The sequence below is a fragment of the Stegostoma tigrinum genome, chromosome 42 (assembly GCF_030684315.1).
Source record: "Stegostoma tigrinum isolate sSteTig4 chromosome 42, sSteTig4.hap1, whole genome shotgun sequence".
Lineage (NCBI taxonomy): Eukaryota > Metazoa > Chordata > Chondrichthyes > Orectolobiformes > Stegostomatidae > Stegostoma > Stegostoma tigrinum.
In genome coordinates this window covers 7,018,213-7,303,365 of record NC_081395.1, presented here as the reverse complement: position 1 = coordinate 7,303,365, position 285,153 = coordinate 7,018,213, and the positions used below count along the sequence as shown (strand labels likewise).

Sequence of the window (285,153 nt, the reverse complement as noted above, 5' to 3'; positions counted from 1 at the left end):
CACATACACACTTGCTCACTCCTGCGCTCACACACACGCATGCACGCACACACACACGAGCTGCCCACAATGTGACAAAACTATGGAGGCCATGCAGCCCATTAGATTCACTCCATCAAGGAGGTTGTGGCTAATCTAATAAACTCTCAACTCCTCTCGCCTGTCCGCTCCCCTTAACTCTCAGCTCCTTTACAAATTCAAAATCTCTCAGCCACTGCTATGTCCAAAGATGCTGCCCTTTTCAAAAAGAATTCACACATTCACCGCTCGCAGGGAGAAAACGCACTGAGTTTGTCAGAGGCTGAGGGGGGACCTTACAGAGGTTTATAAAACCATGAGGGGCAATGGATAGGGTTAACAGACAAGGTCTTCTCCTCCCAGGGTTAGGGGGAGTCCAAAGCTAGAAGGGCATAGGTTCAAGGTGAGAGGGGAAAGATCTAAACGGGACCTGAGGGGCAACTTTTTCACACAGAGGGTGGTACGTGTATGGAATGAGCTGCCAGAGGAAGTGGTGGAGGCTGGTACAATGACAACATTTAAAAGGCATCTGGATGGGGACATGAACAGGAAGGGTTTAGAGGGATATGTGCCAAATGCTGGCAAATGGGACTGGATTAATTTAGGATATCGGGTCAGCATGGACGAGTTGGGCCGAACGGTCTGTTCCTGTGCTGTATATCTCTGACTACTGACTTCTTCACATCATTTCAGCTGCGATCTGACCGATGCCTTTGTTTAGCTTTATTAAGTCCTCCTTATTTTTATACTCCGTTCCATTTAAAATAAAAACCCAACAGGTTCCATGTCACCCACTGCTAACCTGATGTGATCAGCAGACAGAAACCTCCGAATCCCTCTGCTACAGTTTTCTCCATTAAATAATATTCAGCCCCTCTACCTTCCTTCCAAAAATAAGGAACTGCAAATGATTTTCCAATCTGTCTTCTCAAAGAGAAAAGGAATCTTCAGTGACCCTCATCTTGCTCAACACTCCAGCTACAGCAACTCCTAACTGAGACTTCTGGAGACGGTCTTTCCTGAACAGATCTGAAATTCACAAAGTGCACTGATAATGATGGACTGCGGGTCTGACTGACCGCAAACCTCTCTGCATTTTAAAACACTCCTTAAAACTGTCCTTGTTGATCAGATCACACTGCACCCAGATTCGTTTGAAATCACTAGCCTTCCGAGCGGTGCTCCTTCGTCAGGCAAAGTCATAGCCACACAGATCCTTCAGCCCAACCAGTCTGCGCTGACCATAATCCCCAAACTAAGCTAGTCCCACCTGCCTGCTCCTGGTCCATATCCCTCCAAACCTTTCCCAGTTCATGTCCTTATCCAAATGTCTTTTAAACGCTGTAACTGTACCCACACCCACCACTTCCTCTGGAAGCTCATTCCGCACCCAAACTACCCTCATTTTTTTTAAAATTAAAAGGCGCAGCACCCCGAAAGCTTGCAATTTCAAGTAAATCTGTTGGGCTGTAACCTGGCATTACTTGACACCAAACTCCATCCACCCCAGTCCCAACATCATTGATGGGGCTATTTGTTACAATCTTTGAACGTGCTGTCGCTGTTTAGGGGCTGTACCGGGACATCCTGGTTTCTGTGGTCAAAGTCTCTCGCTACAAAGGCCAATGTGCTATTTATTTTCAACAGCACTACTGACGCACACCCACTCTCTCTCGATTTAGAACCATTGAGGTAATAACATTCCTTACTGTTTTTGCTCCCAAAGTAGACACCCTGGTGGGAGAGGTGATGGCCTCGAGGTATTATTGCTGGACTGTTAATCCAAAGACCCAACTGATATTCTGGAGAACCTGGGTTCGAATCCCAACACAGCAGATGGTAGAGTGCGAATACAATGCCACAAGCATGTGATTCCTGTTCTGGGCCCTCTTCTATTTTTGCACAGTTTGGATGAAGGAGTGGAAGGGTGGATTAGTAAATTCGCAGACAGTATGAAGGTGGGTCATGTGGACAGTGCGGAGGGCTGTTCTAGGTTACAAAGGGACATTGATAGGATGCAGAGCTGGGCTGAGAAGTGACAGATGGAGTTTAATCCTGAAAAGTGTGAGGTGATTCATTTTGGAAGGACAAACTTGAAAGAAGAACACAGGGTTAATGGAAAGATTCTTGGCATTGTGGAGGAGCAAAGAGATCTTGAGGTTCATGTCCACAGTTCCCCAAAAGCTACCACCTAGGTAGATAGAGTTGTTAAGAAGGCGTATGGTGTGTTAGCTTTCATTAATAGAGGGATTGAATTCAAGAGCTGTGAATTTGTGCTCCAGCTATACAAAAGCCTGGTCCAGCCACATCTGGAGTATTGTGTCCAGTTCTGGTTGCCTCATTACAGAAAAGATGTGGAAGCGTCAGAAAAGGTGCAGAGGAGATTTACCAGGATGTTGCCTGGAAAGGAGGGAAGCTGAGAGAGCTAGGGCTTTTCTCTTTAGAGCGATGAAGGATGCAAGGTGACTTGATAGAGGTGTACAAAATGAGCAGAGGTATAGATAGACAGCCAGAGGCCTTTTTCCTAGGGTGGAGGTAGCTTTTACGAGGGGACATAGTTTTAAAGTGAAAGGAGGTAGATATCGGGGAGACGTCAGAGGTAGGTTCTTTACTCAGAGTGTGGTCGGGGCGCGGAATGCATTGCTGGAGAGGGTAGTCTGGCCTCATTAGGGGCATTTAAGCGGCTGTTAGACAGGCATGTGGATGATAGTATAAGAGAGGGGTGGAGGTTACATAGACCTTAGGATTAGGGTAAAAGACAAGCATAACATCACGGGCTGAAGGGCCTGTACTGTTCTTTGTTCTAATAACAGTCTGGAACGAAGGGGCTAATAATGGCCATGAATCAATTGTCTGGGGGGTGGAATAGACATCTGGTTCACTAATGCCCTTTAGGGAAGGAAACACTTATCCGGTCTCCCTGCAACAGAAATAAGATTATTAAGCTGGAGGGGGCTCAGAAGAGAATTGCCTGGTATGGAGGGTTTGACTTAGAAGGAGAGGCTGAGCCTTTTCTCGCTGGAGTTTGAGGCTGACTTTATAGATGTTTCTAAAACCAGGAGGGGCATAGATAAGGTGAGTGACAGGCGTCTTTTCCCTCGTGTGGGGAATGTTTGAGACTATGCGGCATATTTTTAAGGGTGACAGGAGAAAGATTTAGAAGATAGATAAGGGGCAACTAGCTCATGTGTGGGATGAACATCCAGAGGAAGTGACGGATGCAGGTTAACTTAAAATACATCTCAACAGGTACATGAATTGGCAGGATATGGGCCAAGCGCAGGCAGCTGGAGATGGTTTGGTTTGGGATTATGGTCAGCATGGACTGAAGGGTTTGTTTCCCTGAGGTATGACTACATAATTGATTCCTAATTGCCCTCTGGGCTACGCAAACTGACCTAGACAGTTGATCTCTCATCCCATGAGTTAATTCAATAGGTTATCCACGTCATACTGCGTCGGCCATGCACAACAAAGGCCAAAGTGTCTTTTTGTGTCCTGTATGGCTATTAGCTCACTTACGCTCTTCCAAATCACACTGAAGCATCCACCTCACCCTGCCACCCAGCTTTGTCTCCTCTGTGAACGTAGTGATTGTAGAATACCAACAGTGTGGAAACAGGCCCTTCAGCCCAACCATCCCATACTGGCTCCCACCACCGCCCCCTCCCCCAACCAATAACCCACCTAATCTACACATCCCTGGGGACATGAAGTAGCAATTTAGCACGGCCAATCCACCCTAACCCGCACATCCCTGGGCACTAAGGGACAATTTAGCACGGCCAACCCACCCTAACCCGCACATCCCTGGGCACTATGGGACAATTTAGCACGGCCAATCCACCCTAACCCGCACATCCCTGGGCACTATGGGACAATTTAGCACGGCCAACCCACCCTAACCCGCACATCCCTGGGCACTATGGGACAATTTAGCACGGCCAATCCACCCTAACCCGCACATCCCTGGGCACTATGGGACAATTTAGCACGGCCAACCCACCCTAACCTGCACATCCCTGGGCACTACGGGACAATTTAGCACGGCCAATCCACCCTAACCCGCACATCCCTGGGCACTATGGGACAATTTAGCACGGCCAACCCACCCTAACCTGCACATCCCTGGGCACTATGGGACAATTTAGCACGGACAATCCACCCTAACCTGCACATCCCTGGGCACTATGGGACAATTTAGCACGGCCAATCCACCCTAACCTGCACATCTTTGGACTGTGGGAGGAAACCGGAGCACCCGGGGGAAACCCACGCAGACACAGGGAGAATGTGCCAACTCCACGCAGTCAGTCGCTCGAGGGTGGGATCAAACCCGGGTCCCTGGCACCGTGAGGCAGCAGTGCTAACCAGTGAGTCAGTGTGCTGCCTCATTATGTTCAGTTCCCTCATCTAAGTCATTGTGTAGTGAATAACTGGAGTACTAACAGAGATGCCTATGCTACTCTATGAGGCTGCCACTCTTGGAAAGGTATCTAAATATTCAAAAATAAATGCAGCTCGAGTAAAAATTTAGCGACCAGGCCTCCGGCACTTTTCAGAATTTTACTGACCGACAACATGGAGGAAAAGCAGCCCCGTCTCCACGGGGAAAGGGAGGGCTTCCTGATTTTAAATCCTGTCTCCTTCTGTTTATAAGCTCCCCCATTAGAAGGCACAAGTCTTCCTCAGATAATAAAATGAGAGAGGCTGGATGAACACAGCAGGCCCAGCAGCATCTCAGGAGCACACCTGAAATGCTGCTGGGCCTGCTGTGTTCATGCAGCCTCACGTTTTATTATCTTGGATTCTCCAGCATCTGCAGTTCCCATTATCTCTGATACAAGTCTTCCTCAGGTGGCTTTGGAAATTCGACATGTCCACGAGGCCCCTCACCAACTCTTACAGATGCACCATAGAAAGCGTTCTATCCGGGCGCATCGTTGCCTGGTACGGCAACTGCTCTGCCCAGGTCCATAAGGAAAAGACAGAAGTTGCGGACACAGCCCAGACCATCACACAACTAACCTTCCATCCACTGAATCCACCTACGCTTCTCATTGCCACGAAAGATAGCCAAAGACACCCCCTCCCCCCACCAAACTCCCTGGTTATAATCTCCTCCGACCTCTCCCATTAGGCAGAGGATACAAATGCTTAAACATACGCACCAACAGATTCAAGAACAGCTTCTTCCCTGCTATTATCAGACTTCTGAGTGTCAAATTTAAATGTTAATGTTGACCATCCTGTTTGTACACCTTCTCTGCAGAAGTAACATCGTATTCTATCACTAATGCACTTCGGATGGTATGATCTGCCTGTACTGCACATAAAACAAAACTTTTCACTGCCCCTCAGTACGTGTGACAGTAATAAATCAAATCAAAACCGAATCAGCAGATTACCATTTACCCCATCAGTTTCCCCCGGATCTCGTTATCAGGTAGTTTCTTGTGAAATTTTCTTAAAAAGTGACATCAGCAGTTGCTCACGAGTCCTGAGAATTTTACTAAGTTTTATTATATAAAATTTAATAACATGTTTCCGAACAACACTCCATGGAGCACGAGGGAAGTCAGATCCGAGGAGAAGCTGAGTGTTAAGAACAGATAAAACAGCTCACGGAAGGTGTGTGGGGGGGGGGGGGGCGGGGGGACCAAATGATCCAGCAACTCCTTCCTCCCAGCATTGAAAAGCAGTAAGTCTGCTCTCACGCATGCAAAAAAAAAAGACCCAATTCTCCAGACTGAATGGAGAGCTGAGGTTTTAAACAGTGTACACTACAACAAACAGATTGGTGGTGTGGGTGGTGTGGGGGGGGGGGGGGGGGGTGTTGGCCAGCAGCTGTCTGCTAGGGAGAGGCAGGAAAACAGAGGTCACACCATTCCAGCGAGCCACATCTCCTTACCTCCTCTCGCTCAAACACAAGCAGAGCTGAACTCAGTTCTCTCCTTGCAAGAGGAGGGTGGGGTGGGGACGAAAACAGGGTCACCCTGGCACTCGGAAGGGATGGGGACGAGAGGGATTTTTAAAAATTTGTGCCAGGGCAGAGGTCAGTGTCTTGATGGGTCTGCAATGCAGCAGTCCCACAGGTCAGTCATTCCTTCATTGGGAGTCTGTCCACAGCATATCCTCCTCGCCACTGTATCTCACTCAATGAGGGTAGGGGGGGCTTGATCCATGTCAGCAGGAAGGGAGGGGGAGAGAGGGAGAGAGGGAGAGAGGGAGAGAGGGAGAGAGGGAGAGAGGGAGAGAGGGAGAGAGGGAGAGAGGGAGAGAGGGAGAGAGGGAGAGAGGGAGAGAGGGAGAGAGGGAGAGAGGGAGAGAGGGAGAGAGGGAGAGAAACGAAAAGAAAGCGAGAGCGCAACGAAAAGAAAGCGAGAGCGAGAGAGAGAAAGAACATGAAAGAAAGTGATAATAAAAGAGGCAGAGAAAATGAAAGAGAAAGTTCAAAACAGAGGGGAGAGTACAGTGGAAAGGAAGGGAGAGGTGCGTAGTGGGTAAAGAGCGATAATTTAACAATTTTAATACCAATAAAAGTATAAAGGGGGAGGGAGCAGAGGTCAGGAGCTTCACAGGAAGGCATCACACCACTCGCGGAGACAAGTGTGACAATCATTGCACTGCTTGGCATTGGCCTGGCATGTGTCCTTTAGCCACTCTTTAAAAAGATCTTCGTTCTTCCTGAGGACCAGGTACTGTCCCAGCACCACGTATGCCTGCAGTGGGGAGAGGGCAGAACGCAGACAGAGATATCATTGTAACACAAGGTGGGACGAGAACGGGAAATACCCACCGTCCCCCCCACCCGCCCACCCACCAACTCACCCCGGGAGCAGTGAGAACAGAAAGGGGCAGCCATTCTGGCCATCGTTTCCGCGACTGGCTCTCTGGGCCCTAACCCTAGTGTCAGGATTAAGGGTGACAAACTTCGAGCACGGATCGGTACTTGGAAATACGATGCTGTGGCCGTTTGGGAGACTTGGATAACCCAGGGGCAGGAACGGTTGTTTGACGTTCCGGGGTTTAGATGTTTCAAAAGAAATGAGGAGGGAGGTAAACGAGGTGGGGGAGTGGCGCTGCTAATCAGGGATGGTATCACAGCTGCAGAAAGGGAGGATGCGGAGGGTTTGTCCGCTGAGTCAGTGTGGGTGGAAGTCAGAAGCAGGAAAGGTACAGTCACTTTATTAGGAGTTTTTATAGAGTCATACAGCGCGGAAACAGGCCCTTCGGTCCAACGAGTCCACGCCGACCGCATTCCTAAACTAAACTAGTCCCACTTGCCTGCGCTTGGCCCATAACCCTCCAAACCTTTCCTATTCATATAATTATCCAAATGTCTTTTAAATGTTGTAACTGTATCCACACCCACCACTTCCTCTGGAATTTTGTTTTCTATAAATCCTCCAATAGCAACAGAGGCACTGAGGAACAGTTTGGGAGAGAGATTGCGGAAAGGTGCACAAGTAATAGGGCTGTTGTTATGGGCAGCTTCAACTTCGCTAGTGTAGACTGGAATCTCCCAACTGCAAACAGTTTGGATGGAGCAGGTTTTGTCAGACGTGTCCAGGAAGAATCTCTGACTCAATATGCAGACAGGCCGACTACAGGGGAGGCCAAATTGGATTTGGCGCTTGGCAACATAACAGGCTGGGTGTCAGATCTCGGTGGGAGAGCATTTCGGTGACAGTGATCACAACTGACTGACCTCTACTACAGTCATGGAGGGGGACAGGAGCAGATATGGGCAAGTATTTAATAGGGGGAGGGGGAATTACAATGCTATTAGCTAAGAACTGCCGAGCATAAATTGGGATCAGATGTTCTTGGGGAGAATGCACGACAGAACTGTGGAGGTTCTTTCGGGAGCAGTTGCTACAAATACTGGATAGATTTGTCCCAGTGAGGCAAGAAGGGATGGTGAGGTAAAGGAACCTTGGTTGACAAGACAGGCGGAACGTCTAGTCAAGAGGAAGAAGGAAGCTCACTTAAGGCTGAGGAAGCAAGGATCAGACAGGGCTCTACAGGATTACAAGGTAGCCAGCAAGGAACTGAAGATTGGACTTAGGAGAGCTAGTAGGGGGTATGAGAAAACTCGGGCAGGTAGGATTAAGGAAAACCCCAAGGCATTCTATGCCTATGTGAGGAACAAGAGGATGGCCAGTGTGAAGGTAGGGCCAATCAGGGATAGTGGAAGGAACTTGTGCCTGGAGTCAGGGAAGGGAGGGGAGGTCCTTAATGAATATTTTGCTTCAGTATTCATCAGTGAGAGGAATCTTGTACGTTTGTGAGCGTGAAACCGGCAGATATGCTCAAACAGGTTTATTTTAAAGGAGGAGGATGTGCTAGAAATTTTGAAAAACACAAGAATAGATAAGTCCCCTGAGCCAGACGGGATATACTCAAGGTTAGGATGGGAAGCTAGTGAAGAGACTGCTGCCCCTTTAGGATCTTTGCATCCTCACTGTCCACTGGAGTAGTACCAGAAGATTGGAGGGTGGCAAATGTCTTTCCCTTGCTCAAGAAACGGAATAGGGATACTCCTGGGAATTACTTCTGAGGTGGGCAAATTATTGGAGAGGATTCCGAGAGATAGTGTTTATGATTATTTGGAAAAGCATAGTTTGTTTAGAAGTAGTCAGCATGGCTTTGAGGGGGGCAGGGCATGCCTCAAGCCTTATTGAATTCTTTCAGTTTGTGACAAAACACATTGGTGAAGGTCAAGCAGTGGATGTGGTGTATATGGTTTTTAGCAAGGTATTCCACATGGTAGGCTCATTCAGAAAGTAAAGAGGCATGGGATTTAGGGAAATTTGGCTGTCCGGATACGGAACCGGCTGTCCAATAGAAGTCAGAGGGTGGGAGAAGATGGAAAGTATTCAGCCTGGAGCTCAGTGACCAGTGGTGTTCCACAGGGATCTGTTCTGGGACCTCCGCTCTTTGTGATCTTTATAAAGGACTTTGGATAAGGAAGTGGAAGGCTGGGTTGGTAAGTTTGCCGATGACACGAAAATTGGTGGAGTTACGGACAGTGTGGAGGGCTGTTGTAGGTTGCAATGGGACATTGACAGGATGCAGAGCTGGGGAAAGAAGTGGCAGATGGAATTCAACCCAGAAAATTGTGAAGTGATTCATTTTGGAAGGTGGAATTTGAATTCAGAATACAGGGATAATGGCAGGATTCTTGGCAGTGTGGAGGAACCGAGGGATCTTGAGGTCCACGTCCACAGATCCTTCAAAGTTGCCAGCCAAGTTGATAGGGTTGTAAAGAAGGCGTATGGTGCGTTGGCTTTCATTGGCAGGGGAATTGAGTTTAAGAGCTATGAGGTTATGCTGCAGTTGTATAAAACTCTGGCTAGACCACACTTGGAATATTGCATTTAGTTCTGGTCACTTCATTTTAGGAAGGGCGTGGAAGCTTTAGAGAGGGTGCAGAGGACATTTACCAGGATGGTGTCTGGACTGGAGGGCAGGTCTTATGAGGGAAGGTTGAGGGAGCTAGGGCTTTTCTCACTGGAGTGAAGGAGGATGAGAGGTGACTTGATAGAGGTGTACAAGATGATCAGAGATATAGATAGAGTGGATAGTGAGACTTTTTCCCCAGGGTGAAATGACTATTACGAGGGGGCATAACTTTCAGGTGACTGGAGGAAGGTATAGGGGAGATGTCAGAGGTAGGTTCTTTACACAGAGAGTGGTGGGCGTGTGGAATGTGCTACCGGCAGCGGTAGTGGAGTCAGATACTTTAGAGACTTTTAAGCGACTCTTGGATAGGCACATGGAAGATAGTCAACTGTAGGGTATGCAGGGTAGTTTGATCTTATAGAACATAGGATAATAGGTTGGCACAACATTGTGGGCCGAAGGGCCTGTACTGTTCTGTGTTCTTCCTCTAGGCAGTTCCTGCCTGTCACCATTTCAGGCATTCAGTGCCAGACACCACCCACTACAGGGAAGGAAAAAACACCCCCCTCCCCCCCACCCCAACTCCCCTCCCTAACCTTTACACTGGAGACCCCAGCTTTACAGGCTTTACTGCTAATGGAACGTGATCTTCCTGAGCAAAACCATCTCTGGTTAACTCCGTCCCTCCCCCAAGAATTTCATTCGCCTCGAATGCCTCTCCCCAGCCAACTTCTTCTGCCCCTTTAGAACAAAATAACTTCAGCAGCCCTCAGTGCTGTGACCGGAACTGTAGACAGCACTCGTGTAGGACAGCTGCTGCTTTTACAGAGCTCTAAACTCCCAGGCACTTTATACTAACTACAGATCTCAGTCCCTACAGGAGAGTATCCTGCGTGACGTTTTAGCTGTCGTGGACCTCCTGTCCTGCTACCTTCAGGGATCTGCAGACTCGCACTCTGAGGTTCGCTTCTGGCCCCTTCAGTAGCCTCTGCAGCTGTATATGGAGCTGGTGAGGCCACATCTGGAGTAACTGTATGGTTTTGGTCTCCTTCCTTGAGAAACGATGGGCTGGCACTGGAAGGCGGTGCAGACCAGGTTCAGTAGGTTACTCCTGGAGTCGAGAGGGTTGGCTTATGCGAAGCCTGGGATTGTACTCAACGGAATTTAGAAGAATGTAGGGGTTGGGGGGGGGGGGATTCTTATAGATACATGTAAAACTAAGGAGGGATTAAATAAGATAGAAGCAGGGGGGTGGGTGGGTGTTTCCACTGGTGGTTAAGACAAGAACTAGGAGGTCACAGCCTTGAAATAAGAGGCAGATTTATGAGTGAGTTGAGGAGGAACTTCTTCACCCAAAGGGTTGTGAATCTAAGAAATTCCCTGCCCAGTGAGGCTGCCTCATTGAATGTTTTCAAGGCAAAGATAGACCTTTGAAGAGTAAAGGGAGTGAAGGGTTATAGTGAGCAGGCAGGTAAGTGAAGCTGAAAGCTCAGCCATGATCGTACTGAATTTTTGGGGGTGGGGGGTGGGGAAAGAGGAGAGAGAGCGCAGGCTGGCCCACTCCTGCTCCAGGTTCTTACCTTATTGTTTGTTCTTTTCTCTTGCGTTAGTCTATAGACATTGCTATGCAGGTTCAGCAAATGACTACGAAGGGAAGTGAAAATGCTAAGGTGGGGGCAGTGGCTAAGCTATGCAGTGCCAGAGCGAGATATAGCTGGGGTGCTGCGTTAAACACTGGAGTTCTCCCTGAAGACAGAATGCAACGGAACTGGTCACAGTGGGACGATGGCAGCCCACTGCCCATTTCCCTGATCTACTAACCCAGAAGCTTAGGGTAACACTGTGGCAACAGTCAAATTCCATCACATCAATGCAGAATTTAAATTCAATTAATAGTTCGAGAATTCAAAGCCAATTTCACAAATTTTTGACCCTGAAACTCAGCACCCTTTAGGGAGGGAAATCTGCCCATCCTTACCAGGTCTGGCCCACCCATGACTCCAGGCACACAGCGATGGGGTTGACTCTTAACCGAGGGGAGACCTAGCGGTATTATCCCTGGCCTGTTAATCCAGAGGCCCGGGTTACACTCTGGGGACCCAGGTTCGAAACCCGGCGCAACAGATGGTAGAATTTGAATAGATTAAAACAGATTGGAATTAGGAGTCTGACAATGATTGAGAATTAGTGATCGATTGGCCGTTAATTTAAAAAAAGAAATCCCTTTAGGGAGGGAAATCTGCCACCTTAACCTGGTCAGCTGACTCCAGACCCACAGCAATGCGGTGAGGGGGGCATTTCAAGACTAGGGGAATTTTTTTTTTAAGGTGACAGGAGTGAGAAATATTTAGAGGTGAGGGGAATTTAAAAAAAAAACACAGATGCCAGTTCACGAGTGAAATGAACTGCCAGAGGAAGTGGTGGGTGTGGGTACAGTTACAGCGTTTAAAAGACATTTGGATAAGTACATGAACAGGGAAAGGTTTGGACGGATATTGGCCAGGAGCAGGCAGGTAGGACTAGTTTTGTGAGGATTATGGTCGGCATGGATTGGTTGGGCCGAAGGGTCTGTTTCCGCGCTGTACGACTCAAAGGCCCTCTGGGTAATTAGGGACGGGCAATCCACACCCACGTCCCATGAATGACTTTCTTTTAAAAACTGCCCTCTGAAGGACAAAGAAGGCAAATTATGCACCCAGAGAAAACGGGTGACATTCTTAACAAGTATTTTGCATCGGTGTTCACCAAGGAGAGGGACATGATGGATGTTGAGGTTAGGGATAGACGTTTGATTACTCTAGGTCAAGTTGGCATGAGGGAGGAAGTGTTGGGTATTCTAAAAGGCATTAGAGTGGGCAAGTCCCCAGGTCCGGATGGGATCTATCCCAGGTTCGTGAGGAAAGGGAGAGAGGAAATAACCGGGGCCTTAACAGATATCTTTGCAGCATCCTTGAGCACAGGTGAGGTCTTGGAGATTTGCTAATGTTGTCCCCTTGTTTAAGAAGGGTTTCGGGGATAATCCAGGTGATTATACACCGGTGAGCCTGACATCAGTGGTGGGGAAGCTGCTGGACAAGATACTGAGGGATAGGATCTATTCCCATTTGGAAGAAAATGGGCTTATCAGTGATAGGCAAAATGGTTTTGTGCAGGGAAGGTCATGTCCTACCAACTTAATAGAATTCTTTGAGGACGTGACAATGTTGGTAGATGAGGGAAAGACTGTAGATGTCATATACATGGACTTCAGTAAGGCATTTGATAAGGTTCCCCATGGCAGGCTGATGGAGAAAGTGAAATCGCATGGGGTCCAGGGTGTGCTAGCTAGATGGATAAAAAACTGGCTAGGCAACAGGAGACAGAGTTGTAATGGAAGGGGGTTTCGCAAATTGGAGACCTGTGACCATTGGTGTTCCACAGGGATCTGTGCTGGGACCACTGTTGTTTGTGATATACATGAATGATTTGGAGGAAGGTGTAGGTGGTCTGATTAGCAAGTTTGCAGATGGCATGAAGATTGGTGGAGTAGCAGATAGTGAACGGGACTGTCGGAGATTACAGCAGAATATAGATAGATTGGAGAGTTGGGCAGATAAATGGCAGATGGTGTTCAATCCGGGCAAATGCGAGGTGATGCATTTTGGACGATCAAATTCAAGGGCAAACTATACAGTAAATGGAAAAGTCCTGGGGAAAATTGATGAACAGAGAGATCTGGGTGTTCAGGTCTATTTTTCCCCTGAAGGTGACAACGCAGGTCAATAGAGTGGTCAAGAAGGCATACGACATGCTTTCCTTCATTGGACGGGGTAATGAGTACAAGAGTTGGCAGGTCATGTTGCAGTTGTATAGGACTTTGGTTCGGCCACATTTGGAGTACTGTGTACAGTTCTGGTTGCCACATTACCAAAAGGATGTGGATGCTTTGGAGAGGGTGCAGAGAAGGTTCACCAGGATGTTGCCTGGTATGGAGGGCGCTAGCTATGGAAAAAGGTTGAGTAGATTAGGGTTATTTTCATTAGAAAGACAGAGATTGAGGGGAGTCCTGATTGAGGTCTACAAAATCATGACTGGTATAGACAGGGTGGATAGCAAAAAGCTTTTTCCCCCAGAGTGGGGGACTCAGTTACTGGGGGTCATGAATTCAAAGGTGAGAGGAGGAAAGTTTATGGGAGATATGCGAGGAAAGTTCTTTACACAGAGTGGGGTGGGTGCCTGGAACGCGTTGCCAGCAGAGGTGGTAGACGCAAACACGATAGTGTCTTTTAAGATGTATCTGGACAGGTACATGGATGGGCGGGGAGCAAAGGGATACAGAGCCGTAGAAAAGAGATGACAGGTTTAGGCAGAGGATCTCGATTGGGGCAGGCTTGGAGGGCTGAAGGGCCTGTTCCTGCGCTGACATACATTTGGAAAAACGACAGATAACTTTATCGAAACCTCTGAGGGGAGGTTTTAAAGCAGAGCTGAGGCTGAGAGCATCGCTTCCCTTGTTGGTGGGGGAGCTCACGAGAACTAGGACAGACAAATCAAAAAAACGTTGCATTTATTAAAGTAAGAGAGATGGTTTTTCTCTCGCCACTCGGTGTTGCTAGCTTGCAGAATTCTCTCTCCCAGGGAGCAGCGGAGGCAGGATCGGTGAAAAACTGGGGGTCAGGTCATAAACAGGACAGAGAAGGTTCACTAGGATGATCCCAGGCGTGGAGGGAATGTGCTGAGGTTAAACAGGTTGGGACTCTGTCTCTCGTTCCACTAAACTCCAGCGAGGAATCTCAGCTAAATATAAAAAGATTCTTAAGGGGCTTAACAGGGTCAATGCTGAGGAGGACGTTTCCGTCATGGAGGAGCCTAAGACCCTAAACTGAGGGGAGGCCATCGTTACCAGGCCTTGTGGTAATATTGCTGGATTGTTAACCAAACAACCCAGGTAATGTTCTGGGGACCTGGGATCGAGTCCCGCCACAGCAGATGGTGAAATTTGAATTCAGTAAAGATCTGGAATTAAGAATCTAAATGATTGCCAGTGATGATTGCTGGGAAAAACCCATCTGGTTCACTGATGCCCTTTAGGGAAGGAAACTGCCATCCTTGCCTGGTGTGGGCCTACACGTGACTCCAGACCCACAGCAATGTGAATGACTCTTAACTGCCCTCTGGGCAGCAAATGCTGCCTAGCCAGCAACACCCTCGTCCCATGAATGAGAGAAGAAAAAGGGACCACGCTGCGCTGTCTCAGAAAAAAAGGGCACCGATTTAAGACTGAGATGAGGAGGGATTTCTTCTCTCAAAGGGTTGAGTGCCTTTGGAACACTTTCTGACAGAGAGCTGTGCGGGGGGTTGCTGGGTCCTATTTAGGGCTGAAATGGGTAGATTCTGGATCGGTCAGGAAATTGAATGGTAAGTAGGGAGAAAGTGGACCTGATGGGATTGGTGGGGTGTGCGCGTGCGTGTGTGTGAAAAGTCCCTCCTCCTATTCCTTACAGCTACAACCTTACCAAATGGGAAGTGCAGCTGAAGGGATGGAATTGGGTTGGTGGATGAGGTTGTTGGGCAGGGCGGGGTGGACATCTCTTCTCTATGTGTCTGTCACTAAGCACCAGCTGTGCCCAAAATCTAGCCTCCCCCGCCCCTAGATAATAAAATGTGAGGCTGGATGAACACAGCAGGCCAAGCAGCATCTCAGGAGCACAAAAGCTGACGTTTCGGGCCTAGACCCTCTGATGAAGGGTCTAGGCCCGAAACGTCAGCTTTTGTGCTCCTGAGATGCTGCTTGGCCTGCTGTGTTCATCCAGCCTCACATTTTATTATCTTGGAATCTCCAGCATCTGCAGTTCCCATTATCTCCCCCGCCCCTACTTTGGGACAAAAAGATGGGAGATGTGAGAGGACGATCCTGGGCTCTGGTTGCGTCGGATGAAGATTTAACAAGATGCTCAAAACAATCGGGCGTTTCAACTGAGGAAATAAGAAGGGACAGTTTTCCCTTCCAGAGAGTCAGTGTTGGAAACAGACCCTTCGGCCCAACTAGTCCATGCTGTCCAAAACTAAACTAGTTCCACCTGCCTGCGCTTGGCCCATAACCCTCCAAACATTTCATATTCATGTACTTATCTTTAGATATGAACCATTAAATATGATTTCATTTAAATACAAACTGGCCTAGTTGGGAGGTTTAGGGAAGGAATTCCAGGAAGCTGAGGAAGAATCATACAGCATGGTAACAGACTCTTCATTCCAACCAGAGCATAAACTACTCCCACCTGCCTGCTCCTGGCCTGTATCCCTCCAAACCTTTCCCTATTCCTGTGCTTATCCAAAAAGTGTCTTTTAAACGCTGTAAATGAACCCACACCCACCATTACCTCTAGAAGTTCATTCCACACATGAACCCCTGGTGCCCCTTCATGTCTTTTTAAAGGTCTTTCTCCTCTCACCTTAAAAAATACGCCAAGTCTCAAAATACCCCACCTGAAGGGAAAGACACCTACTAGTCTCCTTACCTACGGTCCTCATGACTTTGTAAACCTCTATAAAAGATTACCCCTCAACACTCCCAGCCTCCCCTAATGGCTCAAACCCTCCATTCCCAGCAACATCCTGGCAGATCTCTTCTGAACCCCCTCCAGCTCAATAATAACGGAGGGCGACAAATCAAAGAGAACCAGGAAGTTTGATACGATCTGGAGTGCAGTGCTGGGTGGAATCCAAGTCAACAGAAACGCCCAAAACTGGATGTAAAAAGGAGGACTGCATGAAAGCGTCACGGGTCTAACAAAAGCTGAAGTGAACAACTTGTTCGGAACAGGGAGTTCGGGCTGAGTGATCCTCCTCCCGCGTTGGGAGTTTCAACACTGGCGCTTTCGAATAGTCCACGTGCCAGCATTCAGCAGCGACGCCAGCTTGCAGTGTGCGGGCCGAGATCAGAAGCAGATTAACTGCATTGACTCCGGTGCTTGGTCAGGGACAGGAGTGTGTGACTACCAGCGAAGCAGGTACAGGGATCCAGGAGGCAGTGCTGAAAGCAGCCTCAGCCCTTCAGCTGATCTAACAGGTTTGAGGCTCGTGTGGGGGAAGAGTAGGAAAGTAGGAGTAATCTTCCTGTGGTACAGGGAGCCATTGAAGAGCAGGGAGAAAAGAAAGAGAAACGCAGACGTAATGGGAGACAGTGTAGTCAGGGGAATAGACGCTGTTCTCAGTGACTAGGATCAAAAGTCCTGAAGGCTGGATTGCGTGCCTGGTGCCTGGATTCAGGATATCTCATCTGGGCTGCAGAGGAATGGGAGAGGACGATCCAGTTGTCGCAGTCCATGCAGGGACCGAAGATATTGGTAGAACGAGGCCTTACTGAGGGAATGTGAGCAGTTAGGGATTAAATTGGAAAGCAGAACCAAAATAAAACCTCTGATGACTTCCTGAGCCACAACGAAATTGGCACAGGGCCTACAAGATTAAAACGCGTGGCTCAAGGATGGTGTGGGAGAAATGGGTACCGACGCGTGGGATACTGGGTGTCAGTCCTGGGGAAAGAGGGAGCTGTTCTGATGGAAAGGGCTCCACCCGAAGCATGCTGGGACCGGAGTCCTGGCGAATCGCATTAACTACTGTTGGGGTCACTGTTGGCGGGCGGGCAGCGGAATTCAGTCGCTTGAAAAATTATGGAAAGAGTTGCAGCTGGCACTCAGTAGAAGTAATCAGTTTCCACAACAAGCAACACCCCGAAGAGTACGGAAATGGTGACGAATTTAATTTCAGGCACAGCAGATAAAGGGACAACTATCGTTGGGGTGGGGGGTGGGTAAGGAGGAGAAGAGACAGCCACTGAGGAAGTTGTACTTAAATTGAAATTGGCAGGCATGATGCTGGGGATATCACAGAGATGTTACAGGGACAGGGTCTGGGTGGGATGCTCTTTGAGGGGGTCACTGTGCCCCCAATGGGCCGAATGACCTGCTTCCACACTTGTACGGATTGTGTCACGTTAGGGGCAGGTGGTGTAGACTATGTGGTAGAACTGAGGAACCACAGTTACTACATTTAAAAAGGTACGCGGACAGCCACAGGGATAGGAAAGACTTAGAGGGATACGGGCCAAAGGGGACCAGTTCAGGTTAGGAAACCCAGTCGGCACGGACGGATTGGGCCCGTTTCTGTGCTCTTTGACAGGTGGTGTTGAAGAAGCAAGGGTACTGAAGGACTTTGGCACGCTGGCCTTCGTCAGTCAGGGCATGGAGTATAGAAGTTGGGAAGTTGAACAGGATGTTGGTGAGGCCACACTTAGAGTACCGTGTTCAGTTTCAGCCACTTTGCTATAGGAAGGGTGTTATTAAACTGGAAACAGTGCAGAAGAAATTTACAAGGACGGCGCCAGGGCTGAAGGGTCTGAGTTACAGGGGGAGGTTGGACAAGCTGGGGTTTGTTTCGGTAGAGCACAGGAAACTGAGGGGGTAATCTTGTAGAAGTATAGAAGATCATGACTTGCATGGATAGGGGAGGCGAGTGCACTCAGTCTTTTTCCCAGGGTTGGAAATCGAGGACTGGACGGCATCAGTGTTAGGTAAGAGGGGAAAAGAATACATGGAAACCTGAGGGACAAGTTCTTTTTTTAAAAAAACACAGAGGGTGGTAGATATGTGGAATGAGCCGCCAGCAGAAGGGGTTGAGGCTGGTACATTAACAACATTTAAAAGGCATTTGGACGAATACATGGATAGGAAAGGTTAAGAAGGATATGGGCTAAGTGAAGGGAAACGGGGTTTGACATTTGGGTTAGCATGGACCAGTTTGGGCCAAAGGGCCTATCTCTGTGCTGTAGGACTCCAGGACCAGCACAGGCTAGGAGAGTGGACAAAGAAGTGGCAGATGGAATGTAATGTGGGAAAGTGTGACGTTATGTACTGTGGTAGGAAGAACAGAAGCCCAAACTATTTTGTAAATGGGGTAAGGCTTCAGAAATCAGAAGCACAAAGGGTCTTAGAAGTCCTTGTTCAAGACCCTCTTAAGGTTATTGCTGAGGTTCAGCTTGCAATTAGAAAGGCAAATGCAACGTTGGCATTCATTTCAAGAGGGCTAGAATACAACAGCAGGGATGAAGTGCATAAGGCTCTGATCAGTTTGCATTTGGAATTTTGAGAGCAGTTTTGGGCCCTGTGTCTAAGGGAGGATGTGCTGGCTGTGGAGAGGGTCCAGAGGAGGTTTACAAGAACGACCCCGCGGATGAGGGCCTTGTCGTACGAGATGTAGTCGAGGACTCTGGGTCCGAGCTCGATGGAGTTTAGGAGGACGTGAGGGGAGGCGGAGAAGGAATCTGACTGAAACATACAGTTTACAAGGGGCCTGGGGAGAGTGGGTGTGAAGAGGATGTTTCCATTAGGAGATGAGGACCCAAAGGCACAGCCTCAGAGTGCACATAGAAAAGTACAGCACAGTACAGGCCCTTCAGCCCACGATGTTGTGCCGTGGAATAATCCTAATCCAAAAATAAAATAACCTAACCTACATTCCCCTCAATTCACTGCTGTCCATGTGCATGTCCAGCAGTCGCGTAAATGTCACTAATGACTCTGCTTCCATGACTAACACTGGTAAACTATTCCATGCGCTCACAACTCTCTGGGTGAAGAACCTCCCTCTGACGTCTCCTCTATACCTTCCTCCTAACACCTTAAAACTATGACCCCTCGTGGCAGTCAATCCTGCCCTGGGGAAACGTCTCTGGCTATCGACTCTATCCATGCCTCTCATTACCTTGTACACCTCGATCTGGTCACCTCTCTTCCTCCTTCTCTCCAGAGAGAAAAGTCTGAGCTCGGTCAACCTCTCCTCGTAAGACAAGCCCTCCAGTCCAGGCAGCATCCTGGTAAACCTCCTTCGCACCCTCTCCAAAGCCTCCACATCTTTCCTATAATAGTGTGACCAGAACTGAACACGATATTCCAAGTGTGGTCTCACCAGGGTTTTGTAGAGCTGCAGCAAAACCTCGCGGCTCTTAAACTCAATCCCCCTGTTAATGAAAGCCAAAACACCATATGCTTTCTTAACAACCTTATCCACCTGGGTGGCAACTTTGAGGGAGCTATGCACTTGAACACCAAGATCCCGCTGTTCCTCACACTGCCGAGAATCCCGCCTTTAATCCTATATTCAGCATTTAAGTTTGACCTTCCAAAATGCATCGCTTTGCATTTATCCAGGTTGAACTCCATCTGCCATTTCTCAACCCAGCTCTGCATTCTGTCAATGTCTCGCTGAAGCCTGCAATAGCCCTCGATACTATCAACAGCACCTCCAACCTTTGTGTCATCAGCAAACATACTAACCCACCCCTCAACCTCCTCATCCAGGTCATTTATAAAAACTACAAAGAGCAGAGGCCCAAGAACAGAGCCCTGCGGGACACCACTCAGCAGTAACCTCCAGGCAGAATACTTACCATCTACAACCACTCTCTGCCTCCTGTCAGCCAACCAATTCTGAATCCAGACAGCCAAATCACTCTGTATCTCATACCTCCTGACTTAGGTGAAGGGGCAACCCTTTAGAATTGAGCTGAGAAGGAATTCCTTCAGTCGGAAGGAAGTGAGTCTGTGGAACTCATCACTGCAAGTGGATGCGGAGGCCACAGCATCAAGCACATTTAAGGCAGAGATATACAGGTTCTCGGTTGATTAGGTTATCGAGGGATACAGGAAGAAAGCAGGAGGATGGGTCTAAAAACATTTCTGCCGTGATGGAAAGGCACAGCAGACTAGATAGAGCAATAGCCTAATCCTGCTGCCTTGCGACTGGCCTCAAACGAGGTCTACCAAATTGTACAGCAGCATTTCCCACCTACTACTTGTCTCACAGACCCAAGGGTTCGCAGGGCCTTTACTTTCATTTGTGGGATGTGGGTGTTGCTGGCCAGGTCAATGGTTATTGTGGCGTATCTGGAGTCACACGAACGCCACATGAGCTGAGAATGGCAGTTTCCTTCCCAGAAGCCATTAGTGAGCCAGGTGGAGTTTTTTTCCGCCCTGAGAACGCTCATCATTGGACTCTTAATGTCAGATTTTGCTTTGATTTAGATGTGAACCTGGGCTTCCGGAACACTAACCGAGTCTCTGGACTAATAGTCAAACGATACTGCCAATTTTCCACCTACCCTGTCAAATCCCTGGTCCTCCAGTCGCCTTCCGAGGACCTCCCCGATTCCCGCTAGGCACCGGACGGACTTCTCCCCCATGGGCTCAGCCACAAAATCTCGGTGTTTCTGTGAAGTGGTCATCCTGCTGTGTTTTCAATGCTGGTAGCCACAGAGCATAAAATCAATACCTCAAATAGGTTCAAAGTTTAAGAAACTTCAATACACGGTCGCAAGCTCTGAGACTCCCTTTCAGAAGTGACTTGTAACTTTAACAGCCTTAAGTACATGGCACAGTTAAATCCAGCAGTTTTTATGCACAAACGCACTCAGAAGTCAGGCTACTAACTGCAAAGCTTCATTTGATGGGCAGATTTTGAGGGTGGCACCATCGTGCCAGTAAGTTTCTCTCTCTCTGTGTCACCTGCCTTCACAAAGTTGAGGAAGAAAAAATAGCAGCAGGTTGGAAATCCCCAACTGCCCCAGGAATGAGTTTCGTGCCCTCAATGGCTCAGAGACTAACACACCCAGAGTGTGAAAAGGAAAGCAAATCCCAGGGACAGTTCAGGTGGTAGGGAGAGCTGTGAACAGAGGAACCGCACCCACTGAAAAACCCCTTCAAACGTTCTGCACTCAACTCTCCTCCGACAGGTGCAACCACATCTCACCTCTCCCTCCCATGCACCGACGACCCACCCACCCTATTATCTTCTCCTGTTGCAGCATCCTGTCTTCCCACCTCCCTCTTCTATCGCTCCACCCTTTTCCTCACCCCACCACCCACTATGACGGCCCGTGTCCACTGTCCAGCCCCACACCTTGACGACCCCCCCCCCCCGGCTTCTGATCTCTCCTTGTTCCCCTCCATCTCCCCCCACCAACACACTCCATTCCATCACCCCTCCCCCCACAAATTCCATTCCACCCCACCCCCCCCTCGCCCCATCCCCACCCACCCCACCACACCCCCTCCCCGCCACACCCCCCCCCTCATCCACACCCCCCCCCCTCATCCACACCCCCCCCCTCATCCACACCCCCCCCCTCATCCACACCCCCCCCCCTCATCCACACCCCCCCCCTCATCCACACCCCCCCCCTCATCCACACCCCCACACCCCCCCCCTCATCCACACCCCCACCCCCCTCATCCACACCCCCACACCCCTCATCCACACCCCCACACCCCTCATCCACACCCCCACACCCCCCCCCTCATCCACACCCCCACCCCCCCCCCCTCATCCACACCCCCACCCCCCCCCCTCATCCACACCCCCCCCCCTCATCCACACCCCCCCCCTCATCCACACCCCACCCCCCTCATCCACACCCCACCCCCCTCATCCACACCCCACCCCCCTCATCCACACCCCCACACCCCACCCCCCTCATCCACACCCCCACCCCCCTCATCCACACCCCCACCCCCCTCATCCACACCCCCCCCCCTCATCCACACCCCCACCCCCCTCATCCACACCCCCACCCCCCTCATCCACACCCCCACCCCCCTCATCCACACCCCCACCCCCCTCATCCACACCCCCACCCCCCTCATCCACACCCCACCCCCCTCATCCACACCCCCTCCCCCCTCATCCACACCCCCGCACCCCCCCCATCCACACCCCCACACCCCCCCCCCTCATCCACACCCCCACACCCCCCCCCCTCATCCACACCCCCACACCCCACCCCCCTCATCCACACCCCCACCCCCCTCATCCACACCCCCACCCCCTCATCCACACCCCCCCCCCTCATCCACACCCCCACCCCCCTCATCCACACCCCCACCCCCCTCATCCACACCCCCACCCCCCTCATCCACACCCCCACCCCCCTCATCCACACCCCCACCCCCCTCATCCACACCCCCTCCCCCCTCATCCACACCCCCGCACCCCCCCCATCCACACCCCCACACCCCCCCCCCTCATCCACACCCCCACACCCCCCCCCCTCATCCACACCCCCACACCCCCCCCCTCATCCACACCCCCACACCCCCCCCCCTCATCCACACCCCCACACCCCCCCCCCTCATCCACACCCCCACACCCCCCCCCTCATCCACACCCCCACACCCCCCCCCTCATCCACACCCCCACCCCCCTCATCCACACCCCCACACCCCTCATCCACACCCCCACACCCCTCATCCACACCCCCACACCCCCCCCCTCATCCACACCCCCACACCCCCCCCCTCATCCACACCCCCACACCCCCCCCCTCATCCACACCCCCACACCCCCCCCCTCATCCACACCCCCACCCCCCTCATCCACACCCCCACACCCCCCCCCCCTCAGACTGTTACTACTATTATTACTATTGTTGCTGTTGCTGTTCCTCCCGCTCACGTCGCTCCCGCCAAACGACTCCCTCCCACCGGCCCCGTACTTTAAACCCTTCCCCCCGCACTACTTCCGGTCGCGCCGGGCCTGGGGAACGGAGGCCGTTGTCAGGGCCGGCCCGCCCGCTCCTTTCGATCCCCCCCGCCACCAACCCCATTAACCGACCCGGCGGCTCACTGCGGGCAGCGACTGGCGGAGCAAGAAGAAAGCGCCCGGTGTTGAGTGATGAGCGGGGTAAGGCGTTGCGGGGGAATGTTTAGGAGGACGGAACGGAAGCCGGCCCCTTGTCGTGGGCGGCGGAGGTGCCGATGCCGGTGGGAGATGGCAATCGGACCGGAAGTTGCGTTGGCGGGCGGGGACGGAAACGAGGGACGGACCGGAAATAGGGTGGCGGGCCGAAAGAAGGACGGACCACATCCCTCCTTCCTCTGTGAAGATGGCGGCCGCGAGGTGGAGGTGAGTGGGTCCCAGCGCCGGGAGAGGGTCGGGGTTGGGCCTCACCCCGAGGCCCAGCCTGGCTCCTGGTATCTCCCGTTATATCCGGGGGGTGGCCTCCACTACCCTCTCCGCTTGTCCCTCCCCGCTATTCGGCTGTGGGAGCCCTCACCGTTTGAGCATCATTCACAACTTTCGCTTTTGCAGCTCAACGCCCGTTAAATTTCTGATTTTTTTCTCCTCCTCCTTCAAGCACGTACTGCCTGGGGTCATTAGAACCCCCTCGGGTTGGGAAGCAGGCCCTTCAGCCCATCGAGTCTACACTGACCCCCTCACCAAACAGCAGCACCCAGCCCCCTAGCCCTATCTCCACATTTCCCACGGCCAACACACTCTAACCTTTACACCTTTGGACTGTGGGAGCAAACCCCACCGCAGACACGGGGAGAACGTGCAAACTTCACACAGACAGTCGCCCGAGGGTGGGATCGAACCCGGGTCCCTGGCGCCGTGAGGCTGCAGTGGTTAAGCGCCGAGCCACCGTGCTGCCCGCCTACTGCCCCTGGTCTAACCGGGCCTGAGCCGGTTCAGCTACCGCCGTCTAATGAGAGCGGGTGTTTTCGGGCTGGGGTCATTTCAGAGGGCGCTGAAGATTGTACCGTTGGTGCGGGTCTGTAGCCCAATGTCGATCACGTAGAGTCACGCAGCACAGACACAGACTGTTCAGTCCAACGCCGACCAAATATCCTAAACTGATCTACTCCCATTTGTCAGCATTTTGCCCGTATCCCTCTTAAACCCTTCCTATTTGTTTAACTGTACCAGCCTCCACCACTTCCCTCTGGCAGCTCATTCCACACACGCACCACCCTCTGTGTGAAAAAGTTGCCCCTCAGGTTCCTTTTAAATCTTTCCTCTCTCACCTTAAACCTATGCCCCTCTAGTTTTGGACTCCCCTCCCCTGGGGAAAAGACCTTGACTATTCACCCTATCCATGCCCCTCGTGGTTTTATAAACCTCTATAAGGTCACCCCTCAGCCTCCAGTTGCTCGAGGGAAGATAACCTCAACCTATTCAGCCTGTTCCTATGGGCTCAAACCCTCCAACATCCTTCTGAATCTTTTCTTAAACCCTTTCAAGCTTCACAACATCTTGCCTATAGCAGGGGACACCAGAAAATTGAACGCAGTATTCCAAAAGTAGCCCTAACCAATGTCCTGCCCAGCCGCAACATGATGCCCTCTGGCTGCTGCCATTTTCTTTGAGTTAATGTTTGAGCACTGTCCCACGGTCATGTCAGTGTCTCTCTCCTGCAGGTCATACTGTATTCCAAGCTGAAGGTGTTGGCAGGAGCCCGAGATGTCCCAGGCAACGAAGAGGAAACATGTGGTAAAGGAGGTTCTGGGAGATTATGATCCGCCCTCCGAGATACAACAGATTGTGCGGGTAAGAGGGTACCCAGGGACAAGTACAGCTGGGCCACATTGAGAGATACCGAGGGACCTTAATACCACTTTCACTGGGATACAGGTCTCTATTGCGCGCGCTGTCCCCTCTCTCTGTCTCTTGAGCGTGCGTGCTCTCCTCTCTCTCTCTCTCTTTCCCTCTCTTGCGCGCGCATGCTGTCTCCCCCCCCCGCCACCCCCCCCCCCCCCCCCCCCCCCCCCCCTTCACGTGCACTCGCTCTCGTGACAGCTTGGGGTCCCACAGGCAAACATGCACGAATGCTCACTGGGCTACGTGTCCGGTACACAGACACGCACTCTCACTGGCATACGGGCCCCGTGCGTGTGCCCACTAAGATTTGGACCATTCACGTAATTGCCTGCGAGGAGGAGGTAGAACCTGCCTTGAAACTTACAGCCAGCCAAGTGGACCTGGCGCTGATCTTCGGTGTCCGGAATCCAGGCTGGTCACGGATCACTGGGCTATCCTGACCTTTATACTTGCTCGCAAACAAACCGAGTCACCTGACAGATTTCCGTACCCCGTCCGGCCTTCTCTGTGCCTAGGAATTACACACAAGTGCAGCTCCTCGCCAGAAGGGGCTGGGAGTTTTCACACCTTCAATTACTGTGCCTAGTCAAACCTTTCTACGCGTCCCCCATAATCTTATCACCCGTTTAGCTTCTGTTAATCATCTCCAAACTTATCACATTAGGATCCCTCTGTGCAATCCACATTTCTTCTAGGGTTGATTTGATTTGATCAGTAAAGTGCAGAACATAAGCGAGTTAAAGTTGAATCTTAAAGTGACCTTCTTAGTGTCAGCTGTAGGTTACGATCAGCTCAGAGATTTGCCACCTTCCTGCTCTTGGCCTGTCTCAATCTTGCCCCCTAATTTCTGACTCGTGCTGGGGCCGGCGGGGGCTTTCACAGACACTGGGTGCCCCCCCCCCATTCCATGTGATTGGAGCAAAGTGTTTCAGGGGGCTATTTGACTGCAGAAGCCTTCGCGGCTGGGCTGTTCCACTGGGGCATGGACATGGGACACTGTAACGGCATAGTGTTCATATCACTGGACTGCTCATCCAGGGGCCTGGGGTAATGGTGCAAATCCCAGCTGGTGGTATGTAATTTCAGTGAATGACGTTAATGGTATGACATTGATTAACAATTCTGGAATATAAAATTAGTTTCAACAATCAGGAGACCATCCCAGAGCCGTGCAGCACAGAGACAGACCCTTCGGCCCAACCAGTCCGTGCTGACCATAATCCCCAAACTAAACCAGTCCCACCTGCCTGCTCCTGGCCCATTTCCCTCCAAACCTTTCCCTGTTCATGCACTTATCCAAATGCCTTTTAAACGCTGTAACTGTACCCACACCCACCACTTCCTCCGGAAGCTCATTCCCCACACGCACCACTGTCTTTGTTTGTAAAACATTGCCTCTCCCCTCATGCCTTATTTAAACCTCTCTCCTGTCACCCTAAAAATGTGGCCCCTAGTCCTGAAATCCCCTGTCCTAGGGAAAGAACAGCTATCTTCTCCTAACGCCTCATGCTTTTATTATAAGGTCACCTCTCAATATCCCACACTCCAGTGAAAAAAGTCCCAGGCTTTCTTCATACCTGAAACCCTCCAGTCCCAGCGACATCCTGGTAAATCTCGTCTGAACCGCCTCCAGCTTCATAACGTGCTTTCTGTAACTGGGCGACCAGAACTGGACACAGTGCTCCAGAAGAGGCCTCACCAATACAATGTGAATATGATGTCCCCGCTCCTGTCCTCCAAGGCGTGAGCAATGAAAGCAAGCGTGCGAAACGCCTCCTTAATCACCCTGTCCGTTGCCTTAAAAACGCACCTGGCTCACTAACACTGGGCCTTGGCACGTGACTCCAGACCCACAGCAACATGGTGGACACTTAGTTGCCCTCTGAAACGGCCCTGATCATGCTCAAGGTCCCTCGGGGCTGGTAATCAACAGCAGGCCCTGACCAGGTAAGGGATGGCAGTTTCCTTCCCTAAAGGGCATGAGTGAACCAGGTGGGGTTTTTCCGACAGTCGGCAATGACAGCGTTGACTACCCCCGAGCCTTTGGGGTGGTGCTGAGCGTCGCGTGATGCAGCGAGAGTGAGAAACCACGTGGCTTGGATCACCCTGAACCTTTAGCTGAAAGTTTTCACCCTCTGCCCCGTCAGGTCGCGCGCGCAAGTCTTCCAAAAGTTCAGATGTGGCAGAACGGTTTCTAACGCCGGAAGCGAGGGGTGCCGGTTGGTTGGCAAGGTGACCCTGATTGGCGGATCTGTTGCCGCAGAGATAGGCCCAGGGAGCAGCTGGCTCCCCTGCGCTGTCGCGATGGTTTGGAGTGTGGCATTCTTGCATTGGGTCCTGACGTTGTGACGGTCCAAGGGGAGCACCTCTTCTCTCTGCCGTTGGGTGCCGCATGGCGCTGTCCATTTGCCCGAGTGCCCTCTACAGGCTTCTTGTCGGCTCCCCCTAACTACAGGTGCTCGGCTCGCCAGGGAACAACCTGCACGAGGTGGAGACGGCCCAGGGGGAGCGGTTCCTCGCCAGCATGCCGACCAAGTTTCGCAAGAACATCTGGATCAAGAGGGGTACGAGCGCGTTGGTGGGGGCGGATCTGCATAAGCTTCACCTCAGTCTGTTGGCGGGCAGGACCTGGCGTTGTGTGTGTGTCTGTGTGTGTGTGTCTGTGTGTGTGTGTCTGTGTGTGTGTGTCTGTGTGTGTGTGTCTGTGTGTGTGTGTCTGTGTCTGTCTGTGTCTGTGTCTGTCTGTGTCTGTGTCTGTCTGTGTGTCTGTGTGTCTGTCTGTGTGTGTGTGTCTGTGTCTGTCTGTGTGTCTGTCTGTGTGTCTGTGTCTGTGTGTCTGTGTCTGTGTGTGTCTGTGTGTGTCTGTGTGTGTCTGTGTGTGTCTGTGTGTGTGTCTGTGTGTGTGTCTGTGTGTGTCTGTGTGTGTCTGTGTGTGTGTCTGTGTGTGTGTCTGTGTGTGTGTCTGTGTGTGTGTCTGTGTGTCTGTCTGTGTGTCTGTGTGTGTGTCTGTGTGTGTGTCTGTGTGTGTGTCTGTGTGTGTGTCTGTCTCTGTGTGTGTGTCTCTGTGTGTGTGTCTCTGTGTGTGTGTCTCTGTGTGTGTGTCTGTGTGTCTGTGTCTGTGTGTCTGTGTCTGTGTCTGTGTCTGTGTGTGTGTCTGTGTGTCTGTGTCTGTGTGTGTGTCTGTGTGTCTGTGTGTGTGTGTCTGTCTGTGTGTGTGTGTGTCTGTCTGTGTGTCTGTCTGTGTGTCTGTGTGTGTGTCTGTGTGTGTGTCTGTGTGTGTGTCTGTGTGTGTGTCTGTGTGTGTCTGTGTGTCTGTGTGTCTGTGTGTCTGTGTGTCTGTGTGTCTGTGTCTGTGTCTGTGTGTCTGTGTGTCTGTGTGTGTGTGTGTCTGTGTGTCTGTGTGTGTGTCTGTGTCTGTGTGTCTGTGTGTGTGTGTCTGTCTGTGTGTCTGTCTGTGTGTCTGTCTGTGTGTCTGTCTGTGTGTCTGTCTGTGTGTGTGTCTGTGTGTGTGTCTGTGTGTCTGTGTGTGTGTGTGTCTGTGTGTCTGTCTGTGTGTCTGTCTGTGTGTCTGTCTGTGTGTCTGTCTGTGTGTCTGTCTGTCTGTGTGTGTGTCTGTGTGTCTGTGTGTGTGTGTGTGTCTGTGTGTCTGTGTCTGTGTGTCTGTGTGTGTCTGTGTGTGTGTCTGTGTGTGTGTGTGTGTCTGTGTGTGTGTGTGTGTCTGTGTGTCTGTGTGTCTGTCTGTGTGTCTGTCTGTCTGTGTGTGTGTCTGTGTCTGTGTGTGTGTCTGTGTGTGTGTCTGTGTGTCTGTCTGTGTGTCTGTCTGTGTGTCTGTGTGTGTGTCTGTGTGTGTGTGTGTGTCTGTGTGTGTGTGTGTGTGTGTGTCTGTGTGTGTGTCTGTGTGTGTGTCTGTGTGTGTGTGTGTGTCTGTGTGTGTGTCTGTGTGTGTGTCTGTGTGTGTGTGTGTGTCTGTGTGTGTGTCTGTGTGTGTGTCTGTGTGTGTGTCTGTGTGTGTGTGTGTGTCTGTGTGTGTGTCTGTGTGTGTGTCTGTGTGTGTGTCTGTGTGTGTGTCTGTGTGTGTCTGTGTGTGTGTGTGTCTGTGTGTTGGTGGGGGCGGGTGGTCGGGGTGCAGCTTAATGCGAGGCAAGGTCCCTTTGGAATGGGCAGGGTGAGTGTATTGGCTCTGGCCAGCCACTCAGTTTGGGGGCAATTAGGGAGGAGCGACAAATGCAGGCCCAGCCAGCGATGCGCGTGTACTGTGCAAAAAGTTCAACAGAGGGTGAATGAAAGATTTTTTTTTGGGGGGGGTGGTGGGGGGCAGTGCTAGGATTGGGGTTTCCACTCTGACCTGAGAGTCACTGCTGGAACCTGGGAAGTTGAGGGTTATTGACTGTGTGTGTGGCGGTGTGGGGGGGGGGGGGGGGGTGTGGGGAGTGGGGAGGCAATGGTCTCTCTGTGAGATTATCCATGTTTGGTCTCTCTTCCGTTCCCCACCACCCACCCTCGCTTTGCCAGGCGACTTCCTAATCGTGGACCCCATCCAGGAAGGTGAAAAGGTGAAAGCTGAAATTAACTCGATCCTGTACAAGGAACACATCAAGCAGCTTAGGAAAGACGGGCTCTGGTAGGACACTCAGCTTGGGTCGCGAGGCCAAGCAGCGAATGAAACCCAAAGGGGATTCGCGCCGGGGTGGTGCCTTTTTGTGGGGATGTGGGTGCTATATGGGGGATCGAGAGCCCTGGGCTCGCGTTCGGGGAAGCATGCTTCGAGTTGGGCCGGGCTGCTTTTGAAATCTTTCACAGGTCCAGTGACGGTGCCTGGAATGTGGCTACTCTCTTATCGTGGAATAATAGCGTTTTACTAATAACTGAAGGAAATCTGCCCTCCTAACCTGGTCTGGCTGTAATGAGAGTCCACTCCCTGGACTATGGGGTTGGCTCTTAACTGCCTCATATCAATAATTCAAGAGCAATTAAGGTCAGTGCTGAGGGAGTGTAGTGCCACTGGACGGTTGGCACCGAGAAAGCACAGCGCTGTCGGAGGGTCGGCGATGGGCAGCAGCAGATATGCGTGTCTATGACTGTGACTGTCTGTTGGTGGAGATCCGCCCCTGACCCATGTTCCTTCTGGTCCTAACCCTGCAGGCCTGCCACTTTCTGTGACCCAGCAACAGAGTGCCCCGAGAGGTGAGTGCCCGGTTTCAATCCACGCCCTCAGGGGCTGAATCCCGAGGGTGAGAGAGACACACACAATGCCTGCCCTCTCTGCTTCCTTCAGCCATCACCTGGGATCTCCCCTGTCCCTTTGCAACGTTGCACCTCTGTGTCTGTCTGTCTGCCTGCTGTGGGAGTGAGGGCATGTTGCTAAATGTGATAAACTGCAGCACACTGACTTGGCACAGGCTGGTGAAAGAGACTCTTTGCCTGACCTGTGCGTGTGCTTGTGTGTTTGTGGGGCTCAGCAGACAGTGAACGCTCGTTTACCCTTGTCTCAGCTCCTCTGCTGCTGATAGCCTCAGCCCTGCATTTGTTCCTTGCAGAATGAAGTATTCTGACACACTCCTGACTGGTCTCCCCCTGCCTTTTCAAGACCCTGCTGCCAGCATTTCAATGGGACTGAGTCACATACTGTATTACTCACCTGCATTCATGCTCTGATTGGGAGATCACCCAGTCTTCAAAATTCCTGCCTTTATCTCCAAACCCTGTGTACTCTCATCCAGAGATAATGGGAACTGCAGATGCTGGAGAATCCCAAATAACAAAGTGTGAAGCTGGATGGACACAGCAGGCCAAGCAGCTTCTCAGGAGCACAAAAGCTGACGTTTCGGGCCTAGACCCTTCATCAGAAAAGCTGAAGAAGGGTCTAGGCTCGAAACATCAGCTTTTGTGCTCCTGAGAAGCTGCTTCTCCTGCTGTGTTCATCCAGCTTCACACTTTGGAATCTTGTACTTTCATCCACTCTACCTCTGTATCGCCTCCTACACTGCTCGCCATCTTTCTCACCTCCTCCCTATCTCTGGTGATCTAACCCCAACAAATGCTGATAGTGAGCCCAGACCTGGCTGGATGGACTGAGCTCTGTTTTGCTATTTGTTTGCCTACGAGGTTAAGTCACTGAACATAATCACAAGAAGCTGCCAGTGTAAGTTTAATAAATAACGTAAATTTATTCCCCTTGAAAGGAAAGAAAAAGATTAATATAAATAACTATTGATAGTCGTTAAAAATACCAGAAATTGTTTCCACCCTTTTAGCCTTAGTGAAAGCTTACAGATACCTAAACTTCAGTGAATGCTCACCCTGTCTCCACTGTTAAAGTTCTTTATTCAGTTAGCACAACTGTAATCAATTTCTTGTCTGCCCTTTCTGCATTCACTTGACGCTATCTTTCAATTAACGTCTCCTTCTGAGATCCTTAAATTGCTAACAAAGCTCACCCAGTCCTTAACTTGGGTTCCCGAAACTCCACTTCCACATCCTTCTGCTTTTGGATTTTTTTTCAACAGCGACTGCGTTAAGAGATGGCTAACCTGCGTGAATGAGCCCTTTCTTCTGTGTGAATTATTTACTTCTGTGCCAACAAGTCCTGCACACCACCTTTTGAACAGTTTCTATCTATTGTTAGTGGACACACATGACAGCCACCCAGTTTTCTCTTCATGTTTCTAAAGCACTGAACTATAACAAAAGGGGTTTAAATACCTCACTTAATTACACAACCCAACTCTACTTCCAGAACTCAAACGTTTAAAGTAAAACAGTTTCCCCCTCTCCACTATACAAATCAATCTTAAAACTGTAACATGTTCTGCCACTTTAGAGCCCTTTCCAAATGAACCCCCTTCACCCTGTAACCCTCACAACTCCCTCCCTGTCCCTGTCACTTTCTCTTGCGCCCCTATCTCTGATTTCCCTCAACCCTTGCACCTTTCCCTATCTTTATAACCCTGGAATTCTTTCCCTAAGCCCCTCCGTCCCGCTCTCCTTAAAAGTGATATTGACCCCTTTTGGTGCCCTGTCCCTTCTAGCTCTCGCTCGGTGTGCTACTTTGTTCTAGAGTATACTTGTGATGTGCCTCGGGGGGGGATATTTCATTGCATGACAGGCTTCAGGTAAAGGAAGCTGCATTCTCTCTCTCTCTCTCTCTCTCTCTCTGTCTCCTGTTCCAGTAACACAAAGAAAGATGGAAGTAACCGGGGCTCGGAGGAAGAGTCGGGGGATGATTCGGAAGATGACAGTGACTTGTTTGTCAACACAAACCGAAGGAATTACGAGTATTCAGAGAGCGAGGACGAAGAGGATGACGAGGAGGAGCAGGGAGTTTAGAGGACAGGACAGCAGCAAATGCTTATTTTAATAACTGCAGACAAACCATTGATTTTTTTTATTCTCAAACACTGCAGAAGGGGCAAACGCGTCGTCTGGGTTTGCGGGGGAGAAGGAGAGGAGTCCTTTCTGCGTCTTACCCCCTCTCCCACTGCCTTGCAGCATGTTCCCCCTGCAGGTATCCATTTGAAACCTGTTCCTGCACCAGGCTGGCTGTGTCATTAATGCGTCTTCTGGCAGCTTGATCCTCCCCCCGCCAATGACCCCTGACAGCCAGTCCATCCCTGTTCACCTCCCCCACCCAATCAAATTGACTGAGGGGCTTTGGACCTCGATGACAGCCAGTTGATTGTGGGATAGGAGGCTAAATGGGACATTTGGCCGACTATTGGGAGGGTTGATGTTGTTTGTGTGTGCGCGCGCACACGCTGCAGTTGACCAGCTCGAGCCTTTAATCTTCCTGTCGCTTATGGAGCGATGCACTGAGAAGGGCAGCCTCTTATATTCTGGAGAGAATACCGTTTGTACTTAAAAAAAAAAAAATAAATATTGCTGAGAAATGAATGTTTTGTGCTGATGTGGAGTATTATTGCACTGCATCAATAGAGCTAGCCAGAAGAAATACAAAAGGCATGTGTTTTTTTTAAAAACTATTCATTTTGTGGGACGTGGGCATTGCTGGCTGTGACCAGCATTTCTTGCCCCTCCTACATTGCACTTTGAGAAGCTGGTGGTGAGCTGCCTTTTTGAACCACTGCAGTCCTCTGACCCACGATGGTATTAGGGAGAGAATTCCAGGATTTTGATCCAGTGACACTGAAGGAACGGTGATATGTTTCCAAACAGTGACTTGGAAGGGAACATGCAGGGGGTGGTGTTCCCATATATCTGCTTCCCTTGTCCTTCTAGATGGAAGTGATTTTGGAAAGTGCTGTCTGAGGATCTTTGGTGAATTTCAAACACCATCCCACCCAGTTGTTTCTCTCGCTGCGTGAGATTTTGGCTTAAACTTCAAGAAGTATCTCTTACCATTTCAGTATAAGCAGAAATTGTTGGAAAAGCCTCAGCAGTTCTGCCTACAGCTGTGGAAGCAAATCAGTTTAATGATATGATTTCTCTCCACAGATGCTAGCAGACCTGCTGTGGCTTTCCAGCAAATTCTGCTTTTGTTTCATCGAGATCAGAGTCACGCCCAGTCTGTCTCTGCTCACCCAGAATAGAGTCAAATTCTACAGCCTGTGCTGTGAAAAGCCAGGGGACTGTTGGGTCACGCACGCAGTTATGTGACACGGTCAAGAAAAAGAAAAGTGTCTTTTTATTAAATGTACAGAAGTAAAGCTCCAGACAGTAAATAAAACAGCAAAATCTAGCCAGTGACCAAATCTCTCCATTTCATTCCCCTCCCATAAAATAAATTCCCCCCCCCTCACATCGGTGCCAAAGTCCGGTCCTTGGGTCAACAAGTCTTATTTCGTTATCGTGTTTCTGTAAGAGAAAGCAAAGCGTCAGAATCTCAGCAAAGACCCCGTCCCCAAACAAATACGCAGCTGCAGACCATGCAGCCCCTCACCACTGATACTCAGCTTCAACTTCAATTCCCCAGAGACTAAAGACCTAATCCCCGCCTTAAATGTATTCAATGAAGACGAAGTGTTCAGAGACCCCGGGGTGAGGGAGATATTCACCTCCTCTGTCCTCATTGGTGGCTGGAGGTATGGGGTATCAAAGCTGAGACTGGTGCCTGCTTCCACCCACACCCCATATTTAAATATGGCCCCCCACCCCCAACCGAACAGGGGAAACAATCTCTCCGCTTCTACGCCTGTCCAAGGCCCTTCAGAATCGCACTCTTGTCTCAACACAACTGCATCCCGTTCTGCTAAACTTCAGAATATCTGGGGAGGTAATGGCATTGTGGTATGAATTGCTGGACTGTTAATCCTGAGACCCAGCTAACGTTCTGGGGATCCGGCTTCAAATCCTGCCATGGCGTATGGTGGAACTTGAATTCAATAAATATCCGGAATTAAGAATCTAATAATAACTGTGAATCCATTAACAATTGTCAGAAGATCCCATCTGATTCACTAATGCCTTTAGGGAAGGAAACTGTGATCCCCATCTGGTCTGGACCTACATGTGACTTCAGACCCACAGAAATGTGGTTGACTCTTAGCTGCCCTCTGGCCAATTAGGGAGGGGGCAATAAATGCTGCATTGCCAGCAATGCCCACATCCCATGAACAAATTTTTTAAAAATTGACTCCACCTCCCCCAGGGACCAGTGGAGTAAACACTCCGGTAGCCCTGTATCCTTCCTTGAAACAGTTATTTCAGAATCAGAAAGATCACAGCAATAGCACTCTGTTGCCCCAGGCTTGGCTCACGTACACATTCATGCTCTTGCCACTCCCGCTGAGGACGATGTAAGGAGTTTTCTGTGCTTTCTGCTTCTCCTGCAGGAGGGCCACGGTTCCCAACGGCGTATCGCTTGAACTCATTTTTCTCAGCAGCTGAAACAAGCACAACGCGAGAGGTGAACGCAAGGCAAAGACACAGCGGGAGGCAGGCTCCACCGGGCCTTTTGCGGCACAAGGATAGGGTCCTTCGGCCCGTCATCCGTTTATCTATCTGTTCTAACGCATTCCCCATTGTTTGCTGTGGTGCTTCAAAAGATCACCTGAATATTAAATGTCTCGAGGGTTCGTGCATCTACCACCTCTTCAGGCAGCCAGTTGCAGATCTCCATCACCCTCTGTGTGGGGCACACTTCCTCAAAGCCCCCTGCTCCTTACCTTAAAGCTGTGTCTGCTCACTGATCCCTCTACTAAAGGGAAAATGTTTCTCCCCATTTTATCACCCTCACGCAGCCCTCTCTTTTAAGGAAGAGGACTCAAACCTACACAGTCTCCCTCCATAGCTGAAATGCTCCAGTCCAGGTGACATCCTGGTGGATCACCTCCTAGCCCTCTGCTGTGCGATCCTGTCCCTGGAAAAGGAGCGGGGCTCGTGGGAGGAATCACTGATTGGCGACGCTCGGTCAGTCATTCTCCCTACCCCAAAAAACAGTATCTGACAGGATCAGCAGTGATGTGCGCAGCTCGGGTCCAAACGGCAAAGAATGGGTGCTCGGTGAGAGGGGAGGGGCAGGGAGAGACTTTCAAACTCACGTGCTCCTCTTCCAGTTTCTTCATGCGTTTTTCTGTCTTCATTTTGCCCGATCCTTTTCCGTGGAACCGGTGCGACAACTGTCTGAACGCCTGTTTTTAAACAAACGCAGCTTGCAAGGTGCACAAGGAAAACGGTGTCTACATTTCCACCACCAGCACTCCAGCTGCCCCACAAACCATCCACCAAACAATGTAACGCTTCTAAGGTTTTGGAATGGATTTGTAGCTCGGGTTGTGAATGTTGTGGTTGGTTGGCTCGATGATCTCACTTCTGGGTTCCCTCCACAGTGGGGTCATGCTCCAGGTTTCCCTGCAGAGACAGGCACGGGAGTTCCTAGAAGCCTGGAACTCCACAAAGAAAGCCAACAAACACATCGAGCTCAACCCCACATAGACGCCACTGCAAAGGACAGCCGGAAGTGAGGTAATCCAGCTCAACGGACTCCACAGATTTAAAAACCAGGCGGGAAAACACAACAGCGCTTTATCAGAGGCTACGCTGATGATGTTACGCAGCAGGGTAATGAAACGTCTGCGGGAAAAACAATGAGCCAGCTCAGCGAGCCGACCAACCTCCCTACCATCCCAGACAAAACAGCTCCAGCTGCTCAGCCTCTCCTTCAGCAATTACTCCCTTCCCCACTAACATACAGCAACAGAAGAGTGTACCATCGACAAGAAGCACTGCAGCAACACCCACCAGAAGATAGGAACACCACCCCCTGCAACTGATACAGAAATAGCCATTTGGCCATTTCATCAGTGCCACCGGATCAAAACCCTGGAGCTCCCCGACAGTGGGGGTGTGGATAAGAAGGTGTTTAGCATGCTTGCCTTCATTACTCACTCCTTCGAGTAAAAGGAGCTGCAATGTTGTATCGAGGTTTGCACAGGACGTTGGTGAGGCCTTTTTCTGGAGTACTGTGCACAGTTCTGATCTCCCTGTTACAGGGAGGGTATGGAGAGGGCTCAGAAAAGATTTACCAGGACGTTGCTGGGAACGGACAGCAAGATGTGAAACAAGCTAGGACCTTTTTCCACTGGAGAACACAGGAGGTTGAGGGGTGACCTTATAGAGGTTTACATAACCACGGAGGAGCAGAGATGAGGATTTTGTCCTAGCGTGGGGGAGTTCAAGACTAGGGGGCATATTTTTAAAGGTGAAAAGAGAAAGAATTAAGGACACAAGGGGCAACTTTTTTCCACAGAGGTGGATTGAACTGGCAGAGGGAGTGGTAGATGTGGGCACAGTTACAACATTAAAAAGACATTTGGATAAGAACATGAGTAGGAAAGGTCTGGAAGGATGTGGGCCAAGGCAAGACTAGTTTATTCTGGGGTTATGTTCGGCACAGATTGGTTCAACTGAAGGGTCCATTTCCATGCTGAATGACCTTACACTGCACAGACTGCAATGGTTCATGGTGGCAAGTTCTACAGGGACAGTAAAAACCAATTACCCACAAATTATCTTACTTAAAAAAACACCCAACAGGTTCGACACTGCGCTGGCAGGAAGAGGCTACATTACACCAACAGGAAAAAGATAAGGTGTAATTGTTAAAGGCTCAAAAAAAAAAGACAAAACTCGTAGAGAGGGAGCTTCATAAAACTAGGGTTTATGTCAAAGCGGGGCATGTGTTTCTACTGAGACTGATCACCACCTCAGGACATTCCAACTGAGCAAGTATTTTCAAGGTGTAGGTACTGCTGCAGCAGGGCGGTAGATTGCACACACACGCGCATGCACACAGGGTCGTGCAGACAATTTATATTCAGTGATGCAACGACGGCCAGGGGATTTTAATTGGGAGTGGTCACAAACTTAGACAGTATTGCGCTCTCCATGCTGACAGTGGCCTGGAGCGGGCTGTGGGACGGTGACATCCACCCTACCTCTTTCGGGGTCAGTCTCCTTCCAGATTCATCCACGTAATCTATCTTCACATCAGGCCGGTAAGCTTCCTTCTCCTTAAACTCCTGTGTGAAGCCACGATATTCCTCTCTCCGACTGTACTTGTCGTCTATCAACCTGGGTCATTGCATTATAAATCAGACACACAAACAGGTTCGGTCTGACCACAAGAACGCATGGGTTGAAAGTAAACAATGGTGCCAGCCCAAAATATTTAGAATTAATCATGAGCTACATGTGGCACACGGGAGGCGGTGATGGGGCTGTGCGTTAAGGGTAAGATGAACACAATCCTGGACTTCTCCTTAGCACACAATACAGCAACAGGTCAAATGGGAACACTGCAGCGAGTAACTCACCTCCTGGCTCTCCACGGCCTGTCCACTGTCAACAAGGCACAAGTCTAAAGGGGTGATGGAATATTTGTTCCACTTGCCCCAGGGCGGGGGCAGCTCCGACACCGCTCAGGAAGCTCGACACTATCCAGGACAAAGCAGCCCACCTGACTGACACCCCATCCATCGATTTACTCCCTCCACCACCAACGCTCAATCACAGCCGTGTGTACCGTCTACAAGATGCACGGCAGAAATCCACCCAGGCTTCTTACACAGCGGCATCCAAAATGAGGACCATCACCAGCCAAAAGGTCAAGGGCAGCAGATACATGGGGCCGCCCATTACCCAAAAGCTCCCCTCCAAGTCACCACCCCGACTTGTCGTTGCTTCGTTGGGTCTAAATCCTGGAATGCCAGGAGCTGCACTGTGGGTGCGAGGTCTGCAGGAGTGCATGGCTGAGGCTCTCGGCCACCTTCTCAATTAGGGAACGGCAATAAATGCTGGGCCCAGCCAGCCATCTTTTTTTTTTAAAGGTGTGGGCCTGTCTCACCCTGTTCCATGCCATCACCCCATTAACTAGCTGCTTACATCTTGTCCTCGATGGCGTAAACTGTTGATGGGAGAGTCTTCACTGAGGAACGCACTCGGGCGACTTTCTGCATTGTGGTATCGAGGAGACCTGAAACACAGGAAGGAGCAAGAGTTATGGAGGGTTCCTTGCTTACATTTTTTGTTCGAGGTGTGGGGGCACTGGGGAGGAGGACAGATCCTCCTTAACTCACATACACCCTGCCGCTGCGATCTCCCCACCTCCTCCAAACCTTCTGTCCTGAACGTCCCGTAACTTCACTCCCAGCACAGTTGGCTTTTCGGTTCTGAGACCCGCCAGTGCCCTCTCAGTCTGCTATCTGCCTGCCCGACCAAGACCTGCACCACCAGGAGAGGGGAGGGGGCAGGGGAGACTCCGACAATGCCAGGCTGGCAAGCCCCCGGCAGAAACGGGAGGGTGAAGCCTGACAGGTTCCCCGGTTTCCCAGCATCGTGTGGCACAGGAGACCATTCGGCCCTTCGGGTCTGTGACGGTCATTCTCCAGTCATCCCAGTCTCGTCGACCCAGCAGATAATCTCCACGTCGCGCATGAACCGAGCTTCCCTCCGACCCAAACCAATTTTCTGCAGGTTGCCGATCAGTCTGCTTCTGCTGCCCTTTCAGGCAGAGTATTCCACATCACAACATCTCCGTGGGCTCAACGTTCCCACTTCCCCTCTTCATCTGGTAATCTGCGTCCCTCTGGTGCCAGGCCCTTTTGCCCACTGCAAACAGTTTCTCTCTGAGTGAATTGATACAAACACTTCCCCGATTCTGGAAAGCTCAATTCAACTTCCCCCTTTAACCTTCCCTGCTCCATGGAGAATGATCATGCCTTCTCCACGGCTACCCAAGGCCCTGAGGTTGGGGACGTAGCAGGCCAGCACGAGAGAAAGGAGTGTGACCTCCTCAGGCCAACGTGCGGAGAAGGGGCTGGAGGGAATCCCTGGTCGATGCACCTGCCTTTGTTCCTGCAGAGATGCAGAGCAGCTGCCAGCCCGCAGTTCACAATGGGCTCCTCATCCAGGATCGTGGTGGACGTGGCTAAGAACTGAGGGGGGGGGGGGGGGGAGAAGAGGAGAGGAGGGGGAGAGAGAATGAATGAATGAATTTTGGAACAACTAACAAAACAGGGAAGCACAGAGTCATACAGCACAGAAACAGACCCTTCAGCCCAACCCGTCCATGCTGACCCAATATCCTAAATTAATCCAGTCCCATTTGCCAGCATTTGGCCCACATCCCTCCAAACCCTTCCTATCCATGTCCCCATCCAGATGCCTTTTAAATGCTGTAACTGTACCAGCCCCCACCACTTCCTCTGGCAGCTCGTTCCATACACACCACCGTCTGTGAAAAAGTTGCCCCTTCGGTCCCTGTTAAATCTTACCCCTCTCACCTTAAACCTTTACTCTCTAGTCTTGGACTCCCTTACCCTGGGGATAAAGACCTTCTCTATTCACCCTATCCATGCCCCTCATGATTTTATAAACCTCTATAAAAGGTCACCCCTCAGCCTCTGACATTCCAGGGAAAACAGTCCCAACCTATTCCTTATCACACAAACCCTCCAATCCAGCAACATCATTGTAAACTTTTTCTGAACCCTCTCAAGTTTAACAACATCCTCCCTATAGCAGGGAGACCAGTTTGAAGGCAGTATTCCTTCCAAACGTGGCTCTAACCAATGTCCTGTTCAGCTGCAACATGACCCTTCCAACTACCATACTCATTGCTCCAGCAGAGGCTGTGCAGAGACAGGGGGATGAACAGACTGCAAAGCCAGCCTGTCAGGCGCCCCTTAATGTGGGATTGATTCAGCCATCGTTTGCCTTACCTCCGGCTGCTTCTTCTCCTCGTCCAGATTCACCGTACTCCAGCCCACTGTCTCGTCTCGGTCCATCTCTATCTCGTCATCTGACAACTCCTTATTCTCCACTTCAAAATCCTGTACAGGGAACGTGACGGAGACACAGTAATGCTAGCGTTAGTTACACACACTCTCCTTGTCTCTGCTCCTTCTGTATCTGTTAGATACAGAGTAAAGCTCCCTCTACACTGTCCCCCATCATACACCCCCAGGACAGGGGCAGCACAGGGTTAGATACAGAGTAAAGCTTCCTCTACACTGTTCCCCATCAAACACTCCCAGGACAGGGGCAGCACAGGGTTAGGGACAGAGTAAAGCTCCCTCTACAGCGTTTCCGCCCGCCCCGCACCCCCAATCAAACATGCCCAGGACAGGGACAGCACAGGGTTAGATACAGAGTAAAGCTCCCTCTACACTGTTCACACTCACGAGTAGCTCCTCCTGCTCCTCCCGGTTGCCAGCCAGCCCGTAGGTTGGGATTTCTCCAAGGGTCCGGCAGAATTCCGACGTGGCGTTGAAGACTATGAGCCCCTTTCTTTCCAACTCATCCGCATCCTCGTCCTTCCGTTCGGATTTCAGCTTCTTTGCGATGTCGACAACCTGGGCGGAGAAGGGATTGGTTTTATTTCATGTTAGTGGGGACGACCTCCCAAGGTCCCGTCTGCTGCAACACAACACACGGACACATGGATCCGAACCCAGCCCCTCGTTCTTTGGCTGTGACCCCCCAGGATTTCATATGTTTCCATCAGATCCACCCCCCTCCCACCCCCACCTCATTCCTGCAAATACCAGCCCAGTCGATCCAGCCTTGCCTTGTATGTCAGACCTGCAATCCCGGGAATCAGCCCGGTGAACCTTTCTTGCTCATGAGGGAGCCCAGCAATGTCCTTCCTCAGACTAGGAGACCAAAGCTGCTCACAATACTCGAGGTGTAGCCTCACCGAGGCCCTGCATTACTGCAGCAAGACACCCGTACTCTGAAACTCAAACCCTCTCGCTCGGAAGGCCAGCGTGCCATTAGCTTCCCGCACCGCCTGCTGCACCTGCATGTCAACCCCCAGCGGCTGTTCCACCATGACACCCAGGTCACCCTGCACCTCACCCTTCCCCACACAGCACTGCAGAGGAAGGCTAACTGAACAAAGCTAAGACAGAGGTAGGTCAAGAATCAAACAAGAGAGTCTGAGGTTAAACCAATGCAGGAGAAAAGGCAGCAATCTGGAGTTGAACAGATGATGGAGGTGCAGAATGAGACCACCTAGCTCGGGTCTGCTCCACTGGCCATTTTTTCCTCAATTTGTCTCCATTCTCCTGCCTTCACCTCTTAACCCTTGATTGCACTTACCAATCTCTCTGTCTTTAGTACACTGAAAGATGGCCTCTATAGCCCTTGGAGACAATGAGTTCCACAGATTCACTGCCTTCTGGCTAAGGAAATTCCTTTTTAACTCAGTTTTAAAGCGTCATCCCTTCATTCTGAGAATGTGCCCTCCTACTACAGTCATTGAGTCACAGATGCACAAGACAGAAAACAGACCCTTTGGTGCAACCCGTCGATGCTGACCAGATATCCTAAATTAATCTAGTCCCATCTGCCAGCATTTCCCTCTAATCCCTTCCTTGTCATGTCCCCACCCAGATGCCTTTTAAATGCTGTAACTGTACCAGCCTCCACCACTTCCTCTGGCAGCTCATTCCACACACGCACCACCCTCTGTGTGAAAAAGTTGCCTCTCAGGTCCCTTTTAAATCTTACCCCTCTCGCCTTAAACCTATGCCCCTCTAGCTTTGGACTCCCCCACCCTGGGGAAAGGTCTTGGCTATTCATCCTATCCATACCTCCCGTGATTTTATAAACCTCTATAAGGTCCTGCTCAGCCTCCAACACTTCAGGAACATGCTCTCCCTCGAGCTGAAGCACTCCAAGCCCAGCCACCCCCATCCTTGTAAATCTTTTTGGAACACTTTCAAGTTTTACAACATCTTTCCTATAGGTCGGAGACCAGAACTGAATACAGTATTCCAAAAGTGGCCTCAAAACATCTTCTCCATATCCGTCCTATCGGGACCTCTCTGTATTCTATAGGTTGCAACAAGATTATCCCTTCATCCTCCTAAACTTCATCGAATGGAGACCCAGAGTCCTCAACCACTCCTCATAAGACAAGCCCTTCCTCTCAGGATCCTGTAATCCTCCTGTGGATGCCCTCCAACACCAGTACATCCATCCTTGGGTCCCATAATCAGAATAACCCTGAACCTACTGAGTGGTGTAGCAGGGCTGAGGGGCCGAGTGGCCCAGCTCTAGCTTGCACATGGGAAAGCCACCACGCCAGTGGACGGCGATCCTGAGCCAGTTCAGTCATGGGCATAAACATGCTTGAGAGGAAGGGGAGCTCCAACTGGTCTTACAAAAGATACAAGCCCCCAGTGGGGATGCTCTGGAACAGGAGCACCTTGGGAGATCCCAGAACGCTTTCCTCCGACCAGGAAATGGCAGGGGTCACCCGCTGACAGCAATGGCTCCTGCCTCACCTTGTCGGACGCCTGCTTGTGCATTTGTCGCAGCCGCCGCTGCTTCTCCAGCTGTTTCTGCAGCTCCATCTCGGCCTCGTCCTCCTCAATGGCCACGGGGGTGTCAGGGGCTCGGGCTTCATCTGAGGGTGACAACACACCACGCAGGCAGGTCACATCAGGCAGCAACCCCACCCCCCCCACCCTACACAAACCCTGCCCAACCTGAAGGAATACCACACTGCACCGCAATTCAAATGCTACCGCTCCAATATTCCAGCGCCATGCTTTCGGAGGACCCGCGCCGAGGGAGCGCAGTGCCAGGCTGGTGGGCCGGAACCGAGAGAGCGGCGTGCCAGGCCAGAGGGCCCTTGGTGAGTGCTGCACAGTAGAAAGGTCAGCGTTGAGGGTGTGCCGCACAATTGGAGGGTCAATGATCTCCATGAACTGGGATTTGTAAACGAGGCAAGAATATATTTTAAAAAAAGGTTACAGCGTCATATGAAACACACCCTTCGGTCCAACTTGTCCATGCTGATCGCACATCCCATCTGACCTAGTCCTATTTGCCAGCATTTGGCCCGTATCCCTCTAAACCCTTCCTATCCATGTCCCCACCCAGATGCCTTTTAAATGTTGTAACTGTACCAGCCTCCACCACTTCCTCTGGCAGCTCGTCCCACATACGGGCCACCCTCTGTGTGAAAAAGTTGCCCCCCAGGTCCCTTTTAAACCTTTCCCCTCTCACCTTAAACCTATGCCCTCTACTTTCGGACTCGCCTACCCTAGCATTGCCAGAATCGGGAGGCAGATACGGGTCAGCGACCAGAGTGAAGAAGGCGGGGAAATGGCAGTGCGGGAGAGCTAGGGCACATTTCAGACACACACCGCAAGGAAAATGGAGGAGTCCAGCCCCGGAGGGCTGCCTGCGGGGGGGCAAAATCGCAGGGACAAAAACAATGAGGGTTTACAGAGTGAAAGCTGCATTGATGTTGGTCTCTCCGTTCAGACATACCGTCACTGATATCCATGTTTTCCACACGCATGTCGTCGGACACGGAATGTACCTCTGGGGCCGCCGCTGCCTCTGCCTGCCCCGTGTCGCCTCCAGCCTCCGACTCGCTGTTGAATTTCCAGCCTCGGCCACGTTCCCTGTAAAAGGCGCCACGAGAGAGGAAATACCTCGCACAGATCCCCCCGGTGGCCCGGGGACTTAGTATATTGCTGTTTGCCTTAGAAATTGGCAACTGACGGGAGCTGGAGCTGCACTGGTAATAACTGCTGGGTAAGTTATCCTGAGGCTAATTCTCAGGGATGTGGGCTCAAAAATCCTAGCAGCTAGTGGAACTTAAACTAAATTAATAAAAGCAGACTGGGACTGTGGTTGTTGCAAAACCCCAGCTGGCCCTTTCGGGAAGAAACTCTTTCAGCAGGCGACAGCTGAGTGGTATTATCACTGGACTGTTAACCCAGAGACCCGGGTTCAAATCCCTCCCATGGCAGATGGTGGAATCTGAATTCAAAGCTGGAATTAAGAGTCTAATGATGACCTTGACTCCATTGTCAGGAAAAACCCATCTCATTCACTAATGCCCTTTAGGGAAGGGCACTGCTATCCTTACCTGGTCTGGGCCTACATGTCACTACAGCCACTGGGAAGTGGGTGACTCTTAACTGCCCTCTGAGCAATTAGGCATGGGCACTAAACACTGGGCTCAGCCAGCGATGCCTTCATCCTGTGAACAAATTTAAAATAAAACTAGTCTAGCCCACAGACCAATGGCAATGCGTTTGAATATTTTAAAGAGCCCTCTGAAATAGTCACCCTGCTCGGGGAGTCGTTAGGGATGGTAGTAAACACCTACAATCGCGTGAGAAACAGGCTCCAGAGAGTGGAACAGCAGCTGGTGACCAAACAAGGTTCGAGCTGCAACTCACCTGGACCCGTAATCAACAACTGTGCTCTCGTGCCCCTGGGCGAGGAGGTCATCAGCTTTCAGCAGCGTTTCCTTCTTCCGAATTTTCTTCACTCTCCTCTTGGTTTTCTTGAACGTAACCTGAGAGAAAGAGAGAGAGAGAGAGAGAGAGAGAGAGAGAGAGAGAGAGAGAGAGAGAGAGATAGAGAGAGTGAGTGAGTGAGTGAGTGAGTGAGAGAGATAGATAGATAGATAAAGAGAAAACCAGAGCGAAAGATTGCACCATCTATTGCCCTCCACCATTGCAATGCGTCAGCGGGTGCCGGACCCAGCCCCCTCCCCGCCTCACCATCTCCTCCTCAGTGTAGAATTCTGAAGCCAACTTCAGCTGCGGCATGTCGAGGGTCTGCGCCTGGTTGCGCAGGGTCTCGCGGATCTGCTGCAGCTCCCGCTCCCACGATCCATCGGCGGTCCCCCCAGCTTCCAGCCTAAAGGATTTCTTCTTCTCCCCGTCGATCTCCTCGTCGTACTTCGACAGGATGGACTTCCCTTTAAACTTGAAGCAAAAGTGGAGGGGGAGGGAAAGAGAGGAAAAAGAACTAAATTTAAAAACTAAACCAAATCGACCCACTGTCCATTCCCCCGGGTCCACACCGCCTTTGTCACCAAACAACCAAATCAGTGGCACTGTCCGGAGTAAGCTAGGAGAGACGTGCGCTGGAACGTACCACTGCCATGTCATCAACGCTCTCCTCCTCCTCGTAGGGTTTGTAGTCGGGCTTCTTCTTCCTGTGTTCCACGTTCTTGTCGGCTCGCTCCTTATCGAGGATGTTGACGTTGACCAGGACATCATCCTCCTCGTCCAGGACCCCTGAGTGGAAAGCAGAAAGGTGCAGGAAATGGGTCACGTGGCATGTCGGAGGCCCCCTGCTCCCGCCTCTCTCGGGGGGGGGGGGGCCTTCTTCCGCCCCTGACATCCTGTCTCTCCCCGCTCGCTCTTAAAACAACTTCGCCTGCTCTTTCGCCATCCCCACCCGCGCAGAAATTCCTAAACCATCCTCCACAAATCCCTCCTGTTTTGAAGCCACCACACAATCTCCCTCTCCCACTGTCCGAATGAATCAAAGACAGTAGTTACCTGCTCATCCCTCTCTCTGCATTCTTCCGATTGCCATCTTTGAAATATTCCCGCTACTTATCCACTCCGAGGATAAACCTTTTCCTAAAGGTCACACCTGAAAAACCCACTGAAAATTGCAGGCTACTCGTCAGCAGGATGCCATTTAGCCCCTCAAGCCCATTCCTGCCGTTCTGTTACATCTTGGCTGATGGGGGGGTGTGTGGTCACAGTGACAGATTCTCAAGTGCCCACCCTAACCTGCATAACACCTGCCTCGGACGACGTGTCCATCCTGGGCCTCCTGCAGTGCCACAATGATTCCACCCGAAGGTTGCAGGAACAGCAACTCATATTCCGCTTGGGGACCCTGCAGCCCATATGGTATCAATGTGGACTTCACCAGTTTCAAAATCTCCCCTTCCCCTACTGCATCCCTAAACCAGCCCAGCTCGTCCCTGCCTCCCTAACCTGTCCTTCCTCCCACCTCGAGCCCCACTCCCCATCTCCTACCCACTAGCCTCAGCCCGCCTCCTTGACCTGTCCGCCCTCCCTGGGCTGACCTACCTCCTCCCTCACTCCCCACCTACACTCACCATTGCTGGCTCCATCGCTGCCTCTTTGACCTGTCTGTCTCCTCTATCCATCTTCTACCCGCCTCCCCGCCCCCGTCTCCGAATTTATTTCAGAATCCCCTTCCCCTCCCCCATTTCTGAAGAAGGGTCTCGACCTGAAACATCAGCTTTCCTGCTCCTCTGATGCTGCTTGGCCTGCTGTGTTCACCCAGCCCCACACCTTGTTAACCCAGAGGTAGCACCTTACCTTTGTCCTTCAGGGTCAACACGACCGACTCTCCTTCCGTGAAGGCTTCAATATCATGCTGGACGGTCAGTCCTTTCAGGTCCCGGGACGTGTAGGCCAACTTTAAAAACAATAAAGAAGGGATGAGGAAGTAAGCAGTTAATACGATGGAACCACGTTCTCCCTCCTGGTGGTTCGAACCCCGACTGTTCCACTGTCAAAGAGTGTACCTATGACTTTTCTACTTACTCATGCATTTACTGCTCGTTAAGGCATTGCTATGGGTCTGGGCTCACATGTAGGCCAGGTTTCCTTCCCTAAATGAAGGTGAGAGAACCAGATGGGATTTTCCTGACAATCGACAACAGTCAACCTTGAGCTCAAACTCCACCACCTGCCTTGGTGGGATTTGAACCCAGGTCCTCAGGCCCTTACCTGACTCTCTGTATTAACAGTCCAGTGACAATACCACCAGGGCATCACCTTCCCCTTTCAAGAGCAACTCTTCTCACCTGCTATTCAAATATTCGACAAAGCTCAACAGGTGGAGGCAGGAGGGACGTTCACCTCGCTGGGGCTGAAGCGAGGTGTAGCAGCAGGGGACACTGACTCAGAATTGGAGACAGGCCAACCAGACTCAAGATGAGGGGACAGGGAACTTCTTCACTGAGAGAGAGTGGGGAATCTCAGGCATTCTCTGTCCCAGAAGACTAATGGAGGGTCAGCCAGTGACGCTTCACATCTGAAATTCCCAGCACAATTCGGTTTTGTCGTTGAAGGATGGATGGAAGTTTAGATACCTTGAAACGGGTGGGTTGCCCAGTGAGCAAAGGTTGGACTGTTTAGAATACCAGGCGACATGACTGAAACACACGAGATCCCGACAGGTCTTGGCCAGGTGCAAGCAGAGAGGGCATCTCCTCTTCCAGATGATGTCACCAAATTAGGGGTCACACAGTTAAAACAGCCGAGGAGAATTTCTCTTTCTCTCGTGGAGGGTCGAGCCTCTTTGGAAATCTCTGCCTCAAGAGGCAGCAGAAGCAGAAATCCTTGAACAATTAAGGCGGGGGAGGGGAGATAGATTCTTAACAAACGAGGCCGGGGTCTGAAAGATTTCTTGGGGGTAAGCAGGAACATGCAGAATCAAATCAGTCATGATCTTACTGAATGGCAGAGCAGGGAGAGGGGCTGAGCATTCCTATGTTTACAGGATAAGATCTTAAAATTGTCAAGCAGTTTGGAGACAGTGTGGGAAAACAGTGTCCGAGTAGATTAATCATGATGTCTATGAATGACAGAGAGGATTCAAGAGGCTATAACCTGTCTCCAATGTCCAAAATTACAAACAAGGCCCTTTGAATCTGCTCTGTCTTTCAGTAAAATGACAGCTGATCTGACTTTTAACCTCAACTCCACATTCCTGTAGATCCCAATAATCTTTCATCCCTTTGCTTACCAGGAACCTATTTACCTCTGCCTTAAAAAATATTTAAAGATTGTGCACGTACCGCTTTTTGAGGAAGGGAATTCCAAAGATACTGAACCCTCAGAAATGAATATTTCCTCATCTGCGTTAAATAAGCACCCCGCCCCCAACAATTATTTTTAAACTATGAGCCTTTATTTCTCAAATCTCCCACCAAAGAAATCATCCTTTCCACATCCACACTGTCAAGGCCCGTCGGCATTTCAATTAAGTCACCTTTGGCACTTGTAAACTCCAGAGGATACAGGCCCAGCCTTCCCTCATCAGGCAACCTTTTCATTCCAGATATTAGTCTAGTAAACCTCCTCTGAACTGCATGCAGTGCATTAACGTTCTTCCCAAGTACAGTGACCAGTACTGTACACAGTTCTCCAAAAGCAGTCTCACCAACACCATCTACAACTGAAGCGTAACCTTCATACTCTCGCATTCAATTTCCCTACACCAAGGTGGTTGTAACAAACAATACAACAGCATCCTAAAACAGAAACAGCCTGATAAACTGACAGCACGGAAGGAAGCCATTCTGCCCGCCGAACCGCCAGAGAGAATCCCACCCAGACCCAGTCCCACTGTCTCCATAACCCTGCATTTACCACGACCAATCCACCCTAACCAGCACACCTTTGGATTGTACGGGGGGGAAACCGGAACACCCAGAGGAAACCCATGCAGACACGGGGAGGACGTGCAAACTCCACACAGACAGTCGCCCGACTCCTGCACCTATTGTCTGTTGAGGGTGGAATTGAGCCCGGGTCCCTGGCGCTGTGAGGCAGCAGCGCTAACCGTGTCTACTTGGTGAATAACAGTTGGGGCAGCATGGTGACTCAATGGTTAGCACCATTGCCTCACAGCGCTAGGGACCTACGTTCAACTCCAGTCTCGGGCGACTGCGCAAACTCCATGTAGGCGTTCTCCCCGTGTCTGCGTGGGTTTCCTCCAGGTGCTCCAGTTTCCTCCCACAGTCCAAAGATGTGCGGGTTAGGGTGGATCGGCTGTGCTAAACTGCCCATAGTGTTCAGGGATGTGTAGAGTAGGTGGGTTACAGGGGTCGGTTCTGTTTCCACACTGTAGGGACTCTATGATCTAACTACTGAGCCAGCCCACCATTTGTGTGAAACACGGCCGTGGAAGAGCCCAGGTGGAAGCGAGCACTGAAGTTTCGGCAGACGGGTTTCGAGAGCTGTCCCTCCCCAAGCTGGCGATAACAGGCTCGCCCGAGGTTACAAAGCTGAAGACATTCCCCTGAGCACCCACCAGGGTGACATGAAACGGTCAGAACTTGAGAATCACTGGCCTGGAGGGGCCGGGAGAGGCAAAGTCACAGTCACATGGGGGCACTGAAATAACCAAGACACAAACATTAGAGTCTGGCATGACAGGGCAGTAAACAAAGTAGACCAGGAGCTGCGTGACTGTGTTATAGAAAGCTGTACAGCATGGAAACAGACCCTTCGGCCCAACTCCTCCATGCTGACCCAGATATCCTAAATCAATCCAGCCCCATTTGCCAGCATTTGGCCCCTATCCCTCTAAACCCTTCCTATCCATGTCTCCATCCAGATGCCTTTTAAATGCTGTAACTGTACCAGCCTCCACCACTTCCTCTGGCAGCTCCTTCCACACACGCACCACCCTCTGTGTGAAAAAGGTGCCCCTCCTGGCAGGGGGGGGGGTCCCTTTCACATCTTTACCCTCTCACCTTAAACCTATGCCCCTCTAGTTCTGGACTCCCCGAAAACACACTGGCCCACATTCCCAACAGTCCGGAGAGCACTAGTTTGAATCCTGTCGCAGACAGTTACAAGTACAGTCGGGGGGCGGGGGGGGAACGGACGACTTCAAACCGTGGCATCATCGTAAAACCTTTGCGTTCAGCAATGTGTGCCATTCTGACAGAGCCTGCCTGGGACCGTATGTGACTCCAGATCCCTAAAACCAACACAGTCATCTCTCAACTGCTGCAACGTGCCAACCTGCCACTGTCACTTGTCACCCTCACACGGCAATAATGACTGGCCTCGGCACCAACTCTATACATATAATTTTTTTTTAAAAAAGGGAGTACACCTCTTAGACTGCTCGAGAATTCAGATCGAGACCGATCTTACAGGCTGTGTTTGGAGGGTGGGCACCGTGGAAGAGGAGAGCAAGGTGGTGGGTTTGCATCTCGAATTAATCTCCTCAAAAATTTCAACAAAAAGGCATCTGCCAAGACCAACTCCAAAAACTCCATCCTGACCAGGAATCGTGCAGAAGTGTACAGTCCAGCGACGGTAGCCAACTCTTCGATTTTGCAGATAAACCCACTGCTACACTGTGGAATCCTCATCACACAATACACAGCACTCCCACGACAGGGGCTAGACACAGTAAAGCTCCCTCTACGCTGTCCCCCCCATCAAACACCCCCAGGACAGGGACAGCACGGGGTTAGATACAGAGTGAAGCTCCCTCTACACTGTCCTACCACACACTCCCCAGGACAGGGACAGCACGGAGTTAGATACAGAGTGAAGCTCCCTCTACACTGTCCTACCACACGGTCCCCAGGACGGGGTTAGATACAGAGTAAAGCTCCCTCTATGCTGTCCCCCCCATCAAACACTCCCCAGGACAGGGACAGCACGGCGTTAGATACAGACTAAAGCTCCCTCTACGCTGTCCTACCACACACTCCCCAGGACGGGGTTAGATACAGAGTAAAGCTCCCTCTACGCTGTCCATCCCATCAAACACTCCCCAGGACAGGGACAGCACGGGGTTAGGTACAGAGTAAAGCTCCCTCTACACTGTCCTACCACACACTCCCCAGGACAGGGTTAGATACAGAGTAAAGCTCCCTCTACACTGTCCCCGCATCAAACACTCCCCAGGACAGGGACAGCACGGGGTTAGATACAGAGTAAAGCTCCCTCTACACTGTCCCCCCCATCAAACACTCCCCAGGACAGGGACAGCACAGGGTTAGATACAGAGTAAAGCTCCCTCTACACTGTCCTATCACACACTCCCCAGCACGGGGTTAGATACAGAGTAAAGCTCCCTCTACACTGTCCCCCCATCAAACACTCCCCAGGACAAGGACAGCACGGGGTTAGATACAGAGTGAAGCTCTCTCTACACTGTCTCCCCCATCAAACACTCCCCAGGACAGGGACAGCATGGGGTTAGATACAGAGTGAAGCTCCCACTACACTGTCCTACCACACACTCCCCAGTACGGGGTTAGATACAGAGTAAAGCTCCCTCTACACTGTCCCCCCATCAAACACTCCCCAGGACAGGGACAGCACGGGGTTAGATACAGAGTAAAGCTCCCTCTACACTGTCCCCCCCATCAAACACCCCCAGGACAGGGACAGCATGGGGTTAGATACAGAGTGAAGCTCCCTCTACACTGTCCCCCCCATCAAACACTCCCAGGACAGGGACAGCACGGGGTTAGATACAGCCTCACACCTGATTTGTTTAGTCTTCATAGGCACAGCCACCCATCACAAGCTAAAGCAGCCGCTCGCTCACACAGATCCCAACTCCAGCCCACATTATGAGGTACCGAAACACAGTACAGACTGGTACCTCCTGCACCCCCCATAACAGGTATCCCCCACGTTCAACCGATGCTCACTACAACCCTCTGTTTATTTAAAAACCTGGGCTCATCCAAACAATGTGGGTCTGAAACCCTGAGCCAACACCATGCAGACCCTCCCCCTAAATCACAGAGTGCCCACCCCTCACCCTCACCTGTTTCTTGGTTTGTAGTTCCTCCTCAATGAGGTCACTGACGCCAAACTCTTCGTCCATTTCTTCAAGCAGCTTCGCCTGTGTGTGATTCGCAAAGTTGATGGGATGGTCTTTGGCACAGTAAGTATTCTAGCTCTATCCCAGTGAGGATCCTTTCATATCTGTGCTCTCGCCCACGTGCGCAGAAGGTCTAAATCCACCCCCCACCCCACCGTCTCCTGTGGGTATTCGGCAGGAGAGCAGAGCGCCCCAGGGACGGTTTGCAGTTGGTGGTAATAACAATTATAATATTCTGGGGACTATCAAACCTCATCTGCTGCATGAGACAGGCTGTGCCCAATACTGCAGGAGCTGGGGTGTAGTGTATACCCAGCGGTGACATTTCCACGCCATGTTGACAAATTTCTGAGAACTCCGATGGTGGCTTTGGGCCCCAACGACTGGGACACATCGGTGCAGCACAGAGTGCTGCGCAAGCCCCCCCCTCCACCGCGGCTTACCCTCTTTTCGGCCATCTCCTTCTCCCTCTGCAGTTTCCTGCTCTTCTCCACCCAAGCCATGGCATCATCAAGCCAAGCGTCATCGTCGCTGAGAGACTTCACTTTCCTGCGCCAGAGAGGGGACGTCAAAACATGCAACTCAGGCGATCTCCTCTTGTCACCCACGCAAACGGGGGCCCGGCCATTCCTCACGAAGCAGGCGATGGTGAGCTGCCCTTCCTGTGTGTGTGTGTGTGTGTGTGTGTGTGTGTGTGTGTGTGTGTGGGTGTGGGTGGGGGTGTGGGTGGGGGTGTGGGTGGGGGTGTGGGTGGGGGTGTGGGTGGGGGTGGGGGTGGGGGTGGGGGTGGGGGTGGGGGTGGGGGTGGGGGTGGGGGTGGGGGTGGGGGTGGGGGGTGCTGCCTTCTTGAACTGCTACAAGTCCACCTGCTGCAGGTTGACCCACAAATGCCCTCAGGGAGGGAATTCCAGGATTTTGACCTCGGAACGGCGATACAGTTCCAAGCCAGGATGGTGAATGGCTTGGAGCGGAACATGCAGGGGCTGCTGCCCTTCCAGATGGAAGCGGGTGGTGGGTTTGGAAGGTGCTGCCTGAGGATCTTTAGTGAGTTTCTGCAGAGCATCTTGTAGATGGTACACATTGCTGCAACTGAGCGTCGGTGGGTGGAGGGAGCGGGATGTCTGCGCAGGGACTGCTTTGCACTGGGTGGCATCGTGTTAGCTCAGCTGGCTGAATTGCCAACATACGATTTGGAGTGACACAGGCTGCAAAGGTTCAATTCCCACTCCAGCCATTGAGGGCCCGGCACCTCCCTCCCTCGACTTTCCTCCAGGTCACGGAAGGCAATGGAACTCAATTCGGAGAAAAGAACACCAAGGAATTGGCTCAAGATTGAGAAGGGGCAGACAAAGTGCCTAGACTGAGCACAAATGCCATGCTAAGTTCACTATCACTGCTCCATCCCTGTAACCACATCAGCGGGAATGAGGACATTCCTGAAACTCAGAGTCAGCTATATCCCCTCCCCCTGTTGGCTCACTCGGCCATGGCCCAGCCGAGCTCCCAGTCGGGGATGATTTGTAATAGTCATAAAGCTCCAGGAGCCTAGCCTCAAATCCCATTGCTGGGACCTATCCACAGGCTTTCCATAATAGGTTGGTTCCACAGCGGCTGGGATACAGCAGTGCACCCAAAGCTCTCAGTTTTCATACATTTCTATGTTCTATTTCCATTAACCTTTGTGTTTTGGTGCTGTCAGATCTGGTTACTGTGCTTTATTTTTAAGTACACAAAGAGCAGCCCAGTTCCCAGGGAGACAAGGTGAGAAAGGTTCTCGCGGACGCCGGGTCTGACCTACCCTAGCTTCTGATTCAGGAGACGTTTCTCCTTCAGGGCAGCAAGCTTCACCCGAATGTCCTCCTGCTGCTTCATGGCGATGGGGTTAATGGCTGGGACCACAACTGGGTCCTCATTTGTCCCGGTCTCAGCTGCAGCAGTGTGTGGGGCGGGGGGGGGGGGGGGGGGGGGGGGGGGTGGGGGGGAAGAGGGGGGCAAGGCAGAGAGAGCGAGAACATGTTAGCACAGCAACTCCCTTCGAAAACAGACAAGTTCACAGTGTGGTCATTGCTGAGATTTGGGAATCCCAGAGACTAGTCTGGGCATGTCACGATGGCCTGTCACGCTGCCTGAGAGTACATAATTGCAGGAGGAACTCCACAAATCAGCATCCCCACAGATCCATTACCATAGAAGGGGTCTCTCCTGAAAGACGCCAACCCACCGCAATGCCCTGGAACGCGTCCAAGATGATGGCTCCAAGCCTCTGAGGTTTTGGACCTTACAACCTCCTCTAAGTCTAGCAGTAAGAGACTGTTGCCTTCTCAGCTGTGAAGCTGTCAACCTTAAATTGAAGGGTAAAAACACTAGGGGAAAAATAAAAGCTCCATCTGGTTTTTGTCTCGAGGTCCAAACTCTCATTCCATTTTCAAATGTCAGAGCACCAGGACTCTGTCCCAAATCTCTCGTGAGTGGCCTGCTCTTCCCCTGAAGGCTTTCTAACCCTAAAGCCAGCACCACCCTCACCTTCATTCTCACACAACACAGGAAGCCATTTAGCTCACCGTGGGTCTCCTTTTGAAAGAGCGATTCATTTAGTCCCAGTCTCCTCCACACCCAGTTTACAGAGCCCCTGCAGGGTGTAAGTAGGTCATTCGGCCCAACTGGTCCACACTGCCCCTCCGAACAGCACCCCACCCAGACCCATTCCCCTACCCCTACATTTCCCACCTTTAGCCCACCCTAACCCGCACATCCCTGGGCACTATGGGACAATTTAGCACGGCCAATCCACCCTAACCTGCACATCCCTGGGCACTATGGGACAATTTAGCACGGCCAATCCACCCTAACCCGCACATCCCTGGGCACTATGGGACAATTTAGCACGGCCAACCCACCCTAACCTGCACATCCCTGGGCACTATGGGACAATTTAGCACGGCCAATCCACCCTAACCCGCACATCCGTGGACACTATGGGACAATTTAGCACGGCCAATCCACCCTAACCTGCGCATTTCCGGAAACCGGAGCACCCAGAGGAAACCCACGCAGATGCAGACAGTCGCCCGAGGGTGGAATCGAACCTGGGTCCCTGGTGCTGTGAGGCAGCAGTGCTCACCGCTAAGACACCGTGTTCTTGTCCCGCAGTCCTGGAATTGGGACTTTTTAAGCTCAATTATTTATCTTCAAAAGTTCCCACTGAATCTGCTCCCACCACCCTTTCGTGAAGCACTTTCCAAGTTACAACAACTCTGCACTTCAGAAAAAAAATCTCATTTCCCACTCTTCAGATTCCCTTCACCCTCCTGTCAGTAGAATTAATCCCCCAGTCCTTGCGTGATCACAACCAGTGCTGTTTGCCAGCAAATCTCGCCTCAACCCTCCCCCCGCCACCTCCCCCAGGTAACTGAAGTCACTCGTAGCCTGGGTCCTATTTCTGCTCAACTCTGTCTGCAATCGATCCAGAACGGCCCTTTCAGTTCAACTGTTCGGTCCCTCCGATACCCGTTCCCCCTTTCTACAGCACAGAAATCACTTTCAGAACAAACTGGACTCACTCTTTTTCGAATCATTTACTTCCAGGGGTTTGAGCCCGAGCTTGGCTCTCAGCTTGCTGCAGAGAACAGAGGACAATTAGATCAGAAGGCTTCACTTTTCTATAAATGCCGATCACAGGGCCAACCGCGAGCATTTGACGGCCAATCAAGCAATTCTGAAATCTGCCAGCCATCCTGCGCACAGCAAGCTCCCACAAATAAGGATGACAATGACAATGCAGCGATACTAATGCTGGGTGGTGAACGAACGCTGGCGCTAAGGACACAGGCAGGATGCTCGTCCTTTGCTTCTTAGCTATGGGATTTTTTTTATAAATAACCGACCCAACAAGGAAGATGGGGCTTCAGTTTAACACGATAGCGTGGAGCTCCCTCAGCGCTGACCCTCCGACAGTACAGCGCTCCCTCGGTCCCGAAAGGGCAGCCCTGTGCCTCTCATGTGTCCCACAGTCACCACCACAGATCAGATGGACCGAATGGCCCGAGACTGCTGCAAATTCACTCACTTTGTTTCTTCGATGCTCAAGGAGGCGCTCGCAGCACCAGACTTTGTCCCTGGAGCTGAAGGTGAAGAGAATGTGCAGTGAGAACAGGTTCACTCGACATGCAGCACATTCCTAATCGCTGACCACAACCACCCCCTGGAATCCAGGAGTGTCCAAAAGCTTAAAGCTTGCTGCAGGGACACATCCGCAGGAGGCTTGCACACACCTCCAGACTGCTGCCCGCAAAGACCCTCACCCGACAATCCCTCCCAGTGCCCTACTCCTCACTTGGAGGGACCCTGTCTGTACCAACCTCACCCCGGCTGGTATAGGGGAAGGGGTACCCCTTCCCCTGGCACCTCACTGCAGAGAGACCCCAACCTTCCCACCAACCAGGACATGGAAAGTGGGGGGGACTCTGGCCCCAGTCCTCAAAGATGGAAGGGGCTTTGGCCCCGATCCTTGCTCGTGCCAGGGTCAGGGAGCGACGCTGACCCTCAGCCGCACCCCCCAACGCAGAGAGTAAGAGATTCTGACACCAAAGCCCACCCTGAACGGATAGGGAAGGGGGGGAGGGGGGGAACATGAGACACTCTGGCCCCCCAGCCCGTGCTCTGCCCCAGGGGGGTCTGCAGATTCCCTACCCTAGGCCGTTTCCCACCCCCACCCCAATTACTCTCGTCACCCCGGCATCTCTGACCTGCCTCCTCGGTCTTCTCCCTCTTGGGGTGCCGTTCTGGCTGGGCGTCGGCGGCTGGTGCGGGGAGGGGTCTCTTGTCCCGCTCGCGGTCCCTGTCCCGGTGACGGCGGCCCTCCCTCTCCCGGCTGCCCCCGCGCTGCTTGCGCTCCTTGTGTTTGTGCTTCTTGTGGCGGGCCGACTCCTCCCCACCCCCTGAGCCCCTCTCCCTCTCCCTCTCCCGGTGCTTCTTGGAGGATCCCATTGTCCGCCTTTAAACCCCCCACAAACCCCAATCCCTGTGTCTGTCTGTGTGTCTGTGTGTGTCTGTCTGTCTGTCTCTCTGTCTCTGTCTGTCTGTCTCTCTGTCTGTCTGTGTGTGTCTGTCTGTCTCTCTGTGTCTGTCTGTCTGTCTCTCTGTCTGTCTGTCTGTGTGTGTCTGTCTGTCTGTCTCTCTGTGTCTGTCTGTCTGTCTCTCTGTCTGTCTGTCTGTGTGTCTCTCTGTCAGTGTGTCTCTGTGTGTCTCTCTGTCTGTGTGTCTGTCTGTCTCTCTGTCTGTCTGTGTGTGTCTGTCTGTCTGTCTCTCTGTGTCTGTCTGTGTGTCTCTCTGTCTGTGTGTCTCTGTGTGTCTCTCTGTCTGTGTGTCTCTCTGTCTGTGTGTCTCTGTGTGTCTCTCTGTCTGTGTGTCTCTGTGTGTCTGTCTGTCTCTCTGTCTGTGTCTGTCTCTCTCTGTCTGTCTGTGTGTCTCTCTGTCTGTGTGTCTCTGTGTGTCTCTCTGTCTGTGTGTCTCTCTGTCTGTGTGTCTCTGTGTGTCTGTCTGTCTCTCTGTCTGTGTCTGTCTCTCTCTGTCTGTCTGTGTGTCTCTGTCTGTGTGTCTCTGTGTGTCTGTCTCTGTCTGTCTGTCTCTGTCTGTCTGTCTCTGTGTGTGTCTGGGGGGGTGGTGCAGAGATGGGTCTGACAGCAGCAGGGGGCGCGCACTCGATCACGCGCAACTCACCGCAGACGCGCGCTCTCTCACACGGCCCACGGCGGGAGTGGGGGGCGGGGGTGAGCGCGCTCTACACGCACCCGCGGGTGGTGGGTGCGCGCGCGCACTAACTGTCGGTCGCGCGCACCACGGCTCGGCTGTCCCGGAAAACGCGCGGTCACGCTCCCGAGAGATGGATGTTTGACGAGGGAGAGGGGGGACGACGCGCGTCCCAGGTCGGTCACGCGCGCCCCCGGGAGCGCGCGCAATCACAGAAAAGGGGGGGTAGGCGCGCGCGCTGAGGTTCGGCGGAGGGTGGGGGAGCGAGCGACAGGGTCGCGCGCTCGCAATCGACGGGGGCGCGCTACATCCCGCGCTTGTGGTTCACGCGCTGTTAGGGAGCTCCGAGCCGGGAACGCGCGCCGTTCACCGAGGCCGCGCCTTTCGGGGTTTAGTGGCGTGCGCGCTCCCCTCCCCGTCGGACACGCGTGCCGCGCGCGCTCCCGTTGCCGGGACCGGTGTCTCCTCGCGCTCCGGCCGAAAGACGTCGCCTCCGACTAAGATGGCCGCCACTTTCCGGTTGACCCTTCACCCCGTCCCCTCTCCCTAAACGTCACATCCTTCCCCGCCCTCTTAAAGCGGCAATTTACCCGCTTTTTTAAAAAAATCGATTATGTTTCCCTCCTAATCGTCTCTTCACAATAAAATGTTTTGGCTACAGATTCCGGCACGATTTCTCCATCCACTTTCACACTTCTACTGCTGAGTCTATTTAAAGTTGTACAATGGAAAGTATTCCCCCTTCTAAAGCCCTCAATCCAGGCCACTCTCTCCACACTCAGCACAACCTCATTGATCTTCAGCAAACCGGCCTCCAAATGCATCCGACACTGTTTAATTCAATAACTTTTTCTCCCAGTAGGGAGAGTGAGTGTATTGACAGAGTTTTATGTACAGTTTGGAGCTGTAGAGGGAGCTTTACTCTGAATCTAACCCCGTGCTGTCCCTGGGGAGTGTTTGATGGGGAACGGTGTTGAGGGAGCTCTACTCTGTATCTAACCCCGTGCTGCCCCTGTCCTGGGGAGTGTTTGATGGGGGACAGTGTAGAGGGAGCTTCACTCTGTATCTAACCCTGTGCTGCCCCTGTCCTGGGCAGTGTTTGATGGGGAACAGTGTAGAGGGAGCTTCACTCTGTATCTAACCCCGTGCTGTCCCTGTCCCTGGGAGTGTTTGATGGGCGGACAGTGCAGAGGGAGCTTTACTCTGTATCTAACCCCGTGCTCTCCCTCCCCTGGGGAGTGTTTGATGGGGGACAGTGCAGAGGGAGCTTTACTCTGTATCTAACCCTGTGCTCTCCCTGCCCTGGGGAGTGTTTGATGGGGGACAGTGCAGAGGGAGCTTTACTCTGTATCTAACCCTGTGCTCTCCCTGTCCTGGGGAGTGTTTGATGGGCGGACAGTGCAGAGGGAGCTTTACTCTGTATCTAACCCCGTGCTCTCCCTGCCCTGGGGAGTGTTTGATGGGGGACAGTGCAGAGGCACCTCTAAGTGCGATGTGATCACTGTAGCTGAGTGTTGGGGCATGGATTGAGGCGAATTAACTGGCTTCGTGAAACTATCATCATTGCAATAATTCTGACATCCCCGATCATCCTCTTGGGACGTGGGGTCGATTCCTACTGCGGCAGAAGAAAATTAAACGGGATAATTGCGGAGTTGAAACCCCCATTCTGAGTTTCAATTCTGTAGAATAAAAATAATCTGATCACTGACGACCTTTCGAGAAGGAAACACCCGAAGCAGTGACGTGCTCCCGCTTCTAAGCAATTGTCTCTTAACTGGCCTCCGAAATGGTCAAACAAAAATTGAGGACGGTCCACAGACACGTCCACGAGAGCGAAATAAATGAAAGTGAGTTAGTTTGAGTCCGTGCCGCTACAGTGGACCGCAACGAGGGGTGAGAGCGGGGATCAGAAGGGATGGAAGGAAAATATCACCAAGACAACACCCAGGTTCAGCCGGTAAATGGGAAAGCAAATGGATTGCTGGCTTTTATCTCAAAGGGAATGAAGTGTCAGATATTATGACGACCTGCTGAAACTAAGAGGAAATATCGAAACGTCAGCCTTCCTGCTCCTCAGGTGCTGCCTGGCCTGCTGTGGTCATCCAGCTCTACACCTTGTTATCTAATTGACAGTTTTTTAAAAAAATTCATTTTGTGGGACGAGGGTGAACTACACAGTAAATGGAAAAGTCCTGGGGAGAATTGATGAACAGAGAGATCTGGGTGTTCAGGTCTATTTTTCCCCTGAAGGTGACAACGCAGGTCAATAGAGTGGTCAAGAAGGCATACGGCATGCTTTCCTTCATTGGGCAGGGTATTGAGTACAAGAGTTGGCAGGTCATGTTGCAGTTGTGTAGGACTTTGGCTTGGCCACATTTGGAGTACTGTGTACAGTTCTGGTTGCCACATTACCAAAAGGATGTGGATGCTTTGGAGACGATGCAGAGGAGGTTCACCAGGATGTTGCCTGGTATGGAGGTGCTAGCTATGAAGAGAGGTTGAGTAGATTAGGATTATTTTCATTAGAAAGACGGAGATTGAGGGGTGACCTGATTGGGGTCTACAAAATCATGAGGGGTATAGACAGGGTGGAAAGCAAAATGCTTTTTCCCTGAGTGGGGGACTCAATTACTAGGGGTCATGAGTTCAAAGTGAGAGGAGGAAAGTTTAAGGGAGATATGCGTGGAAAGTTCTTTACACAGAGGGTGGTGGGTGCCCGGAACGCGTTGCCAGTGGAGGTGGTAGACGCAGACACGTTAGCGTCTTTTAAGATATATCTGGACAGGTACATGGATGGGCAGGGAGCAAATGGACCCGACCGTTAGAAAAGAGATGACAGGTTAGACCGAGGATCTTGATCGGCGCAGGCTTGGAGGGCCAAAGGGCCTGTTCCTGTGCTGTAGGTTTCTTTGTGGGCGTCACTGGCCGTGCCCAGTATTAATTGCCCTGTCCCTAGTTGGCCTCCGTGAGGTGGGGAGCTGCCTTCTTGAGCCGCTGCAGTCTGTGTGCCGTAGGTAGACCCACAATATCCCTTAAGGAGGGAATTCCGGGATTTTGACCTCAAACGGTGACGGAACAGGCGATACACTTCGAAATCAAGATGGGAAGTGGCTCGGAGGGGATTGTGCAGGGGGTGGTGTTCCCATGTTCCTGCTGTCCCTTGTCCTTCTGGATGGAAGTGGGTGGTGGGTTTGGAAGGTGCAGTCTGAGGAGCCTCGGTGAGTTTCTGCAGGGCGTCTTGTAGATGGTAGACACTGCTGCGACTGAGCGTCGGTGGGGGGAACCTTTTTGGTCTCCCTCTTGGGGAAATGATATGTTGGCATTAGGAAGTAGTCCAGAGAAAGTTCAGTTAGTTGATACAGGGTACAGAGTTAATTTCTTTTGAGGAAACGTTAAGAAGGTTGCGCTGGGAATAAAATGAGGAGACCACATGGATAAATACAAGATTGTAAGGGGTTTGACAAGGTGGATGTGATTTTCATTGTGGCATAATCTCAGAGTAAGTGTTGCCCAATTAAGAGGAAGATGCTTTTTTCTCATCAGGGAATGATGAATCTGGGCTATTTCTTACAACAGACAGCTGTCCAGGTTGGTTCGTGAAGTACGTTCAGGTCTGAGGGTGACATTTTTCGCAGCAGGGGAGTCAAAGATTATGGGGACAACGCAGGAGAGTAGAGTTCAGGATTGTCAGATCAGCTACCATTGCATGGAATGGAAGAACAGTCTCGATGGGCCGAATGGTCTATTTCTGCTCCGAGGCCTCAAGAGGAGAAGCCGCGTCAGCACTGGGATTGAGCGCGGTCGTGATATGCTCCGCGGAATAAAGAGTTCGAAGTTAGATTCTTCACCCACAACTCGGTTCCTAACAGTGAAGTGTTTATTTCTGAAAATTCTTATAAAACCACAAACAACCGTCAGAAACAAAGAAAAGATTCACCAGGTCCACCACCGGGAGGGCCTCGAACCGTCAGGGTGTGTGTCAGGCGCGAGGTAGCCTCAAGAGGCAACAGCAGTGTAGAGGAGACAGCTGGTGAGGCCAGGGTGGAGCTCATGGCCTGGAGCAGAAACCGGGCAAGTCCTGTGTGTGTGTGTGTGTGAGTGCGTGTGTGTGTCTGTACATGTGTGAGTGTGTGTGTGAGTGTGTGTGTGTGTGTATGTGTGAGTGCGTGTGTGTGTATGTGTGAGTGCGTGTGTGTGTGCGTGTGTGAGTGCGTGTGTGTGTGTGTGTGTGCGTGTGTGTGTGTGAGAGGGAATGTGTGTGGCTGGTGTGTGTTTGTGTGTGTGTGTGCATGTGTGCGTGTTTGTGTGCCTGTGTGTGTGTACGTGTGTTCATGTGTGTGTGTGTTTGGGTGGGTGTGTTCACATGTGCATGCTTGTGTGACTGTGTGCGTGTTTGTGTGCCTGTGTGTGTACGTGCGTTCATGTGTGTGTGCGTGTTTGTGTGCCTGTGTGTGTTTGGGTGTGTTCATGTGTGTGTGTGTGTGTGAGTATATACATGTGTTCACGTGTGTGTGTGCGTGTTTGTGTGTGTACGTGTGTGTGTGCATGTTTGTGTGTGCCTGTGTGTGTGTACATGTGTTCACGTGTGTGTGCGTGTTTGTGTGTGTGTGCGTGTTTGTGTGTGTTCACGTGTGTGTGTGTGCGTGTTTGTGTGCCTGTGTGTGCGTGTATGGGTGTGTTCACGTGTGCGTGTTTGTGTGTGTGTGTGTGTGTGCCTGTGTGTGCGTGTGTGTTCACATGTTTGTGTGTGTGTGTGTGTGTGTGTGCGTGTTTGTGTGTGTACGTGTTTGTGTGTGTTCACGTGTGCATGTTTGTGTGTGTGTGTGTGTGTGCCTGTGTGTGTTCACGTGTGTGTGTGTGTGTGTGTGTGTTCACGTGTGTGTGCGCGTGTGTGTGCGTGTGTGTGTTCACGTGTGCGTGTTTGTGTGTGTGTGTGTGTGTGTGCGTGTGTGTGTTCACGTGTGTGTGTGCGTGTGTGTGTGTGTGTGTGTGAGGTGGGGAATGGCGCGGGGGTCTGTTTGATGAAGACTGTGCCTCGTCAAACATCGCCGCGGGTTTGTACCCCCTGGAGCCCCACGCCAAGCCTAGTCACGGCCTCGGGTGCTCAGAGGGGCGGCTCCCTTCTGCCTTCGGCTGCTCAAACCTCCCAAGTGACCCATCTATCGTCCCTGCTGTGCTGCCATCTGTAATCCCCAAATGATCACCCGGGCTCTTTAAGTGATCGCTGTAACCCTTTGCAAACAACTTCCCGACCATCTTCCTCCCTTCTGTGTGTTCCCCTCTCACCATTCCACCCCCTTCCCCTGTCCCATCGTTCAGCCCACGCCCTCACCGCGCGCCCACCCCCCCCCCCCCACCCCGCCAACTAACCGCAGCCCCTGACAGGCCACTCTAGGCCCAGGTCCGAAGGCCTGGCCCGGCAGCTGACGTTGGCCTGCTGCAGGAGCCTCCAGAGGCGCATGATCTCCTGCGGCCCGCGACGGTGCACCACGAAGAGGCGCTGGTAGACGCATGGGTCCCAAGGGTCGGTGACGTTGGGGCCCAGGCCGAAGCTGCAGAAGCCTGGGTGGTGGCGCGGCAGGACGCCCAGGCGCGCCAGGCACATTCCGGCGTAGACGTCGTCGATGGGGAAGAGGGGCACGGAGCGGGAGATGCGCGCCAGGCGCCTGGCCAGCCGGCCCGAGTAAAGGACCCCGGCGCCGCCTGCGTAGGGCGGGTACAGGCCGTTGTAGAAAGCGCCTGGCACGTAGTACTTGAGGGCCGGGTCGCGGCACGGCCGGGCGCCCAGGATGAGGTCGCCGATGAAGAGCTCGCGGCTCTCAGCCGGGCCTAGGCCTGACAGGAGGCTCAGGAGGCCCTCGGTGTTCACAAAGGTGTCGTCGTCCCCTTTGAAGACGAAGTGGGCCCCCGGGCACTGGCGCCCCAGCCAGGCCAGGAAGAGAACCTCCTTGAGGGTCAGGTTGAAGAAGGTGTCGAGGAAGGCCCACTGCAGCAGGTCCCCGTGGCGACGGCTCTCACAGCCCAACAGGCCCGACAACTCGGGCTGCCGCTGCAGGCCCAGCAGGAACACGAGGCGCACCGCTGAGCCGCCCCAGGCCCCCCACGTCTGGCGGATGGCCTGACGGCGGTCGAAGCTCGAGGCCTGGCTCTTGACGGCCAGGAGCAGCCTGACCCGGCCCGGGCCTCGGCAGAGGCCTCGGGGCTCCAGCACGAGCGGGTACCGGCGGCAGCGACGGTACAGGAGGAACTCCTGCATCTGCCGAGGCAGGAGCTGGAAGTCGGCGAAGGTCCCCGCCACCGCGGCATCAGCCTGGCACCTCCGCCCCCTGCCGCCAGGCCGGGGCCCGCTCGACGCCCTGGCCTCCCGCCACATCTCCCTCTGCTCCCGGTTCCACAGCGACTCGAGAGAGCACCCGGGCCTCCAGAAAGCGCCCTGCGACTCCTGGGCGGGCTCCCTGTCCCACGGCCGCCACCAGGGCCGACGGTGGTGCCAACCTCTGCCCCGCAGGGCCCAGAAGACGGCCAGATTGGCCAGGAGGCCACAGAGCACCCACAGCAGGACCTTCCTCTGCAGCGGCATCATCTTCGCGTGGCCTGAGGATCAAAGAAGAGAGGTCTTTGTGAGCCGTGGGTCCTCGCATTTCCACCCCTCCCACGGGTGGGACATTCGACCGCTGGTGGCGTCGCTCGCCAACCCCCCCACCGCAGGAGGCATCGCAAAATGCCATCCCTCCCCTGAGGCTAACCACTCCATTCCCCGGTCACTGTGGCGGGATGCTAAGTTCGACCAGAGGAAGCATCGCAACACGCCAATGACTTCCCCCCACCCCACCCTCATCCCAGTCCCTCAACCCACTCCGCTCTCTGGTCATCAGGACGGTAAGTTCGACCACAGGAGGCATCGCAGCGTACCCAACAACGCCCCTTCCGCACCCCCTCCCCAAGACCAGCCATTCTGTTTTCCTGGTTATCGGGATGGTATGTTCGACCAGAGGTGGCATTGCAACTTGCCCAGTGACACTCCTGCCTCCTCACCCGCCCCAGGCTACCATCTCTGGTCTCCGAGATGGTACATTCAACCACAGGAGGCCTCACAACGCGCCCACGAACCCCCTCCTCACCACCACCCCCCCCCCCCCCCCCCCCCAGGCTACCCATTCCGCTCTCTGGGACAGTACGTTCGACCATGGGAGGCATTGCAACTTGCCCGGCAAACACTTTTACAGCCCGCAAAATCCGTTGGTTGGGTGGGACGCTCGACTGGGGGAGGCATTGCGACACCCCGCCCACCAAAAAGGTCGGGGGTGGGGGGGGTCCCACAAATAGCGTCGGCGAACCCCCAAAAGAAAACTGCGGTGAGGGGGCACACAGCCAACCCCCAGCCGCCTCGTGCAGGGTCACCGTCCCCTCCCACCGACCCAGCCACCGCGCCACCCCCCACACCCAACCACCCCTCGACCGTGGCGGCGGGGGGGGGGTTGCGAGAGGCGTTTCCGGGCCGAATGCAAGGGCTCACCCTCAGCAGTGGGTCAGGGGTGGAGGTGGGGATGAGGAGGGGGGTGGGGGGGGTGTGGTCCAGCGATGCACTGCACTCAGTGAGGTCCTGGGAGAGCGAGGGTCCCACATGGGGGAGAGGGTGGGGGATGGGGGGGGGGGTGGAAGCCGCAAACACAGCACCCCCTGGTGCAGGGGAGGACCACATGCAGGCTCCAGGAGGACCCGGACCCTCCCCACAAATTTGTCACAGGGTGTCGGGGGGAAGGGACGCACTGTCGGAGGGTCAGTGCTGAGGGAGCGGGCACTGTCGGAGGGTCAGTGCTGAGGGAGTGGGCACTGTCGAAGGGTCAGTGCTGAGGGAGCGGGCACTGTCGGAGGGTCAGTGCTGAGGGAGCGGGCACTGTTGGAGGGTCAGTGCTGAGGGAGTGGGCACTGTCAGAGGGTCAGTGCTGAGGGAGCGCTGCACTGTCGGAGGGTCAGTGCTGAGGGAGTGGGCACTGTCGGAGGGTCAGTGCTGAGGGAGCGGGCACTGTCGGAGGGTCAGTGCTGAGGGAGCGGGCACTGTCGGAGGGTCAGTGCTGAGGGAGCGGGCACTGTCGGAGGGTCAGTGCTGAGGGAGTGGGCACTGTCGGAGGGTCAGTGCTGAGGGAGCGGGCACTGTTGGAGGGTCAGTGCTGAGGGAGTGGGCACTGTCGGAGGGTCAGTGCTGAGGGAGCGGGCACTGTTGGAGGGTCAGTGCTGAGGGAGCGGGCACTGTCGGAGGGTCAGTGCTGAGGGAGCGGGCGCTGTCGGAGGGTCAGAGCTGAGGGAGCGGGCACTGTCGGAGGGTCAGTGCTGAGGGAGTGGGCACTGTCGGAGGGTCAGTGCTGAGGGAGCGGGCACTGTTGGAGGGTCAGTGCTGAGGGAGTGGGCACTGTCGGAGGGTCAGTGCTGAGGGAGTGGGCACTGTTGGAGGGTCAGTGCTGAGGGAGCGGGCACTGTCGGAGGGTCAGTGCTGAGGGAGTGGGCACTGTCGGAGGGTCAGTGCTGAGGGAGCGGGCGCTGTCGGAGGGTCAGTGCTTAGGGAGCGGGCGCTGTCGGAGGGTCAGAGCTGAGGGAGCGGGCACTGTCGGAGGGTCAGTGCTGAGGGAGCGGGCACTGTCGGAGGGTCAGTGCTGAGGGAGCGGGCGCTGTCAGAGGGTCAGTGCTGAGGGAGCGGGCGCTGTCGGAGGGTCAGAGCTGAGGGAGCAGGCGCTGTCGGAGCGTCAGTGCTGAGGGAGCAGGCGCTGTCGGAGCGTCAGTGCTGAGGGAGCGGGCACTGTCGGAGGGTCAGTGCTGAGGGAGCGGGCACTGTCGGAGGGTCAGAGCTGAGGGAGCGGGCACTGTCGGAGGGTCAGAGCTGAGGGAGCGGGCGCTGTCGGAGGGTCAGAGCTGAGGGAGCGGGCACTGTCAGAGGGTCAGTGCTGAGGGAGCGGGCACTGTGAGAGGGTCAGTGCTGAGGGAGCGGGCACTGTCCGAGGGTCAGAGCTGAGGGAGCGGGCGCTGTCGGAGGGTCAGTGCTGAGGGAGCGGGCGCTGTCCGAGGGTCAGTGCTGAGGGAGCGGGCACTGTGAGAGGGTCAGTGCTGAGGGAGCGGGCACTGTGAGAGGGTCAGTGCTGAGGGAGCGGGCACTGTCCGAGGGTCAGAGCTGAGGGAGCGGGCGCAGTCGGAGGGTCAGTGCTGAGGGAGCGGGCGCTGTCGGAGGGTCAGAGCTGAGGGAGCGGGCGCTGTCGGAGGGTCAGTGCTGAGGGAGCGGGCACTGTCGGAGGGTCAGAGCTGAGGGAGCGGGCACTGTCGGAGGGTCAGAGCTGAGGGAGCGGGCACTGTCCGAGGGTCAGTGCTGAGGGAGCGGGCACTGTCGGAGGGTCAGTGCTGAGGGACAGAGCCCCTGTGTGGAAAGTCAAGGGGGATCCGTGGATGTGACGTGCCCTTTAAAGTCCATTTCTGCCCCTTTCTGGTTTCTCGGGCTTGCATTGTCCACTTATTTATCTCGGTCGTTGGTCAGTCCGTGTGGGGGGCCATTCATCATCAAGTTGTGGTCTTATTTGTTCATTCTCTGGGCTGGGGTTATTTGTCCCCCATCTCCAACACTATTGCGGTGGTGCTGGTGAGCTGCCATCTTGAACCGCTGTCGGTAGACACGCGCGGTCCCGTTCAGAAGCGGGCTCCGGGGTTTCAGCAATACAAGGAATATGTTTCCAAGTTGGGATGGCATGTGGCTCGGATGGGAACTGGCAGGAGGTGGTGTTCCTCTGTATCCCTTTGGCCTCCTGGATGGAAGTGGGTCGTGGGTTTGGAAGGTGCTGCCTGAGCATCTTTGGTGAGATTCTGCAGAGCATCTTGTAGACAGTACTCAAAAAAACAGAAGCTCACCAAGTCTGGCAGCCTCTGTGAAGGGAAGGCAGATTTACAGTTTCAGGTCTCTTCCTCCTTAATTGCTTTAGCCATCCTGCTCGCGATTTGGACAAACCTCTCTCTCTCTCTCTCTCTCTCAGCCTTCTTTCAGAGGTGAGTATTCCCAATGTCTTCCATCTGTCCTCAGAGCCAAAGTTTCTCATCCCTGCAACCATTTGTATAAATCACTTCTGCACTCTCTCCAATGCATCCACATCTTTGCTCCAATGTGATGCCCATAGCTGTATTCAGTACTCCAGGGGAGGTCAAACAAATATCTCATGCAAATTGTCGAGCTGGATGAACGCAGCAGGCCAGGCAGCATCAGAGGAGCAGCAAGGCTGATGTTTCGGGTCTGGACCCTTGTTCAAACCTGAAACGTCAGCCTTCCTGCCCCTCTGATGCTGCCCGGCCTGCTGCGTTCATCCAGCTCCGCACCTTGTTATCCCAGATTCTCCAGCATCGGCCGTTCCTACTATCTCTTCCTCTTTAGGAATCTGTGCTGAGTCTACCCAATCGGCTCCCCATTTTCCATGTGATCACTCATTCTATCCCCAAGGAATCGTTTCCCGGAACCTTCCTCGCCTCTGAAGTTAGAAGGTCTCTAATTGCTGGGATTGTCCTGACAAAATTCCTTGAATATTAGGCATGAGGAGCGGGAGTAGGCAATTCAAACATTTAACATGACCACAGCTGATCTTACCCTGGTCTCAACTCCAGTTTCCCACCTGCTCCCCATAGCCCTTTATCCCACTTTTCATCAGAAATGTATCTGAACTATTTCTTGAATCTGTCGATTGATTCTGCGTCCACTGCACTCAGAGGCAGTGAGTTCCACAGATTCATAACCTTCTGACAGGAGGAGTTCCTATTCATCTCAGTTTTAGACCTATCTCCCCTCACCCGATATTTGGGACCTCTTGCTCTGGACTGTCCCACAGGACGGAACATCTGTTCAACATCCACAAGTCAATATGCTTTAGCATTTTATGTACCTCAATCAGATCTGCCCACATTCTTCCACCTCAAGTAAATGCAAACCCAAAGTATTCAACTGCTCCTCATATGTGTAGCCCTGTGTACCGCAAGGATCTGTTCTGGGGCCACTGCTGTTAGTCATTTTCATAAATGACCTGGATGAAGGCGTAGATGGACGGGTTAGTAAATTTGCTGATGACACTAAAGTTGATGGAGTTGTGGATAGTGCGGAAGGATGTTGCAGGTTACAGAGGGACATAGATAAGCTGCAGAGCTCGCCTGAGAGGTGGAAAATGGAGTTTAATGTGGAAAAGTGTGAGGTGATTCACTTTGGAAGCAGTAACGGGAATACAGAGTACTGGGCTAATGGTAAGATTCGTGGTTGTCTGGATGAGCAGAGAGATCCTGGTGTCCATGTGCATAGATCCCTGAAAGTTGCCACCCAGGTTGATAGGGTTGTTAGGAAGGCGTATGGTGTGCGAGGTTTTATTGGTAGAGGGATTGAGTTTTGGAGCCATGAGGTTATGTTGTAGCTGTACAAAACTCTGGTGCAGCCGCACTTGGAGTATTGTGTACAGTTCTGGTCTCCGCATGAAAGGAAGGATGTGGAAGCATTGGAAAGGGTGTAGAGGAGATTTACCAGGATGTTGCCTGGTATGGAGGGAAGGTCTTATGAGGAAAGGCTGAGGGACTTGAGGCTGTTTTTGTTGGAGAGAAGGTTAAGAGGTGACCTAATAGAGACATACAAGATGATCCGAGGATTAGATAGGGTGGACAGTGAGAGCCTTTTTTCTCGGACGGTGATGGCGAGCACGAGGGAACATAGCTTTAAATTGAGGGGTGATAGATATAGGACAGAAGTCAGAGGTAGGTTCTTTACTCATAAAGTTGTAAGGGCATGGAATGCCCTGCCTGCAGCAGTAGCAGACTCGCCAACGTTAAAGGCATTTAAATGGTCATTGGATAAACATATGGATGAGAATGGAATAGTGTAGGTTAGATGGGCTTCAGGTTGGTTTCATAGGTTGGCGCAACATCGAGGGCCGAAGGGCCTGTACTGCTCTGTAATGTTCTATGTTCATCCTTGGAACCAACCTGCTGAACATCCTCTGAACTCCGTCCAGTGCCATCAACATCCTTCCTCAAGGAAGGAGACCAAAGCTGGACACGATACTCCAGGTGTGGTCTCACCAATGTCTTATATAATTGTAACAACACTTTCCTTTTATAATCCAGTCCTTTTGTAACAAAACGCCAAGATTCCATTTGCCTTTCTTATTCTACGCTCTACCTGCAGACCCATTTTCTGCAAATCATGCACAAGGAACCCCAGATCCCTCTGCAGTGATATGATGCAGAGGTGCCAGTTGGACTGGGGTGGACAAGGTCAGAAATCACAGGTTACTGTCCAGCTGACATCAGAAGGAGGAGTGAGGCTCCGAAAGCTTGTGTTTTCAAACAAACCCGTTGGGCCTGGCATCGTGTGGTTTAAGACCATAAGACATAGGAGTGGAAGTAAGGCCATTCGGCCCATCAGGTCCACTCCGCCATTTAAATCATGGCTGATGGGCATTTCAACTCCACTTCCCTGCACTCTCCCCGTAGCCCTTGATTCCTTCTGAGATCAAGAATTTGTCGATCTCTGCCTTGAAGGCATTCAATGTCCCAGCCTCCACTGCACTCTGCAGCAATGAATTCCACAAGCCCACCACTCTCTGGCTGAAGAAATGTCTCCTCATTTCAGTTTTAAATTTACCCCCTCTAATTTTGAGGCTGTGCCCACGGGTCCTAGTCTCCCCGCCTAATGGAAACAACTTCCCAGCATCCACCCCTTCTAAACCATACATTATCTTGTAAGTTTCTATTAGATCTCCCCTCAACCTTCTAAACTCTAACGAGTACAATCCCAGGATCCGTAGCCATTCATCATAAGTTAAACCTACCATTCCAGGGATCATCCGTGTGAACCTCTGCTGGACACGCTCCAGGGCTAGTATGTCCTTCCTGAGGTGTGGGCCCCAAAATTGGACACAATATTCCAAATGGGGCCTAACTAGAGCCTTATAAAGCCTCAGAAGCACATTGCTGCTTTTATATTCCAACCCTCGAGATAAACGACAACATTACATTTGCTTTCTTAATTACGGCCTCTTACGGACTCTAACTCTGACGGTTTCTGACCTCAGCAGCAACACCCTGAATCTGCTTCCCATCACAATAATAATTTGCCCATCTAATGTTTCAGCCAGAATGAGGTTATTCGCACTTATCTAAGTTAAACTCCATCCACCACACTCTTAGTCTATCAATATCTGTCTGTAAGCTGAGTCTGTAAGCGTGAGGCAGTAAAAAACAGCAGGTCAGAAACATCGACTTCCCTGCTCCCTTGGATGCTGTCTGACCTGCTGTGCTTTTCTAGCCTCACATTGATAGATTCTGACCTCCAGCATCTGCAGTCCTTAACGTCTCCATGTGTAAACTCTTCACCTCCTCATCACTGCCTGCTTCCTGACCGATCATCTGCGAAGTTTGCCAGCTCGCATATATGTGCCTGCTTGCAGATCATCATTTATGCAGGGTGTAAATAGCTGAGCTGTTCAAACTGAACCCTTTGCCTCCCCGTATTTACTGTGTCCCATCTAGAAAAGGGCCCATGATGGAGTTTAATGCAGACAAGTGTGAGGTGATGCACTTGGGTAGGAGTAACCGGAAGGGCCTGTACTGTGCTGTAATGTTCTATGAGCCAATCTTCTACCCAAACCAAGACTCTACTCCTAAGCCCCTGACATCTGACCTTCCTGATCAGTCTTTCATGAGGCACCCCGTCAAAAGCCTTCTGAAGGTCGAGATATACCACATCCACTGGATCCCCACTATCTACCTTGCTGGTTACATCCTCAAAGAACACCAGCAAGTTAGTCAAGCGCGCCTTCTCCTTCCTGAAACACCGCTGATTTATTTAATTATTCATTCATTTGTGGGATGTGGACAACACATTGGGCCCAGCATTTCTTACCCATCCCTAGTTACCCCTTGAGAAGGTGGAGATGAGCTGCCTTCTCATACCACTGCTGTCTTTATGCTGTAGGTTGACCCTTTTTTCACGTGGATGATCCCTGGAATGGTAGGTTTAACATACAATGAACAGCTAAGGATCCTGGGATTGTATTAATTAGAGTTTAGAAGGTTGAGGGGAGATCTAATAGAAACTTACAAGATAATGCATGGCTTATAAAGGGTGGACGCTGGGAAGTTGTTTCCATTAGGCGGGGAGACTAGGACCCGTGGGCACAGCCTTAAAATTAGAGGGGGTAAATTTAAAACTGAAATGAGGGGACATTTCTTCAGCCAAAGAGTGGTGGGCTTGTGGAATTCATTGCCGCAGAGTGCAGTGGAGGCCGGGACATTGGATGCCTTCAAGGCAGAGATCGACAAATTCTTGATCTCAAAAGGAATCAAGGACTACGGGGAGAGTGCAGGGAAGTGGTGTTGAAATGCCCATCAGCCATGATTAAATGGCGGAGTGGACTCGACGGGCCGAATGGCCTTACTTCCACTAATATGTCTTGTGGTCTTATGGACCCACATACCCCTTAGGGAGGGAGTTCCAGGATTTTGACCTAACGACGCCGAAGGAACCGCCGATATATTTCCAAGTCAGGATGATGAGTGGCTCGGAGGGGATTGTGCAGGGGGGGAGTGTTCCCACGTACCTGCTGCCCCTTGTCCTTCCAGATGGAAGTGGCCGTGGGTTTGGAAGGTGTTGTCTGAGGATCTTTAGTGAGTTTCTGCAGAGCATCTTGTAGACAGTACACACTGCTGCGACTGAGCGGGATGTTTGTAGATGTGGTGCCAATCGAGCGGGGGCTGCTTTGTCTTGGATGGTGTTGAGCTTCTTGAGTGTTGTTGGAGCTGCCCCTATCCAGGGGCAAGTGGAGAGTCTTCCCTTAGACCCCTGAATTGTGCCTTGTAGATGTTGGGGCAGGAGTCAGGAGGGGAGTTACTCGCTGCAGTATTCCCAGGCAGCATTGATGCGGTGAAACCAGTTGAGTTTCTGACCGATGGTAACCCCCCAGGATGTTGATGGGGGGGGGTGATTCAGTGATGGTAACACCATTGAATATCAAGGGGCAGTGGTTAGATTGTCTCTTGCTGGTGATGGTCAGAGCCTGGCATTTGTGTGGCGAGAATGTCACTTACCATTTGTCAGCCCAAGCCTGGGTATTGTCCAGATCTTGTTGCATGTGAACACGGACTGCTTCAGTATCTGAGGAGTCACGAATGGAGCTAAACATTGTGCGATCATCGGCAACCATCCCAAATTCTGACCTCATTGTGGAGGGAAGGTCACTGATGAAGCAGCTGAAGATGGTTCAGCCTAGGACTCTACCCTGAGGGACCGGAGCTGTGATGACTGACCTCCAAAAACCACGACCGTCTTCCTATGTGCCAGGTATGATTCCAACACCGGAGAGTTTGCCCCCCCACACCCATTGATTCCAGTTTGGTTAGGGCTCCCTGATGCCACACTGGGTCGAATGTAGCCTTGATATCAAGGGCTGTCACTCTCACCTTCGTTTTTCCAAGTTCAGCTATCTCTCCTTCATATTGACTCGAGCAACTTCCATGCTATAGATGTCAAACTGGTCAGCACTTTCCTACCATTTGCCTGACATTTTTTTTTGGATTAGGGTGTCACATTTCCAACCCACTGCACCTTTCCAGAATGCAGGCGATTTTGGAATATAATAATTCATTCATGCATAGCTCTGCCGTCAGCTCATTTAATCCCATCAGTTTACTTAATACCTTCGCCCCTGGTTATGGTCATTTCAACAAGTTCATATACAGATGGGAAAATGGAGACAGAATATTGGTTTAGAGCCCCTGCCGTTCCCACGTTTCCCATTATTACCTAGCTACTTCCATCCTCGAAAAGGCCGACATTTCAGCCTTCTCTTCCTTTTCACATATTTGTGGAAGCTTTCAGTACTAGTGCACATGTTTTCTGCTCATTTCCTTTCGTGGCTTTTTCAGTTTTCTTTTAGGTAACCCCCTGCAGACACATAAAGTTCTCCTGATCCTCCGATGTGCCACTAAACATTCGCAGGGCAAAATGCCCCAGTTTTTTGCCTTTATGTTATCCTCGAATTCCATGTCGAGCCCCGCATGATATTCCACCTCTTCCCTATTCCTCTTGGGAATATTGAGAGCGCTCTAGTATCTCCCGAAGAACTCGCACTGTTCTTCAAACTGTCCTGTCCTTCATATTTTTGCCCAGTCCAATGCTTTCCTCAGATCTCTGTCCCGAACCAAAATTCTAATATGTGACTTTTGATCTGAGTGTGAAACTCTAGCATGCTGTGCTCACTCTAGTGCATCCTGAACTAGAAGACTGTGTATCAAGCTTTCCTCGTTACATTACCAGTTCTAAAGTAGCCAGGCTTCCTCTGGTTGGCTCCATGATCTGTTGCACTAAGAAACGATGCCTTTCCTTGAAGCAGTCAATTTCATCGGCGTGGTACAGCAGGAATGCGCTGAGCCCATCACCCAGGGGTCAACGGATCACACACGCATCGTTTACTTTGGCCGAATGGTTAAGGTGATGGTTTAGACATTCCAATGGGGTCTCCCCGCCCCGGAGACGTTCGAATCCTGCCGACTCCGCTTTGCCGATTTTAAAGGACTTTGTGCTGGGTGAGTTAGGGCTCAAGCTCCACAATTCGCCAGTCGCAGCAAATTCAGGTTTGCAGTGGCACGGTGGCTCAGCGATTAGCGCTGCTGCCTCATGGCACCAGGGATCTGGGTTCGATTCTACCCTCGGGCAATTGTCTGTGTGGAGTTGGCACATTCTCCCTGTGTCTGCGTGGGCTTCCTCCGGGCGCTCCGGTTTTCTCCCACAGTCCAAAGATGTGCAGGTTAGGGTGGATTGGCCGTGCTAAACTGTCCCATAGTGCCCAGGGATGTGCGGGTTAGGGTGGGTTGGCCGTGCTAAATTGCCCCATAGAGCCCAGGGATGTGCGGGTTAGTGTGGATTGGCCGTGCTAAATTGTCCCATAGTGCCCAGGGATGTGCGGGTTAGGGTGGATTGGCCGTGCTAAATTGTCCCATAGTGCCCAGGGATGTGCGGGTTAGGGTGGATTGGCCGTGCTAAATTGCCCCATAGTGTCCAGGGATGTGCAGGTTAGGGTGGATTGGCCGTGCTAAATTGTCCCATAGTGCCCAGGGATGTGCAGGTTAGGGTGGGTTGGCTGTGCTAAATTGCCCCATAGTGTCCAGGGATGTGCAGGTTAGGGTGGGTTGGCTGTGCTAAATTGCCCCATAGTGCCCAGGGATGTGCAGGTTAGGGTGGATTGGCCGTGCTAAATTGTCCCATAGTGCCCAGGGATGTGCAGGTTAGGGTGGATTGGCCGTGCTAAATTGTCCCATAGTGCCCAGGGATGTGCAGGTTAGGGTGGGTTGGCCGTGCTAAATTGTCCCGTAGTGCCCAGGGATGTGCGGGTTAGGGTGGGTTGGCCGTGCTAAATTGTCCCATAGTGCCCAGGGATGTGCAGGTTAGGGTGGATTGGCCATGCTATAGGGAAAGGGTAGGTGGATGTGTCTGGGTGGCTGCTCTTGGGAGGGGAGGTGTGGGCTTGTTGGGTCGAATGGCCTGTTTCCATACTGTAGGGATTCTCTGTCCTTGCCTAGTTGATTAATCCGGTCAATATGCATACTGCCCTTCCCACAAGCCCTCATTATTTCCTGGCTTACAGTATTGTGACAATACTATGACTGTCATGTGGAGGTGGAAGGACTGGGGGTGGACAAAGTCAGAAGTTACATGACCCCAGGTTATAGTCCAACAGTTTTAATTGAAATCTCAAACTTTCGGAGCATAGCCCCTTCATCAGGTGAAGTGAGAGAGAGGCACACAAACACAGAATTTCTAGGCAAAGGAAGTTAATGGGCAGAGAGAGATCAAAAGACCATATAAATAGTGTGAATCGAGTGTAGAATGATAAGTCGCTGCAGGTGACCCAAAGTGCCAAACGCTGTGGGTAAAGTGGCATCAGCTGAATAACAAGTGACAGGATGACCGAAAATCTGACAATATGGGGCAGTGAGATAATTACAAAAAATTAAAAATGAGGTGCTGGAGACAAACTAAATGACAGGAGCAACATGATAGGTACAAGAATCGCGTGCCGAGGGGCTAACCAAAGTCATAATTAATCCAAAACTGTCGAAATGAATTAAGGTAGAGATATCATAACAGTTTATCCCGGTGATGGTGATTTAAAAAAAAGGAAGATCAATCAGATTATAGGCAATCCCTTTGTTTGTTATTCAGATGTTGGCATTTTATTCATACCATCTGACACTTTTGGTCACCTCCAGAGACTTATTATTCAACGCTCCTTTCGCACCACTTGTGTGATTTTTTTTATCTCTTTGTCTTTCGCTCTCTGTCTCTCTGCCTATAAATTCTGCGTCTGTGCATTTCTCTCTCACTTCGCCGCTCCAAAAGCTTCAAATAAACGTGTTGGATTGTAACCTGGTGCGGCGGGGATACAATGGCTGTAGGGACTTACTTTGCCCGATTTGGAAGGAGAGGGGTTAAGGCAGAGGTGGCGAACAGAGGTATATGAGAGCAAACATCTTGGGAGGCCGTGGATTTTCATGAAAGGATGGAACAATAGAAGCAGCCTGCCTGGGTGTGGCCATATTCTCACGGAACCAAGGCTTTTTTAAGTTTTTAGCTCTCAGCAGTCGCTGTTGAGCTCCCGAGGAAGTGGAAGCTGTTTTATTTTCTTCCTTCTATCAGTTATAGCAACAGGCTACGGGTTTCTCTTCCTGCTACTGGAGTTGCGAGTGAGACGATCTGTTTTCTGAATTGACCTTTCGACAAGGGCATGTTCATGGGATGTTACAGTATTAGAGCAGTCACTGTTCAGTCGGGACGATTAATTCCTGAAGCACCCGGAGGAAACCCACGCAGACATGGGCAGATTAACTCCTGGTCCTGACCTTCCAGTAAGCTTCAGCAGGTCACACCTATTTGCACCATCAGCCCCTCCACTTCATTCCAAATGCGGCGTGCGCTCAGGCAGATGAACAAAGTTTCTATGCTCAGAATCTTCCGCCACCCCTCACTAAATCAAGGGAAGTCTGGCAGTGCCCCCACAATTTCCATCCTCGCTTCCTCCAAACGCCTTCGACGCACCTCATTCGGGTCACCGTGCCTTGTCAGCTACGGCATCTGAAGTCAGGCGATGAAGTATGCCATACAAAAACCGGAAGAGCTGCAGATACTGTAAATCGGGAACAAAGAGCAGAAGTTACTGGAAATGCTCAACGGAGTCTGGCGACATCTGTGAAGGGGGGAGAAACAGTTAACGTTTCAGGTCCAGGGACCCTCCCTCAGAACTGGTGTGCGATGAAATATGCAGTCCTTGTCCGGTCTGGGCCTACATGTGACTCCAGGCATGCAGCATCGCCTATTGACTGCCCTGCGGAGAGACTCGGGGAGGTTGCTCATCTGGGCTTCGTAGGCCCGCACCCCTGGGCTCTCTGAGATGGGCAGTGGACCCTTCTGGCAAGGCCCGATGATGCAACAAATAAGGGTGGGCGGGTTGCCCAGGGGACTGTAGCCCTGGCGATGCCAGGAGACCCCACCCACCCAGCCTTCACAACCCCCTCGCGGAGGAGGATGTGGCCAACACATCAGGAAGCGGTGTACATGAACCACTGTGTGAAGACCAGGGCTAGTCTCAGCGGCAAGCCAAAGGTCAGGGTCAGCTCTTGCCCGTACTGCGGTGCTAGCCCCTGCCCCAGCCGCCTGGGTCCAATGAGACGGGGAAACAGCAACAGCGGCATCTCTGTGGTGTCTCTGTGCGCCGGGTTGATGGAGTATCTCGAGACGATGCTCGAGGTAGCGCTGCAGGTGAGTTCGGCTTTACCCCGCACACCCTTAATCCCTGCCACCCCTCCCTCCCCCGCCCCACTCCCTGACGCAGTGATCGCACTTAACCAACAAAGGGGGACCCAAACTGCCCGATCGCTGGGGAGCCAGGATCAGCAGGGGTGGGGAAGAGGCGTCGCGAAACCTCTCTAATAGTTTCACCTTAGACCTGGATGGTGCTCATGAGGGGGACACAGGGATCGTGATTGTGCTGTTCAGTGGGGGCGGCCCGGTGTCTCACTGGTTCGCACTGCTGCCTCACGGCGCCAGGGACCCGGGTTCGATCCCACCCTCGGGCGACTGTCTGTGTGGAGTCTCCACATTCACCACGTGTCTGTGTGGGGTTTCCTCTGGATGCTCCAGTTTCCTCCCACAGTCCAAAGATGTGCCGGTTAGGGTGGATTGGCCGTGCTAAATTGTCCCATAGTGCCCAGGGATGTGCAGGTTAGGGTGGATTGGCCGTGCTAAATTGTCCCATAGTGCCCAGGGATGTGCAGGTTAGGGTGGATTGGCCGTGCTAAATTGTCCCATAGTGCCCAGGGATGTGCAGGTTAGGGTGGATTGGACGTGCTAAATTGTCCCATAGTGCCCAGGGATGTGCGGGTTAGGGTGGATTGGCCGTGCTAAATTGTCCCATAGTACCCAGGGATGTGCGGGTTAGGGTGGATTGGCCGTGCTAAATTGTCCCATAGTACCCAGGGATGTGCGGGTTAGGGTGGATTGGCCGTGCTAAATTGTCCCATAGTGCTCAGGGATGTGCGGGTTAGGGTGGATTGGCCGTGCTAAATTGTCCCATAGTGCCCAGGGATGTGCGGGTTAGGGTGGGTTGGCCGTGCTAAATTGTCCCATAGTGTCCAGGGATGTGCAGGTTAGGGTGGGTTGGCCGTGCTAAATTGTCCCATAGTGCCCAGGGATGTGCAGGTTAGGGTGGATTGGCCATGCTAAATTGTCCCATAGTGCCCAGGGATGTGCGGGTTAGGGTGGATTGGCCGTGCTAAATTGTCCCATCGTGCCCAGGGATGTGTGGGTTAGGGTGGATTGGCCGTGCTAAATTGTCCCATAGTGCCCAGGGATGTGCGGGTTAGGGTGGGTTGGCCGTGCTAAATTGTCCCATAGTGCACAGGGATGTGTGGGTTAGGGTGGATTGGCCGTGCTAAATTGTTCCATAGTGCCCAGGGATGTGCGGGTTAGGGTGGATTGGCTGTGCTAAATTGTCCCATAGTGCCCAGGGATGTGTGGGTTAGGGTGGATTGGCCGTGCTAAATTGTCCTGTAGTGCACAGGGAGGTGTGGGTTAGGGTGGATTGGCCGTGCTAAATTGTCCCATAGTGCACAGGGATGTGTGGGTTAGGGTGGATTGGCCGTGCTAAATTGTCACACAGTGCCCAGGGATGTGCAGGTTAGGGTGGATTGGCCGTGCTAAATTGCCCCATAGTGCACAGGGATGTGTGGGTTAGGGTGGATTGGCCGTGCTAAATTGTCCCATAGTGCCCAGGGATGTGCGGGTTAGGGTGGGTTGGCCGTGCTAAATTGTCCCATAGTGCCCAGGGATGTGCAGGTTAGGGTGGCTTGGCCGTGCTAAATTGCCCCATAGTGCCCAGGGATGTGCGGGTTAGGGTGGATTGGCCGTGCTAAATTGCCCCATAGTGCCCAGGGATGTGCGGGTTAGGGTGGATTGGCCGTGCTAAATTGTCCCATAGTGCCCAGGGATGTGCAGGTTAGGGTGGCTTGGCCGTGCTAAATTGTCCCGTAGTGCCCAGGGATGTGCGGGTTAGGGTGGATTGGCTGTGCTAAATTGCCCCATAGTGCCCCGGGATGTGCGGGTTAGGGTGGATTGGCCGTGCTAAATTGTCCCATAGTGCCCAGGGATGTGCGGGTTAGGGTGGATTGGCCGTGCTAAATTGTCCCATAGTGCCCAGGGATGTGCAGGTTAGGGTGGATTGGCCGTGCTAAATTGTCCCATAGTGCCCAGGGATGTGCGGGTTAGGGTGGATTGGCCGTGCTAAATTGTCCCATAGCGCCCAGGGATGTGCAGGTTAGGGTGGATTGGCCGTGCTAAATTGTCCCATAGTGCCCAGGGATGTGCGGGTTAGGGTGGATTGGCCGTGCTAAATTGTCCCGTAGTGCCCAGGGATGTGCAGGTTAGGGTGGCTTGGCCGTGCTAAATTGCCCCATAGTGCCCAGGGATGTGCAGGTTAGGGTGGCTTGGCCGTGCTAAATTGTCCCATAGTGCACAGGGATGTGCAGGTTAGGGTGGGTTGGCCGTGCTAAATTGTCCCATAGTGCCCAGGGATGTGCGGGTTAGGGTGGATTGGCCATGCTAAATTGTCCCATAGTGCCCAGGGATGTGCAGGTTAGGGTGGGTTGGCCGTGGTAAATTGTCCCATAGTGCCCAGGGATGTGCAGGTTAGGGTGGATTGGCCATGCTAAATTGCCCCATAGTGCCCAGGGATGTGCGGGTTAGTGTGGATTGGCCATGCTAAATTGCCCCATAGTGCCCAGGGATGTGCGGGTTAGTGTGGATTGGCCATGCTAAATTGTCCCATAGTGCCCAGGGATGTGCAGGTTAGGGTGGCTTGGCCGTGCTAAATTGTCCCGTAGTGCCCAGGGATGTGCGGGTTAGGGTGGATTGGCTGTGCTAAATTGCCCCATAGTGCCCAGGGATGTGCGGGTTAGGGTGGATTGGCCGTGCTAAATTGTCCCATAGTGCCCAGGGATGTGCGGGTTAGGGTGGATTGGCCGTGCTAAATTGTCCCATAGTGCCCAGGGATGTGCAGGTTAGGGTGGCTTGGCCGTGCTAAATTGTCCCATAGTGCACAGGGATGTGCAGGTTAGGGTGGATTGGCCGTGCTAAATTGTCCCATAGTGCCCAGGGATGTGCAGGTTAGGGTGGGTTGGCCGTGCTAAATTGTCCCATAGTGCCCAGGGATGTGCGGGTTAGGGTGGATTGGCCGTGGTAAATTGTCCCATAGTGCCCAGGGATGTGCGGGTTAGGGTGGATTGGCCGTGCTAAATTGTCCCATAGTGCCCAGGGATGTGTGGGTTAGGGTGGATTGGCCGTGCTAAATTGTCTGATAGTGCCCAGGGATGTGTGGGTTAGGGTGGATTGGCTGTGCTAAATTGTCCCATAGTGCCCAGGGATGTGCAGGTTAGGGTGGACTGGCCGTGGTAAATTGTCCCATAGTGCCCAGGGATGTGTGGGTTAGGGTGGATTGGCCGTGGTAAATTGTCCCATAGTGCCCAGGGATGTGTGGGTTAGGGTGGATTGGCCGTGCTAAATTGTCCCATAGTGCCCAGGGATGTGTGGGTTAGGGTGGATTGGCCGTGGTAAATTGTCCCATAGTGCCCAGGGATGTGCAGGTTAGGGTGGATTGGCCGTGCTAAATTGTCTCATAGTGCCCAGGGATGTGCAGGTTAGGGTGGACTGGCCGTGGTAAATTGTCCCATAGTGCCCAGGGATGTGTGGGTTAGGGTGGATTGGCCGTGGTAAATTGTCCCATAGTGCCCAGGGATGTGTGGGTTAGGGTGGATTGGCCGTGCTAAATTGTCCCATAGTGCCCAGGGATGTGTGGGTTAGGGTGGATTGGCCGTGCTAAATTGTCCCTATAGTGCCCAGGGATGTGCGGGTTAGGGTGGATTGGCCGTGCTAAATTGTCCCATAGTGCCCAGGGATGTGCGGGTTAGGGTGGATTGGCCGTGGTAAATTGTCCCATAGTGCCCAGGGATGTGCAGGTTAGGGTGGATTGGCCGTGCTAAATTGTCCCATAGTGTCCAGGGATGTGCAGGTTAGGGTGGATTGGCCGTGGTAAATTGTCCCATAGTGTCCAGGGATGTGCAGGTTAGGGTGGATTGGCCATGCTAAATTGTCCCATAGTGCCCAGGGATGTGCAGGTTAGGGTGGATTGGCCGTGCTAAATTGTCCCATAGTGCCCAGGGATGTGCGGGTTAGGGTGGATTGGCCGTGCTAAATTGTCCCATAGTGCCCAGGGATGTGCGGGTTAGGGTGGATTGGCCGTGCTAAATTGTCCCATAGTGCCCAGGGATGTGCGGGTTAGGGTGGATTGGCCGTGCTAAATTGTCCCATAGTGCCCAGGGATGTGCGGGTTAGGGTGGATTGGCCGTGCTAAATTGTCCCATAGTGTCCAGGGATGTGCAGGTTAGGGTGGATTGGCCGTGGTAAATTGTCCCATAGTGTCCAGGGATGTGCAGGTTAGGGTGGATTGGCCATGCTAAATTGTCCCATAGTGCCCAGGGATGTGCAGGTTAGGGTGGATTGGCCGTGCTAAATTGTCCCATAGTGCCCAGGGATGTGCGGGTTAGGGTGGATTGGCCGTGCTAAATTGTCCCATAGTGCCCAGGGATGTGCGGGTTAGGGTGGATTGGCCGTGCTAAATTGTCCCATAGTGCCCAGGGATGTGCGGGTTAGGGTGGATTGGCCGTGCTAAATTGTCCCATAGTGCCCAGGGATGTGCGGGTTAGGGTGGATTGGCCGTGCTGTAGTGTCCCGTAGTGTTCAGGGATGTGTGGGTTAGGGTGGGTTGAAAGTGGGAAATGCAGTGAATGGGTGAGATGCTGTTTGGAGGGTTGGTGTGGACTTGATGGGCTGAATGGCTTTCTTCACCAATGCAGGGATTCCCTGATAAAGCCAACTGAATGCATTTTTTTCAGTGGGATGTTAATGTTTCAGAGGAAGGGACTGTGTCGGTGGGATATCATTGTGCTCAGTGGGACAAGTATTTGTGAGTGGGATACACATCCTTTTTGATGGCAGGTATCGTCCATATGTAATCCGTGAAGTACCTGGGACATACGTGGCCCCGTTTGTTACTATCCATCTTTTCATAGTCTAATGGGGAGGATGTGGATGATATCAAGATCAATGTGTCGCCTGTGGCCAACTGGGACAATCTTCGCATCGATGAACCCCGCCGAGGCCAAGATGGTACAGCCATATCCGGCCATCCTTGGTGAGTAGCTCAGAGGCCGGGGAGACCCATTACAGAGATGGGGGGGCACTGTATCTGTACTGTGGATAGCAGACAAGACAGCATAGAGGAACTCTTAATCTATACTATTGTGATCCGAACACTGTGCTACGCCCGAACGGGATGTTGGGGCTGTACAGGACATTGGTTAGGGCCACTTTTGGAATACTGCGTTCAATTCTGGTCTCCCTGCTGTAGGGAAGATGTTGTGAAACTTGAAAGGGTTCAGAAAAGATTTACAAGGATGTTGCCAGGATTTGAGCTACAGGGAGGGGCTGGGGCTATTTTCCCTGGAGTGTCGGGGGCTGAGGGGGTGACCTTATAGAGGTTTATAAAACCATGAACGGACATGGATAGGGTGAATAGACAGGGTCTTTTCCCCAGGGTAGGGGAGTCCAAAACTAGAGGGACACAGGTTTAAGGTGAGAGGGGAAAGATTTAAAAGGGACCTGAGGGGCAACTTTTTCACACAGAGGGTGGTGCATGTATGGAATGAGCTGCCAGAGGAAGTGGTGGAGGCTAGTACAATGACAACATTTAAAAGGCATCTGGATGGGGACATGGATAACACAGTGTGGAGCTGGAGGAACACAGTGGACCAGGCAGCATCAGAGCAACAGGAACGCTGATGTTTCGGGTCGGAACCCTTCTTCAGAAATGGGGTGCGGGGGGTGGTATCGCACATATAAATAGAGAGAGGAGGGATGGTGATAGGTGAGGGCAGATTCAGGGGGATGGGTGGGGCGGATAGGTGGGAGAGAAGGCAGACAGGTTGTGTCAGGTCAAGGAGGTGGGGATGAGAGGGAGGGCTGGCCATGGAATGAGGTCAGGGTGGGGAGATTTTGAAGCTCGTAAAGTCCGCACTGAGACTATTGGTTCGTCGGCTCCCAGGTTGGAATATGAGGTGCTGCTCCTCCAGTTTCCGGGTGGCGTCGTTGTGACACTGGAGGAGGGCCAGGGTGGACATGTCGCCCAAGGAGTGGGAGGGGGCACTGAAGTGGTTCACGACTGGAAGGTGTTGTCGTTTGTCGGGTACAGAGCTCAGATGCTCGACAAAGCGGTCTCCGAGCCTCCGTTTGGTCTCACCGATGTGGAGGAGGCCACATCGGGAACAGCGGACGCAGTAGATCAAGTTGACAGATGTGCAGGTGAAGCCCTGTCTAATGTGAAAGGTTTGTTTTGTCCCGTGAATGGAGGTGACGGGGGGGAGGTGTGGCACTTCCTGCGGTTGCAGGGAAAGGTGCCGGGGGCAGTGGGGTTAGTGGATAGCATGGAGCAGACAAGGGAGTCGCGGACAGAGCGGTCCCTACGAAAGGCAGATAGGATTGGAGAGGGAAATATATCCTTGGTTGTGGGGTCGGATTACAAGTGGCGAAAGTAGTAGAGAATGATATGTTGGACGTGAAGGTTGGTCGGGTGATATTTGAGAACAAGGGGGATTCTATCTGTGTTTATGTTGGGGGGAGAGCATGTGAGGGCAATAGTTATCGGAGGGGATAAGTCACAGTCCTTGAAATAGGAGGATTTCGAGGAGGTGCGCGAGTGGAACACCCCATCTTGGGAGCAGATGCGGCAGAGGCAGAGGATTTGGGAGTAGGGGATCGCATTCTTATTGGAAGTTGGGTGAGAGGGGATGTAGTCAAGGTTGCTGTGAAGTCGGTGGGCTTGAAATGGATGTCGGTTTTGAGGCAGTCACCAGAGATGGACACAGAGAGGTCCATAAAGGAAAGAGATGTATCAGAGATGGTTCAGGTGAACTTGAGTTTGGGGTGGAAGGTGTTAGTAAAGTGGATGAACTGTTCGGGCTCCTCGTGGGAGCATGAGGTGGTGCTGATACAGTCATCAACGTAGCAGAGGAAGAGGTGGGGTATTGTGCTAGTGTAGCTATGGAAGAGCTATGTTTCCTACAAAGAGGCAGGCGTAGCTTGGGCCCAAGTGGGTTCCCAAAGCCATGCCCTTAATCTGTAGGAAGTAGGAGGAGTTTAAGGGGAAGTTTCTGTAGGAAGTGGGAGGAGTTAAAGGAGAAGCACCTGCAAACTGGAGGAGCAGCATCTCATATTCCGCCTCAGGAACCTAAAGCCCAATGGCCTAAAAGTGGATTTCACCAGTTTCAAAATCTCCCCAATCCCAGCCTCATCCCACGAGCAACCCTCCCTCTCATCCCTGTCTCCTTGATGGACGCAACCTGCCCATCTTCTCTTTCACCTATCCACCCCACCCATCCTACTGACCAATCCCTACCACTGCCTACCTGCACTCATCTATCACCATCCCACCTACCTTCCCCAGCCCCAATCCTCTCTCTTTATTTATTTCTGAGCTCCCTTCCCCCTCCCCCATTTCTGAAGAAGGGCCCTGAGCCGAAACGTCAACTTTCCTGCTCCTCTGATGCTGCCTGGCCTGCTGCGCTCATCCAGCTCCACACTGAGTTGCTTCTGACTCCAGCATGAACAGTTCTGACTATCTCTGGATATAAGAATAGGCAATAGAACACAGAACAATACAGCGCAGAACAGGCCCTTCGGCCCTCGATGTTGCGCCAACCTGTGAACTAATCTAAGCCCATTCCCCTACACTATCCCATCGGGTGAACCTCTCTACTGTTTACCCATTTTAACTGTCCTCCCAGTGTCTCCAGTCAGCTCTGTTGATTGTTACACTTGAACAGCCCACAATACAGTCACCAATACTGGCAAGAGGAGTGGTGTTATGTTACAAAGTCATCTGTCACTCAATGACACTTGGCAAAAAGTGATTTAAACACAAGAGAAACATTTACCCAACTGAGGTTTAGAGGGATATGGGCCAAACGTTGGCAAATGGGACTAGCTTAATTTAGGATCGACAAGGATTAGTTGGACCAAAGGGTCTGTTTCCGTGTGGTATGACCCCATGACTGTATATTCAGGGTCTAACCCCATGTGCACTGTCCTCAGGGTATTTGATGGGAATAGTGTAGAGGAGGCTTCACTTTCAGTTTAAGAGAATAGAGGATACTTTACTTTGTATTAATGCTGTACCTGCCCTGGTGGATATTATTTTATTCTCTATTTAATTTGATATTGAACCCACTACTTCTTTCATTTAGGGTAAGATCCTGCAAACGAGCCTGGGACTCGAGTCCAGGCTTGGATCCAATGCACTCTGACTCAGGGAACCTGGAGTCGTTAGTCAACTGGACATGTCCTATGCACAGGGTCAGGACTGAAGAGGCATGCCAACTGGGCAAGAATGAGAATCAAGGGACTTGTCCAGTGGGCAAGGCTCAGGGCACAGGGCTTCGCCTGCAACTCATGGTCAGGGATCAAGGGATGAACCCCCTGAGAAAGGTCAGCAATGAAGAATTGGGCCCTGTGAGCATGATCAAGGATCATGGGTCATGCCACGTGGTCAACATCAAGAATCAAGTGCCGTGTCCAGCGGAAAGGGTCAACAGTGAAGTGTCTTCTCCTGCAGGCCAGTTCAAGGAGGAAGGGTCATGTTCATTGGGCAAAGTCATGGACGAAGGATTATGCCCTAGATGCTGTGTCAAGGACGAAGGGTCATGCCCCTTAGCCCAGATCAAAGACCAAAGGCCGCATTCCTTGGGCAATGTCAACGATGAAGGGACATGCCCCTTAGCCCAGATCAAAGACCAAAGGCTGCATTCCTTGGGCAATGTCAAGGATGAAGGGTCATGCCCCTTAGCCCAGGTCAAAGACCAAAGGCTGCATTCCTTGGGCAATGTCAACGATGAAGGGACATGCCCCTTAGCCCAGATCAAAGGCCAAAGGCCGCATTCCTTGGGCAATGTCAACGATGAAGGGACATGCCCCTTAGCCCAGATCAAAGACCAAAGGCCGCATTCCTTGGGCAATGTCAACGATGAAGGGACATGCCCCTTAGCCCAGATCAAAGACCAAAGGCCGCATTCCTTGGGCAATGTCAACGATGAAGGGTCATGCCCTAGATGCTGTGTCAAAGACCAAGAGTCACGTTTCTTGGGCAATGTCAAGGATGAAGGGTCATCCCCGTTAGCCCAGGTCAAAGATCAAAGTTCACGTTCATTGGGAAACGCCAAAGATGAAGGGTCTTGCCCTTCCAACCAAATCAAAGGTGAGGGATCATGTCTCCTTGGCCCCACCCCCCTGCACTGGATGTGGGAGGGGTTTTCCGTGGAGCGTTACGCCCCCCGCAGGCGGATGGTGGCAAAAGCAGGCGAAGTGGGGAAGGTGAAGACCGACGGAGTCTTCCAAACCGGACCAACACCAGAGGGGGGACTAGTGTGTCAGCGTGCCCAAGGGGCTCGCCCGAGGACGACGGAGTACCCAGGGACGTGCCGGCGGACTCAAATCCCACATTGTGCCTCCTTTCCCTGCACGACGCAGGCGGTGAGGGGGGAAGCGAGCGGCCAGAAAGGCAGGAAACACGGCTCGGCTCCCCCCGGTACCCGGCGCCAGTTAGGCGGGTCCGGTTGGGGCGTCTGCGCGGCTCCGCCCCGAGGCGGCGTAACCACGGCAACCGACTGCCAGCGTCCGGCGCAAGCGCAGAATGCACCGGCGCCGCCACCGCCCCCAAGGGGCAGGGCCGAGGTGTACCGCGAATTGCTGCGGCAGTACCGGCGAATGGTGGAGGACGGACGAGACAGTGAGGCACGGATGAGGGAGGCCGGCCAGTGCCAGCTGAAGGTTACCAAACTGGTGGAGCAAAGGCACGAACTCATCAGGTGAGAGAAAGTAACTGACTGAGTGGGAGGGGAAGGTGGGCAGTTCCAAACCCCCAGGAACCGTCCGCCGCATGCAATTGGATGGTCGGCACGTCCCTCAAATGAGCCAGATCCTGACTGGTCTAACGATACGTCGATCACCTTTCCCTCATGCGATTGGCCCAACCGTTTCCCCGCCTTCAACGTGTCCCAGCGACGCTTCTTTCTATTGGTCTGTGTACACGTCAATTATCAGCTGTCCCCGCCCTCTCGCCCGGGTATTGCTACCTCCCAAAATATTCGTTGGTCCTACCACCCGTCAATCAACGTTGATCCGATTGCTATTGGTCTATTGGACATCAATCTTTTCCGACCCCTTCCCTCGTCGGGCACGTCAAGTGCGTTCAACCCCCTCACCAGCCGTTAATTGGTTCGTAGTTTTCGGCAAAGCCCATCCTCCCGTTCCCAATGCTCTCCGCCCAATGGGCAAGAAACATGTCAATGAATCATATCCCTTTCCTAAGTGGCTGTTGCAACGTCAATCATTTCGGACTGTTTTCTCATTGGATATCGGGCCGTTGCCGTCACCTCTCTTCTCCGATTGGTCCAACTGGCTCGTCAATCCGGCCGCCGGTCTGTTCCTCCGACCATTGGTCTAACCCCGGGCATTCGCCTCGCCCCCCGGTGCCTGCATTGGGTGGCGGCTCACGTCGGTTCCCAAGCCTTTGGCCTGTTATTGGTTCGCCGAGCCGTCAATCACCACCCCTCTCTCGTAAAGGATCCCAAGGGATCTCAAAGAGCGGCAATGAAGTACGTGTCACAGTGTGTGCCAAAAACGACAATACCCACGCACAACTTTTATTGTCTGAAATAGAGGAACTTGCAGGATCATATTGACAGGCCCACAGAACTGTTCCAGCCCAAGAGCAGGCCATTCGGCCCATCACACCAGTACTAGCCCCCCAATGGCCCAATGATTCCTCTTCACCTGTAACGCTGACCTCCGTGTGTTTGGAGATAGAATTTCAATCCCCACCTGAATGCCTGAATTGAACCTGCCTCCTCTCTATTAGACACAAAATTTCTAGTGAATAGCCGTTCGTATCAATGAGATGGCTTCTTCCTCCTCTTCTCCTTTTGACAATTTCTCGAAATTGACTTGTTTTCAATCCTTCCCCTTTGTTCCCCAGTCTGCTCAGTACACATCTTCCTTCTGGTTTTGTGAGCCTCAGTGAAATCTACTGTCCTAGATGTCCAGGCTGGCTTCTCCAATCTATCCGTGCAACTGATGCTCTTCATCCCTGGAACCATTTGACTCTCAGTCTCTCCTGCATGCTCTAATGTCTTTGCGACCTTCCTGCTCGGAACTAGAAGCAGAACTTCAGTTGAGGCTTGAACCAATGTTTTTAAAGCAGAAAAAAAACAAGTTGCTGGAAAAGCTCAGCAGGTCTGACAGCATCTGTGACGAAAAAATATCAGTTAATTTCAGCACGCAGGGAGGGTCACTGGATCTGAAACGTTAACACTGATTTCTTTTTCACAGATGCTGCCAGACCTGCTGAGCTTTTCCAGAAACTTCTGTTTTTGTTCTGATTTGAGGCATCTGTGGTTCTTTTGGTTTTTATTCAGTGTTTTAAGCAGGCTTATCAAAATTTCCTTGCGTATTTGTAAAATGCACACTGCAGAAAGCTTTATTAACCACATTCGCAACCTGTCCTGTCAGATGGGACAATGAACTGAGATCCACCTTTCCCCATCCAATCCTGTCTGCCGTTTCAGGTATGGTCATAGAATCAAGGGCAGCTAGAGATGGACAATAAACTGCTGAGTCAGCAATATCCCACATATGAAAGTAAAAATCCCTTTGGTGTGGAAGCAGGCCATTTGGCCAATCAAGTCTACACTGACCCTCTGAAGAACATCCCACCCGGACCCACTCCTTCGATCCCTATATCCCTGCACTTCCTATGACTAATCCACCTAATCTGCACATCCCCAGACACTATGGGCAGTTGAGCAGTCAATCTACCCTAACCAGGACATCTTCAGGTGGACTTGAAGGATATTAGTAGGCGTGATTCCTTTGGTGTTTTAGTCATGATCACATTACACACAGCAAGCCCCCACAAATTAGCTTCTGCGTTTCCTACATTGCAACAACAAGAATTATGATGGCTCAGTGGTTAGCACTGCTACCTCATAGCGCCAGGGACACAGGTTCAATCCCAGGTTTGCATGTTTTCCTCATGTCTGTCTGGGTTTCCTCCCATAGTCCAAAGATGTGCAGGTCAGGTGGCTTGGCCCTGCTAAAGTGTCCTGTAGTTTGCAGGGATGTGTAGTTTAGGTGGATTAGCCATGGCAAATATATGGGGTTATGGAGCTAGGACGGGATGCTCTTTGGAGAGTTGGTGCAGACTCTCTGTGCTGAATGGCCTCTGTAGGGATTCTAAGATCCTAACAAGGACTGCACTTACACAAAGTACTTCTATAGGTTGTAAAGTACTTTTGGTCCACGATGACCTGTGAACACGACTATTAAAATGCTTTTGAAGCAAATCCACCAAATTTAACCCAAGCACCCCATAAGTGTTTGCTTGTTTGACAAGAAACACCTTTATACACAAGGTGGCTCCCTCTTATTGGCTCTGTCTTGTGCCTGTGTGCAGTCCATTACTCACTGTCCCAGAAATCTCGTTCCACCACCTTTGTCCTTCGTCTAATGGGGTTAACTCCTTTAAGGAGACTAGTGTGCTTCACAGAGCCTGTGTCAATTGACTGACAGGGCCATACAGTCAGTGCAGGAGCAAGGAGGTAGCCAGACTTGATTGGGGAGCTTCAGGTGAAGGAACCTATAGAGGCAGTGACCCATAATATGGTAGAATTCACCCTGCAGTTTGAGAGGATGAACTGGAATCAGCATTACAATTGAGTAAAAGTAACTGGAGCTGGAGCTGGCCAGAGTTGATTCGAAGGGGAACCTAGCAGGGAAGATGGTGGAGCAGAAACGGCAGGAGTTTCTCAGGTAATTCAGGAGGCATGGCAGAAATTCATCCGAAAGGAAAAAGAAATGTATTAAGCAGGGGGTGATGAGGCAACCCACGGCTGACAAGGGAGTCATGGACAGCAGAAAAGCAGAAGCGTACGATGCAGTTACATTTAGTGGGAAATCTTTTCAAAATGAGAAGAGGACAAGTTTAAAAAAAACAGTAAGGAGGGAGAAGATGAAATAGGAGGGTAAGCTAGCTAGTAATATATCGAGATTTATAGACCTTTTTAGATGCATAAAAGGTAAGAGAGAGGCAAAAACAGACATTAGACCACTGGAATATAATGCTGAAGTAGTAATAACAGGGAACAAAGAAATGGCAGAGGAACTGAATAGGTACTTTGCTTTAATTCGCAGTGGAAGACATCAGCAGCATACCAGAACTTCAAGAGAGTGAGGGGGCAGAGGTGAGTGTAGTGGCTATCATTAAGGAAAAAGGTCCTGGAGGAGCTGAAAGGTGGACAAATCACTTGAGAACAATAGACTACACCCGAGAATTCTGGAAGAGATCGCTGAGGAAATTATAGAGGCTTTGGTGGTGATTTTTCAGGATATCAGGGTAGGTCCCAGAGGACTGGAAATATAACACCCCTGTTTAAGATGGGAGGGAGGTAGAAGACAGGAAATTATTGGTCAGTTAGCCTGACCTTGATCATTGATGAGATTTTAGAGCCCATTATTAAAGGATGAGATTGCTGAGTACTTGGAAGTGCATGGTAAAACAGAGCTGAGTCAACAAGGTGTCATCAAAGGGAGTCGATGATGAAGGGTCCCGGCCCGAAATGTCAACTTTCCTGCTCCTCTAATGCTGCCTGACCTCCTGTGTTCCTCCAGCTCCACACTGTATTGACTCTGACTCCAGCATCCGCAGTTCTTACCATCTCTTTCATCAAGGGCCAAACCTGACAAATCTGTTAGAATTCTTTGAGGGGGGTAATAAACAAGTTAGACAAAGGAGAGCCAGTGGACATTTCCAGAAGGCCTTTGATAAGGTGTTACACAGGAGGCTGCTAAATAAGATGAGCCTATGGTGTTTGAGACCAGGCACGAGCATGGATAGAGGATTGGCTGACTGGCAGTAGGTAGAGAGTGGTGTAGAAAGGGGTCTTTTTGAAGATGGCCACTGATGATTAGTGGAGTTATGCAAAGTTTGCAGAAGACACGGAGATACGTGGAAGGGCAGGTGGAAACAGGGAGATTGCAGCAGCACTTGTACAGGCTAGGAGACTGGGCAAAAAAGTGGCTAATGGAATACAGTGTGGGAAAAGTGTGAGCTTATGCACTTTAGAAGGACGGATAGAGGCATAGACCATATTCTAAATGGGGAATTGCTTCGGAGATCTGAAGCACGAGTGGACTTAAGATCCCAGTTCAGGATTCTCTGAAGGTTAACGTGCAGATTCGATTCGCAGTGAGGAAGGTAAATGCAGCGTTAACATTTATTTTGAAACGGCTAAAATACCAGAGCAGAGATGTTGGGGGTGTATAAAGCTCTTGCCAGGGCGCAGTTGGAATATTGAGAGCAGTTTTGGGCCCTGTATCTAAGGAAGGGTGTGCTGGTGTTGGCGGGAGTGCAGAGGAGGTTTACTGGAATAATCCTGGGAATGAAGCACTTGTCATATGAGGAGTGATTGAGAACTATGGAGTCCTTACTCAATGGAATGTAGGATGAGGGGCATCTTACTGAAATTTATAGAATACTCTTAGGCCCAGACAGAATGGCTGTGCAGATGTTTCTTCTAGTAGGAATGACTAGGACTCAAGTGAACAGCCTCAGAGTGAAGGGACAACCCTTTAGAACAAAGATGAGGAGGACTTCCTTCAGCCAGAGAGTGGTGCCTCTGTGGAACTCTGCTGGCATTGGAGGCCAAGTCATTGAATGTATTTAAGGCAGAGATAGGTGGGTGGTTCTTGTTTACGAAGGGTATCAAGGATTACAGGGGAAGGCAGGGGAACGGAGTTGAGAAACAGATCAGCCATGATCAAATGGTGGGGTACACTGGATGGGCCAAATGACCTAATCTGCTCCTATGTCTTCTGGATGTTAAACCTCTGTAAATCACTTGTTAGACTTCAGCTGGGGTACAGTGTGCCATCCTGGACATCATATTTAGGAAAGACATGAACAAGAGAGTGCAGATATAGTTGAAACGAATATAAAAGATGTTTTAACGTTAAGCCGGAAAAACGAATGAGGCAGAAAGGAATGAAAGGATGTGGTGAGGTGGGGAGATGAAGAGGAATAAGGGGAAGGCTGCTGTCAAGCAGAAACACAAGCACAGAGCAGATGGGCCGAACAGTCTAATTCTGTGCTGGAAATACAGCTGAAGGCCAATGGTGGGGTGAACACGGCAGAGGGTTCCTCAGCAGATAGGCCAAAGAGGCTTTGGCGAGGAGTACTGTAACAGTGTTGGAAATAGACAAGTTTAATTTTACTGAAGGCGATATGGTTCGCCATTCAGCTTAGGTCAGTGCATTGAATTTGAGCCAACTATTTCTGGCTCAGCCTCACTCAACAGCCAGAGAGTGGAACCCACAGATGGGAAACTGTGATTGTGGATGGGACATCAGTGAGGGGGCATGGGTACGTGCAGGAGAAACTAGAGTCAGCAGCTTCAGAGTTGCCAAAGTTTAATGCAAGGAATGTGTGAGGCATCCAGGACTGCCCAGCAATCAAGAGGGAGACCTGGCTGCGTCATATGAGGAACTCTTTATAGTTCCTCAAATCATCGCAAGGTACCCGAGGGTGGGACAGGCAGTTCGGAGACAGGGAGAAAATTGGAATAGAGGGATCAAATAAGTGGAACATCTTCTGAGGGAAGGGTTCAAGGTTGTCATCACCTCCCAGCGTTCACTGGTTTTCTCTCGGTGCTTGCATCCAGGAAGAACATAATGGACAAAGAAAGGAAAGAACGGATGGAGCAAAAGAAGCTCTCAAAGGAGAGAATGAGAAGGAGGAAGATAGAAAGAGAGATAGCAGCACGCATATCTGTGTGTGAGATGGACAAGTGGAGAAGGACACAGGCCAGCAAAAAACTGCAGCGCTTCAGGTCAGAATCAGTGTCTTTTTGTCCTATCTCTCATGTCCCAAAGAGACCAGAAGAGAAGGAAGCCTGACATTGCAAGCATTGTAAATATTCATGCACTCAGCCCAGGATCTCCTGTAAATACGGTCTCAAGGGCAGCCTGTAAATACTGAGATGGTTACCGGTGACCCCTGTAAGTAATTGCATATTCTCCAGTGACCATGCCCCCGGCAGTAGTGACACACTCCCCAAGAACTCCCTTTAAATGCTGACACACTCGTTGGGAACCTCTCAGACCCGTAGTAAACACTCACACCCACTTTCCAGGAACTCCTTTGTACAAACTGACGTGCTCCCCAGGGACACTCTGTAAATATTAATACTCTCCCTGGAACTCCCTGTAAATATTGACACACTCCCCAGGAAATCCTTGCAAGTACAGACACACTCCCTAGAAATACCCTGTAAATTATGACACACTCCCTAGGGACTCCCTGGGAACACCCTGTAAATTATGACACACTCCCTAGGGACTCCCTGGGAATACCCTGTAAATTATGACACACTCCCTAGGGACACTTGAACACACCAACATCCACATACAGGCCTCCACCCAGGGTGTGTAGTGACAGATGAGCAAGTTCACAAGTGTAGTCATTACAAGTGGAGATAATATTGGGAAATGAGGGGTTAGTGACATCAGTAGGAGCCCAGAAGGGAGCAGAACCTCATTGTTACAGGGAAACAGACGCATTTACTTTTTGCCTGTCTCGGTGGTACAAGTGTTTATCTCTCTATTTTTTGTTCTACATAATCTGCCCAGGAAGTATAACCGTGAACAGACGGCCCAATACCAGGCGGAGCTCAGGGAGATGAAGGAAAGGGTGGCTCGCTCTCCGTTCCTGTTTGAGCAAGTCATCCAGGTGAGGGGAAAGGGTTTGGAAAGGAGTAGGTGTTGGTGCTGAGGATGAAAATCTCCTCTGGGGAGGCTCTTTACAATTGAACTCCACCCCCCACTGCTACACACACACACAAACTCCAGTCTGGCGGGGTATCTGAGGCTATAATGTTTCTGAGATTCAAATACATTTTTTCGCCTCAAGCTATCTGCGATCTGGGAGCCCTCAAATATCAGAGAAGGTGGGTTTGGTGAGCTGCATTGTAACTCGGAGTACTGATGTGTTTTACCAGTACAGCTTCTATAGCTATCCTGCTTACAAAAAAATTGGTTTGACCTGCAAGCTGTGGTCTCCAAGACACATCAGTTCTGGGCAGGAAGAACTAACAAGACAGGAGAACTTTGCCCAGGCTCCCATTCATTGTGTGTCCAGTGGTTCCATCAGCTCAGGTTCAGTCAAATGTACCTGCCTGAAGTAGGGCTGGCCCAACCATTTAGGCAGACAAAGTCATTGCCAACAGCCCTGAATTCAGCATTTCAAATAAAGGTGAAATTTCATTCCTAACCTGGCATCTTCTGAGAGGGTAATAAATTGTGACTAGATGACACGGAGGGATGACAACAATGCTTCACACAGTTTGGAATCTCAAGGTTAATTTCAAGATGAGGGGGCAGTTACAGTGACAGCTCGTGCACCTCCCATGGGGTCCCTTGTCTGCACAAATTGTGACCCCATTTTATTCACAAGGCTAAACCAGGACAATTCAACAGCACCCGGTGAGTTTCATATTTTAAGGGGATGCGAGATTATATGCAGTTGTGCCCCAGTCCTCTCCAAGTGCCTGGAGACACGATGGCTGCCTTACAGCCTCTGTGTCAGTGAGCCCATGTGTCAAATGGACCACAGCAGTTCAAGAAGACAGTTCGCCATCATCTTCTCAAGGAAACTCAGGGTGGGCAATACCTGCTGGGCACATTTAGCAACTCTCACATCCCATAAATTAATTTCTTTGTCTTGTAAAACAAAATCTGGTTTTTGAGAAGCATGAGGAATTACCCCAACAATTGTGCTCTCTTCTTCCTCCCCACTCCCACAACAATGCAGAGCAATGTCCGCAGGACAATCGGTCACCTCTTCTCCAAGGTTCTGCAGAAGATGCATTTGGACGAGGAGGCGATGTGCGAGCTCAACGAGACGATCTGTGGGAGTGAGGCTCAGCTCATTGACCTCGAGGCCAAGCCCACTGAGTGGTGAGTGACACTGAAACTGCCAAGTTTTGGGTTGGACCCCCACCCCCCGCTAGTCCTCATTTCCTTCCCTGCCAGCTCTCTCTCTCTCTTCACCACACCCCTAAACTCCTCTGCCATATGGGCCCCTTCGCATTTTGGCAGTTTCCTCCCAACACCCTTCCCCGATGCACCACTTTCCAGCACGGAGTTTCAACCTGGCGATGAGCGGAATCGGGAAGCCCTGGGCTGATTCTCTTCCCCGCCTCTCTCAGGACTCACTTGAAGGGGCACAGGCTGACGTGGCAACCTGGGCTTTCCCCGTGTGTGGGGGCTGCTGCTGCAGGCCTCACACAGACAAGCCCTCAGCCACCACCCTGCAACTGTGGAAGAATGAAACACAAGTCACAGGACAGAAGGAATCCACTGAGCCCACTGTGTCTGCACCGGCTTTTGACGCCTAGTGCCATCCCTTCCCCACCCCCCAACTCTGCTCATTCTTCCTCTCCTGATAGTTAACAGATTCCCTGTTAAAGACTTGATTAAATCTGCCTCCACCCCGTTCTCAGGCAGTTCCAGATCCGACCCACTCACTGCTGGAAAGTTCCCACACATGTCATCGTTGTTTATTTAGCCAGACACCTCGGTCTTTCTAGCTCAGGGAACAAGGGAAGTGATGGCATAGCGGTGTTGTCAGAGGCTCAGATTTTTGACTTGTGGAGACAGATTCAAACCCCATCACAGCAGTAACTGGAGTTAAATTCAGTAAATATAAAGCTGCCCTTGGCAACGGTGGCCATGACAACTGTAGTTGTAACAATATTGATTTAGCACCTGTAGGTGGGCATGGGCGGCCTGTTTCCATGCTGTACGTCTGACTCTATAACCCGTCTTTTTCACCAATGTCCTTTGAAGGTAGGAAATCAGTTGTAAAGAGCATGTCTGGACTACACATGATTCCAGACCCATGGCTAATGTGGTTGCCTTCTGGCTGAGCAAGCCACTGAGTTCAAGGGACACTTCGGGGTTAGGCTGTTTTGCATAGGGAAATCACTTACAATCTCCAGCCCCCCCACTGTGAGTGCGAGTGTGTGTGTGTGAGAGAGAGAGAGAGAGAGATTCCTGCTGTCCTTGATGACTGGGAGCTTCTGTTCCCACAGGGAAGAGGTGTGTGCTGTGAGGCACACCTCTTGCGAGGAGCCCCCAGACACAGCCAGCTGCCAACTCAACCACATATGCAACAGCGCGAGCAGCCCCAGGATGGAGCTGGTCACCAACTGTTCAGAATACGAAAGGTAGAGTGAGACAGTCAGCCAATCGGTTCTCTCTCTAATAATAAAGCCTGTTTGAAAGAAACCTGTGCTGGAGTCAGCTAACAGCGTTAAATCACAGTGACGAGCTCCAGTGTGGGTGGGGTGGGGGGGAAGAGAGGCAGTGGTGGGGATGGGGAGGGGAGGGGAGGAGTGGTCTCAGGGTACCTAGCAGCCACAGGGTGTCCTTTATCTACAGTGCCCTGCATTCCTATGGCCTCCTAGTCGTCTCCTCAGAGATCCCAGTTGCTTCCCAAAATCAGAGTGACAAAGAATGGTCAACAAAATGTCTGTTAGTGGAATTAGTCATTGGCCAGATTACGATGAGCTGAGATCATAAGAACTGCAGTAGGCCATGTGGGCCCTCAGGCCTGCCCCACCATTCAATACGACCGTAATCTCGACTCTCCTCCTGCCTATGCCCTCGTGTCTCTCAAATCCCTTGTTAATCAAAAATTTGTCTATCAGCTTCAGGCAACAACATGGCAGAAGTAAACTTTCAGACCCATGACCAGGAAGAAAAGGGGACATTTTCTTTTTAAGAAACCCTGCATTCACCTGGTCAAGCCCTGTGAGAACTTTCTGTAGATCACCTCACATTTTTCTGAATTCGAGTGAATATAGACCCAAACTATTCAATCCTTTCTGACAGCACAATCTTCCATCCCAAGAATTAGTCTGGTGAATGTCTGTTGTACTCCCTGTATGGCAAATATATCTTTCCTTGGGTAAAGTGATCAAAACTGCTCTCAATACTCCAGGTGTGGTCTCACCAAGGCTGTACATAATTGCAGTAAGACATCTACACTCCTATACTCCAATCCCCTTGTAATAATGGCAACATACCATTAGCCAATTGCAAGTTAACTTTCGGAGGCTCAGGAGCAAGGGCAACCTACTCCCTTCAAGGTTCCAGACTTTGCAGTGTCTCACTGTTTAATAAATACTTTGTATTTCTGTTTTACCAAACAAATTGGATAATTTCACATTTCTTCCGTTGTATTCCACCTGCCAGATTTTTGCCCACTCACTCAGCCTCTTTAAATCCCCTGGAAACATCTTTGTGTCCTTCTTAAAACTGACATTGTGGTCATCTACAGACTTGGAAATACTTAGTCCCCACCTCCAAATAATTGATACCAATTGTGATCAGCTGGGCCTCAAGCAACGATCCTGTGATACCCCACTAGTTACAGGCAGCCAACCTGAAAAGAACTATTTCTATTTTCTGTTCGTTAATCAGATCTCAGTCCATACCAATGTGTCCCCCTAATCCCATGTACTTTCATTTGTTTAATTGTTTGGGACCCTACTCAAATCCATCTGAAAATCCAAATATTCCACAGTCACCAATTTCCCTTATCTATTCCGCCTGTTACATCATCAGAAAACTCCAACAGGGTTTTGTCAAACATGACTTCCTTTTCATAAATCCATGTTCACCCTGCCAATCCTACCGTTATTTTCTATGTGTCCTATTATCGCTCCTTTAATTATAGGTTCTAGCATTTTTCCTGTGGCTAATGTTAGGCTAACAGGGCTGTCATTTCCTCTGATAACAAGGTGTAGAGCTGGATGATCACAGCAGGCCAAGCAGCATCAGAGGAGCAGGAAAGCTGATGTTTCAGGCCTAGATGCTTCTTCAGAAAATCCTGTGCTCTCTTTTCCGCCTTTCTTAAATAGCGGAGTTACGAGTTTATAAAATAATGAGAAGTATAGGTAGAGTTAATGGCAGTTGTCTTTTTCCTAGCATGGGAGATTTCAAGGTTTGATGGCACACTTTTAGGGGAAAAGAGAAACATTTTTAAAAAAAGACGTTAGAGGCAAAATGTTTACACAGGGTGGAATGAACTTCCTGAGGATGTGGTGGTTATGGGTACAACTACATCGCTTAAAAGACATTTGGATAAGGACATGAACAGGGAAAGGTTTGGAGGGCTATGGATCAGGAGCAGGCAGGTGGGACTAGTTTAGTTTGGAATTGTTTGGCATGTACTGGTTGGGCTGAAGGGCCTATTTCCATGCTGTAAGGCTCGCTGACTCTGTTTCGTACTCCCAGTCTACTGGGACCGTTCCAATCTATAGAATTCTGGAGGGTGGCCACCACTGAACCCACAATGTCTACAGAGACTTCTTTCAACAGTTTAGCACATTATCCATCATTGCTCAGGCCTTTGAGTGTGGGAGTTGGGATGTCATGTTGAAGTTGTACAGGACGTTGGTCAGGCCTGTTCTGGAGCACTGTGCTCTGTTCTGGTCGCATTGTTATAGGAAAGATATACTAAACTGGGAAGGGTTCAGAAGAGATTTACCAGGATGTTGCCGGGAATTGAGGGTTTGAGTTAAAAGGAGAGGCTGGAAAGGCTGGGACTTTTCTCACTGGAGCAGTGGAGATTGAGAGGTGACCTCATAAGGATTTATAAAATCATGAAGGCCATAGCTAAGGTCAGTAGCACAGGTCATTTCCCTAAGGTGGGGGAGTTCAAAATTAGGAGGTGTATTTTTAAGGTGAGAGGAGAAAGATCTGAAAAGAACATGAGGGACAACTTTTTTTTAAAACACAGAGGGTGGGTTTGTGTGTGGAATGAACTGCCAGAGGAAGTGGTGGATGCAGGATCAGTTACAACGTTTGATAAATTTGGATAAATACACGAATAGGAAAGGTTTGGAGGGATATCGGCCAGGAGCAGGCAGGACGGTCTAGTTTAGTTTGGGATTGTGGTCAGCTTAGACTGGTTGGACTGAAGGGTCTGTTTCCGTGTTCTACGACTATGACCAAGATGTGCGTCCAAACAGATTTTATCTATGTTAAGCTCATTAATTTTTCTCATACTATTTTATTTAATTATGGCAAAACATTGATCTGTCCACATTAATGCTAATTCCTAGATAGTCCATTATATCTTGCAAGTTTTTGGGATTGTCTTCGAGGACAGGGGCACAAAGCAAGTACCCCCCACCCCCCCCCCCCCCCGACCCCCACCCCCTCAACAACTCCTTCGGCTGTCCAACCTCACGGATACCTGTCTACCCACCATCATGGAATTCTAGATCACAATAACTTGTAGCATTTTTTAAAACCTCATTCCCCCCCCCCCCGCCACCTCCCCCTACAGCATGGCATGAAACATTTCTCAGGCAGCTTGCTGAGGGGTTCCTTCTACTTAGTTAATCATTCTGGAAAAATAAAACAAAGCTGAGAGTCCTTTCATTGCTGTACAAGTACTTGTATTGAACAATCCTAGAAGCAGTTAATTATGTCCACAAACGAGCAAGATTTACACAGCGACTGATTGGGAGGTGGTAGGGGGATTCTTGAAAGGAGGATTTTGGATGGGGAATAACTCAGCTTTAAGACAGCACTGTCAGGTATGTGGTGTGAATGGACATTCTCTAACCCCATCCCCAACCTTGCCCTGTGTGGACAGAGATGGCCCCCATTCCTTCAAACCTGCTGCGGGCATTTCAAGGGCTGCAGGAAATGCTGGCATCCTGCACAAGCATGTCTCAATTCTGGGGTCCATTTGAAGTGCTGTGTCCTTTCACGCCCTGAAACAAAGTTGGTGGGGGGGGGGGAGCAGAATCTGGGCGTGGACGTTTACAGGTAGTCAGGTCTCCCCTCATCTTTGCTTTCTCCCTTCAAGCCCCATTTTGCAGCAGTTAACTGCTCCACCATTTTCACAGAGGTAGGAATTATCTGCCTAGACAGAGGGCGGTATGCACGCCCAGTTATTGCAATAACCAGTTAGCTGAGGGGTGCACGCTTGGTTTAACAGCGGCTCTGCACGTAACCTAATGGCTGACAGACCTTTTCAGAAGCATGGCACTTTCAAAACAGCAGTGAGAGAGAGAGAGACAGAGAGAGAGCAGGACATGCCTTTCCTGGCTGCAGTCCTGGCACATGTGGGGATTGCAGAGACAGACCACCAACCCATCCTTTACTGTGGTTAAGATCAATCCACCCCCCAGCTCCCCCTCCCACCACCACCACCCGCAGCCGTAACATGGGACCATTGGGCAACAGGGCCTTTGGCCCAGATAAGCCTGGCAGATTGCTGTCCACAAACACAGACTCACAGTTTGAGGTGTCAGCATCAATGGGAGCTGAGGAGGAGCCAGTCCTCAAGAGCTTTAAACGTCAAGGGGAGAGAAGCAACCGTTCCTTGAGTCTGTGCCAAGGGCGGATGGAATGTTCTGGAAACGACCATTCAGTCGATGTTCAGGATGCGGGGGGAGGGGGGTCGTCCTGTTGACCCTCGCCAACGGTTCTCTCAGAATTGGGGAAAAACTGGGAGGGTCTCTGCGCTAATTGTTCAGAGTGAGTGAGGTGGTTTTGTTTCCACACCTCAGGGGAGGTGGTTGCTGGGAGGCCGTCACTGGGGTAAGGTAGGTCTCAGAGACGAGTGGGATTAAAATCCTGTAGAGAAGAGAATTCTCTTTAGAAAACTGTCAGGGAGGGTGAGTGAACAGAAACATAGCACATAGAACAGTACAGCACAGTACAGGCCCTTCGGCCCACAATGTTGTGCCCAACTTTTACCCTAAAGGTCTAACTAACTTCCACCCCTCCCTTATACTATCATCCACATGCCTGTCTAACAGTGGCTTAAATACCCCTAATGAGGCCGACTCCACTACCCTGTCCAGCAATGCATTCCAAGCTCTGACCACTCGGAGTAAAGAACCTCCCTCTCACGTCTCCCCTATATTTACCTCCACTCACTTTAAAACTATGCTCCCGCGTAACGGCTACCTCCACCCTAGGAAAAAGTCTCTGGCTGTCCACTCTATCTATACCTCTGATCATTTTGTACACTTTTATCAAGCCACCTCTCATCTTTCATCGTTCTAAAGAGAAAACACAGAGAAAACACAGAGAGACAGAGAGAAAACCAGGTATTGATACAGGGGGAGAGGAGATGGAGTGAGATTGAACTTGGGAGCAGAGACAGACTGCTACAGAGAGATAGGTAGGACCAAGGTGGATGGACGCAGACAAAGAGAGAAATAGAGTGAAGTTGGAAGGATAGAGACAAGAAAACACAGAGCAAGTTGGGGTCAGGGAGAACGCAGAAGTATAGAATGGGAGAGTGAGAGAAAAGTGACACCCCAGGGGTGGGGGGGGTAGTGCAACAGAAAGAGACAGGGCGGGTGGGGGGGGGGGGGTGGTGGAGAAAGGAGGAATGAGAGCTCATTCAGCACTGAGAATGGATTAGGGTTAGAGGAATTGAGCGGGGGTAACAGAGAGAGGGGGAAGAGACAACAACTGTGAGAAGAGACAGAAAAGATGGGGGATGGAGTCCTATCTTTGAAAAAGAATTCTTCAACCCAACTGTGAGAAGAGACAGAAAAGATGGGGGATGGAGTCCTATCTTTGAAAAAGAATTCTTCAACCCAACTGTGAGAAGAGACAGAAAAGATGGGGGATGGAGTCCTATCTTTGAAAAAGAATTCTTCAACCCAACTGTGAGAAGAGACAGAAAAGATGGGGGATGGAGTCCTATCTTTGAAAAAGAATTCTTCAACCCAACTGTGAGAAGAGACAGAAAAGATGGGGGATGGAGTCCTATCTTTGAAAAAGAATTCTTCAACCCAACTGTGAGAAGAGACAGAAAAGATGGGGGATGGAGTCCTATCTTTGAAAAAGAATTCTTCAACCCAACTGTGAGAAGAGACAGAAAAGATGGGGGATGGAGTCCTATCTTTGAAAAAGAATTCTTCAACCCAACTGTGAGAAGAGACAGAAAAGATGGGGGATGGAGTCCTATCTTTGAAAAAGAATTCTTCAAACCAACTGTGAGAAGAGACAGAAAAGATGGGGGATGGAGTCCTATCTTTGAAAAAGAATTCTTCAACCCAACTGACTTTTCAAACTGAGCCCATCACAGTTCTACACCTGTCTGGGTGTAAGAGCTGCCTTGATTTACCATGGGACTTCCTGCCCCTTTCCAGCCTATAATTTCCCTGGTAGCAGCCCACAACTATACCCCCTTCCCTTCTCCCCTCCCCCCCCCCCCCCCCCCCCGCCAAACCCCCTCAAAGCTCCAGTGGCAGTATTTGAACCCTCCCTACAGCCACCTGGTGGGAATGATCCACGTGGTGAAGGACCAATTTCCCCTCCCCACCCCCGTCCAAAACTCTGTTGTAAAGTGAGACACCTTACCGCCAGCAAGGCCGCGTCCGGAGAGATCTGTTTCCGTGGCAGCTGACTGCTGGAAGAACCTGTGGAGAGATTCTGGTTTAGTCCTGTCCCTCTGGCAGTACCCACACAACACAACACAGAGTACACACACAACACATTTTAAAGAGGTTATTTAGTCCTGTTGTTTTTTTTGAAGGCAGAGGTGCCAAGCTGGCCACTGGGTACCACTCAAGTAAACATCTTGGGATGCCTTGGGGTTTCTTTTTAAAACAGCTTGAATAGGTGTGGCCAGCTCTCAAAGATTAGGATTCCCAGGTAGAATCAGAAGCTGTTGGGGTCTCAATAGATTTGGAAGCTTCGGTGAATGTCTCCTGACTGCTACTCTCTCTGAATTTTGTCTTGATGTTGTTTTCCCTCCTGGGTTGGAGAACTGCATGTGAGAAACTGTCTTTAAATTTTCCTTTTTTTTTGCCAAGAGAGGTGTGTTTATGTGATGTTGCTATAGTGGAACAGTAAATTAGTATAGTTACTGTATCTATCATTCTGTTAAGTTTTCTAAATTCCTGTTTCTTTTGTTGCATTTTTAACTATAGTGTTTAAGTAAGTTGTGTCTCGCTTAACATTGAGTAGTTTGACCAGTCATATGACGTCTGGAACAGGCGTTTTTCATTTGCCTTTAAAATAAGAGAAAGCTAGGATCTAGGCTACCTTCTTAGAATATTTTGAGTGGGTCTGATCTGGTCCAGAACAATAACTACACACCATGAGGTGCAGGTGACACAATACAGTATCAACACAACACATCATACAGCGTACACATTGAAAGCAACACAAACTCAAGCAGGACATTGCAGAGAACATCTATCACAGCGCAGACAGTGCTAATATCGCACTTGCCAGGCTGCATACAACATACATATTTCACACAGGCATTTTGACAGGAATCAACTTAATTAATCTACGTATTCACTAGATGGTGGATATTATTGTTGTGAATGAAAGGTCCAGTTATTTCACACACTCCGTGTCAACGTGCAAACATCCCAGGACAGTACAGATACAGAGTACAAGTCCTTCTGCACGGTCCCCTTCAAACACTCACAGCACAGGGTTTACATTAAGAGCCCCTCAATCACTGTCTGGCTTTACCAGGTGGTGGATCTCTGGAAGACTTTTTATCGCTCAGGAACCCTGATTCCGTGTTGCTACGGTGTCGGAATGTGGGAAGGATGGAAGACATCTGATTTCTTTCTTCTGGTGAATCTTTTGACTGCAGCGAGGAACAATGTGATTATTAGAGGAGGGTAGAGGTCAGTTAATGCAGTTTATCCCATGAACATTGCTGTCACTGGGGTACGGCGTGTGCACATACACAGAAGCTCACACTCACTGGGATAGGGGCATGCGTTTGCAGACTACACACACACACACACACACACACACACACACACACACACACACACACACACACACTAATAGGGGCGTGCATGCGCAGACACACTCACTGGGATAGGGGCATGCATGCACATGTGCGCGTGCACACACAATAAAATTTCACACACTCACTGGGTTATTTTTAGTTTATTTTAAATAATGTTTGTCTGTATTTGGGCATTATCCAATCAGGTAGTGAAGATTTTTATGTTCTCTCAATTGGCTGTACCTAGGCACCTTGTCATGTTGCTTTACATATCAGTCAACCAATGGCAGCAACGGGAGATCACAGAATTCTAAACTCTCCCCAACCTGCACCAAGTCCCGTTCTCCCATTGCAGGCTGACATTAGGTCCTCTGTTGGCTACAATCGATCTTAAATCCTTATCCTCCTGTTGAAACTCCTCCAAGGTTTCATCCTCTTCTCAGCTCTCACCATCTTGAACTTCCTGCAGCCTCTACATCCCTCCCAATCTTACTGACCTCCTCCAACCCTTGTACCTCTCCCTATCTCTGTAGTCGCCTCCAGCCCCAACATCTCTCCCCTTCTTTGTAACCTCCTCCAGCCCCTACACCCCTCCTCATCTCCTTGAGCCCTTAAACCCCCTCCCTATATAACTTCCTGCTGCCCCTACACCCCCTCCCTATCTCTGTCACCCCCTCCAGCCCCTACACCCCCTCCCTATCTCGGTCACCCCCCTCCAGCCCCTACACCCCCTCCCTACCTCTATAACCTCTTCCAAACCCTACACTGCACTAAAGTCTCTGTGCTCTAATTCTGAAGACTCTGACATTCCCAATTTCCATCCCTCCATCAATGGAGCCCTACGATCTCGAATTTCCTCATCATCTCACTCTATCCTCCTTTCAGAGGCTCCTGAACCTGACTTCTCAGCAGGCATTCAGACACCTCTTCCTAATATCCCTTTTGCGTGGCTTATGGTCAAATTTGGCGTCCTGGACTGACTGACTGAAGAACACTTTTTACGATGTAAACTCTGGTGCATAAATGCATTTGTTGCGCTGAAATCCTCCATCGCCCTACCCTCATTTTATCGAGGGCTGCACAGATGATTCACTCTCCTTCTTTGACTTGTTACTCCCCCTAGGAAGGAGTTATTCTTGAAGCCAGCTCACCACCTGCCCTCGGTTCTCCCTCACCCAGTCTCCCTCCCTTTCCCGGACGGGGACACTGACCGTGGGCAGATCCCGGAGATTATGCATGTCTTGCGGAGGGCCCACGTGCACCACGTGGTTGAAGTTGGTTGGATTCGAGATTAACTTGGACCTCCTCTGGGGGTCTTTCAGCATCTCCCTGCAGAACAGGAAATAGCAAACGGATCGAGTTATTGACAGGACCAGGCCGGGTGTCAAATATCATGGTTCTTTAGCCCTGACTCCTTAAGACATGAGGGCAGAAGCTAGCAATTTTTAAAAATATTCTCCCGTGAGGGGAACTTGCTTTTTTCAAAATTCGTTTTGTGGGACGTGGGCATCGCTGGCTGGGCCCAGCATTTATTGTCCCGTCCCTAGTTGCCCCTTGAGAAGGTGAGGGTGAGCTGCCTTGAACCACTGCAGTCCATGTGCTGTGGATTGATCCACAATGTCCCTTAGGGAGGGAATTCCAGGATTTTGACCTCAAACGGTGAAGGAACGGCAATAGATTTCCAAGTAGGGATGGTGAGTGGCTCGGAGGGGAACTTGCAGGGGGTGGTGTTCCCATGTACCTGCTGCCCCTTCTCCTTCTGGATGGAAGTGGTCGTGGATTTGGAAGGTGCTGTCTGAGAATCTTTGGTGAATTTCTGCAAAGCATCTTGTAAGATGGTACACGCTGCTGCAGCGGAGCGTCGCCGGTGGAGGGAGTAGATGCTTGTAGATGTTGTGCTCATCAAGCAGGGGCTGCTTTATCCTGGATTGCAGGACTGTTAATCCAGAGTTCCAGGTAATGTTCTGGGGACCAGGGTTCAAATCCTGCCACGGCAGATATTGGGATTCGAATTCAATAAAAAAAAATCTGGAATTGATTGTCAGAAAAACTCATTAATTCACTCATGTCCTTTCAGGAAAGAAACTGCCATCTTTACCTGGTCTGACCTACAGGTGACTCCAGATGCACAGCAACGTGGTTGACTCTTAAATACCCTCTGGGCATTTAGGGATAGGCAACAAATGCTGGGCCTAGCCAGTGATACCCCCATCTTGTGAATGAATAAAAATAAAAATGTCCTCTGGCCTGGCCTTTCAGAAAGCAGTTAGGAATCGCCCACACTGTTGTGGGTTTGGAGACATGGCAGGCCAGAACAAGTAAGGATTACTTTCCCAAAATTAGGTGTATTTTACAACAATCAATCAATGATAGTTTCATGGATACCCTTACAATTCCAGATAATGTTCATCAATTATCTGTTATTTATTTTTCAAAAAATTCTAACTGCAATAAGTAATGAGAGAGAAAAGAGAGAAACATGCTCACTGTTGCCAAGAATTAGTTCAATCCAAATAGCAGAGTAATAAACAAATTCCTGTAGTTGGGAGTCTAGTTATGACTAATGACCAGAGTCAGGGTGTCAGACACAAGGACACCTCAATATCTTGTGTACAAGTTGGGATGTCATGTTGCAGCTGTGCAGCACATTGGTTTGGCTACTTCTGGAATTTGCATTCAATTCTCACCTCCCTGCTGTAGAAAAGATGTTGTTAAACTTGAGAGGGTTCAGAAAAGATTTACAAGGATGTTGCCAGGGTTGGAAGGTTGGAGCTATAGGGAGAGGCTGATAGACTGAGGCTATTTTCCCTGGAGCTGAGAGGTGACCTTATAGAGATTTATAAGATCATGAAGGACATGGATAGGGTGAATAGTCTTTTCCCCAGGGTAGGGGAGTCCAAAACTGGAGGGGCATAGGTTTAAGGTGAGAGGGGAAAGATTCAGAAGGCACCTCAGTGACAACTTTTTTCACACAGAGGGTGGTGTGTGTATGGAATGAGGTGGCAGAGTGTTCCAAAAGTGGCCTGACCAATGTCCTGTAACATGACCACCCAACTCCTGCACTTAATGCACTGACCAATAAAGGCAAGCATACCAAATGCCTTCTTCACTATCCGATAACAGGTAATTAAGAAGGCAAATGGAATATTGTCCTTCATTGCTATAGGGATGGAGGTTAATAACAGGGAGGTTATGCTGCAGCTCTATATGGAGCTGGTGAGGCCCGGAGTACTGTGTACAGTTTTGGTCTCCTTACTGAGAAAGGATGGACTAGCACTGGAGAGGGGTGCAGAGAAGGTTCACTAGGTTGTCTCTGTAGTTGAGAGATTTGGCTTATGAGGAGAAACTGAGTGGACTGGGATTGTATTCATTGGAATTTAGAAGAATGAGGGGGGGATCTTATAGAAACACTTAAAGTTATGAAGGGAATAGATGAGATAGAAGCAGGGAGGTTGTTTCCAGGTGAAATGAGAACTAGGGGGCATAGCCTCAAAATAAGGGGGAACAGATTTAGGACTGAAACGAGGAACTTCACTCATAGGGTTGTAAGTCTGAGGAATTCCCTGCCCAGTGTGGTTGCCTCGTTGAATGTTTTTAAAGTTAAGATAGGTAATTTTTTGAACAGTAAGGGAATTAAAAGTTATGGTGAGAGGGTGAGTAAGTGGAACTGAGAACACAAAGAGATCAGCCATGATCTTACTGAATAGCGGAACGAGCTCAAAGGGCCAAATGGCCCTACTCCTGCTGTTGGTTCTTATGTTCTATCGACATGGGGCTCCACTTTCTAGGAACTATTGACCCGCACCCCAAGGTCTCTTTGTTTGGAAACACTCCCCAGGACCTCACCATTAAGTGTATAAAGTCCTGCCCTGATTTACCTTTCCAAAATGCAGCGCCTCACATTTATCTAAATCTGATCAAGGTCCTGAGATATCATTCTTCACTGTCCACTACACCACTGATGTCGGTGTCATCTGCAAACTTAGCAACCAAACTCCTATGTTCACATCCGAATCATATATAAATAAGTGACAGGAAGCAGTGGACGCTACAAAACCCTGAGTTTTAAATAGCATCAGCGGGATTGCCTCTACACGAGAGGGCAGGCAGGCAGGCAGGTGGCGTTTTCTGGTTTGACATTTCACAGCCATTGGTGATACCGCTGACAGCTCAACGCTCCTTTGCGATCAATGCTTCGGTCTCTAGGCTGTTGTCCACCGAGCTCACAATCTCTCAGCCTTGGAGCCTCGCCTCCAGCCCCTTGTTGTTGCACCTGGGATCCCATTTACAGCCCAGTGATCAGCTCCCAGCACTCTTTCACACGTCCCCCCCCCACCCAACCCCGTCGTCTCTTCACCTTAACTGCTGGAATCGTTCTTCCTCGGAGACTCGGAAAGCAAAACGCCTTTTGCTCTTGGTACGGATCATTTGGCGCCTGAGATTCCCCGTCTTCTCTGGGATGACAAAATCATCAACATCTAGCCAGTTGATTAAGGAGAAAGAGAAACTGTTATACATTGCCCAGGCCTTTGAGTATAGGGGTTGGGACATCATGTTGAGGTTGTACAGAATGCCGGTGAGGCTTCTTCTGGAGCACTGTGTCCAGTTCTGGTCGCCCTGCCAGAGGATGGCTGTTATTAAACTGGAGAGGGTCCTGAAGAGATTTACCACAATATTGCTGGGTATGGAATGTTTGAGATACAAAGAGAGGCTGGATAGGCTGGGTCTTCTTTCCCTGGAGCTTAGGAGGTTGAGAGGCAGCCTTATAGAGGTTTATAAAATCATGAGGGGTATAGATAAGGTGAGTGGCAGGTGTCTTTTGGAATTTCAAAACTAGGGGACATATTTTTAAGGTAAGGGGACGAGATTTAAAAAGACACAAGGGGCTATTTTTTAATACCAAGGGTGTTTCACATGTGGAATGAACTTCCAGAGGAAGTGGTGGATGTGGGTACAGTTACAACAATTTAAAACACGTTCAGATAAGTACATGAGATTTGGAGAGACATGGGCCAGGGGCAGGCAGGTGGGACAAGTTTGGTTTGGGATTATGGTTGGCACGGCGTCTATTTCTGTGTTGTATGACCCCTGTCTTAAATGAGAGATCACTTATTTTTATGCTCTGTCCCATAGTCCTAGTCTTCCACAAACAGAAATAACCTTTCAGCATCCACGCTGTCTAGTGACCTCAATTTCTTACATGTTGTAATACGATCATCCCTCCATTCCAACAGAATGAGGTCCAATCAGTCCAGCCTATCCTCCTAAGATGAGGCCACGTCTCAGGTATCAGTTAAGAGGAGACAGCAAATGAAAGGCAGAGAGAGATGGGTGGTGGGGTGAAGAGAGAGAGAGATATGGAGAGACGCATGGAGAGAGACATGGAGACGGAGAGGGGAGGGAGTGAGACGGAGAGAGAGACAACACAGAGACAGAGACAGAGAGACAGAGCCAGAGACAGAGAGATAGGGAGAGCGAGAGAGACCAAGAGCGAGAGAGACAGAGAAACAAAGCGAGAGAGACAGACAGACAGACAGACACAGAGAGACACACACAGACAGAGAGAGAGACAGAGACAGAATTAGACAGAGAGAGAGAGACAGAGACAGACAGACACAGAGGGACACACAGACAGAGAGAGAGACAGAGACAGAATAAGACAGAGACAGACAGACAGAGAGACAGAGACAGACAGACAGACAGACAGAGAGACACACACACAACACAGAGACACACAGAGAGACAGACAGAGACACAGAGAGATAGACAGACAGAGAGATAGAGACAGAGAGAGAGAGACAGAGACATACAGAGACAGAGACAGACAGACAGAGAGACAGACAGACAGAGAGACAGACAGACAGAGAAACAGACAGACAGAGAGAGAGACAGAACCAGCTCATTTGATTGTAATCACACAGCACGATGGCTCAAAGGTTACCGCTGCTGCCTGACTGCACCGAGGACCCGGGCTGAATTCCACCCTTTGGGCAACTGTCTGTGTGAAGTTTGTACATTCTCTCTGTTGGACATTCTGTCTCTGTGGGGTTTCCTCTGGGTGCTCCGGTTTCCTCTCACAGCTCAAACATGTACAGGTTAGGGCGGATTTGCTGTGTTAAATTGCCAGTAGTATCCAGGGACATGCAAACTAGGTGGATTAGCCGTGGGAAATACAGGTTTGCAGGGATAGAGTTGGGAGCAGAGCTGTGTCTGGTTGGTTTGCTTTTCAGAGGGTCTGCGTGGACCAGATGACCTGCTTCCATGCTGCGCGGATTCTGTTCTATGACATGCAACGAGCCTGATATGAATGAGTCACAACAATGTCTTAAAGTCAACAGACAGGTCATTTCTTACCCGCCTCCTTCCTGCGTAAGTAGATTAATCGGTACGGCTCGCTTGCTGACAGATTCAGTGATCCATCCGAGTTCAGGGGGCGAACCTGTAATGATTCAAACCTGTGAATTAATTCAGCACTGGGCCATCACAGGACCAAACCCAATCACCCAGAGGCCTCCCAATGTGAACCAGCTAGCGTAGTGACTCTGGGATTGGCAGCTCTTTCATTTTACACCCCGCGCTCTGCCCGTCTCCCGCCCCCGCCCCTCCCTCTCCCACCCCCATCCCATTTCTCAGCCTCCTTACTTTCTTCAGGGGAATGGTCTGGATCCACTCGCCAGTCTTCACTTCAAACACGTTCATTGCGTTCTCGCTGTATACCGTCAGATAAGGCCCGCGACAAGCTGCAGGGAACCAAGGAAAACCCCCAAATATTAACCCAAAACTCTACAAGAGCTGACTGACCTCCCTACCCTTGCCTGCAATGATCCCTGCACCTCCAAAGACTCTGGGTCAGACAGATGAGTGTGTCGGGATGGTGGGGAAAGTTCTTCAATGCATTGTTGAAGTGAGGGAACAGCTGTTATGCCCTGTCTGGTTGAGTAGCCTTCCCTAAGCTGAATGGGGATGGAGAGACAGTGATGTTCCTGGAAATGTAAACTGGTAATGGGCATGGTTTCTCCTCAAATCAACACAGAAACAGGCCATTTGGTGCATCTGTCCACCTCTCTTTCAACCTATCCCATGAACACTTGAAAGTAGAGTGGCAGGTAGACAGGATAGTGAAGAATGCGTTTGGCACACTTGCCTGCATTGGTCAGCACATTGAGACTAGGAGTTGGGAAGGTCGTTGCAGATATACAGCACATTGGTCCGGCCACTTTTGGAATACTATGTTCAATATGGTCTCCCTGCCATGATTTTGTGAAACTTGAAAGGGTTCAGAAAAGATTTACAGGGATGTTGCCAGGGTTGGGCGGTTTGAGCTAGAGGGAGAGGCCGAATAGGCTGGGGCTATTTTCCCTGAAGCATCAGAGGCTGAGGGGGACCCTACAGAGGTTTATAAAATCATGAGGGGCCATGGATAGGGTGAATAACCATGGTCTTTTCCCCAGGCAGGTGCGTCCAAGTCTTGAGAGCATAAGCTTAAGATGGGAGGAAAAAGATATAAAAAGGACATGTAGGGTGGAGTGTGTATGGAACGAGCTGCCAGAGGAAGTGGTGGAGGCTGGTACAATGACAGCATTTAAAAGGCATCTGTATGGGGACATGGATAGGAAGGGTTTAGAGGGATATGGACCAATTTCTGGCGGGACTAGATTAATTCAGGATAGCTGGTTGGCATGGAGAGTTGGACCGAGAGATGTGCTTTCCTACTGTATAACTCTATGGCTTTATACCACTTCTTCTTTCACCCTCATGTTCTTACCCAGCTTTCCCTTAAATACATCCATGCTATTCAATAAAGCTTTTCTTATGGTAGTGAGTTCCGCATTCTCCCCACTCCCTGGGTATGGTGGCTTCTCCTGAATTCTCCATTTGGATTTATGAGTGACTCTTACATAGATGACACCGATTTCTGGTTTCACAGAGAAGTGGATATGTTGGCTCTCCATTTGCCTCAGCAAGCCTTTAAAGATTCCTTCAAAAGGTCACCCCTCACCCTCCCTATTTTAGAGAGAAGAGCTCCAGTCTGTTCAATCTTTGCTGATGGGTGTAACCCCTCAGCTGTGGGATCATCCCAGTGGATTTATTTTGCATATTCTCTAGTGCCTCTACATCCCATTTTAATAATGTAGTGATCAGGCTGATCACAGAAACTCCAAGTGTGATCTGATACAAGTTTAACATCACTTTTCTGCTTTTCAATTCTGTCTCTCTAGAAATGAATGCTATTTATTTCATAGAGTCATAGTCGTAGAGTGCAAAAACAGACCCTTCAGCCCAACCAGCTCCTGGACCATATCCCTCCAAACCCTTCCCATTCATGTACTTATCCAAAAAAAATTTAAGCATTGTAATTGTACCCACAGCCACCATTTCCTCTGGGTGTTCATTCCACACACAAACTACTCTGTAACAAATATGCCCCTCTGGTCTTTCGCAACTCACTCTCCTCCCATTTTAGAAATGTGCTCCCTAGTCTTGAAATGCCCCATCCTAGGGAAAAGATAACAAACATTCACCTTATCGATACCCCTCATTGTTTTATTCATCTCTATAACGTCACCTCTTTAACCTCCTACCCACTAGGAAAAAAAAAGTCCCAGCCTTTCTTTACCTTTTTTACCCAGCAATATCCTGGTAAATTTCTTCTGAACCCTCTCCAGCCTGATAATATCCTTTTTATAACTGGGAGACCAGAACTGAACACAGTGCTCCAGAAGAGGGCTCACCAATGTCCTGCACAAACACAACATGACTTCCCAACTCCTATCCTCAAAGGCCTGAGCAATGAAGGCAAATGTGCCAAAGAACTTTTTCTCCACGACCTTGCTAACCCGTGTCAATACTTTCAGAGACAGTAGGAACTGCAGATGCTGGAGAATCTGAGATAACAAGGTGTAGAGCTGGATGGACACAGCAGGCCAAGCAGCGCCAGAGGAGCAGGAAAGCTGACATTTCAGGTCTGGACCCTTCTTCAGAAAATCATTTTCTGAAGAAGAGTCTAGGCCCAAAACGTCAGCCTTCCTGCTCCTCTGGTGCTGCCTGGCCTGCTGTGTCCATCCAGCTCTACACCTTGTTATCTTGGGTCAGTACTTTGACTGGTTTGTTAATCTGGAATCCTGAGGTTCCTCCTACATTCACATGACTGCTCCAAGCAGTGTCTGACCCTATGATTCTTCCCTTCAAGATGCACCAACCCATTCATACCAATGCTGAAATCAATCTGCTGACTACATTGCACACCCTGCAATTTTTTTTGATATCACCTTGGATTACTGCCAAAATCTAGACTTAATCCCTCATTTGGATTAGAAAGACATTTTGAAACCACATTTCCAATATCCAAGCTCAATTCATTTTATATCAATGGTTGACCTTAATGAACTTTGAGGAATCTCACGGTCTCAAGTTTGTTTTTGGCATTGCAGTGGGCTTTAGAACCGTAGCAGAACCAACGAATGTTGTATCACAGAAAGAGGCCATCTGGGCCATCGTGTCCGTGCTAATCCCATTTACAAGCGCCTGGTCCGCAGCTTTGCAGCTCTTCAGGGGCAGGTCCAGGCTCATTTTAAACGAGTTGAGGGGTTTCCTGCCTCAAACACCAAACTGGGCCGCAAATTCCAGACACCCACCAGCCTCTGGGTGATAAGGTTTCCCCTCACGGTCCCCCCGTAATCCTTCTGCCGGCCACTTTGAATCTGTACCTCCTTGGTAACTGACACGTCCACTGGGGGACATCAGGTCTTCCCTGACCACTCTGCCCCCAGACCTTCGTTATTTTGTACGCATTGATAAAACCACCCCACAGCCCTCCTTTGTTCCGAGAGAAACAACCCTAACCTATCCAAACTTTCCTCATTGCTTCAATTTTCAAGACTTATCAACATGCTTGTAAATATCCTCTGACTCCAGAAAGATTTATGTCTTGCCTATAATGGGATGGCTGGAACTGTCCAGCTGTAACCTAACTAGTGCCTGTTAGATTTCCCGCAATTACATCCCTGCCCTTATATTCATTACCTCACTCAGTGACAGAAAGCATCCCATTCACTTTCCTTATCACATTACGTGCTCGTTAAGGGACTTGTGGACATGCCGTTCGAGGTGTTTCCAGTCTCAATACCCTCCTGTTTGTTATATATTCCCTCCTATGTTCGCCCTCGCCAAACACTGAACCTCATAGTTTGAATCTCATTTGCCATTTTTGGAGTATAGGACGTCGAACTGTGCAGCAGAGGAACGGGTTCTTCGGCTCACAATAACACCAAATGAAACTAATCCCTTCTGCCTACCCTTCGTCCATATCCCTATATTCCTTGCATATTCATGTGCTTATCTTAAAAAAAACCCTTAAATGCCCCTATCATATCTGCCCACCACCATCAATGGCAGCATATTCCAAACTCTTATCACTCTCTGTGTTTAAAAAAAACTTGCCCCTCACATCTCATTTGAACTTTCCCCCCTCTCACCTTAAATGCATTTCAACATTTCAACTCTGTGGAAATGATTTTGACCATCAACCCTATCTATGCATCTCATAATTTTATAGATTTCTGTCAAGTCTCCCTTCGGCCTCTGCTGCTCCAGAGAAAATGACCCAGCTTCTCCTTATAGCTCATACCCTCTAACCCAGGCAATATTCTGGTAAACCTCATCTGCAGTCTATCCAAAGCCTCCACATCTTTCCTATAATTTGGACACCCACTCAAACAAAGCATTAATATCTTCCTGTGGTTGACAGCCCTCCTCTTCACTATCAACTACTTCGCCAATTTTGTGTCACATGCACATTTCCTTTTCGTGTCTCTCACATTGAACTTTTACATCGTTAGTGTATAGCAGGGAGAGCTGTGGCATTGAAAACCGCTTTCTGTTCACTGAAATCAGCAACAAACGTTCCCCTTGGTCTCCTGTCACTGAATCAATCCATTTATTGGTATGTGTGTGTCCACCCAGGACGAGTGAGAGTGAGAGGTGCACTTACATGCACCAATGGGGTGCGCTGGCCACATTAGCTCCCGCTGCTCTGATCTCCGACCCTGGCCATTGACATACACGCCAACCGTGTTGAAGCACAGCAGGTACAGATCACTGGAAACAGTCACAGCGCACAAAGCCTCCGTCTGCCCGTGAAAGAGGAAGGCGAGGGAGGGGTCCTCTGGGCTCACCAGGTTGGTCGGGGGTCCCTCACCCGCCAAAGCATACAGGCTGAAACCGGCCGGATAGCCGACGCACAGGAGTTCTTCGAAGATGCCCATCCACTGAACTACCCCAGGGGCCTGGAAATCCCGTGCCCGCTTGTATGGCTGCTTGCTGGAGGCCAGCTGGTAACATGTCACATGTCGCTTGGTGGCCGTGCACAGCCAGTTGGCACCCTTCCCCTGGCACTGGCTGCCCGCGGTGATCATCTGAGAGCCCCGGGCTTCCAACAGCTTGGCTCCAGTCGCCTCCGGGTTCTTTAGGTCCTCCCAGGTGAAAACACGCACGTTTCGGCTCCTACCGGACAACACGGCAAGCAGTCTGGCACCGGGCACCGGATCGAGCTGGTGAACCCGCTTGCAGTCGCCCAGCAGTGTGATTTCTGCAATGCAAAGATTTTGAGTAACAAGGCCCTAAGATTCAAGACCATCAATAATATTGACCGTTTGACAATATATCCCCTGGCTGCCTTGGTCCACTGTCTTGTCGTGTTCCCCACGTATGTCAAATACATTCTCTCCCCATTTGACTCAGTCCCTCTGCTCCCCATCTCCTACAACCTCCCCCCTACCCTCATCAACGCTCCTTTAGTCCTCCGCTGACACTCCCATCCCCTCCCATTCTCCAATCCATCCTGTTCTCCCAGTCCTCTCCTCTCTCAATCATCCCCTTTACACTCACGCTCTCCATCATATCATCCTCTTCACTGCCTTGTTCAATCCCTGCCCCTCAATCCCTCCTCCTCCTCACCGTCTCCCTCAATCCCTCCTCCTCCTTACCGTCTCACCCCTTCAACATCAGCCTCAAACCCTACCCTTCTCCTTCAATCACTTTCCTCCCCCTCCACCTCATTCTATCCCCCTTCCCCATTTCCCTCCGCCTCTCTCTCATAATCCCCCTCAATTTCATGATGTCCCCAGTCCACAATCTTAACGTCCGACCATATCCACTGCTCCTCCCTACTTGCCTTCCCTTAAGGTGTGAACACACAACAGCTGCCCGGGGAGACTCCCTCATTTGCAGAGTATATCCTTACCATTTTTAGTCACATCGATGATGTACAGTCCGTCCTCAGTACCCAAGGCAACTCGTTCCTTGTCTGAGATAGAGAGAGGGATATTGAGACAAGTAAATGCTGAAGATTTTGACCGATGGTATGAGGTGATAGGAACTTTATCTAAGCCCGTTCTATCCCTGTCCTGGGGAGTGTTTGATGGAGGACACAGTGTAGAGGGAGATTTACTCTGTATCTAACCCCATGCTGTCCTTGTCCCTGGGGAGTGTTTTATGGGGGACAGTGTACAGGAAGCTTTACTCTCTATCTAACCCTGTGCTGTCCCTGTCCTGGGAGTGTTTGATTGGGGGGGGGGGGGGGGCGGTGTGCGGGAAATAGTGTAGAGAGAGTTTTACTCTGTATCTAACCCTGTGTTGTCCCTGCCCTGGGGAGTGTTTGATGGGGGGAGATAGTGTAGAGGGAGCTTTACTCTGTTTCTAATCCCGTGCTGTATCTGCCTTGATAGGTTTAGGTCACTTGACGTCAACTTTTAAAGTGGAACTGCTGACGTACACATCGTTGATCAGACTCAGCTTTGTGTAACCTCTTCAGGGTTTTGCCTAGTTCCGCTCGCCCTGTTTTGGGAAGGATATTATTAAGCTGGAGAGGGTTCAGAAAAGATTTTCCAGGATGTTGGCGGGAATGGAGGGTTTGAGTTAGAACAAGAGGTTGGATAGGCTGGAACTTTTTTTTCCCCACCTGGAATGTAGGAGGTCAAGGGGTGACCTTACAGAGGTTTATAAAATCATGAGGGGCATAGATAAGGTGAAAAGTAAAAGGTTGCTCCCCTTAGCTGGGGGGAGTTCAAAACAAGATGGTGTATTTTTAAGGTGAGAGAAGAACGATTTAAAAACAGATGAGGGGCAAATTTTGTCAGACGGCGTGTTTCGTGTGTGGAATGAACCTTCAGAGGAAGCGGTAGATGGGGGTACACTTACAACATTTAAAAGACCCTTGGATAAGTATGTGAATAGGAAAGGTTTGGAGTGATATGGACCAAATGCAAGCAGGTGGGACGAGTTTAGTTTGGGATTATGGTAGGCATGGAGTGGTTGGACTAAGGAGTTTGTTTCCATGCTGTATGACCGTATAATCACTCTTTCAGAAGACCAAATGAACTGATGTGGAGTGTTTTTGCTTTTCCGAAGTGGGAGAGATCAACTGGGCAGCTTGTTCACAGTAGGCTTTCCTCCAACTGAACCAGATAACCCAGTTACTGTTCAAAAACTAAACGAGCCGGATTCTACAGCAAAAGTAGTAATCGATTTGTCAACAGTCATGTGAATTTTTAGGAAGCTTCATTTAATAATGTCTGCAAACGTCTTGAACTACATCCACCAAAATAAATTTATTTTTCCACTCAAATCCTTCAAAAGCCCAAGTCTTCCAAGCAATATTAAGTATACACGAGCCTTTGTAACACATGCTAATCGCATTGGAAACATTACCTATGATAGCTGCGGTCAGCGTGTTGCAGATTAGTGGCAGTGCGCTGTCGTAGACCTCTTTGAGACACACCGCTGACCGTTCTTTGAAGCCGCTTTGCTTGCAGATGGCTACCAGCTCGTTAATCACCGTCACCCACTTCTTCTTCTCGCTCTCGCTGTCGGCCAGCACCAGGAGCGAGGTCTTGGAGCTGGGGACTGTTAGCTGAGGAGCCGTGATCTGTCGGGGCAAGCAGAGAAACGACTGTCCAGAGGCTGTCCTGACTGTGGGGCTGAACGCCAGCACTGTTGTTAGTGAGATAGGCCAAGTCATTACACATGGAGTTGGCAGTGCCGAGATTAAGCTGGAGACGGTTCAGAAGAGATTTACTGGAATGTTGCTGGGTGTGGAAGGTTTGAGATATAAAGAAAGGTGGGGAGGTTTTCCCTTGGAGTGTAGGAGGTTGAAATTGACCTTCTAAAGGTTTATAAAACCCATGAGGGATACAGCTAGGGTTAATAGTGTCTTTGCCCCAGGATGGGGCATTTCAAGACTAGGGAGCACATTTTTAAGGTGAGAAGAGAGAGATTTTAAAAAGGACATGAGGGACCATTTTTGTTTTACTTAAGAGGCTGGTTTGCGTGTGGAATGAGCTTCCAGAGGAAGTGGTGGATGTGGGTACAGTTACAACATTGAAAAGACATTTGGTTAACTACGTGAATCGGAAATGTTTGGAGAGATGCGGGCCAGGAGCAGGCAGGTGGGACTAGTTTAGTTTGGAATCATGTTCGGCATGGACTGGTTGGACTGAAGGATCTGTTTCCGTGCTGTGTGACTGTATGAGAAAGCAGAGATTGCAAAAAGAATACAGAGGGGGAGCAGGCCCATCAAGCCCACAGAGCTACTTGATAAGATCTTATACAGTATATGACAAACCTCTTGCCTGTGTTGGGCCAGTTGACATGAGACTCCATAGGGTCAACGTTGAGGACTCCATCCCGACTATGTACCACTGTTATCCCACCTCTGCTGGGTTTGTCTTGCCGGACGTGCCCAGGGATGGTGGGGGTGGTGGAAGTGGTGTCTGCACATTGTGCGTACAGTGCGATTCTGTGACTTGACCAGTCCAGTTTCGGTACAATCCCCCAGATATCAGCACAGAGAATTGTGCGGAGTCGACAGGGCTGCGTTATGTTTGTCATTTCCAGTGCATCATTCAATGTCAGGTGGTTTGTCCAGTTTCGTTTGTTGGATTCCAGGATTTTGATCCAGTGACAGAAGAAATGGGAACACAATTCCAGGTTTGGAAGGAAACCTCACAGGGTGAAGGTACACCTTCTAGCATTGTCCTTCGTGGTGGTCAAGGTTGTGGGTTTGTAAGGTACTATCAAAGGAGCAACGGTGACTTACCACAGTGCATCCTATAGATGGTACATTCTTTATTCATTCATGGGACAAGGGTCAGCATTTATTGTCCATCCCTAATTGCGCAGAGAGCAGTTAAGAGTCAACCACATTGCTGTGGGTCTGGAGTCATGTGTAGGCCCAGACCAGGTAAGGATGGCAGTTTCCTTCCCCAAAGGACATTAGTGAACCAGATGGGCTCTTCCAACGATGGATTCATGGTCATCATTGTTCTCTTAATTCCAGACTTTTACTGAATTTAAATTCCATCATCTGCTGTGGCGGGATTCGAACCCGGTCCCGAGAACGTTATCTGGGTCTCTGGATTAACAGTCCGGCGATAATACCGCTAGGGCTAGGCCTCCCCCACGTTGCTGCTGCTGAGTGTCAGTGGAGGACGGAGTGAATGTTGAATATTTGTGCCAATCAGGGCAAGGCCGCTTTGCCTTGGATGGCACTGAGTGCAGCGTATTCGAAAGAGCGTAACTATTTCTTCCCTTGGGGCGTTCCAGAACATGGTGGAGTGGGTGCAGAAACTAGAGCTGGTCCACGAAAGGGTGATTGTCGGGAAGCACAAATCCACACAGAGGACATTTGGAATCGTGCACCCCAAGCCCCCCCCCCCCCCCCCCCCCACAGCAAGAAAAACAATGTTGTCAAGGCTGAGGGACACATTGGAAATTCTCAGACCAAGGCTGGTAGATTGTGGTTGTGTCAAGTCAAGATAGAAATCAGCTGTGAGCTAAATGGAACAGATTTGAGGGGCTGAGCGGTCTCCACCTGAAGAGTCGGCGACCTTCAGCCCAGAAAGGAGATGCGAGAGTTGACCCAGACCCCCAAGATCAAAGAGTTTTATTATTGGGTCTCTCATTGGAAGTCATTCCAGTATCCCCGCAGCCGGGGGAAGAGGGAGAATCAGTCCAGGGTTATTCCTGAAGGGAAGGGCTCTGGGGATCTGGCTGTATGACGGTCACACTCACCCTGAATATACATGGAACATCCTTCTTGTTCGCATGAATCACATCGGAAAAGAAGACTGAGCTCACAGAGAATTCTTCATTGCTGAAATGCAAAAAGGGGACACTCTTTTTACTGGGGTGGAGATACACAGAGAGGCCGACTCCGAAGATCCTGAACTGCTGATGAGCCCTCCATTGGGTTGGGCCACTCAGTTCAATAGAGTCAGAGAGCCTCACAGCACGGAAATAGACCCTTTGGCCCAACCAGTCCAGGCCGAACATAATTCCAAACTAAACCAGTCCCACCTGCCTGCTCCTGGCCCGTATCCCTCCAAATTCCCTATTCATGTCCTTATCCAAATGTCTTTTAAGGGATGTAATTGTACCCATAACCACCACATCCTCAGGGAGTTCATTCCACCCTGTGTAAACATTTTGCCTCTTACGTCTTTTTTTAAATGTTTCTCTTTTCCCCTAAAAATGTGTCCCCCAAATCTCCCATGCTAGGAAAAAGACAACTGCCATTAACTCTACCTATACTTCTCATTATTTTATAAACTCGTAACTCCACTATTTAAGAAAGGCGGAAAAGAGAGCACAGAGGGCCACCCTCCATGCCCTTCCCTGTGTCCCCCCGACCCTCTCACACTTCCCTATCTCCCCCCACCCCACCACTGGCTCCCACGTTCTTCACCGTGTTGACCCCCATGCTCTTCCCAGTGTCCACCACCCCCCGAACCTCTCCCTGCGTCCCCCAGCCCCACCCCACCGCAGTCTCTCAGTCCCAGTGAGGGGTTTGAGGCACTGACCCTGGGGACGGGGATGGACAAGGTGGGGGCAGGAGTGGGGAGGGATATGAGGGTTTCTTAGGGTGGTGCAGTGCATGGCAGGGCTGAGTGAGGCTGGAACCTTTGACCTGGGAACATACTCACCGTAGGTCGAAGACGTGAGTGACGGCGGCGCTGGCCTGGGAACCCCTCGACTCCGTTGTCTCGTACAGAAAGATCTTGAAGTCGCAAAGCACAGCGTGGGCCCGATGCCAGCCCTTCTTCACTCCTGTCGGCTTTGGGACCTGAGGGTCAGGAACAAGGGCTAGAGATGGTCTTCTCCACAACTCCACACCCCACAGCACCCCCACACCCACCCCCCAAAAGAAAAACAAACATGGCAGCCTCCAGCTCTCACTGGGATCCATGGGATAACCTGGAGATGAACAGCACAAACTTGCTGGGATGGTCTAACACACGCACACGTACACATACATGTAATGGAGCTGCACACGGGGACAAAGTGAATGCAAGGCTGTCATCAGGCACCCCCTCACAGTGGGCCCGGTCTCATTTCCGTTGCGAGGCGCTGTGACTCACTTACCCACACTGAGCCCTCGAACGCTGTCCCAGTTCCTTTGACAGGATCGATCCCCAGCGACCGAATTTGCTGGGGGGGTGTTGGACAGATGTTGGCCTCCGCGGAACAGGCCGAGTGGCAAACAAAGTTACAGACTGCAGGGTTGAGAGAGAGAGATATTATCAGAGCGGCCAATGACAACCTGAATAATAGCAAACAGCACTGAACGTACAGTGACTTTAACATAAACAAGAAACTTCACAGCAACGTCATACAGCGCAAGAACAGTTCCTTCGGCCCAACCAGTCCATCTCAAACATAATCCCAAACTAAACTAGTCCCACCTGCTTGCTCCTGGCCCATATCCCGCAAACCTTTCTCTATCCATGTACTTATCCAAATGTCTTTTAAACATTGTAACTCTACCCACAACCACCACTTCTTCAGGAAATTCATTCCACACGTAAACCACCCACTCTGTTTTACAAAAAAAAATTGCCCCTCGCTGTGTCTCCCAGCCCCACACTCTTCCCCATGACCCCAGCCCTCTCCCTGCATCCCTCAGTCCCCTTCCCACGTTCTTCAGACCCAACTCACCGCAGTCTTTTTTTTAAAAATCTCTCTCCTCTCACCTGAAAAATATACCACCAATCTTGAAATCCCGCAGCCTAGGGAGAAGACACCTGTGATTAACTATCCCCCTCAAGATTTTATAAACCTCTGCAAGGTCACCCCTCAACCTCCAGTGAAAGAAATCCCAGCCTATCCGGCAGCATCTCTTTATAGCTCAAACCATCCATTCCTGGCAATGGTCCGGTAAATCCGTCTGAACCCCCTCCAGCTCCAGTTATATTAGAACATAGAACATAGAACAGTACAGCACAGAACAGGCCCTTCAGCCCACAATGTTGTGCCGACCATTGATCCTCATGGATGCACCCTCAAATTTCTGTGACCATATGCATGTCCAGCAGTCTTGCTATATTCTTGCTATAACTGGGCGACCAGGACTGGACATAGTACTCCAGAAGAGGCCTTACTGTTGAAGGCAGATGTACTAAATAGCTTCAAAACCACTCCGCCTATTTGTGACGCAAACTCCAAAGAACTATGTACCTGAACCCCTAGGTCCCTCTGTTCCACCACACTGCCCAGGGCCCTAACATTATTTGTATAAATCCTGACCTTATTTGTTTTACCAAAATGCAACCTCACATTTATCCAAATTAAACTCCATCTGCTGCTCCTCAGCCCATTGACCCAATGGATCAAGATCTCTTTGTAATCTCAGATAACCTTCTTCACCGTCCATTATACGACCAATTAAAGATAGTGGAATCAAGGGTTATGGGGATAAGGCAGGAACAGGATGCTGATCGTGGATGATCAGCCGTGATCATAATGAACGGTTGTGCTGGCTCGAAGGGCCGAATGGCCTACTCCTGCACCTATGGTTTATTGTCAATCTCGGTGTCACCTGGAAACTTACTGACCATGCCTTCTATATTCTCATCGGAACCGTTTATATAAATGACAAACAAGAGAGGACTCAGCACCAATCCCTGTGGCACACCGCTGGTCACAGGCATCCAGTCTGAAAAATAACCCTCCACCATCACTCTCAGTCTCCTCTTTGAGCCAATTTAGTATCTAATTGTCAAACTCTCCCAGAATCCCATGTGAGCTAACATTACTGATTCACCTCCCACGCAGAACCTTGTTAAAAGCTTCAGTAAAGTCCGGGTAAACAACATCTACTGCTCTGCTCTCATCGATCCTCTTCGTACTTACTCAGAAAACTCAGATCAAGTTTGTGAGAGGTGATTTCCCTCCCACAAAACCATGCTGTCTATCCCTAATCATTCCTCACCTCTCCAAATACATGCAAGTCCTATCCTTCAGAATCACCTCCAACAACTTACTAAGCACTGAGGTCAGAGTCACAGGTCTATAGTTCCTTACATCCCTCTGGTACAGCATTAGCCACTCTCCTGTCCTCTGCCATCTCACCCATAGTTATCAATGGTACTAATATTATTGCAAGGCTTCATTGGGGGTTATGCACTTTGAGGTGTCCGGAGACAGGGAGAGTACTATATTAGAACTAGTCTTTGTACTTTCTTACCTTCACAGCTGAAACCTTGTCGAACCAAGCCAACCATAAGCGATGTACAACGCATGCATTTTGTGGGGACTTGGAATGTTTTCACCTTAAACTGGTGAGGGGTGGGCTGCAACATAGAAGTTTTATGTAGAGTCATACAGCACGGAGACAGACCCTTCAATCCAACCTGTCCATGCGAACCAGATATCCTAAATTGATCTAGTCCCATTTGCCAACATTTGGTCTGTCTCCCTCTGACCCCTTTCTATCCATGTGCCCACCCAGATGCCTTTTAAATGTAATTGTACCAGCCCCCACCAGTTCCTCTGGCAGCTCATTCCATACATGCACCACGCTCTGCGTGAAAATGTTGCCCCTTAGGTCTCTTTTAAATCCTAACCCCCCCCCCCCCCCGTCACCTTCGACCTATGCCCCTCTCATTTCAGACCCCCCTCGCCCCACCGCAGGGAAAAGACCTCAGCTATTCACCCTAACCATGCCCCTCATGATTTTATACACCTCTACAGGTCACCCCTCAGTCTCTGACGGTCCAGGAAAAAATATAGCCCCAGTCGATTCAGCATCTCCCTATAATTCAAACTCTCCAACTTTGGCAACATCCTTGTATATTTTTCTGAGCCCTTTCAAGCTTCACATCCTTCCTACAGACCAGAACTGAATGCAATATTTCTAAAGTGGCCTGACCCAAAGTGAAATCCTGCTCCTATGCTTAATGCACTGACCTATAAAAGCATATCTTATACTAGGACAGAATTATTACATTCGGCAAGCACATTCTAATTTGGAAAAATAATTCTGGATTGGAATGCCAGTTTCACTGAAAAATAATTCTGGATTGGAATGCCAGTTTCACTGGGGTTTAGATCCTAGCTGGCAGAATTTAAATTCTGGAATAAAAAAAGCTGTTCTCCGTAACGGTGATTATGAAACTATCATCAATTGCCCCCAGCCTTTTGGGAAGGAAATCTGCCACCCTTACCTGGTCTGGCCTTCAGCACCTTCGGCGATGACTTTTAACAACCCTCTGAAATACTCTAAGAAGCCACTTGAGGGCAAAGCTCAGAGGCAGTTGAGGAGGACCAACAAATGTTGGCCTTCCCAATAACATGCACACCCCAGGAAAGAATTTTAAAAGAAGCTATAGCACAGAAGGAGACCATTCAACCCATCGGGTGGGGAACTGGTGCTGACACTCCACACAAACTTCCTCTCCACCTCTGGTTTATGTGAAGCCAACATATACTCGAGTTACGAGCAGGACTAAGCCACTCGATCCCTCAAACCTGCTCCGCCATTCAAATTATCTTATGGCTTATCTAATCACTCCTCACTCCCTCCTACGCAAAACCCCTCACTTATTGAGAAAGTCTTCCTCAAAAACATGCAGAAGTTCCACCACCTTTTGAGGCAGAGATTTCTGAAGACTCATATGCGTTCGAGAGAAAGTTATCCTCCTCTTTGTTTTAATGCCCCCCAAGTTCTAGAGTCTCTTCTTCCTTTCCCCATCCATCTACTCCAAGCCCCTCAGGACCTTGTCTTTCAACTAAGTTGTCCCTCAATCTTCTAGCTTCCACCTTAACCAGTCCAACCTTTTTCTCATTAAAACAACCCATCTGTTCTAGGTATTAGATTCAAACCCCTTCTCTGAACATGCAGCACAGTGGCTCAGTGGTTAACGCTGCTGCCTCACAGTCCCAGGGACCAGGGTTCGATTCCACCCTCGGGCGACCTTCCATGTGGAGTTTACACATTCTCCCAGTGTCTGCGCCAGTTTCCTCCGGTTTTCTCTCCCAGTCGAAAGATGTGCAGGTTAGGGTGGACTGGCCATGGGAAATGCAGGAATAGGGGTAGGGATGGACAAAATGGGCCAAATGGCCTGCTCCCACACTGTCCAAATTCGATGATCAGTGCCCTGTACAACTGAAGCATAACCTTCTTACTTTTCAATTCCCTTCCCAATAAATAGTAACACATTATTAACTTTGCTAATTACCTGCACACAAAACTCCCATGATTTACACAAAGTGGAGGTGTCGGTGTTGGACTGGGGTGGACAAGGTCAGAAGCCACACGACACCAGGTTTAGTTGAAATCACAAGCTTTCGTAGCGCTGCCCCTTCGTTGGGTGAAGTGAGTGGGAGACACACCATGGTTGGGACCATGAGGTGCTTTGATTGGTTAGATGAGGATGTGCTTTCCTCTTGAGAGGGGAATCTAGAACTAGGGAATCAATGTTTGAAACTGAAGGATTAAGACAGAGATGAAGATAACTATTTCTCTCTTTAAGTGACGAAGCAGCAGCTCTCCGAAAGCTTGTGATTTCAAATTGGGCTATAACCTGGTCTCGTGTGGCTTCTGACTTTTATAATGAGGACGCTCAGATCCTGCCGGATGACAAAGTTCTGCAATTCGATAGCACACTTTTCTAAAAAAACATTCTTCCTAACAAAACGGTCAATTTCACATCATGTCCTCTTTGTCCCACTCACTGACCCGACCTCCATCCCTTTGGAGCCTCCTTATGTCCCCTTCAAACCCACTTTCCCCGCTGCCTTGGTGATGTTTAGCAACCAATTGTTTGGTACTTTCATCGAAGTCATTTATAAAAACTGTCGGAGCCCCTTGAGACGTTGCATTCTCCCTCATGTGCTGACCCAGCTGCCCCTTTCGGAATGGTTTCCGGGCCTTTGACCTGTTTTGGTGACCTCTTACCTTGGGGGGGTGAGGAGTGACTGGAGGGGGAGACGTAGGCTTCTTCAGTACCTTTCGAGGAGACCCGGGCTTCGCGTTCGACTGTGACAGAGAGAACGAGGCACCAATAAGCGTTTAGAAGCCCTGGCCAAGGCTGTACTCCCCACAAAGAAAGAAAGCTGCCCCAAAAATCTGGTTTTGCCCGTTCTCAGGGATGTGGGCATCCCGCTCACCCCCCCGAGTAGTGGCAGTAGTGAAGTCTGAAGCAGTGTGGCCCGAGCAAAAAGAACAGCAGGAGGCAGGTCGTTGCTGTTAATTACAGGCACTGTTGAGGACATGTTGCTGCACACAGTGGCCTCTCGCTGACCGGGGATTTGTCTCCATTTTATTGAGGGCGCAGCCCCCTGCATTGCATATACACCAACCCCAAATCGCTGCAGAGAGCGAGGGCGCGCGCTGGAGGGGGCAGAGCGAGAGCGAGGGCGCGCGCGGGGGACGGGACAGAGCGAGAGCGCGCAGGGGACGGGGGGGGGGAGGGGGCAGGGCGCGCACCGGGGTCGGGGTGACAAAGGGGGCAGAGCGAGGGCGCGCTCGGGGGAGGGGGCAGAGTGAGAGCGAGGGCGCACGTAGTGGAGGAGGCAGAGCGAGAGCGCGCGCGGTGGAGGGGGCAGAGCGAGAGCGCGGGCGGCCGGTGAGGGGGGAGAGGGCAGAGTGAGAGAGAGGGCAGAGCGAGAGTGAGGGCGGGGGGAGGGAGGGGTCAAGGGCGGGGGCGCGCGGGGGGGAGGGAGGGAGCGAGGGCGGGGGCGCGCGGGGGTGGGGAGGGAGCGAGGGCGGGGGCGCGCGGGGGGCGCTCGGGGGGAGGGAGGGAGAGAGGCCGGGGGTGCGCGGGGCGAGGGAGGGAGCGAGGGCGGGGGGAGTGAGGGAGCGAGGGCGGGGCCGCGCGGGGGGAGGGAGGGTGCGAGGGCAGGGCCGCGCGGGGGGAGGGAGGGAGTGAGGGTGCGCGGGGGGGAAGGGAGGGAGCGAGGGGGGACGCGCGGGGGGAGGGAGGGAGCGAGGGCGCACCAGTCAGCCCAGTGTGGAGGAGATCAAACCCTTGTGGACAGTGAGTCCACCCAAAATGGCTGAGCATTAAAGAAGGAACTGTCATGTTGAAATTCTTAATTTATTTCTTTATTTTTCTACCAAAAAGGACTTTCATGTTGAATTTTTAAACTTTATTTCCTTATTCTTCTACTTTCTACCTGAGATGGTGCTGGGCCTGGTGACAATGTACACTTTTCACCCTCCTTGAGTATGTGTGAGAATAAAATCTAACTCAATTCAAACCTACAGCTGCTACCACCAAGAAGGGCAAGGGCAGGAAGTGAATGGAAGCACAGGCCCTTAAAGGTTTCCTTCCCAACCCACACCCTCCATCTCAACTTGGGAGCGTTGCCCTTCGTTGAGGCTGGTTTAACATCTTGGAGCACCCCTCCCCCTGCCATCTTCCCAAAGTATGGGCGTTAGACACCAGGCCTTGTCAACGTTGGCAGGAATGACTCACAAAGGCCTGACACTCACTCACTCACAGACAGAGGGCAGTCTTGGTCAACAAGAGCACCAACATGGAGCAGGAGCCACGTGGAGATGGGAGACAGTCCAAGCAACGCTGGGTGACGACGGGGCCATCGATCGGAGGCCCTGGTCCCCGGGGTGGAGTGGGGGGGAAGTGGGGGAGGGAATCACAGGCTGCTCCCCCTACACCCTCCTCACTACCACCGCCGCCTGTACTCACATCCGATGCCTCCCTGCTTCGGAAAGACGGACTCTCGGGCCGAGGCACCCCATGCCCTGGAGATTTCCTGCTGTCCGGAGAGAGCCGTGAGAAGGCAGAGAGATCCAGCAACTCCAACTGTTGGACAACAACAACAATGTTCATTTGAGTACTGTCACTTGACAAGATTCGAACTCGAGTCACAGGAAGAGCAGATTAGGACTCCGGGTAGATTTTACGAAGCATCTTACAGAGGAAAGCGAGAGAGAGAGAGAGATGAGGAATTTAGACAATTGGCTGCGCTCGGATTGAATGGTGGAGCAGGCTCAAAAAGGGCCGAATGGCCTACTTCTGCCCCTATTCTCTACGATTCTGGGCAAGGAATTCAGAAGGGGACCAGGAGTCCCTCAGCCTTTCCTCGTAAGACCTTCCCTCCATACCAGGCAACATCCTAGTAAATCTCCTCTGCACCCTTTCCAAAGCTTCCACATCCTTCTTATAATGCGGTGACCAGAACTGTACACAATACTCCAAGTGCGGCCGCACCAGAGTTTTGTACAGCTTCACCATAGCCTCTTGGTTCCGGAACTCGATCCCTCTATTAATAACAGCTAAAACACTATATGCCTTCTTAACAGCCCTGTCAACCTGGGTGGCAACTTTCAAGGATCTGTGTACATGGACACCGAGATCTCTCTGCTCATCTACACTACTAAGAATCTTACCATTAGCCCTGTACTTTGCCTTCTGGTTACTCCTACCAAAGTGCATCACCTCACACTTGTCTGCATTAAACTCCATTTGCCACCTCTCAGCCCAGCTCTGCAGCTTATCTATGTTTCTCTGCAACCCACAGCATCCTTTGTCACTATCCACAACTCCACCGACCTCAGTGTCGTCTGCAAATTTACTAACCCATCCTTCTACGCCCTCATCCAGGTCATTTATAAAAATGACAAACAGCAGTGGACCCAACACTGACCCTTGCGGTACGCCACTAGTAACTGGTCTCCAGGATGAACATTTCCCATCAACTACCACCCTCTGCCTTCTTTCAGCAAGCCAATTTCCAATCCAAACTGCTATATCTCCCACAATCCCATTCCTCTGCATTTTGTACAATAACCTATTGTGGGGAACCTTATCGAACGCCTTGCTGAAATCCATATACACCACATCAACTGGTTTACTCTCATCTACCTGTTTGGTCACCTTCTCAAAGAACTCAATAAGGTTTGTGAGGCACGACCTTCCCTTCACAAAACCATGCTGACTATCCCTAAGCAATTTATTCTTTTCTAGATGATTATAAATCCTATGTCTTATAACCTTTTCCAACACTTTACCAACAACTGAGGTAAGGCTCACTGGTCTATAATTACCAGGGTTGTCTCTACTCCCCTTCTCGAACAGGGGAACCACATTTGCTATCCTCCAGTCATCTGGCACTATTCCTGTAGACAATGACGAGTTAAAGATCAATGCCAAAGGCTCGGCAATCTCCTCCCTGGCTTCCCAGAGGATCCGAGGATAAATCCCATCCGGCCCAGGGGACTTATCTATCTTCACTCTCTGAAGGATTTCTAATACCTCTTCCTTGTGAACCTCAATCCCACCTCGTCCAGTAGCCTGTATCTCAATACTCTCCTCGACAACATTGTCATTTCCTAGAGTGAATACTGTTGAAAAATATTCATTTAGCGCTTCCCCTATCTCCTCTGACTCCACACACAACTTACCACTACTATCCTTGATTGGGCCTAATCTTACTTTCATCATTCTTTTATTCCTTAAATACCTATAGAAAGCCTTAGGGTTTACCCCGATCCTATCCGCCAACAACTTCTCATGTCTCCTCCTGGCTCTTCTGAGCTGTCTCTTTAGGTCTTTCCTGGCTACCTTGTAGCCCTCAAGTGCCCTAACTGAGCCGTCACATCTCATCCTAACATAAGCCTTCTTCTTCCTCTTGACCAGAGATTCCACCTCCTTCGTAAACCACGGCTCCCGCACTCTACAGTTTCCTCCCTGCCTGACAGGTACATACTTATCTAGGACACACAGGAGCTTTTCCTTGAATAAGCTCCACATTTCTAATGTGCCCATCCCCTGCAGTTTCCTTCCCCATCCTATGCTCCCTAAATCTTGCCTAATCTCATCGTAATTGCCTTTCCCCCAGCTATAACTCTTGCCCAGTGGTATACACCTATCCCTTTCCATTACTAAAGTAAACATAACAGAATTGTGATCGCTATCACCAAAGTGCTCACCTACTTCCAAATCTAACACCTGGCCAGGCTCATTACCCAGTACCAAATCTAATGTGGCTTCGATCCTTGTTGGCCTGTCTACATACTGTGTCAGGAAGCCCTCCTGCACACACTGTACAAAAACTGACCCATCTATAGTATTCGAACTATAGTGTTCCCAGTTAATATTTGGAAAGTTGAAGTCCCCCATGACAACTACCCTGTCTCTCTCTCTCACTCCTATCAAGAATCATCTTTGCTATCCTTTCCTCTACATCTCTGGAACTATTCGGAGGCCTATAGAAAACTTCCAACAGGGTGACCTCTCCTTTCCTGTTTCTAACCTCAGCCCATACTACCTCAGTTGACGAGTCCCCAAACATCCTTTCTGCAACTGTAATACTGTCCTTGACCAACAATGCCACACCTCCACCCCTTTTACCATCTTCTCTGTTCTTACTGAAACATCTAAATCCCGGAACCTGCAACAACCATTCCTGTCCCTGCTCTATCCAAGTCTCCGAAATGGCCACAACATCGAAGTCCCAGGTACTAACCCATGCTGCAAGTTCACCCACCTTATTCCGGACGCTCCTGGCATTGAAGTAGACTCACTTCTTGCTTGCCGGTGCCATCTTGCTTCCCTGAAACTTTACTTCGGACCATCCTACTCTCAACCTTTTCTATAGTCGAACTACAATTTTGGTGCCCATTCCCCTAATGGGAACTGCAGATGCTGGAGAACCTGAGATAACAAAGTGTGGAGCTGGATGAACACAGCAGGCCAAGCAGCATCTCAGAAGCATAAAAGCTGACGTTTCGGGCCTAGACCCTTCATCAGAAAAGGGGGATGGATGCTCCTAAGATGCTGCTTGGCCTGCTGTGTTCATCCAGCCCCACACTTTATTATCTCGGGTTCTCCAGCGTCTGCAGTTCCCATTATCTCTCACCACACTGAGTCATGTTGGAACCCAAGGTTTGCTCCTTCCCCAGCGCCATCCTCTGAAGAAGGCTCAGACTCCATCTGGAGTTCAGTTCATGCAATCCCTACAGTGTGGAAGCAGACCTTTTGGCCCATTGAGTCCACACTGACCCTCCGAAGAGCATCCCAACCAGAACTAGCCCCCTCTAATCCCTGTATCCCCCCATTTCCCATGGTTAATCCACCCTAACCTGTCCATCCTTGAGCACCATGGAGTAATTTAGCATGGGCAATCCATTTTAACCTGCACATCTTTGGGCTGTGGGAGGAAACCGGAGCACCCGGAGGAAACCCACGCAGACACGGGGAGAATGTGCAAACTCCACACAGACAGTCGCCCGAGGCTGGAATCAAACCCAGGTCCCTGGCACCGTGAGACAGCAGCGCTAACCACTGAGCCACCGTGCCACCAATAAGTTGAGAGCATCCACACATTAGGAGGGGTCTACGCTGGGGCGGCACGGCGGCTTAGTGGTTAGCACTGCAGCCTCACAGCGCTAGGAACCTGGGTTCGATTCCAGCCTCGGGTAACTGTGCAGAGTTTGCACATTCTCCCCGTGTCTGCGTGGGTTTTCTCCAGGGGCTCCGGTTTCCTCCCACAGTCCAAAGATGTGCAGGTTAGGTGGATCGGCCATGCTAAATTGCCCATAGTGTTCAGGGGTTGCGAGGATTATAGGGGGATGGGGATGGGTCTGGGTCTGGGTGGGATGCTCCAAGGGGCAGTGTGGACTTGTTGGGTCGAAGGGCCTGTTTCCACACTGTAGGGAATCTAATCTTCTGGCCTTGGCAGGAGTGCAAGTTCCCCAGAATGATCAGAGGGTTGCAAAGCCAGGATCTCGTAGAGGAGAAGGTTTTTCCTCCACTGGGGGTGGGCAGGGCAAGCAGCGAGGTTTGGTGGGGGTGGGGGTTGCCAGAACCTTCACATATGAGCCAGGCCTGTTGAGAAGTGAAGTGGGTGAGCAATTCCTCACACAATGGGACTGGGAATCTGGAATCTGCCCCTGAATAAGGCTGCCAAGACTTGGAGATCTATTGAAGGTCAGGATTGAGACAGAACACAACAGTGCGCAGCACAGGAATGGCCATTCAGCCCATGAAGTTGATGATGCTGAATCCCTTCTGCCTGCCCTAGTTCAATATCCCTCCATTCCTTGCATATTCATGTGCTCATCTAAAAGCCCCTATCAAATCTGCTGCCACCACCATCCCCTGGCAACGCATTCCAGACTCTTACCACTCTCTGTTTAAAACAACATGCGCCCCTCACATCTCCTTTGAACTTTTCCCCTCTCACCTTAAATCCCCCCCCCATATTAGATATTTCAACTCTGGGTAAAAGATTCTGACTGTCAACCCTGTCTATGCATCTCATAATGTTATAGACTTCAATCAGGTCTCCCCTCAGCCTCCACCGCTCCACAGAAAACAACCCGAGTTTTTCTAGCCTCTTCTTATAGCTCTTACCCTCTAATCTAGGCAGCATCCTGGTAAACCTCTTCCGCACCCTCTCTCCAAAGCTTCCACATCCTCACTGAAAGGTGGTGATCAGAACTGAGGGCCATACTCTCACAGTGTAGCCCAAGCTAGAGTCTGAGATAACTAAATGTGGAGCTGGGGAGAGCGCAGCAGGCTAGGTAGCAGCAGAGGAGCAGGGAAGCTGACATTTCAGTTTGGGACAACCTCTTCAGAAATGGGGGAGGGGAAGGGAGCTCTGAAATAAACAGAGAGAGGAGGGGTCAGGCTGGGGAAGGTAGGTGGGATGGTGATAGGTGACGGCGAGCACGAGGGGGCATAGCTTTAAACTGAGGGGTGAAAGATATAGGACAGATGTCAGAGGTAGTTTCTTTACTCAGAGAGTAGTAAGGGAATGGAACGCTTTGCCTGCAACGGTAGTAGATTTGCCAACTTCAAGTACATTTAAGTCGTCATTGGACAAGCATATGGACGTACATGGAATAGTGTAGGTTAGATGGGCTTCAGATTGGTATGGCAGGTTGGCACAACATCGAGGGCCGAAGGGCCTGTACTGTGCTGTAATATTCTATGTTCTATGAGTGCAGGTAGGCAGTGGTGGGGATATGTCAGTGAGGTGGGAAGAGCAGATAGTGGGAGAGGAGGAGGACAGGTCAAGTTGGTAGGGATGAGAGGGAGGGTTGGCCATGGGATGAGGCCAGGGTTGGGGAGATTTTGAAACTAGTAAAGTTCACATTGAGATCAATGGCATCTGCATTTCTTACTATCTCAACGTGACATCCTGTCTCTTGTATTCAGTGCCCCAACAAATAAAGGCAAGACTGCCAAGCACCTTCTTTACCACCCAATCTACTTGTGTGGCCATTTTCAGGGAGCTATGGACTTGAGCTCCAAGATCCCTCTGTACATCAGTGCTGTTCAGGGTCCTGTATACTTTTCCTTACCATTTGATCTCCCAAAGTTCAGCCCCTCACACTTCCCTGGATTGAACTCCGTCTGTCATCTGAATAGACTTCCTCTGGGTGAGAAGATTAAGGGTTGGAAAATAAGACGGGCAGATACAATAGGTCACCCTGGGTCTGAGTGGCCTCCTCCCGCTCTCAGAAGGGTGCAGAGGTAGATTCTAAAGATTAATGCAGAAAGGGGAACATGGCTGTTGTCCACAAGCGTGGGGTTGGGAATAGACTGGACATCTCAACAACACCGTACTTACCGAGGGCGGGGAGATGAATGAGAAAAAAGAATCCTGACGTAAACCTGCAGGGAGATACAAAAGTTTAACAGCCATAACCTTCTCAACACCCTGTCATCAACCAGTGAACCAGTTGTGGCCGAGGTGTGAATGTCACGTTCCACCAGGCGCTTGCAGACCATTCAGCCCATCTCTGTCCCTGTGGTTTCCCAACTGGTGACCGAATTCCCCTTTGGATTTCCACTTCTTTGTCCCCGTCTCTTTAACCTCCACAATCCAACCAGTTCAAAGCCGAAAACCCTGGTTTGGTGTCAACTAGAGTCCCCCTTGGGAAGGGTGTGCAGGCTTTAAACAGGGTGCGGAAAAGATCAGCAAGAATACATCCAGGGTTGAGGAGCTTTAGTTGCGTGGATAGTCAGGAGAGATCAAGAGGGGGAGGATGTGGCGTGCTGGTCTCCCTGAACAAAGCCAAGGGGGGATTTAACAGAGGTGTATGTAATCAGGAATAATCCGGGCAGAGTAGATGGTGACGAAGATCGTACGCTGATTTAAAAGAAATCGGCAAAAGCAGTATTGGAGACGGAAGGAAAAATCTCTCTCACATAAGCGAGTGGTTAGGATGTGGTTTGAATCACACTCTTGGGCTGCACAATCAAGGCATTTAGAAAGGAGTCAGATTCTTATCCAAAGAGGAAGAACACGTGCAGGGCTGGAAGGAGAAAACAGGAGGATTGGCACGGAGTTAAAAACCGAAAGAATTGCGGATGCTGGAAATCAGAAATTGCTGGAAAAGCTCAGCCGATCTGGCAGCATCTGTCAAGGAGAAAGCAGAGTCAACGTTTCGGGCTGGGTGACCCTTCATCAAAACTGGTGTGTGTGACAGCAAGGCCTGGGGTCAGGGCATGAGAGAGCTCAAGCCCTAAAGTTGTTGAACTCAATATGGAGGTTGTACGGTCCCCAAGCTGAAAACAGGGTGCTGTTCTTCAAGGTTGCTTTGAGCTTCGCTGGTGCACTGCAGCAAGCCTGAGACAGAGATGTTGGCCAGGGCAACAGGGTAGCATGTTGAAGTGGCAAACAACTGGTATTAAGAAAGTGGCTCATTCGCAGACACATTGGAGTGAATGGCCTCCCTGTATATCATCCATGACTTGGTATGTGCTCCAAACACTAGCTTCAGGGATGCATACCTCAGCTCTCCCTGCAATACCCTGATTTGGAGGAATCAATAAAAAAGTCCTTTCTCATGAAACCTCACTGTTGCTTTTCCTGTCCACAGGAGACAGGAGTGGGTGAACGGCATGGATCTGATGGCTGACATGAGGAATCTGGGGCAGGGAGTTCCCCCTTCGCCTTGGCAATTCGCAACCAGAACAAGGCCCCACCGGCAAAAACTCAAATGGTCCTTACCCTTTTGCACCTTTGTCTGCGCCTCCTCCTTGAGTTTCTCAACCTCCAGCTTCAGAGACTCATTCTGTTTCTCCAGTTCCTGGAGCTTGCTGCAGATAGACATGCCAAGGTGGGTCAGTCAAACACTCGCAGGACAGGGACAGCTCGGGGGTTACATACAGAGTAAAGCTCCCTCTGTGCTGTCCCCCATCAAGCACTCCCCAGGACAGGGACAGCATGGGGTTAGATACAGCAAATATGGTGAGATCTCTTGGTTTTCACAGCCTGGAATGAGAGACTGCTGTACAGAGCGGGTCCTGTGTGAGCTCCTGCCTTGCTGGTTTTAAACTTACCATTCTGTAGCCAGGTTTGTGCGTTTGGCTTCATTGAGCTGTTCCTGCAGTGATTGTTTGGCTCGAATTTCAGCATCCAACGCTGACTGCAACTCCAACTTGGCTGAGGCCTCCAGCTTCTGAAGGCGCCGCACCTTCCAGTGTGTGTCCTTCAGCGAGACAGAGAGATAGTGACCCAGAGCTTCAGAATTCCCTCTCCAGCCCAGCTACAAAATCTTCCGTTTAACTGTCCTCAACTTCAACCTCCCAAGTTAGTGGAACCATACAATGCATAGCCTCCTCACTTCCTCAATCTTCCCAGTTTGTATCCCCCTCCTTATCTCTCAATTCCTCCAGTTTCCATCCTCTTCACATCCTCCAATCCCGCTGACACACACTCTTTACACATCATTTGCTCCCACTGACCCATAGTCTCTGCATCTCCCTCACTCTGTATTTCTCAAATCCCTGTCACCTGTATTCCCCCGTCACAGCTCACTCCCCTAGCACTCCGGCCACATTCCCCCAGCCCGACATCACCCAGGCCCACCTCTCTCCCATATCGTAAGACTATAAGTCATAGGAGCAGAAATTAGGCCATTCAGCCCATCGAATCTACTCCATTATTCAATCATGGCTGATAAGTTTCTCAATCCCATTCTCCCGCTTTCTCCCCGTTACCCTTGATCCCCTTGGTAATCAAGAACCTATCTATCTCAGTCTTAAATATATTCAATGACCTGCCCTCCACAGCCTTCTGTGTCTGTGAATTCCATAGATTCACCACCCTCTGGCTGAAGAAGTTTCTCCTTATCTCCGATCTAAAAGGTCTTCCCTTTACTCTAAGTCTGTGCCCTCGGGTCCTAGTCTCTCCTAGCAATGGAAGCATCTTCCCAACATCCACTCTGTCCAGGCCATTCGGTATTCTGAACGTTTCAATTAGATTCCACCTTCATCTTTCTAAACTCCACTGAGTATAGTCCCAGAGTCCTCAAACGTTCCTCATATGTTAAGCTTTCCATTCCTGGGACCATTCTCGTGAACCTCCTCTGGACACTCTCCAGGGCCAGTACATCCTTCCTGAGATATGGGGCCCAAAACTGGACACTATACTGCAAATGTGGCCTGACCAGGGCCTTATCAAGCCTCAGGAGTACATCCCTGCTTTTATATTCAAGTCCTCTCTAAATAAATGCCAACATTGCATTTGCCTTCCTGACCACCGACTCAACCTGCAAACTTACCTTGAGACAATCCTGGACTAGAACTCCCAAGTCTCTTTGTCCTTCAGATTTCTGAATTTTCTCCCCATTTAGAAAACAGTCCATGCTTTTATTCTTCTTACCAAAGCATGCGGCCTCACACTTTCCCAAGTTGTGCTCCCATCTGCCAATTCTTTGCCCACTCTCCTAACCCTGTCCAAATCCTTCTGCAGCCTCCCCACCTCCCTAATACTACTCATCCCTCCACCTATCTTTGTATCGTCTGCAAACATAGCCAGAATGCCCACGGTTCTTTCATTGAGAACATTTAATGTACAAAGTGAAAAGCTGTGGTCCCAACACTGACCCTTGTGGAACACCACTAGTCACCGCCTGCCATCCTGAGAAAGACCCCTTTATCTCCTCTCTCTGCTTTCTGACAGACAGACAATCTTCTATCCATGCTCATACCTTGCCCCTAACACCAAGGGCCCTTATCCTATTCAGCAGCCTCCTATGTGGTACCTTATCAAAGGTCTCCTTGAAGTCCAGATAGATAACATCTATTGGCTCTCCTTGGTCTATCCTGCTCATTGCTTCCTCAAAGATTTCTGGCAGATTTGTCAGGCATGACCTCCCCTTGATTAAGCCATGCTGACTTGGCCCTATTTCATAATGCACTTCCAAGTATACAGAAATCTCATCCTTTACAACGGGCTTCAAAATCTTGCCTACAACCAAGGTTTAGCTAATTGGCCTGTAATTTTTGTTCTTTTTGCCATACTCCCTTCTTAAACAGGGGGTGTTACATTAGCACTTTTTTCAGTCCTCTAGAACCCTCCCTGACTCTAGCGATTCCCAAAAGATCACCCCTAATGTTGCCGCTATCTCTTCAGCCATCTCCTGAAGAACTCTGGGGTGTAGTCCATCTGGTCCAGGTCATTTATCCACCTTCAGGCCGTTCAGTTCTTCTAGCACCTTCTCCTTGGTGATGGCAACCATACTCAGCTCTGCTGCCTGTCTCTCTTCAATTTTTGGGACATTGCTCATGTCTTCCACCATGAAGACTGACACAAAGTAATTATTAAGTTCCTCAGCCATTCCTTTGTTTCTCATTATTATCTCTCCATCGTCATTTTCCAGTGGTCCAAAATCCACTTTTACTCCATTTGCCCTTTATATATCTAGAGAATCTCTAACAGTCTTCCTTTTAATTACTGGCTGGCTTACTCTAATATTTAATCTTCTCCCTCCTTATTTCTTTTTTTCTGTTGCCCTCTGTTGGTCTTTGTAAGCCCTCCTCTGGCTTCCCACTGCCCTTTGCTACATTATATGCTTTCTCTTTTGCTTTTATGCTGTCCCTGACTTCCTTAGTCAGCCACAGTTACCTCACTGTCCCTGTACCATGTTTCTCGTTCCTAAGGATAAATTTTTGCTGCGTCTCCCGAATTACTCCCAGAAACTCTTGCGATTGCCTTCCCACTGTCTTTCTTGCTAGGCTGCTCTTCCAGTCGCTTCTACCCAGCTTCTCCCTCATTCCTCTGTAGTTACCTTTCTTCAACTGTAATACCGTTACCACTAATTCCATCTTCTCCCTCTCCTTCAGAGTAAATTCTATCATATTATGATCACTGCCTCCTAAGGGTTCCTCCATCTTAATCTCCCCCAAATCTGCCTCATTGCACATCATTAAATTCGGTATTGCTTGTTCCCCAGTGCGCTCTACCACACAAGCTGCTCCAAAGCTCCTTCTCATAAACATTCCTCTCATATCCCTCAGTCCCACCTGCTCCCCTCCATATCCCATATCCCCCAGTCCTACTTCCCACCTCTCCCAACCGTATACCCCAGTCCCACCTCCACCTCCCCCCACTGTATCCCCCCAGTCCCACTTCCCTCACACCACCCCCCCATATCCCTCAGTCCCACCTGCCCCCCCCACACCCCATATCCTCCCACCTCTCCCAACCGTATACCCCAGTCCCACCTCCACCTCCCCCCACTGTATCCCCCAGTCCCACCTCCCCCTCCCCACCCCGGTCCCCCCTCCCCCTACTGTATCCCCAGTCCCACTTCCCTCACACCACCCCCCATATCCCTCAGTCCCACCTGCCCCCTCGACACCCCATATCCACCAGTGCTACCTCCCCCCTCTCCCCACCATATCTCCCAGTCCTACCTCCCACCTCCCACAACTGTATCCCCCCAGTCCCCCTCCCCCCACCGTATCCCCCAGTCTCCCTCCCCCCACCGTATCCCCCCAGTCCCATCTCCCTCCACCGTATCCCCCCAGTCCCACTTCCCTCACACTCCCCATATCCCTCAGTACCATCCCCCCCCCACCCATATCCCTCAGTGGCACCATCACCCCTCTCCCCAAACCCCACCATCTGCAAGTCCACCTGTAGCCCGGGGATGTGAGGAAAGTTTCTGCGTCATTTCCACACTCCTCCCTCCCACAGAACAATTCCCGCATTGATCTCAGGCCTCACCACAGGCTTGGCATGGCTGCTCATGTTCTTCAGTGAGTCCAGTTCCTCGGTCATCTTGCTGGCCAGCGATTGCAGGTAACCCCGCGCTTCCTTCTCTTCACTCACCCTGTCAACAGGGAGCAGTAGGACAGTTAGCTCTGCATTCCCGATTTGGGGGGGAGCGGAATACACCAATGCATAAGAGGTAGGCTCAAGTCCAAACCAGAGGAACTCAGTGGCCCTTGCTCCCCATCCCTTACCATTGGATGATCTCCGCGATCTGGGTGTCCCACTGTTTCACCGTCTCCTTCCTGCCTTCCAGCGCACGGAGTGCCTCCTCCAGTTGCATGTTGGTGGCCTGTAGCTTCTCCACCTTCTCCATGAGCTACAGGGGTTGGGGGGAGGCAGGGGGTTCAGAGATCACAAATCAGATCCAAACGAATCTCGTTTATCCCCACCTTCTCTCAGGTCCCCAAAGCTAAAATCCACCCAGGGTCAGAGGTACGGATCTGAGCCCCCAGCCCCCCACCCCCCACCACCTCAGGGAGAAACATACTCCAGGTTGGCGCGGAGCGGGCACCAGACTGTCATGGGGATGTCTTTGAAACCACACAATGATGCCGTTCCAAACCTTTAGACTGTGGTCACATCTCCAGTGGCCACTATTGGAAGACTGTCCTTGGATGAATTTTAATCCCTCAGGCTGGAAAGGGTTTAAGGGCGGCACGGTGACTCAATGATTAGCGCCGCAGCCTCATGGCGCCAGGGACCCGGGTTCGATTCCCATCCTCCAGCGACTGTCTGTGTGGAGTTTGCACATTCTCCCCGTGTCTGCTTGGCTTTCCTCCCACAGTCTAAAAACATGCAGGTTAGGGTGGACTGGCTTTGCTAAATAGTGTCCAGGGAATATGTGGGTTAGCCATGGGGAATGAAAGGTTACAGGGATAGGGTAAAAGTGGTTCGGGATGGGAGGGGGGGATGTTCTTTGGATGGTCGGTGTGGACTTGATGGGCCGAATGGCCCTGCTCCCACACGTTGCAGTGTGAGCTTTTTTTCTTCAAAGAGAGTCATTCGTTTGGTGCGGAGGTCACTGACAAGGTCAGCATTTGTCACCCATGAACTAGACCATTTCAGAGAGCTGTTCGTGATTTCACCGCACTGAGCCAGGCTGGCTAAGGACAGCAGGTCTCCTTCCCTGGAGAGGAAGTCGCCCAGTTAAAATGAAGATATTACTGAGCTGGAGGGGCCTTGGCAAAGACTTACCAGGGTGTTGCGGGTATGGGAGGTTTGAGTTGTAAAGGGTGGATAGGCTGGAGCATTTCTCACTGGAGTGTAGGAGGTTGAGGGGCGACCTATAGAGGTTTATAAAATCGTGAGGGGCATAAATAAAGTTAATAATAGCTGTCTTTTCCCCTAGGATGGGGGAATTTCAAGACTAGGGGGCACATTTTTAATTGGGAGGAGAGGGATTTTAAAAAAATTTGAAGGGCAAAGGTTTTACACAGAAGGTGGTTATATGTGGAATGAACTTGCTGAGGAAGTAGATTCGCCAACTTTAGGTACATTTAAGTCGTCATTAGACAAGCATATGGACGTACGTGGAATAGTGTAGGTTAGATGGGCTTCAGATCGGTATGACAGGTCGGCACAACATCGAGGGCCGAAGGGCCTGTACTGTGCTGTAATGTTCTATGTTCTATGAAGTGGTGGATGTGGCTATAGATACAACGTTTAAAGGACACTTGGACAAAAACATGAATAGGAAAGGTTTGGAGGGATGTGGGCCAGGAGCAGGCAGGTGGGACTAGTTTAGATTGGGATTATGGACAGCAAGGACTGGTTGGGCCGAAGGGTCTGTTTCTGTGCTATATGACTCTACGTTGCTATGGCTTTGAGAGGTATTTCGTCCCAGTTGGGTTTTTTTTGGGAGAGGTCAGAAGGCAGTAAAGTGAGGCCTTGTGAGTTCCAGTTTTGTTTTAGTTTTCAGGTCTAGTTTTCAGGAATTGTTGTTGGAGACCTGAATCTATTTCTCCCCCATCTCTCGAATACAGCCAAAAGCTTGGTGGGAAGTGGGAAGTTGTTCTCTTCCTTGGCTGTTAGGTTGCATGGAAGTCTGTTTTTCTGAATTTGCCTTCTTGCCAAGGATGTGTTTATGAGATGTAACTATATTGGAACAGTTAATTAGTAATATGTACTGTGTCTATCATTCAGTTAAATTTTCCAGTTGAGTCGTTACTCTAAATTTCCCTTTCTTTGGTTTGTATTTTAACTATAAATGTTTAAATAAATGGTGTTTTGCTTAATGTTGAGCAGTTTGAACAGTCACATTGCATCTGGATCACAGCATCTCACATTTGCCTTGAAAATGAGAAAAAGTTAGGGTTTAGGCTAACGTCTTAAAATATTTTGGTCTGGTCTCTCATGATTTGATTTGCATTCATTTTCTAATTATTCGATCGCATTTATAGAACAAAGAACAGTACAGCACAGAAACAGGCCCTTCGGCCTACAATGTTGTGCTGAACATGATGCCAAATTAAACTAATCCCTTCTGTCTCCCCTTGGTCCATAATCTCTCCATTCCTTGCATACGTACGTGTTTATCTAAAAGTCCCTTAAATGCCTCTATCGTATCAGTCTTCCCCACTACCCCTGGCAGCGTGTTCCGGACTCCTGACACTCTCTGTATAAAAAACATGCCTCTCACATCTCCTTTGAACTTTCCCCCTCTCAGCTTAAATGCTTGCCCCTTAGTATTAGACATTTCGACTCTTGGGGAAGAAAACAGATTCTGACCGTCAACCCGAACTCATTATTACAGAGGCTTCTTTCAAGTCTCCCCTGAGCCGCTCTAGAGAAAACAACCCAAGTTTCTCCAGAATTTATTCATTAGATTCAAACCCTATGAGCTGCAGTGGGATTTGAACCTGTAACCCCAGCATATTAGTCTGAATTCCTAGTCCAGAGACTTTACCATTACACCATTTTCTCCTTGCTGGATTGTCCATGTTACAACCTTCAATCATAAGCTCAACACAGATTCCTGGAGGAATCTCTATCTGTATCCTTGTTTGTCCAAACATTACACCCTTCTCGTTGTGGCCTTCAGTTACAACCTCAAGGTTTCTCAGTGTCAATTCCCCACCCTCTGACAAAACTGAGAGGCTATTGCCTTCCCCGTGTGGGTAGATAGGTTACACCAGGCCCAACCCCCTCCCCATCCAGGCCGTCTCAGGGAAGGAACAAGGCTCTGACCCTTACCGGCTCCAGCTCCACACTCAGCTTCAGGTTCTCTTCCCTCAGCTGGCTCTTCTCCTGTTCGTGGGCCGTCCGCAATTCCATCAGGAGTTCCTCCTGTTCCGACTGCCTGCAAGAGGTCCAGGCCGGGCACAACAGGTTACTGAGGCACATGCTGCCGCGGGTTCCTCAGTCCTGGTCTGGAACTCGAGGCTCAACATCCGCCAACGCAAAATCCCGCCCACGTGACCCTCAGACTTCCCATAGCCAGGAGGTGGACCCCCAAATTCCAGCAGACACGACTCTCTCTCTCTCTCTCTCTCCTTCCCCAACACTTACTTACCAGCTTCCCCATAACCCAACATACGTTCCCGAATCCAATGGGTACGACATCCATGCGCCCCAAAACAGCCCAGTAAGTACAAGACCCTACCCCCAACACAATCCAACAGGTGCATCACCCCAAAAACCCAATGGGTTCTTGTTCCCCACCACCCCAAAACCTAACGGACTCTTGTTCACAACCCCAAAACCAAAAGGACCGCTGACCCCCACCCCAGTGCCCAAATATGCAAATACTATTTCTGAAATCCCAGCAGGCACGCATTCCCCTTTCCGAAATCCCAGCAGGCAGCACCCCTGCCCAGCAGCTGTGTGCTGGCCTCACCGCTCACTGCGTGCTTTCACCAGCCGCTCTCTGCTGGCCACCAGCTCCCTCTCCAGCTGCTGCTGCCGACTCTCCGATTCTGCCAGCTGCTCGCGGACTGCCTGTAACTCGGCCGCGTGGGCACTCTGCTGCCGTGCCAACTCCTCCTCACGGGCCAGCAGCTTCCGTTCCGTCTCCACCTTCGCCAACTCCTCCTCCGCCACCAACTCTCGCTTGAGGTCAGGCCATAGCCTGCCGGGATCACCCCCGGTCTGTGCCATCTGCAGGGGAGCGCGCAAAAGAGAGACACATAGAGGGAGTGCGTGCGTGAGAGAGAGAGACACGGAGGGCGCATGTGCGAGAAAAAGAGAGTCGGACGAGCGCGTGCGCGCAAGAGAGAGAGAGAGAAAGACAGAGAGAGAGAGAAAAACAGAGGGAGCGCACGCGAGAGAGAGAGAGAGACACGGAGGGAGCACGCACGATAAAAAGAGAGTCAGAGGGAGTGCGTGCGCGAGAGAGAGAGAGAGAGAGAGAGAAACAGAGGGACCGCGCGCATGTACGAGAGAGAGAGACCGAACGTGCGCAAGAGAGAGAGAGACGGAGCGCGTGCGCGTGAGAGAGAGAGACGGAGGGAGCGCACGCACGAGAGAGAGAGAGAGACGGAGGGAGCACGCACGATAAAAAGAGAGTCAGAGGGAGTGCGTGCGCGAGAGAGAGAGAGAGAGAGAGAGAAACAGAGGGACCGCGCGCATGTACGAGAGAGAGAGACCGAACGTGCGCAAGAGAGAGAGAGACGGAGCGCGTGCGCGTGAGAGAGAGAGACGGAGGGAGCGCACGCACGAGAGAGAGAGAGAGACGGAGGGAGCGCGCGCGCGAGAGAGAGAGAGAGAGACGGAGGGAGTGCGCGCGCGAGAGAGAGAGAGAGACGGAGGGAGCGCGTGCGCGAGAGAGAGACGGAGGGAGCACGCGTGAGAGAGAGAGAGAGAGAAGGGGAGGGAGCGCGCGCGCGAGAGAGAGACGGAGGGAGCGCGCGCGCCCGAGAGAGAGACGGAGGGAGCGCGCGCGCCCGAGAGAGAGACAGAGGGAGCGCGCGCGCCCGAGAGAGAGACAGAGGGAGCGCGCGCGCCCGAGAGAGAGACAGAGGGAGCGCGCGCGCCCGAGAGAGAGACAGAGGGAGCGCGCGCGCCCGAGAGAGAGACAGAGGGAGCGCGCGCGCCCGAGAGAGAGACAGAGGGAGCGCGCGCGCCCGAGAGAGAGACAGAGGGAGCGCGCGCGCCCGAGAGAGAGACGGAGGGAGCGCGCGCGCGCGAGAGAGAGAGAGAGAGAGAGACGGAGGGAGCGCGCGCGCGAGAGAGAGAGATCGAGGGAGCACGCGCGCGAGAGAGAGAGACAGAGGGAGCACGCGCGCGAGAGAGAGAGACAGAGGGAGCACGCGCGCGAGAGATGGAGAGAGCGCGCGCGCGCGAGAGAGAGACAGAGACGAAGGGAGCGCACGCATGAGAGAGAAACAGAGAGAGAGAGACGGAGGGAGCGTGCACGCACGAGAGAGAGACGGAGGGAGCGCGCGCGCGCGAGAGAGAGAGAGAGAGACGGAGGGAGCGTGCGCACGTGAGTGAGAGAGACGGAGGGAGCACGCGTACGTGAGAGTGAGAGAGACGGAGGGAGCACGCGTACGTGAGAGAGACGGAGGGAGCGCACACACGTGAGAGAGAGAGAGAGACAGACAGACAGAGGGAGCACGCGCGAGAAACATAGACAGAGGGGGGTGGAGAGAGAGACAGAGACAGAGAGAGAGAGAGAGAGACAGAGACAGAGACAGCGTGAGAGCGAGAGCGAGAGTGAGAGTGAGAGTGAAGAGAGTCCAGTTAGTCCTGTGCTGGAGGGGGAGGGCACTTCACAATGGGCTTGGCTGAGGGGGGTATGCGTGTGCATGTGAGATATAAACAAATCAATTTCCTTTTTGTGGGGGAGGTGCGGTGTGTAACTGGTTTCCCCAAGGCTGCCCACTCTGTTGCTGAGCAGTTGGATATCGCTGTATTGGGAGTGCAGTGGCTGATACGCCGCGATGCTGTTTTACCTTCCATTCCTCCAGCTGCCTCCTCCTCTGTTCGCTGCACTCCCACAGTTTGCCCTGCTTGACCGCCTCCTGCGTCTGCTCCTCCACCTTCGCCTCCAACTGCAGGTGGAAGAGGGATACAAGTCACACACAGCCGGGAGCCGCAGACCCACCTCCACCCAGCATCCTCCCCACTTCACGGAATCACAGAGCGAATCAGTGGTTCGCGCTGCTGCCTCACGGCGCCAGGGACCCGGGCTCGATCCCACCCTCGGGTGACTGTCTGTGTGGGGTTGGTGCATTCTCCCCGTGTCTGCATGGGCTTCCTCCGGGTGCTCTAGTTTCTTCCCAAAAAGTGTCCAAAGATGTGCGGTTTAGGGTGGATTGGCCGTGCTAAATTGTCCCGTAGTGCCCAGGGATGTGCAGGTTAGGGTGGATTGGCCATGCTAAATTGTCCCGTAGTGCCCAGGGATGTGCAGGTTAGGGTGGATTGGCTGTGCTAAATTGTCCCATAGTGCCCAGGGATGTGCGGGTTAGGGTGGATTGGCTGTGCTAAATTGTCCCATAGTGTCCAGGGATGTGCGGGTTAGGGTGGATTGGCCGTGCTAAATTGTCCCATAGTGTCCAGGGATGTGCAGGTTAGGGTGGATTGGCCGTGCTAAATTGTCCCATAGTGCCCAGGGATATGCGGGTTAGGGTGGATTGGCCGTGCTAAATTGTCCCATAGTGCCCAGGGATGTGCGGGTTAGGGTGGATTGGCTGTGCTAAATTGTCCCATAGTGCCCAGGGATGTGCGGGTTAGGGTGGGTTGGCCGTGCTAAATTGTCCCGTAGTGCCCAGGGATGTGTAGGTTAGGGTGGATTGGCCGTGCTAAATTGTCCCATAGTGCCCAGGGATGTGTGGGTTAGGGTGGATTGGCCGTGCTAAATTGTCCCGTAGTGTCCAGGGATGTGCGGGTTAGGGTGGATTGGCCATGCTAAATTTTCCTGTAGTGCCCAGGGATGTGCGGGTTAGGGTGGGTTGGCCGTGTTAAATTGTCCCGTTGTGCCCAGGGATGTGCGGGTTAGCGTGGGTTGGCCGTGCTATATTGTCCCATAGTGCCCAGGGATGTGCGGGTTAGGGTGGATTGGCCGTGCTAAATTGTCCTGTAGTGCCCAGGGATGTGCAGGTTAGGGTGGATTGGCCGTGCTAAATTGTCCCATAGTGCCCAGGGATGTGCGGGTTAGGGTGGATTGGCCGTGCTAAATTGTCCTGTAGTGCCCTGGGATGTGCAGGTTAGGGTGGATTGGCCGTGCTAAATTGTCCCATAGTGCCCAGGGATGTGCGGGTTAGGGTGGATTGGCCGTGCTAAATTGTCCCGTAGTGCCCAGGGATGTGCGGGTTAGGGTGGATTGGCCGTGCTAAATTGTCCCATAGTGCACAGGGATGTGCGGGTTAGGGTGGATTGGCCGTGCTAAATTGTCCCATAGTGCCCAGGGATATGCGGGTTAGGGTGGATTGGCCGTGCTAAATTGCCCCATAGTGCCCAGGGATGTGCGGGTTTGGGTGGATTGGCCGTGCTAAATTGCCCCATAGTGTCCAGGGATGTGCGGGTTAGGGTGGATTGGCCGTGCTAAATTGTCCCATAGTGCCCAGGGATGTGCAGGTTAGGGTGGGTTGGCCGTGCTAAATTGTCCTGTAGTGCCCAGGGATGTGCAGGTTAGGGTGGATTGGCCGTGCTAAATTGTCCCATAGTGCCCAGGGATGTGCGGGTTAGGGTGGATTGGCCGTGCTAAATTGTCCTGTAGTGCCCAGGGATGTGCAGGTTAGGGTGGATAGGCCGTGCTAAATTGTCCTGTAGTGCCCAGGGATGTGCAGGTTAGGGTGGATTGGCTGTGCTAAATTGTCCCATAGTGCCCAGGGATGTGCGGGTTAGGGTAGGTTGGCCGTGCTAAATTGTCCCGTAGTGCCCAGGGATGTGCAGGTTAGGGTGGGTTGGCCGTGCTAAATTGTCCCATAGTGCCCAGGGATGTGCGGGTTAGGGTGGATTGGCCGTGCTAAATTGTCCCGTAGTGCCCAGGGATGTGCGGGTTAGGGTGGATTGGCCGTGCTAAATGGTCCCATAGTGCCCAGGGATGTGCAGGTTAGGGTGGATTGGCCGTGCTAAATTGTCCCATAGTGTCCAGGGATGTGCAGGTTAGGGAGGATTGGCCGTGCTAAATTGTCCCATAGTGTCCAGGGATGTGCAGGTTAGGGTGGGTTGGCCGTGCTAAATTGTCCCGTAGTGCCCAGGGATGTGCAGGTTAGGGTGGGTTGGCCGTGCTAAATTGTCCCATAGTGCCCAGGGATGTGCGGGTTAGGGTGGATTGGCCGTGCTAAATTGTCCCGTAGTGCCCAGGGATGTGTGGGTTAGGGTGGATTGGCCGTGCTAAATGGTCCCATAGTGCCCAGGGATGTGCAGGTTAGGGTGGATTGGCCGTGCTAAATTGTCCCATAGTGCCCAGGGATGTGCAGGTTAGGGTGGGTTGGCCGTGCTAAATAGTCCCATCGTGCCCATGGATGTGCAGGTTAGGGTGGGTTGGCCGTGCTAAATAGTCCCATAGTGCCCAGGGATGTGCGGGTTAGGGTGGATTGGCCGTGCTAAATTGTCCCATAGTGCCCAGGGATGTGCAGGTTAGGGTGGGTTGGCCGTGCTAAATAGTCCCATAGTGCCCAGGGATGTGCAGGTTAGGGTGGATTGGCCGTGCTAAATAGTCCCATAGTGCCCAGGGATGTGCAGGTTAGGGTGGGTTGGCCGTGCTAAATTGTCCCATAGTGCCCAGGGATGTGCAGGTTAGGGTGGGTTGGCCGTGCTAAATAGTCCCATCGTGCCCAGGGATGTGCAAGTTAGGGTGGATTGGCCGTGCTAAATTGTCCCATAGTGCCCAGGGATGTGCGGGTTAGGGTGGATTGGCCATGCTAAATTGTCCCATAGTGCCCAGGGATGTGCGGGTTAGGGTGGATTGGCCGTGCTAAATTGTCCCATAGTGCCCAGGGATGTGCGGGTTAGGGTGGATTGGCCGTGCTAAATTGTCCCATAGTGCCCAGGGATGTGCAGGTTAGGGTGGGTTGGCCGTGCTAAATTGTCCTGTAGTGCCCAGGGATGTGCAGGTTAGGGTGGATAGGCCGTGCTAAATTGTCCTGTAGTGCCCAGGGATGTGCAGGTTAGGGTGGATTGGCTGTGCTAAATTGTCCCATAGTGCCCAGGGATGTGCGGGTTAGGGTAGGTTGGCCGTGCTAAATTGTCCCGTAGTGCCCAGGGATGTGCAGGTTAGGGTGGGTTGGCCGTGCTAAATTGTCCCATAGTGCCCAGGGATGTGCGGGTTAGGGTGGATTGGCCGTGCTAAATTGTCCCGTAGTGCCCAGGGATGTGTGGGTTAGGGTGGATTGGCCGTGCTAAATGGTCCCATAGTGCCCAGGGATGTGCAGGTTAGGGTGGATTGGCCGTGCTAAATTGTCCCATAGTGTCCAGGGATGTGCAGGTTAGGGTGGATTGGCCGTGCTAAATTGTCCCATAGTGTCCAGGGATGTGCAGGTTAGGGTGGGTTGGCCGTGCTAAATTGTCCCGTAGTGCCCAGGGATGTGCAGGTTAGGGTGGGTTGGCCGTGCTAAATTGTCCCATAGTGCCCAGGGATGTGCGGGTTAGGGTGGATTGGCCGTGCTAAATTGTCCCGTAGTGCCCAGGGATGTGCGGGTTAGGATGGATTGGCCGTGCTAAATGGTCCCATAGTGCCCAGGGATGTGCAGGTTAGGGTGGATTGGCCGTGCTAAATTGTCCCATAGTGCCCAGGGATGTGCAGGTTAGGGTGGGTTGGCCGTGCTAAATTGTCCCATAGTGCCCAGGGATGTGCAGGTTAGGGTGGATTGGCCATGTTAAATTGTCCCATAGTGCCCAGGGATGTGCAGGTTAGGGTGCACTGGCCGTGCTAAATTGTCCCATAGTGTCCAGGGATGTGCAGGTTAGGGTGGATTGGCCGTGCTAAATTGTCCCATAGTGCCCAGGGATGTGCAGGTTAGGGTGGATTGGCCGTGCTAAATTGTCCCATAGTGCCCAGGGATGTGCAGGTTAGGGTGCACTGGCCGTGCTCACCTGTCCCATAGTGTCCAGGGATGTGCAGGTTAGGGTGGGTTGGCCGTGCTAAATTGTCCCATAGTGCCCAGGGATGTGCAGGTTAGGGTGGGTTGGCCGTGCTAAATAGTCCCATCGTGCCCAGGGATGTGCAAGTTAGGGTGGATTGGCCGTGCTAAATTGTCCCATAGTGCCCAGGGATGTGCGGGTTAGGGTGGATTGGCCGTGCTAAATTGTCCCATAGTGCCCAGGGATGTGCAGGTTAGGGTGGGTTGGCCGTGCTAAATTGTCCCATAGTGCCCAGGGATGTGCAGGTTAGGGTGGGTTGGCCGTGCTAAATAGTCCCATCGTGCCCAGGGATGTGCAGGTTAGGGTGGATTGGCCGTGCTAAATTGTCCCATAGTGCCCAGGGATGTGCGGGTTAGGGTGGATTGGCCGTGCTAAATTGTCCCATAGTGTCCAGGGATGTGTGGGTTAGGGTGGGTTGGCCGTGCTAAATTGTCCCATAGTGCCCAGGGATGTGCAGGTTAGGGTGGATTGGCCGTGCTAAATTGTCCCATAGTGCCCAGGGATATGTAGGTTAGGGTGGATTGGCCGTGCTAAATTGTCCCATAGTGCCCAGGGATGTGCGGGTTAGGGTGGGTTGGCCGTGCTAAATTGTCCCATAGTGCCCAGGGATGTGTGGGTTAGGGTGGGTTGGCCGTGCTAAATTGTCCCATAGTGCCCAGGGATGTGCAGGTTAGGGTGGATTGGCCGTGCTAAATTGTCCCGTAGTGTCCAGGGATGTGTGGGTTAGGGTGGGTTGGCCGTGCTAAATTGTCCCGTAGTGTCCAGGGATGTGCGGATTAGGGTGGATTGGCCGTGCTAAATTGTCCCATAGTGTCCAGGGATGTGCAGGTTAGGGTGGATTGGCCGTGCTAAATTGTCCCATAGTGTCCAGGGATGTGCAGGTTAGGGTGGATTGGCCGTGCTAAATTGTCCCATAGTGCCCAGGGATGTGCAGGTTAGGGTGGGTTGGCCGTGCTAAATTGTCCCATAGTGCCCAGGGATGTGCAGGTTCGGGTGGGTTGGCCGTGCTAAATTGTCCCATAGTGCCCAGGAATATGTAGGTTAGGGTGGATTGGCCGTGCTAAATTGTCCCATAGTGCCCAGGGATGTGCAGGTTCGGGTGGATTGGCCGTGCTAAATTGTCCCATAGTGCCCAGGGATGTGTGGGTTAGGGTGGGTTGGCCGTGCTAAATTGTCCCATAGTGTCCAGGGATGTGCAGGTTAGGGTGGATTGGCCGTGCTAAATTGTCCCATAGTGTCCAGGGATGTGCGGGTTAGGGTGGATTGGCCATGCTAAATTGTCCCATAGTGCCCAGGGATGTGCAGGTTAGGGTGGATTGACCGAGCTAAATTGTCCCATAGTGCCCAGGGATGTGCAGGTTAGCGTGGATTGGCCATGCTAAATTGTCCCATAGTGCCCAGGGATGTGCAGGTTAGCGTGGATTGACCGTGCTAAATTGTCCTGTAGAGCCCAGGGATGTGCAGGTTAGGGTGGGTTGGCCGTGCTAAATTGTCCCATAGTGCCCAGGGATGTGCAGGTTAGGGTGGGTTGGCCGTGCTAAATAGTCCCATAGTGCCCAGGGATGTGCAGGTTAGAGTGGATTGGCCGTGCTAAATTGTCCCATAGTGCACAGGGATGTGCGGGTTAGGGTGGATTGGCCATGCTAAATTGTCCCATAGTGCCCAGGGATGTGCAGGTTAGGGTGGATTGGCCGTGCTAAATTGTCCCATAGTGCCCAGGGATGTGCAGGTTAGCGTGGATTGGCCGTGCTAAATTGTCCCATAGTGCCCAGGGATGTGTGGGTTAGGGTGGATTGGCCGTGCTAAATTGTCCCATAGTGCCCAGGGATGTGTGGGTTAGGGTGGGTTGGCCGTCCTAAATTGTCCCATAGTGCCCAGGGATATGTGGGTTAGGGTGGATTGGCCGTGCTAAATTGTCCCATAGTGCCCAGGGATGTGTAGGTTAGGGTGGGTTGGCCGTGCTAAATTGTCCCATAGTGCCCAGGGATGTGTAGGTTAGGGTGGGTTGGCCGTGCTAAATTGCCAATAGTGCCCAGGGATGTGCAGGTTAGGGTGGGTTGGCCGTGCTAAATTGTCCCATAGTGCCCAGGGATGTGCAGGTTAGCGTGGATTGGCCGTGCTAAATTGTCCCATAGTGCCCAGGGATGTGCAGGTTAGCGTGGATTGGCCGTGCTAAATTGTCCCATAGTGCCCAGGGATGTGCAGGTTAGGGTGGATTGGCCGTGCTAAATTGTCCCATAGTGCCCAGGGATGTGTGGGTTAGGGTGGATTGGCCGTGCTAAATAGTCCCGTAGTGCCCAGGGATGTGCAGGTTAGGGTGGATTGGCCGTGCTAAATTGTCCCATAGTGTCCAGGGATGTGCAGGTTAGGGAGGATTGGCCGTGCTAAATTGTCCCATAGTGTCCAGGGATGTGCAGGTTAGGGTGGGTTGGCCGTGCTAAATTGTCCCGTAGTGCCCAGGGATGTGCAGGTTAGGGTGGGTTGGCCGTGCTAAATTGTCCCATAGTGCCCAGGGATGTGCGGGTTAGGGTGGATTGGCCGTGCTAAATTGTCCCGTAGTGCCCAGGGATGTGTGGGTTAGGGTGGATTGGCCGTGCTAAATGGTCCCATAGTGCCCAGGGATGTGCAGGTTAGGGTGGATTGGCCGTGCTAAATTGTCCCATAGTGCCCAGGGATGTGCAGGTTAGGGTGGGTTGGCCGTGCTAAATTGTCCCATAGTGCCCAGGGATGTGCAGGTTAGGGTGGGTTGGCCATGCTAAATAGTCCCATAGTGCCCAGGGATGTGCGGGTTAGGGTGGATTGGCCGTGCTAAATTGTCCCATAGTGCCCAGGGATGTGCAGGTTAGGGTGGGTTGGCCGTGCTAAATTGTCCCATAGTGCCCAGGGATGTGCAGGTTAGGGTGGGTTGGCCGTGCTAAATTGTCCCGTAGTGCCCAGGGATGTGCAGGTTAGGGTGGGTTGGCCGTGCTAAATTGTCCCATAGTGCCCAGGGATGTGCGGGTTAGGGTGGATTGGCCGTGCTAAATTGTCCCATAGTGCCCAGGGATGTGCGGGTTAGGGTGGATTGGCCGTGGTAAATTGTCCCATAGTGCCCAGGGATGTGCAGGTTAGGGTGGGTTGGCCGTGCTAAATAGTCCCATAGTGCCCAGGGATGTGCAGGTTAGGGCGGGTTGGCCGTGCTAAATTGTCCCATAGTGCCCAGGGATGTGCAGGTTAGGGTGGGTTGGCCGTGCTAAATAGTCCCATCGTGCCCAGGGATGTGCAAGTTAGGGTGGATTGGCCGTGCTAAATTGTCCCATAGTGCCCAGGGATGTGCAGGTTAGCGTGGATTGGCCGTGCTAAATTGTCCCATAGTGCCCAGGGATGTGCAGGTTAGGGTGGATTGGCCGTGCTAAATTGTCCCATAGTGCCCAGGGATGTGTGGGTTAGGGTGGATTGGCCGTGCTAAATAGTCCCGTAGTGCCCAGGGATGTGCAGGTTAGGGTGGATTGGCCGTGCTAAATTGTCCCATAGTGTCCAGGGATGTGCAGGTTAGGGAGGATTGGCCGTGCTAAATTGTCCCATAGTGTCCAGGGATGTGCAGGTTAGGGTGGGTTGGCCGTGCTAAATTGTCCCGTAGTGCCCAGGGATGTGCAGGTTAGGGTGGGTTGGCCGTGCTAAATTGTCCCATAGTGCCCAGGGATGTGCGGGTTAGGGTGGATTGGCCGTGCTAAATTGTCCCGTAGTGCCCAGGGATGTGTGGGTTAGGGTGGATTGGCCGTGCTAAATGGTCCCATAGTGCCCAGGGATGTGCAGGTTAGGGTGGATTGGCCGTGCTAAATTGTCCCATAGTGCCCAGGGATGTGCAGGTTAGGGTGGGTTGGCCGTGCTAAATTGTCCCATAGTGCCCAGGGATGTGCAGGTTAGGGTGGGTTGGCCATGCTAAATAGTCCCATAGTGCCCAGGGATGTGCGGGTTAGGGTGGATTGGCCGTGCTAAATTGTCCCATAGTGCCCAGGGATGTGCAGGTTAGGGTGGGTTGGCCGTGCTAAATTGTCCCATAGTGCCCAGGGATGTGCAGGTTAGGGTGGGTTGGCCGTGCTAAATTGTCCCGTAGTGCCCAGGGATGTGCAGGTTAGGGTGGGTTGGCCGTGCTAAATTGTCCCATAGTGCCCAGGGATGTGCGGGTTAGGGTGGATTGGCCGTGCTAAATTGTCCCATAGTGCCCAGGGATGTGCGGGTTAGGGTGGATTGGCCGTGGTAAATTGTCCCATAGTGCCCAGGGATGTGCAGGTTAGGGTGGGTTGGCCGTGCTAAATAGTCCCATAGTGCCCAGGGATGTGCAGGTTAGGGCGGGTTGGCCGTGCTAAATTGTCCCATAGTGCCCAGGGATGTGCAGGTTAGGGTGGGTTGGCCGTGCTAAATAGTCCCATCGTGCCCAGGGATGTGCAAGTTAGGGTGGATTGGCCGTGCTAAATTGTCCCATAGTGCCCAGGGATGTGCAGGTTAGGGTGGGTTGGCCGTGCTAAATTGTCCTGTAGTGCCCAGGGATGTGCAGGTTAGGGTGGATAGGCCGTGCTAAATTGTCCTGTAGTGCCCAGGGATGTGCAGGTTAGGGTGGATTGGCTGTGCTAAATTGTCCCATAGTGCCCAGGGATGTGCGGGTTAGGGTAGGTTGGCCGTGCTAAATTGTCCCGTAGTGCCCAGGGATGTGCAGGTTAGGGTGGGTTGGCCGTGCTAAATTGTCCCATAGTGCCCAGGGATGTGCGGGTTAGGGTGGATTGGCCGTGCTAAATTGTCCCGTAGTGCCCAGGGATGTGTGGGTTAGGGTGGATTGGCCGTGCTAAATGGTCCCATAGTGTCCAGGGATGTGCGGGTTAGGGTGGGTTGGCCGTGCTAAATTGTCCCATAGTGTCCAGGGATGTGCGGGTTAGGGTGGATTGGACGTGCTAAATTGTCCCATAGTGCCCAGGGATGTGTGGGTTAGGGTGGATTGGCCGTGCTAAATGGTCCCATAGTGTCCAGGGATGTGCGGGTTAGGGTGGGTTGGCCGTGCTAAATTGTCCCATAGTGTCCAGGGATGTGCAGGTTAGGGTGGATTGGACGTGCTAAATTGTCCCATAGTGCCCAGGGATGTGCGGGTTAGGGTGGATTGGCCGTGCTAAATTGTCCCGTAGTGCCCAGGGATGTGCAGGTTAGGGTGGATTGGCCGTGCTAAATTGTCCCATAGTGTCCAGGGATGTGCAGGTTAGGGTGGATTGGCCGTGCTAAATTGTCCCGTAGTGCCCAGGGATGTGCAGGTTAGGGTGGGTTGGCCGTGCTAAATTGTCCCATAGTGCCCAGGGATGTGCGGGTTAGGGTGGATTGGCCGTGCTAAATTGTCCCATAGTGCCCAGGGATGTGCAGGTTAGGGTGGGTTGGCCGTGCTAAATTGTCCCATAGTGCCCAGGGATGTGCAGGTTAGGGTGGATTGGCCGTGCTAAATTGTCCCATAGTGTCCAGGGATGTGCAGGTTAGGGTGGGTTGGCCGTGCTAAATTGTCCCGTAGTGCCCAGGGATGTGCAGGTTAGGGTGGGTTGGCCGTGCTAAATTGTCCCATAGTGCCCAGGGATGTGCGGGTTAGGGTGGATTGGCCGTGCTAAATTGTCCCGTAGTGCCCAGGGATGTGCGGGTTAGGATGGATTGGCCGTGCTAAATGGTCCCATAGTGCCCAGGGATGTGCAGGTTAGGGTGGATTGGCCGTGCTAAATTGTCCCATAGTGCCCAGGGATGTGCAGGTTAGGGTGGGTTGGCCGTGCTAAATTGTCCCATAGTGCCCAGGGATGTGCAGGTTAGGGTGGATTGGCCGTGTTAAATTGTCCCATAGTGCCCAGGGATGTGCAGGTTAGGGTGCACTGGCCGTGCTAAATTGTCCCATAGTGTCCAGGGATGTGCAGGTTAGGGTGGATTGGCCGTGCTAAATTGTCCCATAGTGCCCAGGGATGTGCAGGTTAGGGTGCACTGGCCGTGCTCACCTGTCCCATAGTGTCCAGGGATGTGCAGGTTAGGGTGGGTTGGCCGTGCTAAATAGTCCCATCGTGCCCAGGGATGTGCAAGTTAGGGTGGATTGGCCGTGCTAAATTGTCCCATAGTGCCCAGGGATGTGCGGGTTAGGGTGGATTGGCCGTGCTAAATTGTCCCATAGTGCCCAGGGATGTGCAGGTTAGGGTGGGTTGGCCGTGCTAAATTGTCCCATAGTGCCCAGGGATGTGCAGGTTAGGGTGGGTTGGCCGTGCTAAATAGTCCCATCGTGCCCAGGGATGTGCAGGTTAGGGTGGATTGGCCGTGCTAAATTGTCCCATAGTGCCCAGGGATGTGCGGGTTAGGGTGGATTGGCCGTGCTAAATTGTCCCATAGTGTCCAGGGATGTGCGGGTTAGGGTGGATTGGCCGTGCTAAATTGTCCCATAGTGCCCAGGGATATGTAGGTTAGGGTGGATTGGCCGTGCTAAATTGTCCCATAGTGCCCAGGGATGTGCGGGTTAGGGTGGGTTGGCCGTGCTAAATTGTCCCATAGTGCCCAGGGATGTGTGGGTTAGGGTGGGTTGGCCGTGCTAAATTGTCCCATAGTGCCCAGGGATGTGCAGGTTAGGGTGGATTGGCCGTGCTAAATTGTCCCGTAGTGTCCAGGGATGTGTGGGTTAGGGTGGGTTGGCCATGCTAAATTGTCCCATAGTGTCCAGGGATGTGCAGGTTAGGGTGGATTGGCCGTGCTAAATTGTCCCATAGTGTCCAGGGATGTGCAGGTTAGGGTGGATTGGCCGTGCTAAATTGTCCCATAGTGCCCAGGGATGTGCGGGTTAGGGTGGGTTGGCCGTGCTAAATTGTCCCATTGTGCCCAGGAATATGTAGGTTAGGGTGGATTGGCTGTGCTAAATTGTTCCATAGTGCCCAGGGATGTGCAGGTTCGGGTGGATTGGCCGTGCTAAATTGTCCCATAATGCCCAGGGATGTGCAGGTTCGGGTGGGTTGGCCGTGCTAAATTGTCCCATAGTGCCCAGGAATATGTAGGTTAGGGTGGATTGGCCGTGCTAAATTGTCCCATAGTGCCCAGGGATGTGCAGGTTCGGGTGGATTGGCCGTGCTAAATTGTCCCATAGTGCCCAGGGATGTGTGGGTTAGGGTGGGTTGGCCGTGCTAAATTGTCCCATAGTGTCCAGGGATGTGCAGGTCAGGGTGGATTGGCCGTGCTAAATTGTCCCATAGTGCCCAGGGATGTGCAGGTTAGGGTGGATTGACCGTGCTAAATTGTCCCATAGTGCCCAGGGATGTGCAGGTTAGCGTGGATTGGCCGTGCTAAATTGTCCCGTAGTGCCCAGGGATGTGCAGGTTAGGGTGGATTGGCCGTGCTAAATTGTCCCATAGTGCCCAGGGATGTGCAGGTAAGGGTGGATTGACCGAGCTAAATTGTCCCATAGTGTCCAGGGATGTGCAGGTTAGGGTGGATTGGCCGTGCTAAATTGTCCCATAGTGCCCAGGGATGTGCAGGTTAGGGTGGATTGACCGAGCTAAATTGTCCCATAGTGCCCAGGGATGTGCAGGTTAGCGTGGATTGGCCGTGCTAAATTGCCCCATAGTGCCCAGGGATGTGCAGGTTAGGGTGGATTGGCTGTGCTAAATTGTCCCATAGTGCCCAGGGATGTGCAGGTTAGCGTGGATTGACCGTGCTAAATTGTCCTGTAGAGCCCAGGGATGTGCAGGTTAGGGTGGGTTGGCCGTGCTAAATTGTCCCATAGTGCCCAGGGATGTGCAGGTTAGGGTGGGTTGGCCGTGCTAAATAGTCCCATAGTGCCCAGGGATGTGCAGGTTAGAGTGGATTGGCCGTGCTAAATTGTCCCATAGTGCACAGGGATGTGCGGGTTAGGGTGGATTGGCCATGCTAAATTGTCCCATAGTGCCCAGGGATGTGCAGGTTAGGGTGGATTGGCCGTGCTAAATTGTCCCATAGTGCCCAGGGATGTGCAGGTTAGCGTGGATTGGCCGTGCTAAATTGTCCCATAGTGCCCAGGGATGTGTGGGTTAGGGTGGATTGGCCGTGCTAAATTGTCCCATAGTGCCCAGGGATGTGTGGGTTAGGGTGGATTGGCCGTGCTAAATTGTCCCATAGTGCCCAGGGATGTGTGGGTTAGGGTGGGTTGGCCGTCCTAAATTGTCCCATAGTGCCCAGGGATATGTGGGTTAGGGTGGATTGGCCGTGCTAAATTGTCCCATAGTGCCCAGGGATGTGTAGGTTAGGGTGGGTTGGCCGTGCTAAATTGTCCCACAGTGCCCAGGGATGTGCAGGTTAGCGTGGATTGACCGAGCTAAATTGTCCCATAGTGCCCAGGGATGTGCAGGTTAGCGTGGATTGGCCGTGCTAAATTGCCCCATAGTGCCCAGGGATGTGCAGGTTAGGGTGGATTGGCTGTGCTAAATTGTCCCATAGTGCCCAGGGATGTGCAGGTTAGCGTGGATTGACCGTGCTAAATTGTCCTGTAGAGCCCAGGGATGTGCAGGTTAGGGTGGGTTGGCCGTGCTAAATTGTCCCATAGTGCCCAGGGATGTGCAGGTTAGGGTGGGTTGGCCGTGCTAAATAGTCCCATAGTGCCCAGGGATGTGCAGGTTAGAGTGGATTGGCCGTGCTAAATTGTCCCATAGTGCACAGGGATGTGCGGGTTAGGGTGGATTGGCCATGCTAAATTGTCCCATAGTGCCCAGGGATGTGCAGGTTAGGGTGGATTGGCCGTGCTAAATTGTCCCATAGTGCCCAGGGATGTGCAGGTTAGCGTGGATTGGCCGTGCTAAATTGTCCCATAGTGCCCAGGGATGTGTGGTTTAGGGTGGATTGGCCGTGCTAAATTGTCCCATAGTGCCCAGGGATGTGTGGGTTAGGGTGGGTTGGCCGTCCTAAATTGTCCCATAGTGCCCAGGGATATGTGGGTTAGGGTGGATTGGCCGTGCTAAATTGTCCCATAGTGCCCAGGGATGTGTAGGTTAGGGTGGGTTGGCCGTGCTAAATTGTCCCATAGTGCCCAGGGATGTGTAGGTTAGGGTGGGTTGGCCGTGCTAAATTGCCAATAGTGCCCAGGGATGTGCAGGTTAGGGTGGGTTGGCCGTGCTAAATTGTCCCATAGTGCCCAGGGATGTGCAGGTTAGCGTGGATTGGCCGTGCTAAATTGTCCCATAGTGCCCAGGGATGTGCAGGTTAGGGTGGATTGGCCGTGCTAAATTGTCCCATAGTGCCCAGGGATGTGTGGGTTAGGGTGGATTGGCCGTGCTAAATTGTCCCATAGTGCCCAGGGATATGTGGGTTAGGGTGGATTGGCCGTGCTAAATTGTCCCATAGTGCCCAGGGATGTGCAGGTTAGGGTGGATTGGCCGTGCTAAATTGTCCCATAGTGCCCAGGGATGTGCAGGTTAGGGTGGATTGGCCGTGCTAAATTGTCCCATAGTGCCCAGGGATGTGTGGGTTAGGGTGGATTGGCCGTGCTAAATTGTCCCATAGTGCCCAGGGATGTGCAGGTTAGGGTGGGTTGGCCGTGCTAAATTGTCCCATAGTGCCCAGGGATGTGTGGGTTAGGGTGGATTGGCCGTGCTAAATTGTCCCATAGTGCCCAGGGATGTGCAGGTTAGGGTGGGTTGGCCGTGCTAAATTGTCCCATAGTGCCCAGGGATGTGCGGGTTAGGGTGGGTTGGCCGTGCTAAATTGTCCCATAGTGCCCAGGGATGTGCAGGTTAGGGTGGGTTGGCCGTGCTAAATTGTCCTGTAGTGCCCAGGGATGTGCAGGTTAGGGTGGATAGGCCGTGCTAAATTGTCCTGTAGTGCCCAGGGATGTGCAGGTTAGGGTGGATTGGCTGTGCTAAATTGTCCCATAGTGCCCAGGGATGTGCGGGTTAGGGTAGGTTGGCCGTGCTAAATTGTCCCGTAGTGCCCAGGGATGTGCAGGTTAGGGTGGGTTGGCCGTGCTAAATTGTCCCATAGTGCCCAGGGATGTGCGGGTTAGGGTGGATTGGCCGTGCTAAATTGTCCCGTAGTGCCCAGGGATGTGTGGGTTAGGGTGGATTGGCCGTGCTAAATGGTCCCATAGTGTCCAGGGATGTGCGGGTTAGGGTGGGTTGGCCGTGCTAAATTGTCCCATAGTGTCCAGGGATGTGCGGGTTAGGGTGGATTGGACGTGCTAAATTGTCCCATAGTGCCCAGGGATGTGTGGGTTAGGGTGGATTGGCCGTGCTAAATGGTCCCATAGTGTCCAGGGATGTGCGGGTTAGGGTGGGTTGGCCGTGCTAAATTGTCCCATAGTGTCCAGGGATGTGCAGGTTAGGGTGGATTGGACGTGCTAAATTGTCCCATAGTGCCCAGGGATGTGCGGGTTAGGGTGGATTGGCCGTGCTAAATTGTCCCGTAGTGCCCAGGGATGTGCAGGTTAGGGTGGATTGGCCGTGCTAAATTGTCCCATAGTGTCCAGGGATGTGCAGGTTAGGGTGGATTGGCCGTGCTAAATTGTCCCATAGTGTCCAGGGATGTGCAGGTTAGGGTGGGTTGGCCGTGCTAAATTGTCCCGTAGTGCCCAGGGATGTGCAGGTTAGGGTGGGTTGGCCGTGCTAAATTGTCCCATAGTGCCCAGGGATGTGCGGGTTAGGGTGGATTGGCCGTGCTAAATTGTCCCGTAGTGCCCAGGGATGTGCGGGTTAGGATGGATTGGCCGTGCTAAATGGTCCCATAGTGCCCAGGGATGTGCAGGTTAGGGTGGATTGGCCGTGCTAAATTGTCCCATAGTGCCCAGGGATGTGCAGGTTAGGGTGGGTTGGCCGTGCTAAATTGTCCCATAGTGCCCAGGGATGTGCAGGTTAGGGTGGATTGGCCGTGTTAAATTGTCCCATAGTGCCCAGGGATGTGCAGGTTAGGGTGCACTGGCCGTGCTAAATTGTCCCATAGTGTCCAGGGATGTGCAGGTTAGGGTGGATTGGCCGTGCTAAATTGTCCCATAGTGCCCAGGGATGTGCAGGTTAGGGTGCACTGGCCGTGCTCACCTGTCCCATAGTGTCCAGGGATGTGCAGGTTAGGGTGGGTTGGCCGTGCTAAATAGTCCCATCGTGCCCAGGGATGTGCAAGTTAGGGTGGATTGGCCGTGCTAAATTGTCCCATAGTGCCCAGGGATGTGCGGGTTAGGGTGGATTGGCCGTGCTAAATTGTCCCATAGTGCCCAGGGATGTGCAGGTTAGGGTGGGTTGGCCGTGCTAAATTGTCCCATAGTGCCCAGGGATGTGCAGGTTAGGGTGGGTTGGCCGTGCTAAATAGTCCCATCGTGCCCAGGGATGTGCAGGTTAGGGTGGATTGGCCGTGCTAAATTGTCCCATAGTGCCCAGGGATGTGCGGGTTAGGGTGGATTGGCCGTGCTAAATTGTCCCATAGTGTCCAGGGATGTGCGGGTTAGGGTGGATTGGCCGTGCTAAATTGTCCCATAGTGCCCAGGGATATGTAGGTTAGGGTGGATTGGCCGTGCTAAATTGTCCCATAGTGCCCAGGGATGTGCGGGTTAGGGTGGGTTGGCCGTGCTAAATTGTCCCATAGTGCCCAGGGATGTGTGGGTTAGGGTGGGTTGGCCGTGCTAAATTGTCCCATAGTGCCCAGGGATGTGCAGGTTAGGGTGGATTGGCCGTGCTAAATTGTCCCGTAGTGTCCAGGGATGTGTGGGTTAGGGTGGGTTGGCCATGCTAAATTGTCCCATAGTGTCCAGGGATGTGCAGGTTAGGGTGGATTGGCCGTGCTAAATTGTCCCATAGTGTCCAGGGATGTGCAGGTTAGGGTGGATTGGCCGTGCTAAATTGTCCCATTGTGCCCAGGGATGTGCAGGTTCGGGTGGATTGGCCGTGCTAAATTGTCCCATAGTGCCCAGGGATGTGCAGGTTCGGGTGGGTTGGCCGTGCTAAATTGTCCCATAGTGCCCAGGAATATGTAGGTTAGGGTGGATTGGCCGTGCTAAATTGTCCCATAGTGCCCAGGGATGTGCAGGTTCGGGTGGATTGGCCGTGCTAAATTGTCCCATAGTGCCCAGGGATGTGTGGGTTAGGGTGGGTTGGCCGTGCTAAATTGTCCCATAGTGTCCAGGGATGTGCAGGTTAGGGTGGATTGGCCGTGCTAAATTGTCCCATAGTGCCCAGGGATGTGCAGGTTAGGGTGGATTGACCGAGCTAAATTGTCCCATAGTGCCCAGGGATGTGCAGGTTAGCGTGGATTGGCCGTGCTAAATTGTCCCGTAGTGCCCAGGGATGTGCAGGTTAGGGTGGATTGGCCGTGCTAAATTGTCCCATAGTGCCCAGGGATGTGCAGGTTCGGGTGGATTGACCGAGCTAAATTGTCCCATAGTGTCCAGGGATGTGCAGGTTAGGGTGGATTGGCCGTGCTAAATTGTCCCATAGTGCCCAGGGATGTGCAGGTTAGGGTGGATTGACCGAGCTAAATTGTCCCATAGTGCCCAGGGATGTGCAGGTTAGCGTGGATTGGCCGTGCTAAATTGCCCCATAGTGCCCAGGGATGTGCAGGTTAGGGTGGATTGGCCGTGCTAAATTGTCCCATAGTGCCCAGGGATGTGCGGGTTAGGGTGGATTGGCCGTGCTAAATTGTCCCATAGTGCCCAGGGATGTGCAGGTTAGCGTGGATTGACCGTGCTAAATTGTCCTGTAGAGCCCAGGGATGTGCAGGTTAGGGTGGGTTGGCCGTGCTAAATTGTCCCATAGTGCCCAGGGATGTGCAGGTTAGGGTGGGTTGGCCGTGCTAAATAGTCCCATAGTGCCCAGGGATGTGCAGGTTAGAGTGGATTGGCCGTGCTAAATTGTCCCATAGTGCACAGGGATGTGCGGGTTAGGGTGGATTGGCCATGCTAAATTGTCCCATAGTGCCCAGGGATGTGCAGGTTAGGGTGGATTGACCGTGCTAAATTGTCCCATAGTGTCCAGGGATGTGCAGGTTAGGGTGGGTTGGCCGTGCTAAATTGTCCCATAGTGCCCAGGGATGTGCAGGTTAGGGTGGGTTGGCCGTGCTAAATAGTCCCATAGTGCCCAGGGATGTGCAGGTTAGAGTGGATTGGCCGTGCTAAATTGTCCCATAGTGCACAGGGATGTGCGGGTTAGGGTGGATTGGCCATGCTAAATTGTCCCATAGTGCCCAGGGATGTGCAGGTTAGCGTGGATTGGCCGTGCTAAATTGTCCCATAGTGCCCAGGGATGTGTGGGTTAGGGTGGATTGGCCGTGCTAAATTGTCCCATAGTGCCCAGGGATGTGTGGGTTAGGGTGGGTTGGCCGTCCTAAATTGTCCCATAGTGCCCAGGGATATGTGGGTTAGGGTGGATTGGCCGTGCTAAATTGTCCCATAGTGCCCAGGGATGTGGGGGTTAGGGTGGGTTGGCCTGGCTAAATTGTCCCGTAGTGCCCAGGGATGTGCAGGTTAGGGTGAATTGGCCGTGCTAAATTGTCCCATAGTGCCCGGGGATGTGCGGGTTAGGGTGGATTGGCCGTGCTAAATTGTCCCATAGTGCCCAGGGATGTGTAGGTTAGGGTGGGTTGGCCGTGCTAAATTGTCCCACAGTGCCCAGGGATGTGCAGGTTAGCGTGGATTGACCGAGCTAAATTGTCCCATAGTGCCCAGGGATGTGCAGGTTAGCGTGGATTGGCCGTGCTAAATTGTCCCATAGTGCCCAGGGATGTGCAGGTTAGCGTGGATTGACCGTGCTAAATTGTCCTGTAGAGCCCAGGGATGTGCAGGTTAGGGTGGGTTGGCCGTGCTAAATTGTCCCATAGTGCCCAGGGATGTGCAGGTTAGGGTGGGTTGGCCGTGCTAAATAGTCCCATAGTGCCCAGGGATGTGCAGGTTAGAGTGGATTGGCCGTGCTAAATTGTCCCATAGTGCACAGGGATGTGCGGGTTAGGGTGGATTGGCCATGCTAAATTGTCCCATAGTGCCCAGGGATGTGCAGGTTAGGGTGGATTGGCCGTGCTAAATTGTCCCATAGTGCCCAGGGATGTGCAGGTTAGCGTGGATTGGCCGTGCTAAATTGTCCCATAGTGCCCAGGGATGTGTGGGTTAGGGTGGATTGGCCGTGCTAAATTGTCCCATAGTGCCCAGGGATGTGTGGGTTAGGGTGGGTTGGCCGTCCTAAATTGTCCCATAGTGCCCAGGGATATGTGGGTTAGGGTGGATTGGCCGTGCTAAATTGTCCCATAGTGCCCAGGGATGTGTAGGTTAGGGTGGGTTGGCCGTGCTAAATTGTCCCATAGTGCCCAGGGATGTGTAGGTTAGGGTGGGTTGGCCGTGCTAAATTGCCAATAGTGCCCAGGGATGTGCAGGTTAGGGTGGGTTGGCCGTGCTAAATTGTCCCATAGTGCCCAGGGATGTGCAGGTTAGCGTGGATTGGCCGTGCTAAATTGTCCCATAGTGCCCAGGGATGTGCAGGTTAGGGTGGATTGGCCGTGCTAAATTGTCCCATAGTGCCCAGGGATGTGTGGGTTAGGGTGGATTGGCCGTGCTAAATTGTCCCATAGTGCCCAGGGATATGTGGGTTAGGGTGGATTGGCCGTGCTAAATTGTCCCATAGTGCCCAGGGATGTGCAGGTTAGGGTGGATTGGCCGTGCTAAATTGTCCCATAGTGCCCAGGGATGTGCAGGTTAGGGTGGATTGGCCGTGCTAAATTGTCCCATAGTGCCCAGGGATGTGTGGGTTAGGGTGGATTGGCCGTGCTAAATTGTCCCATAGTGCCCAGGGATGTGCAGGTTAGGGTGGGTTGGCCGTGCTAAATTGTCCCATAGTGCCCAGGGATGTGCGGGTTAGGGTGGATTGGCCGTGCTAAATTGTCCCATAGTGCCCAGGGATGTGCAGGTTAGGGTGGGTTGGCCGTGCTAAATTGTCCCATAGTGCCCAGGGATGTGCGGGTTAGGGTGGGTTGGCCGTGCTAAATTGTCCCATAGTACCCAGGGATGTGCGGGTTAGGGTGGGTTGGCCGTGCTAAATTGTCCCATAGTACCCAGGGATGTGCAGGTTAGGGTGGATTGGCCGTGCTAAATTGTCCCATAGTGCCCAGGGATGTGCAGGTTAGGGTGGATTGGCCGTGCTAAATTGTCCCATAGTGCCCAGGGATGTGCAGGTTAGGGTGGATTGGCCGTGCTAAATTGTCCCATAGTGCCAGGGATGTGCGGGTTAGGGTGGTTTGGCCGTGCTAAATTGTCCCATAGTACCCAGGGATGTGCAGGTTAGGGTGGATTGGCCGTGCTAAATTGTCCCATAGTGCCCAGGGATGTGCAGGTTAGGGTGGATTGGCCGTGCTAAATTGTCCCATAGTGCCCAGGGATGTGCGGGTTAGGGTGCGTTGGCCGTGCTAAATTGCCCCATAGTGTCCAGGGATGTGCGGGTTAGGGTGCGTTGGCCGTGCTAAATTGTCCCGTAGTGCCCAGGGATGTGTGGGTTAGGGTGGATTGGCCGTGCTAAATTGTCCCATAGTGCCCAGGGATGTGCGGGTTAGGGTGGGTTGGCCGTGCTAAATTGTCTCATAGTGCCCAGGGATGTGTGGGTTAGGGTGGATTGGCCGTGCTAAATTGTCCCATAGTGCCCAGGGATGTGCTAGTTAGAGTGGATTGGCCGTGCTAAATTGTCCCATAGTGCCCAGGGATGTGTGGGTTAGAGTGGATTGGCCGTGCTAAATTGTCCCATAGTGCCCAGGGATGTACAGGTTAGGGTGGATTGGCCGTGCTAAATTGTCTCATAGTGCCCAGGGATGTGCAGGTTAGGGTGGGTTGGCCGTGCTAAATTGTCCCATAGTGCCCAGGGATGTGCAGGTTAGGGTGAATTGGCCGTGCTAAATTGTCCCATAGTGCCCAGGGATGTGCAGGTTAGGGTGGATTGGCCGTGCTAAATTGTCCCATAGTGCCCAGGGATGTACAGGTTAGGGTGGATTGGCCGTGCTAAATTGTCCGATAGTGCCCAGGGATGTACAGGTTAGGGTGGATTGGCCGTGCTAAATTGTCCGATAGTGCCCAGGGATGTGCAGGTTAGGGTGGATTGGCCGTGCTAAATTGTCTCATAGTGCCCACGGATGTGCGGGTTAGGGTGGGTTGGCCGTGCTAAATTGTCCCATAGTGTCCAGGGATGTGCAGGTTAGGGTGGATTGGCCGTGCTAAATTGTCCCATAGTGTCCAGGGATGTGCAGGTTAGGGTGGATTGGCCGTGCTAAATTGTCCCATAGTGCCCAGGGATGTACAGGTTAGGGTGGATTGGCCGTGCTAAATTGTCCTATAGTGCCCAGGGATGTGCGGGTTAGGATGGATTGGCCGTGCTAAATTGTCCTATAGTGCCCAGGGATGTGCGGGTTAGGATGGATTGGCCGTGCTAAATTGTCCTATAGTGCCCAGGGATGTGCGGGTTAGGATGGATTGGCCGTGCTAAATTGTCCTATAGTGCCCAGGGATGTGCGGGTTAGGATGGATTGGCCGTGCTAAATTGTCCTATAGTGCCCAGGGATGTGCGGGTTAGGGTGGATTGGCCGTGCTAAATTGTCCGATAGTGCCCAGGGATGTACAGGTTAGGGTGGATTGGCCGTGCTAAATTGTCCCATAGTGCCCAGGGATGTGCAGGTTAGGGTGGATTGGCCGTGCTAAATTGTCTCATAGTGCCCAGGGATGTGCGGGTTAGGGTGGGTTGGCCGTGCTAAATTGTCCCATAGTGTCCAGGGATGTGCAGGTTAGGGTGGATTGGCCGTGCTAAATTGTCCGATAGTGCCCAGGGATGTACAGGTTAGGGTGGATTGGCCGTGCTAAATTGTCCGATAGTGCCCAGGGATGTACAGGTTAGGGTGGATTGGCCGTGCTAAATTGTCCGATAGTGCCCAGGGATGTGCAGGTTAGGGTGGATTGGCCGTGCTAAATTGTCTCATAGTGCCCAGGGATGTGCGGGTTAGGGTGGGTTGGCCGTGCTAAATTGTCCCATAGTGTCCAGGGATGTGCAGGTTAGGGTGGATTGGCCGTGCTAAATTGTCCCTTAGTGCCCAGGGATGTGCAGGTTAGGGTGGATTGGCCGTGCTAAATTGTCCCATAGTGCCCAGGGATGTGCGGGTTAGGGTGGATTGGCCGTGCTAAACTGTCCCATAGTGTCCAGGGATGTGCAGGTTAGGGTGGATTGGCCGTGCTAAATTGTCCCGTAGTGTCCAGGGATGTGCGGGTTAGGGTGGGTTGGCCATGCTAAATTGTCCCATAGTGTCCAGGGATGTGCAGGTTAGGGTGGATTGGCCGTGCTAAATTGTCCCATAGTGTCCAGGGATGTGCAGGTTAGGGTGGATTGGCCGTGCTATATTGTCCCATAGTGCCCAGGGATGTGCAGGTTAGGGTGGATTGGCCGTGCTAAATTGTCCCATAGTACCCAGGGATGTGCAGGTTAGGGTGGATTGGCCGTGCTAAATTGTCCCATAGTGTCCAGGGATGTGCAGGTTAGGGTGGATTGGCCGTGCTAAATTGTCCCATAGTGTCCAGGGATGTGCAGGTTAGGGTGGATTGGCCGTGCTAAATTGTCCCATAGTGTCCAGGGATGTGCTGGTTAGGGTGGATTGGCCGTGCTAAATTGTCCCATAGTGTCCAGGGATGTGCAGGTTAGGGTGGATTGGCCGTGCTAAATTGTCCCATAGTGTCCAGGGATGTGCAGGTTAGGGTGGATTGGCCGTGCTAAATTGTCCCATAGTGCCCAGGGATGTGCGGGTTAGGGTGGATTGGCCGTGCTAAATTGTCCCATAGTGTCCAGGGATGTGCGGGTTAAGGTGGGTCAGTATCGGAAATGCAGGGTTACAGGGATAGTTTAAGCGGCTCGGTGAGATGCCCTTTGGAGTGTTGGTGCAGTCTCAATGGGCTGAATGGCCTGCTTCCACACAATAGAGATTTTATGAATTGATAAGGTGTCCCAGGAAGCCGTTAGGTGCATCATGCAGGGACTGGAGCCATTATCCAGGCTGTCTCTACCACCTTGCTATAGGAAGGGTGTTATTAAACTGGAAACAGTGCAGAAGAAATTTACAAGAATATTGCCAGGACTCAAGGGTCTGAGTTACAGGGGGAAGTTGGATAAGCTGGGACTTTTTCTTCTTTAGTGCATCGGAGACCGAGAGGTAATCTCATTTAAGTGTGAAAGATCATGAGAGGCATGGATAGGGTGAATGCACTCGGTTTTAATCCCAGGGTTAGGGAATCGAGGACCAGAGGGCATCAGTTTAAGGCAAGAGGGGAAAGATTACAAGGGACCCTGAGGGTCGTAGATACACGGAATGAGCTACCAGCAGACGTGGTTGGAGCTGGTATATCAACAACATTTAAAAGGTATATGGGTGAATACGTGCACAGGAAAAATTTATAAGGATGTGGGTCAAACGCGGGGAAATGGGGTTCGCACGGATGGACATTTTTGGTCAGCACGCGCCAGTTTGGGCCGAAGGGCCTGTCTCCATGCTTTAGGTCTCTATGACTCTGTTTGCCTTGCTCCTGTCTCTACGCCCACATCCCTGCACGCTACTGCCGTTCAAGTAAGTCATCCAACGCCTGTTAACCCTGTGCCCCCATCATTTGCAGGCAGTGCATTCCAGAGCCGAACCACAGGCTGCGTGAGAATGTTCTCACCCTGCCCTCGTTTGTCCTGTCACTTTAAAAACCAGAGGGCCTCGTAATCTCGCAAACTATTTCAAGCAATTGATTTCTTTTGCAAAGGTTGGTCGCTTTGACACACAAAAAGTCTGTTCCCTCCCGCGTAGGGTTGCTACTTAGCAAAGAGAGTCAGAGGGTGGAACTATGATTCATGCCCTCTTGCTCGGATTCAGTTGCTGCTTACCAGCATCGGCAGGCTCCCACAATCGGAGGCCTGGAAGCGATCCAGACCCCTTTTGCGATATCAACAGAATGATAAATAGTGCCCCCCCCCCACCCCACCAAGCACTTTGCAAAGTCTTCCTCCCAAACTCCCATGCCACTCTCTCCTACTATCACGGGACCTTTCTACGCAGGGACGGGGCCCTCTGTTTAACATGCGAAAGATAGCAGCACCTAGAAAGCAACACTCCATCCGCACATGGGTGCACTGAGCCCTACAGACCACTCCAGGTCAATTCGAAAGCCAACATCAAGTGTTGCGCTGCCCTCCGTTGCCAATCAGCCGGTCAGACTCTTTGGCGACGAGCGGGAGTAGGCCCCTCAAGCCTGCTCCCACCGTTCGATAAGATCAACACTCACCCAATGATTTCACATCACCGCCTACCCTGTAACCTTTCAGTCCCTCGCTCGCCAAGAATCCACTCCTGTCTGCATTTAGAATATTCAGAGACTCTACTGCACCTCCACTTTGGTGGATAGGGTCCAAAAAGACTCTCAGAGAAAATACATTCTCATCCGTCTTAGGTGTGGAAGCCAAACTTTTTAAGCAATATCCCTGTTTCTGGATTCTCTCGAATCTTGAGAAGGTACCTTCCCAAACTGCTACAGTCTGTGGGTTGACCCACAACACCCTCAAGGCAGGAATTCCAGGATTTTGAGCCAGTGACACTGAAGGAATGGCTGATGTGTTTCTAAGTCAGGGTGGTGAGTAGTTTGGAGGGAACTCAAAGCCTCCCATGGACCTGGTGTTTTTGTCCTTCCAGGTGGAGAGACAGAGAAAGACACTGGAATGCTCTCCTGCCTTGATCCTGGACGTCACCCATTCCCCCCGGTCACCCACTCACCTCCAGCCTGATCTTATCCGCCCTGCTCAGCTCCTGCCGCATGCTCTCCACCTTCTCCATCACCACCTCCATCTCCTCCTCCCGGTCGCGCAGATCCCGGGACAGCTTCTGTTTCTGCAGCCGGAGCTGGGAGTAACGCTCCTCCCCTTCCTGGGCCTCCTCGACTGCCCGCTGGCACTTGACCTGCGCCTCACGCAGCTCACGGCTCCGAGCGATCAGTAGCTCCCGGGCCTCGGCCAGATCCTGCCAAGAGATTGAGAGGTGGTGGTGGAGGTTGGGGGGCTTCAAAAGGACAACTGGAAACCGAGGGTCGGCCGGAGATCAATGGCGCCCGAGGGTCGGCCGGAGATCAATGATGTGGAGAGTAAGAACAGCTGCTTAAGGAGAGGGAAGATCAAGAGGATTAAGTGGGGGGTAGGGCAGATAACCAGGCGATGGAATGGCTGGATTTCATGCTGATTGGCAAAAAGAGGTGCCCTGTTGATTTTCGCTCGAAGATAAATCCCCGGAAAAGCTGGTGCAAGCTTTCTCAAAAGGCAGAGACGTTGCTATGATCGGAGAACTGGGCTTGGGGGAGGAGAGGCAAGATTTTCTGTCGATATGGGACTCACCCACCCAGGGCCTGGAAAGAGCCACAGGCCAGAGCGAGTTGGCTTTGCTACCTTATGGGTGTCGTCCTTCTCCTGTTTGAGGATCTTCAGCTGCTTCTCCAGGGCTCGGAGCTGACGGTTCTCAGACTCGCTCTTCCTCTCGACTTGTTCGTCATTATCTAGCTGGTTCTCTGAAAAACAACAGGGCCGTGAGACCAGATCTCAGCGTCCTGAGGAGGTTCCTTGAGGAGGGGGAGATCGAGGACGGCCCTGAGCATGGGTGGAAGCATTTGCAGACCGATGGGTCAAAGAGATGATGACAAAAACAGGCAGGACTCAAGGGGTCAGAGACATGAAGACTATAGAGCTTCAATCGAGAGCACCATCTTAACAGGTCCCTTCCACTTCACTAGATAAACTCTGCCCGCTCCTCTCCACAATCCCACTCTATCCCGCCATTCCACAGTCACCAACTGTTAGTGCTGACATCAGGACCGCATCAGCACTGAATACTCCGTGACAGGGACAGCACGGGATTAGATACAGAGTGAAGGTCCCTCTACACTGTCCCAATGGTTTATAAGACTGTAAAACCACAAGAAATAGGACTAGGATGAGGCCATTCAGCCCTCCGAGTCCACTTTGCCATTCAATGAATTCACGGCTGATCTGATAATCCTCAACTTCACCCTCCTGCCTTTTCCCACTAACCCATCCTGATTAAAATCCTGAACAGAAACAAGGTTGCTGGAAAAGCTCAGCAGGACTGGCAGCATCGGTGGAGGAGAAAACCGAGTTAACGCTTCGGGTGTGGTGAGTTCTGAGGAAGGGTCACCGGACCTGAAGCGTTAACTCCATTTGCTCCTCCACAGATGCTGCCAGACCTGCTGAGCTTTTCCAGCAAATTTGTTTCTGTTCCTGATTTACAGCGTCCTGCAGTTCTTTCGGTTTCTGTTATGGTTAAAATCCTACCTGTCTCAGTGTTGAGTATACTTAACGACCCAGCCTCAACTGCCCTTCTGTGGTATAGAATTCCACAGACTCACTCCCCTCGGAGACAAGAAATTCCTCCTCATCTCTGTTGAAATGTGTGACACCCCCTGCCCCGCTCTTAGTCTGAGGTGATGCCCCTGGTCTTAGACTCTCCCCTGTCAAGACACTCAACAGTTTTGTGTTTCACTATGATACCCTCTCAATCTTCCAAACTCCAATGAATACAGGCCCAACCTATTTAATCTCTCCTCATAAGAACAGCCCTCCAGTCCTGGAATTCGTGTTGGGATGCCAGTATATCTTTTATTAGATGAAGATACTAAAACTGCTCACAGTATCCTGGATGTGAACTAATTGCTACATTGCATAGACTCACCAAGGCTTTGCTACCTTTATCTTCCATCGCCTCTGGAATAAAGGACAACAAAATTCCCTTTTGCTTTCCCTTGGATGCTGGCTTTTTGTGATTCACCTCAAACCCCTCTGTGCTGCAGCTTTTTGTATTCGTTCTCCATTGAACTAATATTCAGCTCCTCTATTCTTCCAACCAAGCTCACATTTTCAAATATTCCCTCTGCCAAGTTTCTGCCCACTTTCTCAACCTGTTTATCTCCCTCTTTGGTGCCCTCCTTAATTCTTGCCTTTTAGCCGATTCTCGTGTCAATCACAACCCTGGTTGTAGCACTTTAGTTTTCCTTATCGGGACAAATCCGTCCCAAGGGTCTGTTTCCAAGCTGCGTGACTCCATAAGTCATTCATGCACATTGTAAATAATCACGGCCCCGGCGCTGATCCCTGTGGCACTCCACTAATTACAGGCTGAACATGCCTTGCCTCATCCCAACTCTCTGTTTTCTATTGGCAAACCCATCCTCTATCCACGCTAATGTTCCACCTCCGACACCATTGGCTGCTCAAGTTCAGTGAAAGCAGCAGTTGGCCGATTTGCCAGATTCCTCGCCACACGGTGAAGCTGGAGCTCACCTGCCAGTCTCGCTTTCAGGGTCTGCATCTCTTCTTTCAAGCTTTTGACTTCCAATTCTCTCCCGGCTGTCCCCGAGCTGCTGTGGCCGGCTGCAGCTTTCTGCAGGGATTCTGTCACGGACAGAGTAAATTAACTATTGTCGCAGAGGGTTATAGATCACGTGCCGACCCTGCCCCACCCCTCCCAGCTGGGGACTCCCTGAATGGATTGATACAGATCATAGATCGAACACAGATATAACCACTGCGATCCAGTGAGAGTCTGTTAACATCCTTATACTCACATGACTGAGAATGATTTACTGTAATCTCCTCGAACCCTGGATTAGACTCCAATTCACACTGTTATTCTAATTAAAATTGCATTCCAGCCTAGAACTCACTGGACAATTTATTTTACTTATAAGGCTCTCAAGCCCCTTGACTAGATTCCAGCCTGTCACTGTATCCCAGGGGTTTGTTATTCTGTATGTAAACCCACAAACATTTTGATTAGCCTCCATCCTGTAACTCACTCTCTGGAACGTACTGTTCTATACATAATCCATCCAAATCCATGGATTACACGACAGTTTGAAATGACTGAATTCCCAGGCATCTGGGAATTCTGTGTGCAAACTACCCCAAGGCTTTCATTTAGATTCCAGTCTATAACTCACTCCGGGGAATCTGTTATTCTGTATATAAACCACCCCGAACCCCCTCGATCAGATTCCGGTCTGTAACTCCCTCCTGGGGTATCTGTTATTCTGTATATAAACCACCCCAAACACCCTCGATCAGATTCCAGTCCGTAACTCCCTCCCGGGGGGTATCTGTTATTCTGTATATAAACCACCCCGAACCCCCTCGATCAGATTCCAGTCCGTAACTCCCTCCCGGGGGGTATCTGTTATTCTGTATATAAACCACCCCGAACCCCCTCGATCAGATTCCAGTCTGTAACTCCCTCCCGGGGGGTATCTGTTATTCTGTATATAAACCACCCCGAACCCCCTCGATCAGATTCCAGTCCGTAACTCCCTCCCGGGGGGTATCTGTTATTCTGTATATAAACCACCCCGAACCCCCCGATCAGATTCCAGTCTGTAACTCCCTCCCGGGGGGTATCTGTTATTCTGTATATAAACCCCCCTGAACCCCCTCGATTAGATTCCAGTCCGTAACTCACTCCTGGGTATCTGTTATTTTAAATATAAACCACCCCGAACCCCCTCAATTAATATCAATCTCTTGCAGATAGCGTAAGAGTCTGGGATTCCTAGGCACACTTCTGACAATTTTGATTCGGTTCCCACTGGGAATTTCTATCAATGAAGGAGTTAAAGTTCCAGATGGTGGATGTGAAAAAAAACCACCTCCAATTCTCACCTTGAAGTTTGCGGCTCAGGTCCCTCTTGTCCGACTCCAGCTGCTTTATCTGCCTCTCGAACGCCTCAGCTTCCCGGTTGTCAAGTGAACCGGTGGCCCATGTGTCTGTCAGGCAGCCGCGGTCAGACAGTGAGCTGCAGGAGATGGAGAAACCCCGTCACATGAAGCGTTAACTCCCCGCCCTGCCCAAAACAAACCGCCTCCCTCCAGAGGTGCCCAGGTGCCAGTCTACTGCCAACTCCATTCATCGTTAAGAAATACTCAAAGGCCATTGGATTCTGCAAAGGCCGTGGGCCTCATCAATACTACATACTTACACTACAACATTAGGCATGCAGGGGAGGTAGCAGCTTCGTGGTATTATCGCTGGCCTGTTCTGGGGACCCAGGTTCAAATCCCACCACAGCAGATGGAGGAATTTGAATTCACAAAAAGAAATCCATTGTTGAAAAACAAACCCATCTGGTCCGCTCGTGCCCTTTAGGGAAGGAAACTGCCATCTTTATCTGGTCTGACCTATATGTGACTCCAGACCCACAGCAAGGTGGTCGACTCTTAGCTTTAGTAAATCTGCCCAGCCAGCAACACCCTCTTCTCGTGAATGAATTTTTTTAAAAATTCTGGCCTGGCGCCCATATTCTGCGAACAAATAACGGGGAAAAAATGCCCTTAGTGGAGCTGTTCCATTGCAAATACTATACTGGCCTCTGCTGTGCTATAGGCAGGATATTATTGAGCTGGAGATGGTTCAGAAGAGATTTGCCAGGAATGGGAGTTTGTATTGTAAGGATAGGCTGGGATTTTTTTTTCCTTTGGAGCGTAGGAGGTTGAGGAGTGACCTTACAGAAGCTGATAAAATCATGAGGGGTGTGGATTTGATTTGATTTATTGTTGTCACATGTGCCTCAGTATGGCAAAAGTCTGTGAGCAGTGCAGGCTGATCATAGCTAACATCACGAGGTACCTAGATAGAGTGAGGCATGAAAAGGAGGTGGTCAAAAGTGATATCAATTTTAGAGATAACAAGGTGTGGAGCTGGATGAGCACAGCAGGCCCAGCAGCATCTTAGGAGCTGACGTTTCGGGATTTGAAATTAAGGAGGTCCATCCAGGAGTCTAATAACAGCAGGGATGAAGCTGTTCCTGAACCTGTGTTCAAGCTTTTCTGAGACAGTAGGAGCTGCCGATGCTGGAGAATCTGAGACAACAAGGTGTGGAGCTGGATGAGCGCAGCAGGCCAAGCAGCATCAGAGGAAAGCTGACGTTTTGGGCCTAGACTGAGGTTCTAGCTTTTCCGCCTGATGAAAGAGGTTGGAAGAGATCAGGTGAATGATAGGTGTCTTTTCCCTCGGGTGGGGTGATTTGAAGACTAGGGGACACATATTTAAGGTGAGAGGGGAAAGATTGAAACTAGACACAAGGGGCAATTTTTAATGTGCACACAGAGGGTGGTTCGTGTGTGGGGAGCGAGCTGCCAGAGGAAATGGTGGATATGGGTACAGTTACAGCATTTAAAAGACATTTAGATTATGAATCATAAGTGTTTGGAGGATTATAGGTTAATCACAGGCAGGTGGGACTAGTTTTGAACTACGAAGAGAACAATACAGCACAGGGACAGGCCCTTTGGCCCTCCAAGCCTGTGATGACTCATTTTGCCCCTCCATACTGGAACTGTCTTCACTTACAGGATCCCTATCCCTCTATTCCCTTCCCATTCATCCCGGTGCTTCTCAAATGCTGCTGCTGTATCTGCTCCACCAGCTCCTCTGACAGCGCGTTCCAGGCACTCTCCATCCTTTGTGTGAAAAACATGCCTCACACATCTCTTAAACGTCACCCCCCGCCCACCTTGCACCTTGAACCTGTGCCCCCAGTAAATGACCCCTCCACCCTGGGAAAAATCCTCTTACTTTCCACTGTATCCACACTATTTACAATTTTATAAACTTCTATCAGGTCATTCCCGTGACCTCCTGCGTTCTAGTGAAAACAAACCCAGTCTATCCAACCTTTCTTCGTAGCTAAAATCCACCCCCCCCCCCATACCAGGGAACATCCTGGTAAACCTTTTCTATATCTTCTCCCAAGCATCCACCTCCTTCTGGTAATGTGGTGACCAGAACTGTGCACAATATTCCACATGTGGCCTAACTAAAGTTCTACAAAGCTGCAACATCATTTGTCTATCCTTTCACTCAATGCCCCTTCCAATGAAGGAATGCATGCCATAAACCTTTTTTACTGCCTTATCTACCTGTGCTGCCACCTTCGGTGATCTGTGGTCCTGCACACCCAGATCCCTCTGCGTATCAATGCTCCTCAGGGTTCTGCCATTCACTGTACAATTTCCACTTGTACGTGACCTTCCAAAATGCGTCACCTCACATTTATCTGGATTAAATTCCATCTGCCATCTCTCTGCCCACGTCTCCAACTGTTCTATATCCTGCTGTATCCTCTGACAATCCTCCTGACCATCTGCAACTCCACCAATCTTTGTGTTGTCTGAAAACTTACTAAATTAGACCAGCCACGATTTCCTCCAACTCCTTCATGGAGATCACAAACAGCAGAGGTCCCAGCACTGTTCCCAGTGGAACACCACCAGTCACACCTCTCCATTTGAAAACGCATCCTTCCACCACTACCTTCGGTCCCCTATGACTGAGCCAGTTCTGTATCCAACTTGCCAGCTCACCCCGACACCACGTGACTTCATCCTTTTGTACCAGTCTGCCACGAGGGACCTTGTCAAAGGCTTCACTGAAGTCCTTATGGGCAACAACAATCAGCTTTTCCCTCATTAAGCATCTTCAAAAAAAAACTCAATCACGTTAGTGAGGCTCAACCTCCCATGTACAAAACCGTGCTTTCTATCACTATAAAGTCCATTTGCTTCTGAATGAGACTCACAGGTTTGTAATTTCCAGGACTATCACTGCTACCCCTCTTAAACAGCGGGACAACATTGGCTATTCTCTAGTCCTCTGGGACCTCACCTGTGGCCCAAGATTATACAAAGATGTCTGTCAACCCTCCAGCAACTTGTTCTCTTGCCTCCTTCAATATTCTGGGGTTGATCCCATCAGGACTTAGGCTACTTAATACTTTTTTTTAAATACATGCACCTCGGGTTAGAAACTCGAAGCTCCTTTCCTGAGTTTGTCCTCCATCAATTCCTTCTCTTTGGTGAATGCAAACACAAAGTATTCATTTGGGACCTTGCCTATCTCTTCTGGGTCCATATGTGGATTCCCTCCTTTGTCTGCAAGTGGGCCAAACCCTTCCCCTGGCTACCCTCTTCCTTTTTACGTCTGTATAAAAAGCCTCGAGATTCTCCTTAATTCTTTTAATTCCTTGTTTAAGTTCTTTCCTACTTCCCTTATATACGGGCTTTGTCAGTTCCCATTCCCCTAGACCTTGTGAATGCTTCCCATTTCCTTCTGACCAGGGTCATAACATTCCTGGTCATCCAAGGTTCACGTTACTTGTCCATACCTATCCTTCATTCTCGCAGGAACGCGCTGCTCTTATCATCTGACATTTGAAATTGACCCTCAAACAGCCACTTCCTCCCCCTCACCACCACTCAAACTTCACCCACAAACCTGGCTGGGCTCATTTCCCAAAAACATCTCCAGTATATAACCCCTACCCTGGTTGGACTGTTTACACACTCTGTCAAGAATCCCTCCTGAATGGTCCTTTGCTCCAGCCAAGCCCCTTTCATCTAGTGAGTCCCAGTCAAGAAAGGGGAAGCTAAAAATAACCCACCATGCTGTTTTTACATCTTTCCAAAAAATATCTGTCTACATATTCCCTCCTCTGTCTCTCGCTGGCCTTTGGGAGGCCTATAACATAGTGTTGTGATTTCACCTTGCCCGTTCCTGCGTTCTACCCATATTTCTTTCCTGTGCGAGTCCTGAAGTCATAGCATCATGGAATCCCTACAGTGTGGAAACAGGCCCTTTCGCCCAACCAGTCCACACCGACCCTTGCAGCATCCCACCCAGACCCATCCCCCTATAACCCACCTAATCTACACATCCCTGGACACAAAGCCCACACAGACAGACGGTCGCCTGAGGCTGGAATCGAACCCAGGTCCCTGGTGCTGTGAGGCTGCAGTGCTAACCGCTGAGCCACCGAGCCGCCCCCGGGGCCCTGATGTATCCTCCCTCAGTACAGCTGCGAGATACTCCTTTACCAGTAATGCAACTCCCCCCACTCCTTTTACATCCCCTTCTGTCACACCTGAAACACCTAAATCCTGGGACATTCAGCTGCCAGTCCTGTCCTTCTTTGAACCAAGTCTCTGTAATTGCAAAAATGTCATAGTTCCACATACTAACCAAAGCTCTAAGTTCATCTACCTTGCCTATTATACTTCTCACATTGAAACACTCTCCAGACTACCTCCCCTGCTCTTTTAAGCAATGTTTCCACTGCCTGTTCTTCTTAGTGATTTGGCCTTGGCATCCACCTCTCCCTCAATTTCTGCATCTACTGCCCTCCTCCTCTGGTTCCCATCCCCCTGCCACACTACCCTCCTAGACCAAATATCCCCCCTCCAAGGACATCAGTTTAGTTTGGGGTTACGATCAGCAGGGACTGTTGGACTGAAGGATCTATGTCTGCTCTACATGACTTGCTGACTCTGCGATGGTGGAAAATTGCCCAGGTGTGTTCTGTGGGACAAATCCAACCTGGCCAAATACAGCGCACGCCCCCCCCTCACAAACAATCAATCTTCTCATAATCATCAGCAAAATGTTGGAAAAGATTGTGGATGAGACTGTGGTGATAAGGACCCCTAGGGACGCCCGCATAACTGAGAAATTGGTAAAAATACCAACTCTTGGCAGTTTGGAACCATGCCTAGCTCGGAGAAGGCTGGGTTACAGTTGTTGGAGATCAATCATCTCAGCCCCAGGATTATCAGCGTAGAGTCCTGGACCTCACCATCTTCAACTCCTTCATCAACGACCTTCCTGCTGCCATAAGGTCGGAAATGGGGATATTCGTTGATGGTTGCCCGCAGCTTTCGGGGTTATTTAAGACCCAGGCAATATCCAGGCTTGGTCTGATAAATAACAACATGCCTCCTGCTTACAGGAAAGGATGTTGTGAAAATTGAAAGGGTTCAGAAAAGATTTACAGGGATGTTGCCAGGTCGGAGGGTTTGAGCTACAGGGAGAGGCTGCATAGGCTGGGGCTATTTTCCCTGGAGCATCGGAGGCTGAGGGGCGACCTTACAGAGGATTATAAAATCATGAGGGGCATGGATAGGATGAATAGGCAAGATATTTCCCCCTGGTATCCAAAACTAAAGGGCAGGGATGAGAGGGGTGTATTTAAAGAGACCTAAAGGGGTAACTTTTTCACATAGAGGGTGGTGCGTGTATGGAGTGAGCTGCCAGAGGAAGTGGTGGGGGCTGGTACAGTTACAGCATTTAAAAGGCATCTGGATGGAGACATGAACAGGAAGGGTTTGGAGGGATAGGGGCCAAACACTGGCAAATAGGACTGGATTAATTTACAATATTTGGTCAGCATCAACAAGTTGGAACAAAGGTCTGTTTCTGTGCTGTACATCTCTATGACTCTCAAATGCCAGGCACTGACCATCTCCAGTCACACAGAATCTAACCGTTGCCATGGTATTCAGCAAAATTACCATGTCCCACCATCAACATCTTAGGGTAATCAGAAACTGAACTGGACCAGCCTTATGGATATTGAGGGTGCGAGAGCAAATCAGAGGCTGGGAATCCTGCCACAAGTAACTCCCCTCCTGACTCCCCCCTCACAAAGCCTGTCCCACCATCTACAAGGCACAAGTCAGGAGTGTGAGGGAATACCCCCCACTTGCCCCTGGATGGGGGCAGTTCCAAGAACACTCAAGAAGCTCGACACCATCCAGGACAAAGCAGCCCCCCATTGATTGGCACCACATCCACAAACATCCCACTCCCTCCCCCCACCGACGCTCAGTCGCAGCAGTGTGTACCATCTACAAGATGCTCTGCGGCAACTCACCGAAGATCCTCAGACCTTCCAAACCCACAACCACATCCATCCAGACGGACAAGGGGCATGGGAACACCACCCCCTGCCCCTCCGAGCCACGCACCATCCTGACTTGGAAATATATCGGCTGGGGTCAGGGTTGGGTGTTAAAATCCTGGAACACCGTCACTACACACATCTACATACCTGCAGTGGTTAAGAACGAGGCTGAACACAGCTTCTTCAGGCTAATAAGGGACGGACAACAAATGCTGGCCCAAATGGCCTGCAGAGCCCATATCCCACAAAGGAACAGAAAAGGACCAAGTCCATGCTGGTGAAGGATGAGTTTCTGCAGAGCATCTTGTAGATGGTACACACTGCTGCGACTGAGCATCGGTGGGTCGGGGGGAGGGAGTGGGATGTTTGTGGATGTGGTGCCAATCAAAGCGGGGGGGCTGCTTTGTCATGGATGGTGTCGAGCTTCTTGGGTGTTGTTGGGGCTGCCCCCATCCAGGGCCAAGTGGGGGGTATTCCCTCACCCTCCTGACTTGTGCCTTGTAGATGGTGGACAAGTCCTGGTCAGAGGGGGTGGGGGGGGGGGTTGGGGGAGGGGGTTGGTGGTTAGGCTTAATTTCTGCCCTGGTTATAACTTACCAGTTGGAAGTGTATGTGAATCCAACAAAGGGCAGGTGGAGCCCAGAGAACGCACCCCGACTGGGAGGAATGGTCGAGTCCTGAAACACATGAGCAGTAAAATCACGGACCCCTCACAGTGACGGCTCTCAGTCAGTAATGGTCAGAACGTAGGTTCAGGTATAAATGTGGGAAAACTTAATCGGGGGGGGGACAAATATATCCACAGCAGAGTTAGATACAGAGTAAAGCTCCCTCTACACTGTCCCCCCACTCCACCCAGTCAATCACTCCCCTGAAGAGGGAGAGCGCGGGCAGAACGGCTTCGTCCTGCTCCGTCTTCGGAAATCAGGCTCTTGGCTTGCCGCCTCTCGACACCTCGCAGCGCACTGTGACTGCGGCACTACGCAGACGCAGTGGGGCTGGGCTTTAGGTCAGCCACCCATCCCCAGGCCACGGCCGCCCGTGCACGCGCCGCCCCCACCCACCCACATCCTGCGACCCGTCACACGGGCGGAGGGTGCCGCGCCTCACCGCCGTCTTCAGCGCGTCGTCGTCCACGTCGAAGTTGGAGGTGTCCGTGGGGCTGGCGACGTCGGGGATGTAGGGTGGGGGGCAGTCGCGGATATGCTGCCAGTCGATGCTGGCGAAGAAGGGGTGCCCCTGGAGGTCCCCAATGCCCCCACGGCCCAGGCGTTTCTCCTTGCTGCACACCAGCTTGGCGATCAGATCCTGGGCGGCCTCGGACACGTCGCTGACATCTGGCGGGAACGTCAACTTATCCTGCACGGAATTTCGGGGAGGGTGGGAAAAGGCAGGAGAATCAGCATATATCCATCTTTTCCCCAGCGAGCAAAGCAAAAAACCCCCTGTGTGCTGAGTCATTGCAGTTCCATCTCGAACAGACAGCTCAGTCAGAGCATCGGGCAATCACCTTTTTGACCGCAGGGTCCCGGGTTCGAATCCCCGTTCCACCCCCACCAGGATTCTCAGGGCCGCGCAGCAGACATTATCTGGGAAAAGGTCAGTGGGCCTGGGCAGCACCCGGGCACAGAGAAGTCAGAGTCAACGTTTCGGGGTCAAGCGACGCTTCCTCAGAACTGGCAGACAGAGTTCCTCGGTTCTATCATACAATCCCTACAGTGTGGGGGCAGGCTTTTTGGCCCAACAAGTCCACACTGAACCCCAGGTGGGATTGGCCGTGCTAAATTGCCCCATAGTGCCCAGGGATGTGTGGGTTAGGGTGGATTGGCCGTGCTAAATTGCCCCACAGTGCCCAGGGATGTGCGGGTTAGGGTGGGTTGGCCGTGCTAAATTGCCCCATAGTGCCCAGGGATGTGCGGGTTAGGGTGGATTGGCCGTGCTAAATTGCCCCACAGTGCCCAGGGATGTGCGGGTTAGGGTGGGTTGGCCGTGCTAAATTTTCCCACAGTGCCCAGGGATGTGCAGGTTAGGGTGGATTGGCCGTGCTAAATTGTCCCATAGTGCACAGGGATGTGCAGGTTAGGGTGGATTGGCCGTGCTAAATTGCCCCACAGTGCCCAGGGATGTGCGGGTTAGGGTGGGTTGGCCGTGCTAAATTTTCCCACAGTGCCCAGGGATGTGCAGGTTAGGGTGGATTGGCCGTGCTAAATTGTCCCATAGTGCCCAGGGATGTGCGGGTTAGGGTGGATTGGCCATGCTAAATTGTCCCTTAGTGCCCAGGGATGTGTGGGTTAGGGTGGATTGGCCGTGCTAAATTGTCCCATAGTGCCCAGGGATGTGCGGGTTAGGGTGGATTGGCCATGCTAAATTGTCCCATAGTGCCCAGGGATGTGCAGGTTAAGGTGGGTTGGCCATGCTAAATTGTCCCATAGTGCCCAGGGATGTGCGGGTTAGGGTGGATTGGCCGTGCTAAACTGTCCCATAGTGCCCAGGGATGTGCGGGTTAGGGTGGATTGGCCGTGCTAAATTGTCCCATAGTGCCCAGGGATGTGCAGGTTAAGGTGGGTTGGCCGTGCTAAATGTCCCGTAGTGCCCAGGGTTGTGTATAGATTAGGTGGGCAATAAAGTCTGGGTGGGATGCCCTGAGGGTTGGAGTGGACTTGTTGGGTCGAAGGGCCAGTTTCCACACTGTAGGGATTCTATGATTCCATGAATTAATCAGAAAATGACAAAATATCTAGAGTCCCCTGCACCACGACAGTGCACATCACACCACTCTTAAGCTGATTAACTTTATCGAGCTATGGAATACACAGGGAGATGATGTACAAATACAAATAATCCAGTTATGAGCTCGTGCGTTCCTCATCGAAAGAATTACTCAGTCACTGCTAACCTTGTGGTTCATGATCTTGCCATAGGTCTCCACCAGGGACTCTGCGTAGAAAGGGGTCTCTCCAAACAGCAACTCGTACATGCAGACCCCCAGGGACCACCAGTCACACTCTGGGCCATATTTGCCCTTCCCATCCTCCATCGCCTGCAGGATCTCCGGGGAGATGTAATCAGGTGTCCCCACAGCGACTGAAGTTTCCACCTGGCACAGAAAGATCGCGGGTGTCAGACGACAAAACTGCAAACTCTTGGCCGTCTTCAAGAGGCTTGGAAGACGTTTGAACAAAATCCTTCAAAATACATCCAGGCAGTCGCATGGGATTGTTGAAAGATGCAAGGAGCGAGGGGAGAGTGGGATTAGACTGGGTGGGATATTAAAGGGGGCGGGGAGTGAGGGTGGAGAGTGGGATTAGGCTGGGTGGGATATTAAAGGGAGCGGGAAGTGACGGGGGAGAGTGGGATTAGACTGGGTGGGATATTAAAGGGAGCAGGGAGTGACGGGGGAGAGTGGGATTAGACTGGGTGGGATATTAAAGGGAGCGGGGAGTGAGGGGAAGAGTGGGATTAGACTGGGTGGGATATTAAAGGGAGTGAGGAGTGAGGGGGAGAGTGGGATTAGACTGGGTGGGATATTAAAGGGAGCGGGGAGTGAGGGCGGAGAGTGGGAATAGACTGAGTGGGGTATTAGAGGGAGCAGGGAGTGAGGGGGGAGAGTGGGATTAGACTGGGTGGGATATTAAAGGGAGCGGGGAGTGAGGGGGAGAGTGGGATTAGAGTGGGTGGGATATTAAAGGGAGCGGGGAGTGAGGGGGGAGAGTGGGATTAGACTGGGTGGGATATTGCAGGGAGCGGGGAGTGAGGGGGGAGAGTGGGATTAGACTGGGTGGGATATTAAAGGGAGCGGGGAGTGAGGGGTGGAGAGTGGGATTAGACTGGGTGGGATATTAAAGGGAGCGGGGACTGAGGGGGGAGGGTGGGATTAGACTGGGTGGGATATTAAAGGGAGCGGGGAGTGGGGGGGAGAGTGGGATTAGTCTGGGTGGGATATTAAAGGGAGCGGGGAGTGAGGGGGGAGAGTGGGATTAGACTGGGTGGGATATTAAAGGGAGCGGGGAGTGGGGGGGGAGTGGGATTAGACTGGGTGGGATATTAAAGGGAGCGGGGAGTGGGGGGGGAGTGGGATTAGACTGGGTGGGATATTAAGGGGAGTGAGGGGGGAGAGTGGGATTAGACTGGGTGGGACATTAAAGGGAGCGGGGAGTGGGGGGGGAGAGTGGGATTGGACTGGGTGGGATATTAAAGGGAGCGGGGAGTGAGGGGGGAGAGTGGGATTAGACTGGGTGGGACATTAAAGGGAGTGGGGAGCGAGGTTGGGGGGGGGGTGAGATGAAATCACTAAAGGGTTTGCCTGGTTAAGGATCTGGAGGGTCCCTGTGCTGCAGACAGACGAAGGTGTGTACTTACTGTGCCGTCAAGACCAAGCTGGAGACAGGAGCCAAAGTCAGCCAGCCGAACATGCCCATTCATATCGATTAAAACATTGTCTGGTTTGATATCTCTGAAAGGCAGGGACCTCATGTTAAACCAGGGCCAGCTCATTTCAAACAGACACCAATCAAACCCATCAGCTGGTCTTTCTGCCCCTAAAACCCCTAAAACTGATTACTTGGGTCCAGAACACAGAGCGAGAGTAGACCATTCAGTCCCTTTAAACCTGCATCACTGGTCAATTCAGTCACAGAGTCCCTACAGTGTGGGAGCAGGCCATTCGGTCCGTCAAGTCTGCATTGACCCTCCAAACAGCATCTTGCCCAGACCCATCCCCTCTACCGTGTCTCTGTAACCCTGCATTTCCCACAGCCAACCCACCCTAACCCGCACACCTCTGGACACTATGGGACAATTTAGCACGGCCAACCCACCCTAACCTGCACATCTTTGGGCTGTGGCAAGAAACCGGAGCTCCCGACGGAAACCCACGCAGACACGGGGAGAATCCTACTCTCACCCTCACTCGCCGCTCCCTTTAATATCCCACCCAGTCTAATCCCACTCACCCCCTCACTCCCCTTAATATCCCACCCAGTCTAATCCCACTCCCCTTAATATCCCACCCCGTCTAATCTCACTCTCCCCCATCACTTTAATATCCCACCCAGTCTAATCCCACTCTCCCCCCTCAGTCCCTGCTTCCTTAAATATCCCACTCTCCCCCTCACTCCCCGCTCCCATTAACATCCCACCCAGTCTAATCCCACTCTCCCCCCTCACTCCCCGCTCCCTTTACTATCCCACCCAGTCTAATCCCACTCTCCCCCCTCACTCCCCACTCCCTTTAATATCCCACCCAGTCTAATCCCACTCTCCCCCCTCACTCCCCGCTCCCTTTAATATCCCACCCAGTCTAATCCCACTCTCCCCCCTCACTCCCTGCTCCCTTTAAAATCCCACCCAGTCTAATCCCACTCTCCCCCCTCACTCCCCGCTCCCCTTAATATCCCACCCAATCTAATCCCACTCTCCCCCCTCACTCCCTGCTCCCTTTAATATCCCACCCAGTCTAATCCAACTCTCCCCCTCACTCCCTGCTCCCTTTAATATCCCACCCTCCCTCCTCACTCCCCGTTCCCTTTAACATCCCACCCAGTCTAACACTGCCTTCACTCACCCAGCCTTAACTGCTCACACACATAAGGAGCTACGCAGAATAATGACCCTCCTGAGGAGGTTTTTCCTCATCTGTATTTTATTAGACAGCCCCCTCGGGGGGGGAAATAATATCTCCAGGGTGTAGAACTCCCCCGAAAGGCAAAATATCTTCTCCGCTCTGTCACAGGCCCCTCCAAATATGCCTTGTTCGATAAGATCGCCTTTCGATTTTCAAAATTACAGCTGTTCGACCTGGCATCCACCCCAGATCGAAGGGATTAACCAAGGAAGAAAGGATCTCAGTGCCTCTTTGGGCACATTTTGTCCACACATGGAATCTCCCCTCAACTCACTGAAATGGGCAGCTGTCCTGGTTAATGAGGGACAGCAGGATGCTCCATCTGGAACCGAGCCACGGTCAGGTTCGTGCACTGACAGAGCAAGTAACCAGGAAACTAAAGAGAGTTTCGCGATCGATTTGCGAAGGCAAATTGACTGCAAGAGGTATGCATCAGTTATATCAGGCATCAATGAGACTACCTTTAGAGTCATTGAGCTGTACAGCATGGAAACAGACCCTTCGGTCCAAACAAACCATGCTGGCCAGATATCCGAAAGTAATCTGGTCCCATTTGCCAGCATTTGGCCCCTATCCCTCTAACCCCTTCCTATCCATGTCCCCATCCAGATGCCTTTTAAATGCTGTAACTGTACCAGCCTCCACCACTTTCTCTGGCAGCTCATTCCATACACGCACTGCCCTCTGTGTGAAAAAGTTGTCCCTCAGGTCCCTTTTGAATCTTCCCCCTCTCACCTTAAACCTATGGCCCTCTAGTTTTGGACTCCCCCCACCCTGGGGATAAAGACCCTGACACTCACCCTATCCATGCCCCTCATGATTATATAAACCTCCATAAGGTCACCCCTCAGCCTCCCACGCTCCAGGGAAAATAGCCCCAGCCTATTCAGCCCCTCCCTGTAGCTCAAACCCTCCGACCCTGGCAACACCCTCGGTTGAATCTTTTCTGAGCCCTTTCAAATTTCACAACATCCCTCCTACAGCAGGGAGACCAGAATCGAACGCAGTATTCCCAAAGTGGCCTCACCAATACAGCCGCACCATGACCCTCCCAACTCCTAGACTGAAGGCACTGACCAATAAAGACACCTGTCGTCTTCACCATCCAGTCTACCCGTGACTCCACTTTCAAGCAACCATGAACCCGTACTCCAAGGTCCCAGTTGTTCGGCAACACTGCTCAGCACCTTACCATTACATGTATAAGCCCAATGCCGATTGGCCCTATGCAAAATGCAGCACCTCCCATTTATCTAAATTCAACTCCAGCGGCCACTCCTCAGCCCGTTGGCCCATCTGATCAAGGTCAAGGATGTTAATGTGGTTGCAGCCATTCAGAGAAGTATTAGCAGACTAATGCCCGAAATGAAGCTGATGAGGAAAGATTGAACGGGCTGGGCCTGTATCCTCTGAAGGTTAGAAGAGTCAGAGGTGACTTCATTGAAACATGGAAGAAAGACGCTGAGGGGGACTTGGCTGGTTGGATTTGGAAAGGCTTGAAGGGCCGAGTGGCCTGTTCTGTGGCTTGTTCGTATGTTTTAGGTAGTGTAGAGGGAGCTTTACTCTGTATCTAACCCTGTGCCGTCCCTGTCCTGGGTGTGTTTTATGGGGGACAGTGTAGAGAGAGCTTTACTCTGTATCTAACCCTGTGCTGTCCCTGTCCCGGGACTGTGTTGATGGGAGACAGTGTAGAGGGAGTTTTACTCTGTATCTATTGATCAGTGCCTTGAGTACAGAAGTTGGGAGGGTCCTTTTGCAGCTGTGTTGGTCTGGGCCACTTTGGGAATACCGCGTTCGATTCTGGTCTACCTGCTGTAGGAAGGATGTTGTGAAATTTGAAAGGGCTCAGAAAAGATTCAACCGAGGGTGTTGCCGGGGTCGGAGGGTTTGAGCTGAAGGATGCTGCTTCCTCTTGTGGGAGAATCGAGAGCTTGGAGTCACTGTTTCAAAGAAACTTAAGGTCAGAAGTCACATGACACCAGGTTTATTTCAAATCACAAGCTTTCGGAGCCTCGCTCCGTCTTCAGGTGTTAATGAGAGAGAGTATTGGACACAGAATTTACAGGCAAGATATCAAAGGGTCAGACCATTACCGATTCTGAGTCTCTAACTGATACTTGCAGAAGGAGCAAGGCTCTGAAAGCTTGTGTTTTCAAACAAACCTGTTGGGCAGCGATATGGTATCATGTGATTTCTGACTTTGCCCTCCCCACCAGACACCGGCACCTCCACATCAGAGTAATTTAAAACAGAGATGAGTAAGTGTACTTTCTCTCTCTTGAGAGCTGACAGTCCACCTTCTCAAAAGGCAGTGCACGCAGACTATTCAAATACTTTTAAGACAGAGGTCGGGAGGGGTTTTGATGATCAGGGAAACGGTTGATTGTCAGGAAAAGTTCAGCCATGAATGGGGGAACAGGCTCGAAGGGCCAAGTGGCCTACTCTTTGGCTTGGTCGTATGTTTTGGACAGTGTAGAGAAAGCTTTCCTCTGTATCTAACTCCATGCTGTCCCTGTCCTGGCAGTGTTTGATGGGGGGACAGTGCAGTGGGAGATTTCCTCTGTATCTAACACCGTGCTGACCCTGTCCTGGGGAGTGTTTGATGGGGGGAACAGTGTAGAGGAAGATTTCCTCTGTATCTAACCCCGTGCTGTCTCTGTCCTGGGAGTGTTTGATGGGGGGACAATGTAATGGGAGCTTTACTCTGTATCTAACCCCGTGCTGTCCCTGTCCTGGGACTGTTTGATGGGGGACAGTGTAGAGGGAGATTTCCTCTGTAACCAACCCCGTGCTGACCCTGTCCTGGGGAGTGTTTGATGGGGGGACAATGTAATGGGAGCTTTACTCTCTAACTGACCCCGTGCTGTCCTCCCCTGGCAGTTTTGTTTTCTCTATTCATTTTGTGGGATGTGGGTGTCGTTGGCTGTGCCCAGCATTCCTTGCCCATCCCTAGTTGCCCCTTGAGAAGGTGGTGGGGAGCTGCCTTCTTGACCCGCTGCAGTCCATGTGCTGTGGGTTGACCCACAATGTCCTTTAGGGAGGGAATTCCAGGATTCTGACCCAGCGACAGTGAAGGAACGGCCGATATATTCCCAAATCGGGATGGTGAGGGGCTCGGAGGGGAATGTGCAGGGGGTGGTGTTCCCATGTTCCTGCTGCCCCTTGTCCTTCTGGATGGAAGTGGGTGGTGGGTTTGGAAGGTGCTGCCTGAGGATCTTTGGTGAGATTCTGCAGAGCATCTTGTAGATGGTACACATTGCTGCGACTGAGCGTCGGTGGGTCGGGGGGAGTGGGATGTTTGTGGATGTGATGCCAGTTAAACAGGGACTTTGTCCTGGATGGCGTCGAGCTTCTTGAGTGTTGCTGGGGCTGCCCCCTTCCAGGGGCAAGTGGGGGGTATTCCCTCACACTCCTGACTTGTGCCTTGGTCGATGGTGGGACAGGCTTTGGGGGAGTCAGGAGTAGTGTGGGGGGTTGGGGGGAGGTAGAGGGAGCCCACCTACCTGTGTACATAGTTGAGTTGGTGGATTGAGTGAACAGCCAGCACCATCTCGGCGATGTAGAAACGGGCCATATCTTCGGGAAGCCGGTCCTCGAATTTACTGAGCAGGGTCAGCAGGTCGCCTCCCGCGTAATAATCCATGACCAGGTACTGGGGGAGAAAGTAACACTCTGGGGTTAGAGCAGCAGTTCACAAAAAAAAAGACTGCTTACATTTGTATAGTGCCTTTCGGCAGCTCAGGACACCCCAGAATGCTTCACAGCCAATTACGTGTCTTTTTCAAAGCGATCACTGCTGTCATGTCAGGAACACAGCACCCAATTTGTGCACAACACGCTCCCACAAACGAATCATTTTTGTTTGAGACAGTAGGAACTGCCGGTGCTGGAGAATCTGAGATAACAAGGAGTGGAGCTGGAGGAACACAGGCCAAGCAGCATCAGAGGAGCAGGAAGGCTGACGTTTTGGGTGAGTGAAGAAGGGTCCTGACTCAAAACGTCAGCCTTCCTGCTCCTCTGATGCTGCTTGGCCTGTGTTCCTCCAGCTCCACACCTTGTTATCTCATTTTTGTTTGAAATGAAGTTACATTTAGGGATAAATATTAGGCCCAGGGCATCAGGGTGACAATTCCCCTCCTGTTTCCTGCTGTTCTCTCAACAGCAGTCACAGGGATATTTTCTATCTCCCTCTGAGGGTATTCAGGGGTAACTGTGCCTTGACAGACTTCACTTCTAATAACACAGTCCTCCCTCAGCGCCGACCCTCCGACAGTGCCCACTCCCTCAGCGCTGACCCTCCGACAGTGCCTGCTCCCTCAGCACTGGCCCTCTGACAGTGCCCGCTCCCTCAGCGCTGACCCTCCGACAGTGCGGTGATCCCTCAGCACTGACCGTCCGACAGTGCGGCGATCCCTCAGCGCCGACCCTCTGACAGTGCCCACTCCCACGGCGCTGACCCTCCGACAGTTTGAGACAGAGAGAGAGACAGAGAGAGAGAGAGAGAGAGAGACAGAGAGAGAGAGACAGAGAGAGAGAGACAGAGAGAGAGACAGACAGAGAGAGAGGGAGAGAGAAAGAGACAGAGACACACAGAGAGGCAGAGACAGAGAGAGAGACACAGAGAGACAGAGACAGAGAGAGAGAGACACACAGAGAGAGAGAGACACAGAGAGAGAGAGAGAGACAGAGAGAGAGAGAGAGACACAGAGAGAGAGAGAGACACAGTGAGAGAGAGAGCAACCTTACCGATTCTGGCCGATATCTGCCTAAGACCCTCGCCTTTGCCTATGAAAGTTCCCTCTCCCCTCTGCAGCTGACTCTCCTAAGACTCACCAGGTACTGCTCATCCTGGAAGGCATAATGTAGCGTCGTGATCCACTGGCTATCACCTTTCACCAGTATGTCCCTCTCCTCTCGGAAGCAGGCTGTCTGTAAATTAACCACACGGCTTACAACTGGGAATATTCACCAACACGAAGTCCGCAATGGGGAGAGGAAATTCCCTGAACACACATTTGGAGCTGCGACCTGGCAAGGCCTCAGCTTCTGACAGACTTCATCTACTCTAGACTAAAAGGAAAGATGAGGGAGGTGGCTGTTGCATTAGCTTCAATTTCCTTAAGGAAATTCGGCATTTCCATGAGAACCCTTTCTACGGTGCATCTATCTGGATGCATTGTGCCTTGGTTTGGCAACTGCTCTGCGTAGGACTGTAAGAAACTATAGCAAGTTGTGGGCACCCCCAGACCATCTCACAAACCAAACCCCCCGCACCCCCACCCCCCCCCCCCCCCGCCCCCCCACCCAATCCACGGACATGGGTTGAAGGTGAGAGGGGAAAGATATAAAAGGGACCTGAGGGGTAACTTTTTCACACAGAGGGTGGTGCGTGTGTGGAAGGAGCTGCCAGAGGAAGCGGTGGAGGCTGGTACAGTTACAACATTTAAAAGGCATCTGGATGGAGACATGAATAGGATGGGTTTAGAGGGATAGGGGGCAAATGCTGGCAAATGGGACTGGATTAATTTAGGATATCATGGGTGAGTTGGACCAAAGGGTCTGTTTCTGTGCTGTCCATGTGTACGAGATAGCGAGTTTTGAGAAGATTTGTAGCTCAGGTTGAGGTTCTGGATGTGAATTTGCTCGCTGAGCTGGAAGGTAAGTTTTCAGATGTTTCGTCACCTTTCTAGGTAACATCATCAGTGAGCCTCCAACAAAGCTGATGACGTTGCCTAGAATGGTGACGAAACGTCTGAAAACTAACCTTCCAGCTCAGCGAGCAAACTCACATCCAGGACGTGTATGAGTCTATGAGGTGGCTGTTTCACTCAGGAATTGCACAGTGGCTGTTAGACATTATGGCTTCTGTAATCAAATAGTCTTCCTATGAAGGCCAACAAACTATTTACATCTTTGCATCAGGAAGGAGCTGTGCGCGTTGGAAGCAGTTCAGAATAAGTTAATTAGAGTACAACTGGGAACAGAATTGGAAAAGTTGGACAGATTTCTCTTGTACTGACCCAAGTTTAGAAGAATCAGGGTGACTTGGTTAAAACATAGAAGATCCAGACGGATCTTGACTAGGCGGAGTCACAGAGGGTGGTTCCTCTTGTGGAAGAATCTAGAATTTGGTGGGGTTGGGTGGGGGTCACCATTTCAAATGAAGAGACACCCATTTAAGTCAATGAAGCAATAATATTTTCTCACACACGGTCATGAATCTTTAGAAGTCTCTCTCTCCCAGCAGCGCGCTGGAAGCAATCTTTATGAGGCAGGTATAGATAGATTCTTGACCAGTGATGGGGTTATTGGGGGTAGGAGGGAATGTGGAGGAATTAAATCAGGCGTGCATGGTGATGGAGGCTTGAGGAGCTGAGTGTGCAAAAGAGTGTGGGCGAGGGCGTGCCGGAGAGGGCGAGTGTGTTGTGGGGCGGTGAGGGCAAGCGTGAGGGTGAGGGCGGGCGTGTTGTGGGGACAGGTGAGGGTGAGGGTGAGCATGGGCGTGTTGTGGGGCGGTGAGGGCAAGCGTGAGGGTGGGCGTGGGCGTGTTGTGGGGCGGTGAGGGTGAGGGTGAGGGCGGGCATGTTGTGGGGCGGTGAGGGCGAAGGCAAGGGTGAGGGTGAGGGTGTGGGCAAGTGTGTTGTGGGGCATTGAGGGTGAGGGTGAGGGGGGTTGAGGGTGGGCGTGTTGTGGTGGCGGGTAAGGGTGAGGGCAGGTGTGTTGTGGGGTGGTGAGGGTGAGGGTGTGGGCGGGTGTGTTGTGGGGAGGTGAGGGTGAAGGTGAGGGTGAGGGTGAGGGTGAGGGTGGGCGTGTTGTGGGGGCGGGTGAGGGTGAGGGTAGGTTTGTTGTGGGGTGGTGAGGGCGAGCGTGAGGGTGAGGGCGGGTGTGTTGTGGGGCGGTGAGGGAGAGGGCGAGGGCGTTCTGGGAGCTGGCGAGGGAGAGGGTGGGTGTGTTGTGGGCTGGTGAGGGTGAGCGCGGGTGTGTTGTGGGGTGGTGAGGGCGAGCGTGCAGGTGAGGGTGAGGATGAGAGCGAGCGTGTTGTGGGGGCAGGTGAGGGCAAGGGTGGGCGTGTCGTGGGGAGACGGTGGGCGTGTTGTGGGAGAGCAAGGGTGAGCGTGAGGGTGTGTTGTGGGGCAGTGAGGGCGAGGGTGAGGGTGAGGGCAAGGGTGAGGGTGAGGGTGAGGATGGGCATGTTGTGGGGCAGTGAGGGCGAGGGTGAGGGTGGGCGTGTTGTGGGGCCGGGTGAGGGTGAGGGTGGGCGTGTTGTGAGCTGTGAGGGTGAGGGCGGGCGAGTTGTGGGGTGGTGAGGGTGAGGGCGTGTTGTGTGGGGGGCGGGTGAGGGCGAGGGCGGGTGTGTTGTGGGGGCGGGTGAGGGTGAGGGCAGCTGTGTTGTGGCATGGTGAGGGTGAGGGCGGGTGTGTTGTGGCATGGTGAGGGTGAGGGCGGGTGTGTTGTGGGGTGGTGAGGGTGAGGGTGAGGTAGTTGTGGGGGCAGGTGAGGGAGAGGGCGGGTGTGTTGCGGGGCAGCGAGGGTGAGGGTGAGGGCAGGTGTGTTGTGGGGCAGTGAGGGTGAGGGTGAGGGTGAGGGCAGGTGTGTTGTGGGGCAGCGAGGGTGAGGGTGAGGGTGAGGGCAGGTGTGTTGTGGGGCAGTGAGGGTGAGGGTGAGGGTGAGGGCAGGTGTGTTGTGGGGCAGCGAGGGTGAGGGTGAGGGTGAGGGCAGGTGTGTTGTGGGGCAGCGAGGGTGAGGGTGAGGGTGAGGGCAGGTGTGTTGTGGGGCAGTGAGGGTGAGGGCGGGTGTGTTGTGGGGTGGTGAGGGTGTTGTGGGGCGGTGAGGGTGTTGTGGGGCGGTGAGGGTGAGGGTGAGGGTGAGGGTGGGTGTGTTGTGGGGCGGTGAGGGTGAGGGTGAGGGTGGGTGTGTTGTGGGGCGGTGAGGGTGAGGGTGAGGTTAAGGGTGAGGGTGAGTGAGTTGTGGGGAGGTGGTTGAATGATGCCCAACCCTTGGCCAACGGGGCAGTGCCATTCCTGGGCCTCTCTGTAGGGGACAGCTGTCACCATAGTTACTGACCTCCGCTCTCTTCAGCATCTCCCACTTATGGAGAATTTTCATGGCAAATACTTTCTCTGAGTTCTTCAGTTTCACCACAGCCACCTGGAGGGGAGAATGGTCATCGTCTTCAACACTTGTACAAACCCCCAAACCACAGCCCCCACCCAACAGGCCACACAGACGTGTCATGGACACTGAACAACTAGGACCACGCTTGGTCTCAGCTCCATGTCAACAAGCTCCCACCCCAACCCACCACCCCACTCTGCAAGTGACCTCCCACCTCGTCCTTGTCAACACTAAGGCAGGTTCAGCTAATGGTGACTTGTGAGGGAGAGCCCCTACCCCAGTGAGAGTCTGTGTGTGAGAGAGAGCCCCTACCCCAGTGAGAGTCTGTGTGTGAGAGAGAGCCCCTACCCCAGTGAGAGTCTGTGTGTGAGAGAGAGCCCCTACCCCAGTGAGAGTCTGTGTGAGAGTGAGAGAGAGAGAGAGAATGTACGTGTGTGTGTGTGTGTGTGTGTGTTTGTGTTTGTGTGTGTGAGAGAGTGTGAGAGAGAGAGAGTGTGAGACAGAGAGACTGAGAGAGAGAGAGAGTGAGAGAAAGTGAGAGTGAGAGAAAGTGAGAGTGAGAGAGAGAGAGTGAGAGAAAGTGAGAGTGAGAGAAAGTGAGAGTGAGAGAGAGAGAGAGTGAGAGAAAGTGAGAGTGAGAGAAAGTGAGAGTGAGAGAGAGTGAGAGAGAGTGAGAGAAAGTGAGAGTGAGAGAAAGTGAGTGAGAGAAAGTGAGAGTGAGAGAAAGTGAGAGTGAGAGAGAGAGTGTGAGAGAAAGTGAGAGTGAGAGAGAGAGAGAGTGAGAGAAAGTGAGAGTGAGAGAAAGTGAGAGTGAGAGAGAGTGAGAGAGAGTGAACTCCAATAGAAAGTGAAGGAGATAAGACAGATAAAGAGCGGTGAGAGAGAAAAGGTGAGGGAGGGCTGAAGGAAGACAGAGAGTGAGAGAGACAGACACACCGATAAGCAGAGTGATACAATGTCGAGAGAGACTGAAATGAAACCGACAGAGCAACACATCCTCACTATCTCCAGCTGCCGATCAGTATTTAGTTTGCATTGTAATTCAGAACAGGATCAGGCAGTCGATCTGAAAATAAATCGAAGCCATTTCCTCCCTGATATCAATCTAGATTGAAACTGCCAGAGCCTGGCCTATAATAGACACCTTTGTTAATGCACTGAGACTCCCTACATAGTGTCCATCTGTCAGTCTGTCTCGGTTCAAGGATAGCTCTGCACGGCTGGCCAGAGGTAGCTGTCAACAATGCTTGAGGCACTGCTGTTATCTCTCACTTTCCCCGGGTACTCGTCCCCCACCAATCCCTCCGGCCCCCTACCCCGACCCTATGTCCTCACCTCCCCGAATGCTCCGCGCCCGATCACCTTCAGGATCTCAAAGTCCTCTCGTTGTAGACGCATCTTCTTCAGCTTCTTGGCGAATGGGCTGACTGGAGAGAGAAAGGACAACATTAGAGGGAATGCATCAATATCTTCCAACCTGTTATGGTGCGGCCGAGACGACCAGAGAGAGCGGTGAGGTTTCCCCTAAGATCAGACAGCCACCCTGAATGCTGGAGGGCAGCCAGGGCCCTGAGGGGAGGCGAATAACATACCATCCCATACAGATTTGTCAGTAACAAGTCTATGAACGGAGGCCTTTTGGCCCACTTTCCCCATGCTAGCACATTTGGTCTCATTGATAATGAATTGGATGGGGGGGGGCGCGGTTACTGGCATAAAGGCATACAGCACAGAAACAGACCCTTCAGTCCATCACGTCCATGCCAATCAGATATCCCACTCTGATTTCTCCCATTTGCCAGCATTTGGCCCCTATCCCTCTAAACCCTTCCTATCCATGTCCCCATCCAGATGCCTTTTAAATGCTGTAACTGTACCAGCCCCCACCACTTCCTCTGGCAGCTCATTCCATACACGCACCACCCTCTGTGTGAAAAAGTTACCCCTCAGGTCCCTTTTAAATCTTTCCCCTCTCACCTTAAACCAATGCCCCTCTAGTTTTGGACTCCCCTACTGTGGGGGAAAAGACCTTGACTATTCACCCTATCCATTCCCCTCACGGATTTTACAAACCTCTATAAAGGTCACCCCCTCAGCCTCCGACGCTCCAGAGAAAATAGCCCCAGCCTCTCCCTGTAGCTCAAACCTTCCAATCCCGACAACATCCTCACACATTTCTGAACCCTCTCAAGTTTCAGGAATGGTTGAGAGCACAAAGCTTGTGGGCTGTGCCAACACTCAAGCAATAGAACTGGCAAGACATGTCCCAGAACTAGCCACGTTCCCAGCCGAGCTGGTGAACCACACGTATTGTGTGGGCACCTGCCTGGCAGTGTGGAGAATTGCCCAGGTACATCCCAACCCACGGGAAAAATAAATCTGGATAAATCCAAACCAGTCAGCTATCGCCTCAACGGCCTAAACCTGATCATCAGTGAAGCAGCGGAAAAGTATCATAGGCCTGCGATAGGATCTGACTGAGAGAAACGTCGAAGATCCCTCAGAAATGAAGCCAAGTCGGGTGGAAAGCTTTCGCCTGGATTTATTACTGCCTCGTGCACCTGGGGACAGTGAAAAATTGTGTTTCGCGTGCAGTGCAGGCAGCTCATACCCTACAAAGACCGTGAAGGTAATAGGACGGAGCGAGGAATCTGCAGAGAAGGCGCACTCAGACCGAGATCAACACTAGGTTTGAAGTTTGAGGGATCTGTTCAGAGGCTTAATAACAGTGGGGAAAATGCTGATCGTGAACCAGTGTGTTTAAGCTTTTGTATCTTCTGCCTGATGGAAGAGGGTGAAAGAGATTATAACTGGGGTGGGAGGGGTTTGTGATGATGTTGGTTGCCTTCCTGAGGTAGGGAGAACTGTCAATGGAAGAGACAGTAGGAACTGCAGATGCTGGAGAATCCGAGAGAACAAGGTGTGGAGCTGGATGAACGCAGCAGGCCCAGCAGCAAAGCTGACGTTTCGGGCCTAGACCCTTCTTATGGCGCATGTGTAAAAGTTGGTGAGTATTTACTGACATGCTGGGTTTCCTTAGCCTTCTGAGGAAGCAAAGGTGTTGTGCTTTCTTCATCATCACAAAGTTCTCCACCGGTTGGAGTCATCCCTGGCACAGAGGAAGGTGGTCGCGGTTGTTGGAGGTCAGTCATCTCAGCTCCAGGACATCTCTGCAGGAGTTCCTCAGGGCAGTGTCCTAGGCCCAGCCATCTTCAGCTGCCTCCCCAATGACCTTCCCTCCATCATCAGCTCAGACGTGAAGATGTTTACTAACGTCTGCACAAAACTCTCAGCACCTTTCGCCCCTCCTTGAGTACAGTCTGTATGCAGCAAGATGTGGACAATTTCCAGGCTCAGCCTGACAAGTGGGAAAGTGACATTCGTGCCATGTGACAATTTTCGACGAGAGAGAACCCAAACATCACCCCTTGACCACTCAATGGGAATTACCGTCACTGCCTGGTTACTATGGACTGGTCTCTCATTATTTCTTCTGGTCCCTTTAAATCTTTCCCCTCTCACCTTGAGCCTATGCCCCTCTAGCTTTGGACTCCCCCCCCCACCCTGGGGAAATGACCTTGTCTACTCACCCTACCCACGCCCCTCATGGTTTTATAAACCTCTATAAGGTCACCCCTCGGCCTCCGACATTCCAGGGGAAAATAGCCCCAGCCTATTCAGCCTCTCCCTGTAGTTGACACCCTCCGACATCCTTGTAAATCTTTTCTGAACCTTTCAAGTTTCACAACATCTTTCCTAACAGCAGGGAGACCGGGATTGAAGACATATTTCCAATAACAGCTTACCATGTCTCTCACTAGAGCTGGATGCTGCAAAATGCTTTATAGACAATGGTGTGGTTTTGAGTTAGAATTACAAAATGGCAGCCAATTTGTGCATAGCAAGATCCCAGAATCAGCTGTGATCAGGAGCAGGTCATCGACCTAATATTTCTTTTGACTGAACGGAATGGAGATTGAGGGTTAAATGTGGGTGAGAACACCCCTTCACAGATCTGGAAATCCTTGCCTTGAGGTGTTCAGGCCATAGCCTAGTGGTTTTATCAATGACTTGCTCGTGCCGAGAGACCTGGGTTCAAATCCCGTCATGGCAGATGGTGGAATCTGAATTTAATTTTAAAAAAGTCAGGAATTAAGAGCCTGACGATGGCCGTGAATCGATTGTCGGAAAGACCCACTAATGTCCTTTAGGGAAGGAACCTGCCATCTTTACCTGGTCTGGGCCTACATGTGACTTCAGACCCACAGCAATGTGGTTGACTCTTAACGGCCCTCTGGGCAATTAGGGACGGGCAATAAATGCTGGGCCGAGCCAGCGACACCCTCATCCCACGACTGCATTTAAAAAAAATTTCAGCCCAGAGGCCTCTCGTTTGCTTTCTCGTCACAAAGATGGCCGCCATGAGAGTGCAGCTCTCCCTCATAGGCCTGAGCCGTGTGTTAGGGTGGGGCCCAAATCATAGGCTCTGACTCAGCGAGAGAGAGAGAGAGTTAAGATACAGGAATCCTCCCTTCTCTGGCTCCTGATAACTTGGCGATTGCTACCGTGGCAACAAAATTATATTTCACTGGCAAAATTAAAAACACAATTGTTGTTCCTCTAGCCTTCGCGTTTTCTCTCTGTTAGCAGGGTGGGGCGCCTCAGATCCTTTCAGTTTACATTCCACGTCTACATAGACATGTGCTGACTAATTGAGCTCGCTCAGTGAAGATGTCAACTGCACCCGGCCCTCTCTCCTACTCTAGCCGCGAAAAGGGAGTTTGCATCTGACTAAAGACCCACTGGCTTCACAATAAAGGCCACCACCCTCCCTTCCTCCTCCTCCCCTCCCCCCCCCCACCCCGCTGCTCAGAGCCCTCCGCTGACCCCAGGCCGACTCCCGTCCCTCCTTGCCCGGCTAAAACCCCTCATTCAGCGCAGCCAAGTCTCTCGAGATGCACCTCAAGGGCCTGCAGGAGGCAGATCCAAAAGGTTCAGGCCGAGGTTTTCAGAGACCGTCCTGCAAGTGGAAAGTGAGGGAGACAGAGAGAGACACACACACATGGAGGGGGGAGGAGAGAGAGAGAGAGGGGGGCGGTGGGGGAGTCCCAGGATCCCAGCCTCAGTGCCCCAGGAGCAGAAGGCAAGGCCGTACCAGTGTTATCGCGGTTCGGATCAGGGAACGCTGCAGAGGCCCGAGCGAGAGGCAAAAGTAGGGATCACAGGAGGTCGCAGGCACTGGGGGAAATTACAGAAATAAGGACGAATGTACGGGTTGGGACGGGGTGTAGGGGCTGGAGGGGGTGACAGAGATAGGGAGGGGGTGTAGGGGATTGGAGGAGGTTACAGAGATAGGGAGGGGGTGTAGGGGATTGGAGGAGGTTACAGAGATAGGGAGGGGGTGTAGGGGGTGGAGGGGGTTACAGAGATAGGGAGGGGGTGTAGGGGGATGGAGAAGGTTTCAGAGATAGGGAGGGGGTGTAGGGGCCGGAGGAGATTAAGGAGGTGGAGAAACAGGGTGCCTATGGAGAATTTAAGAACAAATTACAGAATTTTTACAATCAGGTAAACGCTCGACTGGGAGCCGGTGTAAACCCGGGGATGGAGGGGATGGGGGAGAGCGGGAAATGGGAATTGGTGCAAGTTCAGGATTTTGGATGACGTCAAATTTGTCAAAGGCAAGGTTAAAACCGGGGCTACTTGGGGTAATGTGGAAATAAACAGTCTTTGCGATGAAACTGATGCAAGATCAGAACAACATCCTGGGGTTGAATGCAACGCTGAGGGAACCGACAGACCAGTTTTGTCTCAGGTCATCACCGGGTGAAGAGGGATGGAGTCAGTGACCATACATCAGGGTTCAGAACGGGGGTTGAAATGGACTTGGTGAGCCTGACATGTAGCTGAGCTACAGTGTGGGAATGTCACTGGAACCCAGAATCCCAGGCCGATGCTTGAAATTTGAACTCCCCAAAAAGAAAACAGGAAGCACCCCCCAAAAAAAATACACAAGCCATTCGAATGTAGATTGTTGTAAACTAAAACATATATCATCAGGAAGCCTCAAAGTGTCCTTCCAGCCTTTGGCAGCGTGGGCACCATAATGCAAGGAAACTTGGCAGTGAAACTACGCACAGCAAGATCCCACAAGCAAGGAGCAAGAGTAGGCCCTCTCTTCCCTCAAGGGCCTGTCCCTTTGAGGATCACCTTCTCTTGGAGAGTTGCGAATCTTTCAGATGGTCTATACCAGAGATTGGTGGGAAGGGGGGGGCGGTTGCGTGCGTGTTCGATGCCAAACGAGGCTGAAGCGAGATAGGGGTTGAGGGGAACAGGTCGGACAAAGTGGAGTCGTGGACACGTTCACCTCCACCATCCCACGCTTGTCTGCGTGGGGTTTCCTCCCACGACCCAAAGATGTGCGGGTTAGGGTGGATTGGCCATGCTAAATTGTCCCATAGTGCCCAGGGATGTGCAGGTTAGGGTGGGTTGGCTGTGCTAAATTGTCCCGTACTGCCCAGGGATGTGCGGGTTAGGGTGGATTGGCCGTGCTAAATTGTCCCGTAGTGCCCAGGGATGTGCAGGTTAGGGTGGATTGGCCGTGCTAAATTGTCCCATAGTGCCCAGGGATGTGCAGGTTAGGGTGGATTGGCCGTGCTAAATTGTCCCATAGTGCCCAGGGATGTGCGGGTTAGGGTGGGTTGGCCGTGCTAAATTGTCCCGTAGTGCCCAGGGATGTGCGGGTTAGGGTGGATTGGCCATGCTAAATTGCCCCATAGTGCCCAGGGATGTGCGGGTTAGGGTGGGTTGGCCGTGCTAAATTGCCCCATAGTGCCCAGGGATGTGCGGGTTAGGGTGGGTTGGCCGTGCTAAATTGTCCCGTAGTGCCCAGGGATGTGCAGGTTAGGGTGGATTGGCCGTGCTAAATTGCCCCATAGTGCCCAGGGATGTGGGGGTTAGGGTGGATTGGCCGTGCTAAATTGTCCCATAGTGCCCAGGGATGTGCAGGTTAGGGTGGATTGGCCGTGCTAAATTGCCCCATAGTGCCCAGGGATGTGGGGGTTAGGGTGGATTGGCCGTGCTAAATTGTCCCATAGTGCCCAGGGATGTGCAGGTTAGGGTGGATTGGCCGTGCTAAATTGCCCCATAGTGTTCAGGGATGTGCGGGTTAGGGTGGGATTGGCCGTGCTAAATTGTCTCATAGTGTCCAGGGATGTGCGGGTTAGGGTGGATTGGCCGTGCTAAATTGTCCCATAGTGCCCAGGGATGTGCGGGTTAGGGTGGATTGGCCGTGCTAAATTGTCCCGTAGTGTCCAGGGATGTGCAGGTTAGGGTGGATTGGCCGTGCTAAATTGTCCCATAGTGCCCAGGGATGTGCGGGTTAGGGTGGGTTGGCCGTGCTAAATTGCCCCACAGTGGCTAAAGTTGTACAGGCTGCATGGATGGGCCCAATCCAATAGAATGTGACTTTTAAAAAAATTCACTCTCGGGACATTACGATTTTACTGAATGGACCAGCCATTTCCTGCCCTTTTGTTACCCTCTTGAGAAGGTGGTGGGGAGCTGCCTTCTTGACCCGCTGCAGTCCGTGTGCTGCAGATTTACTCCCAATGTCCTTACCGAGGGAATTCTAGGAAGTTGGACCCAGTGACAGTGAAGGAACGGTGATAGATTTCCAAGCCGGGATGGTAAGGGGCTCGGAGGGGAACGTGCAGGGGGTGATGTTCCCATGTACCTGCTGCCCCTTGTCCTTCTGGATGGAAGTGGGTCGTGGGTTTGGAAGGTGCTGCCTGAGGATCTTTGGTGAGTTTCTGCAGAGCATTCTGTAGATGGTACACCCTGCTGCGACTGAGCGTTGGTGGGGGGAGGGAGTGGGATGTTTGTGGATGTGGTGCCAATCAAGGCGGGGTGGTGATGGGGCGGGGGGGGGGGGTGCGGTGCTGCGCTGCTTAATCCTGGAAATGCACAGCACAAAACAGACTCCTTACAACCAGATATCCTAAATAAATGTCGTCCCCAGTGGCTAGCGTTTGGCCCATATCCCTCTAAACCCTTCCAGTCTATGTACCCACCCAGATATCCTTTAAATGTTCTAAATTGTACCAGCCTCTGCCACTTCCCCTGGCACCTCATTCCAAACATGCTGCATGAAAATGTTGTCCCCTTAAGTCCCTTTTAAATCTTTCCCCTGCCCTCGGTCACTTTAAACTTGTGCCCTCTAGCTTTGGACATCATTAACGTTGGGGATAAAGGCGCTGACTATTCACTGCGTCTTGAAATGGTATTGGAGCAGTCCCCATCCTTGGCAAGTGGGGAGTACTCCTGACTCTTTGTAGCTGGTGGACAGAGTTACTCCTCACAGGATTCGCAGTTCTGACTTGCTCCTGTAGCCATTGCGTGGCTGGTCGAGTTCAGTTTGCAGCCAATGGTAATCGCTTCCCCCCCCCCCGCAACCAGAAGATATTGATGGTAGAGGATGGTCACACCATCAGATGTCTTGGGATCTTCATTGGGCATGAGGAGTGGGCCTGAGGCCTACGCCTGGTCTCGTTGCTCACATTGGCATCCTGGCAACAGAAACACTGGCCTGGTACACGTGACCTCCTGCCTCAGAGACGAGAGGGAGGGTGGCTGGTTGACGGGAGCGCGGAAGGAATGTGGGAAGCAGATCGGAATCGTGTCCGGGCAGAGCACGAGCCAGCCTTCTGTCAGCGTGGGCCTGTTTGGCTGCTTTCTGTGTGTACGTCCAGGCTGACTCACACAAACAGTGGAACGGACTGCTTTAAACAGCACGGGGGAGGAACAAACAGCTGTCCCTTCTGGCACTAAATCACTAACCGTTTCGTTTTCCCAGAGCTTAGCAAGTCTCCTGATTAAAAAGTAATCAAAACATTTGGCTTCATCACTATTAGGGGCGGCACAGTGGCTCCGGGGTTAGAGCTGCTGCCTCACGGTGCCAGGGACCTGGGTTCGATTCCACCCTCGGGCGACTGTCTCTGTGGATATTCTCTCCCCCTGTCTGCATGGGTTTCCTCCCACACTCCAAAGATGTGCAGGTTAGGGTGGATTGGCCGTGCTAATTTGCCCCTTAGTGTCTAAAGATGTACAGGCTACATGGATTATGGGAAGTACGGGGTCCCAGGGTCAGGGTACGGGGTGTGTGAGGCAATCTGCAGGGGGTTGGTGTGGGCTTGATGGGCCGAAAGGCCGGGTTCCACACTGTAAGGGCTCCATTTGGGGTAGAATTGAAAAGGCAGGAGGCTGTACGAGACCACACTGTACTCGCTTCTGGTCACAATGTTACAAACAGGAGATAAAGGCGCTAGAGAGGAGTCAGAAAATTTGTGAGGATAGTACTGAAATATATCAAAAAAAAGATTGAGATCGCTGGGTCTGTTCTTTCCTGAAAAGAGAAGGCAAGAGATGGCGGTTGACCAATGTTCCCTGTAAGCTGGATGATGGCACAGTCTCTGGGAGTCCCCACTTGTCCTGACTGTCACCAGGACACTTGTGGAATCCACAAAGGAAAGAAATGTTCCTGGGAATACCGCAGTCCAAAAAGATCTGAAAGATTTGACTGCGTTGAGACAGAGAGAATGACCTCTCCTGTGGCGCCAAACAGCATCACTAGGGGCTGCCACTATAAAACTGAAATAAATCCAGGAGACAGAGATAATGGGAACTGCAGATGCTGGAGAATTCCAAGATAACAAAATGTGAGGCTGGATGAACACAGCAGGCCAAGCAGCATCTCAGGAGCACAAAAGCTGACATTTCGGGCCTAGACCCTTCATCAGAGAGGGGGATGGGGGGAGGGAACTGGAATAAATAGGGAGAGAGGGGGAGGCGGACCGAAGATGGAGAGTAAAGAAGATAGGTGGAGAGAGTGTAGGTGGGGAGGTAGGGAGGGGATAGGTCAGTCCAGGGAAGACGGACAGGTCAAGGAGGTGGGATGAGGTTAGTAGGTAGCTGGAGGTGCGGCTTGGGGTGGGAGGAAGGGATGGGTGAGAGGAAGAACAGGTTAGGGAGGCAGAGACAGGTTGGACTGGTTTTGGGCTGCAGTGGGTGGGGGGGAAGAGCTGGGCTGGTTGTGTGGTGCAGTGGGGGGAGGGGATGAACTGGGCTGGTTTAGGGATGCAGTAGGGGAAGGGGAGATTTTGAAACTGGTGAAGTCCACATTGATACCATTGGGCTGCAGGGTTCCCAGGCGGAATATGAGTTGCTGTTCCTGCAACCTTCGGGTGGCATCATTGTGGCAGTGCAGGAGGCCCATGATAGACATGTCATCAAGAGAATGGGAGGGGGAGTGGAAATGGTTTGCGACTGGGAGGTGCAGTTGTTTGTTGCGAACTGAGCGGAGGTGTTCTGCAAAGCGGTCCCCAAGCCTCCGCTTGGTTTCCCCAATGTAGAGAAAGCCGCACCGGGTACAGTGGATGCAGTATACCACATTGGCAGATGTGCAGGTGAACCTCTGCTTAATGTGGAATGTCATCTTGGGGCCTGGGATAGGGGTGAGGGAGGAGGTGTGGGGGCAAGTGTAGCATTTCCTGCGGTTGCAGGGGAAGGTGCCGGGTGTGGTGGGGTTGGAGGGCAGTGTGGAGCGAACAAGGGAGTCACAGAGAGAGTGGTCTCTCCGGAAAGCAGACGGGTGGGGATGGAAAAATGTCTTGGGTGGTGGGGTCGGATTGTAAATGGCGGAAGTGTCGGAGGATGATGCGTTGTATCCAGGAGACACGTCATTTTCCCAGAGAAATGTCCTTTGGCCCATCGAGTCTGCCTCAGTCAAACCACTTTAAGAGAGACAGTAAGAACTGCAGACGCTGGAGAATCTGAGATAACAAGGTGTGGAGCTGGATGAATACAGCATCAGAGGAGCGAGAAAGCTGACAGTTTGGGTCTGGACCCTTCTTCAGAAATGTAAATTCAGGTAAATCTCCTCTGCACTCACTCCAGCGCAATCACATCCCTCCTATAGTGGAGACCGCAAAACTGCACACGATACTCTCGCTGTGGTTCAAGCAATACAGTTCCAGCATAACCTCCCTGCTCTAAAACTCTACATCTCAGCTCATAAAGGCAAGTATCCCATATGCTTTCTTAACCACATTATCCATCTGTCCCGCCGGCCAATGGACAATCTGTCCTGGCCATCCCACGTGGATGAGAGAGTCGAGAAGACATAACAATGTCTCTTCTTCCTCAGGATCAGGAAATTCAGCCTGTCCATAAGGACCCTCACCGACTTCTACAGATGCACCATAGAACACGTTCTGTCTGGGTGCATCGCCTCTTGGTATGGGAACAGCTCTGCCCAGGTCTGTAGGGAACTACAGAGGGTTGTGAACACAGCCCAGAGCATCACACAAACCACCCCTCTATCCGCCGACTCCATCTACACTTCCCAAGGCTGATCACATTGGCTGCTTTTGCACAAAGACCCCTCCCGCCTTGGTTATAATCTCCTCCGACCTCTTCTGTCAAGCAGAAGGCACAAAAGCTTAGACACGCACACACACGCCCCCAACAGGTTCAAGAACAGCTTCTTCCCTCGCTGTTATTAGACTCCCGAATGGACCTCTCAAATTTCAAATCTAATGTTGATCTTGCTCAATGTGCACCTCCTGTGCAGCTGTAATTTTGTATTCATCGCTCTGCCTAAGCAACCTATGATCTGTGTGTCCTTGTTTGCTACGATCAGCCTGTGCTGCTCACAAAACCAAACTTTTCACTGTACTTAGGTACAATAAATCATACCAAATCAAATCAGATGCGCACCAAGGTCCTTCTGATCCCCAGGGCTTCCTACGTTCCTGCCATTCATCATGTATTCCTTGTTTGTTCTGTGCAGCTCCCTGTACTCCAGATTGAGTTCCGTCCGCCATCCACCTGACCAGGCTCTTTACGCCCTCCTGTAATCTCAGGCTACCCTCCTGGCTGGCAACCACTCCACCAATTCTCATATTGTCTACAAACTTACCGATCAACCCTCCAGCATTCAAATCGAAATAATTTATCAGCGAGGGCCACATCACAGATCCTGGGTGACCCGCTCTGCACATACGCTCCTAGTCACAAAAACACTCCTCGACCATCTCCTGCCACTCTGTCAACTGTGGATCCAATTCGCCTGGATCTCCTGGGATCTTACCTTCACTGTCAGTCTCCCACGCAGGCCTTGCTGAGGATCAAGTAGACAATGCCAACTCTATTGTCCTCATCTGCTCACGCAGTCCCCCCACTTTGAAAAGCTCAATCCATTTGGCCAGATGCAGCCTTCCCTTCCATCCCAAACGTTCTTGATCGATTCCTGCCTCTCCAAACACAGATGAATTCTGGAGCTGGGGCTGACAGTGTAGATATGTCAAAGGGGAAGGTGTACAGTCATTCAGCACAGAAACAGACCCTTCGGTCCAACCCATCTGTGCCAACCGGATATCCTAAATTAATCCAGCCCAACATATGGCCCTCTTCCTATCCATGTACCCATCCAGATGCCTTTTGAATGCTGTAACTGTACCAGCCCCCACCACTTCCTCTGGCAGCTCATTCCATACACGTACCACCCTTTGTGTGAAAAAGTTGCCCCTCAGGTCCCTTTAAAATCTTTCCTCTCTCACCTTAATCCTATGCCCCTCTAGTTTTGGTCTCCGCTATCCTGGAAAAATAAAATACCATGTCCATTCACCCCATCCATGCCCCTCATGATTTAATCCGGAAACGGAGAGGCTTGGATTCCGAGGATAGGTGGAGGGTGACTTTGGGTGGAGTAGAAATACCAGCATCGACTGGGTTGGGCCGAATGGCCTGTTTCTCAGTCTCTGCACTCCTGCAGCAGGAGGGTGTGGGATGACTGATCCAGCCTGGCATTCTGACTAATCCTCGCCACTGAATCTCCTCCCTTTGCCATCAGGCTCAGGGAGATCCATGAAGCGATCTCTGAAATGAAGATTAATTCAATAATCCTCTGGTTGGGTTAGTTTCTCCCAAGCGTTTCCCCGCTGCCCTGGTTTTCCAGATTGAGGGATCCTGGGTGAGGCTTTTGTTTCCCTCTAGGCCCGAGCTCCAACACCAGAGGCTGTACAGACCATCCTGAAAAGATTTATCTTCAAAAGGCCCATCCCACTAATCCCCCCACACTCTCCGACACCGCTTTCCCACTGGTTCCAGCAAATTTCTCTTTTGCCGGCATTTATCCAATTCCCAAAACATTCCTGTTGAATCTGCTCCCAGTGCCCTTTCAGGCAGGTCACCATCCCAGGACACAACTTCCTGCCTCCAACGAAACATTCATCTCCTCTTGCCCAGCGTGTTCTTCACCCGATTTCTCTTCAATCCACGTCCCTCTGGTGACAGACCCTCCCTTCCACTTGGGGACACTTTCTCCACTCAGCCTCAACCCAATCGCTTCCCTCAGCCTCCCCAGCTCCGAGGAAAAAAGTCTACAGTCTCTCCGCATTCGCCAAAATCCCTCAGCCCTGGGACCGTTCCTATAAACCTCTGCTCCACCCTGTCCGAAGGTGTGTTGGGAACACAGCTTTGGGGTACAGTGTAGGGCGAAGCAGCTATTCAAATATGAACTAGGTATTTTTTGTATACACTCACAGAACGAGGGAGCGGCTATCACCCATCCCTAATTGCCAAGAGGGCAGTTAAGTGCCAACCACATCGCTGTGGGCCTGGAGTCACATGTAGGCCAAACTGGGTAAGGATGGCAGACTTGCTCTCCTAAAGGACACCAGTGAACCAGATGGGTTCTTCTCTCAACTGTCAATACAGACTTGACAGAAGTCTTATAAAGTTATGAAACAGGGTTGTCAGTCAGAATCCTTTATCCTTCCCAAGTGTTGGAATGTCTAATACTAGGGAGAATGCATGTAAGGTGAGAGGAGGAAAGTTGAAAAGAGATGTGAGGGGCAAGTAAGCTTTTATTTTACACAGAGGGCGGTAGGAGTGTGGGATGCGCTGCCAGGGTGTTCGTGGTGGTGGGGCATATAGGATAGAGGCGTTTAGATAAACACGTGAACATGCAATGAATGGAGGAATATGGGCCGAGGGCTGGCAGAAGGGATTAGTTTCATTTGGCACTATGTTTGGCACAGCATTGGGCCTGTTCCTGTGCTGTACTGTCCATCAGCAGGATCATAGGATCCCTACAGTGTGGAAACAGGCCCTTCGGCCCAACTAGTCCAGACCAAAGCTTGGAGCGTCCCACCCAGACCCTTCCCCCTTTAACCCACCCTAACCCACACATCCCTGGGCACTACGGGACAATTTAGCACGGCCAACCCACCCTAACCTGCACATCCCTGGGCACTATGGGGCTATTTAGCACGGACAATCCACCCTAACCTGCACATCCCTGGGCACTATGGGACAATTTAGCACGGCCAATCCACCCTAACCTGCACATCCCTGGGCATTATGGGACAATTTAGCACGGCCAATCCACCCTAACCCGCACATCCCTGGGCACTATGGGACAATTTAGCATGGCCAATCCACCCTAACCTGCACATCCCTGGGGACTATGGGACAATTTAGCACGGCCAATCCACCCTAACCCGCACATCCCTGGGCACTATGGGGACAATTTAGCACGGCCAGTCCACCCTAACCTGCACATCCCTGGGCACTACAGGACAATTTAGCACGGCCAATCCACCCTAACCTGCACATCCCTGGGCACTATGGGACAATTTAGCATGGCCAATCCACCCTAGCCCGCACATCTTTGAACCATGGGAGGAAACCGGAGCACCCAGAGGAAACCCCATGCTGACACTGGGAGAACGTACCAACCCCACACAGACAGTCGCCAGAGGGTGGGATTGAACCCGGGTCCCTGGCACCGTGTGGCAGCAGTGCTAACCAATGAGACACCGGGCCACCCCAGACTCTTAATCCTGTAACTCTTTTTTTTGCACTGAATTTGTCTGCTACAGCGAGGTTCAAAGCCGAACACTAACTTGAGTCTCTGGATTAATAATCTCATGATAATACCACTTGGCCTTCCTGGAATTTTTCAACGCAGGCTGGTTTGGAGCGACCTTGAGCACCGTTCATCATCTCCCGCATGCCTGAGGGATGCAAATTAGTTGCAAAAATGTGACAGGCCTGGAAGCAGGATCAACAAAGGGTGAGGAGGGTCTGGACCACACATCGTGAAGGACCCTAGTGACTTCTCCAACCCTACAACCTTCCGAGGCTCCTGCATTCTTCAACGCAATTTTGGCTCCTCGCCTCTCTTTTGTTTTATTCGTTAATGGGATCAGGGCATCGCTGACCAGGCCAATCCCCATCCCCAATTGCGCAGAGGACAGCTGAGAGTCAACCACATTGCTGTGGGTCTGGAGTCACGTGTAGGCCCAGACCAGGTAAGGGATGGCAGTTCCCTTCCCTAAAGGGCATTAGAGGCCCAGATGGGATTTCCCCGACAATCGGCCATGGTCATCATTAGATTTTTAATTCCAGGTATTTTTATTGAATTCAAACTCCACCATCCGCCGTGGCAGGATTCGACCCCAGATCCCGAGCACGTTATCTGGGTCTCTGGATTAACCGTCCAGGTATAATACCACTAGGCCATTATCACCCCTACTGCCTCTCTCTCCAACTCATTGAGGGGCTGCAGCCCCTCAAATTCCCCTCCCTAAACCTCTCTGCCTTAAACTGCAGAGGAGAGGCGCTCTGTAGTAGTGACCTCCTGCAGTGAGCATCAGGAAACCTGTCCCTTTCCTTAACGCGGTTCCATGCCGATTTTATTTTGTCTTTCCCCCTTTCGCCTGACAATGCTGCAACATCTTGCCTTCGTCATTAAAAAGCACAGAATAACTGCGTTGTTGTCAGAGGAGTTCAGATTAGTGGCTAGGGCACAGAGAGAGAGGTGCAAATTGGAGGACAGGTGGGGCTCCTTCCAGAGGGAGAGATTGCAGAATGCTGAAGTGGACTGCCCCCGTACCCCACCCCTGACAGCTTGTCGGAGAACTGCGCCCTGCCTTAAGTTTGCGTCATCGGCAACAGGATTCTTCAGTGCTGAGATTAATCTTTGAGAGCGAGAGAGGGGGGAGAAAAAAACCCACCAAACCCAGGCACACAATCTCACAAACTGTCTTGTCTGTTTTAACCCCCCACGGCCCAGACACCAGCTCTCTCTCTCTCTTCGTAGGCAGTCTCCAATCCCATCCCCGGTACCACTTTTCCAGGCAAAATGGGCAGGATCAGGTAGCCCACTAGCAGAGGCATCGTAGGCCATGGTCCTGCTCCACTCCCAGGCTGGGTGCTGACCACACCAACCCATCAGAAATTATGGCAGACGAGGTGTCTCTCTCAAGGAGACAAGGCACACAGTCATTAATCTGCTTTAATTTGAGGGATTAGTGGAAATCAAACACTCCCTAGGCAGGCAGACCTGGGATAGACACAGAGTAAAGCTCCCTCTACACTGTCCCCCATCAAACAATCCCCAGGGACAAGGACAGCATGGGGTTAAATACAGAGTAAAGCTTCCTCTACACAGTCCCCCATCAAACAATCCCCAGGGACAGGGACAGCATGGGGTTAAATACAGAGTAAAGCTCCCTCTACACTGTCCCCCATCAAACACTCTCAGAACAGGGACAGCACAGGGTTAGATACAGAGTAAAGATCCCTCTACACTGTCCCCCGTCAGACACTCCCCAGGACAGGGACAGCACGGGGTTAGATACAGAGTAAAGCTCTCTCTCTCCTCAACTCTTGCCAATTGACGTCAGCATTTCATAGTGACTGTGGGATCTCATGTAGGGCATTGTCTGTGAGCTGTTTTGAATCATGCAGTTATAAAACTTTCACAATGATTGTATGAGTAATTTGCAGGTTCGATGAAGTCATATTACAGAGCCTGACAAGTTTGTGACTACAGCTCACCTGGGCTCAGGCTCTTCCCGGTGCTGCGGCACCGCCCCCCCATCAAAAGATGCCAATGGAATGATGAAGGGGTTTCTCAGGTAGATATATCGAGGCATGATCTATAAACTACAGACACATCAGGCTGAGGCAGGGCCCAAACCTGCCTTATAAACCTGAAAGACAGCATTCTTTCATTCACAGAGTCTTGTGCTGTTCCCAGGCACGATCTGGGCCCTTACTGCGACTGCACCTCAGCTCCCCAACAGCGGAGGTATCTCGATCATTCAGTCCCCCTGTGTCACACAGTGACAGACCTGTCCCCCACCGGTACCGTACCCCGGTGTTATACAGTGACAGACCTGTCCCCACCGGTACCGTACCCCAGTGTTACACAGTGACAGACCTGTCCCCACCGGTACCGTACCCCAGTGTTATACAGTGACAGACCTGTGCCCCACCGGTACCGTACCCCGGTGTTATACAGTGACAGACCTGTCCCCACCGGTGCCGTACCCCGGTGTTATACAGTGACAGACCCTGTCCCCACCAGTACTGTACCCCAGTGTTATACAGTGACAGACCTGTCCCCACCGGTACTGTATCCCAGTGTTATACAGTGACAGACCTGTCCCCACCGGTACCGTACCCCAGTGTTATACAGTGACAGACCTGTCCCCCACCGGTACCGTACCCCAGTGTTATACAGTGACAGACCTGTCCCCACCGGTACCGTACCCCAGTGTTATACAGTGACAGACCTGTCCCCACCGGTACCGTACCCCAGTGTTATACAGTGACAGACCTGTCCCCCACCGGTACTGTACCCCAGTGTTATACAGTGACAGACCTGTCCCCCACCGGTACTGTACCCCAGTGTAATACAGTGACAGACCTGTTCCCACCGGTACCGTACCCCGGTGTTATACAGTGACAGACCTGTCCCCACCGGTACTGTACCCCAGTGTAATACAGTGACAGACCTGTCCCCACCGGTACTGTACCCCAGTGTTATACAGTGACAGACCTGTCCCCACCGGTACTGTACCCCAGTGTTATACAGAGACAGACCCGTCCCCACCGGTACTGTACCCCAGTGTTATACAGTGACAGACCTGTCCCTACCGGTACTGTACCCCAGTGTTATACAGCGACAGACCTGTCCCCACCGGTACTGTACCCCAGTGTTATACAGCGACAGACCTGTCCCCACCGGTACCGTACCCCAGTGTAATACAGTGACAGACCTGTCACTCACCGGGTACCGTACCCCAGTGTTATACAGTGAGTTGTAACCCTACTTCCCTCCACACCGATATTATGAAGGATGGAGTGGCTGGTTGTACAGCTGTGAGATTTACATTAAGCCCTCTATATCTGACCCATCAAACCACAAAAGCACCAACCAGCCAACTGATCTCAGCTATCGTGTCTGATTTAATCAGATTAAAATTTTCCAGAGGTAACACAGCCCGTTTGAACAGGCTGTAAAGCAACCTTTGCCTGAACCCTGACCGAACGATATATTTCACCTAATTACAAAGTATGTATCGTTCAGGAAAAATGGCCAATCAGCCCATCTGTTCCAGTATAACATGGTTGTTACAGGATAGGAGGCATTCTGCCTGTACCGACTCTGCAAATGAGCACCTCACCTCCTGTAACGCTGCATAATCTTCCTTTTCCAGGTAAGTATCCATTTCCCATTTGGAAGCCTCGACTGAACCTAGAGTAATTGAGTCACACAGCTCAGAAACCGGCCCTTTGGTCCATCCAGTCTGCTGGCCACAATCCCAAACTAAACCAGTCCCACCTGCCTGCTCCTGGCCCATATCCCTCCCAACCTTTCCCAGTTCACGTACTTATCCGAGTGTCTTTTTAACATTGTAACTGTGCCCACATCCACCACTTCCTCTGGCAGCTCATTCCGCACACAAACGAATGTCTGCGTAATAAAAAGTGCCCTTCATATCTTTTCAAAATTTTTTTCCTTTCACCTTAAAAGTTCTGCCCCCTAGTCGAGAAATTCCCCACCCCAGGGAGAAGCCTTATCAATGCTCCTCATGATTTTATAAATCTCTACGAAGCCACTCCTCAACCGCTGACTCTCCAGTGAAGAAAGTCCCGGCTAATGCAGCCTCTCCCTAGAGCTCAAACCATCCATTCCTGGCAACATCCTGGTAAATCTCTTCCGATCCCTTTCCACCTGAGTAATATCAGATTATTAGCGATATGAACTTGCCTCCATCACTCTCTTGGACAGTACCTCCCAGGTCCTATCCTCTTGAGCGAATATCTCTATTGCTTCGTTTGAGTTCACTCTAAATTTGTGTCTTTTTCTTCTCACTCCTTCCACTGGTCGGAACACGCCCTCCCCCTCAACCATTCCTCATGGCTCGGAACAGCTTGATCAAATTTCCTCTCGCGCACGCACCGGAATTAGGATCAGGAGCAAGCTGTTCGAAGGCCGAACCTGGTCTTGGTCCAGATGAGAAGCCCCAGCCTCACCGGAACAAGTTCCACATTGTGTGAGAGACAGCAGGAACTGCCGATGCTGGTGAATCTGAGATAACAAGGCGTGGAGCTGGGTGGACGCAGCAGGCCAGGCAGCAGAGGATCAGGAAAGCTGACGTTTCAGGTCAGAAAGGTCTGAAGAAGTGTCCCGATCCGAAACGTCAGCGTTCGGTCAGAATCCTTACAATGTTACCTCTGAATCCAGCATCTGCAGTTCTAACTACCTCCTGAATTATCTGATGGAGAATGCTCAGTGACCGTCTCATATCGATGGCCCCCTCATCCTGGGCTTGTCTGCAAGTGAAGACATTTTGTGTGTCCACTGCATCGATAGTAGCACGGTGGCTCAGTGATTAGCACAGCCGCCTCACGGCACCAGGGACCCGGGTTCGATTCCACCCTCGGGCGACTGCCTGTGTGGGGTTTGCACATTCTCCGTGTGTCTGTGCGGGTTTCCTCTGGGTGCTCCGGTTTCCTCCCACAGTCCGAAGATAATAAGGGGTGTAGATCGTATTAATGGTAGGTGTCTTTCCTCTAGGGTGGGGGATATACAAGACTAGGGGGCACATTTTGGAGTAGAGAGATTTAAAAAAGGACATGCGGGGGAAAATTGTTTACGCACAGAGTGGATTGAGCTTCCAGAGGAATTGAGGGATGTAGGTACAGTTACAACGTTTAAAAGACATTTGGATAAGTGCATGAACAGGGAAAGGTTTGGAGGGATATGGGCCAGGAGCAGGCGGGTGGGACTAGTTTGGTTTGGGGGTTATGTTTGGCATGGACTGGATGGACCGAGGGGTCTGTTCCCGTGCTATATGACTCTATGGCTTTATGTGCAGGTTAGGGTGGATTGGCCGTGCTAAATTGTCCCGTAGTGCCCAGGGATGTGCAGGTTAGGGTGGGTTGGCCGTGCTAAATTGTCCCATAGTGCCCAGGGATGTGCGGGTTAGGGTGGATTGGCCGTGCTAAATTGTCCCACAGTGCCCAGGGATGTGGTCTAGGTAGATTAACCACCAGGGTTACAGTGGGTGGGTTTGGGTGAGATGCTCTTCAAAAGGTCGATGTGGACTCCATGGGCCGAATGGCCTGCTTGTGCACTGTAAGGATTCCAAGATCATCTTAAACATCTTGGCCAGCGCCCTCCCTTTCCTAGATAAACTTGTCCCTACAAGGAACAGCACAGTTTGCTCAGACTATCACAAAAATAAAGCAGACGAAACTCTGGAGTTATTTCCAGAGGGGTGTAACTGCACAGCAGGTAACGTTTCTTAAACATTTGTTGGCTCATTTACTCTTGATGTTACTGTGAACAGTTCTGCACTGCACATTTAAAAAATAACGCAGAGGCTCCGCAGAATTTTCATGAGGGTATCGCTGGCCGGGCAGCATTTATTGCCCATCCCTAATTGCCCAGAGGGCAGGTAAGAGTCAACCACATTGGTGTGGGTCTGGAGTCACATGTAGGCCAGACCAGGTAAGGATGGCAGTCTCCTTCCCTCAAGGGCATGAACCAGATGCATTTTTCCCTGACAATTTATCATTGTCCGACTCTTAATTCCAGGTTTGTGTTGAATTCAAATTCCATCATCTGCCATGGCGAGATTGAACCTGGGTTCCCAGAACATTCTCTGGATAAGCAGTCCAGCAATAATACCATTAGGCCATCATCTTCCATCACAATGGTAACAGACCCATCCAGACTGGCTGAAGAGGGTCCTTTTCTCTTGAGGAGTGATCTGTTAGCGATGTTTAAAGTTATGAAGGGATTAGAATCCCAACAGTGCAGGAAGAGGCCATTCTGCCTATCAAGTCCACACCAACCCTCCAATGAGGGTTAGACCCCACGCAGACCCCTACCCTATCCCACATTTCTCCATGGCTCATCCGGCTAGCCTGCACAGCCTTGCACACCGTGGGGCAGCTTGGCACAGCTAATCCACTCTAACCTGCACATCTTTGGACTGTGGGAGCAGATACAGAGAACATGCAAACTCCACACAGACCCCAGGGTGGAATCGAACCTGGGTCCCTGGCGCTGTGAGGCTAACCACTGAGCCGCCATGTTTGATATGGAGAGACTATTTCCACTTGTGGACAGGGCCAGAAGCTAGCCAGAGCTAGCAAGAAGTCATAAATCGGTTCATGAATTCAGAGAGAACATGGGACTTGCCAGAACAGGGAGAGGACAGAGTGAACCACAATGTATTTAAGGAGGGAAGCTGGATAAATGAGAGGATAAGACTATGTTGAGGGTGTTTAGTGCATACTAGCATGGAACAGATGGGCTGAATGCCTGGTTTCTGTGTTGGAAACAGTAGCTATTACATAATCCCTCTGTGACGATCGAAAGTCTATATCTCACGGTGTCGGAGGCTGTTCAGCATCTCAAAACAACATTAATTGGCCCAGCTAAAGCTATACAAGGCACTAGACAGACCACACCTAGAATGCCATGAACTGTTTTAGTCATCTGAAGAATGATATACCGGTGCTGGAGGCAGTCCAGGGAAGGTTTGTGATGTTGATCCCGGGTATAGAAGAGGTTGAGTCTGTTGGGCCTATCCTCGTTGGAGTTCAGAATGGGAGGCAACCTTATTGAAATGGATGATTTTTAAGAGACAGGTAGAAATTGATGCTTCTCCTTGTGGGAGTGTCTAGGATCAGAAGGCGTTATCTCAGATTAACGAGTTAGCTATTCAAGACAGAAATGAGGGGGACTTTTCTCTGTCAGATGGTAGTGAACCCATAAAATTCTTAACTATAGGAGAGCAGTCGTGGTTGTGTCATTTAGTATATTCAAGATACTTTGAATTAGGGGGAATTTTAATGAGTAAAATTTATGGGGGAAAGACCAGGGAGGTGGAGTTGAAGATGATCAAATCAGCCATGGTGTCATTGAACAGCAGGGCAGACTCGATGGGCTGAATAGCCTACTTCTGCTCCTACATTGAGTCATAGAGCCGCACAGCACAGAAACAGACCCTTCGGCCCAACCAGTCCATGCTGAACATCATTCCAAACTAAACTATTCCCACCTGCCAGCCCCTGGCTCATATCCCTCCAAACCTTTTCCTATTCATGTATTTCTCCAAATATCTTTTAAACGTTATAACTAAACTCATATCCACCACTTCCTCAAGTCTTTTTAAAAATCTCTTTCCTCTCCTCTTAAAAATGCACCCCCTAGTCTTGAAATCCCCCACCCTAGGGAAAAGATACCTACCGTTAACTCCATCTGTACCCGTCATTGTTTCATAAACTTTTATCAGGTCACCTCTCAACCTCCCAAGCACCAGTGAAAATAAATGTCCCAGCCGATTCCAGCCTCTTCTTATAACTCAAACCTTCCATACCCATCCACATCCTGGTAAATCTCTTCTGAAGCCTCTCCAGCTTAATAATATCCTTCCTGTAATAGGGCGACCAGAACTGGAGACAGTACTCCAGAAGAAGCCTCGCCAATGTCCTGTACAACCTCAACACAGCGTCGCAACTCCTAAACTCAAAGGTCTGAGCAACGAAGGGGAGTGTGCCAAATGCCTTTTTAACCATCCTGCCTACATGTGACACAAACTTCAAAGAATTATGTACCTCCACCCTCTCTTCTACAACACTATCCAAAACCCTACCATTAATTGTCTAAACCCTAACCTTGTTTGTTTCACCAAAATGCAATTACTCGCATTTATCCAGATGGAACTCCATCTCCCATTTTTCAGCCCATTGACCCATTTGATCAAGATCCCTCGGCAATCTTAGAAAACCTTCCACACTGTCCACAATGCCACCTATTTTTGTGTCATCCGCAAACTTACCAACGATGCCTTCTATATTCTCATCCGCATTATTTCTATAAATGACAAACAAGAGAGGACCCAGAACAGATCCCTGTGGAACACCGCTGGTCACAGACCTCCAGTCCATAAATCAACTCTGCACCAGCAACCGGCTCCTGCTTTTAATGCAATTTTGTACCCAATTGGCAAGCTCACCCTGAATCCCATGTGACCTAACTTTGCTAATTAGTCTACCACGCAGAACCTTGTTGAAGGCTTCACTAAAATCCAAATAAACAATGTCTACCGTTCTGCCATCATCAAGCTTTTTGGTAACTTCCTCAAAAAAAATCACATTTGTGAGCCTCAATTTTCCTTGCACAAAACCATGTTGACTATCTCTAATCAATTTATGCCTCTCTAAATGCCTATAAATCCTACCTTTTATAATCACCTCCAATAATTTATCTGCAACTGAAGTCAGACTCACAGCTCCCTAATTTCTCCTTAAACAATGGTACAGCATCAGCCACCCTCCAGCCATCGGGCACCTCACCTGTAGTTACAGATGATGCAAATATTCCCGCAAGGGGTCTTGCAATTTCCTCCCTTACTTCCCGCAACATTCTGGGACACATTACATCAGATCCCAAAGATTTAGCTACATTTATATTCTCTAAAACCGCCTGAGCTTCCTCTTCTGTAGTGTGAACAGTTCTTAAAACATCAAAGATTATTCCTCTGCATTCTCCTTTCCTTTCTCCACAGTAAAAACTCACATGAAATCTTCATCGAGTCTCTCCTCCAGCTCCTGGGGTTCAGCACAAAGATGTTCTCCTTGACCTTTAAACAGACTCTACCCTCTCTCTAGTTATCCTCTTGCTCTTAATATATCTGTAGAATCTCTTTGGGTTATCCTTGACCTTATCTGCCAATGCTATCTCATATCCCCTCTTTGTCTTCCTGTTTTTCCTCCCCCTTAAGAATGCCCCTACACTCTTTTTATTGAAGACGAGATTCAGTTGAGCCAAGCTGTCTATATCTAAAATAAGATTCTCTTTTATTCTTGACTAGAACCTCAACATCTTTGTTCATCCATTGTTTCTTGACCTGACCAGCCTTACTTTTCCCTCTAACAGGAACAAAATGCCTCTGAACGCTCGTCATCACACTCTTGAATGCCTCCCACTTGTCAGACTGCAAACAGTCTACGCCCATCAACTTTTGAATGTTCTTGTCTCATACCATTAAAGTTTACCTTACTCCAATTAAAAAAAAAGACTTTGACTTTTATGGAAGGCTTATCCTTTTCCACAACCCATTTTGAAACTAATAGAATTATATTTGCTCAACCCAAAAAGTGTTCTCCCACTTTGGTTTCAGTTACCTTCCCTGCGTTATTGCCCAAAAGAAAGTCCAGTTCTGCTCCTTCTCTCATAGGAGCATCCACGTATTAATAAAGAAAATTTTCTTGAATGCATGTGACAAATTCTTCACCATCCAAACCTTTAACATAGTCCCAGTCAATGATGGGACAATTAAAATGCCCCTATTATTACAACCTTATTATGCTTACACGTATCTGAGATCTCCCTACATACTTGCTTCTCAAATTCCTTCTTACTGTTGAGGGGTCTATAGTACAATCCCAAAATGAGCTTTCCATTCTTACTTGTCATTTCTATCCACACATTTTCACTGGATGATCTTTCAGAAATATCTTACCTAGTTGCAGTGATAACATTTCCTTAATCAAAAACATCAACCCCCCTTCCTTTCTTGCCTCCTGTTCTATACATGCTATAGCATCTAAAACCAGGAACATTGACCTGCCAGTCTTGTCCATCTCTCAGCCAAATTTCTGCAATAGCTATGACGCCCCAATCCACATTCTTAAACATGCCCTGAGTTCATCAGCCTTGACTGTAAGGCCCCTTGCGCCCTGAGTTCATCAGCCTTAACTGTAAGGCCCCTTGCGCCCTGAGTTCATCAGCCTTAACTGTAAGGCCCCTTGCATTGAAATAAATGCAATTTAGTTCTTCAGAGTTACTGCATACTCTCACTGTCTCTCGTCTTTCTTTTCTACTTGATGAGCTCTCCTCATCTTATGATCTGAGTTATCAACAGTTGGTGTTGCAGAGCTACACTCTGATTGAATGGGTCATGTCCCGCAGACACACAGACATACACACAGGGAGACAGGAAGAGAGAGAGAGAGAGAGAGAGAGAGAGAGAGAGACACACACACAGAGACAGAGAGAGAGAAAGAGAGAGACACACACACAGAGACAGAGAGTGAGAGAGTGAGAGAGTGAGACATGCGCACGCACAGGCTCTAATAATGCTTTGGCAAAATAATACCATACCTAGTGGAATTTAAACTTAACTCATTGAAAATTAGCCTCAGCTGACAATGATTGTTATTAAGAATCCATGTGGTTCACTCATGCTCCTTCAGGGAATAAATCTGCCATCTTAATAAATCTTCTATACGATTCCAGGTCCATAGCAATGACACTTATTGGCTGTCTGAAATGACTGAGCAGGGCACTTAGGATGAGCCACAAATGCTGAGCTTAGCACCACTCCGCATGTCATGAAATAGGAAAGTCTCTGACATGTTGGCTTTCAGACCAGATATTAAATCAAGCCCAGCTTCTCTCTCTAGCTGAGATAGATCGTCCCCACTACCATCGTTCCAGAAATGAGCAGGATTCACCCTGGTGAAAAATGATCCTATTCTGAAATACCATTAAACCTTCCTACTCAATTCACAAATATGGGGAATCAAATCTAACACTTCCAAACAGACCAATGATACTCATCTTGGTGGGAATGGGAGCAGTGTGGAGGATCCAGGGAGGCTTCAAGAGGATTTAGACAACCAAGTAAGTGGGATGTGAACCAAAGGCCGGCACTAAATTAATTTAGGATATCTGGTTGGCACGAGTTGGGCCGAAGGGTCTGTTTCCACGCTGAACATCTCTACAAGTCTATGACCCTATTTGGAGATGTGTGGTCACTGACTCAGCCAGCATTTACTGCCCATCTCTGGATTGCCCTGGAGAAAGTGATGGAGAGTTCCAGCAAACGATTTGTTCATATTTGTTTCCAGGATGTAGGCGTTTTTATGAACGATACCTAATTAGCCTGGGGGCAATTAAGAGTCAACCACATTGCTGTGGGTCTGGAGTCACATGCAGGCCAGAACAGGTAAGGATGGCAGATTTCCTTCCCTAAAAGGGCATTAGAGAACCAGACGGGTTTTTCCAACAATTGACATTGGTTGCACGGCTAACTTTACTCCAGATATCTGTCCACTGAACTCAAATTTCACTGCCTTCCAACCCATATCTCCAGATCATTAGCCTGGGGTTAGATTATCTGCCCAATGACATGACCACTAATGCTATCACCTTCTTAAATCTGGCCTGGATTCATCCAAAACACTATAACGGAGCAAATTCCAGGAGCTGGGCCCAACAGCACAGAAGGAATAGCCAATGTACTTCCAAGCCAGAATGGTGAGTGGCTCAGAGGTGAAATACCAAGGGGTGGTGTTCCCATGCACCTGCTGTCCCTTGTCCTTCTGGATGGAAGTGGGTGGTGGGTTTGGAAGGTGTTGCCTGAGGATCTTTGGTGAGTTTCTGCAGAGAATCTTGTAGATGGTACACACTGCTGCGACTGAGCGTCGGTGGGTGGAGGGAGCGGGATGTTTGTGGATGTGGTGCCAATCAAAGTGGGAGCTGCTTTGTCATGGATGGTGTCGAGCTTCTCAAGTTTTGTTGGAGTTGCCCCCATCCAGGGACAAGTGGGGGCTATTCCCTCACACTCCTGACTTGTGTCTTGTAGATGGTGGGACAGGCTTTGGGGAGTCAGGATGTGAGTTACTCACTGCAGTATTCCTAATGTCTGACTTGTTCTTGCCGCCACTGTATTTATATGGCTTTCCCAGGTCAGTTTCCTGCCAGTGATAACCCCCAGGTTGTTGATGGAGTGGGGTGCAAATTCAGTGATGGTAACACTATTAAATGTTTAGACTATCTCTTGTTGAAGATGATCAGAGCCTGAGCATTTGGGTGGCGCGAATGTCACTTGCCACTTGTTAGCCCAAGCCTGGATATCATCCGGACCTTATTGCATGTGAGCACGGACTGCTTCAGTATCTGGAGGAGCCACGAATGGGACTGAACATTGTATGATCATCGGTGAACATCCCCACGTCTAATCTTATGATGGAGGGAAGGTCACCGATGATGGAGCTGAAGATGGTTGGGCCTACCCTGAGGAACTCCTGCAGAGATATCCTGGGGTGGAGATAATTGACCTCCCACAACCACGACCATCTTCCCGTGTGTCAGTTAAGACTTCAATCCATTGGAGAGTTTTCCTTGATTCTCCTTGAGCTCCGAGGAAGGGTCACTCAACCCGGAACATTAACTCCAATTTCTCTCCACAGATGCTGCCAGACCTGCTGACCTTTTCTAGCAATTTCTGTTCTGGTTCCACCCCCACCAAAAGAGTCCAGCTTTACCTGAGAAAATTGACACCACACTCAGTCAAACGTTACCTCGATCCCTAGGGCTGTCACTCTCACCTCACACCTGGCTTTTAACTCTTCCTTCCACATTGGTACCAAGTCTATGACGAGGTCAGGACCCAAGTGGCAGAACCCAAACAGAGCAACAGGTAACGCTAAGCAAGGAAGGCATAATCTTTATTGTAAGAGAGTTGAGTACAGGAATAAAGATGCCACGCTTCAATTATTTGGAACCTTGGTGAGACGCAACTGGAATATTGTGTAAAATAAGACAACAAAGGTGTAGAGCTGGATGAGCACAGCAGGACTGGCAGCATCAGAGGGCCTGAAACGTCAGCTTTCCTGCTCCTGTGATGCTGCCTGGCCTGCTGTGTCCATCCAGCTCTGCACCTGGTTGTCTCAGACTCCAGCATCTGCAGTTCCTACTGTCTCTAGGAATATTGTGTAAACATTATGTCCCCTTACATTAGGGTGGCAGTCTGCGAGGATGGGCAATGAGGACTCCCAGATGTTTCCTTGAGATGATCAGTGAGGAGACATTGCAAAACCTGGACATATATTCCCTGGAGTTTCAAAGAGATGATCTGATTGAAGAATTGTAGGATTTTGATAAGGTGGATGCATGGAGAAAGTTGGCACCTAGGACCGGGGGTGGGGGGGGGGGGTGCACAGTCTCGGGTTTGGCTATTTTGGACCTATCTTTATGCAAGGGGTTGGGGGGGGGGGGGTAGAGAATCTTTTGGAATCCTCTGCCCCAGAGGGACAATCAACATAAGAGCACCTACATATTATTATCTTGCAGAGTGTGGGATATTCCTATGCACTACGTTAAGCCTCAAATTATATTTATTTTGTGATAATTCTGGGTCAGATACAGAATGAAGCTCGCACCTAAGTCCCATCAAACACTTCCACAGCAGCTACAGAACAGAGTTAGATACAGAGTAAAGCTCCATCTACACTGACCCCCATCAAACACTCCCAGGACAGGGACAGCACGGGGTTAGATACAGAGTAAAACTCCCATTACACTGTCCCCCATCAAACACTCCCAGGACAGGGACAGCACGGGGTTAGATACAGAGTAAAACTCCCATTACACTGTCCCCCATCAAACACTCCCAGTGATCTCCAGGGTTAGACAGAGAGAATGGGAATCGGAAAGAGTTCCGAATCACTGTCCAGGGTTACAGAGAGGGGTGGTGGGGGGAACACTGAAATCTATAAACATGCTTGAACCACAGACTAAGAAATTGCATTTTGTGGGGGGGTTACAGCCCAGTGCTAGCCGCAGGAAGACTCCCCCTGGTTGGAATAGCCGAGTCCAGGTCCGCCCTGACAACACCTGAGAAATTGAACTGTTGAAGTTAACCCTCTCTCTCACACAGACTCAGGGACTTACCCCACTGCAGAAAGCCGGCGATATTCGGATCCTTTCGGAGCGGGGAGCTGCTGAACTCATAGTAAAGACACAGCAGCAGATCGAGTAGGCACTCCACACTCAGGCGGGGTTCCACCTCTCCAAAGCCAGGCGCTGCCTGCACCATTAGCTGCTCCAACTCCTGCAGACGCTCTTCAGCGGACATGGTCCCTGCCTGCCCGGGCAGTTCTCTCCCCCCCCACCCCCTCACTTTCAGTCTGTCTCTCACTCTCCGCCTCTGTGTTTGTCTCCCCTTGACTCTTTTTTTCTCTCTCTCTCTCTCTCTCTCTCACACACTCACACAGCTGACTGTCAGAGCTAATATCCAATCAGAGCCCCACAGTTGCAGGGAAATAAACAGTTGTCTCTCTCTTAAAGGTGCAGTTCATCACACTCACACTCACACTCTCAAACACACCGCACACTCACACAGGGACACTCTCTCAAACACACCGCACACTCACACTCACACTCTCAAACACACCGCACACTCACACAGGGACACTCTCTCAAACACACCGCACACTCACACAGGGTCACTCTCTCAAACACACCACACACACACACAGGGACACTCCCTCAAACACACCGCACACTCACACAGGGACACTCTCTCAAACACACCACACACACACACAGGGTCACACTCTCAAACACACCGCACACTCACACAGGGACACTCTCTCAAACACACCGCACACTCACACAGGGTCACTCTCTCAAACACACCACACACACACACAGGGACACTCCCTCAAACACACCGCACACTCACACAGGGACACTCTCTCAAACACACTGCACACTCACACAGGGACACTCTCTCAAACACACCGCACACTCACACAGGGTCACTCTCTCAAACACACCACACACACACACAGGGACACTCCCTCAAACACACTGCACACTCACACAGGGACACTCTCTCAAACACACTGCACACTCACACAGGGACACTCTCTCAAACACACCGCACACTCACACAGGGACACTCTCTCAAACACGCCACACACACACACAGGGTCACTCCCTCAAACACACCGCACACTCACACAGGGACACTCCCTCAAACACACCACACACACACAGGGACACTCTCTCAAACACGCCACACACTCACACAGGGACACTCTCAAATACACCACACACACGCACTGGCACACACACACACACACACACACACACACACACACAGGGACACACTCTCTATCCTCTCTCTCTCTCTCAAACACACACACACACACAGGGACACACTCTCTCTCCTCTCTCTCTCTCTCAAAGACACACACACACAGGGACACACTCTCTCTCCTCTCTCTCTCTCTCAAAGACACACACACACACACACACACAGGGACACACTCTCTCTCTCTCAAAGACACACACACACAGGGACACACTCTCTCTCTCAAACACACGCACATACACAGGCACTCACACACAGGGACACTCTCAAACACACACTGACACACACAGACACTCTCATGCACACTGGCTCACACGCACACAGACTCTCAACACACACACACACATAGGGACACTCTCTCAAACACACCACACACACGCACTGGCACACAGACTCAGTCTCACACACACAGGGACACACTCTCTCTCTCAAACACACATATACACAGGCACTCACACACAGGGACACTCTGAAACGCACACTGGCACTCACAGGCTCACACACAGTCTCTCTCTCTCAAACACACACATACACAGGCACTCACACACAGGGACACTCTCTCAAACGCACACAGACACTCTCACGCACACTGGCTCACACGCAGTCTCTCTCTCAACACGCACGCACAGACTCTCAAACACACACCCACATTCTCGCACACACTCTCTCTTACACTGACACTCTCAAACGCACACAGACACTTTCTCTCACACACTTTCTTACATTCACGCACACACACACACTTGCTTTCTTACTTTCGCACACTCACTATTACAGATCACTCGCAATTACTGAGACTCCTGAGACAGCACCTTCCAAACCCACCATCCAGAAGGACAAAGAGCGACAGATACATGGGAACACCAGACTCTGCAAGTTCCCCTCCGAGCCACTCCCCATCCCGACTGGGAAATATATCGGCTCTTCGTTCACTGTTGCTGGGTCAAAATCTGCGATCAGCAACACTGTGCATCCTAAGAACTGGACCAGTTCTAGAAGGGCGATCAGCAGCGCCTTCTCCAAGCTACACAGGTAATACATGCAGGCCCTCGCTAGCAATTTGCATGTGCCATGAATGAGAGGAAAGGACCTTTTTCGCATTCTTTTCCAAGAGAAATTTACTACAAAGTATGCACAGTACAAAACAAGAAAGGCCATTCGGCCCGTTTATCATGTTTAAGCTCCCAGCCTCACCTTGGGGCTTCCCAATATCCTCAGTACCGCACTGCGAGTGTCAACACGGACTTTTTTTCCCCACACTCTCTCAGGTGCTAATCCAAGCCTCGAACCACCAGCAGCAACAAACAGTGGATACAAAACACGCAGATGCCCACATGGTCACACAGGGAGGCTCAGTGGATAGCACTGCAGCTTCACAGCACCAGGGGCCCTGGTTCGATCCCGTCCTCAGGCAACTGTCTGTGAGGAGTTTGCACATTCTCCCCGTGTCTGCGTGGGGTTCCTCCCACAGTCCAAAAATGTGCAGGTTAGGGTGGGTTGGCCGTGCTAAATTGTCCCATAGTGCACAGGGATGTGCAGGTTAGGGTGGATTGGCTGTGCTAAATTGTCCCATTGTGCCCAGGGATGTGCAGGTTAGGGTGGGTTGGCCGTGCTAAATTGTCCCATAGTGCCCAGGGATGTGCGGGTTAGGGTGGGTTGGCCGTGCTAAATTGTCCCATAGTGCCCAGGGATGTGCGGGTTAGGGTGGATTGGCCGTGCTAAATTGTCCCATAGTGCCCAGGGATGTGCGGGTTTGGGTGGATTGGCCGTGCTAAATTGTCCCATAGTGCCCAGGGATGTGCGGGTTAGGGTGGATTGGCCGTGCTAAATTGTCCCATAGTGCCCAGGGATGTGCGGGTTTGGGTGGATTGGCCGTGCTAAATTGTCCCATAGTGCCCAGGGATGTGCAGGTTAGGGTGGATTGGCCGTGCTAAATTGTCCCGTATTGCCCAGGGATGTGCGGGTTAGGGTGGGTTGGCCGTGCTAAATTGTCCCATAGTGCCCAGGGATGTGCGGGTTTGGGTGGATTGGCCGTGCTAAATTGTCCCATAGTGCCCAGGGATGTGCGGGTTTGGGTGGATTGGCCGTGCTAAATTGTCCCGTATTGCCCAGGGATGTGCGGGTTAGGGTGGGTTGGCCGTGCTAAATTGTCCCGTAGTGCCCAGGGATGTGCGGGTTAGGGTGGGTTGGCCGTGCTAAATTGTCCCATAGTGCCCAGGGATGTGCGGGTTAGGGTGGATAGGCCGTGCTAAATTGTCCCAGAGTGCCCAGGGATGTGCGGGTTAGGGTGGGTTGGCCGTGCTAAATTGTCCCGTAGTGCCCAGGGATGTGCGGGTTAGGGTGGATTGGCCGTGCTAAATTGTCCCATAGTGCCCAGGGATGTGCGGGTTAGGGTGGATTGGCCGTGCTAAATTGTCCCATAGTGCCCAGGGATGTGCGGGTTTGGGTGGATTGGCCGTGCTAAATTGTCCCGTATTGCCCAGGGATGTGCGGGTTAGGGTGGGTTGGCCGTGCTAAATTGTCCCGTAGTGCCCAGGGATGTGCGGGTTAGGGTGGGTTGGCCGTGCTAAATTGTCCCATAGTGCCCAGGGATGTGCGGGTTAGGGTGGATAGGCCGTGCTAAATTGTCCCAGAGTGCCCAGGGATGTGCGGGTTAGGGTGGGTTGGCCGTGCTAAATTGTCCCGTAGTGCCCAGGGATGTGCGGGTTAGGGTGGATTGGCCGTGCTAAATTGTCCCATAGTGCCCAGGGATGTGCGGGTTAGGGTGGATTGGCCGTGCTAAATTGTCCCATAGTGCCCAGGGATGTGCGGGTTAGGGTGGATTGGCCATGCTAAATTGTCCCATAGTGTCCAGGGATGTGCGGGTTAGGGTGGATAGGCCGTGCTAAATTACCCCATAGTGCCCAGGGATGTGCAGGTTAGAGTGGATTGGCCGTGCTAAATTGTCCAATAGTGCCAAGGGATGTGCGGGTTAGGGTGGATTGGCCGTGCTAAATTGTCCCATAGTGCCCAGGGATGTGCAGGTTAGAGTGGATTGGCTGTGCTAAATTGTCCCATAGTGCCCAGGGATGTGTGGGTTAGGGTGGATTAGCCGTGCTAAATTGTTCCATAGTGCCCAGGGATGTGCAGGTTAGGGTGGATTGGCCGTGCTAAATTGTCCCATAGTGCCCAGGGATGTGCGGGTTAGGGTGGATTGGCCGTGCTAAATTGTCCCATAGTGCCCAGGGATGTGCAGGTTAGGGTGGATTGGCCGTGCTAAATTGTCCCATAGTGCCCAGGGATGTGCGGGTTAGGGTGGATTGGCCGTACTAAATTGTCCCATTGTGCCCAGGGATGTGTGGGTTAGGGTGGATTGGCCGTGCTAAATTGCCCCATAGTGCCCAGGGATGTGCGGGTTAGGGTGGATTGGCCGTGCTAAGTAGCCTGTAGTGTGCAAGCCAGGTGAGGTTATAGAGTGCACCAGGTGGGACACTCTTTGGAGGGCCAGTGTGGACCTGATGGGCCGAGTGACATGTTCGCACACACTGTAGGGATTGCGTGATATTGGAACATAAGGTAGTGTGTCTTACAGCAAAGCACCATGGGATCAGCCAACTGGCCAAAATGAAGCCTGAATCCATTGGACCTGGGCTTTCAATCTGTTCCCACACCCACATTGTCCCTGCTGGAGTGGGGGATGACTGAATGTTCCTGGAAACGTTCACACATCAGACTCCCTACCTTTGCACCACCAGCTAACCAGCGCCCTCTGGTGCAAGCCAATGTACAACCTCAGGGAGATGACTGCATGATGCCCACTGCAGATGAATAGCTCATCCAAACTGAGAAACCAGCTGGATATCAAAGCCCCAGAATGTTGATTTTTGCCTGCTGACCCTTGGCAAGAGCTGAAGGGCGGGGAACACGCCGAGGAGATGAGAAGCCTGGAGGTTGCACAAGAGTGTTGTTTGCAAATTGGGTTTAAGGGAGCATGTCAAATTTGACAAAACCAAACAGAGACCTCCCACTAAACCTGGTACCAAATGGCCTAAACCCTTCCAGGAGGCTAGCTAGCATCATCCTGGAGCTCAGCAGCTCTCTTGGGAATGATGAGGGAGGATTCGCGCCCCACTCTGGAGCTTCAGGTCCATACTCATATCGTAGCAGAAGCAGGGTCAGTGTGGACCTGATGGGCTGAGTGGTCTGTTCCCACATTGTAGGGATTGCGTGATATTGGATATTTGGGAGTTGCCGAATTTTGGACCAGACACCAAACAGAGGACTCTCAGAAAGGGACAAAAGGAGGAGGAGGCAGGGAATGGAAGGAAGCGCACTGAGCATTCAGAGAGTTGGAACAGGCTGAACGGCCTCCTCCTGCTCTCCCACAGCTCTGAAGTGGGTTACGAGGCTGTGCACCTGTGATTAGCAACATCCCACAAACAACAATCAGTTTTTATTTCTCCTCGTTTGATTGAGGATAACAATCATCAGGCGAGGCTCAAACGAAGAATCATACAGCACAGGAACAGACCCTTCAGCCCTTCAAACCAGGGAGACAGAAAAAGGAGGATAGAGAGAGAGAGACACTGAGGAAGAAAGAAATAGGGGGAGGGGGAGGGGGAGGGGGAGGGGGAGGGGGAGGATAAAGCAGCTTTCTGGAATAGCTCAGTGCTGAAACATCTGCTGCTGTTTGTAACAGCCTCCAGAAACTTTACCAAACTGTGCAAGTCAACAACATGCAGTAAGCAAACTCACTGGGAATGGCTAAAGACCTGAGATATGAGGGATAGGCTCTTTAAGACTTATCAGCCCATCAAGTCTGCTCTGCCATTCAATCATGGCTGGTAAGTTTCTCAATCCCATTCTCCCGCTTTCTCCCCGTAACCCTTGATCCCCTTGGTAATCAAGAACCTATCTATCTCAGTCTTAAATATATTCAATGACCTGCCCTCCACAGCCTTCTGTGTCTGTGAATTCCATAGATTCACCACCCTCTGGCTGAAGAAGTTTCTCCTTATCTCCGATCTAAAAGGTCTTCCCTTTACTCTAAGTCTGTGCCCTCGGGTCCTAGTCTCTCCTAGCAATAGAAACATCTTCCCAACATCCACTCTGTCCAGGCCATTCAGTATTCTGAACATTTCAATTAGATTCCCCTCATCCTTCTAAACTCCACTGAGTATAGTCCCAGAGTCCTCAAACGTTCCTCATATGTTAAGCTTTCCATTCCTGGGACCATTCTCGTGAACCTCCTCTGGACACGCTCCAGGGCCAGTACATCCTTCCTGAGATATGGGGCCCAAAACTGGACAATACTGCAAATGTGGCCTGACCAGGGCCTTATCAAGCCTCAGTAGTACATCGCTGCTTTTATATTCAAGTCCTCTCTAAATAAATGCCAACATTGCATTTGCCTTCCTGACCACCGACTCAGCCTGCAAACTTACCTTGAGACAATCCTGGACTAGAACTCCCAAGTCTCTTTGTCCTTCAGATTTCTGAATTTTCTTCCCGTTTACAAAATACAAGCCCTACAGCTGGACTGGCCATTAGCTGTCATTACACTTTGCTCATTATAGAGCACAGCGTGGAGCTGGACGGACACAGCAGGCCAAGCAGCATCAGAGGGGCACAAAAGCTGACGTTTTGGCACTGGACCCTTCATCAGAGAGGGGGATGGGGAGAGGGAACTGGAATAAATAGGGAGAGAGGGGGAGGCGGACCGAAGATGGAGAGTAAAGAAGATAGGTGGAGAGAGTATAGGTGGGGAGGTAGGGAGGGGATAGGTCAGTCCAGGGAAGACAGACAGGTCAAGGAGGTGGGATGAGGTTAGTAGGTAGGAAATGGAGGTGCAGCTTGGGGTGGGAGGAAGGGATGGGTGAGAGGAAGAACAGGTTAGGGAGGCAGAGACAGGTTGGACTGGTTTTGGGATGCAGTGGGTGGAGTGGAGGAGCTGGGCTGGTTGTGTGGTGCAGTGGGGGGAGGGGACGAACTGGGCTGGTTTAGGGATGCAGTAGGGGAAGGGGAGATTTTGAAACTGGTGAAGTCCACATTGGTACCATATGGCTGCAGGGTTCCCAGGCGGAATATGAGTTGCTGTTCCTGCAACCTTCGGGTGGCATCATTGTGGCAGTGCAGGAAACCCATGATGGACATGTCATCTAGAGAATGTGAGGGGGAGTGGAAATGGTTTGCGACTGGGAGGTGCAGTTGTTTGTTGCGAACTGAGCGGAGGTGTTCTGCAAAGCGGTCTCCAAGCCTCTGCTTGGTTTCCCCAATGTAGAGGAAGCCACACCGGGTACAGTGGATGCAGTATACCACATTAAGCAGAGGTTCACCTGCACATCTGCCAATGTGGAATGTCATCTTGGGGCCTGGGATGGGGGTGAGGGAGGAGGTGTGGGGGCAAGTGTAGCATTTCCTGCGGTTGCAGGGGAAGGTGCCGGGTGTGGTGGGGTTGGAGGGCAGTGTGGAGCGAACAAGGGAGTCACGGAGAGAGTGGTCTCTCCGGAAAGCAGACAGGGTTGGGGAGGGAAAAATGTCTTGGGTGGTGGGGTCGGATTGTAAATGGCGAAAGTGTCGGAGGATGATGCGTTGTATCCGGAGGTTGGTAGGGTGGTGTGTGAGACTGAGGGGGATCCTCTTAGGGCGGTTGTGGCGGGGGCGGGGTGTGAGGGATATGTTGCGGGAAACGCGTTCTCAATCACTGTGGGGGGAAAGTTGCGGTCCTTAAAGAACTTGGACATCTGGGATGTGCGGGAGTGGAATGTCTTATTGTGGGAGCAGAAGCGGTGGAGGTGGAGGAATTGGGAATAGGGGATGGAAGTTTTGCAGGAGGGTGGGTGGGAGGTGGTATATTCTAGGTAGCTGTGGGAGTCGGTGGGCTTGAAATGGACATCAGTTACAAGCTGGTTGCCTGAGATGGAGACTGAGAGGTCCAGGAAGGTGAGGGATGTACTGGAGATGGCCCAGGTGAACTGAAGGTTGGAGTGGAAGGTGTTGGTGAAGTGGATGAACTGTTCGAGCTCCTCTGGGGAGCAAGAGGCAGCGCCGATAGTCATCAATGTACCGGAGGAAGAGGTGGGGTTTGGGGCCTGTGTAGGTGCGGAAGAGGGACTGTTCCACGTTTCAGGTCTAGACCCTTCTTTAGAAAGATTCTTCCATTTCTGGAGGAGGGTCTAGACCCAAAACGTCAGCCTTCCTGCTCCTCTGGTGCTGCTTGGCCTGCTGTGTCCATCCAGCTCTACACCTTGTTATCTCAGATTCTCCAACATCAGCAGCACCTACTATCTCTGTAACTGTTTGTTCATTGCTCTGTTGGCACTGGTAGTAAGTGTAGGTCACAGACTAACAAAGAGCAGAGGCCGTCCATCTGACTGAGCAAGTCCTACCCTTACAATCATAGCTAACCTGATTATAGCCTCAAATCCACATCCCTGATAACCTCCTGCACCCTGCCCTGCGCGCCCCCCCACCCCCCCAACCACTTGCTCCACAAAAACACGACTTGGTCTTCGAGATATTTGAGCACTCTACTTCCACCCCCCTTAAAGACCCCCAACCAATTCTGTCTCATATGTCCTGGTCCACCCCTCACAAACCCAATACTCAGGGCGGCAGAATGCTGTCTCTTGTTCCTCAGGCAGCTTAGGAGATTCGGCACGTCTAGAAGGTCCCCTCACCAACTTCGACACGATGCACCGCAGAAAGCGTTCTCTGTCTGGGTGCATCATGGCTTGGTATGACTCACTGCTCAGTCCAGGTCCATAAGAAACTACAGAGAGTTACGAATGCAGCAAGTCCATCGCATAAGCCAACCTTCCACCCGTTGACTCCATTCCTTCACTTGTGTTTGAAAATCACTCTTTTGTGATTCGCACGTTTGGACAGCCAGATTCCTCTGCAATCTCCCGACATTTAGCTTTAGTATTCTTATACCAAAATGGACAGTTTCACCTTTCGACATAAACACTCCATCGACCACATCTTTGACCACTCACTGAACCTACTGATATCCCTCAGTAAGGGTCCTGGCCCGAAACGTCAGCATTCCCGCTCCTCTGATGCTGCCTGTCCCACCCAGCTCCGCATTGTGTTATATCCCTCAGTAGCTTCCCTAACGTTTTATCCATAACAGATGGTAACTTGCATGTAGTATACAGTTTTCCTCTTACTTTTTTGAATAAAGGAGTTATATTTAATGTCTTTCAACTTAATTGGACAATTCACTAAATAGAGAGTTTTCAGAAATATATTAGCTGTCTCACTATATTTCATTTCAGACCAAAGCATGTAGTTTATCAGGACTCAGGCTCTTGTCAGTCCAGATTTCCAACAGTTTGAGTACCACTTCTCTAGTGATTGCAATTTCCTGCATTTGTTGCTACTTCTGCAATGAAGCAGTGAAGACTTTTGCAAAGTATCAGTTTAATCCATCTGCCATCTCCTCATTTTCCACTATTTAAATAAGACCAATGCTCACTTACATTAATTCGTTCCTTCCTTAAATGTTTATAGAAATTCTGACCGTTTAGAACAGCGCAGGAACACAATGTTGATGACGCCAAATTAATAGAACATAGAACAACACAGCACAGAACAGGCCTTACGGCCCTCCATGTTGCGCCGACCTGTGAACTAATCTAAGCCCATTTCCCTACACTATCCCATCATCATCCATATGCTTATCCAAGGGCTGTTTAAATGCCCCTGATGTGGCTGAGTTAACTACATTGGCAGGCAGGCCATTCCACGCCCTTACCACTCTGAGTAAAGAACCTGCCTCTGACGTCTGTCTTAAATCTATCACCCCTCAATTTGTAGCTATGCCCCCTTGTACAAGCTGAAGTCATCATCCTCGGAAAAAGATTCTCACTGTCCACCCTATCTAATCCACTGATCATCTTGTATGTCTCTATTAAATCCCCTCTTCGCCTCCTTCTCTCCAATGAGAACAGACCTAAGTCCCTCAGCCTTTCTACATAAGACCTTTGCTCCAGACCAGGCAACATCCTGGTAAATCTCCTCTGCACCTGTTCCAACGATTCCACATCCTTGTAATGGAGCGACCACGCAATATTCAAAGTGAGGCCGCACTAGCGTTTTGTAGAGTTGCAGCATGATATCATGTCTCCGGAACTCAATCCCTCTACCAATGCAACCTAACACACCATCAGACTTCCGAACAGCACCATTAACCTGGGTGGCAATTTTCAGGAATCTATGTACATGGACACCAAGATCCCTCTGCTCATCTACACTACCAAGAATCTTTCCGTAGACACAATATTTTGCCTTCCTATTATTCCTCCCGAAGTGAATCACCTCACATTTATCCGTATTAATCTCCATTTGCCACCCTTCGGCCCAATTCTGCAGTTTATCCAAGTCTCCCTGCAAACTGCAACATTCTTCCACAATGTCCACCACTCCACCGACTTTAGTGTCATCTGCAAACTTACTGACCCATCCACCTCTGCCTGCGTCCAGGTCATTTACACAAATGACAAACAGCAATGGTCTCAAAACAGATCCTTAAGACACACCCCCAGTAACCGGACTCCAGGCTGAATATTTTCCATCAACCACCACTTGTTGCCTTTTTACAGAAAGCCAGTTTCTAATCCAAATGGCTAAATCTCCCTCAATCCCGTGCCTCTGTATTTTCTCCAATAGCCTACCACGGGGAAACTTATCAAAGGCTTTACTGAAGTCCATGTACACCACGCCAACTGCCCGACCCTCATCCACATGCTTGGTCACCTTCTCAAAAAACTCAATGAAGTTTGTGAGACATGACCTGCCCTTGGCGAATCCATGTTGACTATCTCCAATCACATTGTTGCTTGCTAGATGGTTATAAATCCTATCTCTTATAATTCTTTCCAAAATTAATCTAATCCCTCTGTTCCTTACATATTCATGCACTTGTCTAAAAGTCTCTTAAATGCCCCGGTCATATCTGCCTCTACCACCATCCCTTCTAGCCTCCTACCACTCTGTGTAGGAACTTTCCCCTCACAATTCCTTTCAACCTTCCCCCTCTTACCTTAAAACGCAAGTTTTTGGATTTCTGGCCAGCCTTCTCTTGTGCTCTTAATTTTCTCGTTAATTTATTTTAGGAATTCCTTGCTTTAGTTTATGAAAAAGCAAAGCATTCTGACCTATCTCTGCACAATTATATGTTTGTTCTTCAAGTTTGATATTAAGTTTGAATTTTTCTAGTTAACTAGGAATGGTGATTCTGCATCTTGCATGCATCCTCAAAACTGGGCCTGATGTCCTCATCATACAGCAAGGAAACAGACCCTTCGGTCCAACAGTCTATGCTGACCATAATCCCAAACGAAACTAGTCCCACCTGCCTGCTCATGTCCCATATCTCCCTAAATGCTTGTTTATTAATGTACATATCTCAATGTCTTTTACACAATGTAACTGTACCTGCATTCATCATTCCCTCTGGCAGCTCATTCCAAACACGCACCACTCTCTGGGTTTAAAAAAAATGCTCTCCTCGCTATACAAAATACTGCGTTCCGTTCTGGTCTCCCTGATACAGGAAGGATGTTGTGAAACTTGGAAGGGTTCAGAAAAGATTTATAAGGACGTTGCTGGGGCTGGAGAGTTTGAGCTGTAGGGAGAGGCTGGGGCTATTTTCCCTGCAGTGTCAAAGGCTGAGGGGGTGGCCTTATACAGGTTTATAAAACCACGAGGGGCAGGCATAGGGTGAACAGACAACGTTTTTTTTGCTGCTGTGAACATACTCAGGCCAATGGAGAGTCCTCCGCTCGAGGGAGGCAGCGAACACAGTTGGTCTTCAGGATGACTACCACATTCTTTTGTACTTCAGGCAGCTGCTTGAGAAACTAAATCAATTTCTGAAGGGACCTGAAATGTCAAATGTCCTGCTCCTCTGATGCTGCCTGGTGTGCTGTATTCCTGCAGCTCCATGCTGTGTTCTATGAGTGACCCATGGCCCACAGGGGCTGTTGTGGATAATTGTTACTGCAGGGGGCAGCCTTGTTCTTACCAGCACCCAGTGTTTCTGCCTTCAGAATTTCTTCAGAGTCTTGGAACCCTCTTCAGTGAGTTTCTCCCTGGGTGTTCTGCTGTGAAAGTGCAGATAGCAGAATTAGTTCCTCTCTACTGACTTTAATGCCCATCTCTTCTCTCGGTTTCCAGCAGACACAGTCTGAAGGACATTTCTGAAATAGGGTCCCGACCCAAAACGTCAACTTTCCTGCTCCTCTGGTGCTGCCCAGGCTGCTGTGTTCCTCTAGCTCCCCATGGTATTATCACAGTCCAAAAGACAATGCCTGGCTGTTCAAACTCCCTGCCCATACAGTTGTTCCACTGCAGCTTAACATTAAATCAGACAACACAATAAGGCCATTCAGTCCATCAGCTTGCGCCCAGTTCCTTGACAATTCAGTCCAGTCCTTCTCTCCATCCTAATGAGGGTGCGATTCCTTGATCTGTAACTGTGGCCTTAGCAAGAGATTCTCCCTCCCTTCCTACACCGCTCTGTGCAAGGGAAACGTCCCAAGCATCTGGGGGATTAAACAAGGAATTGATCTCAACCAGAGAGTTGTGAACTGGAACATTCGAAAAGGTCCAGGACTACCTACTCAGACTTAGGGCAGCTAATGCCTGGGCACTTACAGTCTGTGTGCAGAAGACATGGGGGGGGGGGGACACACTGTTCAGTTATTGGACCAGCCCAATACCTCAAACATATGTAAATATAGTCTTGACTACGTAAGAGATATCTTGGACTCTATTCAAAAACCAAACTCCCACATTTGTTTTCCAACCCACCCCCCTCCCCCATGTTGGTATGCTGCTGTACAGAACTGAACTGCATGTGACTGAATATTATGGATAAAGCATATTTTTTAAAAAAGGAAACACATTAGATTCTGAAGGTGTTTAACAAGATCATCTCTCATGCTTGAGCTCAAACTGCGAATTTGTTCAACCTTTCCTTTAAAGGAATCTTCAACTCCAACTAAAACAAAATTCATCACCTGCGATCAGTTCTGCTGTCGACAGTGACTCTGAAAGTGGGCATACAAAAGGCAGAAACCTCAACAGGGTCAAAATCTCCACAAACTGTTAACTATTATTCACCCCAAACAATGCACCCCCTTGCTGTTCCCCCGCACTACCAGCAAATCCAATAATCACAACCCAAACAAAACTACAGCATATGGCCTGCCAGTCAAAATGGCAAAGTAACTCTCCTGGTCTTCCCAAATCCTAGGAGCATAGGGATGAGAAGCGGGAGTAGGCATGACCACGGCAGTTCTTATCCTGGTCTCAACTCCACTTTCCTGCCTGGTCCCCATAGCCCTTTATCCCACTTTTCATCAGAAACGTACCTATTTCGCTCTTGAATCTGTCAATTGATCCTGCATCCACTGCAGTCTGGGGAAGTGCGTTCTGCAGATTCACAACCGAGAGGAGTATCTCCTCATCTCAGTTTTGGACCCACCTCCTCTCACTTTATGATATATCAGAAATGTAGAATCCCTGAGTGTGGAAGCAGGCCATTCAACTCATCAAGTCCACACTGACCCTCCAAGAGGCATCCCACCCAGACGAACCACCCTGGCCCAATCCACCCTAACCCGCACATCCCTGGGCACTACAGGACAATTTAGCACTGCCAATCCACCCTAACCCGCACATCCCTGGGCACTACGGGACAATTTAGCACGGCCTACCCACCCTAACCTGCACGTAAAGTCAGAGTTGAACAGCACAGAAACAGACCCTTCAGTCCAACTTGTCCATGCTGACCCAGATATTGTAAATTAATTTGGCCCATGTTCCTCTAACCCTTCCTGTTCATGTGCCCATCCAGATGCCTTTTAAATGTTGTAACTGTACCAGCCCCCACCACTTCCTCTGGCAGCTCACTCCATACACTCACCACCCTCCGTGTGAAAATGTTGCCCCTTCAGGTCCCTTTAAATCTTTCCCTCTCGCACCTTGAACCTATGCCCCTCTAGTTTTGGGCTCCCTTACCCTGAGGAAAAAACCTTGGCCAATGTCCCTATCCATGCCCCTCATGATTTTATAAGCCTCTAAAGTCTCTCCTCATCCTTCGACACTCCAGGGAAAATAGCCCCAGTCTATTCAGCCCCTCCCTGTCGCTCAAATCCTCCAACTCAACCGCTGTCCTTTTGAATCTTTTCTGCACCCTTTCAAGTTTAACAACTTTCCTAAAGCAGGGAGGCCAGAAATATATTTGAAATGTAGGACGAAACAGGAGCAAACTCATGCAGACATCAGGAGAATGTACAAATTCCACAGTCACCAGAGGCTGGAATCGAACCCAGGTCCATGGTATTGAGGCAGCAGAGCTAACCACTGAGATAATGGACAGTCCGAATCGTTTGAGGCTGTCCTACAAAAGGGAAACATCTGTTCAACGTCCACCTTAACAATTACCCTTTAGCAGTTTACGTATCTCAATCTGATCACCCCACATTATTGAGAGATCCAGAAGGTACAAAACTACAAACCCAAACTATTCAACTGCTCCTCATATGTAGAGCCCTTTCATCCCTGGAACCAATCTGGCGAACCTCCTCTGAACTGCCTCCAGTTCCACCACATCCTTCAAGGAGACCAAAACTGGACACACTACTCCAGGTGTGGTCTCACCAATGCCTGATATAACCAACATGTTTCTTTCATAATCCAGTCCTTTTGTAACAAAACACCAAGATTTCCATATGCCTTTCTTACTCCATGCTGCGCCTGCAGACCCACTTTCTGCAAATCATGCACAAGGACTCCCAGATCCCTCTGCAGTGACACACTGAATCTGCTTTCCATTTAAAATAATAAACTTGGTACATTTAAGTTTTTCCAGCCAGATTGGATAAAACTCTCACTTACCCACATTGAAGAGCATCTGCCAGACTCTGGTCCCATTCTCCTAGCCGATCAATATCTGTCTGTGAACTATCACCTCATCACTGCCTGCTTTCCCACCTACCTTAGTAACACCTGCAAATTTTGCCACATTACACTGTCCTTGCTTACAGGTCATTTATAAATAAGATTGTAAATAGGTGAGGTCCATGAACCGAACCCTGCAGCATCCCACTAGAACCAATATCATGCAGAAACAGACCCTTCAGTCCAATGCACAATGCCAACCAGTATCCTAAATTGATCCAGTCCCATTTGTCAGCATTTGACCCATTTCCCTCTAAACCTTTATCCATGTACCCATCCAGATGCCTTTTAAGCTCTAATTGTACCAGCCTCCACCACTTCCTCTGACTGCTCATTCCATACACGTCACCCTGTGTGAAAATGTTGCCCCTCAGGTCCCTTTTAAATCTTTCCCACTCACCTTAAACCTATGCCCCTCTAGTTTTGGATTCCCCCACCTGGAGTGGGTGTCCTGGGAAGATACAATTGGATTGGAAACATGCTAATGGACACCCTTATTAAAAAGAGAGGGGGGGGGCGGAAAACAAAATACTGAACTGAACCAGTTAAGCTGGACTTCTGTAGTAGGGGAGTCGCTGGCTATCCATGTCCGAGTTACAGTTTACCACCCAGAGAAAGATCCCTTTATCCCCAATGCTCTGCTTTCTGTCAGCCAGCCAATGTGTTACCCTTAAGCCCCTAGGATCTAACCTTCTGGATCAGTCTTTTATGCAGTCATTGGTTAAGAGCCTTCTGGAAGCTTGGGTCTCCTCTACCCAACTTGCTGGTTACATGCTTGAAGTCCAGCAGGTTTGTCAAGTGCAACATGCCCTTTGTGAAACAATGCAGATAAATGGTTTTCTCTCCCACCCCGCCATGGTTCAGTTATCGCCAGAGAGAAGATGCTGGAGTCAGGTCAAACTAACCGGTCTGCAGTTTCCAAGGTAACAAAGTGTGGAGCTGGATGAACACAGCTCCACACTTTGTTATCTTGGATTCTCCAGCATCTGCAGTTCCCCCAGCTTTGTTTCCTGACTGGGGGAGCCATATCAGCAAGTTTCCAATCCACTAGTAACATTCCAGAATTCGGTTGTGGGGGGGGGGTACTTTTGGAAACATAACTAACACATCCATCTCCACTGCCATCATCTTCAACACTAAAGGTGCAGGTCCTCAGGCCCCAGGGACTTATCTGCCTCTAAACTCAATACCTCCCCCCCAGTTATAGTAATCAAGCTCCTGTGGCATCTGTAGATTTTGGGAAGAAATTAAATTCCCTGTGCAGACAAAATATTAGTTTAGTGCCTCAGCCATTTGAGTTTCCCCATTATCTTGCCATGTTTGTCCCCTACAGGGCCAATATTTACTTTCAATGTTTTCTTCCTTTTTGTGTATATGTAGAAGCTTTGGGTATCAGTGCTGTTTTCTGCTAATGTCCTTTCACGGGATTTATGGGACTGTTTATCTACAAAGGCGCAAGTCAGGAGTGTGATAGAATACTCTCCCCTTGCCCAGATGGGTTCAGCCCAACAACACTGACATAGCTTCACATGATCAGGGACTAGGCAGCCCCCACTTGAGCGGCCAATGTGGCGGGGGGGGGGGGCGCGTGGGGGCAACACAAGGGTGAAAGCAAAAGGAATAGAACTACAGCTCCCCCCTGCCTGGACAGAGGTGCCTGGGATCAAGTTGCACTAGGAAAATAGGGAGGGAGGAAGGAAGGAAGGGGTGGAGGGGATTCAGGAAGAGACTGGCAATGAGTATAAAGAGATGGGCCAGTTTCGTGCCAGACACTTTTCCAGAACCATCCTCTGCAGAGGTTTCCTGAAGCATTGCAGCTGTAAATTTGAGCTGTTCCCTGCAGATTGCGCAAATCAGTGGGGGCACAGTGTACCACTCCCCTGCCCTACCCTCAAAAGCCCTGGCTAATTCATTCCCCTTTCTGACTTGAAGCAACATGGGACTCTCGGCAACAGAGAAAAATCAAAGCCAATTCAGCACTAGGAGAAAAGGACCCAACAGCTGGAACTGTATGGTGCCAGTTATTCTGGTCGCTATAAGACCAGGGAAAAAAACCCACCAAGCAGCTTTGCAGGACACCCACATACAGGGAAAGTTGCCCTGATCTTCTGGCAGCCTGCCATTTCAATACCCCACTGGGTTCTTGGGCCAACATCTCTCAGGTTTGCCTACGCCACTCCAGCAAAGCTCAGTGCAAGTTGAAAGAACACTTCATTTTCTGCTTGGGTACCCTGCAGCTTTCAAGACACTTAGTTCACATCAGGTTAGGGTTTCAGCACCTTCTCCCATGTTTTAACCCAAACACACCAAGCCCTATCACTGTATGGACTGCCACCAACCCACTGTCAGCCATGAATGGCCCCCACTGGCAGCTACTCATTGTTCCAGACTGCCTTATCCATTCACAAAACCAAATTGCTGGAGAAACTCAGGTCTGACAACATCTGTGGACTGAAATTAACATTTTGGGTCCAGAGACCCTATGGCTGCCCATTTCTCCCTGGGCTCCATCTCTACCTATTGTTCACTCTTAACCCCTCTCGCTCCAGTCCTTTAGCATATCATAGAATCAAATCAGAATCCCTAATGTGGAAACAGGGCCTTTGGCTCAACAAGTCCACACTGAACCTCAGAGGATCCCACCCAGACCCACCCTTGTAACCCATCCAATCTACACATCCCTGGACACTATGGGACAATTTAGCACAGACAATCCACCCTAACCTGTCCATCTTTGAACTGTGGGAGGAAACCCACAGTTGCCTCGGAATGGAATTGAACCTGGGTCCCTGGCACTGTGAGGCAGTGCTAACCCTCCCCCCGAGCCACCATTCCGCCCATACCAACCTTTTCCAAACTGCCATCAGTTCTGAAGGGGTGTTAATTCTCTCTGCAGATGCTGCCACGCCTGCCAAGTTTTTCCAGGGATTGTCGGTTTGGACATTGGGAGCAAAAGCTGACCAACTGTCTGGATTCCAGCTCAGATGTGCGCCCTTAGGCTGACTTCTCTCCTCAGGAGAACAGCCTTCCCCCCTCTTGCCCCACTCAGCTTGGTCAGTCAACTGATCAGGGCCAGACAGCCTGAACATCTGCCACAGTGCAGTGCTGGGGAGGGAGCACTGTCAATCATGTACAGAAGCCTCTCCTCCAGCCTGAACACCAGAAAAGCAGCATGGCACCAAACAAAAACCCATAGTGATAGCATAATTGGATTCTAATGTGCACATTGGTTTTAAACTGAAATCTTTATTTGTACATAGATCCAACAATTCTACAGTATACAGTGGAGATGGCAGAGCTGCTCAGTGCCAGTTACAAAGAATGCAACAAGACAATCCAAGGGAGGGATGGTGGTGGATGGTGAGTGGCTTCAGTACCCAAGAGTACAGCTATTCACAGTCTGAAGAGTACCTTCCACTCACCCACTGCCCACATGATCTGAACACAATGGTCACACTACAAAGGGCCACAGGACCATGGCATGGGGGTGCTGCTGCTGCAGACAAAGCGAGGCAGGTAGGCAGCTGCTTGAGGAGAGAGTCAGAGAATCCAATACTGACAGACAGCAGAGTGAGACAGACAGAGACACAGCGAGGTGCTGGAAACAGGCAAGATGATGGGGCAAGCAGTTAACCCCTCAGAGGTGATACCCCATGGGCATCTCGCCACCCTGTATCTCACATTCACCCTACACAGCAACTTCTGGCCCCCAGCAGATGGATGGAGATCACTGATACAGCTCAGAGACAGAAGCCAGCTATCAACTGAAACACATTCATCAGCATGGCCCTGGTGGTGTCTACAGGGATCTTTCCACAAGCCTCCACCCCTCCCCACAAATGAACCAGGATCCAAAAGCAGCAAAGTCACATTGAGAAGGAGTCAAAGTCAGCTTTGGGGCAGCTTGCTCTCCGGCTGGGATCCTTTAAGAGCGTTGTCACATTTGGAAAATAAACTGTACACTTGCACACACCAGTTTATATCTCTCAGCTCTGTGGCAGCGCAGGGCAGAGCTGCCACACTCTGCCATCTTTGATTCAGTAACACAGACTTAAGACTTGTGGGGCAGCTCCACACTTCAGCTGGTGAAATAATAACAGCCTCTGACTGGGTCCATCAAGCTGTTTCTCCCACCCCCCCCCACTCAAATAAAAAACACCCAGACCACAAGCAGAGAGCGGCAGAGCATCTTCCTCACTCCTTAAGATCTGAAGTAGCAAATGGTGTTCCATCACTAGCCCCCACCCGCCCCCTGAAATCTGGAATTTAAAAGCCCCCCCCACCCAAAAAAGGTGCATTTGTGTTTAAAAACATTCATTCACCATCAATTCAAACATCTGAGAAAGTGACACTGGGATCTTTGATAACTTTTGTTTAAAAATGAAGACACTACGAGTGAAGGGTTATGACGGACCGAGTGCCCCGGCCCCCCCCCCCCCCCCCCCCCGCCCAAAACACTCGGCACGATGGCTCAACAAGAGTGGCTGTGGGTTGGGTCTGCCCAGATTGCTCCAAGCAGCAGAGTGCGCGCAGGTGTGGAGTGGCATGCATGCCCAAGAGGTCACCATGGTAATTTGCTTGGTGGGTATGTGACAAAAATCCGTCACTAACAGTTGCAGCAACTGAACGCAGGATCCAAATCTCAAAGTGGAGGGGGGGTGGTGGGTCATTCAACTACACTCCACCCTTGGAGGGGGGCACTTCCTCTAAGCTGATGTACACCAACCAGACCCTGGCCACTCAGTGCACCTCTCAGGGCAACAAGCCTGTGCCAAAGTGCAGAGCTGTGCAGTGTGCCTTTAGCGCATTTAAAGGAACCAAAGCACCCGAGAGGCAGGATAAATGAAATCAAATACATTCAGGTGTTTAAACTGGGTGATGAGTATGTCGACCACTTTGGTTAGCATCCCCACTCAAGTGGGATGGGGGAGTGAGTAATGGGGGGAGGGTGTTGGGAGGGCAGGAGAACAGGCAGTAGTGGGGAGGATGGGGTGTCACTCTTGTCTCCGCTTGGAGGGTGGGACTAGATGCTCAGGCAGTTCATTGGGCAGCTCGTGGCCTTCCAGCTTGACCTTGATGAGATGGTTGGCCAGGGCAAACTCCTCGTCGTCCAGCATGCCGTCCTTGTCCACGTCAGCCAGCTTCCAGATCTTGCCCAGCACCGTGTTGGGTAGCTTCGACTTGACCATCTCCTTCTTGGCACTAGCACCCGTCACCTTGCCATTGACCGGTGACAAGGTATAGAAGATTTCGTCGTACATGGGCTTGTCCCTGCCCACCACCCACTCCACCTCGTCAATGCCCTCGCCTGCCCCCTCGCCGTAGCCAGCACCAAATGGCCCATTCATGGTGCCCTCAAATGCACCACCGTGAACAATTTGCTTGGGCATCTGAGCCTCCTCCTGGCGCACCATGGTCATCAGGCGGGCAATGTCATTGGCCAGCATGTCATCAACCATGTCCAACAGCTTGGGCTTGAGGCTCTGGAATTTGGTAAAATCCATTGTCTGCAAGTGTTCCTAAGACAGAAAAATAACAATGATGTTACACAGGTCCTCAACATCAACCCTAACCAAACCCTCATCACAAAAGGTGACTGGGCACAGAAGCAGTCCCAATCTAGTACAGAATATCAGCTCCTTTCAAACCTCCTCCTGTAACCCTATGCAGATTTTGGTGGGGGGTCTGATCAAGACAAGGTGGAGAAACTCAGCAGGCCCACCAGTATCTGAGAGAAAAAAGAGAGAGTTAACGTTACAAATCTGGTATGATGTCTTCAGGACTTTCAGCTGCTTCTCTTTAGCAGACCTGCAAATTTCTCCAGCACCTTGTTTTTATTTTTGTATATGTCAAATCTCCCACATTTACACCTAAAGGTGGAAAACAGGACATTTATTTCAACCACACCTGTAGGGAGTCTCCCATTTTCTGGGTGAAGAGATTTCTCCTGCCTCTTGGCATTTGTGTGTATGTGACAGCCTGTATTGATTTGCCGCCTGTATTGATTTGCCCTCTCACCCCCACCCCTTAGACAATCCTATAATTATCCTTTAAATCTTCCCTACAGCCTTTCCAGTGCATCTACATCCTGTTTATAGCAGCAACCCAAGTGGCAGCTTCCAAGAATGGTCTAATCAGGATTCAATACAGACTGCGCACAAACTCCCCACTTACTATTCAGGTCCTTCGGAAATGAAATCCAAACTTCGGCATGCATTGCCTTTAAAACGGCCTTGCTAATTAGCAATGCAAGGTTTAAGGAACAGTTGTTGGGAGTGATGAGTAAATATGACCCTCTGAGACAGGCAAGGGGTAAGATTAAGGAACCTTGGATGACGAGAGCGGTGGAGCTTCTAGTGAAAAGGAAGAAGGTAGCTTACATAAGGTGGAGGAAGCTAGGGTCAAGTTCAGCTAGAGAGGATTACATGCAGGCAAGGAAGGAGCTCAAAAATGGTCTGAGGAGAGCCAGGAGGGGGCACGAGAAAGGCTTGGCAGAAGGAATCCGGGAAAACACAAAGGCATTTTACACTTATGTGAGGAATAAGAGAATGGTCAAAGAAAGAGTAGGGCCGATCAGGGATAGCATAGGGAACTTGTGTGTGGAGCCTGAGGAGGTAGGGGAAGCCCTAAATGAGTTTTTTGCTTCTGTCTTTACGAAAGAAACCAACTTTGTAGTGAATGAAACCTTTGAAGAGCAGGTGTGCATGCTGGAATGGATAGAGATAGACGAAGCTGATGTGCTGAAAATTTTGTCAAACATTAAGATTGACAAGTCGCCAGGCCCAGATCAGATTTGTCCTCGGCTGCTTTGGGAAGCGAGAAATGCAATTGCTTCGCCACTTGCGAAGATCTTTGCATCCTCGCTCTCCACTGGAGTCGTACCTGAGGACTGGAGAGAGGCAAATGTAATTCCTCTCTTCAAGAAAGGAAATAGGGAAATCCCCGGCAATTATAGACCGGTAAGTCTCACGTCTGTCGTCTGCAAGGTGTTAGAAAGGATTCTGAGGGATAAGATTTATGACCATCTGGAAGAGCATGGCTTGATCAAATACAGTCAACACAGCTTTGTGAGGGGTAGGTCATGCCTTACAAACCTTATCGAGTTTTTTGAGGATGTGACTAGAAAGGTTGATGAGGGTCGAGCTGTGGATGTGGTGTATATGGACTTCAGTAAGGCATTTGATAAGGTTCCCCATGGAAGGCTCATTCAGAAGGTCAGGAGGAATGGGATACAGGGGAACTTAGCTGCTTGGATACAGAATTGGCTGGCCAACAGAAGACAGCGAGTGGTAGTAGAAGGAAAATATTCTGCCTGGAAGTCAGTGGTGAGTGGGGTTCCACAGGGCTCTGTCCTTGGGCCTCTACTGTTTGTAATTTTTATTAATGACTTGGACGAGGGAATTGAAGGATGGGTCAGCAAGTTTGCAGACGACACAAAGGTCGGAGGTGTCGTTGACAGTGTAGAGGGCTGTTGTAGGCTGCAGCGGGACATTGACAGGATGCAGAGATGGGCTGAGAGGTGGCAGATGGAGTTCAACCTGGATAAATGCGAGGTGATGCATTTTGGAAGGTCGAATTTGAAAGCTGAGTACAGGATTAAGGATAGGATTCTTGGCAGCGTGGAGGAACAGAGGGATCTTGGTGTGCAGATACATAGATCCCTTAAAATGGCCACCCAAGTGGACAGGGTTGTTAAGAAAGCATATGGTGTTTTGGCTTTCATTAACAGGGGGATTGAGTTTAAGAGTCGTGAGATCTTGTTGCAGCTCTATAAAACTTTGGTTAGACCGCACTTGGAATACTGCGTCCAGTTCTGGGCACCCTATTATAGGAAAGATGTGGATGCTTTGGAGAGGGTTCAGAGGAGGTTTACCAGGATGCTGCCTGGACTGGAGGGCTTATCTTATGAAGAGAGGTTGACTGAACTCGGTCTCTTTTCATTGGAGAAAAGGAGGAGGAGAGGGGACCTAATTGAGGTATACAAGATAATGAGAGGCATAGATAGAGTTGATAGCCAGAGACTATTTCCCAGGGCAGAAATGGCTAGCACGAGGGGTCATAGTTTTAAGCTGGTTGGTGGAAAGTATAGAGGGGATGTCAGAGGCAGGTTCTTTACGCAGAGAGTTGAGAGCATGGAATGCGTTGCCAGCAGCAGTTGTGGAAGCAAGGTCATTGGGGTCATTTAAGAGACTGCTGGACATGCATATGGTCACAGAAATTTGAGGGTGCATACATGAGGATCAATGGTCGGCACAACATTGTGGGCTGAAGGGCCTGTTCTGTGCTGTACTGTTCTATGTTCTATGTTCTAAATAAATTCACTCTTGGGGATGTAGCAACACTTACATGTTATCCACCCCCCACTGTCCCTGAATGGAATGTTTTTCAGTCTTTTCAAAGGGACGTTAAGAGTCAGCCACATCACTCTGGGCCTGAAATCACACACAGGCCAGGCTGGGTAAGATTCCCTTCTGGGAAGGGCATGAGAACCAGATGGGGCTTTTCTGCCAACAAACTGAGTGATCACGTGGTCACCATTAGGCTGTTAGATTTTTGTTGAATTCAAATTTCACGTGATTTGAACCCATGCTGCCTGTGTTCTGGATTACTCATTTGATGACATTACCACTGTGCCACCACTTGTAAAACAATTAGTGTTTTGTAGTCCTTCTTTTCTCCTGCACAATCAGGTTTCAGGTTTAAAATGTCCTTCCTGATGAAATACAAGCTCTCACACTTTGGCACTTAATGTTATTTGTCAACCATTTGCTCCTTCAGGCTTTATAGAACTTAGTCATCATACTGCACAGAAACTCATCCACGCAGACCATAATCCCAAACTAAACTAGTCCCACCTGTCGGCTCCTGGCCCATATTCCTCCAAACCTTTCCCATTCGTGTACCTATCAAAATGCCATTTAAACATTGTAACTGTACCCACATCCAACACTTCCTCTGGCAGTTCACTCCACACACAAACCACTTTAAAAAGTTGCTCTATGTCCTTTTTAAATCTCTCGTGTTAAACCAATGGCTTCTAGTTTTGAATTCCCCTACCATGGGGAAAGCATTTGGCTAATCACCTTGGGGTTTTAACCAAATCACGAGGCATAGAGAAGGTCACCCCTCAACTTCCCACACTCCAGTGAAAGACCCAGCCTACCCAACTTGTCCTTTTAACTGTAACCCTCCAGTTTTGCGTACATCTTTTCTGCTCTCTTTCCAATAGCAAGGGGGCCAGAACTGACTAGTATTCTAAAGTGGCCTCCTCTATAGCCTCAATGTGACATCCCAACTCTCACTCAATGCATCGATCAGAGGCAAGTGTGATCATTTGACTCAATTCCAGAATTTTATTGAATTCAATTTCCACCATCTGTAGTGGGATTTGAACCTGGATCTCCAGAACATTATTCAAGTGGCTTGATTAATAGTCTAGCTATTAGTATCAGTTAATTATTGAACTAATAACCTTGATTACACCAGACCATTGCCTCCATATTTAATAAAAGGGCAATTAGGTGGGCACTCAAACAGGGTAGACAAAGCCCAGGGATATGCCTCGAGATAGTAAGAACTGCCAATGCTGGAGTCACAAGTGTGGAGCTGGAGGAGCACAGGAATATATCTTTGCTGCCATCCTCCTCAGTCACCCCTAGTTTAGCATCCTTCACAAATTTAGAAACGGCTAAATTCAAAGGCTGAATCATTTGCATAGAGCAAATATACCAATTTCCACGTTGGGAGACTGAAAACCTCCCACTGTGGGTTGCAAGCTGACTTCCAGACAAGCCATTTTGCCATCTGCACCCTGCCTTCACACGGCCAGACTTTCCAATCAGTACCTGATGAGCCTTACATTAGGAATGGAGCGCACAGATGGATTTACATCTCTGCATTACTTACTGGGCACTAGGTAGTGTGGATGAAAAAAGAATGGCAAATGTGTTGGGGAAGGAAAGGGAGAAATCAGTTGTGTTTGGTGGGGTGGGAAGAAAAGTTTAACATCAACTCAGTCACAAAGACCAGCAGCAGCTCCTATATCAAGCAAGCCCAGAGAGTTTAAAATAACACTTGATTTTGGGTGTGAACTTCAAGCTTTTGGGTTTGTCACAGTTCTGCTGAAAGACCACAAGAACCACTTTAAATGCAGAAGTATTCCAGGATAACTGAGCAGATCCAACTAAAACCCCGGTCAGTCACACCTTTCCACCTCTGAATGCCAAGCTGATCTTGAGCAGGAAGGGCAACAATATTGGGAAACAAGATGCCATTCAGCCCCTCTGGTCCACCTTGCCCATTTTATCATGCTGCAGTTGCTTTCCTTCTACTTCATATCCACAGATGCTCACCAATTCTGAAACAAGAGGTGGCATTCATCCCCTCCGAAATATTCAGTGAACACAGGAGTAGGCAATCTGGTCCCTCAAGTCTGCTCTGCTGTCCAAAGATTACGGCTGATCTTCTCATGGACACTGCTCCACTCACCCACCCGCTCAACATAACCCTTAATCCCTTTCACAGCAAAATCTCCCATTGCAGCTAAACATGAGCTCTGATCTTTTGCATTGGGGGATGGCGTAGGGTACAGGGTGAAACATACATCAGCAGGTAGTGGTGTCAGGGAAGGAAGCTGGAGACAAAAGAAGGGAGAATGTCAGCACTTACCTGCATCTTCTTCAGGTTGGGGAAATCGCCCGGAGATATCTGATGCTCCCGTTCGATCTTCTGGTAGATGTCTCCGAGGCTGTTGATGAGTTCCTTCTTCTTGTTGTCCTTCCCAAAAACGCTCGGCATTTCCTTCTTTAGTGAGGAAATGATATAGGCATGAACCTAGAAGAGATGAGACATTCACTATTGATGGGGTGCCTGTTACTAACCATGTGGACCAGTGAACACACCATGGAGATCGGGTAGCCTGCAGGCCCAAAAGGACCAATACTAGGTTAGAAACACGAGCAGAGATCCATGCTGACTCTGCTGAAATTAAATACTGCTCCAGAGTTAGATGGTAAACATCAGATGACTTTAATGACGCTTTGGGGCTTCCAGCCTTTATTTTGGTTCAATTTTGTTATCTTTTATTGAAAACAATGAGCAGGAGCTTGAGTTATGTGAAGAGGCTGAATAGCCTTGGGCTATTTTCCCTGGAGCAGAGGCTGAGAGGTGACCTTATAGAGGTTAATAAAATCATGAGGGGCACGGATGGGGTGAATAGTTAAGGTCTTTTCCCCAGGGTAGTGGGATCAAACTAGAAGGGCATAGGTTAGGGAGAGGGGAAAGATTTAAAAGGGACTTAAGGAGCAATATTTTCCTCAGAGGGTGGTTCGCGTATGGAATGAGCTGCCAGAGGAGTTGGAGGCAGCTGGTACAATTACAGCATTTAAAAGACATCTGGATGGGTACATGGGCTGAGGGGGATATGGGTCAAGTGCTGGCAAGTGGGACTAAATTTGGGATACCTGGTTGGTGTGGATGAGTTGGACCAACAGGTCTGTTTGTGCTGTCCAGCTCCAGAAGGCTCAGGCTAATAAGGACATCAGTAGAACTTGTTGCACTTCAGAAGTGGGACAACAGGGGGAGCTTTACCCATGCTGTTGCTGTCCAGGGAGTGTGAGACGGAGACAGTTAGAGAAACCTCCACTGTAAGAGGGTCACCGTATCCAAACATGGCTAAACTGGGAGTCTTCACCACTTGAGAATGGTTCCACAGTGGATACTTCATTGCCGAGGCCCCAAGCTCCCAACTCCCTAAATCTCCCGAGATAATGGGAACTGCAGATGCTGGAGAATTCCAAGGTAATAAAATGTGAGGCTGGATGAACACAGCAGGCCAAGCAGCATCTCAGGAGCACAAGAGCTGACGTTTCGGGCCTAGACCCTTCATCAGAGAGGGGGATGGGGAGAGGGTTCTGGAATAAATAGGGAGAGAGGGGGAGGCGAACCGAAGATGGAGAGTAAAGAAGATAGGTGGAGAGAGTAAAGGGGGGTTGGTAGGGAGGGGATAGGTCAGTCCAGGGAAGACGGACAGGTCAAGGAGGTGGGATGAGGTTAGTAGGTAGATGGGGGTGCGGCTTGGGGTGGGAGGAAGAACCGGTTAGGGAGGCAGAGACAGGTTGGACTGGTTTTGGGATGCAGTGGGTGGCGGGGGGGGGGGGGGGTCGGCTGGGAAGAGCTGGGCTGGTTGTGTGGTGCAGTGGGGGGAGGGGGACGAACTGGGCTGGTTTAGGGATGCAGTAGGGGAAGGGGAGATTTTGAAACTGGTGAAGTCCACATTGATACCATATGGCTGCAGGGTTCCCAGGCGGAATATGAGTTGCTGTTCCTGCAACCTTCGGGTGGCATCATTGTGGCACTGCAGGAGGCCCATGATGGACATGTCATCAAGAGAATGGAGGGGGAGTGGAAATGGTTTGCGACTGGGAGGTGCAGTTGTTTGTTGCGAACCGAGCGGAGGTGATCTGCAAAGCGGTCCCCAAGCCTCCCTATCCCAGGCCCCAAGATGACATTCCACATTAAGCAGAGGTTCACCTGCACATCTGCCAATGTGGTATACTGCATCCACTGTACCCGGTGCGGCCTCCTCTACATTGGGGAAACCAAGCGGAGGCTTGGGGACCGCTTTGCAAAACACCTCCGCTCAGTTCACAACAAACAACTGCACCTCCCAGTCGCAAACCATTTCCACTCCCCCTCACATTCTCTAGATGACATGTCCATCATGGGCCTCCTGCAGTGCCACAATGATGCCACCCGAAGGTTGCAGGAACAGCAACTCATATTCCGCCTGGGAACCCTGCAGCCATATGGTATCAATGTGGACTTCACCAGTTTCAAAATCTCCCCTTCCCCTACTGCATCCCTAAACCAGCCCAGTTCGTCCCCTCCCCCCACTGCACCACACAACCAGCCCAGCTCTTCCCCTCCACCCACTGCAGCCCAAAACCAGTCCAACTTGTCTCTGCCTCCCTAACCGGTTCTTCCTCCCACCCCAAGCCGCACCCCCATCTACCTACTAACCTCATCCCACCTCCTTGAATTGTCCGTCTTCCCTGGACTGACCTATCCCCTCCCTACCTCCCCACCTATACTCTCTCCACCTATCTTCTTTACTCTCCATCTTCGGTCCGCCTCCCCCTCTCTCCCTATTTATTCCAGTTCCCTCTCCCCATCCCCCTCTCTGATGAAGGGTCGAGGCCCGAAACGTCAGCTTTTGTGCTCCTGAGATGCTGCTTGGCCTGCTGTGTTCATCCAGCCTCATTTTATTATCCCTAAATCTCCCCACCACTTTCAGACAACTAAAACTGATCTCTGGCCAAGTTTTTGAGCTACCTATCCAAAGGTCTCATCATCTGACTCAGTGCCTAATCTTGCTAATAAAGCTATTTATTTTAAAAGGTGCATGTAAAGAGCATGGTAAAAGTTAATTGCACTTCACAGTCTGAGACAGTCAGTAGGATTTCAGGAGAGATAACCCAGCACTACACAATTGAGCAAGACTCAACAAGCCAAGACTCCAGCAGCCTGCACTGCTACAGATATGGTACTGGTTTAACCAGTGGGATTTAATATACAAGCTGCATTTGCAGAAATGTTCAACAGCGTCAGCAATAATTGGTGCTTTAAAACAGGCTGCAGGGGAGAAGCGAGCTGCCTCACATTAACCGGAGAGTTGTGGAAAGAGTTGCAAACCAGCACAGGGCTGGGCTCAGCAGTGGACTGTGGAAAGGAATCAGACAGCAGCAGAGACCGTGGCTATAGTGAGCTGCACATGGAAGGCAAACTGGAGGGGTTCCTATGGAATAAAGGGGAGGATGTAGGTACAGTTACAATATTTAAAAGGCATTTGGATAAGTACATGAATAGGACAGGTTTGGAGGGATTCAGGCCAAGCGCAGGCAAGAGGCTCTAGTCTAGTTTGGGATTATGATCAGCATGGACTGGTTGGACCGAAGATTCTGACTCCCCATTGTATGACAAAGAACATCAATGCTGGAGTGCTGTCTCTAGTCTAGCCTTGTCAGCTGATCCATACCCTACAGGCTTCCTGCCACTTCACTGCAGCTAGCAAGCAAACACCTTTTGCAGCAAGTCAAATTAGCAACAAACTGATACGGAAAGCAAAGAATGCCAGCTGGAGAGCCAGAACAAAAACAGGGCACACTCAGCAGAGAGCCAAAATATCATTTTTATTCATTCATGGGATGAGGGCATGGCTCACTAGGCCCAGCATTTACTGCATATCCTTAATTGCCCAGAGGCAGTTCACAGTCAGCCACGTTGTTGTGGGTCTGGAGTCACACGTAGGCCAGCCCAGGTAAGGATGGCAGTTTCCTTCCCTAAAGGACATTAGTGATCCAGATGGGTTTTCCCAACAATTGACAATGGGTTCACTGTCATGCGACTCAATTCCAGATACTTACAATTCAAATTCCACCATCTGCCTTGGCAGGATTTGAACCCAGGCCCCAAAACATTATCTGATCTGGAATAACAGGCCAGCAACAATACTGAGATAACAAGGTGTAGAGCTGGATGAACACAGCAGGAAAGCTGACGTTTTGGGCGTAGACCCTTCTTCAAAAATGGGTCTAGGCCCGAAACATCAGCCTTCCTGCTCCTAAGATGCTGCTTGGCCTGCTGCGTTCATCTAGCTCCACACCATGTTATCTCAGGTTCTCCAGCTTCTGCAGTTCCTACTATCTCTGCAGCAATAATACACTAGGCCATGACAAGGCCACCCCACCTCTGACCATGGAACAACACTGTCTCCACATTCACTGCAAGAGACCAACTTAGGGGTAGGAGCAGCTGCGTTTCTCCCCTACTGAATAATGAACCAGCAGGGCTTTCGCTGTTCACTAGATTCATGGTCACTTTATTGATACCAACTTGCAAATGGTGGTGGTGAGATCAGAAATTATGCCTGCAAACATTACCAAGGCTTCTGAATTTGTCACTCAGCAATGTAACCATTACATCGGTACAATTCTAACAAATGGTTCCCACATGCGCTGGGAAAGTACAGGAATGGAAATTTGGAACAACCTGCATTTTGACTACAGCCTATAATTTAAGTGGTCCATTCTTCAAAACAGGTGACAGCGGGAGAATTCAACATTGGTTATACTCCCAAGCTTAAAAAATACTGAAATGATTTAAGAACATCTGGCAAAGAGCACATTCGACTTAACTGCTCTCACTGAAAATAATGCAAAGTGGCAGTGATCACCTGTGACTTAAAGTCTGTGTTTTGGGAAAGGCAGTGTGCACAAAATACTGAATTTCAGAAGGGTCTGGGATAAGTTGATTGAAAGACATGGACAGGGTTGTAGTTGGAGTAGACAGCACAGGTTTAAATCTTCCCCTCTCACCTTAAAAAGGACCTAATGGATATTTTATTGATGCAGAGGGTGGTGCGTGTATGGAATGGGCTGCCTGAGGTAGTGGCAGAGGGGGGTACAGTTACATGCAAAAAGGCATTTGGATGGGGACACGGATACAGAGGGTTTATAGGGATATGGGCAAAACACTGGCAAATGGGACTAGATTAATCTTGGTATCTGATCAAGATGAATAGGTTGGACCAAAGGGTCTGTTTGTACACTCTACATCTCCGGCATCTTTAAGCCAGCAAAACTCCCTAGTTGTCAGTGGTAACAAGAATCAGAGATAATAAAATGAGAGGCTGGATGAACACAGCAGGCCAAGCAGCATCTCAGGAGCACAAAAGCTTTTGTGCTCCTGAGATGCTGCTTGGCCTGCTGTGTTCATCCAGCCTCACATTTTATTATTTTGGAATTCTCCAGCATCTGCAGTTCCCATTATCTCTGTAACAAGAATCAGATCTGAATTTAGATGGCAGAGTCAAAAAGCTGGGTCTTCAAATTAAAAAAGATGGTTTAATGGGGGAGCAGGCAGATAAGGGCAAAAGCTCTACAGTGCAGCGCACAAACAAAGCTGACAGTCAGCAGTATGATCATAGAGCATAGGCTCGGAGGATAAGGCAGGCCATTTTCAGGATGCACCCTGTAACTAGCACAAGGATCAGCACTGGGGCTACAATTACTGACTATATTTATGACTTCTGTGAATTCTGAGGAATGTAGACGGCTTTAGTGAATGGACCAAACAAAAAACTTGGCGATTAGGATAGAATGGGGACACGGTGCGGGGGGGAGCACTTTGGCAGGAGGAGCAAGATGCTGAATGTAACAAATGGAGAAAGACTGGGGGGAAAACAGGATGAAGAGTCCTTGTCCACAAATCAAAAAGCTACCTTCTGCATGTAATGGGGAAGGCAAGTGGAATGCCGACCTTTATGGCAAAGGGAGTGGAGGATGCAAATTGGAGGCTTTGCTAAAACCACACAGAGCATTAGACAGACCACAGCTGGAATACCAACAGCACTTCAAGGGCAACTAGGGATGGGAAATAGATCCTGACCCAATGATGCCCACATTCACCACTGTGTCCTCTCCCCTCCCCCACACCAGAGTTTCAGCCCCCTTACCCAAAGGGAGAAATACTTGCATTGGAGACAGTCCATAGCTGGTTCACTTGGTTGGTCCTGGGTATGGAGGAACTGTCTTGAGGAGAACGAGTAGGTTGGGCCTGTACCCACTGGCATTCAGTAGGAGAGGTGACCACATCAGAACGAAGATTCTTATGAACTTGAAAGGCTGTTTGCCTTTGTGGGAGGGTCCTGAGCCAGAGGGCATAGCTTCAGAGGAAGGGGTTGCACATGTTAAGACAAATGAGGAAGAAATTCTTCGAGGATAGTGAATCAGTGAAATTCCTCACTGCAGGCAGTTGTCAAGTCTGGGCCATTAAGTATATTCAGACAGCCTACAAGATTTCAATCCAGCTAAGCAGCTCTTTGCCTCATCCCCAGGGCAGGGTCAAGAGCAATCCAGAGAGAGGACTTGTTTCCCACACTCTGGGCCAAGCCCACGCCATATACTCTACAGCAGACAAAAGCTGGTGGGAATAGTCAGCCTGTTCCCAACATTGCCTGTCATCCACCCCCAGCCCAAATATAGCAATTCTCAAGGCTACACGATAAGATAGAGGAACACAGCAAGAGGGACAGAATGGATTAAACACTGGCTATTCTATGCTCTCAGGTTCAGAAGTGCTACCATCAGAGCAGGTCCTTTAATCGCTCGGAACAGTCAACAACCCAAGGCCTGGGAAGTGGAGCTGAATGGGCAGAACTGTGGCAGAGATGGTCAAGTCCACTGTAAAAGATGAGGCCCTATTCAAGTAGTCACTCTGTCCCTCTTGCACTGGTAAGAGATCCATGTTTCAGGGGAAACCTGAAACAGAGGGTCATCGCTACCTCAACCTTGCCCCCCCTGGTGCTTGTAAAATTAAAACCCCACAACTACTATGGAAAGGAACTGGGGAAAATTTTTAAAAATACACATAGAAGTTTGTAGGAATTTCCCCTGCACAAATTGACTACAGCACCTAGCAATCAATGTTCAAAATGTATTGTAAGGTTTGGAATAAACAGAAGGGTCTGAAGATGCTGTTGGAATTGAGAAGTGTACGAGAGAACAGGGCTCGGTGCAATGCTAGCCTTCCCTGGCTAAGTCCCTAGACTGCCAGGAGAATGGGCACTCCAAGGCACTGCAGAGTGGACAGAACATATATTGCTCAAACTAAGATCGCCCAAAAGTAACTTTCAGAAGCTAGAAAGATCCTAGAGTTGACAAGTTCTTGTAATTGAGAACCAGGTTTTAGGAAATGTATTGCAAGAGTTCTTGTAAAATACAAGATTGCACAATGCCTCATGACTCAGATCACGTACATCAGGAAGGGTTTTGTAAGGGACAAGAGGAACAGAGCAGACTGTGGGGAGTGGGGGTTGGAAACTGTACAGCAAGGATTACTAACCTGAGCTGAAGGGAGAGGCTATATTTACTTGGAGCTAGAGCAAGGAGGTAAAATGAAATTGAATGGGACAGGACAGGGCTGAGAGACTGTCCCCCCTGACCGGGCAGAGAAAGTCTCAGGATGAGGCGCTGATCTTTGAGGACTGAGGGGATGAGATGTTTCTCACTCAGAGGGAGACAAATGTCTGGAATTCTCTAGCCCAGAGGGCTGTGGATGTTCCATCATTATGCACTCAAGGTTCAGATCATCATGAGCTTTGGCTTAACAGCAAATCAAGGGAGATATACAGAGCAGACAAGAAAATGGAGCAAGCATGCAGGTAAAGGACAGCAGAACAAGCTCAAAGGGGCTGAATAGTCTGCACACCCCCTGTTAAGTTTCAGGTCAAGACGTGATGTGCACCGATATATCCGTGGAATGCCTCGGCGTGTTAATTGTTTCCTCAGGGAACTGGGCCAGATCACCCCTCACTACTCTGCACCCACACCCCCCAACCTCTTGGTGGATGCAGTTACAGTTACATTTGGATAAGTACATGAATAGGAAAGCTTTGGAGGGATAGGGGCCAGAAGCAGGCAGGTGGGACTAGTTTAAGCTTGGGAGTATGGTTAGACTGAAGGGTCTGTTTCCATGCTGCATGACGGCACAGACTCTTTACCTTGGCTAATCGTGCTCGCTTGATCAGGTCATTGAGTTTTCTCAGCGCCGCGTTCCTCGGCAGGCTCTGGATGTCCCTGAACAAGTCCTGCTCCTCGGCCTCAAACAGCTTCCGGTTCTCGGCAATGAGGAGGGGCTGCGACCAGAAGGAGCCGATGTAGACACGAATCACCTCTGGCGTGTTGATGATCTTGCCGAGAGACCACATGAGAGCACCGTAGACCCGCATCAGCTGCTGCGTGTGGATTTGGTCAGCCTTGTTGAGCACCACCCGGATCTTGTCCTCGTGGTTCTTCATGGCCTTGATGACCTCCGAGAACTCGTCCGAGATGTCCAGCTTGTGGGCATCAAACAGCAGGATGATACGGTCCACCCGCTCAGCAAACCACTCCAATACCGCTGCAAAGTCATAACCTGGAAAAAAAAGAGACCGATGCTGGGGGAGTTAGAACTCAAGAGCTAGGAGGAGGCCCCTCAAACCCACCCTGCCATTTTACCAGACCATGGCTGATCGGCCCTCGGCCTGAATTCCTCTTTACTGCCAGTTCCCTCGGCACTTAATCCCTGTTTTTTTTTAAAAACAAACAGTCTACGTCCTAAAACAGTGAGCTACCATACAACTGTAATCGCAGACATTCACCTCCCTCTGGGAGAGGACATTCCTTTGGATCTGTATGATGACCCTTAGTCAGAGATACACTCACTAGTGGCAACATCTTCTCAACATCTACCCTGTCAAACCTCCTCTCAGAATGTGTAATGTTTCAGTAAGACGAAACGTCAGTGTTTGTGCTCCTAGGAAAATCAGGAGAAACCTGTTTAGCTAAAATGTATCAAGAATATGGCACTCATCAGCACAGGGAATGATTGATGTGAACAGTATTGAAACATTTAAGGCGAAGGCTGGATAAACACACAAATTATAGACCAGTGAGCCTTAAAGTTGTTGGTAAAGTGTTGGAAAAGGTAATAAGGGATAGGATTTATAATCATCTAGAAAAGTATAAATTGATTAGGGATAGTCAGCACGGTTTTGTGAAGGGAAGGTCGTGCCTCACAAACCTTACTGAGTTCTTTGAGAAGGTGACCAAACAGGTAGATAAGAGTAAACCGGTTGATGTGGTGTATATGGATTTCAGCAAGGCATTCGATTAGGTTCCCCACAATAGGCTATTGTACAAAATGTGGAGGAATTGTGGGAGATATAGCAGTTTGGATTGGAAATTGGCTTGCTGAAAGAAGGCAGAGGGTGGTAGTTGATGGGAAATGTTCATCCTGGAGACCAGTTACTAGTGGTGGACCGCAAGGGTCGGTGTTGGGTCCACTGCTATTTGTCATTTTTGTAAATGACCTGGATGAGGGCGTAGAAGGATGGGTTAATAAATTTGCAGACGACACTAAGGCCGGTGGAGTTGTGGATAGTGACGAAGGATGCTGTAGATTGCAGAGAGACATAGATAAGCTGCAGAGCTGGGCTGAGAGGTGGCAAATGGAGTTTAATGCGGACAAGTGTGAGGTGTTGCACTTTGGTAGGAGTAACCAGAAGGCAAAGTACAGGGCTAATGGTAAGATTCTTGGTAGTGTAGATGAGCAGAGAGATCTCAGTGACCATGTACACAGATCCTTGAAAGTTGCCACCCAGGTTGACAGGGCTGTAAAGAAGGCATATAGTGTTTTGCTTTTATTAATAGAGGCATCGAGTTCCGGAACCAAGAGGCTATGCTACAGCTGTACAAAACGCTGGTGTGGCCGCATTTGGAGTATTGTGTACAGTTCTGGTCACTGAATTAGCAGAAGGATGTGGAAGCTTTGGAAAGGGTGCAGAGGAGATTTACGAGGATGTTGCCTGGTATGGAGGGAAGGTCTTACGAGGAAAGGCTGAGGGACTTGAGGCTGTTTTCATTAGAGAGAAGAAGGTTGAGAGGTGACTTAGTAGAAACATATAAAATAATCAGAGGGTTAGTCGGGGTGGATAGGGAGAGCCTTTTTCCTAGGATGGTGACGGCGAGCACGAGGGGGCATAGCTTTAAATTGAGGGGTGCATGATATAGGACAGATGTCAGAGGTAGTTTCTTTACTCAGAGAGTAGTAAGGGAATGGAACGCTTTGCCTGCAATGGTAGTAGATTCGCCAACTTTAGGTACATTTAAGTCGTCATTGGACAAGCATATGGACGTACATGGAATAGTGTAGGTTAGATGGGCTTGAGATTGGTATGACAGGTCGGCACAACATGGAGGGCTGAAGGGCCTGTACTGTGCTGTAATGTTCTATGTTAATATCTATGTTAATATCAGCCCTCATTCTTCTAAACACATGAATAAAACACTAACCTGTTTAAGTATTCTTGATAAGCCAAGCCAGGGACAGAGGGCTTGTCACATGAGGGCAGTTAAGGACTCTGGGTCTGTACTCCATACAGCTGAGATGATGAGGTGGAGGAGATTTCAAACTTGAAATACCTAAAGGGTCTGGATAGAGCCATTTGCCAGCATTTAGCCCCTATCCCTCTGCACCCTTTCTATCATGTACCCATCCGGATGCCTCTTAAATGCTGTAACTGTACCAGCCTCCACTACCACCTCTGGCAGCTCATTCCGTACACGCACCACCCTCTGCACAAGAACGTTCTGCTTTTCATCCTTTTCTCTTCCAGTCCTCAAACCTATGCCCACAGGTTTTGGACCCCTCAACCCCTGACACTCCAGGGAAAATAGCCCCAGCCTATTCAGCATCTCCCTATAGCTCAAACCCTCCAACCCTGGCAATATCCAATTAAATATTTTGAATCCTTTCAAGTTCACAACATCCTTATAGCAGGGAGACCAGTCTCGCAGGCAGTATTCCATAAATGGCTGAATCAAAGTCCATGATCACTCAACTCCTGTACTCAATGCACTGATGAATACAGGCAAGCATACCTAATACCTTAACTATCCTGTCTAGCTGTGACCCCACTTTCTAGAAACTATGAACCGGTGCTCCAAGGTCAGAACCTTACCATTAAGGTATGCAAGTTCTGCCCAGAGTTGCCTTTCCAAATTGCAGCACCTCCTTTACCTAAAAAGGTTCATCTGCCACTCCTCTACCCACCTGATCATGGTCCCCCTACACTGAAGTAATCTCCTTCACTGTCCACTGCACCTCCAATTTTATAGTGTCATCTGCAAACTTACCAACAATACCTCGGACCAAAACTGCAGACAATCACCAACGCCCTGTTCAGTTATGACAAGATAACTTTGTCTTAATTGTTACACTGGCATTTGAACTATGCACAAGAACACCCAGATCCCTTTGCACTGCATGGTTGGGAGTGTCTCCTTTGAAATACTCCCTTTTGGGTCTCCCTACAGAGTGCATGACTTCACTTTCCCACATGAAATTCCACCCACAACCTCTGCCAATTTCTTAACTCAACATGCCCTCCCACCTGCCAATCTACACATCATATTCTATCACTCCTCCTACATCAACATAGGAGCAGCAGGCCATTCAGCCCGGTTAAGTTTCACGATTGACATGGCTGATGTGCAGCCTAGCCTCATGTAGCTGCCCAAAACCATATTTTACAGACTACATTTCTAGAAAAAAAAAGGCCTCATTTGTATAATCTCCCCTTGAGAGCACCCCTGAAGTCAGGTATCAGTTTTCTAAATCCGTGATGTGTTGCCAATCTATCCTTCCGAAGGTGCGGTGCCTAGGGCTGCTTTACAGTACTCCAAGTGAGGCCTAACCAGGGCTTTGTATAGATGGTAAATAATTGAGACCCGAGATTGATCCGTGTCACATCGTTCCAACCTGAAAAAGGCCCATTAACCCCTACTTTTCATCTGTTAACCAAACCTGAATCCATGCTTACACAAGAATGCATAATTCTGAGTGCTTATCCTGTGCAATAATCTTTTGTGGTACCATTATCCGTTCAAATGCACCAGTCACCAGATCAACTGTGCTTGTTATATCCTCAGGTGATCAAAGTTTAGCTGAAGATTCCCACCGGCTGAGGTACACACCCTGTAAATCAACAGGAACTGCTCAAGGTGGTGTTTGGGTGACAGCGAAAGAGTGGTCATTCTCAGCATCAAGGTCTCAGTGTGGTTAACAATTCACACATACTGAATGGGCTCCATCACAATCTGGCACCATGTCTTCGCTAGGGCTCTAGTATTTTGTTATTCTCTGAGCCATCACTGGCTGGTTAAGTGTGAGGCCAAAGGTCTCCCTCCCACACCAACCTGACCAATCCTTGTAGAATCAGCTCCCTGGGTCTAATTGGCGTTTGAAACTGGTCATGAGAGCATCCAATTGCAAAAACTTGCAGACAAGATACCCGGTTTCAGCAGAGAACTGTGCAGGGGATTTTTAGAAGAATAACCTCATTAAAAGGACACTCTTCATAATCACCAACTAAGTTTTTTGTTAACAGCCACCACTGTGGTCATGTTGAAATCAGCATGACATGACCAGAGAATGTGTACACAGCTGTTCGCTATGGGATAAATACTGGACCCAAGGTACCAGCAAGAACCCCCCTCACCACCAACCTGGAAATATGGGTGTAAACAATCCAGTCAAATTAGGCAGGTGAGGCTTCCATTGTACACTTCGTGGGAAATACAGACCCTCCAGCCCACCCCCTTCAGACAGCATAGCCTTCACTAAATGTCAGCCTTGACATTTCAGCTTAAGCTGTAGTGTGGATCTTGCGCACAACCAGCTATGCACTAAGCCACAGGAAGATTAAAAACTAAATTATACACATGATCAGTAGCACTGTTTTAGACTCTTCTGCACAAAATCTCTCCAAATACCCTGCCACTTTCCAAAACTAAAATCCCAAAGCTGGATGGGTTATGCTAAATGTGAATCAAAGACTGACCTGAAAGAATGTGTTTCAGCTAAATATCACACTTTACTCAGTAATTTCACAGCCTGAGCACACAATCCCAGCTGATACTGAATGTGGTGGCAGAAGTCAGGGATGGTAGGAATGCTATTAGATACGACAGGCCACAGGCCACATCCACACAAAATTGGATCAAATATGAAGGCAGCCATGAGCACTCTGCTAATTTGTCTTTTTCCATGGTGTGATGCGACCACCCAATCTGTCGCCCATCCCTAGAACTGAGCATCATATTCGGGTCATTTCTGAAGGCATTAATCAGATCACTGCGGGTCTGTAGTCTCAGACCAGGGAAGGAGAGCACATTTACCTTCCCAGTGAATCAGATGAATTTTTATGACCATTGTCAAGACATTGGAGATTGACCAGATTTTTACTGGAATTCAAATTTCCTCATCTGCTTTGGTAAGATTTGAATCCACGTCCACAGAACATTAGACTAGGCGCCTGGATTACTAATCCCGTTACATCATCACTGTCTTGCTTGGCTTGGATAAGTCTCATGGTCCCGCCACCTGCTGTTGCAACATCTGTTTTAGAGTCACTGCAAGAAACAAAACCTGGAGATCTGTGCATTTCCAGAAGTCATTCCTTTGGGGTTGCCAAACAAGCAGAGAACACAGCCCTGCACATCTGCTCCCAACAGCTTTAGCCTTTTCTAAATCCCATGTTATTCATGGTCCTAGACTCAATTCAATAACTACCTCATCTCAAAACTCTGATAACAGGGTTGAAAGTCCAGGCACAGCAAACTATTTGTTGACCTGTGCTTGCTAAATTGCAGATTTGACTGAAACCACAGGATTGTTCCTGACAGCTTGTGAAACAATAGAAAAGATTTAAAATCGAGGGAGACTACAGCAACATAACAGTCCAAACAGAACACTGGAGGTTAGCAGTCCAGGAAACTTGGTTGGAAAGAGAAACAGTTAATTTCTGCTTTTGGTTCCAATCTGCAGCTTCCGCAGTTCTAGTTCATATCTACAGTGACTGAATTCCTCCCAAACTGAGGTGGGGGGGCTAGAAAATCATGTTTAATTTAAACACATTATAGACTGGGGGAGAACAAGGGAACTGCTGGTAAGATTGCCCAGTACCAAAGACAGAGGTTGCTAACATTGGCAAAGGAGCAATTGAGATGTCAAATGGGTGTTAATGAAGGTATGAAAGGGAATGTGCCCACACTGCTCAGAGCAAAGTCAATAAGTCACAGCCCTGTGGGCAAATATAAGAAAACTGGAAAGGACAAACCAGGGAAGTATTTAGAATTAATGGCAGAACCTTGGGGACTGTTACCAAATGGAGAGACCAAGGGGGGGTGGGTACCTAGCTCCGAGAAAGGAGTGTCACAGGTGGACAGGGCAGTGAAAGCAGCATTTGGTATGCTTGCCTCCATTGGGCAGTGCAGCATTGCAATTGTACAGGACATTAGCACAGCTACCTTTAGAACACTGCATACAATTCTGGTCACCCTAACAGAAAGGATTTTGTTAAACTGAAGAAAAGGGTGCAGAAAAGACTTGATTGTTACCAGGACAGGAGGATTTGAGCTGGACGGAGGTGGTGAACAAGCTCGGGTTTTTCAAACCCTTGGAGCAGAGGCTGAGGGGTGACCTTGTAGAGGTTTATAAAATCATGAGGGGCATGGATCGGGCGATGGAGAAGGTCTAAAACTAGAAGACATAAGCTTAAGCAGAGGGTAAAGATTTGAAAAAGGACATGAGGGGCTAACTTTTGCCCAGAGGATGGTGCATGTATGGAATGAGCTGCCAGGGGAAGTGGAGGAGGCTGGTACAATTACAACATTTAAAAGGCATCTGGATGGGTATATGAATAGGAAGGGTTTAAGAGGGATGAGGGCCAAATGTTGGCAAGAAATCAGATTGGGATGTCTAGTTGGCACAGACGAGTTGGACCAAAGGGTCTGTTACCATGCTGAACATTATGGCTAATTATTTGGAACCTTTGAGATGCAGCTAGAGTACTGTCAAGATTTTTGGTTCCCTTACAAGAAGGAAGGGAAATGCAGATGCAAAGGACAGTATGAATAATGGAATGGTGGCCTTCATTACAAGGGGAATACAAGTAGTAAGTTTTGTGGCTGACCAAGAGATAGACAACACAAAGAGGACAGTACACCCCAATACACTGGCTACACTATCCTATATCAATAAAATATCAGAACTACAACCACTAGGAATCATGGTAGCACACAAACCCACAGCCACACTATGACAAGCACAAGGACCAAACAGCTCATACCCATGGCATGCAGGACCAACAATTTACAAATACCTTTCATTGACTGTAACTAACATTGCATCAGCCAGACTGGAAGGGAAGTAGCCATCAGGATACATGAACACCAGCTAGCAGCAAAACAGCAAGACAAACCTTCCCTCATCTCAGTGCACTCAGAAAATGAAATCCATTTTAACCGAGACACCGTGGCCATCATAGCTCAAGCTAACCACAGACACAGGAGAATTCCGAGGGGCCTGGTTTTCAATTTACAACACAAACATGTGGAATTAGACCCCACATACAAACCCATAAGACATAGGAGTGGAAGTAAGGCCATTTGGCCCATCAAGTCCACTCCGCCATTTAAATCATGGCTGATGGGCATTTCAACACCACTTCCCTGCACTCTCCCGGTAGCCCTTGATTCCTTTTGAGATCAAGAATTTGTTGATCTCGGCCTTGAAGGCATCCAACGTCCCGGACTCCCCTGCACTCTGTGGCAATGAATTCCACAAGCCCACCACACTCGCTGAAGAAATGTCATCTCATTTCAGTTTTAAATTTACCCCCTCTAATTTTAAGGCTGTGCCCACAGGTCCTAGTCTCCCCGCCTAACGGAAACAACTTCCTAGCATCCACCCCTTCTAAGCCATACATTATCTTGTAAGTTTCTGTTAGATCTCCCCTCAACCTTCTAAACTCTAACGAGTACAATCCCAGGATCCTTAGCTGTTCATCATACGCTAAACCTATCATTCCAGGGATCATCCGTGTGAATCTCCGCTGGACACGCTCCAGGGCTAGTATGTCCTTCCTGAGGTGTGGGGCCCAAAATTGGACACAGTATTCTAAATGGGGCCTAACTAGAGCCTTATAAAGCCTCAGAAGCACATCACTGCTTTTATATTCCAACCTTCTGGAGATGAACGACAACATTACATTCGCTTTCTTAATTACAGACTCTACCTGCAAGTTAACCTTTAGGGAATCCTGGACCAACACTCCCAGATCCCTTTGCACTTCTGATTTGTGAATTTTCTAACCGTTTAGAAAATAGTCCATGTCTGTATTCTTTTTCCCCAAAGTGCAAAGCCTCACATTTACGCACATTGAATTTCATCAGCCATTTCCTGGACCACTCTCCTAAGCTGTAAATCTTTCTGCAGCTTCTCCACCTCCTCAGTACCACCTGCCTGTCCACCTAACTTCGTATCATCGGCAAACTTCGCCAGAATGCCCCCAATCCCTTCATCCAGATCATTAATATACAAGGTGAACAGCTGTGGCCCCAATACTGAACTCTGCGGGACACCGCTCGTCACCGGTTGCCATTCCGAGAAAGAGGCTCTTATCCCAGCTCTCTGCCTTCTGTCAGACAGCCAATCCTCAATCCAAGCCAGTAGCTCACCTCAAACACCATGGGCCCTCACCTTGCTCAGCAGCCTCCCGTGAGGCACTGTATCAAAGGCCTTTTGGAAGTCTAGATAGATGACATCTACTGGGTTTCCCTGGTCTAACATACTTGTTACCTCTTCAAAGAATTCTAAGTTTGTCAGGCAGGACCTCCGCTTACTAAATTCATGCTGACTTGTTTTAATCTGACCCTGCACTTCCAGGAATTTAGAAATCTCATCCTTGACAATGGATTCTAGAATTTTACCAACTACCAAAGTTAGGCTAATTGGCCTATAATTTTCCATCTTTTGCCTTGATCCTTTCTTAAACAAGGGAGTTACAACAGCAATTTTCCAATCATCTGGGACTTTCCCTGACTCCAGTGACTTTTGAAAGATCACAACCAAGCCTCCGCTATTTCCTCAGCCACCTCCCTCAGAACTCTAGGATGTAGCCCATCAGGGCCAGGGGATTTATCAATTTTTAGACCCTTTAGCTTTTCTAGCACTTTTGTAATGCCTACCGTACTCAACTGTGCCCCCTGGCTCTCCCTAATTGTTGCATACTAATGTCTTCCACTGTGAAGACTGATGCAAAGTACTTAAGTTCTTCAGCTATTTCCTTATCTCCCATCACTAGCCTTCCAGCATCAATTTAGAGCAGCCCAATATCTACTTTCACCTCATTTGTTTATGTATTGAAAGAAGCTTTTACTATCTTATCTAATATTATAGCTAGCCTACCTTCAGATCTGATCCTATCCTTCCTTACTGCTTTGTTATCCTCTTTGTTTTTGTAGCCTTCCCAATCTTCTGATTTCCAGTGCTCTTGGCCACTTTATAGGCTTATAGGTTGTCTCTTTCTTTGATATATTTCCTGACTTCCTTTGTCAGCCATGGCTATCTAATCCCACCCCGGATAATCTCTCTTTTCTTTGGGATGAACCTCTGTAGTGTCCTCAATTACACCCAGAAACTCCTGCCATTGTTGGTCTGTCTTCCCCGCCAGGCTCTGCTTCCAGTCGATTTTCGTCAATTCCTCTCTCATGCCCCTGTAATTACCTTTATTTAACTGTAACACCATTACATCTGATTTTGCCTTCTCTTTCAAACTGCAAACTGAACTCTACCATATTATGATCGCTGCTTCCCAAGTGTTCCCTTACTTTAAGGTCTTTTATAAAGTCTGGCTCATTACATAGCACTAAGTCCAGAATAGCCTGCTCCTTTGTGGGCTCCATCACAAGCTGTTCCAAAAAGCCATCCTGCAAACCTATGGAGAACAAAACCAGAAATGACAACCCAACCTAACAGACTGGATCATATAAATTCCAAGGGGTGTAGAACAACATCACCTCAGAAGCCACACTCATGATGTTACCTAGCACGTCAACAAAACCTTTGTACAATAACCAGCCAGCTCAGTGGCCAAGTCAATGATCTCATCCACAACGAGCTACAAATCTTCACAAGAACCTTAAAAGTAGCAAAAATCACTATCTCGAACCTTACCTGAAAGGGCAGTGGAAACAGATTCAGACTTCCGAAAGGGAAATTGGTAAATACCCAAAGGGAAAGACTCAAAAATAAGAGCACACTGTTTGCAACAATAGGATTAATAATCAAATACATTTCTTAGGTGGCACAGCTGTCAAGTCAAATCAGCTGTCTGGCCATTTTTGCTGGTCTCTGGTAAACTACTGGGCCGTCATCACCATAGAACACCACAACAACCATGTGAAAGAGGTCTGATCTTCAATGAGGGATGGAATTATAAACCATGGCCGAGATCCTTTAAAACCATATCGCTGGGATTAACCAGCGCTAACTGCACAGCTGTCAAACCTCATGCTGCGATTAGATCTCTCACTGGCTGCCTACACCAACAGAAAGCTTCGGCTCCCAAAAGTGAAAGTGGAATTTTGCTTCATAACTCGGCCCTGGGTCACAAGATCAGCTGTACCGATCATTCCCTCTGTATGCCAGTGACCGGAGATGCACAGGAGTTTTGAAATCTTGACCAACTGGGTGATTACATCACCTTTGATCTGCTTTGCAGAATCAGTCATGATTAGACATAGCTAGTGACAGATGAAACAATAAGCAGACTCCACATTCTGCTAGTTTCCTTCAGGTAGATTGGTGATCCTGGAGTGCCCTCTCCTGCTTGGAGTACAGGCTTTGCCTACTGCTCCCGGCCACAGTGAGCGGACAGTTAATACATCAACTAAACCACAGATGGGAGACACAGAAATCCCCAGTGACTTGCAATAGATGTACAACAAATTCACAGTTAAGTCATGTGGTGTTTGCAAGTACAGCAAGATCAACACTGCACCAGACTCAGCACAGAATGGATATTGACACAAGAAAACAAGAAGTACAAAACCCTCCGCATTTGAGAGAAACAGGTTGTTCAATGAAACCTACACTGCTTAACCCAGTGACACGCCAGAGCCTATGAATCTGGAGGTGCTGGTGACCATTGGATCCCAAGACAGATGACAGATCAGAATTGGTCCTGAATTTTCTTTTTTCCATCTATCCCAAGTCTCAGTCCTTCAAGTCAAAAGCCTCTGTTGTATAAATATTCAGTAAAAACATCTCCACTGTGCAAATTTACCTCATTACTTTCATTCTGGTCTTCCCTGAAATACAAAATGCTGGGGAAACCCAGGCCTGGTAGAATTCGGGAGGGAGGGAAGGGAGACAGTTAATGCTTTGATTCAAGCTGGGCTTGAAATGTTAACTGTCTTGCTCTCCACAAATGTTGCCAGATCGGAGTTTCGCCAGCAATATCTTCTTCCCGCTGATACTTGATTAGCTAAAGGACTTGTAAACACCAAGGTTGAAAGAGGCCTGCAAGTCAAAAGCTATCAAAACAAAACTGAAAGCAGACAAACAGCCCGAAATGCCCATCTCTCCCAGCCCCTGTACAGCCTTGCCAGGAATGCAAATACCAGGACAACAGGCTGGTTAAAGACTGTAGGGCTCAGGATGCATGAATTCCCCTACCCAAAATTTCCAAGACGAGGTAGAATCTCAAACTTTTAATTAATGCATAGCAAAGGGCTGACAGCACCAAAAACCAACACCCCAGGGACTCATCTTAACCAAAGTCGTTTCACAGGAAAACAGATCAGGTAGCAAGACAGAGGCAAGCACCCAGAAACATGCTCAGACCTTACACAGGCGGAACATCTTAAAAAGGAGGGCGAGCAGCTGAGGGGTTTGTGGAGTGAATTTGACAGGTTAGCAACCACCCCCCCCCCCCCCCCCCCCCGCCCCCCAACCAGACCAAAGACAGCTGGCGGTGTAGTGATAGGAATGCTAGAGAAAAGGGAACAAAAATGTACGGGGTCAGAGATGGAGGCAGAGGAATGGGGACAAAGGGAGGAAACAGGCCATGGGGAGTCATTTGAAAACAAGGGAGAGACTTTGAAATTGGAGATACGTACTTCAGGGAGGGAGCGAGGCCCAGACAGGTCAACCTGCAGAGGTGGAACATCATTGGTTGCCCCTCCTTGTTCACCAGGCTCAGTTCTGTATGAGAGGTGGGGGGGAATAAACCATGATATACATTTCCACTTCCCAGAGATCCCAGAATCAGTCTGCACACCAGGGGTAGCACAGACACTTAGCCTGAATGGAATGCAGACATTTTTAAAGACAGCAAGCAGTTCAGAGCATCACTTGACAGTTGAACAGCCTGTGCTGTTCACATAAAACACTGGACTGTCACTCTGCAACCACTAACTTCGCCTGGCCTGCAAACATTAGGGCTTTCAGAAAACACTCACTCGGCTGGAAACAAAGCAACCTTGGCAAAGGCACAGCCGTTTAAACAGAGGCTGACACCAAACCATATTAAATGCAGCGTGTGGAACATGCCAGCTAGTCTATAGTCAGCAGGTTCTGCAATGGGAGAAATCCACTGACCAGTGGAAAAACTGCAGAGCACTGCTGCCTGGGAGTGTCTGCAAAATGTACATCCTGAGTGGAGTTGGGGGAAGGACTGAAAAGAAATCACTCGCTACAAAAAAGGAATCCAAGTGTTTACACATTGCTCGGCACAAAGTTATCTGCACATGTTCCAGACAAAAAGTTGAGAAATAGATCTCATTTAGGTATACTCTCCCTCAGAATGACGGATTCTGGTGGAAAGCACCTTCCCTGGGATGGCTGCGAACCTAGGGGAAAGCCAGCACTGTTCATATCCTGTCAATGTTGTTGTTGGGCAAGTGCAGAGATCTCCTCCCAGTCTGGGTAGGAACTACTCACTGAACATCTCTCAAAACCCCCTTTCCACATAATCTGCATCAGCATGACCCAATGAAGAAAACATAGCAACCAATCTACACAGCAAGCTCCACATGGTTACATTAACAGGCAGATCTGTTCTAATATTATAACTGATGGGTGTGGGGGGGCCAGGTCAGGGAAAATTCACTGTATTGACTTTGCTCCCTCAGTTCTGGCACCAGAAGCGGACTATTGTGGGTTTCACTCTTCGAATGGGACTTGAACTCAACCTTCAACTCAAGACCGCACTGTCCACTGAAAGGGAACAAAAAGCTCGATCAATCATTTTGTAGCTCAAAGCACCAATAACAGATAACAAGGCACACAGCTGCATGAACACAGCAGGCCAAGCAGCATAGGAGAAAAACTGACATTGCGAGTCTGGATTCAGTTTTTTTTTGCCCCGAAGGGTCCAGACCTGAAACATCAGCTTTCCTGCTCGTCTGATGCTGCTCGGCCTGCTGCGCTCATCCAGCTGTACACCTTGTTATTTCAGATTCTCCAGCATCTGCAGTTTCTACTACCACCTTTAACACTGTCCAATTTTAAAGGTAGCAGCCATTAGCCAGGGAGCTGAAGGCAATACAGGCACAAGAGGAGTTCCTCAATAATAGCTACAAGTCTCCCCCTCATCCTTTAACAATTTTCACACTGTCTTTGCAAGAGACACTTATCCCCAGTGTCTCAGTCTCCCAGTGATATACAAAGAGGCCAATCCCCCCGTGTCAGTCTCCCAGTGATATACAAAGAGGCCAATCCCCCCCGTGTCAGTCTCCCAGTGATATACAAAGAGGCCAATCCCCCCCGTGTCAGTCTCCCAGTGATATACAAGGACAGTTATTGAAGCAGTCCTCATTGGAAAAGCAAGACAGCTGAAATTGTCAGCATTACAGGGAATACCACGGAACAGAGTGGATTACAGAATGTAAAGTGGGCTAGCTATTCTACTGAACTGAGTTCAGCATCCATTAAACATTTTTAAGCCAGTGCAATCCAATACCAAGTCCTCACTATAATAATACCACTTTACACACCACCTAAATACAGCACTGTGTACTGTTCAACTCTAGAGCAGAAGATGACTGAATGGCCAAGCCTTTGAGGCCAGTATCCTTGGCATTCATTCATCATGTCCACTGATGGCTCAGTCCAACAATAAGCCTGCATTTTAAATGCACATCCTTGTACTCCATTTTCTCGAGGGCTTTGGGTGACTTTCTCTCAGATCTCCAGACACTTCATTGTAATCCCAGTGAAGTTAAAATACTGCAGATGGTGGGAATCAAACATCCTACAGAGAAACTCTGGTCTGGTCACACCCACGGGGAGACCAGAATGCTAATTTAACGAGTGTTCACTTCATGTCAACTTCAAACTCTGAAAAATCACTCCGAATTCAAAATGTCAACTCTCCTCAGATGCCAGCAGACCTGCTGAGTTTCTCTAGCAATCTCTTCCCCTGGTCCCAGGTGTACACCACACTGTTGGAGATTATGCTGGAATACACAACTGTCTGATAACTGAAGCCTGTTTAAAACACCCCTTAGGGTCAAGGGTAGGCCATTGCTGGGACTGGCAACAGTCATCACCTATTCCCAGGCATCTGGTACATTGTGGGTTGGGGGAGCAGGGAGGAAGTATAGAGCAAGATACCGCCAGCTACAGTAAGACCATACAACTGGTTCAAATGAACTCCCTCCCACCAGCTCCAAAGAGTTAAAAACCTAATCAGCACTCAGGCCAGAGTGTGCCACACTTCCTGATGATGTAAAATTTATGCAGACTCAGTTTCCAGTTCCCTTTGGATCAAAAACAAAGCTTCTTCAACTAAATAAAACAGGCCAATGTCAACGCTGAGACACAGTGACACCATTCCTTGTTGGGAAGTTCAGTGACAGGCACACTCAGCTATCACAAGGGCCCCTTCATAGGGACACTAATATCCCTTCCCCCTTCCTACTATTCCCACTTCCCCACCCCAAAACCCAACACATGTTCAAACCACTGCCAGCAGGCAGAAAGGGCTGTGCTTTCAGACAGTTACACACCCTGTAGGGCAATGCAGTGAACTAAAGTCAGTCAGACATACCCTTGACGCCAGATGTGCTCAGCAGGCACCTGAGTCAAAGGTCCAGGCTCAAGGCCCATACCAGCCTTGACCAATTCAGGCTGGCATATAGAGTACCAGGATCAAGGCAGTCCAGCGCTCCCAGTGGTGCTATCAAATTAAATATTAGACTGTGGTCTTAGCTTACCAGGAGCCAAAGAATTTTGAAAAGCAGGAGGTGCCCTCCAGAGTCTGAGGCTCAAATGTGAGCCTCAATTAATACAAAAACTGGGCAACACTTTGCTGTCATTGGGAGCTTGCTGTGGGTAAACCGGTTCATTTTCACCTGCATTATAACAGGCATGACACGTCAAAAGTGTTTCCGTGGCTGACAGGCAGTATTTATGAAAAGCTACAGCTTTCCTGTAAACAAAAGGTGTCTGAGGCAAATTATAGGTCAGAAATAGCACCTTTGAACAAAATGCAGCACCCAGAGAAATACTGGAGATGAAAAGTACAAGCTCTTGTTAAGAGAATGCCTTAAGGAGAGGAAGCTGTAGACCTTGTCAGCACAAAGGGAGCTGTTTAAAACTGTGCTGCACAAGGGGCCAGAACTGGAGCAGAGAGAACCACATTGCTGGGGGGCAGACAGGGAGGGATTTGAAAACAAGGACCAGAATTGTTTAAACAAAAAAATGAAGATGCGGTTGAGGCAACATTTCAAAAAGGGAAATGCTCGGTGCAGAAACATGAAAAAGGTAGGTGTGTAAATGTTAAACACCACTGAAAAAGGAACCCAAGAGCAAAAACTCAAGCTGTAAAACTGAGCAGCTTGATTAGCTGAGATCACTGAAGCTAAAAACCCCAAACCTTCTGAATGGGGACTGTTGGCATCTGGTGCACCAACAAAAATAGATGTTTAGTTTCTCTAACACACCAGGACAGGAGAGTCAATTTCAAATCCTATAGGCCTGAGATATTTTAAAGTTCATTAATTGGAAATAAAACGTTAGTCTCGTTAAAATTTACTATGCTACAAGACCATGAGAAATAGCTCATTCACTGTTCTGTTTACCACCTTCAAGGGAACCCAAGAGCAAATTGAAAATGAGATGACAAAGTACTTCTGTATGTCAAGCCTGTTCACATGGTTCCATCATTGCATTCGGGCTGAACACCAGAGGAAAGCAACACCCCATCCAAACAATCCTCCTGAGCCTTTTGATGCAAACAGAATTTCCCCAAAAATGCCTGCTCTCCTCAACCACAGGCACCAGGGCTGGACCAGCCACAAGAATGGGGGTGTAGCGATCTGGTGACTGCCACTGGAACGGAGATATTTTCTCTCTACCCTTGGTTGGCTCTGCGCAAGCAGAACCGGCCATCCAGCTCAATGCACAGCTCGCACGTCCGCTCCCTGGCCGCCAAGCTACTCAACACCTGCAGGCAGCTTCGTGGAGGCGCGAGAGCCTGAGTCACAGACGCAGCAGTGAAACCCTGCAATGGTGCAGCCGAGGGTGGGTTTTTTAAAAAATTTGGTGAAGGAGGTCCCAGACAGTGGCCAATCAGCAAGCGTGGCCCCAGGCACTGCAATCCCCTCACTAATCAACACACATTCACCGCACAACTTACGATTTTGTGCTCTTTGCAACAAACCAAACCAGCTGCACCCAGAAAAGCCAGGGAAAGAGAAAGTTAATGCGAAACCCAGAAATAAGGGGAAATAGAAAGAAATCTAACTATAGGGAATGGCAACAGACTGATACGCTATTAAACAAAGAACAGCTTAGTTACTGGAAGAAACCTGAAACAATTCAGTTCTTATCAATGCCGGCCTTGTTTCCTCCTTACTTACTAATTACTGACTGAAGGGGAAACTCCAGATTTCCATCAACAGTCTTGAGTCACGAGAAGAGGACACATTGATGGCCTTGACAGCCCTTAGACACTTGAGCACTGTCTAAGAGAAACAACTGGTAGATCCCTCACAATTGGGTAGAGTACTTGCTGTTTAAAACTGGGGGGGGGGGCGCGCGCGGAGGAGGGGGGGGGCGCGGAGGAGGGGGGGGGCGCGCGGAGGGGGGGGGGGCGCGGAGGGGGGGGGGGCGCGGAGGAGGGGGGGGCGCGGAGGAGGGGGGGGCGCGGAGGAGGGGGGGGGCGCGGAGGAGGGGGGGGCGCGGAGGAGGGGGGGCGCGGAGGAGGGGGGGGCGCGGAGGAGGGGGGGGCGCGGAGGAGGGGGGGGCGCGGAGGAGGGGGGGGCGCGGAGGAGGGGGGGGCGCGGAGGAGGGGGGGGCGCGGAGGAGGGGGGGGCGCGGAGGAGGGGGGGGCGCGGAGGAGGGGGGGGCGCGGAGGAGGGGGGGGCGCGGAGGAGGGGGGGGCGCGGAGGAGGGGGGGGCGCGGAGGAGGGGGGGGCGCGGAGGAGGGGGGGGCGCGGAGGAGGGGGGGGCGCGGAGGAGGGGGGGGCGCGGAGGAGGGGGGGGCGCGGAGGAGGGGGGGGCGCGGAGGAGGGGGGGGCGCGGAGGAGGGGGGGGCGCGGAGGAGGGGGGGCGCGGAGGAGGGGGGGGCGCGGAGGAGGGGGGGGCGCGAGGGGGGGCGGAGCGGAGGGGGGGGCGGAGCGGAGGGGGGGGCGGAGCAGAGGGGGGGGCGGAGCGGAGGGGACCTTCTGGAGCAGCGTGCAGAGCCCACAACTGCTGACGGGAAGCCTAGAGGAAGCAGAGCCGCAGCAGGTCCGTTGTGACACCATGCAGACAGACCAAAACCAGGACAGAGTTAAGGCAGACTACCCAAAGGCTGTCTTAATCACAATGTGAGGCACAGCCTGAACAACGAGTCTCACTCCGTGCAGTCACTGCATGTTCTGAAGGTCAGAGACAGCTCGCATTGTGCGGTTAGAACTTGGGGACAATCTGATCAGGCTGCAACACTTGTGCGAGCGGTGAAACGGCCAAACATGCAAAGTTAAACAAAAAAACGGAGGGGAGGGGAAGGGAAGGAGTTGCCAGTTGTCGCTTTATTGGTCCACCACCACAGGGCAGCAAGTCCTTAGCAGAAGTGGCCCACCTTTAAGTGACTGCATAAGCCTTGTTTCTTGTTTGCTTTCTTTCCGGTAAGGAACTTTAGGAGCAACTTTTTCACTCATAGGGTGGTGATTACAACAGTTAACAGGCATCTGGATGAATACATGAATAGGAAGGATTTAGGGGGATACAAGCCAAATGCTGGCAAAGTGGACTAGATTCATTCAGGATACCTGGTTGGTATGGATGAGTGGACTGAAGGGTCTGTTTCTGTGCTGAACAACTGACTTCTGTAGAAACAAGACGACCATTTCAGGCCAGTATCTGAAGGTTAAGAGAGGACCCCAGCATGTGCAAACTCCACACCTCTCATTTGATTCTGAAATCAAACACCTGCTTAGTGATCACTAGCAACTAGGCTAACTGGTTAATTTAAAAAACACTAACTTGAGATGTGGATAATTACACTAACCCTAAAACACCACACAGAAGTCTTCTTTGCAAACAAAAAAGCAATTTCAAGTTTTTTTTAAATTACCTACATGCTTGGGGAGTTTTCCCACAGCAATACCTTCACCGACTGGAAACCACTCTCTTGACCGATTGAATAAATTGAGAATAAATTTGGCATTCTTGCACATGCACTGAGTAATGCAACACTGAAACCTCCAACAGCTATTCCCAATTGAGCAGCATTCAAGAACAGGGAATGTCCCGTCTGGATCACAATATTTATCCCACATTAAGAGGTGGTCTGGTCACCACCCCCTTCTCCAGCTGATGACCTGCTGTGATGCCATGCTGGCTGTGCCCCTACCTCGGCTGATCCGTTGCTTCTCTCCAGACAGGATACCCGGGGTGTCGATGATGCTGATACTCTCCAGGACTGGGTTTGGCAGCTGCGCGCAATTAAACCTGAGGAGGCAAGAGAAAGGAGGCAGTCAGAAACAGTCCCACAACATTGGGTCAACTAGACTCCACCTCTACTCCAGGTTATCAGCTGAGCAATCAGACTATCCCATCTCCACCCCACCACCAAAGGCATCCCCACCCCCCCACCCATTCCTGGTATTTCTAAACCTGACAGCTTCTGTCTGGTCTATGATACAGGAGCTAGTGAGCACAACATCCCACCCCAGGAGGCACAGCATCTTGAGAACAGATCAAGTGGAAAACAGAGGCTGACAGCTGGCTGGAGTAGTTAAAGCACTGACAGTGCTCAGGACTGCCACACTACATTAACTGGTGAGAGAACACAAATTCAATAAATCATGGTTTCAAGGGGAGATTACCTCAAGCAGATATTGTTCTGATGAAGGGCTACTTGAACCAAAACAACTGATTTCTGTTTAGAGATGCTGCGAGCTTGGTCGTCAAATTCTGGTTGTGTTCTGATCTTGCAAGCTGTTGCCAGCACGTGTGCATACAGCCCTGCAAGCTCAGCCTTACATCGACAGCCTGCATTCATATAGCACCAACTGGGAAATGTGGCAAACCAACTGGCTTCAGGGTAACATTAAAACAAGAGTGTCAGGTCAAGACGTTAGAGACGGCTGAGCAAAAGCTCAGACCGAGAAGTCTGTTTTAAGGAACATTTTAAAAAGGCACAGAGCGGAGGGTTTTTGGGTGGGAATCGCAGAGTTTAGAGCCCACCTCTATGCAGCTGAAGGTACAGTCACCAAGTGTTACTGGAGACTGGGGTCAGAACTGGAACAGCGCAAAGATGGAGGGCTGGGGAGAGGGTGAGGGAAAGGGGAGGAGAAATAGACCCTCAAGGGATCAAGTTTGAGAATTTTGCAAGGCTGAGGAACCAGGTGATGACCAGCAAGCTTTCTGAAGGGGGCTGCTGTCACAAAGAGGAAGGGAGGGAGTGGGAAGGTTAGGCTAGACCAGAGGTATTGCTTTACACTTGCTGCACTGAATCCCTTCAATCCTCCCTTCCGATTTTTTTTCCCCCAAAAGTTAAAACTACAATAAACAGTCACTTTAGCTCGGAAACAATCCCGGGTGGGGTGCCCGCTCAGAACAGCCACGTTTTCACAAGAGCCTCAAATCAGCTAATGTTGCCAAATTAATACACAAAAAAGCTGCATTCCAGATCAGAGATGGAAAACATTCCCAGCAAATGGCAAGCTGCCCATTTCTGAGCAGTTCACAGCATCAGTTCCCTCCTTGGGACTGCACACCAGGTCAGGAAGAGTTTGCTGCTGATGGGTTAGTCTCGGAGATCTCATCATTACAGGACGTTTTTGCTAATTTTAAGATTACCTAACAGGGGCAGGTTGCCTGCTCTGTGTCCCTTCCCCAGCTTCAGACCGCAGCCAAGCCTACAGCAGGTCCCTAGCTGTGACTAAAACCCAAAAGTCCTGTGGGGCCATGATGCTAGAACCAACAGAGCTCTAACCAGGTCAGGAGCAGGTCAAAGGGCAGACAGCCAGGGAGCCGGGGTGGGGAAGAATGTTCAGGCACGGGTGATCAGCATCCACAATTGTTTGATTCAGGGCTGATCTGTATCCAAACTCCACCATCCTTGTGCTTACTGCTTGATAATCAAACCATTTTCAATTGGGCCCCGTATGAGTTTCTGGGCAACAGCTCCAGACTTCCACCACCTTATCTGCTCCACAGCATCATCCCACTGCCATTTTTACATACATTTGTTCTGGACTTGCTGTACTCCAGGAAATACTTTGGCACTATCAATCCCATAAATTGTCCCAAGCACCTTGATTAGCTCGCTCCTAAGCAGCCAATTTCACAGGGAATAGCAACACAGAGCAGGCAACCTGCCCCTGTTAGGTAATCTTAAAATTAGCAAAAACATCCTGTAATGATGAGATCTCCCAGACTAACCCATCAGCAGCAAACTCTTCAACACGACCGCGACTGTTCCAGCACAGCCTGCTAGCCCTGGCTCTCCGCACAAGTGTTGCCTGGCTGCTGTACCCCATCCACAGCCTGCACAATTCAGTTGCTCTTAGACAGCAGGCAAATTCACCCGAGCTGTGCCAGTAGCCAAAAGACCCAGAGGCAGCACGTTCCCAGGTCCTGTCAGCAGACTTTTGTTTTTCTGTGGGTGGTTGCTGTGGGTGGTTGGGAGGTGGAGGAGCAGGCAGAAAGGAGAGAGAAACTAAAGTTGGAGAAAGTTCCCTCATCACCGTCAAAAGTAACATGCCTCAGCTCCGCACCCTTTAGCTTTCAGTTCTTCAATTAGGTTGGGAATGTGATCAGCACAGGCTACTTGGACCAAAGTGCCTCTTTTCAAGGTGTATGACTCTATACCAGGAACATTTTCTTCCCCAGCAACTACAGGGACCCCTCAACCCTTGATCAAATCTCCTCAGGAGAGGGGATAGGCCGATCTCCTTCCCATGCACAAAGAGGTCTCATCACAAAACACGTTGGCAAGGCAGCCAGATTTTAAAACAGGGAAATAACAGATACTGTACAAGAAGCAGACTCAAGACTCACTGACACAGCAAGGGGGGCTTGAGGAGCAGCTTCCAGCTGGTACATTCCATTGTGCAGATGTCACAAATTCTCATCATGCCTCAGAGGTTCCCATACAGAAACCTCCCAAGAATTAGTCAGAGTAGTCAGCACTAGTTCCTTGGATGAAATCCCAGGACAGGGAATTTTCTTTCGGCAGGGGGTGGAATTCCTGGATGATGCACGCTTTCCGCGGCCTTAGTTTTGCCATACAGACAGTATTTGCTTTTCGGCCTCTGACAGGACCCAGCAGCTGAGACCATGGAATCAGACCACACCGGCCCCCAAAACAACTACTCAATCGTACTCAAAACAGGCAACCAGAGGCCATATCACAGCCTCATCTGAGCAGTGCTACAAGAACATGAGGGAAGCTGTCTCTTGGCAGGTGCTAAGGCCAGGAAGGAATCCTGCTCAGATCACATTGCACATCCTCTCACATCTTGCCCCTATTCAAGCAACATCTCAACCGCCTGATTAATCATTAGTGCAATTGTCACAACTGTGCAATTCAAATTGGCTGGCTCAGTAAGGTATAGCTCATTTGATTTCACTGCTCACATCAGAATGCCCGACACATGCAGCTCAGCCTCAAGGATACACAACACTCCAACCTCATGGCGACCTAGCAGATTTGACGTCGATGGAAACACAGGGAAAAAGCTCTCCAGCTAGCAGACAGATGATTGTGGCTGGTGAAGCTCAAGGTGCAACCAGAGACCACACTTGCACGGTGATATCAATTAATTGTGCAAGGTGCTGCATAAATGCAAGGATTATGCTTACAGCTAGGTTTTCCTCAGAGGCAGTGGCAAGAACACTGAAGCAGTCCTTGTTCTCATGCAGAAAGATCTGGACACCATCCAGGCTAGGACTCGGTTGATAATCGGAAAGTAACATTCACGCCACAGAAATGAGACAGTTATCTCAAATGACCAGTGCACCAGACATTGCAGTTAGATCCACCACTACCAACATCCTGAGGTTCTATTTATCACTGGTCTGCTTAAACACTAGGGCTCAGATCAGTTCAGAGACCAGGAACCCCACAGGGGGAGCAACGGCCTAGTGGTATTATCACTGGGCTGTTAATGCAGAAACCCAGTACTGTTTGGACCCAGACTGGATCCCACCTTGGCAAGTCATGGAATTAAGAATCTAACAACACTGATGAATTCATGGCTGAGTGTCAGAAAAACCCATCTGGTTCACTAAACCCCTTCAGGGAAGGGAATAGCAATCCTTGCCTGGTCACCAACAGCAATGTGGCTAGCTTTTAATTGCCTACAGTAACAAGCAGCTTAATACTATCCAGGACAAAGCTGCCTGCTTGACTGGTAACATAGGACCTTCAACACACTACCACTGACAAAGTTAGAAGTCACATCACCAGGTTACAGTCCCACAGGTTTATTCAAAATCACTGTCTGGCAGCAGTGTGTGCCATCTACAAGATGCACTGTATAACTTACCCTGGCTCCTTTGACAGCAACTCTGCTCATCTATAAGAGCTAGGAGTAGCACATACATAACGCTATAGACTGCTAGGTCCCCACTGAGCCACTCACATCCAGACTGGAATCATCAGCTCTTCTTACAGCACTGCGGAAAATTGTCTTTAAACCCCCACTGCAGCTGGCAACTCGTTTCGTACTGGGGATAGGGAAAATTCTAAACCCTAGCCAGCAACACCTATCCTGTAAATGATAGGTTAGAGAAATCTCTCCATCACCACAGGACATTGCTTGCCTTATCTTTTCCACTTCCCACACATCCTGCTCGAAACCAAACTGCCGGACACATGCCAGCTGTGGGCTGTGCAGTGCAGAGACACTGCCATCTCAGCCACTGCACCCAGATCCTACGCTGCCCAAGATAGGCAGACAGGATCAGGGGCACCATCTCCTCCTGTGTCAGCACTCCCTCTAACAGAACACGCTAGCTAAGCATCTATACTACACCAACCTCAAACTCCAAAATTTGTTAGGACAATGCACCCATTCCTGGTACGAGTCTATGAGAAAAGGCTGGAGAAGCAAGGTTGAAATCCACTTCGTGCATATTAAGAATAAAAGAGGTCACTTTTAATTGAAATAGACAAGATCCTGCAGGACCTTCACTGGGTGGAGAGACTATTTTGGATTGTGGAAGACTCTGGAATTAGGTCACTGTTTCAAAACAAGGGGTCAGCTATTTAAAGAACAGATGAAAAATGTGTCACTCAGTGTGGCAAGACATGGGAATTCTTCCTGAAAAATGGAGCAGAAACTGAGTAAAGGCAGAAGTAGAGAAATTCTCAAAGGAGGAGAGAGATTACTAGGTTGGGACAGAAGTAGTGAAGCAGTCCAAATTAATCCAAATTAAGTTTGTCACAAGGCTTGACCTCCTTCTCCACCAGAACAAAGGACAAATGCATCTCCAAATACCCACTCAACAGAAGCCTATGCGGCTCACTCACTACACGAGACATCTCCACAAGCATGAGCCAGCCCGCTCCTGCCTCTCCACATGCCACCTTTGGTATAATCCTGCTGCTGTGGAGAAGCTCCCAAAACAGTGCAAACAACAGGTCATACCAGCTGTAGCAGTGTTGGGCCAACTGAGTCAGCTATAGGGAGGGGGAGGAAACATAACCCCAACAGGGAACTTCTAGTTACACTCCTAACAGAGGGGCCTCAGCTGCTCCTTCAGGAACCAGGCAACTGGCAGGAAGAGGGGGAAATACTGAGTCACTCTCCAGGTTCCAAGACAGAGCAGTGTGAATTGGAGGTTTAAAGGTTATTAAGAGTACATCTGGAGGTAGCACCTCAGACTTTAAAGCTGTAAACAAAAAGGGACTTTCAACCCTTCAAAGGGACTTGTCACATTTTACTGTTTAATAACCTGCCCTTTAAAAGATCCATGCTCCAGAGGCTGTTCCCCAGAACGCAGAGACAAACACTGACTGCAACTGGAGGACCATCAACTGTTAAACTTGCTCTTTGCCAGAAACACCGTTTTCCAGCGTAAAGAGCTGACCTCGACAACTGTTGTAGATGTGGGCAGGTCCCAAAGGCAGAGGGATGCACTAAAGCATGGGGCAGCTCCTGCTACCAAGATGTAGTGGGGAAAGACACTGCCTGATGTCTTACTGAGGGTAAACATGGGTTTATTCAGTTATCAGCTCTCCCTGTTGCTTCGATGTATGTAAATTAGTCTTGTACACTGAAGAGATTATTTGGTTTCTTGGGAGTGTGTCAATCTCAAAAGTTTGTTTACTTAATATGCTGCATTTGTGACAATGTTAATACACAAAAAAGATTTTTGAAGAACAAAGTATATTTTAGAAAAAAGGTCTGACTGGCCCAGGCCTCCAACTAAAAACAGACTGTCTTACACATCTCCTGAAGGAGAACCCTCAGCCCACTCATTAAACATCTGACTAATAATTGATAACACTACCGTCCACAGCCAGGCATCCAGACTCCACTGCTCCCAGCTTGCTGACAACATCCTTACCCACTAACCTTCAGAATCTCAAAGGCTCTGTGGGGGCCCTTTAAAGGAATAGCCCACACAAACCAAGCCCCAGCCCACTCCACATTAACTTATTCAGGCCCACTCAGGATTCCTAATAACTTCAGCGTGGGCAGGCTTCTTCAAAGGGGACAATCCCACACACACGAAGCGGGGGACAGACTTTCAACAAAGCAGAGGTGGGGAGTAATCCAGGGGAGGGGGGAGAGAGGGAGCGAGGAGGACGACGGGGGAGAGAGAGGGGGGAGCGAGGAGGAGGGGGGGGAAGAGAGAGGGGGAGCGAGGAGGAGGGGGGGAAGAGAGAGGGGGAGCGAGGAGGAGGGGGGGAAGAGAGAGGGGGAGCGAGGAGGAGCGGGGGGGAAAGAGAGAGGGGGAGCGAGGAGGAGCGGGGGGGGAAGAGAGAGGGGGAGCGAGGAGGAGCGGGGGGGGAAGAGAGAGGGGGAGCGAGGAGGAGCGGGGGGGAAGAGAGAGGGGGAGCGAGGAGGAGCGGGGGGGAAGAGAGAGGGGGAGCGAGGAGGAGCGGGGGGGGAAGAGAGAGGGGGAGCGAGGAGGAGCGGGGGGGAAGAGAGAGGGGGAGCGAGGAGGAGCGGGGGGGAAGAGAGAGGGGGAGCGAGGAGGAGCGGGGGGGAAGAGAGAGGGGGAGCGAGGAGGAGCGGGGGGGGAAGAGAGAGGGGGAGCGAGGAGGAGCGGGGGGGAAGAGAAAGGGGGGAGCGAGGAGGAGCGGGGGGAAGAGAAAGGGGGAGCGAGGAGGAGCGGGGGGGAAGAGAAAGGGGGAGCGAGGAGGAGCGGGGGGAAGAGAGAGGGGGAGCGAGGAGGAGCGGGGGGAAGAGAGAGGGGGAGCGAGGAGGAGCGGGGGGAAGAGAGAGGGGGAGCGAGGAGGAGCGGGGGGGAAGAGAGAGGGGGAGCGAGGAGGAGGGGGGGAAGAGAGAGGGGGAGCGAGGAGGAGCGGGGGGGAAAGAGAGAGGGGGAGCGAGGAGGAGCGGGGGGGGAAGAGAGAGGGGGAGCGAGGAGGAGCGGGGGGGGAAGAGAGAGGGGGAGCGAGGAGGAGCGGGGGGGAAGAGAGAGGGGGAGCGAGGAGGAGCGGGGGGGAAGAGAGAGGGGGAGCGAGGAGGAGCGGGGGGGGAAGAGAGAGGGGGAGCGAGGAGGAGCGGGGGGGAAGAGAGAGGGGGAGCGAGGAGGAGCGGGGGGGAAGAGAGAGGGGGAGCGAGGAGGAGCGGGGGGGAAGAGAGAGGGGGAGCGAGGAGGAGCGGGGGGGGAAGAGAGAGGGGGAGCGAGGAGGAGCGGGGGGGAAGAGAAAGGGGGAGCGAGGAGGAGCGGGGGGGAAGAGAAAGGGGGAGCGAGGAGGAGCGGGGGGGAAGAGAAAGGGGGAGCGAGGAGGAGCGGGGGGGAAGAGAAAGGGGGAGCGAGGAGGAGCGGGGGGAAGAGAGAGGGGGAGCGAGGAGGAGCGGGGGGAAGAGAGAGGGGGAGCGAGGAGGAGCGGGGGGAAGAGAGAGGGGGAGCGAGGAGGAGCGGGGGGGAAGAGAGAGGGGGAGCGAGGAGGAGCGGGGGGGAAGAGAGAGGGGGAGCGAGGAGGAGCGGGGGGGAAGAGAGAGGGGGAGCGAGGAGGAGCGGGGGGGAAGAGAGAGGGGGAGCGAGGAGGAGCGGGGGGGAAGAGAGAGGGGGAGCGAGGAGGAGCGGGGGGGAAGAGAGAGGGGGAGCGAGGAGGAGCGGGGGGGAAGAGAGAGGGGGAGCGAGGAGGAGCGGGGGGGAAGAGAGAGGGGGAGCGAGGAGGAGCGGGGGGGAAGAGAGAGGGGGAGCGAGGAGGAGCGGGGGGGAAGAGAGGGGGAGCGAGGAGGAGCGGGGGGGGAAGAGAGGGGGAGCGAGGAGGAGCGGGGGGGGAAGAGAGGGGGAGCGAGGAGGAGCGGGGGGGGAAGAGAGAGGGGGAGCGAGGAGGAGCGGGGGGGAAGAGAGAGGGGGAGCGAGGAGGAGCGGGGGGGAAGAGAGAGGGGGAGCGAGGAGGAGCGGGGGGGAAGAGAGAGGGGGAGCGAGGGGGAGCGGGGGGGAGCGGGGGGGAGCGGGGGGGAGCGGGGGGGAGCGGGGGGGAGCGGGGGGGAGCGGGGGGGGAGCGGGGGGGAGCGGGGGGGAGCGGGGGGGAGCGGGGGGGAGCGGGGGGGAGCGGGGGGGAGCGGGGGGGAGCGGGGGGGAGCGGGGGGGAGCGGGGGGGAGCGGGGGGGAGCGGGGGGAGCGGGGGGGAGCGAGGGGGAGCGAGGGGGAGCGAGGGGGAGCGAGGGGGAGCGAGGGGGAGCGAGGGGGAGCGAGGGGGAGCGAGGGGGAGCGAGGAGGAGCGAGGAGGAGCGAGGAGGAGCGAGGAGGAGCGAGGAGGAGCGGGGGGGAGCGAGGAGGAGCGAGGAGGAGCGGGGGGGAGCGAGGAGGAGCGGGGGGGAGCGAGGAGGAGCGGGGGGGAGCGAGGAGGAGCGGGGGGGAGCGAGGAGGAGCGGGGGGGGAGCGAGGAGGAGCGGGGGGGGGAGCGAGGGGGAGCGGGGGGGAGCGAGGAGGAGCGGGGGGGAGCGAGGAGGAGCGGGGGGGAGCGAGGAGGAGCGGGGGGGAGCGAGGAGGAGCGGGGGGGAGCGAGGAGGAGCGGGGGGGGGAAGAGAGAGGGGGAGCGAGGAGGAGCGGGGGGGAAGAGAGAGGGGGAGCGAGGAGGAGCGGGGGGGAGCGAGGAGGAGCGGGGGGGAGCGAGGAGGAGCGGGGGGGAGCGAGGAGGAGCGGGGGGGAGCGAGGAGGAGCGGGGGGGAGCGAGGAGGAGCGGGGGGGAGCGAGGAGGAGCGGGGGGGAGCGGGGGGGAGCGGGGGGGAGCGGGGGGGAGCGGGGGGGAGCGGGGGGGAGCGGGGGGGAGCGGGGGGGAGCGGGGGGGAGCGGGGGGGAGCGGGGGGGAGCGAGGAGGAGCGAGGAGGAGCGGGGGGGAGCGAGGAGGAGCGGGGGGGAGCGAGGAGGAGCGGGGGGGAGCGAGGAGGAGCGGGGGGGGAAGAGAGAGGGGGAGCGAGGAGGAGCGGGGGGGAAGAGAGAGGGGGAGCGAGGAGGAGCGGGGGGGAAGAGAGAGGGGGAGCGAGGGGGAGCGAGGAGGAGCGGGGGGGAAGAGAGAGGGGGAGCGAGGGGGAGCGAGGAGGAGCGGGGGGGAAGAGAGAGGGGGAGCGAGGGGGAGCGGGGGGAAGAGAGGGGGAGCGAGGAGGAGGGGGGGAAGAGAGAGGGGGAGCGAGGAGGAGGGGGGGAAGAGAGAGGGGGAGCGAGGAGGAGGGGGGGAAGAGAGAGGGGGAGCGAGGAGGAGGGGGGGAAGAGAGAGGGGGAGCGAGGAGGAGGGGGGGAAGAGAGAGGGGGAGCGAGGAGGAGGGGGGGAAGAGAGAGGGGGAGCGAGGAGGAGGAGGAAGGGGGAGGAAAGTGGCTGTGGGGGAGGGGAAGAGGCTTTGGAGGATTGAGGGGGAGGGCAGATGGGGGGGGGGGAAGAGAAGAGAAAGGGACTGGACAGGGACCCCGGGGGGGGGGGGGGGTGGTGTGGGGATAAGGGATTGGACAGGGACCCCGGGGGGTGATAAGGGACTGGACAGGGACCCGGGGGGGGGGGGGGGGGCCGCTGAGGGCCGTTACCTGTTGAGGAAGGCGTTGCCGAAGGCGTTGAGTTTCCTAAAGGGCTTCTTGGGGTCGACGACCAGCGCGTTACCGGGCACCACCCCGTCCTGCTCGCCGTGCATGACGGCGATGAAGGAGTCGGTGGTGGGCTCGGGCCCGATCCTCATGCCGGGGAAGTCCTGCTCGATCAGGTGCCGGATGAAGGTGGTCTTGCCGGTCGAGTACTGGCCGACCAGCAGCACCATGGGCTTGTTGTCGAAGTCGGCCTCCTCCAGGGCGGGCGAGTGGAAGTCATGGAACCGGTAGCTCTCCTCCAGCGGCAGCAGCTTCTGTGAGTACAGCCGCTTGAGGCCGTCGCTCACCGTCTGGAAGAGCTCGGGCTCCTTCTTGCGCCGCGCGTCCTTCCCCATCCAGCTGAACATAGCAAAAGCCGGCCCTGCCCCCTCTACAACACACCCACCCGCCGCCGCCAACCGCCACTACTGGAGCCGCCGCGCCTGCGCGCTCCCCCTTAAATACGGGGCCGTCGGAGGGGCGGGAAGGATCTCGCGAGGCCCGCGCCGTCAACGCCACGCGAAGCCTACGTCATCTCACGACGCTGCCCGATGGTGAATCCGTCCCCGCCCGTCTGGTGGGCGTGTTCGGATTTCAGACACGCCCACCGGGTCTCAAAGCCTCGCCCTTTCCAATCACTCTGATGAAGGGTCTAGGCCCGAAACGTCAGCTTTTGTGCTCCTGAGATGCTGCTTGGCCTGCTGTGTTCATCCAGCCTCACATTTTATTATCTTTCCAATCACTGTCGGTTTGTGGGAGGGCGATTAAACCTGTGGGCGTGTCCCACGCTCCAGCGTTGCCACAGCCTCGCCCACCCGTGGGCGTGTCACCACTCCGCCACGCCCACCTGTTGGCGGTGTCATGTTAAAGCACCGCCCACTTATGCTCCAGCCGTCTCGGACGCGCCCACTCCGC

The 285,153-nt window shown here is 51.0% G+C and overlaps 6 protein-coding genes across 10 annotated transcripts; 1 reads left to right on the top strand and 5 right to left on the bottom strand.

Annotated features, from left to right (window-relative positions):
- Nucleotides 1-5,522: 5,522 nt before the first annotated feature.
- Nucleotides 5,523-25,268, bottom strand: LOC132206736 (barrier-to-autointegration factor B-like). Of its 4 annotated transcripts, none has more exons than XM_059641508.1 (3): nucleotides 25,205-25,268; nucleotides 20,567-20,707; nucleotides 5,523-6,740 (listed from the first exon to the last, which is right to left on the bottom strand). In XM_059641508.1, the coding sequence occupies exons 2-3, from the start codon at nucleotides 20,687-20,689 to the stop codon at nucleotides 6,594-6,596; spliced, it is 270 nt and encodes an 89-aa protein (XP_059497491.1). In that variant the 5' UTR covers nucleotides 20,690-20,707; nucleotides 25,205-25,268; the 3' UTR covers nucleotides 5,523-6,593. The 4 variants fall into 4 exon arrangements, with proteins under 4 accessions (XP_059497491.1, XP_059497490.1, XP_059497489.1 ...); XM_059641507.1 differs by lacking the exon at nucleotides 25,205-25,268 and adding an exon at nucleotides 23,086-23,228; XM_059641506.1 differs by lacking the exon at nucleotides 25,205-25,268 and adding an exon at nucleotides 23,074-23,227.
- Nucleotides 23,240-32,730, top strand: eif1ad (eukaryotic translation initiation factor 1A domain containing). Its single transcript, XM_048525265.2, has 6 exons — nucleotides 23,240-23,364; nucleotides 24,660-24,789; nucleotides 27,296-27,404; nucleotides 29,353-29,461; nucleotides 29,983-30,024; nucleotides 32,010-32,730. The coding sequence occupies exons 2-6, from the start codon at nucleotides 24,703-24,705 to the stop codon at nucleotides 32,164-32,166; spliced, it is 504 nt and encodes a 167-aa protein (XP_048381222.1). The 5' UTR covers nucleotides 23,240-23,364; nucleotides 24,660-24,702; the 3' UTR covers nucleotides 32,167-32,730.
- Nucleotides 32,731-33,505: 775 nt separating this feature from the next.
- sart1 (spliceosome associated factor 1, recruiter of U4/U6.U5 tri-snRNP) lies at nucleotides 33,506-56,970 on the bottom strand. Its single transcript, XM_048525227.2, has 20 exons — nucleotides 56,442-56,970; nucleotides 55,763-55,817; nucleotides 55,257-55,312; nucleotides 53,495-53,624; nucleotides 52,140-52,245; nucleotides 51,640-51,717; nucleotides 46,422-46,521; nucleotides 45,211-45,353; nucleotides 44,832-45,038; nucleotides 44,505-44,623; nucleotides 43,582-43,718; nucleotides 42,588-42,709; nucleotides 40,479-40,649; nucleotides 40,017-40,127; nucleotides 39,143-39,230; nucleotides 38,179-38,269; nucleotides 37,233-37,368; nucleotides 35,337-35,426; nucleotides 34,558-34,679; nucleotides 33,506-33,651 (listed from the first exon to the last, which is right to left on the bottom strand). Exons 1-20 carry the CDS (start codon nucleotides 56,680-56,682, stop codon nucleotides 33,633-33,635), a joined length of 2,322 nt encoding a protein of 773 aa, XP_048381184.1. The 5' UTR covers nucleotides 56,683-56,970; the 3' UTR covers nucleotides 33,506-33,632.
- A 5,842-nt stretch (nucleotides 56,971-62,812) lies between these two features.
- On the bottom strand, nucleotides 62,813-70,854 carry si:dkey-160o24.3 (N-acetyllactosaminide beta-1,3-N-acetylglucosaminyltransferase 2). Its single transcript, XM_048524960.2, has 2 exons — nucleotides 70,776-70,854; nucleotides 62,813-64,041 (listed from the first exon to the last, which is right to left on the bottom strand). Exons 1-2 carry the CDS (start codon nucleotides 70,852-70,854, stop codon nucleotides 62,813-62,815), a joined length of 1,308 nt encoding a protein of 435 aa, XP_048380917.2.
- Nucleotides 70,855-99,659: 28,805 nt separating this feature from the next.
- LOC125449268 (serine/threonine-protein kinase MRCK alpha-like) lies at nucleotides 99,660-224,429 on the bottom strand. 2 transcript variants are annotated; one of them, XM_059641502.1, is made up of 37 exons: nucleotides 224,350-224,429; nucleotides 194,171-194,262; nucleotides 192,785-192,868; nucleotides 189,554-189,649; nucleotides 188,224-188,372; nucleotides 183,457-183,550; nucleotides 181,994-182,194; nucleotides 180,208-180,456; nucleotides 179,695-179,774; nucleotides 173,027-173,160; nucleotides 171,656-171,766; nucleotides 169,751-169,869; nucleotides 169,089-169,331; nucleotides 145,223-145,321; nucleotides 143,167-143,426; nucleotides 142,524-142,629; nucleotides 139,523-139,647; nucleotides 139,284-139,389; nucleotides 135,611-135,759; nucleotides 135,279-135,367; nucleotides 133,893-133,936; nucleotides 128,000-128,116; nucleotides 126,247-126,327; nucleotides 123,535-123,640; nucleotides 121,434-121,564; nucleotides 120,995-121,134; nucleotides 120,084-120,165; nucleotides 117,723-117,939; nucleotides 116,257-116,319; nucleotides 115,006-115,602; nucleotides 110,658-110,755; nucleotides 110,370-110,454; nucleotides 108,373-108,493; nucleotides 105,227-105,344; nucleotides 103,745-103,865; nucleotides 102,617-102,675; nucleotides 99,660-100,870 (listed from the first exon to the last, which is right to left on the bottom strand). In XM_059641502.1, exons 2-37 carry the CDS (start codon nucleotides 194,231-194,233, stop codon nucleotides 100,847-100,849), a joined length of 4,761 nt encoding a protein of 1,586 aa, XP_059497485.1. In that variant the 5' UTR covers nucleotides 194,234-194,262; nucleotides 224,350-224,429; the 3' UTR covers nucleotides 99,660-100,846. The 2 variants fall into 2 exon arrangements, with proteins under 2 accessions (XP_059497485.1, XP_059497484.1); XM_059641501.1 differs by lacking the exon at nucleotides 224,350-224,429 and adding an exon at nucleotides 221,949-223,175.
- Nucleotides 224,430-240,331: 15,902 nt separating this feature from the next.
- On the bottom strand, nucleotides 240,332-284,654 carry LOC125449269 (EH domain-containing protein 1). Its single transcript, XM_059641512.1, has 5 exons — nucleotides 284,203-284,654; nucleotides 274,394-274,491; nucleotides 255,665-256,077; nucleotides 247,774-247,938; nucleotides 240,332-242,624 (listed from the first exon to the last, which is right to left on the bottom strand). Exons 1-5 carry the CDS (start codon nucleotides 284,604-284,606, stop codon nucleotides 242,100-242,102), a joined length of 1,605 nt encoding a protein of 534 aa, XP_059497495.1. The 5' UTR covers nucleotides 284,607-284,654; the 3' UTR covers nucleotides 240,332-242,099.
- Nucleotides 284,655-285,153: the final 499 nt, after the last annotated feature.

Coding starts and splice junctions, on each gene's coding strand:
- LOC132206736 (XM_059641508.1), bottom strand. CDS start 20,689: ATGACCACTTCACAGAAACACCGAGATTTTGTGGCTGAGCCCATGGGG. Junction 6,741..20,566: donor AGGACCAGGGATTTGACAGG/GTAGGTGGAAAA, acceptor TCCCCACTGCAG/GCATACGTGGTGCTGGGACA.
- eif1ad (XM_048525265.2), top strand. CDS start 24,703: ATGTCCCAGGCAACGAAGAGGAAACATGTGGTAAAGGAGGTTCTGGGA. Junction 27,405..29,352: donor GAACATCTGGATCAAGAGGG/GTACGAGCGCGT, acceptor TCGCTTTGCCAG/GCGACTTCCTAATCGTGGAC. Junction 29,462..29,982: donor CTTAGGAAAGACGGGCTCTG/GTAGGACACTCA, acceptor CTAACCCTGCAG/GCCTGCCACTTTCTGTGACC.
- sart1 (XM_048525227.2), bottom strand. CDS start 56,682: ATGGGATCCTCCAAGAAGCACCGGGAGAGGGAGAGGGAGAGGGGCTCA. Junction 40,128..40,478: donor AGGAGCAGGAGGAGCTACTC/GTGAGTGTGAAC, acceptor TTCCCTGTACAG/GATTTTGAAGTGGAGAATAA. Junction 34,680..35,336: donor AGAAACTGGAAGAGGAGCAC/GTGAGTTTGAAA, acceptor TGCTTGTTTCAG/CTGCTGAGAAAAATGAGTTC.
- si:dkey-160o24.3 (XM_048524960.2), bottom strand. CDS start 70,854: ATGATCGGTCAGGAAGCAGGCAGTGATGAGGAGGTGAAGAGTTTACAC. Junction 64,042..70,775: donor AAGGACTGCAGATGCTGGAG/GTCAGAATCTAT, acceptor TTTGATCCTCAG/GCCACGCGAAGATGATGCCG.
- LOC125449268 (XM_059641501.1), bottom strand. CDS start 222,132: ATGTCCGCTGAAGAGCGTCTGCAGGAGTTGGAGCAGCTAATGGTGCAG. Junction 179,775..180,207: donor ACGACGCGCTGAAGACGGCG/GTGAGGCGCGGC, acceptor CATGTGTTTCAG/GACTCGACCATTCCTCCCAG. Junction 126,328..127,999: donor GAAGCAGGGAGGCATCGGAT/GTGAGTACAGGC, acceptor TCTCTGTCACAG/TCGAACGCGAAGCCCGGGTC.
- LOC125449269 (XM_059641512.1), bottom strand. CDS start 284,606: ATGTTCAGCTGGATGGGGAAGGACGCGCGGCGCAAGAAGGAGCCCGAG. Junction 274,492..284,202: donor GGCAACGCCTTCCTCAACAG/GTAACGGCCCTC, acceptor TTGCCTCCTCAG/GTTTAATTGCGCGCAGCTGC. Junction 247,939..255,664: donor AGCGAGCACGATTAGCCAAG/GTAAAGAGTCTG, acceptor CATCTCTTCTAG/GTTCATGCCTATATCATTTC.